The sequence below is a fragment of the Melozone crissalis genome, unplaced genomic scaffold (genome assembly GCF_028551555.1).
Source record: "Melozone crissalis strain CALT ecotype California unplaced genomic scaffold, PUWL_Pcris_2 ptg000063l_1, whole genome shotgun sequence".
Classification (NCBI taxonomy): Eukaryota; Metazoa; Chordata; class Aves; order Passeriformes; family Passerellidae; genus Melozone; species Melozone crissalis.
The window spans coordinates 6,933,114-7,217,396 of record NW_026535841.1 but is presented as its reverse complement, the minus strand read 5'-3'; the positions used below and the strand labels follow the sequence as shown (position 1 = coordinate 7,217,396).

The 284,283-nt window shown below is 44.9% G+C and overlaps 10 protein-coding genes across 12 annotated transcripts; 8 read left to right on the top strand and 2 right to left on the bottom strand.

Annotated features, from left to right (window-relative positions):
* Positions 1-76,338: 76,338 nt before the first annotated feature.
* PI4KA (phosphatidylinositol 4-kinase alpha) lies at positions 76,339-130,443 on the bottom strand. Its single transcript, XM_054288503.1, has 55 exons — positions 130,340-130,443; positions 128,108-128,224; positions 126,882-126,975; positions 126,137-126,225; positions 125,586-125,658; positions 125,019-125,278; positions 124,268-124,337; positions 122,196-122,344; positions 121,566-121,631; positions 120,464-120,560; positions 119,890-120,081; positions 119,090-119,190; positions 118,224-118,353; positions 117,376-117,505; positions 116,561-116,656; positions 115,674-115,857; positions 114,831-114,934; positions 113,720-113,888; positions 111,739-111,789; positions 98,834-98,942; positions 98,228-98,364; positions 97,213-97,346; positions 96,963-97,045; positions 96,620-96,690; positions 96,378-96,502; positions 95,859-95,940; positions 95,168-95,251; positions 94,724-94,813; positions 94,132-94,251; positions 93,538-93,630; positions 93,013-93,169; positions 92,611-92,738; positions 91,223-91,381; positions 90,847-90,998; positions 89,989-90,096; positions 89,144-89,271; positions 88,929-89,048; positions 88,213-88,292; positions 87,882-88,075; positions 87,070-87,160; positions 86,131-86,298; positions 85,522-85,575; positions 84,434-84,554; positions 84,006-84,135; positions 83,818-83,888; positions 82,861-82,933; positions 82,644-82,714; positions 81,972-82,081; positions 81,274-81,378; positions 80,669-80,794; positions 80,235-80,355; positions 79,428-79,587; positions 78,510-78,599; positions 78,224-78,307; positions 76,339-77,147 (listed from the first exon to the last, which is right to left on the bottom strand). Exons 2-55 carry the CDS (start codon positions 128,204-128,206, stop codon positions 77,096-77,098), a joined length of 6,135 nt encoding a protein of 2,044 aa, XP_054144478.1. The 5' UTR covers positions 128,207-128,224; positions 130,340-130,443; the 3' UTR covers positions 76,339-77,095.
* On the top strand, positions 100,331-108,825 carry SERPIND1 (serpin family D member 1). Its single transcript, XM_054288504.1, has 5 exons — positions 100,331-100,435; positions 102,433-103,301; positions 106,601-106,874; positions 107,785-107,929; positions 108,314-108,825. Exons 2-5 carry the CDS (start codon positions 102,449-102,451, stop codon positions 108,503-108,505), a joined length of 1,464 nt encoding a protein of 487 aa, XP_054144479.1. The 5' UTR covers positions 100,331-100,435; positions 102,433-102,448; the 3' UTR covers positions 108,506-108,825.
* A 416-nt stretch (positions 130,444-130,859) lies between the features above and the next one.
* Positions 130,860-139,030, top strand: SNAP29 (synaptosome associated protein 29). The gene is made up of 5 exons (XM_054288968.1): positions 130,860-131,202; positions 132,597-132,793; positions 133,049-133,134; positions 134,091-134,195; positions 135,225-139,030. Exons 1-5 carry the CDS (start codon positions 130,993-130,995, stop codon positions 135,380-135,382), a joined length of 756 nt encoding a protein of 251 aa, XP_054144943.1. The 5' UTR covers positions 130,860-130,992; the 3' UTR covers positions 135,383-139,030.
* Positions 139,031-149,413: 10,383 nt separating this feature from the next.
* On the top strand, positions 149,414-184,018 carry CLTCL1 (clathrin heavy chain like 1). 3 transcript variants are annotated; one of them, XM_054289123.1, is made up of 33 exons: positions 149,414-149,538; positions 157,756-157,963; positions 161,994-162,262; positions 162,529-162,690; positions 163,144-163,257; positions 164,411-164,584; positions 164,862-165,059; positions 165,375-165,575; positions 165,697-165,849; positions 166,385-166,507; positions 167,318-167,455; positions 167,667-167,831; positions 168,201-168,381; positions 168,746-168,909; positions 169,062-169,187; positions 169,459-169,601; positions 170,180-170,414; positions 172,214-172,336; positions 172,763-172,908; positions 173,300-173,483; positions 173,669-173,861; positions 174,359-174,516; positions 174,612-174,776; positions 174,914-175,021; positions 175,339-175,506; positions 175,589-175,738; positions 176,568-176,699; positions 177,040-177,150; positions 177,696-177,866; positions 178,419-178,640; positions 181,592-181,667; positions 182,076-182,159; positions 182,676-184,018. In XM_054289123.1, exons 1-33 carry the CDS (start codon positions 149,497-149,499, stop codon positions 182,789-182,791), a joined length of 5,103 nt encoding a protein of 1,700 aa, XP_054145098.1. In that variant the 5' UTR covers positions 149,414-149,496; the 3' UTR covers positions 182,792-184,018. The 3 variants fall into 3 exon arrangements, with proteins under 3 accessions (XP_054145098.1, XP_054145095.1, XP_054145097.1); XM_054289120.1 differs by lacking the exon at positions 182,076-182,159 and having other exon boundaries at positions 149,415-149,538; XM_054289122.1 differs by lacking the exons at positions 149,414-149,538; positions 157,756-157,963; positions 182,076-182,159 and adding an exon at positions 157,985-158,613.
* A 6,435-nt stretch (positions 184,019-190,453) lies between these two features.
* On the top strand, positions 190,454-204,448 carry SLC25A1 (solute carrier family 25 member 1). Its single transcript, XM_054288750.1, has 9 exons — positions 190,454-190,547; positions 200,383-200,490; positions 200,615-200,714; positions 200,940-201,078; positions 201,554-201,638; positions 201,798-201,902; positions 202,287-202,402; positions 202,706-202,779; positions 202,876-204,448. Exons 1-9 carry the CDS (start codon positions 190,454-190,456, stop codon positions 202,988-202,990), a joined length of 936 nt encoding a protein of 311 aa, XP_054144725.1. The 3' UTR covers positions 202,991-204,448.
* Positions 204,449-204,581: 133 nt separating this feature from the next.
* On the top strand, positions 204,582-206,999 carry LOC128945282 (somatomedin-B and thrombospondin type-1 domain-containing protein-like). The gene is made up of 5 exons (XM_054289003.1): positions 204,582-204,789; positions 205,529-205,711; positions 205,798-205,903; positions 206,305-206,478; positions 206,859-206,999. Exons 1-5 carry the CDS (start codon positions 204,582-204,584, stop codon positions 206,962-206,964), a joined length of 777 nt encoding a protein of 258 aa, XP_054144978.1. The 3' UTR covers positions 206,965-206,999.
* An 8-nt stretch (positions 207,000-207,007) lies between these two features.
* Positions 207,008-220,902, bottom strand: LOC128945281 (thyroid adenoma-associated protein homolog). Its single transcript, XM_054289002.1, has 31 exons — positions 220,799-220,902; positions 220,163-220,340; positions 219,907-219,993; positions 219,606-219,633; positions 219,196-219,344; positions 218,899-219,021; positions 218,554-218,674; positions 218,158-218,312; positions 217,595-217,679; positions 217,203-217,339; positions 216,714-216,911; positions 215,663-216,359; positions 215,423-215,575; positions 215,223-215,332; positions 214,933-215,093; positions 214,525-214,691; positions 214,068-214,253; positions 213,450-213,601; positions 212,956-213,099; positions 212,573-212,677; positions 212,210-212,410; positions 211,795-211,945; positions 211,447-211,681; positions 211,065-211,304; positions 210,723-210,948; positions 210,416-210,622; positions 209,988-210,226; positions 209,491-209,781; positions 208,790-209,056; positions 208,492-208,697; positions 207,008-208,380 (listed from the first exon to the last, which is right to left on the bottom strand). The coding sequence occupies exons 1-31, from the start codon at positions 220,900-220,902 to the stop codon at positions 208,088-208,090; spliced, it is 5,796 nt and encodes a 1,931-aa protein (XP_054144977.1). The 3' UTR covers positions 207,008-208,087.
* Positions 220,903-225,013: 4,111 nt separating this feature from the next.
* On the top strand, positions 225,014-227,545 carry GSC2 (goosecoid homeobox 2). Its single transcript, XM_054289096.1, has 3 exons — positions 225,014-225,323; positions 226,704-226,951; positions 227,444-227,545. The coding sequence occupies exons 1-3, from the start codon at positions 225,014-225,016 to the stop codon at positions 227,543-227,545; spliced, it is 660 nt and encodes a 219-aa protein (XP_054145071.1).
* Positions 227,546-228,500: 955 nt separating this feature from the next.
* Positions 228,501-236,561, top strand: ESS2 (ess-2 splicing factor homolog). The gene is made up of 10 exons (XM_054288718.1): positions 228,501-228,673; positions 228,972-229,140; positions 229,818-229,913; positions 230,197-230,363; positions 231,041-231,158; positions 231,571-231,704; positions 231,833-231,935; positions 232,894-233,003; positions 233,905-234,020; positions 234,564-236,561. The coding sequence occupies exons 1-10, from the start codon at positions 228,527-228,529 to the stop codon at positions 234,847-234,849; spliced, it is 1,446 nt and encodes a 481-aa protein (XP_054144693.1). The 5' UTR covers positions 228,501-228,526; the 3' UTR covers positions 234,850-236,561.
* A 3,564-nt stretch (positions 236,562-240,125) lies between these two features.
* Positions 240,126-284,080, top strand: DGCR2 (DiGeorge syndrome critical region gene 2). Its single transcript, XM_054288814.1, has 10 exons — positions 240,126-240,337; positions 260,158-260,280; positions 268,465-268,590; positions 269,614-269,821; positions 270,751-270,830; positions 272,703-272,879; positions 274,239-274,442; positions 279,163-279,315; positions 279,757-279,993; positions 280,777-284,080. Exons 1-10 carry the CDS (start codon positions 240,259-240,261, stop codon positions 281,016-281,018), a joined length of 1,629 nt encoding a protein of 542 aa, XP_054144789.1. The 5' UTR covers positions 240,126-240,258; the 3' UTR covers positions 281,019-284,080.
* The last annotated feature ends 203 nt before the right edge of the window (positions 284,081-284,283 follow it).

Below are 284,283 nucleotides of genomic sequence, written 5' to 3'. Positions count from 1 at the left end.
CTGTTGGCTGCTCAGCAAGGTGGAACAAGTTCTCCTTGCACCAGTCATATATCACAAAAAAGGGTTAAATAATACTGAAAAGACTTTAAATGGTTCTGTGCATTATGTTCTTCAGTGTTGTTGGCTCCTACCTGTCTTTCAGCTACTGTCCAATTCAAGAAGAAACAATGTGTGAATAAATCACGCACAAACCAGAAACGGCTCACACAAAGCAAAGCAGATTAAGGTATTTCAAAGGACACAGGAATTAAGGAAACACTGCTTTAGTCTCCTGTCTGGTACTGTTGATTTGCAGACATTTCCAAGTGTGTTCCAAAACTATATTTAAAATTAAGCTTTTAAAGTAAACAGTTTCCACTGGGTGCCAAGATTGCTTTAATGCCAGAACAGAAAGCTCTGTCTGACACATGCATAATTTTCCAAGCCGGAAATATAACAAAGCATTTAATACAACAGACATCATTTGATAGTCTCAACTTAGACTCCCACTTGGCAGTGGCAGTAACCAGTCTTCCATCAACTGCATCCAAAAATGATGCTTGCCTAACTTGTTATCATGCAAAACATTAATGGGAGTATCTTCCTCTTTTGAAGTCCCTTAGAAATGGAAACATAGGCTGAAACTGCCTGGTACACAACCAGGCAGAACATCTGAGAACCCTTCCCAGGTGGAAGCAGACAGAAAAACATGGGGAAGCAGCCTTTTCTGTACTGTGAGTCACATCATGTACACACAGGGGATCCATGGGAGCACAAGGAAGCAGAGCCAGTAACTATTTTATGGAAGAGCCATGCTGGAAGAAGTCAGCAAGCCTGGAGCTGCCTGGTCAGCTCTCTGAAGGCAGCACACGCTGTTCTGAGAGCTATCTGCTTTCTTTTTTCCCCTACCACTGGTTACTTTTTGCATTATGCAATCCCAAACTTTAGTACAAGGATCTTCTTATCTTCCTGGATCAGTGAGTGGCACAGGTCCTTCACTTCTTCACCTGGTATGAACGAGAGCTATTTTAACTCCTTCACTTCCAAAAATGCACGCATTTTTGGTTATAAACACATGTATGACACCAGATCCTCAGGATAAACAACATTTGAGTGATAGTTTTCCTAGGCTTAAGTGGTCTGTTGGAAGAAAATCATAGCTGAAAATACGTGAAAATATTTTAAAAAACCCAAAAAAACCAACTTTTCACAGTATGATTTGTTTAATGACACTTGGTGATGGTCTGTAGCTTTGCCCCTGCACAGAGAAATGGATCTTTGTGAGCAGGTCCTGGTAGTTGTTTTCATCATTTCTAACAACCAGTGACTCAGTTTTCCTTTTCTCTTCCTGCACCTCACTGAGTGAATTAAACAGGCTGTCAGTGGCTCAAGGCCAAGTCCAGCCCTCTCTCTCTGACAGCACACTTCAATTTTGCTGTTCCAGCACTTCTTGTGGGACAGGTGCCCAGTAAGTGCTTTAGAAACCAGTGTTTACTATTCACAAGAGGAAAAATTTCAGGAAAAATACTATCCTAACATCCATGACAGGAGTTTTTTATAACCCTCTTGTTAAAGTCATGCTTTTGGTATGGCAGCCTTCTGAAATGCATCTCTTTTGGGGTCCAACCCATTCTAGAGCTGCAATTTTCTGTGTGCCTGGAGTGAACATTCCCTCAGGTCTGGTAGGATCCAGATCCATGGCAATGTTCTCCCTGGGAAGCAGTGACTAACGTGCTCCTTAAAAACAAGTTGTTAGTTATGAAGTATGTCAGAGGAAATATATTCCTGAACCTGCCCACTGCAGCATAGTTGGCCTTTCCTTAAGGCTGCAACTGAAAAGACTCAAATCCTTTGTGTCTCAGGAGACTCTCAATTCCTGAACAGGCAACAAAATTGAGTGTCCCCCCTAACAGCTTATGAAGCTCTCTCTCTGTATTTTGCTGTCAGTGTATTTTGCTATTTGACTTCTAACAAGTTTTCTTTTCAACAGAAGCAACTTCTACATCACCTTAGAGCTGGTGCAGCTGGGTCAGAGGCTGTACACACAGTGACACATCATGCATCAATTGCAGAGGGAATTAGCTCGAGTTCCATGGCACTGATGAGGCATTTTTCAGCATTTTCAGTTTTGTTTTACTTTCTTGCACATTATTGAATGCTGCTCCTGCTTCTTATCCATTTGCAATGTGCCTGTGTCTTTAGTGCTTCTGTACAGCCCTCAGCAATCCACATGTTGCTCCCCTGCTCCAACCTGATGCTTGCTGAAAATTCTCCTATGCTTTTCCCAAAGACTGAGGCACTTTCTGCTCTTCGCTTTTTCTCAGCTATCATATGTGTTTTCCCTCGCACCTTTTAAAAATTTGCCACCAAAACAGTCCAGTGTGCAACACAGCAACAATCTTTGAGCAGTCATTCCTGGAGCTGCTATGGAAGCAGAAGAATTGCTGGAAAAAAGTTTTCTGGCAACTCAGGCTCCCCACCTGCAGCCTGGGGCACACCACCTGAAGCTGCTATCATAATGCCTTGTCTCCTATCTCATTAGGGCAGAAGGTAAATTGTGATTCTTTATTCCTCAGCACAGATCACAGAAGTATCCTGAATAAATTCCCCTTTTCTCTTTTTATATGATAATTTTATTTGGAGACTGCTTCCAAGGTTCAAGAAATGCTTTGGAATGAAGAATACAGTAGTATACATTATTCAAATGGATAAAGATCCTCACCACTGTAATGCTGCACCCCTGTCCTTTAAAAGCTGCTGTTAACCACTGAATGTTAACATTCTTTTTTTGCCCTAGCTGGACAACTCCATGATCAAAACTACACTCATTAAACATGTACCAAGAGACCACAAAAAGACCCCCTTATTTTCAGTAAATTAAACATAGTGTTAAACAGAGTGCTAAGATTGAGTCTGAGTTATCAAATGCAGAAGCTCCCAGCTTCAAACACATAGATCAAGGGACAAAAGCTATTGGTAGAGCTTTGAGTCAATGGAAACATTGGCATTATTTCTACCAGCATTGGTGAGAGCACAGACAGGTTACAATACAATAGACATTCCTGAACCCCAAATTTCTCAAAAGAAGGAAATGGTCCTTGGACCAGGCCTGAAGCTTTCCAGGGAAGAGACATAAAAGTTTGTCCTGCTGCCACACAGACTTTGTTTGGTGACTAAGTATGCCTGAGTATCTTGTTAACATGCCCTACAATCTTGAAAGCTGACCCTTTGCAATAAGAAGTGTGACAAAGAAACAAGCTCTTGAATGGGGAAAAAAGGCTCTATGCCCCAAGCACTGTAACCCGAATAAGGGCCTTTCTGAAGGAACAAAGCTGCTTGTACACAGGTGCCTGCTCCTTCAGTCAGCGGGTGAAGTGCAAGCCAGCAGCACTGTTGGGAATTGGGCAGCTCAGGAGTTTGAAGCAGAGGCTGGTCTGCTTTGTCTCTCGATGTCACAACAGTTCCTGAAAATTTCAGAGTTCCAGGAGAGCTGCCCGACTTCCTCTGAGCCGCTGCCTCCAAGCTGCATTCGCAACACTGGCGGCCTGTGTATTTCAGGAATGCAAAAAACTGGCACAGTGAGGTCTATGATTCAGCCAAGATGATGTGTTGGGACATGACTGAAGTTAATTAAAAGGAGCTTAAGACAGACAGACAAAAAAAAAGAGTTTGCAAGACTTCTTAAAGAGCCAATTAATTATTATTTGTGGCTGCACACGCCAGCTGGGCCACAACATGGAATCTCCCCAGCCCTTACCACTCACCTCAGAGTCTTTATACAATGCCAAAGAAAACCCATATGCAGGTCAGCCTTTGGGAGCTCCGGGCCAAACTCCCTCCTCTAAAGCTGAGCAGAACTTTACATTCAGCAGAACAGACTTGTTTACACCCTCAGATATATGCTTGGTCTAAATCGTGGACACAGGGCAAGAAGTGAATGATATCTTGGTTGACACGTTAAAAAGCACGGGATCTGCAGAGCAGGATGACGCAGTGACAACTGTCTTTGTAAACATGAACTGGGAAAGGAAGGACTGGCTCCACCTGGAGTCAGGGTGGGGGAAGAGAGAATAAATGTGAATAATTTCAGCCCTCTACTGCATGATAATGATCATTTTCACTGCTGCACAAGGCACTCATACTTAAAGAAGCATAATTTCCCTGAACACATTTCCAGACTAGTTTCCTATAAGAAATTCATTGCCTCATTAGCAATTCCCTAAGACTCTAAATTCCTTTAAATTCCCAAAGACTAAATTGCAAGTCCCAAGTCTACGGACCTAAACCCTTCATTACTTCCCTGAGGACAGCTAAGCAATATTCACATGTGTGAGCAACCTCCTTGCTTTCAGTTCTCCGTACATTCAGCCAGCGCTGTCCCAGAGGCACGGCTGAGCAAAGACAGGAGTGGGCCTTGCCCAGCCTTGGGAACTCAGAGCCACATCACTGCACACAGACAGAGCACTCAGAGCTCCCACGGACCGAGCAGGCTGCCTGACGCACGCTGACCAAAACCTGCGCTTTCCCTGCTCAAAAGGCCAGACGGTGCTGAGGTCTGTCAGTAGCTGGTGTGTATGTTTGACAGGAGGTTACAAACTTCAGGTGGCTGCGGGTGATTGCAGCTCCGAGGCTGCCGTGTGCGTGTGACTGGCACGGCCGGGCTGCTCCCGCGGCGGGGCCAGGAGCCTCCCAGCGCTGCAGGCCCCACACCTGCTCGCACAGCCCTGCCTGCACGTAGACCTTGGCAGCCCCTGTGGCATTTGCTGGGGTGGGGGTGGGAAGACCACGGTGTCATTTACACACAGGTTGAGCAAACCAGGTGCAATCAGTTTGGGTTTGGCTGAAGAATCCTCCACCCTTCTCGAGCTATTTAACCCCTGCAGTGCCAAACCTTTATGCATGCCCAGGACAATAACAGCATTAGTCTGCAGAGGAGGCATTTGTAGATCGGTCATCATTCTTATATTGCCAAAGGCAATGCAGGAGGGATAGGTCATATTGAGAGAAAGATAACCAGCCCTCCTGCTGCTGTACTCTTTAAATTATTTTAATCAAAGCAATAAATATACACAGTAAATATAAACTCAGCTGGTATCTGAAAATTGTTTCATTGTCCTGTCACCTGGCTTTGGACAAACTAAAATGATGCATGATAACCCTTTGAAGAGCACAGTATAGGGTATATAACCCTTTGAAGAGCGCAGTATATAAATATGCTGCAGATGCAATGGGCAAGGAGGTGGCAAACAGACAGCCGGACAAGCCAAGCCTACAGGGAAGTGATGCAGCACTGCCAGCGCACTGTCCTGGGACACAGCTGCACGCTCAGGCCAGGTCTGTCCCACGGCAGAGAGACAGGAGCCCTGGGATCCATGGTCTGAAAATTGCTCTCTGGAACACCCACTTTTGCCTTCACACCCACCGAGCTCTCTGGTTTGTGGGGTATATGTGCAGCTCTCCCATACAGGAAGATTTGAGTATGCAGTCTGTAGGGGGTGGACAATTACCAGACCCTGACATCAGGGGTTCATAAAGTCAACCAAGGGGTGTTTACTCCCAGTCTGTTATGTTCCTCAGAATTAATACCATAATAACAAAGGCTTAATTTCCCTATGGGAAATCGCTGAGTGCAGATTGTTCAGTCTGTGGGGGACATGTCTGCAGAAAGGCCTGGAAGAACAGATTTTATTTGAGTTTCTGTTTCCAGGTGTTCTAAACCTTTCACAAAGGGTTGAAGAAACAGGGGAGGGTCCTGGGGGGAAAAACCCGATTTAAAGTGGCTTAACACCTTGCTGGATCTTCGCTGAATGCAGTTTCAAATTAGCAACTCCAAACCAGCAGGAAAAATGCTTCTCTCGACCCCTGGGGGGTCAGTGCAACACCCAAGCACTGGCACAAGGCAGAGCTCAGATTTGACACAAAGGACTGGGTTGCTCACCTCTCTCGGGGGCTGAAGCCCGGAGAAAGGGGCACTGCTTCCAGAAAGGGACAAAGGCAGCCAACCCCACAACAAAGGACACTTTTCAGCAGCACATAAAAGGAGGATCTGGCTCTGCCCCTCCGGCCAGACCCCACCCCTCGCAGCGTGCAGGCCTTGCCCCAGCCAAATCTAATCAAGTCTGACACACAAGACAACACGGACGGACACTTGCCTTAGGCAGCCCCCTCATCTGCTCCTCACCCACAGATCTCCCCCCGACGCACAGGGCGCTTCCTTGCTTGAAGAGCTGAGGCCAGCCCAGGCCCCATCCCTGCCGCCATCGCCCCCTCCGCTCGGGCAGGCACCACCCCACAGCCCCGCGCCCCGGAGGGTGAGGTGAGCGCCTCGGCCTGATGGAGCGGCTGTGCCCATGTGTGGGGAAAGGCAGCCCCGAGCCTGCTGCAGCGGGGCACGAGCATCGCCTGCTTGCAAACACAACTGAGGTTCCCTTTGCCTTAGACCCTCCATAACTGCCCCCACGTACCTGGAGGAGTCTTTGCCCCCCAGCCCTTGTAGCTTGAAGCGCAGCTGAGTGTTGATTAAAGTACACAGGAACTGGGCCAGATCCTCAATAATATAAGTGTTCCTTCAGATAGGTGAAAAAACCCCCAAAGCTTCATAATAATGCATTTACGCATTGCTGGGACAATCAAGTAACTGCTGAAGGTAGAAAGCAGCTCAAAGCAGCCAGACCTGTCTCCTAATAGCAGAGAAGGCTGAATATTTCCTAAAATTGTCCCTCCTGCATTATCTACACCATTCCCCAGGTCAGGACTCAGTATGCTCCAGAGTGGGCGAGAGTCTAGCAAGGAAAGCTGAATAAGCATTGCTTGAAAGGGAGGAGGCAGGAATTCACCAAAGTGAAGAGGAGGAGGAGAGAGCAGAGGCTGTTTTTAGAAGTACTGGCACCACCTTTGTCTGCAGTGGCCAGGAAAATGGTTGGAAGCCCCATGACTTGAGCAAGAGACCCAGACCTGGGAGCCAGAAGAGGAAGGGACTTGGCAGAAATTCCCCTGCAGAGCGAGGAATCATTTATGCAGCAGAATATTCAGCTTGGCCTCACTGCAAAGAAAAGCTGCCAGATACCTGATCGTGCCACCAGTATATTAGCACTCCACTCCCCTGCTCTAATATAGTCATGAATCTTCTTCATGCACTTCTATCTTCCATTTGATCAGTTTTACACAGCTTCTCTGCAGCCCTTCTTCCTTCACTGCCCTGGGGCCATCACAGCATTCTCCCAGAGCCATGGGTGTCCCATCCCCCTGGCTCCCAGCTACCCAGCCTCATTCCTTCCTCACTTGCCCTTTGGGCACTGTTGTCCCACCCTCTCCTTTGAGGGTCTCATAGCACATGGAAGGGTGAAAAGCACCACTCTGGCCTTCCTAGGATTAAAGACAAAGAGGCCAAATATCAAAGAGCCAACTCAGGGAAATTTTGGCACCTGCAGGAAGCTGAGATAACCTGGCTGATGCATTGCTAAACTCACTGCTTCAGTTTATCTTTACCCTTCCTCTCTGAACTAGCTGCATGTAGCTCACTGCATGGCGCAGTGTGGCATAAAGCCCTGGGTAGCCAGAATGTCTGCAGGAGACAGAGCAGATAGAGGAATATTCTGTCACTGCATTTATTTTCTTACTTGCTTGCACCACAAAAGGAGAGTGAAAGGCTCAGTATTAGGCAGCTGCAGCACCTGACACAGTATCACAATTAAAAATGCACCTTTCCACAGTGCAGAAAGTTGTCTGCAAGGGTTGGTGGTGCCAGCTTACACTGGTGGGCAAAGTCTGAGAGGTTTACACGCATGCCAGCCAGAACTTTGAAACAGAGCAGTGCCACTTCAAATACATACAGACATCTAAAAGTTTCACTAGCAACTGATAGTCATGTCCTTGGTTTCTGAGCATGTTTGCCCCTTTTCTACTTTAAAAAATGAAGCACAACAGTTTTAACTGTTAGAGACTTTTCAGGGCATAGCCATACACCAAATAATTTCCCTTTGCTATAATCCATAGAAACAAAAATGACCCTTTTGGAAAGGCTATAATCAGCTGGTTAGAATGTGCATATATCTCTTCCCAACAAACACAGAAATATAAATCTACACTTGAGTTGTAGTCCTGTTTTAACATGTCATCTACTAAGACTGTCAATTTCTAGCTATGAAAATCTGTTGCTGGGGGAATAAAATCCTAGCTGAAAGTCTTGAGCTAAAACAATAACTATCCTGGAAACATTTGTTAATGAACAAATTACTGTGTAAAACATTGCAATGACAATTGTATTTGGTACAATTGTATTTTAATTATCCTCTGTGTTGAAAAGAAACATAAACATATCCAAATCCACTTGGTCAGTGCTAAAAACTGACAGAGAAGAAAATTCACTTTGGACCTGATACTTGCCGCCACACTGGGTTTGAAGTCACACAGAACTGGTTCCAGACTTTGTGTCCAATGAATCCTGCTGCAGACAGGACCTGCATTCTTTCCCTTTTAGAATAAATGCTTGCACAGGGAAGGCCTTGTGCCCACATAGCAAAGTGGGTGGCACCAGCAGGTATGGAGGGAAGCACAGGAATGGATTTTTGATCATACTAAAGAGGATGACTGCTAAGCATAGAAGTACAAACTTTGTTCTTGGATACTTCAAATTACAAAAAGTTTGTTCCTTTGGGTCTGTGCCTAGTTTTTGCAAGTTAGCTGGATTACCATCCTGCCTTTCTTTCCACTCACTCATTCAGGCCATGAGTTTAAGGCTCCTGAAAGGCACCAGATTTTGGGGGGAGGTAGGGTGTATTTGTTTGTTTGACCTCACCTTGCAAAAACAACAATAAAAGAAGGGAAAAACATTGGATGGCTTGAGATTTACTTTCCAGCAGAGTATGACTAAGGCAGGGAGGCAGCCTGGTAAATAGACTCAGGACTTTGGGGTGGGAAAAAAACATACAGAGAAACTCAATAGAAAATAAACAAGATAGACAGAAGTTTCCAGTCATTAGTAGAGTGAAGAAAATGGAGACCAAACAGGTGATTGGGAGGCAGTTTTTGTGGACATAGCCTGGAAGGGAGGAGAGCCAGGAGTTTAATCTCCAGGCATCTCCAGGCACAGCCTATTAATATGGAGCCAGCAGACTGACAGACAGAAGTAATAGGTGAGAAAAGCAAGGGCAGAGAGACAGACCAGAGAATAAAGCTCACATGGAGGTGAGTGGTCCAAATGCTGTGCTGGACTCTGTTTTGGTTAGTTGCTGTTGTGTAACTGGAGATTTCACATTGGCTTCCTGGAAGTCCAAAGTATTCAGGAATCTCCCCCAAGGAACTTGCTGAATGGAAGAGCACAGTGACCAAGGTGAGCCACAGGCAGTTAGTGGGAGGTAGAACAGAAAAGGTGTGAGGGTGAGGATGAGGAGAGAAAGTATCTAAGAAATACAAATTGATGCTGGTTTGTGGGACAGGGAAAATCTGAAGAGGAAATGATACCAGACAAAAGGAAGGTCCTAGGAGAGAACACAAGTTCTTTGAACTGAAATTCTACTTTACTTTAAAACACACACATTGCAACAGAGATGCGCATACACACACACACAAACAACTCAAGTATCCACATGAACACAGTTGGTTCTGGATATCCCTTCTTTCTTTAATTGGTCCCAGGTGAGGCATCAACAATCACATCTGGAAATTTTTATACAAATGGCAGGAAAGCCAATGACTCGGGTCACAAATATTTCACGCTCTCTCTTTGCCAGAAACACGGGACAAATGTGGTTTACATCTGCCTCCCTATAAATACACACACACTTGCAAGATTCTCTGCTATGGCAAATACTTGTGCATGTAAAAGCAGAGCTGGTCAGTATTCCTCCCATCCACCCAAAGGAGATTTGGTCAGAACTAAGAAACTGGATGCTGGGTGACACCTGCAGTCCAGGTCAGGCCTATTGTCAGTATCAGGATCAAGAGATAGCAAAGACATCCTTCCTTGCTGGCTGTAGAAGCAAAACACAGAATCAAATTACATGCATGAGCACTTTCAAAAGCTGCTGCAGCCCCTGCCTTCCAGACCCATACTCTCTGTGAGACCACAGTGTCAGGCACACCCAGTTTCTGTCTGACATGCAAACTCAGCTTAACTTTCAAAAGCTCACCTTTCAAGAAAAAAAGCCACTGGGTCCTCCCTTAATCCCCTACTCTTCCTGCCTCGGGTGCCAGCTACCACCTGAGTTTATCCACAGGGAGTCAACAAGAAACTAATCATTTCTTGTGTGTGATGCACTAATTCAAGCAAAGCACTGCCTGACTTAATTAGTTCTACCCAGAGTGCACTGGTGCTGCAAAATGCTCTACAAATACAACTCGTCTCAGCAGTAAGGACCAACCTCTTGGGCAACAGAGGATGAACTCAGATCAGATTCTAACAGTAGCACTGTTTCCTAGCAGAAGCACTGTGTTCAGCTTCTGCACAACTACTCTATGAGCATTATAATTGCAAGAGATGGACACTGTGTCAACAGTTCTCAGAATTGCAGAGAAGCTGTATTTCTCTTCAGTGCTAGCTAATTCTTAGAAGAACCACAATATCTTTGCTCTTCTGAGATGTCCTGCTAGTTAGTGTAGGTGATGCTGTTGGTAGGTGGCAGTGGACACTGGATGAGGAGAGCTGAGAGGGACGCTGGGTGCAAGAGTGTGCACAGCAGGCAGAGCCGGGCAGGGACAGCTTCCACACCCCTAATGAGCCAACTCTGATCCTATCTGTGGCAGCTTTGTGTTGCTCCAGGGGTAAAGAGACTGCAGAGGTGACTTACCTAGATGTCAGAGGGAATCTCCTAATGCCACCTAAGCAATCCAAGTCAGTATTTTTTCATTCCCTCTGCCTGCCCTTGGCACAGTGGATGTTCCAGTAGTGGTTTACAGAGCTCTGCCAACTTCTGGGTAGCAGGGTATGACATGGCTCACTGCACCCCTAGAACAGCCTGGAGTCTGCAGCTCTGAACTCCAGGACGATGAAGCTGCTTCACAGACTTTGATCAAAAATAATTTTCCGCACTGAGGAGATTGCCTAAAGCTAAAGACACAACTTTACCTACCTCTGAATGTCCTCTGTTAAGCTTCCCACCATCAGAATTTGTAATGGACAAGAGTCAGCAGCACCCAGCTACTGTATCTCTTGGGTTTGATCTTTTCCCTTAATCTGTGGCATTTAACTAGAGCACCTGACCATATTTTCTCTCATCTAAAGCTTTAAAACAAATTGGAAAGTTCCATGTATGTTCAAGTAGAAGCTGATCACTCAAGCAGAACAGGACAGCAAGAAACACATTCTCTTAAAGTCAGTGGAATTCCAGAGGCAAAGCACTTAAAATTGACAAAACGTCATCATTTTTTATTCAATGTTTAATTAACACATTCAATTTACCTCTACTCCCACTGTTGCAAGAGAGATTAATAGCTTACTAATTTTAGGTGTTTTTTTAAGGATTAAAGAAATTTGATTAAACATTTAATCTCTTGACTGTTAGATCTTTAGAGCACTCCATCAGCCAGGCTCAAATCTGTGATGCTGCTGGTTCCTGTCCGAGCCTCACAAGTCCGGAACAGGTGCTCCCCTACCAGGTGCCTCATTTGCCTCATTCTCTTTGGACTCCTACAAGAGACACTGCTGGAAACAGGATCCCTGAACTGATCAATGAGTTTGTCATGGATGGCTCACGTCAATTCCTGGAGCTTTCCAGAAGCCCACACCAGGCTAGCCAGCATGGCAGGACCAAGGAAATCTGAACCAAGTAGAAGCAGGAATGTTTGGAGTCCTGGCTCCAAGTGCTGACAGTCAGTGCCGTGCTCTGATTTATTCTCTGGAGCCTTTCTAAGGGCACACATTGAAATGACCTCCCCACGTGTCTCATCTGGTATGCCACAGGTGTGAGGCTGTTGCTGCTCTTAACATCTTTCAAGTGTTCCACCAGATGAAAAGATGAATTCCCTTTGTTCCTTGGAGATGGAGTTTCTTTCATTTCCTGCATAAGGATGCAGTCCACACTTCCAGTAGAGGGAACAGATGATGTAGCCTGGAGGGCAAGGGTGCATTTGCATGGGATGGGCTATCAGGTGGGTTTGCACAATTAATCACTTACACCCATTGGTAACAGCAGAACTGCTCTGAGGGGTTGCTCTGTATCACAGGACCTCCAGAGAAGAAAACCATCATTTCATACCTTTATGCTCTCAACCCATGGAAAGAGTCCCCTTAAAACCAAAGCTGAATGAAAGGACCATGATTTAGCTTATTTGCATATGTGATTATGTAAATCAACCTACTGCTTCTTATCCCATGGCAGCAGAGCTGCCTGCAGAAGAGCCTCCAGTGGAGAAGATTGGATTATGGAAAGGGACATATGCGTGAAAACAGGTCCTGGCTGCATATTTAGAGTTCATCAGCAGGCACGTGGGGAAAAAAAGGGATTTAACCCTTCCCTGTCAGAGAGACAAGACAGAGAAAAACAGAAAAACAGTGCGACAACCATGGAGAATGCTTAGATACAATGCAGCAGCCTTTACTGGAACATGTTTAATGAAGTATTTTGTGATCACTTGGACAGCTGTGTGCAAAAGGGTCAATGATCATAAGCCAACAGAAGTCAAAATGGTGAAATATTTCTAGCTCCATGATCATCACAAGAAGAGCCACCTCATTCACATGTCATTGTCACCTTGTGATGTGCACAGTTTCTGCTTGTTGCTCACCAGCATGCCCAGTACCCACCTCCTGGATGCATGTTCAGCATTCCCATCCAGCTCTCCTGTATCCCACTGCTGGCTGCACTGTCATCTGCTCCAGCCTTCAGCTGCCACCCCACAGGTGCATCATCCAAGCCTGTGCTAGTTGCAGGGCCCAGGACATGCCATGGCCCTATAACTCCTTACCCTTTATTATGGATCTCCCTAGCACCCCACTGCCTCCCAGGGGTGCCCAGGGCAGTGACAAAGCAGCTTTTTATCCCTGAGAGGCTCAACAGGCCCCATCGATGGAGCAGCACTGCTGGGGTTAACACAACCCCTGTCCAGCATATCTAAGCATCTGTAGGAGGGGAACAGTTTTAATCCTGTGAAGAAACTGCTGTATGGATAACAGAAGCAGAGACCAGGCCATCTCCATCTAGAGGAAACGGCAGCAGCATTCAGGGATGCACAAAAACTGCTACATAGTATTTTGCAATCTCTAAATAATCTCTTACTAGGGCTAATTAGGCATCTCTCACAAAAAAACCCCAAACAAACAAACAAAAACCAATGACAACCAAAAAATCATTAAAAGGAACAAAAGGAAAAAGAACTGGCACTTCTAAAGAACATGAATCAGCCATCTTACAAGTACTAATTTTAAACTGACTACAGGAATAAGTGACAATAACTTTAGGATTCCAAGAAATGTCCCAAAGCAAAACTAAATATGTCTCTGGATTTCTCTTTGTTCTAAAATTTAAATCAAGATGATTTGGGCCAAGAGTCACTCAGCTTTTAAAGCCAACTTTGACCAATTTAAAGTTTCTAAACCAAGGGAAATAAAGTAGATTCTTTGGAGGAATTTTGCATGCATGACACAAATTCAAAGCAAAAGGTGTTGTGTGGGGGGAGGATGGGTTTTGTTTTGTTAATCCCAACAAGACTGGCAAAACAAGGGGGATTGTAGCAAAACTTTTGGTTGACCCAGACCAGTAACATCTCTTCAAGTTATTCTGTTGTTACCTACCCTGGGTCAGCCACCCTAACCCATCCTTTGTGAATATATGGAAAAGCACATACAGCAGCTGACACTGGCTAACTCTGGCTCATTCTTCTACTGTAAGCAGGACTGAGGTGAGATCAAACAGTGCTGAGTCAAACCCAGACTTTGTAAAATGGCAGAATTATGCACAGCCCTGATAGTCCCAGAGGACCCACTTCAAATATCTGCAGTTTGAAGTGTAAATGAATAAAAGAAAATTCCTTCACTTACAGGATTCCTCACCTTCCTAGCTTCCTCAGGATCATCAGATTTGATGCCCTCAAGGACAAGATCAAATTCAAGATGATGGAGCATCTGGAATGTATCTGTGCCTGCAGTTTAGATGCCAACTTCCTCTTCTGTGGTGGCAGTGCCTCTGCAAATCATGCTCAGAATCAGGGGAACAACCAAATGTGTGTTTGTTTTCATGATCTTCAGAATTAAGAGAGGGGATTAGCTGTGGGGTTTCTTGCATGCCAGCTGCACTGCTTTAGCCATAGCACTGTCCTGATTCTATGGTAGAAAGGATGACACCAGAGGGACAACATCCATCTAGCTGCAGCAAAAGTATTCTGGCAACTTGCAAGATAATTACTAAACTTCCACTCATTTTTGGTTTTTTCCTCACAGTGGAATTCAGGGTATGTGGTGGTTGGAGTCCAAACAGCCCTAGAGGCTTGTATGGGAGGGACTGCCAGTCATGGTCACTCCAGAGAGGAGGGAGAAGGCAACAGAAAGGAAGGAATCCAGCTGAGGGAAGGAACATGCATGCAGACAAACCCATCCCACTGAGGACTGCAAGGAGGAGCAGCATGCTGAGTTCAACACATCCTGAGGGACAGAGGTTGGAAGCAATGAGAAGGTCTCTTGGATGCAGTCACAACAGCAGTATGAGCTGGCTGCTGGCAAGGGCTGTCGATGGCAGCATTCACATTATGCTGCTTCTTCCCATTTTGAATGCCCCCTATCAGGCTTGTACCACTCCAAAGTACCAAGACCCCATGTACCCTGAACCTCTTCTCTTCAGCCTCCTCAAGGTTGGCCATGAACCTGTGCTGTTGCCTGTATTTGGGAAGGCCTGGGAGCAGCTGCTGACAGCCACTGATCTCTGCAGTCAGGAACAGACAAAGACGTGGCAAATGTACCCTGCAGAGACAGGCTGGCACGTTTAACCTACACCAGCTGGAAAAGTGACGGCTGAATACTGGAAGGTGCTTTATCCACGGGGTTGGTCTAAGGCAGCTCTTGCCAAACTGACCAGGAGCTTTGTGCCCCAACAGCAGGGTGTTCTGTACCCCCAGCAGGTTAAACAGCCCGGGTCAGGGTGTGCTCTCAGTGCAGCTGCTGGAGCACTGGCAGTGCCCTGGCCCAGCCTCAGTGCCAGCATCACTGCCATGAGGCAGCCAGCCCCAGCCTCAGAGGTTCACTCCAGCAATGCCTTCCCGTTCCCGGCTGGCTGTCTCCCATGTGGCGACACATAGCACTATTCACCCGACCATTGGCCCAGCCCAGAACTGTTTTTATTAGAAAACACTAAGGCAAGCCTTTCCAAGCCTCAGAAGAATCATCTTGTAAAGATCTGGGCTTGAGATGCCAAATGATTGCTGCTTTGGCGGAGTCTGCACATTCATTTTTTATTGGTCACAAACGCTTTCCAGATGCTGGCATGCTGGCTGCAGATTGCGACTCTGGGGACTTGGCTCCCAGCCCCAGTCACTTTGTTAAACTCTTGACCTGCTGTGGGTTAAAAGAAGCGGGGAATGGGACTGAGTCACCATGAGGGCATTGCTAAGAGAGAGTGCGCACTACACAGCAGAGACCCATTTCAGCAGCTTTCTGTGCTCAGCTGGCATGGAAAACATTTAAGGTGGTCCACAGCAATCCAGTTCAGCTGCCAAAGCTAGTGAGAACTGCAGCACAGCACCAGCCTGGGCTTTAGGAGCAGGGGCAGAGAGCCTGCCCTGCAGCTGGATTTTCCACATTGCAGCCCATGCACTTTCCATCTTTTTTTCCTCTGCACAAGTGGATTTCCCATCCCTGCTGCAATACTAAAGCAATCCTCTGAGCCAGGGCCATGTGCAAGATCAGACTGAAAGCTGAAGCCGGGAAACCTTCCTTGGGTTCAGGTTTCATGACAAGCCTGAAGCTTGTTCATCAAGAAGGTTTGCAAACCAATGGGGAAAAAAAGGCTTTCTGGATTCTCAGTTGTTGGTGTCCCAAGTAAGAGGGAAAAATAAAATAAAGAAAGGGAGATGTGAACAAACAGAAGGAAATGCAATTTTGATGGAGCTGTTTGATATTTTTCTGAATGGAAAAAAATTCCTTTTGAAAAACATAGCTGTTACAAATAATTGGGTTTTTTCTCTCCCTCAATAGGGCAGTTAAAAAAAAATGAGTATTTTGCACTTTGGATAGATTTCCTAACTGAAATTCTGCAGCCGATGACTTTCTTTAATCTCAGTTTTCAAGAAGAAAAACTTCTCTCAAAACCTCAATTTGAAGAGAACACTTTTAGCTGAAATGAAATTTTTGATGCTGCTTTGAAATATGCAGCCAAAAGCAGTATTTCAGAAAATGCATTTCCACTCAGAACTTCTGGACAGGAAGGAAAATAGTTCTTGATAAGATCAACTCTGGACAGGAAGGAAAACAGTTCTTGATAAGATCAATGGACCTGAGCTTTGGTGCAGTTCCCCCTGCTGCTTCTGGGGCAGGGGGTGCTCAGGGAACAGAGCCCCTGCACAGGTCCTCTGCCCATGACATCACCTCAAGGCTCTCATCCTTCTCTGCCACCCACTCCTTTTACAAAGTGCTGCCTAAAGCACAGCCCTGAGGAGTTCCTGGGCTCTGTGCTTGGGCAGATGATGAGCTGTGCTGGATGCCAGGCAGGACACAGACAGCATGGGAGGCTGCTGCTGGGAATGGCTGGTTACCCTTCAGCTGGGCAACACTGCCAGCAGAGCTCTGCTTGCTCCTCTCCACCCTCCAGCTGGGGATGGAGACTTTCCAAGAAGTCTGATAGAAGCAGGATGCTGAGGGACATCTGGGTGAATCACACTGCTCTGGGTGTTCACTTTTAACTTTTCTCCAGACCTTTGTGGGAGCTCAGTGTCACCCACAGGCCGTTCATTAGAGCAGGCAGGGCCACGGGGGCTTGAGCAAACAGGAGAGAGTGAATGAGCCATTCCTTCTGCTTAAGCCTTCAACAGCCACACAGGGAAGAGGCTTCAGTGGGAGCTGGGATCTCTCTTTGTGCTCATCCTCCTCAAGAGAGGCCTGCTCACAGCTCTCCTGGCCACGTGTGCAAGCAATGCATGATCCCTTCAGCAATACTTGTGCAAATAGAAAGCTCTGCAGTCCAGAGGGAGTACTGGGGGAAGGTTTTATCCAATGGATCTGGTCCAGTGATGCTAATTAAATCATCACATTAGAGCTGGGGGCTTTCTTGAGTAAGTGTTAGCACTTGAGCTGAATTGCAGCTCAGATCACAGCCAGGTGTGCTCCTTGGATCCAGAGAGCCCTGCCAATCTCATTTCACTTGTGATGCTCAGGCCAGCTCCAGCACAGTCTCCAGAGATGAATAAAACAGGGGAACAACCCAGTGTAAACCTGAAATCTTTTAGATTCAGCCAAGTGGAAATCCAGCCTGACTCCCCACCCAAAACCAAACAAGTGAGAAAAAAAGAGAAAGTTTTACATAATAATCTCTCCAATGTTACAGCAGACAGTGTTTCTCCAAGGACATTATGTAATGTCTCGTAAGGGCTTTTAGCTGAATTATCAGGTGACTTGCACAATTACTGAAGAGAAAAACTGAATCACAGGTGAGCAGTAGGTGTGAGAATACACATCTGCCTGTTATACATTAGCAGCTGGAGAAATGATTCAGATTCAATGAGATGTCACTGGAGATAGGCTCATACAGGTTCAGAGGACCTGGAGCTGTTTCAGTCTGACTTTCTGGCCCATGCCTAGCTCATCCAGCAGGAGGGAGGACCTCTCCACAATCCTTTGTAGAGGCACAGACTCTCCAGGGTGAATTTTGCTGCCACCTCAGGTCTTCAGGCCTTTACAACAGGAATCCCCGTTCTGAGACTGACTGGTTGTGTCACAGTGACAAAAAAGAGAGCTCTTGGCTATTTCTTCTCCCACAGTCCAAGGATGGGAAGGATGAAAATATTCCAGATTAATTCCTACTATTTAGATGCTGATGTTTACTTCCAGGCTGTTCTCTCCCTTGCCCCTTCTGCTCACTGAGAGCTGTAGGGGTACAGGAGGAAGAACATATGCAAGCAGAGCCAGTACATCAGAAAATATAACCCCTCATGCCAGCTTACTGACTTCTGCCTCACAGCAAGAAGTAGGGGAAAAAAGCCCCAATAGCAAATCTGCTCCAAATCTCTCCCTTCTGAGGTTAGGAACCTTCTAATTACCAGCTAAAGTTACTACTGGCTTGCTGATGCCCATCTGTTCATGTGCCAATATTGCCTTTAGTCTAAGCAGTTGTCCTCCTCCCTGGCATTTACCTCTCCTTTTTCTCCTGTTCTGTGTATTTATAGAATTTCTCTCAGCCTTCACTGCACCAGATTAAAGTTTTATTGAGGGCAGATTAATGCAATGACTTTTACATTTGCTTTTGCCATATATTGGTCTGTATTTGTCCAGCTTCAATATTTGAATGAGGCAGCTTTGTTTTCAGATCAGCATTGTCCTTTTAGCACATTGCTGAAGAGGTACCTTACAGCTTCATGAAAGCAATGAATCCTCTATTGCTGTGCAGAGTGCTTTGCAACAGAATAAATATCCACATGAAGACAAATCTACAAAGTGCTATCAACATGGTAATTGTTGAAGCAAGGGGTAGATATTAGCACACTGAAGGCAAGAGAAGAATAAGGTGGATGGTACTGTCTCAACTACTGTTGTTTGAAAGAGAAAAGGCACTTGGCAGAATGAAGAATTAACTTCCAAAGAAATTGAGACATTGAGTACTGCTCTTCAGCAAGCCCCTAGGCAACAAATTGATGAACTTCTCCTACAGAAGAGGAAAAAATAAATGTTGCCAAATTTTTAATATTTCAGTGTATTTTCTGTAGATGGTTCTAGTAATAGAATAATAACGCAATTGGAGTCGTAGAATTTTACCACAGGAAACATAAACCCTTAATAATCCCCCACTTGCACCATAATCAAATTGCTGGTACCATAACCTTTTGTGGTAAAACCAGACAGACCAGCAAAGGCAAATGCCTCTTGGGTGAGTACATGCCAGTCTCACATGATGTTGGGATGAGATAGGAAGGCTTTGTCCTTCTGGTTTTGTGTTCCATAATGCTTTCCAGTGTAGTAATATAGCTTACATGCATACTATCCTCTATCCTGTGAGTGCAACACAGAGATGTGTATGTGATATGTGATGCATTTAAGCCAGTATGCAGCTGGTTTAAATACATCTGTGACCTGCATTCCCAGCAGAAATCGCCTTAGTTTCCATTTTCTGGCCAAATTGTTGCTAATATTTTGATGTAGTTTCTGCTAGAGACATTTTAGAGAATAGATTTTGTACAGGGGTATAAACCAAACAATTCCATTGACAGCTGACAGAATTATTTCAGATTTCACTAGAACAACCGATATAAAATCTCAGCATTTTTGTCCCTCTCAAACTCTGCTGTGAAGTCTTAGTGGTTAACTAACTTTTGTATTTCATCCCCGAGGCAGTTGAATTAGTCTAGGCAGTGAATAACTGAGTTAACCCATTGCACTGTGTGGCTTCCTACAGAGAGAGCAGCGCTGCACAAGAACGTTGCCTCAAATAATTGAAGGTAAGTGCAGATCATTAGGTGGGATTCCAGGAGATATGGTCAATCACCCAGGAAGCTGTAAAACACATTAATGTCAGTTTAAAATGCATTTGATTGTACATTGTACGAACTGCAGGACTGTTCCAGGTACCTCCGGGCTGGGGATGGGAGCGCTACCAGCGGCTCTCCCGCGCCCCCTGCCACCCGTTCCCGTTATTGCAGAGCGTTCCCGGGATTGCCGATTGCCACTGACGGGACACGGGCTGATTGCGGAGAACGTGGAACCTGTGGGAAGGGAGGATGCGTGAAAGGAGAGTCGTGAGAAGATTCCTTTGAATCAACCTGGGAAGCGCTGGTTCCAGCTCACCCTGCTTATACTGCCCATCACTACTCCTGCATCAAAGAGTTGAAGTCAATCACGGTCCACTTGCAGGCCAGAAAGCTCCTTCATTTTGCTTCCATTCTGGAACTTCATCCTTGTTGTGTTCCACTTTGGAGGGGGGAAAATGTATGGCTTTATTGTTTGTGCCTGGATTTGCTCTCTATGCTAATCCACACCTTCATGTCAACACACAGACACAATATAAAACAAGAGATTCATAGCACATCTCCCTGAAATTCTCCCACTTTGAACTCTGCCAGGTATCACCATCATCTTTATTATTATTACCACAACTATCTTAGCAGGTTTGCAGGTCACACCACTGCTGACTCATGGATTCAGTGGATCCCAGCCCTCAGCTCTGGTGTCTCTGCACAAATGGACAGTAGCTCCCTTTAGCACCTCCCTGGAGCAGCAGGACTTTCCATCAGGAGCTCCTCGGTGTGTGCAGCACTCTGCCTTTGGTCCAGGGCATCCACAGCTCCAGCATCAGCACCTTGCATCTCACTGCTCACTCCTGTCCTTTGTGACTCACCATCTCTTCTTGCATTCACATCTGGTTCTTTGCAAGCATTTCATCAGGAATAAATAAATCTATATCTGCATCCATAGGCTAATACCCAAACCGGTATCTGATACTATCATGCCAACAGGGATTAAGGAAAGAACAGGGGGTTTGGAGCCCCTTATGAAGAGGTGAAGATTGATGTTGATATAGACAATGTGTCATCCTGAACTGAAACGGGAACAGGCAAGAAGGAGGAGAAAGAGCCCCTACATAGATCCTGGGGGGCAATATTTATAAAGAAATCTCAAAATTCCCCTCCAGACATCCCATTTAGGATTCCTTGGGTTATGGAGAGAGAAGGCAGCCTAGAACACCCCCATAGATTAGAGAAATTGAAGTATGACTAATTCTAGTCCATCATACCTCCCTACCTCTGGAAAATAAAGAATAAACACTGACTGTCAGGGAGCAACTAGCAGCTTGGGACTGAGACTTCATCTCCAGGATGTTTCTTCTCTCATCTCTTTGCTGACAAAGAAACAAATTTCTCTCTTAAGCATTTCTTGCTTGCTTTCTCTATCACTCCCTTCCTCTGAAAGTGTAAAATTAGTCAATTGCATAGCAAATCAAGAAAGAAAAAGATGAAACATTCATTAGAAGCTGGAGAGAGTAGCTATCTACCTTCAGTTGTGGGGACTGGCACGAATTCCTGCCCATAAAGATAAGGCTCCACAGCTGTAGTTCTAGGAGGTTAGATCTTTCTCCAAGCATGATAAGCCTCAATCCAGTGGATAGTACAAAGGGAACAGGGATTTCCCCAATACTGGTACATATTCCACCTTCAGGAAATACATTCAAGGGAATTATAAACCCTTGAAATCCAGTTTTCTAGTACAAACATGGGTAGATCCTTGAAACGGCTGTATTGATGTAGTAATTGCACCAGACAGTGTTGTTTACTAACTGCAATAATACACCATAATAAATGGTAACCTACCTTTATATTAGAATACTGTACTATGATTACAGCTAAATAAAATATTTTGCTGAGCTAATGCAACTAATTTAGCACATATAAAAATCTTAGCCTAATTTCAGGTTTCACAATTGCAGAAAGTGCCAAACCAATTTGAAATCCATAGGCAAAACAAAAGGAACCAGCAGGTTATGCAACCAGCAGTCTTGAAAGAGAAAAAAAAATGAGCAAAGGGAATGACTGACCTTGCAGAATCTGAAAGGAAATAATGTTACAAGTGTTATAAAACAATGTGGTTGAAATGGTCACAAGAATGTTTGAATTGCCTTTCCTGTATAGGATCAGCAAACTGCACATGTGCAGTGACAAGGTATTTGGTCACTCTTGTTTGATACACACACACCTGAAGAACACTCTAACTAAATAAACCTCTGAGAGGGAACGTCACTGCTGTCCCTGCTGTAAGAGCAAGAACTATTGGAGCCATGCTATGATCTGCTGCGTCCTGCAGAGGAACATTCTGGCTATTCTACACCTCCTCTAATGCCCTTTGGAGCTTAAAGGAATGGTGAGAAAACTGACAGAACCATGACAAAGCTGTTCACACCTGGATCATCACTCAGAGTAACAGTCATTGCTAGCAGTGCTTCATAACCCTCACGAGTTGTGCAGTTTTTAAACAGGTAGTAGGTGTGTTAAAGCAGGAGGATAAATTTGTATTCAGGTAGAAATGAAATAATTTCCATTTGCTTACCCTAAAGCACACGTGTGTGTACAAACACACTCATACACCTCCTCCCCCCTTTATCAAAATACTTCCCAAACACAACCTTGCTGCACAGTGCATCACAGCTTAGGGGTAACTACTCTGAATGCTTTAGGACAAGGATTGGTTTTTCCGCTCTCCAGTTTAAGATTAACAATATTTTGCTCCTGCCTGATTTTGTTCAATGACAGTCAATTCTAATATTTGCAGTTAGATGTAAATCAGACTTTTTAAAATGGTGCTGAGTTCTTCTAGTTATCCAATAATTGCAGTGAGCAGGCTGGACAGGTCTTCCTGGACTTCAGAAAGAACTAAATATGCCATCTCTTGGTTCCACTCCTAACCCTTCCTTCAGCAGCCTTTTCATTTGCTTATTTCAGTGCTGGATCCACCCTATACATAAAAAGCTTAGCAAGCCATCATGCAAACCAGCCAAGGTTTTCAAAAAAAACCTTATATGCAGGCAGAGCTACAGTTAACATGGTTTGGGGTAACCCCACAAAACCAAGAGCAATGACTCTTCCTGTACCACTCCACACTGTCATAGCTGAAATGAAGACATGAACAATTTTCATCCATCCCAGCTTCACCCCATTCAGCACAGATGTAGGAGAAACACCAGTGGTTCGAGCCATAGGACTGAAATTGGGATGTCCATTCTCGACCTGGTGGGCACATACACACAAGCACAGTTTGCCCTGAAATCACCTTGTAAGTGACCTTGCCATTGCTTCCCACTGCCACTCAAAGCACTCTATTACAGGTGGACCATGGGCTCTGCATCCTTCCTTTGGAGTGAGAGGAGCAGGGTAGGGTCTATCAGGGCTGAGCTTCAAGCTGCTGCAGGTATATTTCTACCATCAAAGTGGATCCTCTATCTCTGCATTGCATTGCAGTCATTCTAAATTAAGAAGAGAGGAAGAAAAAAACCATGATTGGAGACTGAAGTTTTATGAAAGCTGAGATTCTCCCCTTCTGCATGATACCATCTCCCACATCAGAGGAAGCCCAATAGCCGTGGGCTTCCCATCCATCTCTGGCTCCTAAATGGCAAAGCTGCAAACAAACTCTAAATTAGGCAATGACTTCAGGTAAAAGCAGAATTACCACACACTTGTCAAGCAGCCAATTCAAAGCAGCAAGACCTGAGGAGGAGGCTGAATGTTTGATGGATTTGCTGGCTTGATTGGCTGCCACAATGCCCAAGATGACCGATGACACTTTCTTGGGCAGGAGCCATCTCCTGCAGGGCCCACACCCTGAGCAGAGGCTGCTCTCCATCACAGCAGCTGGCTCCTGCTATGGGTTTACTGGCTGGATGTTTGCTCCTTCCCAACTTCTAAAACAGGTCCTACTTGTAGGGGGGTGGTGTGGGGCTTGATGTGTCTCTGGTATTTATAATTACACATTTATTGAGCTTGTGCAATCCTAACTCCAGCTTCAGGCCAAAAGTTCATTGCTAGAGGGGTTCAATAAAGAATTTCCTCCTGAGAATGGAGAATTACATCACTTGCCAAGTGTGTCAGGCGGTTTTCCAGCCTCCTGTTGGGTCACACCCATTCTGACTACTCTAGTGGATGGATACTGTACATGCCTGGCTGCATCCCTGAACTCCATTGGATTAATTGTGTCTGTGTGCTCCACACATCAGAAAAATGAGTAAGGTTTCCATAAAGCCCTTATTATCATGGGCCTCAGGACCCTGAAAAACTGAAGCAAGTCAATGCATAAGGACCAAAATGGGTTTCCAAGCAGCAGACAGCCAACTCTTGGATATTTTGCATGTATAACTCTAAAAAATCAGACTTTTCTTTGAAAATCTCATCACAAGGCCTTGGTGACAATAATTACGTTTTTCTGATGGAATGCTTAATAATCTCAGGGACACATCACTTACCATGCTGGAGGCAGTGTCTGCATTTAAAGAGTGATGGTTCCTGCCCCAAAGACCTCAATCTCTGTTCAGCATGATGCCCTGTTCCTTTCATATTGTTCCTGTGGCATCACGACAAGCTGAATACATGATAATGTATTATCATCTTTCACTCAAGGAAACACAAATCCTGTTCCTTCCATATGCCACTAAAAGATTATTGCCTGTCTCTCCATACACAAAACACATGCCTGAAACCTCAAAGAGAAAAACCCATTTCACCTGTAATGCTCTTAGATGATATTGCACCATGCTGGCAAGATGATTAACAGAATAATCCCAGTGCAAACAGATAAGACAGAACTCTTGCAGACAGTTTTAGTTTATGATGGAGTCTGATACTACTGTTGGTAGCAAACCAAGGGAGTGAGGCTAATTTTGTTGGCACTATCAAAGTTCATGTGAGTATAAATGCTCTTCCTTAGCCTTTCTATATCAGCTGTCTTGATGGCCTTACTGCATTAAACCTTGCAATGCAATAAACAATCACTCAGATGGGAAACTGAGACAAAAGCCATATGTCTCTCAGGGGATCACATAGTGAGTGAAAAGGAAGGCATGAACACCTACCTGTTTCTAGTCTATAAACTCCATTTACTGACCACCAGCCTAAATGTTTTCCACCTCACAGGTGTATGGGCTGATTATGAGAAGCAAGTTACTGGAAGACATGGATTTTAGTAGAAGAACAGGCTGGAGTGGAGGGATGAACATGATTTAATGGATCACTTTGGGAAGAGAATTGGCAAACATAAAAACAATCCTATTCAAAGGAATTTAGCAGATGAACTAGGCCGTAATTGCAGACAGATAGCTACACTGCTGCAGATGCCAGGTGCCTTTTCTCCCAAGGAAACAGCTCAGTGCTCACAAGCCTCAGAGCTCCCGCACTCAAAAAGGAGCAAGAAACACACAAATATTATTTGGGAATATAAAAGCAGCACAGTCTGGTGATTTCTTTTATGGCCAAGTCTGCCAGAACCCACATAACCTTCCCAGCTTAAATCTTGATGAAAGTGCACCCTCAGCTCCCACTGCCCAGAGGGAAAACTGCACATACTAAGAGCCCTGCAGCACAAGGCATATGAGTATGGGTATGTTAAGGATTACTCTGACACCAGGACCTTCTGTCAATTCAAGGATCTCGTGCAGTTTCAAAGTTCCTGGAACCAAAAGCCCAAAATAACACAGTTTTTTCATTCCCCATGTTGCACAGCCTGGAGCCAGTCTGGTGTCTGGGATAATAGCCAGTAATGTTTCTGAATGTTTTTCAGGTCCTGACAGAGGTTTTGAGCTCAGCAGATCCTCATGACATCTTCTTGTGACTTGAGACTGGCTTACTGCAGCTGAGGCAGGCAGCAGTATCTGCCGTGTCAGCCCCTAACACAGGGCACATCAGCCATGTCAGACACCCATCTGGTCTCCAGAAATGGTCACTGAAACGTTCTGTCAAGCTTTTAAACATACTGGCTGGCACAGCTTAGCTGCTGAACCCCCTGAAATCCATGGTAATGTTTTCAGAGACAGACACATATGCAAACTCAAAAACAGGGGCTGGAATGAGCCTCCAAATATAAATCATTGTTGCTGACCAACTGTGCCAGACCACCTTAAATGGACACTGTGCCCATCTGCTCTTCCCCCCTCCTCCCCCACACCTCCTCCCTCAGGGTTGTAAACCATCCTGCAATATTTAAAGTAGCATTGTTCACCTCCCTTCTGAAGCCCCTGGACCATCTGAGAGGCTATATATTCTCTCTGTGCTGTTTGTTATTCCTGAGGACATGCACATTGCTGAACATACTAATAAAAATTTCATAAAAGAGGTTGCCAAAGGGGTGTCTATGAGGGGATTTGTAAAGCTTGCTCACACACATGCACACCCACACTCACTCGCTCTCCATTCACCATTAAGAAAGGACTGCAGCAGGCAAAAGCAAGTACCTCTGTACAACAAAAAGAAACATCTCTGCTCCTGAATGGGACCAGGCAGGCTTACGTAACAAAGACCTGTATCATCCAGTGATTCAATATAAGCAAACACAGAAGCGTGTTCCTTTGCAATCTCCAGGAACTGAAGTGAAAAGCAAGAGGAACTAGCAAGAAAATGCCTGCACAAGGCATGGCAGCATAATAGTGCTGTGTGTGCACATTGGTGTGCTGCCTGCTCACTCATCCCCAGCTGCCTCTTGCACCTTTCTGAGCAGATTGGAAGGACAAGGAATAGCATTGACTGGAAACGTATTCCAGAAGAGTGCACTCTCCCCCCAGGATGTTGTCTGCATCCCAGGACTCAGCAGAGTAGCACTGAAGCTGGTGCCTGAGTCTGAGCATATACAGATTTTAATACTTTGAAGCACGGAGCAAATCCACTAGACACAGGCTGTCCTGCCTCAAAGCTAAGCAGAATGATGTCTCATCGGGTGGAAGGCATCTAGGAAAGCTGGAAGTGCTAAGGGATGGGTTTTGGTGATTTGATTTCTTTTCCTCTTTGCATCTTTCCCTAGATGACCAAGCCTCTGCTTAGTGGACTTAATATTTCACAGCTTTCAACAGCCCTTGATTGTTTGCTCAGATTTTCTGTGCAGGGCATGGGATTAAAACATCTCTTAAAATTCTTTGAACTGGTATGTGTGCAATATTCATCAGATGCTCTGCTCCACTTCTGTGTTGATGGTGAAGTCATATACATTTTTATCTGAGCTGTATCTCTGTCTCCTGGATAGAAAATGCAGTATAAATGTGTGTCATTATAATCAAATACAACAAGAAAAGAAACAAAACCCCAATAACATATACCAGTGCATGTTTTGACTGTACTAAAAAGGTAGAGCATCTATAGAATTATAAATAAATGACCTAGAGAAGTCAGGGCCCTTATTAAGGCAGACATTAAGAAATTATTACAACACAGGTTGCTGCCCTCTCAGTGACTAACAGCCCATGTGGAATTGTTATGGCAGAGCATTCACTAACATATTAGGGGTGTTTTTATTGTAACACATATTTACAGGCTTCATGATCTCTCTTGTAAATTCATATTAAGGAGATGTACATAGTGAGCTTTCAGAGCTGGGCTTGAATATTTTGTGAGTTTTACCTTGGATGCACAGGGACAGTCTCAGAGAATGGAGAGCTTTCTTTGTAGCTGTCACAATGGGAAACACTCAGAAAGGGAAACACCCAGCGAGTAATAAGCAAGTAGCAAGTTTAAAGGAACCAACTCTCTTAACACTTAGAAAGAGGATTTACAGGACAAGAAGAGAGATGTTCCAGTGATGAGGCCTACTCCATTGATATCCAGCTATACAGACATGGACATTTGGGTGGGCTGGTGCTCAGGTGCCTGAAGCTCCAAGGATAGGTATTACCTTAGGTAACACCAGGATGCTATTGCTCCAGTTTTCAACCCAAGAAGTCTCATGCAAATCTATTGCTGTACCATTGCAAGTATAAATAATTATGATAAGGCAAACAGATTCACACTGTGTGAGGTGCCTTGGCCACAATTTTACTTATGTACAAGAATATATTCACTAAGAAGAATGATTCTTTTCTAGATTAGAATCTGTATGTGCTGAATAATCCATATCCATTCATCAGCTCAGCAAGCTCCACGTGTGTATATTTAAACACAAAATGTACAGATGTTCACTATAATTTGCCTTGCTGAACATCATGCCTATTTAATCAGTTTTGAAGGTCAAATATATTTTAATATTTTGGCAAATGCCCTTGGAACCAACTTAATTGAACACAGTTAAATTGGGCAGTAAGTTTTCCTCAAAAATGCTTACAAGAACTAGTCTGAACAATTAGCTGCAGGCTGAGATGGATGCAGCTGGAGATGTGGATCTGGGGTGGCTGTGCTGTGCCAGCCCTGCGCTGGCTCTGAGCGAGATCCGTGTGGGTGCCTGCACTGCACTCCTGGCAGCACACCACACGCTGGGGACAAGGAGAGCAGCACAAGGCAGAGCACAGCAGAAGAAGTAAAAACTGCAGATTTAAAAAAGTGTGCAAGCAAGGAAGCTCAGCTATGCTTTAAACCTAAGGGAAGCTCATCTGCAAAATCTCTGAGGATCCCTGTCAAGAGCATCACACATGAAGGTAAATGAACTATTAGTGCTCCCAGGAAGGGAGCCAAGGACTGGGACTGGAGCTCAGTTGCTCCACTTAGAAGAAACCACCTTCATGTGAGATAGATACATAGAAAATGTATGCTCATCTCATGGCATACATATGTAACAGTGCAGATGCTCTGCTTTGCTACACGAGTGCTCAGGCAGACACCTTTTGCATGTCAGCAGGAGCCTATGCAGCTTTTCACGTAGAATGTACATCTTATTTTCACACGTCAGCTCAACAGCATGCATGAACACCAGATTGCAGGCACATGTGCGTATGCATGTGTTCTTGTGAAATACTCTGGCAAGTATGCAAGCTTTAGGAAAATGTTCTGTCAGACATTATGTTGACAGATGTAGATGCAACGCATCTTCCAGTTTACAGAAACCAATCCAGACATCATCTTTCCATACACAAAGCCAAAACTAGAGTGCTAAAATTCAGCATTGACATCACATCCAATATTTTAATTGTTATCACTTGACCCTTTGGTCCATGCTTATTCAAGGCAGCTTCCTTTTTATTAATATCTCAGCACACTGTGTGACACAACTTGAGTGTGTCCTAATTTAATTTTAATTAGTGCAGACTTTTGCTTTCCTCACTAATGAAACAGTGCTCATTACGAAGTGTAATTGAAGACCCCTAGAGGGAGGGGTGCCTGGAGACCTCATTGTGTTGGTACCCGGCATCCTGCCCAATAAAATTCCCTTCTGAACGAAAGCAGTTTTATCATTAATTCATTCTGCAGGGGGGCTAACTCGCTGCCAGCCACTGAGCTCGTTCTGCTCTTAGGAAGAGCCCAGAGCCTGTTTGTTTTCTCCAAAGAAACAATTCCAATTTTCTAATGACTAAAACACTTACATCGTAAATCCTTCTGTCTCGTTGTTAAAAGTATCTTTGAAAAGCGGCTGGTATGAAAGTAAGCCTCTCCATTAGAAGCAGACTATTCATGAACTTTTTGTGTGTGCTTTTAATTGAGCTTGAATGATACAAATATTGAGCTGTGGTTAACTCCATTAAAAAAAAAAAAGAGAGAGAGAGTGAGAGAGAGAGAGGGAAACATGCTCTGTTTACAAGCACTCCAAGATGACCCGGGCAATCACAGTAAGAAGCAAATGAGCTCAGAAGAGCAGGCCAAGCAAGTGGTTAAGTGACCACCTTTGGACGCACACATGTCACAACAAAGGAGGTGTGCATGCCCAGAGTAAACCCAGACTCAGCTTCTTTGCTCCTCAGGTGTGAAATCATGGTAACTGCAGAGAAAAGTTCTTCAGATGACTGCACTTACATTTGTTTATGGCAGACTCAGGGCTTTTTGTAATTTTGACATTAAAAGTTTCCCCTCTCAGTTACCAGACAGAGCATTGAACTGCCCTTGCATTCTCTGGGTAAACACAGGATACTGACTACAGGGATTTGTTCTGAAATAATAACTGCACTTCAAATTCACCTTCTGCATCATTCCAAGCCAAGGCTGGAGCATGCCAAGCCTCTACACCAGGATAGGAGAGAGCAAACTGGGGCGTCCAAGTTTATCAGAGCTATCACCATACCAAACACTGGAATTGGTAGACTTTTTTCTGGCATCATTGAGGGTCTTGAGTCTGGGCAGTCAGCAACGTGTCCTGTGAGAGCTGAGGGAGCTGTGCTAACAGACACACAAATCTGTCCAGCAAAGGGGAAGGATTAACATATGAAGGGGAAGGAGATTCAGATTAACATACAAAACTGATCTGATGTTGCACTAAAACCTTCACTTCACCAGTCTGGGATTAGGTTTTATCAAACATGCTCTGGGGTTAGAGATTTATCTAGTGTTAACCCAAACAGTATTTGTCTGAAAAAGGCACCTCCCCCAAACAGGGCATCTGAAAAATGCACAGCCTTTTTACCAGCACAGATCATAAAAAGTTGCTGATTTTGATTTTCCTCAAAACCAGCAGCAAAAGGCATATATTTCACCTAGAGCAGTGGGGACTTAAAGGTCTTTTCCCTCTCTGGTTGTAAACAACACCATAGCTTGTATTCTAATAAATATCTGAAATGACAGCAAAGTGACCTCTTTTGGTTTCTAACCCTACAGTGCCTCTCAGAGCAAAAGCCTCCCCCTCCCAATCAAGTCTGGTGTGTACATGTAACACTCTCTGCCATCCCATTCCAGGTCAATAATTGCCAGCAAAGGGGACTGTTTTCCAAATTTGTGCTGCCCAAGTTTCTAGGCTGAGGTACAGTTTAGTATCACCGAAAACCTTGCCAGTATATAGTGTGCTCAAAATATGAAAGAAAAATTGCATGTTTACATAAATCTAGTCCACCTCCTCAACCTCAAATTAATGACTCTTCATTAACATTCCTGATATGACCTTTTATAAAGCAGCAGCAGAATTAAAAGATCCATGGACAATTGTGCATTCAGATTGCTCCATTTCCTGTGCAGTTTGGAAGGTGAACCACAATTTAATTACATCGCCTAACAGCAAAATCTCTGTGTTCCTGTGTCCATTATAATCTTAGGCTTTGGTGATAAGAAAGTTAAGGGAGACACAGGGAAGGGATTTTGCCCACTGACTCACAGCAGCCATCACCAGCACAATACCATTAGTGAAACCCAGTTCCTTTAATAATGAAGTGTTTGATAGACACCGCTGCTCTGGTTCTGCTATTAATCTTGTCCTGATGCTGTTACATTAGGGGATGTAAACTATCTTTTCTGTCTACTCATTATGGAAACTGCAATTCACATCCTCCCAGGAGTGCTCCAATTAGCCAAGCCTGCATCACACTCAGCTTTCCATCAACTTGCTGCATTATGCTGCGCTGGAAAAGCGAACCTCCTACCACAGGCATGCACAGAAACAGCCTGCGGTAGCACATCACTGCTGACTCTTCAGATACATTCTCTCTAAAGCTGCAGGTTTTGGTCTCATCAGCAATTCCTGGATCTTTAGACAGGAAAAGCAAATCCCACAATACAGTATTTTTAAGTAGCAAAAAGACACATATGATTCTTGATCATAGCAGATTTAGGGGAGAAGGGAAAGGCTGTGTGTGATCTTAACCAAGCTACTTTTACCTATCAAGTAAGATTTTGTACTGTCCAGTACTGCTACCGAAAGAGATACTCTACAGTCTGAGTAATCCTCTCTTCCTTTCTTGGCACAGTCAATTATCAAATAGTTAACTTGTGCCTCTGTTATACTTTGGTAGGTTTTTAGTTTATCTCTTTCATTTTCCTAAATTGCACTTGTATGTACACATACCCCAGCCCTGGTTTATATGAAAGAGTGGGTTCTGAGATTAGACTTGCTTTTGCATCTTCCAGTTTAAAAGCAAATTATTTCCCCAATGTCTCCACAGTTAATGTCATTTTGGACAGCAAGTACAAAATTCTTGCGGCTGTCTTAGGTGACATCAAGTAGAGGTTATGGATTTTGCTTCACAAGTGAGCTACCTTCTCCATGGGAACTAAAACTGCTTTACCAGAGGCTGGTTACAGTGGCTAGAAATGTCCCCACTCCTCTCTGCTCACAGCTCTTGCTCTGTTCAAACGGTGATGCTTATCCTCTCACCCAGACCCTGCCACTGCCTTTCTGATCTGCGAGCCTGACTGCAGCTGCTCCCTAGCTCGGTGCTGCTTGTTGAGGAGCTGGTCTGGGGACAGCAGAGGCTTCACTGCAGCTTCCAGGGGCTCACCAACAGCTACAGCAAGACATGCAAATGTAACCCACGGCTCCTGCCTGCTTTTGATGTTGCCATCGCTTTAAGCTGTTTGGGGGACAGCAAAATGAAGTACGTAGAGTATTTAAGATTTCAATCTTCAGAATTTAGTTTCAAGCTATCCTGAAAGTAGGAAGAAGCAGCTCTTCATGCAAAGCGATGCAGAGCTGTTGATTCCAGAGCCCGCAGCCGCTGGGCACGGAGCGCGGGGCTGGCTCCGTGTGAGCCGGCTCAGCAGCGCACGCTGCAGCAGCGGGAGGCAGAAAGGCGCTGCAGAGGGTGCTGCAGAGACCGAGCAGCTCACAGACATTACTGAACGTGCATCCTCTGGTGCACTCCAAAAGAGCTAGAGGGTTATTTTGTTTGTTTTTCAATAAAATATCCTCCCACCAACTTGAAATTTTTAAAGCAAGTTTTCAGCCTGCTGCCACTTCATTTAACCCAGCCATGTAGAGCCCAGACCGGAGACACTTTTTTCGGAGAACAGTTATTGTTGGCATTTTCTAAGCTCTCAGCTTTCCTTAGTTTGTAATGCAAACTCTGCGTATGTGCATTAGCAAAATGGCACATTGCAGTGCCTGGGAGTGAACCACTGTGGAGGTGACATTGGGCAGGGGTTACATGTGTATGGAGCAGTCGGCTGATGTGTGAATCCATTACTGTTATCAGCAATGCATTCAAATGACCTACTTTTAACACTGTCACAACTGCCCGGCAGAAGAATTCAGTTAACTGCTGGCATGCAATTCTCTCTTTGGAGTGATGGAAGACTAACACGTGCAGATACATAGCAGCTAATCTTCCTCAGCTATACGTACATTTTTCTAGGCAAAGCTAGCAAAGAAAGGTACAAAGAAGACCTTTAAAATCCTCTGAGTGCTTTTTTCCAGCATGGAGTCACCAGGTCACCACACAAGATGGTGCTGTAAATGGCAAGTGCCAGAGATCCCAGGCGCTCAGATCAGCAGAGGATGCAGAAACTCACTCAGCATCACTTAAGAGGGACAGAGAGTTTATCACTGTTCTTCTCCTTTGCTATTCATTGTGTGTTTCCATGAATGAACTTTCTGTATAAACAGCAACTGTCTTGGTTCTCAGTGAGCACAGCCTGCTGAAAAACATCCTACAGAGCTCCATTCTTACAAGGGGATGTTATTGTTCATTATATTCCTTACACATCCCTATTTGAAAGAATGAAGTTCTGTTTCATCTGTAGAAATGTTTAAATGCAACCACCTGCTTTTAAGCATACCTAGCATTAGACATAATGCCAATATTGTGACTCTCCCATTTTAATTGAATCAATTAAAAAGTATTCAAAATTTAAAAGTATTAAATCATAACATTGTGTTATCTTAAAAGTGGAATAATTGCACTGGCCATAGACAGTCAATAATGAAACAGTAGTCATATTAGAAGTGTGTTGCAAATGCATTAAGAATATTCTGAAAAACTATAAATCTTCAGCATTTGGCAGAGATGAGTTTAAGAAATGAACTCAAATAAGGCATTTGCACTGATTTCAACAGAGCCAAATTTTGATCCAGATCTTATCAAGATTGGGTCCTGTACACATCACACACAACTGAGCCAGAGACACAGACAATCCTGGTCATCTTCCAGCCACATCTGAGGAAACATGACTCCTGCTTCTACAGGACAACAGGCACTCACAACAGCTTGCCTTGACTTGGTTATCTGAGTGAAAGACCTGGCTGCTACTGCTGCAGCAGGAAAGCAAACTTTGAGAATACTCCAAGTTTAGGAACAGCCCTCCACATAAAGGGCCTGCTTTGGAGGCTGTTTGTTATCCTGTCCTTCAGACAGCTGTTCATGAACCAAAATTTGGGAGCCTGCCTTACCATGCTGATCAGATCTGAATTAGCAACCTAAGGTTGCAAGGCCACATACAAAGGGATTTTTTCCACAAGAATTCTTAAAATTAGATCACAAGAAAAAAATGCAGCTTAGTGCTTCAAAAGCTGCAATTTGCTAAGGCCCTGAGGGCATTTTGGCAACTTCATTCAAATATTATCTACCTCTCTGTGCTGCCAAATTGGAAGATAAACTTCTTTTCCATGGGCTCCTTAATGTCAGTACAAGCTTGGTAGTAAATGTGCAGTGTGCAAAGCAGGTCAGATAGCTCAGGTTCTCCTATGAAGGCCACTGGAACCACTCAGGTCAGGGCTCAGAAGAAGACAGACACTTCTGGTGATCCCATAGAGGCTGCAGAGCTGGGCTATGTAGATGTCCAGAGTTCAGCATTCAGATGTCAGGAAGCTTGCTTGCCTCTCAGAGCTCTGCTATTTCACCAGGCAGTTCTTGTCCTTTACACTCACTAGTGCTGGTTTCGAATTCAAGAGCACTTTGTTGTGTTCTGTACAATGAAGAGCTCCCTTTATCAGAGGGATAAACAGGGGGATATGCCCTTCTACTTTACTCAGGTTTTCCACACAACCCCACTGCACCTGTGATTCAGTGCTTGTTTTATGGCAGAACTTAGGCGTTCTCTACACATCTGTTCATCCTTCTGGGACCCTGGAAATGCCCAGGAACTAAGAAAACTCTGGAAACATAATTCCTTGCTGCATGATTCTCAACTTTCACAAACTTTCCAGTTTCATGCTACTTCTCTTTAGGTTCTATTGTGAACCTCCAATTTTTGTAGGTAATTAGGATTAACATGAAATTCATTAAGACTTTCACTATAATAAATATGTAATATAGAATGGTTGTCTTTTCCTTTCCAAATCTCTCATTTGAAAATGAGTCATTCAAATCCAATTTCTGTAAGCTGCATTCCAAGTTCCTCATGCCTCTAGTATTGTTATCTAATAAAACTGCATTGGTTTTGCACCAAACCCAGACAGGAATATGTTAATAAATTTCACATACAAGAATTTCAGTTCTTAAATTGCCCTTTGTGTTCCTTTTAGCTTTTATAGTGACTATAATTCACTCTAGATGAAAAGAAGATTAAAATGGCCAGTTCACACAGTGGGACTTGCTCTGGCATGAGACAGCTTTGGAAATTATATGAGCACAGAGCAAAAGTCAGCTGTGAAGACAACAAAAAAGTGAGGCTGTATTAGAAGTGGCTGTAGCTTCTCATTGGTAAATCCCACTCCTTTTTTCTTGATAAATGAAGGCTGCTTCTTTCCATCAAATTGTCACTGCACAACCAAACAGTGGCAGAGCAGCTCTGAAGCTTCCTCTGGTTATGCCCCTCACTTGTCTGAAGCTTTTTTTGAAGCAAAGGGGGAGGAGATAAACATATCCAGATCTTTACATCTTCCCTAAATACGTGTGCAATGTGCAACCCCAAGACATATGCATGCTCTCACCTAATCCACAACATCCAGAGAATGTGTTTTTATTTTCTCCACAACCTATTTTCCAAATGATGGAAAATTTAAAGTTTCTAATTTTTTCCTTTTCCTCAATGAAGGATTTTCACTTTCTTAACCTCCTGGGAAGGCAGAGTCACAGAAACAGCAGCAGGGCACTGTAAATCTTTGAAACTAATAATTATTAAACACATAAATCTATTTAATACATAGACCTTCCAAACACACTGACTGGAGAATATGAGAGAGAGAGAGATCCACATGTAGCAAAAGGGCCTTACCAGCTTTCCAGACACCAGGCTGGAACTGTATTTCTGTGACGAGGCTTCATTTGCCAGAACAGCTACTGGGCAGGAGCCTTGGGAAACCTTGAACTTCCAGCTTTTCATTCCACACTCCCAGCAGCTCAGATGGAGTCCCTGGCAGGGAGCTGCAAGCAGAAAGTGGGAACCAAAGCTCCTGAGTTGTTTCAATGACCACAGCTCCCCCGCTTGCCAAGCCATTGGGCCCCTGAATGGGAATGCCATACCCAAGGCAATAGAGACACTCAGCCCAGGGCTCTACACCAACTGCCTGCTGGAAGCTTGGGTCAGATCTCTGTGATAGGAACAAATCTGTATCTCTACAAGGCAGATTTAGGTATTTTTGGATGGTTTTCTGTTCCTTTCTTTATCTGTGTTCCTTTAAAATTTCTCCTCAATTCTGAATTCCCTTGGTATGTTAATGCACATTTCTGGGATGATATATATTGCAGTGTTTTAAATTACTGACATACAATGCGAACTTTGGCTCCATCTTAGCACAGACCTGTCCTGTGATTATGATTCTGAATGTAGATTCATATTGCATTTGAAGACTATATCTTACTATATGCAATAAAGAGAAGTGTCAAGAATGTGAGACTCTCTAAGCAGAACTGCACTTAGAAAGAAGAAAAGAAGAAAGCTACCCCTGGGATTTTGGTAAATGTTGACAAAAAAAAGAAGTATAGAAATGTGACAGGGAGGTCTAGGATATCAAAATTCAGATATATCTGATGAGGAATTTGAGGACAAAACTGGACAAACCACCTTCAGTGGTTTCCTCTAACTCAAAGTATTCCATGATTGATGAGAATATATTTTGTTTTGGCCATTAAAGAATTTCGTTTTGTTTATTTATGTATTTCTCTGCCTATCAGTTCTGTTAGCTCAGCAGATGGAAACCAATTAAATGTCCCGCGTTGCTCAGAATGGCAGCACTGGAGAAGCTGTAGATGGTGTGGCCTGGGCACTTGTCCTGTCTGTGATGGAAACATGCTGCACATGCTGCAACTGCTGCACTGTGAGCGTGCAATTCAAACACAGTGAGTGACAGGCTGAGCAAATGGAACAATCATCTCCATATTTTGTTGTAGGATTCTTTTTCTAAGAAAATATGAAAGGGAAATGTGGTGGACAGGTCCAAGGAGATTGAATTTAATCTGCTTTTGAAGTTTTTTTGTGGATAACAAGAAAAAATGTGAAAGGGATTTTTGGATGGATCTCCTTCCATTTTGCAGGCTAATGGAATTTGCTGAAACAAGACCACCAGCTGCTTTGCTTATAATAGTTTGCACTAGATTTCAATATATTCATTTCCTTCTAATAGGTGCTGACACGAATCCATACTGAAGATGGGCCTTTTCCAGTGCTCCAGATGCAAACAACCCTTCACCCTAATGGTACTCAAAATTAGAAGTTACATTTTTCAATATGGAAAGTTTGATGAATCAAATAATTCTTCAAATCAATGACTTCTACCTTCTGAGTGAGTATAATGAAATCTTGATTAGAATTGTGTGACCTGGAATCCTGAAGAATAAATCATGAATTTCCTGTATAGGAAGGGCAAGATAAGAAAGATATTTGATTTTTATTTTTTTAAACCATTTCTAGTGTCTAGCTTTAAGCAAACATTTCTTGGAAGTTTGAGAATGTTCAGTTCCTTCTTTCCAAACTATCCATTACTTATCAGCTGGTTTCCTGAGAAAACAAATCTTACACAATCTTGCTGTATGTTTAAGTATGTGTTTGTCCATGTCTCCCCATTAATAATTGTGTGATTTATTAATATTTAGCACGATATCATACCCGACACTTTGTTGAGTAGTTATAAGTCATTGGCCAATGTCAACTAAATTTGACAGATATGGAGATCTCAAAGATACTTACATTTGGTTTTAGCAAAAACTGGTTTTGCCAATTCTGCATAGTTTTGCACATAATTACTTAGCATTGTTCATACATTCACTTTTCTGATTCAAGACTATATTGTCCATGAAAATACCAAGGGATGGGTCTGTCTCCAAGCTGTTTTCCCAGTGAGCTATGAGCAAACCCCCCCAGAGTATGTGACTGGAGCATCAAGTTTAGTTTTCATTTCTGCTTCATTTCACTTGCAGCACCACAGATGCACAGAATCATTTAGGTTGGAAAAGGTCTTTAAGCCCAACCATTAGCAGAGCACTGCCAAGACCACCACTAAACCACATCCACAAGTCCCAATTTCAAATCTTTAAATACCTCTGGGGACGGTGATTCCACCACTGCCCTGGGATGCCTGTTCCGGTGTATGACAACCCTTACAATAAAGAAATTTACCCTGATATCCAATTGAAACCTCCCCTGGCACAACCTGAGGCCAGAACCACGCTGTAAGGGGAACACAGTGGGCCCTGTGTTTCGTGCTGCCATGGGAGCGAGTCCGAGCTCTCAGCCCTCCGCGGATACCTCTGAGGCTCCGCAGCGAGGGCGCTGCAGATTCTCATTTTGCACATCGAGATGCTGCCACCCCACGGCCAGAGAGGGCGAGCGGCGCCCGCCTAAATCGCCGACTGCCATTTGCGGGCTGGCAAAGGCTCTCCGGGCTTCTCTTCGCACACGCAGGAAGATGCCTTGAATTTACACAAACACTGCCCGAAATGCCGCGCACTTTTACCCCGCTGCTGCGCCTTCTACTGAGCACAAGGATCTTTGAATACCGGCCTTCCAACACTGTTATTTATTTGTCACACAGTAAGTTCCTGCCTCCAGCTCTGTCCCTTCCATGCATCCTGGCCAGTAAAACTTCCACTGCCATGTCACACACACATTAAATATCCATCCCTGTGATCCACACATGATCGATCTCCCCATCCCACATTACAGTCATGATTAACCTTCTCCCACTACGTCACAGATTCAATACACCTCCTTTGCCTCCTTCACTCAGACAAAATGAATCTCCTTAGTATTGTCAATAATAATTTTCTTTATATCTTGCATAACAACACAAGGCAATCTGACAGAGCACTCGGGCAATAATTCAATCTTAGCTTCCCACCGACATTCATTAAACTGAATATAACTTCACCAGAGCTGCCATTGAATTATACCCTCATATCCTTGTGGGAATTGTATATTATTCCTTGGGGAATAGCAGCAACACAGTTGAAGATGAAATAATTTGTTTTTAAAACCCCAGGATTGTATCTGATAGCACATTATTTCTTCATCTTGTTATTCACTTTGCATATCAATAATTAGCAGAAGTTATTTCCTCCATTCCCCCCACCTTTTTGTTTCATTTCATGTCTGGTAACATTAATCCATGTGAGATAAGATGCAGCAAGATTTTAATACAACTGAAATGACTGAGATCTTCACTGGAGGCAGGCAAACCCTAAGAAATTCAAATTCATTTTGGCAAACAACAAAACACTCTTCACCACTCCCTCCTGTATTTCAGCATCTGTCCTTTCCCCTTGAGAACAAGCCTCCCCTGGCCCTGCTGTGCAGTTGGATGGAGCAAAGCTCAGGTGGTCTCTCTGCAAACACTGTGGCTGCTGCTCCTACTGCTGCATCTCCAGTTCAAGTTTCTCATTTGTTTTTGAAGAGAGGTCATATAATTCACCCAAACCTAATGATAAGCACAAGATTCTTCCCAGTCTATGGTGGCTCCTTGTGATGGCTTTGGAAGCTATTCTGTAATGCTGCTGTGCTGGGGATGGGAAGAGTTGTGATGTGCCACAGAGGTTGTACCAGTACACAGTGAAGAGAAAACCAAGAAATGCAACTGCAGTTTTCTTCTTGCCTTGTGCTGCTTCCTCTGATCTCCCTGGCCTTTGAGGAGTTTCCTTCAGCCAGCACAAAGGACCCCATTTTCTGCAGTGGCTCCATGTTGCCTTCAGCAAGATGGCCACTGGTCACAGAGCAAGTGAGAGCCACTCTGGGACGTGAGAGCTGGCCTGAGCTCTGATCACAGAGCTGCCTCCCAGTCCCACCAGAGCACACAGGCTAAAGAGCCATCAGTGCCTGTGCTGGGCCATGAGCAGCAACTGCCAGGCTCTGCCTTTCACTTCTTTTTCACGGGCTGTCTATTCCTGTCATGTTTGGGGACAGAGCCCAAACATTCTCCCCCCACGTCACTCTCCCGCTCCTGCACAAGTTGCCTGCTGTTAAACCTTATCCTGCTGAATACCATGTGTTTGATATTAATTACATGTCCGAGCCCCATGAAAGTCATTGAAATTTAATGAGATGCAGGGATGGAACCACTGAGCCAATGGCATTCATTAAGGGTTGCCATGGAGATCAGTTTGCCAGGCTTGACCCACATTAAGTGCCACTGGTCACCTCCCAAACAGACAAAAACATGAAATTAAAAAAAAATTGCAGCCAATTCCTGAGGGGTATGAGCACTATGGGGCTCTGACGGCCTTTAGCCAGAGCAGCTGGGGCTCAGCTGAGTTCAGCACATGGCCCGTGGCCCTGCCAGGGAATGGGGCTCTAACAGAAGTCAGGATGTGCTCCTGTGTGGCATCTACAGAGAGGAGAAATGACCCCACCAACCCACTGACACAAAGAGGCCAGTGAGCTCTTTCCAATTCCCTTCCACCCCTTAGAAATGGTGCAGCTGAACAGAGCTATCATTCTGTTCAGCTGCACCAAAATGTACTTTCTGCTGTTTCCAAAATGATGCTGCTCCCAGCAAATACCAGAATTGTGACTCTGAGTCTAAGGAGATGGGGTGAGAGAGTGAGAGAGCAGGAAAGGTGCGGACATGGGTGGAGAAAAGAGGTTGTAATTCAGCATGGAAACACTAAGATAGAGAAATTTTAAAATCAAAAGCTTCAATGAGAGCCAAGGATGGCCTGCACAGGGGTAGGGAAAAGCTGGTATTACATCCTGGCTCAGCCAGAGTCACTGTACAGCCTTGGCCAAATTGCTTACTTTCCATCTGCCTCATTCCCTCTCTGTAAAATCAGGGTCACAATATGCCCATCTTCCCTACCCTGCTCTAGCGAGATAGAAACCAAATCAAAGTCCTGCCCATGTGCTTTTCTAGAGCCTAGTGAATGGGGCAGCGTGACCTCTGACAGCTCTTTGTAGTCTCTCAGTATAAATAATAATATTAAACAGAATTCATTAACCAGCTCACCAATCTGCCTACTTTCCAGCCCACCAGTAATCTGTAAGAATCTGCCTATGATGCAGCTGCAGGAGTGGCTGGGTGGCAGTGGGGGCCCAGGGGGAGGCAAAGCCTGGCTGTGCAGAGGTACACACACAGCTCTGCCACCCAGGCAGTGTCTTTATCTCCCAAGTAAACTAGGTCCCGTTACAGGGCAGACTCTTACAGCAGGTAATGCAGTACAGCAGCAGCAGAGCTGCCTCTGATTTCCAAAATATTTTAATATTTTCTTTTTCATCCTCAGTCCAAGTACATACCAGCAAACACATGCAACTATTACATCCCAAGTTCTAGAAAGGAATCTACAAGAACATGATAGTTTAAACCAGGTTTCAATGAAATGAAAAGTACCTTCATCACAAAGGCAAAAATGTAAGTTACAATTTATAAGGCAACTAACCCCTAAGCTCAGAGGCCATCCTTTGAAGCACAACTCAAAAACCAGAAAGAAATTGCAACAAACTTATCTGAGTACATCTGGTTCACCTAACCCATCTGCAGCCCTGGGAAAGAACCCCATTGCCAAAAATGGCTGAAACCTTATCCCCACAGCCTACGGGGGTTCAGATAATTATATCTGACATGAAAACTTGTAGCACATACAGAAAACTGGAGGGGGAAGAAAAGGTCAACTGTATAAAGATGCAATCACTGTGGAAGGGGCCAAGTTACAGCATGGTGAGCTGTTTAAACAGCCAAGATAAATAAGATACAATTAGGGTTACATTGGCTCACCCTTTTGAGATCCCATATGTGGGTGTATGAACCTTGGAAAAAAAGGGCCAAGTTATCAGGACTTGCTGTTTATTTAACTTGGCCCACTTCAATGCTCAGCCTATTCTAACTTCATCCCATTTTTTGCAGCAAACATCCCATTTCCAGTATTTTTGTACTTCTAAAGTGCTTTCTGATCACATCTCTCTTCTTTTTATTGTTTTCTTTAAAAAGAGAAAAGTGCTGAGAAAGGGATGAGAAGCTGAACTCAGGGCCTCCTACACCAAAGTCAGCAAACCTTATCCCTTTGTGCCAGCCAGCCTAGGGTCTTTGGTCAAAAATGAAAGCACAAGAGTTTCCAGCATGTTTAATTACCAACCACAGGGAGCCTGGTACAGCCTCACAAATGGAATAACACATTGAAACTAGCAAAGAAAAGTCAACTGAAAATACTTTGTAGAAGGGCCACAGAGTTGAAGCCCACTTCTGGAGGATGCAGAATTTCATGGGAACATGATGTTGGCAATCAAAGACTGACTCCTGCAGAGTTCCTCAGACTCAAGCCTTGGGATCAGCAATCCCCAGCCTCTGCAGAGGTTTAGAGACTAATCTAGTATTTTACATAGCTACCACACTGAAAGGGGCTTGTGTGTAGCAGTAAGGTTAATTCAGAACACTTGTTACAGGTCTGCCCTCCTCAGTACATGTTAGAAACTGTTAGAAACTCTGGTTATAAATTTATGTAGTTGTTACTAATCTGTGTATTTGAGATGTTTCCTGCTATCACAGTGTTACCAATACCATCTCTGAAACAGACAGGAGGCTGACCCCATCACCTGCTTTAGCCCCTACATGCCACTCCTCTGATGCATTTCTGCAAATATTCAAAGTGTTCTCATACCCATGTGAAAGAGTACCTGGTTACATGATGGTGGGAGGAGCAGCAAGGCTCATTAATTTATACAGATAGCTGTGTTTCATTGCAGAGCAGGTCTGCCTCCTTCTCCAGCATCCACTGGCACCTGTTTCACTCCATGGAAACTTCTCCTTTACCAGGTTTGTGTCTCTGCACCTGATTTTAAGATGCTGCCTGGTGACTGAGCACTTTCTCCTGCCTATAAAAATGTGTTGGCTTAACACAGTGGTGTCTCTTCTGGATGAAGGGCAAAATTCTCATTGCTTGTGCACCAATGCAATCCTGTGGGAGTCTGTGCTCACTGAAGCACAGACAGAGGACAGGCAAACTGGGAAAGGCTCCTGGAGCTCTTCAGAGGGCACTGGCTGTCCTACTCTCTGAGCTCCAGGAGGCCTCAGCCTGGGACTGCAGCTAAGTACACACCCCCATGAGACTCCTCTGTGCATGGCACATCTGGCCTCACCCAGTTCATCCCACGGACCAGCAAGACAAAAGTACTCCTGAGTTTTTAATGGCAGGTCCAGATTCAAGTGGTCCTTGATAAACCAGATATTGGCCATTTGCTGGGAGCAGAAAAACAGAGATAAAGGAGCTGAAAGGGTCTGTGGCAGAGGGTAGTGTAGAGTGAGGGCCATCTGGCCCTAAGAGCAGCACCAACCTCCCCCATACCAACCCCTCCTCCTCCTCTGGCAAAAGGGTCTGCTCCTTGCAGTTGTGGGGAGGGGGAAATGCCATATGGGCTTGTGGCTGGGAGACTGGAGGGACATTCAATACAGCAGAGATGAAGGTGGAGATAAAGCCAAGTATGCTGGGGAAAATTTATATATCCTCCCCACCTCCCTGCCTCCTCTGCCAGATATTTAGGAACCAACATCTCTGCTCTGTTTTACTGAACAGAAAAGACCTATCCTATTGCCAGCTGGCCCTGCCCCATGCCAGACAGGCATTTTTCCTCTGTTACGTTCCCCTCTTGTGCCCAGCACTCCCCAGAGCCATCGGCACAGGGGTGCAGCTCAGACCAAGCAGAACAGAAGTACCCAGAGGATGAACCCAGCCATGCAGCCCCTCTTCCCTTCTCCATTTATCACTGTCAAGCTGCAATAATTGAACATTTGCATCCCCAATTTCACACAGCCATCTCCCCATGTCCCTGCAAATCAGTCCACCCATATTTACGGACACACGTGTCTGCTGGATATCTGCCTGTGCTGAGGGCTGCAGAGATGGGGGAGCAGAAGAATGAGAGTTTTCTATCCTGCTGGTGCATAACAAAATGCTCTGGCTCTGAGGCTGGCCAGCAATACTGTGCTTTATTCCTTATGTTCTTCCATCCCATCTCACAGTATAACACATCCACATGGTACTACTGCTGTTCTTTGGAGTTTCTTCTGTTTGTTTGCATCATTTACACTTTTATCTCCTTCCCCTGTGAGCCCTCATGGAGGTGTTTTCCTTTAGTATGCAGGCCTGGTTGGCCAGTTGCCATAGCAATCCATTGCAGGCCTCATAATATTGCAGGAGGCAAGATCAAAAAGGCAGGATTGTAATATGGAAAAAAAGAAAAAAAAAAAAAAGAGAGAGAGAGGGAAAGAAGACAACGGTATCTTTCCACTCTTCTTCTACTCTACCACACACAGGGGCACTTTTCAAGAGTCCATCATTTTAGGACTAGAGAGAAAGATGAATACAGTTTCAACAGCCACACTGCCAAAAAGCCAGATACTGACAGGGGAGAAGCCATTTAGAAGGTTGGCAGAATGCTCAGCATGCACACAGCCTCCATTCCCTACAACATTTTGTATACCACTATTTCTCTCTCTGCTAAATTCTGCACTATTTGCCTGGTGACACAACTCCTTGCTCTAATAACAGCTAATGCCTGACCCTAGAGTTTGCAAAGGCTGACACTGTTCCTCAGTGACTGGAGGCCAAGCTAAGCAACATTTTCCCTTTATCTGACTACAGTAATCTCATTTTCTGTTTTTTCTGGATGTGTTTGAGATGCCCATTTGAATCTAGTCTATTCTATTGTACAAATAACAATCTGTACTAATCCAGACCTTTACACAGTCACCTCCAAAGTGGTCCACAGACACAGCAGCCAAATCACCATCATGAACAGCTGAGTCCCAGACAAACAAGCCTGTGCTATGAAGGAGTTCAGCACAGGAGTGCAACATAAAGACACCAAAACATCCAATTTGACGATAGTCCCAAAACAAATATTAGTGTGCCTGGCCTTGGGGTTGCTGCAGCTCATGGCCATGTGAGCACAAAAGCTGTATTAGTGTTGTTTAGTGTCTGTTCCAACATTTGCTCCTAACCACACGTGTGCCATGGATTTGTGAGGTTATAGGTACCTAAGTGAAAGGAGAATACAGCCAGTGCTACCTGAAAAACAGTCCTGGACTCATCACCAAGACCTGGACTCATCTCAGCCCTGCCTCCCCTGAGCCCAAAGCTGCCACCCATGTCTTCTCTCACATTTCTGCTCCATTTTCAACATTTTGATTTACTTACAAAAATATTAAAAGGAGATTTTTTTTTTAATTTCACGTTTTACAAGCAGCTCTAGGAGGCAAGGAGATGAAGAATCCATCCCCAGTGGAAAACACGTGGCTAACGGGCAGATTTAATTTATATGAAGCACACCACTCTCTCATAAGCTCTGCTTGGCATATTAAACTGGTGTCTACATCTCCTTCCAGTGCCAGAAATATTCATTTCCCACATCATAAAGACCCATCCATGAATAATAATATTAATAATTAAGCACCTGACTCTAGGGCTATACTTAGAGCATCATAACACTCTAATCATTTGCTTATCCCATGATAATTACACTCCTCCATCCTATTTCTATGCTTTGCCCTATTGGTTAACCATTTATTTGCTAGGGTGTTTCTTGAGACCCCACCCAAGTTTTCAGAGCCCAAGTCTCACCTTCCTAGCAAGCTGATGAGGTATGTGCTCAGTATTAGCAGCAGTGTTCCCTAAGACATGCTGCAGCCCCAAGGTTCTGCTAAGGACTGTCATTGTCACCAGGCTCACAAACAGGGGTGGCTCAGCAATGCAGAGCAGTATGGATGTCCCAGCAACCTGTGCTGGCACAAAGCCACACTCACTTCATCTCTTCCTGAAAGGAGAAGTAACCAAAGCAGTGGGAAGTGAGGAGGATGAATCTCTGCCCCACAGAGCCAGGCAGATCATTCTGGCCAAGCTTGCTCAGCACTAGCAAGGAGCTAGGAGCAATACAGCTGTGTTAGCATGGCATTCTGCCTGGGCCAATTAGCTTTTCTGAGAAATGTGGTCTCTCCTGCACAGGCTCACCTGACGTGGCCATTAGGGCCTGTTTGGCTCAGTGCTGGTTTTTTTGAGCCCATTACTGTCAAAATTATGGTGCCAGTTCTGCCATCTTTCCCATGCCATGTATAAATTCACTTGCTACTGCACTGATTTCTACTAGAAATACTGTTACATGCAACTCAAGACAAGAGAAACCTTACTGCAGCTTTGACACACACACTCCTTTGTCATGGTACTCACCTTTCATGTTTTCCCCACCAAAGCCTGCAACTGCAGCACAAACATCCAGGATTCTTGATTATCTCCTTATCCATAACATTCCTGCAAACCCCAGCCACAAATTTGTCCTATGGAGATAGAAACCTCTAGGCAGGCAAAGGCTCCTCATTACATGCAATCTTACAATATATAATGCATCATTTCTGAGGGAGCTTCAGAAAGAGAGAAGGTTCATAAAAAGCCAGTGGACAGAAGTCTGTGAGACCATCAATAAGAAAACAACAAGCAGAGAAGCCAAAACAAAATGGGAAAGAATAGCTAGTACTTCAAGAGCTGAATATATAAAAAAGTTTAGGGTCAGCAAAGAGGGCTTATGAAAATAACATGAAAGCAGCAAGATCACAAAAAAGACTGTTAATACAAAAAGGCTGGTGTGTCAGAAAAGATCTCTAATATTGGAGAAAACTACTTTTGTGATTGTTTCCAACTCCACACAACAAACACAAAACACACAAACACTTTTATGGCTAAGTTAAATCAGAGATTGGTGCTATGGCTTGTTTCCTTTGTCTGTTAAATAAAGTACCAATAAAACCCTGTTTCTTGCTGATATCTCAAAGCCAGGGAGCAGGAACACATACTCCAAATGTGATGGGAATTCTATATACTTACTTGGGTAGAACTTTATTTATCAAAGAGTAACCAGTTACATATGGATGAAGACAAGTCAGATCCTGCAAACTTCAGCGATACAAAGAATGTCTTCTGCAAAGTCTGTTGAAAACAAGAACAGCTAAAACCACAGGATGCAGTGTAGGATGATGCATTTGAAGAGACCATGCTTTCATCAGCAATGAGACAAAGCAACAAAGGGAAGAAAAACTGATTTTTCAAGAAGTCATGAAAATAAGAGAGGCCAGTTTATAGAACCATGACATATTGGACTCCAGCACTGGTACTAACACCAGCATCAGAGCTTGGTACTGGTACTAACACTTCTCACCAGATTTTAGTGCCTTGAGGTACTGATATACATGGAAATGATGAACCCTGTTCACTGGTGTCATGCAGAGCACATCAGGTATCATGAAGGAAGCAAATGCCCCAGCAGCTTGTGGTTCCCATATCTCTAAAGCATGTCACACCACATCAAACAGGAACACGACAGCTCCTGTCTGGAGCTGTGCCTGGGGCTCAGTCTGTGCTGCAGAGCTGCACTGCTTCGTTCTACCAAGGTACACACAAACCTCCCCAGCCAAGCAGACCTTGGCTAAAGGCATGAATGCAGATTTCCCTATTCCTTTAGGGAACATGGGGCAGTCACCTCTTGCAGCACTGCCTAAAGCACAGCAATATGCAGAGGCAAGTTCCCCTTCCTTTTTCCCCCTTTGCAACACTGCTATGCCATCCCTCCCCTCTTTTTAGTCAGACAGCTGCATGTGAAATGCCTGGAAGGACCTCACAGGGGCTGCAGTTTCACACAGAAGCAAAGCACCACCCATCAGCTGCAGGAAGTGAAAGCCCAGAGGCAGGAGCTGAGCAGCTGCTCATTGGAAGCAGCTGATGGCAAAATCCTGCCTCCCTGCAGGGCAATTCTTCCTGGCTCTTCTTGAGCTCGGGCAGGATCCTCACCTCCTTCTGCCTGGCTTGGAATACATCCTGTTAATAACCATTGTAATAATCACTGTACCTGCTTTTGTGCTGTGACTTCTTAGCACTGCAGTTGTACCAACTAAAAGTCATATTGCCTAACCACAATTAGTTAAATCATTAAAATTGCAAGCCCTTCAAGTCAAAACCATTTTAAAACCCCCCAAAAAATAACCAGGAACAGATACTTCCAATCATTGTTTTAACAGTGTAACAGCCTTATCAGATGATTTATGCAAACACAATTCACACCAGAATACTTGCAATACTTCCTGGAATACCTTACTTATCTGGAATATTTGCCAACAACTTGCCACAACTTTGAGTGGTTTTTGTTGAATTTATTATCTGCCCAGCGTGACTAATCTGTACACCATGTTTCTGGAGCTCCTGCTTGACTAGTAACCTCCCAGAACCAAAATCAGTCTTCATAGTAGCTGTTCACCAGTTCAGTGTGAATATTTCTGTATGTCTATAACTCTTGGAAGCACCTGCAAGAGTCTCCTTTTCCCAGCATCTCCATGAACTGAACTATGTTGGTCAGAATAACCACAGAAAGCCAGCAGAGGAAGCCAGCAATATCACAGGGATGATATTGTGATAATTCATACCAGATAATGTAATGAATCTGGGTCAGGGCAGTGAAAACCATCAATTATCCATCAGTGGCTATTGTCAGCAGCCATTTAAGCTCTATCTGGCACAGGGCAGTGTCCCACCAGTTACCTTAGGCTCCTTGTCTGATTCAAGCTCTGCACTAAAACTGTGTTTTACATTGTTTAAACACAAACCAACATTTATACACTTGTATAAGTGATACAAAAGCAGCTCTGCCCCTGCATCCTGGAGAAGGCAGCCCTGAACATAACCACAAGACCTGAGAGAGGTATGAGGACCTGAGGCTAAAACCCAACTCTTGCTTTATACTTTTAATTGTCCAACAATATGCATTCATTGCAACAGCCTGCTGTCTCATGTATGCAAGACTGCAAGAGCTTCAGGGCAGAGGCCATCATCACTTTTTGTATGTTTATACAGTGCCTACAACAACAACACAGTAGCAACCGGAAATCTAATAATTAAGTTATTATAGTAACAATGACAGGGCCGAGCAGCAGTCATTCTGGCTGTGTCAAAGCTGCATAAATCCATTTAATGCTCACACAGATATTCTAACCTCCCTGGCCTGTTACAGAGCCCAGCTCTTGAGAGCAGAAAATCGGGAGAGAAACGAATGCACTGAAGGTTAGCAGTCCTAGTGCACAGCTGCTAGTCAGGGTGAAACAATGGGTCAGTCAAGGGAGAAAACGAGTCTGCTTCCAAATCCCTACTCTGAATGCTGTGGGTTAAATTCCTGTGGCCTACAAAATGTAGAAGTGAGAATGAGAAAGATGAATGTGATTTTCTTTTCATGAATGCAGAATCTGGTAACAGAAAGTCCTCAGACGTACAAGTAAAGTCAGCCTTGGTACCCTCATCACTGCCATTGCACAACAGCTTTCCTCTCTATGATGTTAAAGCCGTAACACTTCCTTGGAGGGCTCCTTCTTTTCAGTTAAAATCAATAGCATTGGGCTCCACATTGCTGTCCTCCAGAACCAGAGTGTGAACACAATTAGTTTTCAGACCAAGTCAGTGAGGCAAACTCAGCCAGCCACATGGTCATCTCTGACTCTGACGGGTGCTTTAACTGCATCAATAAAAGATCCTTCAGTCTAAGGTACCACAAGTGTGTGACCCCATCACTCTCAGTGGGACTCAGGCCAGAGAGGACAGACCCTATAATCTATCTGCTCATAATTTTAAAGCAGAGCACAGCCCAGATTCATAGATAATGCAGAGATGAGAAGAAAGAGTAAAAACTTCTGTTGCTTCTTTTAGCTGGTATTGTCAATAAAAGTAGTAATATGCTGTCTGTTATGCCAGAAATTCTATGAACATTTATGTCTGCTTTTTAAACAACTGCTCTGAAGTGATGTACTCTCAGTTAATGACAGGCACAACAGGTGGGTGGAACAGAAGGAGACAAACAATGAATAAAATGAGAACATTTTGCATTCTAAGCAGTTACCACATTTCTCTACATCTCAAGAGTTAAGGCATCCTTTCTGCAGTGCTCCTCTGAGACCTGTTCATCATTTGTATGGCAACACCTGCAGACATGTTAGAGAACTGCTTGCTGCAACATTTGGCACTGTAAGAGATATGGATTCACAGGATATGGTATTTTAAAACACACCAGAGAGGGCACCAAACACTGGTCCCATTTGCACCTGACCTAAAAAGTCCAAAGACTAAAGCCCTACCTACCCTATTAGATGCCACACTATCCTGTTACTGCCTTTGGCTCTGAAATCTTAAAATTTCACCAGACAGGTAGGGAACAAGGCATTCAATTGAGGAGTTAAGGCAATAGAACAGATGAAATATGTCTGGGAAAGAGCTTGAACCTCCTGTGTTCTAGCTCAGGGTTTTGCCAAGACACCACACAAGGGAAGATCATACTGTGCTTGCCTGCACTGCTTTCTCCAATCAGTCCAGTGTTTTGGTATTGAGTGCCTCTAGCAAATGGAAAAGGAGGCAAGTCCTCTCCTTTATGAAGCACCAGGGAACATTAAGCATTAATTATCAGGTCTGTGATTGTTGTTTCAATAGCTGGTCACATATGGGAGTACCAAGTTCTCAGGACGAATCAGCAACTTATACAATGCTGGAATTCAAAGACCAAAAGGCTCAAAGAAAGACTGTCTCCTGAAGGAGTCAGATACAGGACTCAGTAGCCATCCAGTTAAATTCTGGTACATTCATTATGGAATCATTAGTCAGTGGCTGTTGGCCAACCTGGCCTACCACAGTGCAAAATGCCCAAGGCAGGATGCAGCCAGAAGTACAAAATCCATGTGCAAAATTGCTTCTGGGGAGGTGACAGGACCCTGGACACAGGTTTAGACCCTGGACACAGGTTTAGCAGGGCCTTTACTTGTTCCTCTGTGAGCCCCAGCTTCCCACACTGCCAGGGGGTGCCAAGAGAGGCATTTGTTCCTGGCTCCTTCCACTCAGGGAGGCAAAGCACTTAGCAGAGCTGGAGGACAACAGGGCAAAGGCTGCTCCCCCTTGCAATGAGACATCTGTCTGTTCCACATCCTTACCAGGAGCCTCTCTGCAACATTTGCTACGCAAGAGAACTGCAAGGTCAGGTGGAAGGTGTGAGAAGAAAATTGGCATTCCTCCTTGAACAAACAAACATGAAATTCCTGCAGCCATCCAGAGTGGCTGCAGGTGAAGGTGGTATACCCCTGGCACTCAGAGCTGCTTTAGCAGCTGCAAATTTAACAAGAGTAGTATTAAAATAACCTCATTTATTAAAGCAGGCAGGCTGAGCGACATTTCTATTGCAGAGCACACACCACCAGGAGATTCCCTGACGCTGCAGCACAGCAGTGGAATGTGCATTCCCATGCACTGCTCTCTCTGCAGCACACACAGCCTGGCTGTGCTCTCCCAGCAATCAGCTCTCCTCCCCTAGAGCTGGGGGAAGATTTGTTTCAGGCTTTGGTGGTGGTAAGATCAAGTACTAAATCCATGAGTAACCACTGATGTTAGTTGTATTCACTACAGCCTATTCATCTTGCATAATCAGCATTATTTATCTTGTGCATCATTCTGTCTCTGCAGTCCTGCATCATGTTCACATCCCAGTCAGAAATGGGGGCATTATCTTTCAATTGTTGGATAAAACTGAATTATAACGTCATTTTCACTTTATGGCTGAGATGTTCAGACACTTTAACATGGGATAAGTAAAGTGAAGGAAAGGCTCACGTTAAATATTTGGACTCCTGCAAAAATCTTAGCAATGTATTGGAATCTCTTTTATAGATTCCTGTCCTACCCACTACAAAGACTTCTGCTGTAAAGTATCGTGTGTATTAACAAACACAACAAAACAACGAGGTCAGATGCCCTTAATTACACCAGTTTAAATCCAGAGTTACTTTGATAAAATCAATTGGATTATTGATGTTTACAATGCTATACTGAGGAGCAGAATTTGACACTTAATCTCTCTCACATGGGTTGCTGCCCTGCAGCAAACTGCAGGTCCTAGTAATCTGTTCAGATGCCCTCAATGTAATCTGTAGCAACTGCTCTGCATCCAGCAAATTAGGATAATGATCTAACACTGAGCACTAACAACAATTAAGCCATGCACTGTTCTCTAGAGCAGTACAACATGCCCAGATCCTCTGCAGTACATTGCACAAACCAGCTGTATATATCAATAGAAGCATCAAAAGCAAGATCCTGTGCCTGCAATACCACTGGCTTTATTCTGCCTCCCAGCATTCACTGGGCCTGATTCTGCCTGTCTCATCTAAGGTATGGGCATGATGATGCACTCACTTCTCTCCAGCTGGACAATCAGAGCTGTCCTGGAACACACTGCTACCCATGGCTGTGGAATCATGCACACAAATGAAAATTGTGAAATGCATTCATCCACCTTTTGTGTCCCTTTTGGTAAATGTCATTTACCAAACTTTCTGAAATGTTCCTTGAATGTACATAGGCTTCATCTGTACCAAAACTTCTTTTTTTCACAATGACTCTAGATTTTGAAACATAACACTTTCTTGCCTTTTTCTAAAAACAAATTATCAAAAACTCCAGTCTTTTCACTGTGACTCTAGAGAGAAAAAATTGTGAATCAAAGCCACAAAGAAAAAAAGTACATTCTAATAAAGACACTAAGTTCTACTTTAGATACCTATGGCTTCTGATTGTCCCCATACCAGTACAAAGATGGCAGCAACATGTGTTCAACCAGAGCATACTTTAAAGCCATTCTGTGCCACAGTAAAAAGGAATACATGGTGTAAATCATAACCCCAAAGACTGATGCTGAAATTGCCTCAGATGTCTCACAACTGGATATAGCTCAGCTATTACATATTAATTTGGCAAAAAACCTTGCTTTCCTAGTATTCAAACTGCAGGCAAGATGCAGGGGGATGACTTTTATGCAGGTAGGTGGGCTCCTTTTTCATCCTGGACTTCTGCTGAGTTAAAGGTTTATAAGCCACAGCAAGCTTGCCACTATCACTATTCAAAACTGATGCCATCTTAAAATAGCACAAAGGCAGATCTCAAAGAAAATAGCTCTGTTTCCTTTCCTGCAGTCAGCTGTGTATATGCCATTCTCATGTTACACAGATGGACTGAACAATGCTCTTGTCATTTATCTACAGATACCACTGCTGTACCTAAATGCTGTCACTTCTTGGCTGCAGTGCCTCCATTGTAGCAGTTACCTTTTCAGCCCTTACTCATCATAAATTACTCCCTAAACGAGAATATGTTTGTTTAGTTTGTATGCAAGAGGCTTGTGCTTTGAAAGAAATCATTCTCTAAGATATTTAGGCACTGGAAAAGGCTGCTCTGGGTCAGTGCAGATCTGTTTCACTAATTATTGGAGAAGAAAAGCTTCCAGATATTCAAGTATTTATCACAAAACATAAAAAATTAACATCAACATTCTAACAAGTTCAGAAAAATAATTTCTCCTTCAAGTACTCTCAGCTTTCCTTCCCATTCCAAATCCAAGTCAGAGTGCCACAGACAATGCAGCACAGCTCCACCTGTGTGCACAGTGGTGCCTTTGCCACATTTCTGAACGAGTGAAGTTCTGTTCAGCAGCTCAGGATTTCATTCATTCCGGGATTTCAGTGCCTCATAAACTGGATTTTTGTTTGTTTGTTTGTTTTCCTTTTTGCTAAACAATCCCTTGCAAAGATGTAGATGTGTGGAGCTTCACAGTGGGCAAATTACAAACTCCTTCCTAGCAGGCACAAGGCAGAGGTTGATGCCTTGACATACACGGTTCTTGTAGCTTTATCGTTATATTTCACTTCATCCTTTTTTATCCAGCTCTTGATGTTCCCAGCATTTAAAGACAACGAGCAGGTATCAAGTACTGCAGCTTCAACATTTAATTGACTTACACAGGGAATTTGATGCCCACCTTGGTTTTCCTGCCTTAGAAACTTCCCTTTACTTTGGATCCTGCTGAATTCCTTGCCAAGTGCTACATTTTGTCAAGATGTTCTGCAACACATGACTCTGGAATATTTTCTTTAGCTGTTTTAAAGATGTTACCTATCAAATATAGGTTTATAATCAACATTTAAAATCCATTATCTCCTTCTTCTTCTACTGTAAAATGCAGAGAGGGGGGTTCCTTACCATCATCATGCTAGTCCTTCATTTCACATGCTTCTGGATTTTTTAAAATATTCTCTGCAATTGAAATAATTGTCCATTTTTACCCCCCTCTTCAACTTAAATAATCGTTTTTTGTGTAAGCTGCCTCATGTTTCTAAGAATAATCACTTCTCCCTGAACATTTTTATTTTTATAATGTTTTGTGAACACAGAATGCCTGAGAACAGACCCAGAACCCCCTGTGAAGGCTGGAGAGGAAATGTCCAGATCTTAACCAGGAGCAGCTCTGGCTGCTGAGACTGCTGACACTCTAAATCAACAGTTACCAACCTTTTCCAGGTTGCAGATGCAAAAAAATTCCCATTGGCTGTCCTAGGCTTTTTATAGCAAATCTAAGCACACTGTCAACAGGCTCACTTTCCTTTTGGCGCTTTCAGAACCTCTGGGAGCCTCCAGACCGCAGATTATAAATCATTAAATCAATTGTCTTAAAAAGAGGTGCAAATTTCTCATTCAGCTCAACAAGGTGTTAACAGCACGGTGCAGCAACAGCAACCCAGGTGTCAGCACTCCCAAACTGCCTGACACAATGATGACCAACAGAGGCATTAGATAATTTTGCCATTGTGCAAGGATTTGAGGATCACGGCTGGTATCAACATCTATATTTTTCAGCCCAACCTCTGACACTGGTGTCCTAATTCAAAGCAAAAAGTTTAGCGAAATTCTGTTTCTCTTCCTCTGTCCCTGATTGGCATTAATATATGTAAATTTTTATGCAAATACATGACATTTAAAGGTAAAAAACTCTGCTCTATATAGTAATTACATATATTTTTAAGAGGTTTTTAAAGACCTATAATTATGAGATAAAAGAGAGACCATATAACAGTTATACTTACACGCCCTACATAAGTTCAAATGGGTATTGTAGCTAAGATAAGATTTATCTTCTTAAGTTCTGATTCAGCAAGACACTTTAACATGTAAGTAATTTTAAACATATAAATAAAACTGAGAAATACTGGTTCCTTTTCTAAAGAAAATTTTGGGGAAGTTTTTAATTTACAATAAAAACTTTTATTTCATTAATTATAAATTAGATATTTAAACAAAGACTTTTCAAAACAATCAAATTTCTTTCCCCCAAAAGAAATTTTTTTTCATTTTTTGCCTTCAAAAGGGAAGAGACCGATCAGAAAGTTTCAGCTAATAAAAATACAATACAAAATTCTACTTTTTCCATTTTCCCCGTGCAAGCACTGCAGTAAACGTGAAGCTTAACCACGCTGAAATGCTGTGCTGAAACAAAGGCTGGAAGGGTTTCCTCAGATCGGCGCGTTCGGGCAGCTCCCCGCGGTCCCTGCTCGGACACCGCGGGCGGGCTCTGCAGCCCAGCACCCCCGGGGCACCGGGGCACTGCCGGGAGCTGCAGCCCGGCCCCTGCGCGGGGTCCCAGCTGCTGCTCCGATTCATTCGTGCCTGACCCAACCCGCGCTGGGCTCGGGGCTCGCTGCCTTCACCGGGCTGCGCCGGAGCCAATGCCCCGTGCTCGGTGTCACACGGATAACGGGGGCAGACACGGGGCACACCAGGCCCAGCCCAGGTGCAGATAACTTCGATTTGCCTAAAAGGGTCAGTAAATCCATGGACAAATCACCAAGTAATATCTTCATAAGAAGAGAATGATGATGAGATGGATGTGCTAAAGGCAGTGGAGAGAGTGACCAGCCTTGCCCCCATCGGCCCCAAGGAGCCTCTGTGTTTATTGGGGCAGCACAGCTGGGGCACCAGGCAGCCGCAGAGCCGGCAGGCTGCAGAGGCTTCAGTCAGGTCGCTCATCTTCCCTTCCTGGTTTAACACCTACCAGGCTCCTCAGTTTTGCTTTAAACTTGAGCAGAGAATTAGGCCATGCCCTCCTCAAGAAACAGCACGGGAAAGAATATGAAAAACGTACACAAAATTAATCCAGGCCAGTGACAACCTGAGGATGGGGGGGAGGGAGAAGGATTTATTCATTTTCATGACAATAGCCATAGAGAAAAGAAATGCTCTCTTGCCTCTCCCCAGGGACTTGAATTGAATTCCCAGGGCTGCCAATCAGATCAAGAATTTAACACGATTTATTCTGTGGGGAGCCTGTCTGGAGCCACTGTGTCAGCATCTGGATGATGCCCTGAGCCTGCACAAGCAGAGCAGCCAGAATCGTGGATCTGCCTGGCTTGACATGCAGAGAGAGATTCTGGACACATGCACAGAGAAACAGCTTCTCCTGCATTTCTGGCAACATAAAGCTGGAGAGTCAGGGAAGCCTGTATTATTTAATTAAAACTCAAATGGTAGAACACAAGTTTCAGACCAGAAATCATTGGTATTGCTTAGATGACACTCCCACAACCCAGGATCTTGGCTCAGGCTCAATGACTGGCAATAGACTGCTCGAAGTGGTTCCCATTTGGAATAGTGTTTTGGTACCAAAGAGGGCAGGAGAAGAGACCCAGCACATTATGAGGCTGACTTTTCTTCTGGGACAGTTTGCAAAGAGTTAAACTGCAGCTTATGTGACTTTTAGCCACAGCTTGCAAAATTAATTCATGTTTCAGGCTGCAGAGCACCATGAACCACTCAGAGTGCCATGGGGATGATAAGCTCTTAGGTCAATTACTGCACAGATGTGCCCCAGTTTGGCTGTCTCTCATTTCAGTAATAATGCTACATATATATTCCTATATATTTAGCCTATACAGATTCATTGCAGAGAAAGCTGTAATCTATGACCCAGATATTCCCAAGTTTGTATATCTATTATACAAAGTTTGCATGGCTGTTTCTACAGAAACAAACAGGACCATATGGGTATTTCTGTCACTTGCAGTTCAGTCCTTCCCTCACTGCAGTTTCATTTCTTCTACTGTGGTTAAATGTTCAACAAGAAAACATAACACTGCAAAGAATGCCAAGTCCCCTTTTGTTCTTTCCTTGGGCATTTCTAACTGTGGCATTTTCAGATGTTGCTTAAAGCATGGCACAGCAAATGCAAGTCAGTATATTCTACCAAAAGTCCTGGAAAGACTTCCTGCCAGTAAGAGACTGTTCCAAATTTCCTCAGAAACTGAAGAGCTGAGGGAAAGGATCTCCCACTGCAAACATGAAACCCAGTCTTGGACTGCAAAACACTCAGCAGAATTTCAGAGACAATTGGTTATCAAGAACTGGCTACTACAGCACACAGTGAATGACAGATGCATCATGTGCAAAAGCACCATTGGTGCTGCCTCACCTTTCCAGTGCATCAACAAGAACATAAGAAGAATTCATATTCTATCTGTGCAGGAAACATTTCAGCTACTACCAAGGACTGCAATGAGTAGTACCAGTGATGAGAAGAGATGCCGTCACTTATGTTGCTTATTTGCCTACATTGAGCTCGAATTATTTTGATAATATCTATAAATGGATGCATACCATCCATTGGGAAATCCTCATCTTTCTTTTTTAAGGAAAGAATGTTTCTCTATAGAAATTAAGAGTTAGAGGGGCAATGTTTCATTGAAAGCACCATGGAAAAGATTATGCAAATAACTGCCAGAAAGGCAGCCTGTATTTTCCTGCAACTTACAGATTGATCCAAACTGAGAACTCTGTATTATTGTTATTCACCCATTTAAGGTCCTATTTTCACTTCAGTTTCCATAGAAACCTGTTGTCCTAAATCTGCAGCACTTATAGCCTTTTAGTGTCATGGGTTCTTTCTTTACAGCTCTAATTACACCATCATCCACAAGGGGAAATGGCTGGGATGCTTTTCCCACCACAGAAACATTCAGGAAGTGCTGCTCTGTAGACAGAGGGAATATAAAACCTAATCATAAACCTTCAGACATCGTCCTTTTTGGACAATTCCCCTATGTCACAGCTGTATGTTTTATTGTTTGGGTTTTGAACACGGGCCATGGCAGAAATAAGAATTGAATTGGCAGAGAAAAAAAAAAGATTTGGGTTTTTGCCTTTTTTCTGTCTTTTCTGGTCTATATTAAAGAGCAATTATATACAACTGAAGAAAATGGAAAAAAAATACTTGTAAATTAACTACACTGGTGTCACATGGATATTAAATACATAAGGTTGAACAAAGCTGTCAAGGCATATGGTCCAGAAAGACCTCCCACTGCCAAAGGAATGAAGCTCTGCCCTTTTAATTTACTTCAGCTCTCAGGTCTGCATATAATTTTCTTCTCAGCATATGAGGGGTTAAGGTTCCCACCTATGCATTCCAGATAGACTCAATAAGAGTTTTTCACTGTGCTAATATAAAACACACAGAGACCTTTGTCTTCCTGCATGCTGGTAAAATGCCCGTTGTGCTATGCAGATTATTATTGTTATTATTATTTCTGGCACTGTCACTTCCAGCTATGGTGCTTCAAAGCAATGATATTAAAAACATAAAGGCAGGCAGCCCTTTGGAAATAAGGAATTGCAACAGCAATGCAAAGAACTTTTTATAGCACCCATTATTGAAACATCTGGAGGAAGTATCATCTAATGGCTAGTGAAGAGAGCTAAAGAGCCAGGACTCCTATGCTCTGTTTCTGTCACTGTCACTGATTTCCCATAACCCTGGGCAGGTACCTTAAAAAGTTCTATAAAAGTGGCCTCTACCCAACCTTTCTCCTTTATGAGAGGTAAAGAAGTAATCCAAGATCTGCTGAAACTTTCCTTCATTAGCAATGACAAAAGATGTGTGTACCTGCAGTCAGTTTTCTGCTGTCACTGCAGTGGTATTGCAGAGGACACAGTGGCCATTATCACCCAGAGGCAGCACTCACATCCCACACCTGCTACTGCCTCCTCCCATCTCTTCTGTCTTTACTGGGGCTGTGTTTCCACCAGTTTGCAAAAGGAACACTTCTTGTGAGCATTCCCCAGTTTTCTCCAACACCAACAATTTTGCTGTGGCCAACAACTGAAACTGTTTAAACAAACACTCAGCTTAGCCTGGGGCTCTTCCAGTGACCAGTGTAGGGAGTAACACCAGTGGTGAGAAATTATCTTTTACTAGAACAGCTCAGTTTGGGGTTTTTTTGTATTTAGGAGGTGCTCAATGCTCAGAGTGTGCCTGCTTCAGGTGAAAAGCAGGAGAGAAAACAGAAGACAAAAAAAAAAAAGACATCTGTGGTATTATCTGTGGCATTCCTGACATCAAAAATAGTAGCATCATGTATGGGGCAATTGCACTTCTGTTTACTGGCACCATAGCAATCAGAAAACTGCCTAGATTTCCAAATCTTGTTCACATGGCATCTCAAATAAAATTGTTTTAAAATAGAAGCTGTTGAGACAAAGGTAATTCTAAGGTGGCAGGTGGAGAGGATACAAAACACAACCCTGTTTTTTTGCTCTATTCATAACACAGTGTGGTCCTCACTTACAGTTTATCACTGTACAGACCTCAAGGCAAAAGAGCAGAAACACAAAAATCATGACATCCTGGCCATACACACACTGCTCCAAGCAAATGCAGCAAAAGAAACATCAGGAATATTTATTTGGCTCCTTTTGTCATTGCTGTGCTCTTGCCATAATTTCTGTGAATAATGAAGCTTCATGCTTTCCATGCTTGTCTACATCAGCAAAAAGCCACTTGCCTAAGATTTTTACAGAAACAGAACAACAAAACTAATCCCAGCAAAATCTGCACCACAACTATTTTCAGTGTTAGGGAATGTACAACATTAGTCATTTAACCACAGTGACTGCAGTTTACCAAGTGCAGGCAGCTGTTTAAAAGACAACCTACAACAAAACAAAAAAAATCATTCCCTACCCTTCAAAATGGTACAGAAATACAGCTTTTGAAAAATGAGCAGATTCAAGAAATTTACATGGATGGAGTAGAGCTACATTTGTCAGGTAAATTATCTTTTTGTTTGGTATTCTACATCCTGACACTCTCCAGAAGCAAGGAGCTGCCATGTTTTACCAATATTTCCTGAACAAAAGGAGCTTCCAAGCCAAACCAGAGGTCATGCTGACCCCACTAGCTAAGGCTTTTAATCCTCACAAGCCGTGTGCAGTCTGATACAACTTTGCCCTCATCAAACTGTTACCTGTTCCAAGTGTTTGCAGATGTTTTCCAGCTGTGTCAGAGGCTACCATTATGACTTTGTTGTTAATGACACTTGAATGGTTTCCTTTAAAAATAGTTCAGGCCCACTCACACTCCAGCTCTGGGGGTGAAGCAGAATGCAGGCTCAGTGTTCCAAGCCTGCTCTGCCAATTGTTGCCATGCACAATAAAAGCAGCTCTCACATAGGATGAGCAGGATGTGGGAACCAAATCACTGCTTGGGCACTGGCAGCCCTTGCAAAGATGTTTCCAAGCTATGCCTGGCGAGAAGAAGAGGCCACCAAATAGCTTGTTTCCAATCAGCTTATGCTTCACCATTGAAGCAGTCTGTGCTGTGGGGTACATGAGGACACATCTACAGGGATAAAATACTGGCTGGAAAGCACTCAGGAACAAAAGAACAAAACATGCCTGTTTTCTCTTGGGAAAAGCAAGAATATGGTAGTAACATTTAATGCAGGAGAGGTGATAGATAAACCAGGTACTACAGGTATGGCAAAAGCTCATCCTATAGGGAAAGAAAGAGTGTGGGGGAACCCCTTGTCTCTTGTTGCTGGAGGGACAATTAACAAAACTGTTCTCCTTGGGGTCAATAAGTTCTGGTTTTACTCATGCTGGGTGGGGACATTAATCCCAGAATTAACACAAGCGTGGGAGAGTTCTCTCCGCTTCCTCGGTCAACAAGTCAGTCTGAGCCTGAGCTCTGCACTGCACTGATCTTAGCACTGCATTCAGTGTTTGTGCCCAGGCAATGGGCAAAAGACCAGGCACAGAGACTCAGTCTTCTTTCATTTGGTCCCATTTCCTGACACAACACACTGTGGAGAACACGGCCATGGACAGGGGTTAGAGCATGCAGGAGGAGCTGTGCTTTGGGCTAGAAGTGTGTGTGAAAACATCTAAGCTCACAAGAGAAACTCAGCAGCTCCAAGATGGAGTTTCTCCTTCAGAATTCAAGTTAATTATGGCTTACCTCACTTCTCCCCTCAGAAATCCCCTTTGTCCTTTCCACTGCCGTGCTATTAAGTGTATCGTGCTCAGCACTGACAGGTGACAAATGAAGCCTAAGTTGGTTCACCACACTGACCCTTCTTGGCAGCGTTTACCCAGCTGGGCCTGACCTTTTCTTGCCAGCTAAGCAAATTTCCCTTCTCTGAAATTCTGCTCACAGGGTGCTGCTTTGTGGCAAAGAACCAGAGTATAAGCTACTCACTTCCCACTATGGGGTTCAGAGGAGTCCTCTTCTAGCACCTCAGTTAAAATCATCAAGAAAGCAGATACAGCAGAATGTGAAGAATATTCTTTTGATAAATGAATTATAAGGATAAGATTCTTTTTTTCCAGGAGAAAGGGCCTGAGGGGAAAATGGACAATTGCTGCAATGCCATCCATCCCTCCAAGCAAAGGTAGTATGTCTCTCATTAAAATACTGAATTTTCTGTACAGCTGTCAGCAAGCACAAGTTTTCCAAATGAACTGGTCAGCAATAATCTGCTTTCATGACAACGTGCAAAGAAGGGAGCAGGAGGGGTGATTTGTGCCCAGTACAAAAATAAACCACAAAGACATCCCATGCAGCAGACACACAAAGCTGAGCTCTGCACATCAGAACGCTCCCCAGAGAAGGAGTCAAAGAATCAAAGCAAAGAAGCAGTGATACAAATAGCCTGACTTTTTCAAACACATCAAAGGCCAGAAAACAAGCCCCTCTCAACCCCAGGGACCAAGACAGAAAAGATCTAATAAAGAATTCAAATGCTATAATCACATAATCCAATAAGCTACAGTTAAACCAAAACACCTCTTTAGCAAACATCTGTAAGTGGGACGGGAAAGGCTCCGAAATGCTCGGCATGGATGTCTCCCTTCACTTCTCCCTGTTAACACATCACCTCCTGTCACTGAGACAGATGTGAAAGGTTCATTCTTGGTTTCAAATCCCCACACAGGAAAATGGGAAAAGGGAGAAGAGCATCTCAACAAAAACAGCCAGCACAGACTGACCAGTCACTGTGAGCTGAGCAGTATAGAATGTGTGCTGGGCTGACTTGCCACAGTGAAGGGTGGTTAAGGTATCTGTGTGGGAAGGATGAGAAGGGGTAGAGGTTGAGACAGACAAAGAGAAAAAACCACCATGCCCTCCAGATTTCTGGAGATGTGAGTCCCTTTCTCTATCTTCCAACAATATTCCACCCCTTGTTTTATTCTGGATATGTTCCCTCCTCTCTTCCAGTCCCACACAGTATTTTCCTCCTTGTAATCTCTGAATCTCTCGCTCTTGTATTATCTAGGACTCCATCAGTCATTCAGCCCAAGTACCTGCTTCCCCAGGTGCGAATCTTCCATCACCTCCCTGCCAAGTCTGGCAAACAGGGAAATGGCTCACTTCACCATTGTACAGCAGTGGCAGCTGCACTGATTATTGTGAGTCTGAGGCAGGCTGACTGATGCTCTCATACAGCAATCACACATGTCACAGAAAGAAGCTTTCCATTCCTCTTTGGTGTCAGTCAGGAACTCTGTCCCTCCTTTGACATGCTGGGTAGGACTATCCCCTTCTCCTTCCACGCTCAGACACGTGGGCAGGAGCAGACTTAGGGGACAATTCTGACCTCATCTGAATAAGCAGATCCAGACTCACAAACCTTTCTTTAACAGAAGGGCCATCCTTGGCTGTAATAATCAGGAAGAACAAGTTTTGCTGACGTATGCATCCCTTAGGTATTTGCTCTTATACCAGCTCCTGAGTACAGTCAGTGAGCAGAGAGCAGTAAATCTCTCTGAAACACAGCAGGGGATGGCAGCACCAGAAAGGGTCATTTCCTCTTGCAGAGACTAGAGCAGGCAAGTGCTGTTCAGAGGGGATAAAGGCAAAGGAAAGGGGCCCCCAGCTCCTCTGATACACTTGTATGTACAGATGCTTCTGCAGAATCCCAATATTGCCCGGTGAACCTGTACTTTAGTAGAACTAACATTTGCAAATACATCAACCTTTTACTGGAAGAATTCCACTCTTAGGCCTTTCTTTCCTGGGCAGCCTCCTGTCATTAGCCTCTCTTCTACAGCACAAGCCTTGTGCTAATCCCTGTTTTTTCTGAGCACAGTGCTCCTATGTGATACCTTACAAAGTGCTTTGCTAAAATCTAGCTAGCTGATGTCTGCTGATAAATCAAGACAGTTTAGTTTTCTTATTAAACAAATACATTAAATCAATTGTATACCTGTGAACAGTATAGAACTGATAGACTCAAATGTTGCTGTAGAGTCTTAGAACACGACAAGTATGCTCATGCCAGCAGCAGTTTTGGATATGATGCCTCAGTTTTCACAGCAAGTATAAAGTGTAGGCACCTACACAAAATTCTGGCAAGGCATGAGGAAGAATGCTGGAGTTCAGTGAAAAAGCACTTTTTCTTTTCTATAAGTAATCATTATGGAGAGGAGCACAACTCACTGTAGCCATTACAATTTGAAGAGTGGGAATTAACTTACTGGAAAAGGTTGGGCACTAACCCAGACACGACTCCCATCTGGAACTAGGCCAAAAAGGGTCATCAGCTCTTTTGAACTCCTTGCTTTATGCTATATGAAATCACTTTTTGTTGATGCAAAACATGACAGTACTTGCTAGGGTATTCAAGAAAAATCCATTACTTTGATGTGCCACATACACATCTCTGCCACAGAGCAGAATGTGTGAGCACGCTCGCAGCAATTGTACAGTGAATTTCAGAAAGAGGGTTATAGCAGAAATGGGAGGGAAGTGCTGAATAGTTGTATATGATCTTTTACATGGTGAGTTATCAGTTGATTTATATGGCAAGTGCAACAGAATTAGTTCATGATAAATTCATGAGGCATGTGCTTTTGATCATGCCGTGCTCTTCTCATTGCCATTTTCAGCTCCCTCTATATTCACCTTCTGGAGACATTATTCCACCTCATGTGGTGAACTAGTGCTATGGACAATAAGGACTAGTCTGCATTGGTTGTCTCTGCTGAAATGTCATATTCTGGAAGGGAAGAGGTACTTTAAGAAGTCAGAAGTCCAGGAGATGTAAGTGCAAGCAGGCTGCTTGGAGGGGCTAAATCTCTCCTAACATGCTCAAGCATGCACATTCATATAAGGAAAAAAGAGCTGATGGGCACAAGTTTTCAATCAGCTGGCTTTAGTCAAAGGTGCTCTGTACTCTACATGCACAAAAGTACTCCCAGCTTCACAAGGCGCTTCATGGGCAGATGACCTTCCCTGCTAAACTGGGAGAGATGAACTCTTTCTTGAAAGAGAGAAGTCCATAGAAGTCTATATATTTAAAAGCTCTTGTTTAAGCCTCAGATGTCATAAATTCTTCAGTCTACATTCATTCCCAGTTCATAATTACTCTAAATAAGTATGGCTACACCTAAGGAGTAACCAGAGGCATTTCAGCCATGGCATCCTGCACGGTGAGCCACCAGATACCAACCAGACTTTGGAAAGGTTGTGCAGCTCACATACTGGTACTGTACTGCTTTGAATAGACACCTTTGGATCAGCATTAAAGATGATTAGGAGCACACTGGGGCATTCCCCATTCTCAGCCTTAGATCTGCTCCCACTGAAGCCAGCAGTAATTCTGGTGAACATTACATGTGAGCCCCATGGAAGCAGGGAAAATAACTCTATTCAAGCCAAATACTGCTTTATAGTTTGGAATTGCTCAGTATCCAGAAATAATGTTCCACAGCTGGTTTTAGGGCACAAACACATCCTTGGGTTATTTTTACTGGGACAACTGCACAGTAGGAATAGTCAGGATGGCATTAGTACAGTGGCATGACAGTAACAGTTGCATGACAAAGCAATGCAACCTAGAGAGCAGCCCAAACCAGCATATCTACAAATCACAGTCTGCTTCTTCACCTCAGCAAATAGTGACCTCTGGGAAGATTGCTGCTTTTCAGCACAAACACAACTTGATAGGAAGAACAGAGTCATGGAAAGATCTCTGGCATCTGAACCAACTGCTGTGGTCTGAAGAACTGTCATGAGAGCACGTTTCAGAATCAAAAGGCTGTGTCCACTATGGGGTAAGGAGCACTGGCTTGGAGCAAGCAACCACACTGGAGCATGCATGCTTTAGTGAGAGAGTACCCAGATCTGATACGTCACAGAAAGGTCTATGTCTCCTTTTCCCCATCTGTAAGACTAAACAGCCCAGACACGCAGTCAGGCAAGGAATTGCATGAGCTAAGGATTGTGTGTTAAGCTTGCACATTCTTGCTGGAAGGGATAGGCCAACCAGGAGGCGTTTCCTGACATCAAATATATGGAACACCTCCATTGGTAAAGTGAGTCCAGGTACTCAGGTCTGATTTAGTGTGTGAAGTATAAGAATCCCTGTACTTTTAAACATCCTCAGTAACGAAGACACAATAATTAGCATAATTGTCAATTCAGCCTCTAATAATGTACAATGCGCTCATTAACCCAATTAACCCCACACAGCACAACAACCATCACAAAAAACACAACTGATGCAGTGAAGGGGAATGGATGCTTGACAGCCCTGCCACATCCCAGCACGATGAGATGACACTGGCAAGGGCTGAAGGCAACTCCCAGAGGCAGGACCCCCACCCAGCCTGGAGATGGGGCACGCTGCCACCTGAGCTGGTGTGTCAGCCATGTGCTCTGCTCCCTTCAGCCCTGTCCCAGGGCAATAGAGGAGTTTCTACTCCCACAAGGTTTTTCCTGATACATTTAATTAAGCAACACCCACATATGCACACCCCACTTCTCAACCCCCCCTCTTGCTGAAAGAGTCTCAGGTGGGATTCACTCGCCTGCTTTTGCTGCTGCTTAATTCAGTCAGGTTGGTAAATAATTCAGCAAGCACTCAGCCAACAAACAAACAGGCAGGCAGCACAAATGGCCAGACAGGGAGATGAAAGAATGAGAGACAGAAAGAAAAACCAAATGGGAGAGTGACAGCTTTTGCTGGAGCTCTTTTTCTACAGGCAGTACTTCAAGCTGTGCCTACTTCTTCATTCTCTGTGCTTACACTCTCATCCCATGAAGAATCAGGAAAGTTTGTGCAACTGACACTGCCATTACCTACTGACTGCTCACTGGTGGGGCCCCACTGAATGACCACACAACCTTCTGATTAAAGTTTAGGAAAAGCTTCAGTAGTACCTTGCTTTTCAGCTTTGAAACCCTTCAAGAAGGGGACCAGCAGCTCTTGGGCTACAGCTGGGCATGTAGGAGTCTGCATCACTGGCTCAAGTCTTTTTAGGCCTCTGTTTTCCCAGCTGTAGAAGAGAACATGAAAATCCTTCCCTACTGGCATCCCAGCAGGCCTAACAAACAGAAGCGATGCTAGGGGTCTGAGAGTCCTTCAGATTAAATGCCAAGGCTTAGCAAAACCTTTAGAATTCTCTGACTACATCAGTGAATATATCAAAAGACAGTATTATCAAGCACCAAAAATATTAAGTCCAGCCTTCCATAAAAACTGATAACCATAAAAAATATATCCCAATCACAGCAAAGGTTTGGGATGATTCAAGATAAACACTCCACTGTCTGTCTAAAAAATCAAACAGTAAACCAAAACATGTGGAGTAGGATTTTCTGTGGTGCTTAACCTTACAATAATAAGGAAGCTTTAACAAATGGTATTTTGAAAATGTTTTCTACACACATAATAAATTAGCATAAGACAACCTTATTAACACAGCTAGTTTGTTTGAGCTAGCTATGTGAGCACTCTGTGAGAAAATCATTTTATGAAGTGAATAAGGAAACGTCTATGCACCACAAGTTCACTAAAACAGAATCCAAATCACAAGCACTGTTGGGAGCCACAGTTATAACAAGACCACCCATCTCAAACTGCTGGGACACCTCTAGGCCAGGACTAGTGAGAGACACAATGACAACCAGATTTAGGGGTAGCTTGCACACAATGTGCTCATTAGGTAAATGTCCTGAGTCTTGCTGACTCCCTGCTATAAGGTATTTAACAGGTTTGCATGTGAGGATTGTCCTGAAGTGGTAGTGGAAAGACGTGAATTTCAAAGGAGACAAAGCATTGTACAAACATCTCTTAGATTATCAATTCCCTCAATCTATCCTTGGAGCCACATAATTACATGATAGTTGCCACGTTTCAGTATGCAGAAATGCCCTTTGCAAGAGCATAAGACAAGCAGGTTGGTTTATTAACATGCTTCATGTGAACATACTCTGAGTCTCATGGAAAGGGACAAAAAAGAGCAACAGAAGGATAACCTCAGTAGGTGTGCATAGAGAGTAATTACAGCAGAATGAAATTTTTTCAGGCTGTGGAATAAAAAAGCATTTCCTCTACCAAAATAGAGAATGAGGTAGCAAGCAAGAGCCACAGCTCAATGACCAGCTGCAGAGATTTACCTGCTAGACCCTGTGCAATTTAGGGTGAGAGCCCAGAAAGATGACCCAGGGAGAAACAGGTCCCTTCTGCTGGTGGGTAAGAGCAGTCAGTCAATGGTCAGAAAGCCACATGCTCCTGGAAAGAAGGCTGCCCAAACAGTGGCTGAGCCACCATTACACTGTGGTGACTGTTAAGCCAGGTATGACAGCAGCATGGCAATGTGTGGCAGCCAACTCCCTGGCAGCTCTTTAGTTACCTACCAGCCACAGAGAAAATGGGTTAAAAGAGAAGTGGGGCTGCTGCTGACCAGGTCTGGATACTGTTCTGGAGTTCATGCCCAGATCCACTTGGGGTAAGCTCTCAAGTCATGTGAAACCTTCTTATAGCAGTTCTGCACAGGGTTAGGCAAACCCCTTCTAGTTTTGGCTCAAGGAGGCTCCTATTGCCCAAATCTTGCTCTGAGATTTTGTTTCAAATACACACAGGTGCACCAAGTGTAACTATGGCCAAAATCAGCCTGGTTGCAAGTCAAATGTTTAGATGGTTTCCACCCCAAATCATAAATCCCACTCTGTCATCTGGAAATGAGCCCATTTCTCTCAAACCTCAGCTTGCAGGGAAAAGCTGACTCCAGTTCACAGAAAGGGTCGCAAATCCAGTCCGTGTTCTGGGTTTGTAACCCCCAAAACAAGCAAAATCGCCTTGGCTTTGGGTCCATCTGGACCTTGTTGCCAGCGTCATGGTGTCATCTAGTGGTGACAGCTTGTATGGGCACACACACTGTACCCACCTCCACAAACATCCCCACAGAGAGTAGTGCAATTGCAGTCCGGTAAATGTCTTCCAAAGTACAGCACCTTTTCCGAAGGCAGAACAGCTCCATCATTTCAGTAAAAGCACCTCGAGGAGAGCGTTTTTGCAAAGGCTCCCAAATAAAGTGAAGGGCAAACTTTGCATCATTTCTACACAACTAGAAGACAACCTCCTGGGGAAAGGTCAAGCCACAGTAACTTTGAGGGACAACAGTCAGCAGCAAATCCAGTTGTGAACATGTCTGATATTCAAAAGTAATTTTCAGTATAGAACTTGCATCTCTTGAAATGTCCCTTTTACCTACATTGTAATAATGCTCAAAAATCATAGTAATAGAAACAAAAGGAAAAAAGGCTCCAATTTCAATTTGTACTTTGAGAGCTCTCTTGCACAGGCAGCAATACCCAGGTATGAAGAAAGGGCAGCTGATTTTTGGGCTCCAAGTTTATGTCATACAGGGGGCAAGCTCAAGAACAGTGCAGCTGAAGCAGCTCCCAAAGTCACAAACATCTTTTTCAAGAGGTCAAGTGCCTTAGGTCTTACTTCAAGCATTTCTAGAGGGATTTGACCCACCATATATTCTGTGTCAGAGTTCTGGCAACATGAGTTCCTTCTCCTCGGTGAAGCTTGGAACTGATGTACCTGCTCTTAAACCTTATCTCGTTTTAATTCAATGAAATTTAAGTCTAGGAGTTTTACCTTTCAGCTAAAACAAAGTAGGAACACAAACATGATTGGTTTTCCAGGCTCAGCTGATGAGTAGGAACAGAGACACCATCAGCCCCTGAGTTCCCATAACCTCAGGCACTGCACTGAGTCACTTGTCCCACAAGCTGATAAGAGCTGCATCTCAAAGGAAAGAAAGCTCTGTTCAAATTGGAAGAAGGATCACAGTGTCAGCAGAGAGGCAAGAAAAAAATTGCCAATTTCAGCACTGTCCTGGAAATGAAGTGGGTTTTCAGGTTCCTGAGGTCTATCTGAGGTTTCATCATGGATCCAGCTCAAGTGCTTCCTTGGCATGTTTGTCTTCTTACCTAGAGCTTAATCCTTCCCTCTGATCTAGTCTTTCTGTCTGCAAGCTAATGAGCTTGAAATCACTGTATATTCATGTGTCCCTCTGAGCTCTGATCTGTGACACAACCATAGCTACAGCTGGATTTGCTTCTTTCTTTATTGTCTAGAGTTGCAGCCTAAAGGACAGGCTTGATGCTAAAAACAATGACATTCAAATGGCAGTTCACATGTGGGCTAAGAGGGAGAAAGCACTTTTCAGAACCCTGGTTTCTTTTGGGATCTATCCTGAGACACTGAATTTTAAGCTTGGTACCAGCACAGACCAGGGCTATCCTCATGGCAGAGGACTCCACACACCCCATTCCACCTTGGTCACAGACAGCACAGGGAAGAGATTTAACTACTACATGCCTGGGCTCAAAATGACCACAGGAATTATCCCAAACCAATGAACTCTTTATAGCTGCACCAAAGTGCTTTCTTCTCTTGGATCTGTTTTCTTCCCCCATCCTATTACCTGCGTTCCACTTAATCTATGAAGCTGGAAGACTTCATTGTGCCATCCACCCACTAGGTCTACCATGAAGGTGAAGCCCAAGGCAAGTTTCTCAAAGGTAAGAGAGAATGCTCAGCTACTGTTATGTGGGGCAGGTTTTAATTTTTAGTAAGTACATCAACCTAGAAATAACAGATAACTTACATCAGAGCCTGCATATAGAGTACCTTTCACCCCAGAGCTTTCCAAAATTGTGCATGCACAGCAACACAGAAATGCAGCCACCTCTGGAGCTGATTACAGCTGCTGCTTGTCCAATACAGTGTGGTAGCAACAAGGAGAGTTACCACAATAAACCTCTGGGTTTTTGGTAAATGCACTATGGATTTCTGCACATTTTTTTATACCAGAGGACACCCATATATTTGAAGGCTTCACCTGACAACAATGCAGAGCCAGCAAAACACATTTCCTTTCTGTCCCTTGGAAGGTCAAAAACCTCCCCAGCAGAATATGCTGGAATACAAACAGCGAGGCTCTTGAGCAATTTCATATCTGATATTCAGGCACTCGCTAGCTCTACCACTCAGTGCGTGCCGTGACAGATGTGCCACAAGGAAAGGTCACGGCAAGGTTTTTCCTGCCAGACTTGCCCGCTGTACAGGAGCGGCAGCTTTGTGCCCGCTCGGCTGCTCTGTCCTGTGCTCCAGGCACGGCGCCTTGTTCGGGAGCGCCCTCTGCCGCCCGGCCCGCAGCCCTGCGAGCCTGCAGGGAGAGAGGCGGGCCCGCGAGCGGGATCTCGGCTAAGGACGGCAGCAGCCAGCGCCATTCAGCTTCACGTGTCGGTCAGAGGCCCTCGCTAGAGCCGGGCCCTGAGCTCAGCACCTGGGTCTGACTGCCTGAGCTCTACAGGTTTGCAAAGCACTGCCACCCACCCGGGCTGCGGAGACAATTGATTTTTCAGGTCAACTCTACCTCAGCTCATCTCCCACACTTCACAAAGCTCTTGCCCAGTCCTTCTCATCTGGGATCTGAGGCAGAAAAAGCAGCATATGCCCCTTGCACTGGAACTGCTGGGACTCTTCCTTTGCAGCCATGGGAGGCAGCTTACTCTTCACTTCCACCCAGCCCACCTCATCTAAGTGATGGGTAACTCCTGTCTCCAAAGGAAAATAGGAAAGCTGACTAGTCCAAGATCTGGGGAGCCAGAAATCCATTTGGGGGTCAGCAGGCCTCTGAAAACTGCACAGAAGGAGTTTCTATTTAGGTGGTAAGACATCAGGTATTCTAGAAGGTTCTATTAACTTACAATCAATATACCAGGCAAATTTCTTTAGTCACTCCATCATCCTCACAATTGCAAAAATCCTGATCCTACCCTTACCCCTTTCTGTTCAAGCTGGTGCAAGCAGCCAGACCTGGCACCAAGACTGAAGTTTCTGACTCCCAATGCCAGAACATAATGTGATTTTCTACTTACCTAGGTTAATACAGTTCTTCCAATAAAGTTCTTTTAAGCACAACACCCCTAAGTATCTTTATTAGATCACTCACTCATGTCCAATCAGCTCCCACACAGGCTCAAGGAATAACTTTGCAGCATGTACAGGATGCTCTGTGTAGTGAGCTCAGGTACTGCAAAGCTGTTTGGTCTGTGCTCCAGAGTCGTGTGAAGCTCTCAGCAAGGAAATGGTTTGCAGGTGTGCATGCCAGGATGCACACACACAGCCTTCACCTGTGTGCTAACAGAAAGCATCTTAAAACTTTTGAGATGTTGCATCAAAATGTAACTTGCACTGGGGAAGAGAACTACATGAGAGCAATATATGATTTTACCTCTTATTTTTGTCATCCAGAGTCAGATTCTTCTGTGAGATGCTGCACATATACCTCTACAAGGATAGAATTCCATGACTCTTCCCTTCTTACATCTGGAGAGAAGTTACCACTTCAAGGGCTCACTCTTAATCAATATATACAGCTAGAATTGTCTCCTAGATCTGCTACAATTCAGACATTTTCTCCTCTCTAAGGCAGAGCACAATTTATTTTGTCAGGCTTATCACTGCAAAGCTGGGACTACTTGCTTAAGAACAGACTAAGACACAATCCTAGCTCTGCCATGAAGGGTTTTTAATTCCAAAATATGTATATGGAGCATCAGGGTATGTAGCAGTCTTTGTGTGGGCACTTATTATTCTAACTTCCAATTCCCTTCCCCTTTTGGCTGCCATGCTTTCCTTGGGAAGAGATACCTGAATACAGGCAGGTAACCTCTCCCTTCAGTGTAATGCCAGCCTTTGTTGTTTGCCTGTGTGATTACTGTGATTACTTATCTGTGTCACTGTGTCACCCTCCTGTTCTGCTCTCCTGTCAGACAGCAGAGCCACGTGGAACATTTCTCAGTGCCACAGTAAGCACTGAGGCTCCCATGGCTCTGCTGACCCTGGAGATGTCTGTGTTGGAGTAACATGACTCCCAGCAACACTATCACTGCTGTTAGGCCACTGATATTGTACCAGAAATAAACACAAAGGCATCACCTACAACTACAAAGCTTTAGACAGGGCTGCTGCAGTGGCAAGGGCCCAGCAGAAAGCCAGCTCTTCTAGGGAAGCTGTACTAGCTACTAAACCAGCTGTGCCAGGGCTGCAGGTTACCAGAGCTCATCTGCTCCTGCCAGCTAAGCAGCTTATCTAATAATTACACCATGTCACCTTACCCATCTTGCTTCTTTGGGAGCATAACCCCTGTGGCCTCCCAAATGCAGAATCCTCACAGAAACAGATGAGGCACCAAAAAACTCAAACAAACCAACCCACAAACTCTAGGTAACAGTGTGAGGCAGAGATCCTTTGCATCCTTTGCACATGTCAGTAACAAGGTTCTACCAGAGAGCCTTCATCTAGAAAGGATATCTGTGCATGCTCTCATTTCAGCAGATTTTAGTCCTTGTTACATGAAACAAGCAAAATTGCCAGGTCTTAACACCAAACAGCACAGGCAAAATATTTTTCAAAAAGTCAAAAAATTAGTCATGCTTGAATCTGTATGTACATTCAGGACAAATTTTGTTTGCTGCCGTGCTTTTTTGTTTGATTGGTTTGGTTTCTGTTGGGTTTTTTGTTTGTTTGTTTTTTGGTGGGGTTTGGTTTTTGTTTCTTTGTTTGTTTTGGATAGCATTCATGTGGAAGCAAAGGGATGGACATATTTATGATACAAAGGGAAAAAAAAGAAAAGCGTCATCCAAACCATTCCGTTGGCCGCAATCCCTTCCCCCTTCTCCAGCATTTTTCCAAAAGGAACTCTGGCTTCTATCCTCTGTTGACTCATTCCATTGGCTCCTCCACCGGGCTCCCATCCCTGCCCACATCAGCCCTGATGCTTTGCAGCGTGCGCTGGGTGCCTGCAGGGGGTACCGCGACCCCGCTACCAGCCAGATCACACAGACACGTCGTGCTAACGGGGGTGCATTGCTGCGCTCCAGTCTCTCACACACATAATGAGATTAGCATTTGAATAGTGCAGATCAAGTTACCAGTGGCTCTGAACCCCGGGTCCATCAGATGCAAATGAATCACTATAAATTTTGCTCCTTTCCTAAAAGCTCTTTATATGCGTGGCCAACGCAGAAAGAACTGCAGTGGGTATTGGCCCAGGAAATGTCTCACCATGAATGGGAATTTCTGAGAGTGGAGAAACCACAGGAGCATCTTTCCCTAGATTTTTAATTTTTTTTTTTTTTTTTTAATGAGCAGTTTCCCCCCCCCCCCTTTTTTGGTTTTTTTTTTTTTTTGGATATGTCTTTTCTCCCAAGGCTCTACAGGCATCAGGACATAAAGTCCAGAGACAAAATCCTTCATAGTACCTTCATGTAGGTCTTAATGCTATCTGGTTTAATTACCTGAGTAACTTCTGAAAGTCCTGGCAGCCTCCATATGTTGAGGACATATCCTTCCCTGGTGGGAGGATGAAGGTGAGGTAAGTCTAGGGAGTCTCCAGCTGCACAGATTCAGTGTCTCAGAAGCACTTGCAGTATTGGAGTATTCCCTGGAGGAAGATACAGCACACAACCCACTTAGGAGGAATCTTCAGGGTACTGCCTTGCATGATTAAATGTAAACAGCCAAAACTCCTCCATGTCTCAGTGGACACTCAATTACAGGGAGTTCTCCCATGTCTGTGCTGCAGGAAGGAACCCTGAGGGGAGGGGAAGGGAAGAAGGTGCAGTCAACTTGAGAAAACGAAATCTGCAGATGTCAGGTGTGCACCTGACACTGCAGTGAGAACAGAAGTCACAGGAGCCTATAATTTCTGCTAACATGGAGATTTAACACATTCTCAACATTCTGCAAGATTCATAGCAGTACAAAATGATGCATCCAGATCTCAAATGCAGCCATTTGAGTTTTTAGAACCATACTGCAAACAAGTTTGTTCTTAGAGTAACTATACTCAATTGTCTTCAGCAGCTTTCATTTCTCTGAACAAACTTAAAAGAAACTAAGACCACATCAGCTCTCCAGACAGCCTGACTGAAGCAAGCAAGCACTATGAAGAACACTCAAACTCATTCACTTCCTGATACAAAACCCTGGATGGCCTTAATTGTATTCTGGCAAATTCTGGGCATTCTATGCTAGACTACACACAAATTGCTATGTGGTTTGAGATTTGCAACTAGGAGTGACTTTCTGATTACCAAAGGTCCATTTATTATTTCTAATGTTATTATTCACCAGCTAACTACTCACTTCTAGCCCTAGATATTTTTAACATGGTACATTGATTTTGAGGTGCAGGAAAGTACATGCACATAAGCACTGACTTGAATTAACAAAATACTAGAACTCCTCACCACCTCCCCTGAGAAGAAGCCTTCACATCTCCTCACTCCACCTGGTCCTCGTTAAAGAAAGGTGTGAGGAAGTTTACCACATTTGTAGTGTCAATCAGCTCCTTTCCTACGGAGTATAAATAGGTTCAAGTAGCCGCAGGCACAGAGCACCAAAATTACTCCATGTCCCAGTTGGTTATATTATAAATCTGAATTAAATCAATAATTAAAGCAGTTCTTGCATGCTACTTTTCCCTGATGAGCCTCCAAACCTTTTTAGAAAGCTAGTGGCACTTCCCCATAATGAGAAAAGGGGCTCAGAGCCCACTTTGCTGTGAGCCACCCACTGCACGGGCAAGAGACAAGACCCACTTTAACACCCATGGCAAAAACAGGTGTAAATTTTGAATGCAGCCCACAATGGAAAAGGGTCAGGCCCTCCACTGCACCACGCACAGGATGCACCCTGAAGGCAGAGCCAAAACACGATGCCCTGGCTGCCCCCTCTGAGGCTCCCTAAGCTGTGAGCTCAGTGACGCTCCCTTCTCTGCAGGGACCTCCTCAGTCACCCTGGCTTCGGACTGAGGAGTTCCCCCTGAGCAGCTGCTGCTGCCTGGGCCCCAGGGACACACCGGGAGACTAAAACCTCACTTAGAGGTGCTCAGAAATGCACACTCCCAAGGGGAAGCCGAGGACACAGCCATATCATCAACCTACCATCCCCTCAAACAGAGACCACCCTGATCTGCCGCAACAGCCCAGCTTCTGAGGAACCCCCCGGACTGGGCAACTACAGCCCCAAACCATGCTCCTCCAGGTCACAGCTCCATCCCAGAAGCGTGACCCTCACACGAATGGAGCTGGGCGTTCTTCACACGACAGAGCCCCACCTCAGGGCTGCGCCCACCGCAGGGCAGAGCCCCGCCTCAGGGCCGGGCCCACCCCACCCCACGGCAAGGCCTCACCTCAGGGCTGGGTCTCCCTCACGGTATCTCCGCCCCTCAGCGCTGAGCCGTCTTCGGGGTGCTGACCCGCTCACCCTTTATGCTTCGGGACCGTGTGTCGCGTCCCCTTCAGCCCTCAGGGCTCGTTCTCCCTCGCGACGTCTTCTTCCTTCACCCCTGGAGGCTGTGTCTCCCTCAGCCCTCGGGGCCATAACCCCGTGTCGCCCTCGCCTCTCAGGGCTGGGTGCTCCTCAGGGCTAGGTGACCCTCAGGGATGAGTGCCCATAAGGGCGGGTGCCCCTCAGGGCTGGCTGTCTCTCAGGGCTGGCTGTCCCTCAGGGCCGGGTACCCCTCATGTCTGGATGCCCCTCAGGGATGAGTGCCCATTAGGGCGGGCTGTCCCTCAGGGCTGGCTGCCCCTCATGGCTGCGTACCCCTCTAGGCTGGCTGTCCCTCAGGGCTGTGCGCTCCTCAGGGCTGTGTCCCTCCGGGCTGGGAGTCCCTCAGGGCTGTGTCCCTCAGGTCTGGCTGTCCCGCTCAGGGCAGAGGCCGGCCCCCCGCGCCCCTCGCGCCGGTGCTCGCACTCGCGCAGCAGCCGCCAGGGGGCGCGCCGGGGCCCTGCCCAGGCCGGGCACCCCCTTCCTTCCCTGAGGGCACGATCCGGACACGCGGGAAAAGCATCCAAAAGGGAAAAATCCCCCTAAAGAGAGGAAAAAATCCCCTAAAGAGGGGACAGCCCGTGTGTTGAAGAGCCCATGTAGAAGGACAAGCATGTAGATAAGGAAAAAACCCCAAAAGACCTATGTCCCAGCCCAGGATAGAGGCCCTTAGCAACACTGGGGAGCTTTACCTTGATCCTACATTCCAGCTCTTGCACCAAACATTTATTTTACGAATAAAAAAATGTCACTTGAGACTGAAAAACAGCTGAAGAATAAATTAGATTTCTCTATTAGAAAGAAAAGGCATAATATAATGAACAGTACACAAGTGTGCAGAATGATGTATATACACTAAAAACAGCACAGGGTAAAATATTTGCAACAGACACGAAGTCTAAGGTATTTTATTATATTTTATAGATTAAATATATCTTCAGTAGAGTCTCTTTTTAAAACACACAAAAGGAAAAATACATTCTTCATGTACATATGAAATACTGACCATGTAGCAGGGACCATGTACAGTGCAAAATATGAACACAGCTACACAGACATCACCACCCTGGATGATTATCAAGCTCTTTCTACAGTAAAATTGGAACAAGTTAACACTTCTGTTTCCAAAGAGAAATCCATACCCTTCCCTTCCATGGCATTTTGTGCGATTGTGCAGGAAAGGGTTTAATTTACTTTTTAAAGACATTATAAAATCCTTGCATTGCATGAAAAATTATCAAACTCCTCAAGCTTTACCACTTTCACCCATTCACAATTGTAATACAATTTTTATTGTGATTGCAACCCAACTCCAAAAATCCAGGGAATAACAGTAATATATATAACCTGGTAGAGAGAAAGGAATGAATCAGAACTGATTGTTGCAATGGTCAGGATGTACCCAACATGTACACACACATACACAGAGGGTAGATAGCCAGGTGTGACGAGCATCTCCTGTTTGTCACGAGTTTGGAGTGAGGGCACGGGGTTGCACATTTCACTTGGGCAGTGGATCCCTAGTGTCTAGTAGGGGATGTCATTCTGGTAGTACTGGATCATGTCATATGTTCTGCTCCTAAAGAAGAAAAGCAAACCAGAGGTAAGGAAAAGTTTAAAAAAACACTGCACCGATTGTCACGAAACATTCATCAGGATCCCACAGAGACAAAAATGGGTGAAGGAAATCAGCTGCTAATCAAAACTAGCCCTCCATCCTTTGAAGGCATTGTGAAGGCCCAGTTACTGTTATGGACAGCACAAAACATCCTGCTCTTGTTTAAACTACTTTAAAAAAGTATTTCCACACTTCCCACTGTGGCAACAGTATCAGCAGTTTGGATCCTGTGTTTGGATAAGCCACAAGCACATCACACAGCATTTGCAGTTTGTTTTAGGAGAAGGAAATGCATAATGAATGAATCAAGATCATCAGGGATGCATGGAGACAGGATTATATGGAAATAAAAGTCATCTTAATTAAGGAGAATGCCAATAATGAAAATAAAAGTGCAGGGGAAATAAGAGCATTAACAGCAGCATCTCTGATGAGTGACTGAGCAAACAAATCCCAGCTTGTTACAGATAACTCAATTATCCATGGGTAGAGCTCATTCAGGTCACAGATTAACCATGCCACAGGTAGAAAAGCTCAAGCTTGTCAGAACTAAGCTGGTTCTGGCCATTCACACAGCAGTGTCACTGCCTTCACCTCCCAGTATCAATCTGAGATTCTGAGCAGGTGCACTAGGGAGCACTGGAACCTCCACTCTAGTGGGGCTGTATCTGAGGCAGTGAGTGGCACTGGTCTCAAGCTGACCCCACAGGGAACTACACAAGAGTTTGTATTAGATTCTCTAATATATCCCACAAAGTCTGTATTATCCAGCATAATAAAAGATGCCCTTACGGTATTTAACTATTACATTTATTTAGCCTAACTAGTCTTGCTATTTTACCATCCTGGACTTAAGTCTTCCTTCCCAGCACAAAACAGAGGAGATGCAGCACATTCAGAAACAAAGCTGCTGTCCTGCACTATCAATGACTCAAAAATTTTTGGCATCTGACTGATAGAACTCTACTTTTCAGCTCTGCTCAAAGCCTGATAGCCTTCCTTTAGCCATAGGGAGAAAACATGCATAGAAGCCAAACCTGTTGCTGAGGAAACAGTTCTGGATGATCTTGATGATGAAAGTTGCAGCCTCCCTTTCAGTCATGTTGGGGCTGAACCTGTGTCTATATGCAGAAAATCACAATCAAATAAGAGAAAATTAGTGAGGTTTCCTTTGAACGTGGTACAAATGTGTCTTTGCACAAGCTCAGCGCCAGGTGTGATTTCACTTCCTGCAAGTAGCTGCTTCTTGTGAAACCACTTGGTACAAATGACATAACATTCTAATAAGAAACATTTTCCAGTTCACACATATTGCTGACTTACTTCAATAGCTTGATTGTCTGCCCTCGGAAACAGGGCAGCCCTGTGTCCAACATCAGGGTAACCAGTGAGACCACAGCATCCATGTAAGGCCTAGAGAAAAAGAGGACAAAACCAGAACATTCACACTCCTGCAGCCTTAGCAGGTAAAGCAGACAAGCTGAGGAGTTCAACGAGGCGGATCCCACCTTTTCCTGTAATTAAATCAACACAGATAATCCTCTTACATTTGCTGTGAAGCTACACCATTGCTTGCAATCTTTCACTTTTAATTAAAAGTCACTCCTTTATGCTGGACTGTCAGATACTGAGAATGCTGCAAGATGAAGTCTCAAGAAGGATTATGCAAAGTAATGCTTTAGCAAACATTTCTTTGGCATCAAATGGTGAAGCAGGGCACCAATATAGTACAAAAGGCTGAAACCAGCAATACCACACAGGAACATACTGTCTTTTAATCTTAATTACTCTGGGTAATTCTCTGCTACGTCAGCCCAGTTTTTCTTCTCCTTCCTGTCCTCTTGCTCAGAACATTTATTATCTACCAGGCTATTACTCTGCTACTTGAGTGACACATTTGCTTTGCCACAAGAACTTGTCCAGACTGTTTCCCCTCAAGGAACCAAAATTATCTTGATTCCAAGACAGTAATTTCTTATTGTATTAACAGTGCACTAAATTGTGTGAGAAAATGTGTGAAACATTACATTTATATATTGACTATATAAAATATTAAAATATAACATAAGGACAGAAAAAATACAACAAAGATAAGATGTAAAATAGCATGATTATTACATTGTTTCAAAGTCTGCAAGACTACTGGGCACAGATTCTCTACAAATCAACATTTGTTATAATTTTCTTCTCATCTGGCTTTGGGCATGCAAGAACTTCCACTCTGAGCAGCTAAGAACTTACCTGACTGCCAGATAGCCTCTGACACACATTTCCATAAACCATTTGAATGGTGTTGCCTCCATTTTCCCTCCCATTATCATCACCATCTCATCAGTCAGTTTAATGTCAGGCTCCCAGCCCAGGTTTCCACCAGGTGAGCTCTCAAACATGAATCCAAAATCTGTGCACGAAAGATAAACTGCCTCATAAGCTTTGTTGGTTAATTGTGTGCTGTTAAAGCTGACAGAAGCAAGAGATGTGGATTGCATGCATTAATGTAAATATTTTAACTCCAACTGGAAAATAGATTTGGTGAAGTGTAAGAACACCAACAAAAGCATCATCCCCATGACATGAGAATACATGTAAGAATGGTGATATCAAATAAACTGCTGAAATATTTGTGCAGTTCCAGAAAAGCAAAGCTAAAGCAGAGGTTACAGCCTCACACATCTATATAAATTTACTTGTCGAGTTTAATTCATACCCTTGCAGTGATGAAGGGAATCCCAAGACACATTTCTATAATTAAACACATACACACAAGTATCCATGCATGAGTACATAAACATGTGTCACCCATACATCTGTGTGTATATACTTTCCTGAACCTGACAAAACCTTGCAGAGCTAAATTGACACAGAAGCAGCCAACACAAACACACAACACTTGGCACAAAGGCATGAAAACCTTCCATGAATGTTTACAAACAGTGAAACCAGTATACAGATGGATCTCAAAGGGAAATGGGTTATTGTCTGTTATCAGCAACACTTAAGAGCAGAAAGCAAAGGTAATACTGATATTCAGAGGTGCATGTGACTGACCAATATGAATGATGTGTCCCTGTTTGTCCAGCATGATGTTGCCATTGTGCCTGTCTTTAATCTGGAGCAGGAACAGGAGCAGACTATAGGCAGCCATGCTGCGGATGAAATTATAGCGGGCCTGTACAAACAGCAAGTTAAAACAAATCAGAACAACTGGCAGAATTTAGTAACTCTCCATCAGGAGATGAGACAGACAAAGCTTTTTTACTTCCATTCATGATTAATTTGAAGCAATGTCCAATGACATTCTCCATACATCTATAGCTGCAATTACTTCTTTAGCTAACTCACTAATAGCTAAAAATGGATTATCAGCATCAGGAACTAGATACAGCATTATAGTAGTCATTATGCAATTATTTGTCATTATTTCTTATAGGTAGAATGTTTCTCAGTTGATATTTTGCTATGCTTGCTCACTGATATTTTACCTTCTGGAATGCAAGGGTAGACTCATCTCCATATTGCCTTGTAAAATAATCATACATGCCAAAGTCTGTCTGCCTGCCCAGCTGGTCACGGGACGTGCAGTCAGGAATGCACTCAATAACACCACACTGCAGGGGAAGAAAAGGAAGAGGTTTGTAAAGCATGCTCCCAAATATATTTTGTTCATGGCTCTTGGCAGTCATACAGGTTCTCTGGGAAATGTGGGGAAGCCTACAGATCACCAAATACAGAATTTCTAGTTTATTAGTTAAAAAAAAAGTATATCCTCTCTTTTAGGATTTCCATGCAACTAAGACAAACTCTGTGACTTTCCACTGCTTTGGACAACACAGTCCCAGAAATCAAACAACTAACATTTGCAAGCATCACTGTTGCTTGCAAACTAAATTTTGCAAGCAGCAAAATTTCAGAGCCAAAAGTTTTAGAAAAGCAGGAAGCAGGAGAGGAAAGACACTTTCTATTGCTGGTACTTCAAATAATTGGCGTAAGTGATGTGAGCAGTACTTCCTTGTAGAATGGAATTTTTATGTGTGCTGGAAGAAAGTATTTGAATTTTCTACAGCACTACAGTTAATTGCTCACTTACCCCAGGAGCTGTGGCCACCACTCTGTATGGAAACACAAAAAGATCCAAGCCTACCAGCTGAAATATGTTCTTGAAGAGATCGATGATTTGTAAAGCTAACATGTCCTGTCAGACAAGAAAAAAATTGCACAAACATTACAGGGGTTACAGGTCACAAACTGGACTATAAACATGCTCTGAAAAACTCTGAAGTGCACATTAAGTTAAGCAGGTGTGCAGATGTGTGCTTGTGTATGCAGTAGGGGAGAAATCAAAAAGGGAACTGGTAAATGCTGAGTGAGTGGACAGCAAGCAACACTGATGATTTCACTGCTGACCTAAGAATGAACTGCCTATCACCCTTTGATAAAAGGGCTATTAATAACTCCAGGGGTAATAACCAGCATTCCCTCTTAATCAGTCAAACTTCAATGTACAAGATCCCACCTTAGGAACTAAAGCTATATTACCAATAGCTCAATTGAAAAATAAATTCTGTGAAAAATTTTAAGGCTTGGTAAACCTGTGTTGACAGAATGGCATTTATTTCCAAACCAGAATTTCTCTAGAGAACTACACAGTTCTCCCTCTCAGTCCATAACTAGCAGATATTACCAAAGTTCCAAAGCAAAATATTTCTATATTAAAATTATTTCCTTTTTATGCATTATCACCTACAAATCTGTCTCTTGTAAGTGCAAACCTCAAGAGCTTTGTACCTGTCTGCAGTCATCGCCCACTTTAAAGATTGCAGCCTGCCAGCAAACCTTCTGACTGTCCTCATCCTCCTCTTCGCTCTCATCGATGGAGTCAGAGCGACAACGCAGACCTGCAACAAGGGAACCAAGCAAAACCCAGACAGGCACTTTAATTAGTCCATTAATTTAATTTAAACTTTCTGTCACGACAAGCCCTCTGCACTCAAACCCACAGCACTCCACTGCAGGTGCACCACAGATATTTCTGCCTTACAAGGCAATTATCGTAAGATAGTTCCCTTTGTCTTCTAGAATTAGAACATCTCAAACCAGTGTTTGTGATTTATCTAATAAATGCCTGCAATGCCTGAGAGAAAATATGCAAAAATCTGGATTTTGCTACTGTCTAAAAACCCAGAAAAAGCCAGTGATTTCTAGTTTAGTCTAAAATAACTGTTAGAATTTCTTCAAGAGCCCTATGTGGCTTGCTTCTTGGGACTTTAAAAAAAATTAAGTTTTTCAGCATTTTCTTCTCTCTTCCTTTGATCCAGTTTAATTTCTCAGCTGAATCATGGCAGACAAAGTTCAACACAGAAATACTTTTTGTGCAGTGGTACAGGTTACTAAAAGCAGGCAGTTTTAAAGACGTTGCTGACTATTAATTAGTAGTATCAATGACTAAGTTGCAGTTACCTTCTTTTTCAAGCTCACTGACTCCACATCGTTTCACTTTGAATCTGGCCAGATAGGGTGCTTTTGCTGCACTAAAGTACAGAAGAAACAAGATGATGATGATGAGTGCAATTAGCCAAACAAAAATTTACAGAAAAATACTTGAATGTCATTAATTAACTTAACATATATATATACATATATATATATGTAAATAAATATAACAAGAGCATAGTACCTCTGCATAGGAGTTCCTGATTTGTAATCAATATCCAGAACAATTGCTTCAGGATTGCTGGGCAAGTAACAGCCTGCAAAACAGCAGACAGCTGAGGACAAATCCACTGTGAGACAATGCAAGTTGGACAATAACTGATGTCAGTGCCCACAACTTCAGTACATAGTCTTGAATTAATGTTAGAGAGAAACTGGAGATTACAGTCTCCAGTTAATGTCAGAGAGAAACTGGAGATTACAGTGAGCCATGAAGGATGTGGCATCCTTTGCATTAGTGAAAGATTTCCAGAAACTAATAAAATACAGTTTTGAGCTAATACTGCAGAACCTGTACCACAGAAAGGTCCAGAGAGGACATCTCTTACAACAGTCCTGAATTAGATGTGGCAGCAGCCCCAGTGGGCAGTGCCCTCAGCCACCAACACATGGTAAAAGGTCTGAGACCTGTTAGAGGTCAGGAAAAGCTTCCATTAAGCTCCATTTTAAAGAGAAGATTCAGGCTGGGAAAATGTATGTTCAAGATTTGAAGAGACCCACAGATAATGACATTTCAAGGGAAGGGGAGAAAGGGGAGAATTAAAGGAACTGGACATGCTTAATTCTTGAGATAACAAAACCTCTCAAAAACGCCACATCTTTTTAAAAAAGAAGGTGGTAGAAAGCAAAGTAGTTTATTTACTCTTCCTCTTCAGACACACACTTCTACTTTTATCCACTACATGCATTACCTAACTTGCTTTTGGGTAAGTTTTGATGTACCATATAGAAATTACTGGATGGACAAAAATATTTGAATTTTTTTCAAGAAAGAAATAATCAAACAAGAACAGCCACCAGCACCAAAACTGAAATCTCTATAAACCACCACTCATTGGGATTTCAAGATTTGCTTACAGAAAATAAATAACCATGTTGAATGCAAAACCCCACAATTTTATACAACTAAATCCCATCTTACCTGGCTGCACTTTCACCTCAGACAGAGCACTCAAACAAGCTTTTTTTCTTTCATCTCCTTTAGGGAATGGCCTAGAAAGATTAATTACCTTTTAATTATCTGCATATTATACATTACTCTACACACTAGCCTCAAGTTTGTTTCAAACTTACACAAACAGAGCACAATTTCTGAAGTGCAATTCTTACTTGATAATGGCTGAAACATTGGTGATTTTATTGAAGAAATCAAACTCCCGTTGGTAGAACTCCTTGGCTGGGCCAGACAATGAGCCAGTTATCTCCTCCACTAACTGCTCCAGAAGTTCCCCAATGTCAGCTGCATATGAAAAAAAGGAAGCATCTGAGTCAGAAGCTTATTTCAGAAAGTAAAATTATATGGGTGATGGAAATCAGCACCTTTGGATAGTATTCAGCAAAAGGTACTGAGGGAAGCAGCACCCTGTCTCTCTTGACAGACTATCAGGCACTGATGCAGAATGGGCCCTACCTCTATAAGTAAAAGAGAATTTCCCAGCTAAAAGGATTCTTCCTAACAAGCAAGAAGCAGGAAGAAGATTTAGACTGAACTGGGAAAAGAGAAGGAGTCAAGTCAAATTACATTTTAAAGCACTCACGATCTTTTTGATGTCCTTCCTCATCCAGGTAGATGTTGGTTTTCATGTTCCAGATGAACTGATGAGCCAGGAGCTGGGATTTGGAAGCTGCCCACAGGATGTATTCCCTAACATAACCCATCTGCAACCACAGGCAGACCAGTAAGGATCAAAGTTCTACAACTCTCAGACTCGATATTATTGCTTGTAACAGCGATGCTTCAAACCCAGAAAGTGTTAAATGGATGAAAACAAGACCTCTGCACCCTCTCATTTTGCTAAAAAGACATGAATGACAGTGTATTTTAAAAGGTAGCAAATCTTTTGATCTTAAATTGTTTTCAGCTTTGTTACTGACCTATTCTGTTATTCTAATCAGCCTTTCCCCACCACAGGCCATTTTCCATCTGTTCTTTTTGGATTTCAAATCTCTTTGAGCTCAGAGCATCTTCTACTATGTGAACAGAGCACAGTGTAACAGGGACACCGGTGTTGCCTGGCATTGCTACATGCTCCTGTAATACCAGAAATCTACAGTGTCACAGGGACTGTACAGTCACCTACACCATGGGATGGGAACATGTTCACCTGAAAATAAAGCACTGAGCAGAGTTCACTGCCTCACTGGCAGGTAGAATGATCTCACATTAATGAACTCTGAACTTGGCTGTCAAGCTTTACTTTGGCTCCTGCAAGATAAGGCTGAGATCTGATTTCATACATGTGATAGAGCACAAGACACCCCTGGATGTCTTCTCTGCTGAACTCTACAGCAAAATGATTAAGGGTAATGATTTAATTTCAGTTCTGGTAGTCTCATGCAGACCTCCAAAAGCTCTATTCAAACAGAGTCCTCACCTGGGGTTTCCCATAACAAAACCTCTTTTTTGACAGATGAGCTACATAGCCTTTCTCAGGTTTTTGTGTTCATAAAAGAGGTGTATCCAAAACCAGCCAGCCTCTAGAGACAATAATTTTTCTTCTATGTATCAAAGATAGGATAATAATAAGCAGCATTAGATTACACCTAATTTTTGATTTACTGTTTTAAATCTAAAAGCTGCATTAAAAATCTGTTTTCTTCACATGCAGCTGATTCATACTCTCACCTTGTCATACCGCAGTGCCTGAACAATCTGTGGAATGTAGAATAAAATGGCATCCTGAAAGAGAAGGGATGGCAGGGTTTTACTGTTTTGTCAGAAGGGAAGATGAGTCACATAAACAGAGAAAAGCTCCTTTCAGTTACGTGATAAACAAAATCCCCCTGCCTCTTCATTTTAAACTATGCATGCAACTCTCTCAAATCTCAGTATTACTCTGTTTAGTTACTCCCTTCAAAAATATAATTAATAATCATGTACTTCACAGTCCTAACAGAAGTCTGACAAGTGCTAAAAAACAGCTTTCTTCTGCCTTAGAAGAAACAACTTTGTCATTGAAAGAAGATGCAAAAGAGATTATTTGAGAAGGGCAGTCTGAAGAATTCAGCTTAGTGTCATTTACAACAAAGCTGCAAATACATGAGCCAGGTTTACATGTGACAATCAGCTCCAAGTTTCTATTCCACTCAGTGCACATTCTGCAGTGTGCTATGCCCATTTAGCATGTGCCTCTCCATGGCAATACAATGAAATATTACAATGAAACTTGTGGCCACAGTGACCAGGGCCAGAACTTCCCCTGCAGTGTTGAGGCTTTCTTGGAACTCTTCTTACCGGAGGGAAAGACCTGAGGACTTTAACTCCATACTGGGCTGTCAGAGGATGGGGTGGGTACATGCTGGAGAAGTAGGACAGGCCAGTGGGTGGATCTGTGGGTGCCCAGCACAGGACGTGGCTGAGCTCAGGTGCATCAGCATCGATGGTGTGCCAGGTAACCAGATACTGAAAAAGCAGGTCAGATACATCAGGGGTTTGTAGCATTCACTGATGTGTAGGTACTACACATCAGACAGGGCAAGTGAAATATAGAACATTCTTTTTTTACAAAACTATGGCTGTTTTATCTAATGCATTTTTTCCATGGAAACCTAGCTGTTGGAATCATCTCACCTCCCAGAACACCAAATGAAGTTACTAAAAGCACAATCCAGGAGTTCTTGAACAGATAGAAAAAATAAAGGATGAGTCATTTTGTCAGAGTCAAAAATGGTTCCATTTTCCTGCCATCTATTTTACAAGTGACGTACAGAACACAGCTCTGACAAGACTGTCCCTCACAGGGTAAAGTGCTCTACAGCAGATCAGCATGATGAGCCTTCCTCACTTCCAGACCCTGGCCTCTGGATACACAGAAAATGTTATGCTTGAAATAACTTCAGCAGCAGCACTCATCATGGCTTGGCCCAGTGATCTTTTCACTTATTATGCCAAAGGAACAGAAATGGTGGTTGTAGTGCAGGTGATGAGTTTTGAACCCTTTTGTGTACAGTGAGAATACCCAGAAGTGCACCATTAACTAACTGGCTACCTCCTCTTACTGCTGTGATTCTCCTCTCAGCATCCTATTTCCACAGCTGTTCTGTCATTCTCTCCTACCAGAGATATGGGCAGCACTAGAACATACACTGTGGTAAGTGAAGACTGTATTTTCCAATATATCTGAGTGAAATGGGCCTCCTGGGGCCCTGTAACAGTAAAAATATTCACAGGTACCTTTATTGCCTCAGGAACATCACTAACAGCTCCCGGGTCCAACCGGACCAGACGGGTCACTTCTGTTCCAATAGCTTCAGTGTTCTTAAACCTAGGTGTAACCAGGAACACAATAACATTATTAGAAAATGTTGATGGCTTCTTGTATTTATGTGAAGATGAGAACAGCAGAAGGCAGAAAACTATATGCTCAATAAACAAATAGTCCAACTATGAAGTAACATACCCCAACGCGCTGTGGAAAGGGGACTCTGAAACAACTGGTCCTCATCCAGCGCTTTTGTATAAACCAGCTGTATTTCAGCCCACTTCCACTAGTGGATTCTTGGCTGAAATATTCTGTCTGGGATTCTACAGCAAGCAGTGTACAGAACTCTAGTTGGCAAAAACCATCACTGTCGTAAGGGGGAAAGAATTTCCTTTCCCTTCTGGAGCCAACTATGCTAATTCTCCTATAATAGTAAAGCCAATATCTAGCAAAACCACTGCATTCCAAGATACTTTTAGCACAGCTTAAATTCTGTGCTTGCTAATGGGCTGAATGGTATTAAAAAACAAACCTGATTTCTTCTGAATCAAACACTGTCTAAGCGCTGGCAAAGAGTAGATGGTAGGAAAGGCAGGTGGACTTCATTAGTGACTGAGCCAAGTGAGTCGATTAAGTAATCTACTTCTTTTCAAAGGTCTCAAACAGTTGTGACAGTATGCAAGAGGCTGCAACCAGCAGCAAGTGCTATCCTTATTTACTGTATACACAATCAACTTCTAAGGCAGCAGTAATTGCATCAGTTGTTTCTTTTGAAATATCTCACCTGGTAGGCAGCTGCACAGCAAGATAAGGAGAAATGCTCCAAGCCAGATTCACATTATCCTTCCACTGCTTCTCACTAAGACTGATGTATTTAGACCTCCAGTTTGCTACACTGCTCTCTCCAGTTTGATCCAACTCTAGCTCAGGGGAAGACAGTGGATTGTACCATGTGATCAAGCGTTCGATCTCAGTAGCCTGAAGGAAACAGGAAAAATAAAGGGTTTTATGGAAGAAGCAAAACACTCCCAATCTCATCCTTTAGTTTATATATCCTGCAACAATAGGAGGGTATTAGAAATTCATGCAGTTTGCCCATCCTTCTGATGACTCACCAGCAATGAGAGCAGCAATGTCCTGCGCTTCATGTAGTACTTGTGCAGCTGTGTCCCCCTGTTTGTCTTCTTGGACATTCCTGGAGAAAAGGATTAAAAAGTTTTCAGTGGCTTTTGATCAGCAGGTGAAACTGTACTTTCAAACTGTCCACAGCTGAAAACATGGACACAGAAGAACTGAATAACCACAGGGCACCTGTAACTTAGATCAGAGTGGCAGCAGAAGTCAGCACTGCAGCCACTCATCATGCAGGTGTTCTTTGAATACATGAAGTACAACAGGCTACAGAGATATTATTGTAGCAAGCAGTGCATTCACTTTAGTCTTCTAAAAAGAAGGAGCACTAGCTTTAAAACTGTACAAAAATACAGTTCATGATCTAATGGCACTCTGCTGTCTCCAAAAAGCACTAGGGGCATGTTTCCATAAAGCAAAAAATTTCCTTACAGGATTTCAATACAACTTGATCTCTTCCAGTCTTATTTCTCCTGCACTGAACTGAACATTCTATCAAAAAACTCAGGTGATATCAGAACTTTCCTGCTTGTCACCAGTAAGACTTTTTCTGCCTTTGATTTTCAGAGTTTGGCACTGGTAGTTAAACAGCCTGCCAGAATATGAGCCTGATGTTTAAAATAAATATTGACTTTAAATATCTGAACATAAACTATGCTGTAAAATTGGCTGTAATGAGCTGGTTACAATCAAAAAATACCTGATTTTTTAGATATGGTTGACATGCCACTGGACAAAGGGTAAGTATTTATCCATCCTTGTGTAGCTTGTTGTCGAGATCCAACATTGATATCCAGGTTGCTCCTGGTGTCTTGATTATCTAAGAACAGAGCACAGATCTGATGTAGAATCCAAGGAAACCATTTTTAAAACAGTGGAAAAGACACTTTTAAAACAGCACTTAGAGGAACTCACCAGGTGGCACAAGTTGGCTGGCAGTCAGATACTTCTTGTCTGAGAACATTGCTGTCCAAAACTTGATCAATATGCTGATATCCTCACGGAGCCTCTTTTCTCCTTGTGTAGGGAACTTTGAAGGACAGCTTGAAGAAATCACACAAATAATGTAATATTGGATACATTGGGGGTGAAAAAAACTCTCAGCAGTCAAAACCCCTCACCAGCCTAATCAAGCTGTACTTTTTATTCTAACTGAAATCTACAAGGATGAGACCACACATCACTACATTTTATCCTCGTGGCTTTATTATGTCTGACTGAAGAGCACAAACTTCCAATTATAACTGAAAATTAGGGCAGCAGTCTGTCAGCATCCTGGAATCACTTGAAAGTTATTATTAGGATTGAGTGACCTCCTCACATTCAGACATTCCTATCAATTAAATTTTCTTTTGTGCCTGTGTCAAATGTTGAAATAATCAGATTCAGTGTGTCTGTATTTTGAAAACAATAAAACCACATTTTCAGCCACACATACTATAACAGCAGTTCTTTAAACCTAATAAATCTAGATACAATTTTGAGCATTGAATAAACTTCAAAATAAGAAAAAAAGAGAAAAGAATAGAAACATTTCTGCTTTTTAAATCACACATAAAATCTGAAACTAATATCTAAGCCTGTTTGAGATAATTCATCAACCATACTTAAGCACAAGACAAGTTTCTGTTAAAGTGGGTAAAAAAGGAAAGGAAGAAAAATCACTAGAGGATAAAAACAGCTGCTGCTTTGAAGTATCACTGAAGGTCCAGGAAAAACACAAACACATTTTCAGTGAGTTGTTTCAAAATAAAGAGTACCTGAAATAATCAAAGGCAGTTGAATAAATCTTTTCTCTCAAAACATTTCGGATAGTTGCATTTGGAACCACATCAGCATGCAGCAAAGACAAACCCAGGGTCAGCAACCTAATAAGCAAAATAGAGAATGGAAATGTTGGCTCTCCCAAAATGGTGACCAATACCCCCCCATGCAAACCACAACTACAGCTGTAAGTGCAGCCTGAGAAGTGTCTGTTTCAGAGCTCTTAGCAACCTGTTCACATTATCACCAGTCTGCTTTAAAGCTGTGACTGCAGAACCACAGAAAGTGAAAGTCTTCAAGTCACAAAAGGTGAAAATAACTGATGAAGCAAAGACTAGATTCATTACTAGATCCATGATGTGGGCTATTCACTATATGAAATCATCCCATGAAATTTCCTGAAACACCAAAAAAGTACTTTCAAGCTGAAGTGATCAACTTCTGCTTTGAAAACAGAGTTTATATATGGAGAGAGTCCCTGTAAGATCTAATTATCAAAGAAGTGGGTCCTAGTTACTCCAAATGAGCTACAGCTGCGAAGTCCTCAGTTGGGCAGCAGCTGCAGCTTGTGAAGGTAACTGGAATAAAAAGGGGTAGGTCGAGTGCCCAGGAGGAGTTCCTGAGAAGGCACGAAGAACTGTGCTGCAGAGAAGAACAGCTTGGTACAGTATGGGATTTGAGAAATATGAATACAACAAGAATACAACACTTAGACTGCATCACTGCAGGCTTTTAAAGCAATCCTCAGCACCTGAAGCCAAGTTAAACATGCAGTGTTCAGCTGTTTTCTTCCATTTCCCTATAACCTTATTTCTCATTTCTGTGATTGCAGGAGGAAAGCCCCAAGCACTCACTTGAATCGGGGCCCAATGGCCGCCACGTGCCGGTTCAAGCTGCCTTTGGCGCCCCCGATGTTCAGGGACAGGGAGCGCTGGAGGAGGCTGGAGAAGATCTCGATCTGGTCAGAGCTGCAGTATTTGGCTATTTCAAACCTCTGCACCAAAAACTGAGAAAAAGAGACAGACACACCATGCCTCCTTTGACCTTTCTGAATTTCAAAGCCCACCCCTAGACTTCTCTGCTTCAAACACCTTCCTCCCCCTCAATGATTATGCTCATTTAAACAGAGTGGCTCTCCTGGCTGTGAGCACATGACTCCAGTCCTTCCCCAAATCACAGCAACAGGAAATACAGACTGCCACAGGTGGGACATTCAGAAAAAATACACACCTCTATCCAGATGTAATGTGGGGTCACCTCTGGTGGACAGGGCCTTGGCTGGCTCTCCTCTGAGGCTGCCAATGGATCTGCTTCTTTCTGCTCTGCAGAGAACAGCCCAACTTTCTGCTCCACTGTCATTTGCCAGGCTCCTGCCATTTCCCGCATGAACTGCAAAAAAGAAGGTGACAGTGCTTCTTGTTTCAAGGGCATCTTCTTACATGGAAAGCACAAACTTTCCCCACAGCACACACAAGAACCTACTACATCAATTCAAATTCACTGCAGTGCTGACAGAGAGGCAGAGACAAGTCTGTACATCCCACCTGAAAGAAAATGTTTCTTTCACATAGTACATTACAAAAGGAAGGGAGACTCCCCCAGAATCTCAGCTAGTAACAGAGACTAAAGGCAGCAGCAACCAGGCACAGTATTTTGTTGAGGAGACTGAACTGTTAGATCAGCCCATGCCATTCATCCTCCTGCTCACCAAAGGTTGCTGCCTCCCAGACGAGCCCAGCAGGGACAAGCACAGACCAGGTTCCTGTGACCTGCAGGACCTGGTTTGGCCACTGAGCACACTGAACACACTCTGGCTGATCAAGCACAACATAAAGATGGCACCTAATTCAGTTTTGCTGATCCTGCTTTCAGGAGCAGCATCCTCTGTACTAAGAGGGCTGAGCAACCAAGGGTGCTTCTCTCTTCTCCTCAATCAGATACAAAGACATTTCCCCAAATGCCCAATGGAAAAAAATGAAACTGATGCTTAAGAAGTCAACCACTGAAACCTGCAAGTAAACTCAACAAAATAAATTCAGATGGATGATTGTCTCCAGCAAGTGAAACACTCGGTGCTCCCTAAGCAAAGCAATTACCAGAGACAGCTTTCTCACTGCACCATGCTGAGTAGCTTTATTACCATTACATTGATCCCATCTCACAAAATACAACTGGCTTAGCCTGTTACAGGATTAGGACATTTGCAAGCCTATGTTTTTATATAATGGTGCAATACCAGATACCAGAGGGTGATTAATGAGCAGGGACACTGATTTCTCTTTGTTTCAAAACACCATTCCATAGTTTGTGATAATATAGAGTCAATTAATGAACAGCTCATGCATCTCATCAGCAAAGTAAATTCTACAGCTGGGTTTCTAACAGGTTTCTTTTGCTGTAACATTGATGCTGTTGAGAAAGGTCTGCTTCCCACAGTCCACCTCGTGGGGGTGCTCAGACTTCCAACAATACAGGAACAGAAACTTCCTGGCAGACTAAAGTGACTAACTGTGCATTTAAACATCCTTGACACAGATTCACAATATCTGTGAATCTCCCAAAATCTTCTCTATTCCCTCTCACAGGGGCAGAGAATGAGTACTTAAATCACTTCCTACCGGCACTTCTATTCCATTCTTGGCAGCCAGCAGCCACTCCCAGCAAGCAATTGCTGTTTCCATGCCATGCTCATTGAACATTCGCAGGGGTCCCCAACACAGATGATGAAGGAGCTGGGGATCACAGTCTGAAAACAAACATTCACTCAGATTTCTCCAACAGAAAAACTGCTTTCCACACCAGCATGAAACTGGTGTCCATAGTAAGTAATAATCAGTTCCTAATAATAAATAGCTTTTGGTTTAAGGAGACTTTTCCCCGGTATTAGCTTAATTGAAAAAACTCAAAACACAGTTTTGCTGCAAGTTGATGCATACTGGGTTGGTATATGGATAGTTTTTGTAGTTTATTATTCTTGGCATTCACCATCAGAAAGCAGAACTCCATTTGGTTTTCATTACCTTTGCTGCTTATTAGCAGTGCAGTCAACTTAAACATGGCCTGGGTGTAGGATTCAGTATTGCTTAATTCAAGAGCAGCATTCAGGTCTTTGACCATAAGTTTATTCAGGTCAGATGTTCGTCCTGTGGCATTTGAGAACTGAATCATTCCAGAAACCTGTAAAATTGAGGGGAGGTTTCAACAAAGAACAGTACTTTTAGGAATCCAGTTAAGTATTGGTCACATGCTGATTAGGGAACTCCACAAACAGAGGCATCTTTTGTTACTACTTTACCAAATCTTTAGCTTTAACTGCAATCTAATCTTTAGCTTTATCTAATCTTTAGCTTTATCTGCAAGACTAACACTAAAATGATCTGTTTAATAAGCTGGGAAAATTATACTCTTTATCCTGAAGGGCTTTATAGACTATGTTTCATGTAACATAGACCCATACACCAGTACAGGCTGGAAGGACATCATCCCCTGAGAAGTGATGCCAGAGCCTCTGGACACCCCACAGTCATGGAAAACCCTGTACTTACTTCTCCTGCGTAACGGTTGCGCAAGTTGAGAGAAGCCATGAAGTTGGAGTAGTCCTTCTTCACACAAGTTGGTCTTTCAGTTAGCTGGGTTGCCTATGGCCGGACCATAACAAGGTGTTTATACTGCTCATATCAAACCATTTGTCTCTTTATCTTTTTATTCCTTCACATATGTTTTAAATTTCCTTATGCTTATAATCGTAGTAGTATCAGGATTGTTATATACAACAGCACCAGGACTGATCAAAACCAAGTAAGGATTATGTGTATTTCTTCCATGGATACAGGATCATAGAATATCCTGAGTTGGAAGGGACTGACAGGGATCATTGAGCCCAACTGCTGGTCCTGCACAGGACAAACCCAACAATGACACCACACCATTGGGAGCATTGTCCAAACACCTCCTGAACTCTGTCAGGTTTGGTGCTGTGACCACTTCCCTGGGAAGCCTGTGCCCAGCCACCCTCTGAATGAAAGAACCTTTTCCTAACACCCAGCCTTAAATCCCCCCTGCCACGGCTTCATGACATTGCCTCCTGTCACTGGTCCCCAGAGAGGAGATCAGTGCACACAGGAATAAACAATACTCACTCCCAGAGTGGTGTTCTGCCTGTTGTAGCCTGCAAAGTGCAAAACACTTTCTGTAGCCATGGCCAGTCCAGTGTGCTGGGACAGCCCTGATACCCAGTTCTGGTGTTTGTTTAGGTACTCCTGAAAAAAAAACCAATCAAACTCCAGAATGCTTCATTATCCTCAAAACAAGACAGATAAGCAAGTGCTGCATCACTGCAAACCATAGGAAACTAGGTTACACACAACTGTGACAAAAGACTGTCTCTACTCATCCCTTCCAGGCATTGTACCCCTGGCAATAAGATTTTCTGAATGCCCTCCTAAATACACAGAGTAAGACACCTTCTGTACTCAAAATAAATAAAGCTATAGAGATAAATGCTTGAAGGCCACGATCTTCTCTTAAAAAAGAGTCACTTCTGACAATAAAACTCTTATGAAATTAAGTGGTTTGGACTACATGGAAGAAGGGAAAGTAATTAGTTGTCCTTTCACACAAGGATGAAAACCCTTGAGGCTCTTTTTTAAGGGAAGGAAATATAAACCTCAGGTAGATTTGCAGTGTCCAAGATGTGCAAAAATCAAATTTTCACAGAAGCAGGCCCATTACCTGTAGATGAGATTTTGTAACAGAGGGAGCCCATTTCATTGCCTCTTGCAGAATCATCCCACAGCGTGCAGCAAAGTCCTTGACTATACTCTAGAATAAAAAGCATCAACACAATCAGTAAAATACAGGACATTTAACAAGAGGAACTGGTCTTAAGGGTGCAATAAGTAACATAGGGAGCAAGACAGTTGTAGCAACATGACATAGTTAAAATTTTCTGTAACAGTTGAATGTGCCCTTGATTAGCAAAGAACTGTCATGCTTTAGGTAAAGTAAAATAATCTAAATTTACAAAAACATAAATACTGTCTCATTTCCTATTATAAAAATCTCCTAGTGAAGTACTTTTAAAAAATGACCATTCAGAGTCGCTCACCAATTTATCTCCAAGCTATGAAACAAGGCATTATTTCATTCTTTGATAAATCAAGGAGGGCCACTCACCTCTCTGGCTTCATGTGTGTCAGGGACTGTTATTCTGTAGGGAGCATCAGGAATGTCATAGTATGGTTGGTCCTTGTGAATGTCCTAAATAGAAACAATTATCAACTCTCAGTAAGACAGAATTCATCACCCCTTGCCATTAACACTACAGGTAGCAAACAAGAAGCCTGATTACCAAACCTTTTTTGCTGATACTTGCTCTCAATTGGAACACCTCTAAAAGAAACTGTTTGCATTCCAGTTTGATTTTTAGAATATATAATTTCAAAAATTCAAAGCACTTTCCTCAACATTTATTATTAAAATAAAATTCTATAAAAGCATTTCCATCTTCAACAATTCTAGTACGTAACAGATTCAGGAAATATGGATACACACACACAGACTGGAGAGAATATAATCTGAATTCCATAATTCACAGAAGGCCAAACAAACCACAAACCAGAAAAACACCACTGAAATTTTATTTCAAATGAGACATTTCAATAATTGCAAACCACATCTGACAACTTCTTAGCAGTAGTTTTACTACTTATGAAATAGGGTTGCAAAGATAATTCTTGCTTCACAGAATTTAAAATTAAGATTTTATCAATCTTAGTAAAAGGAAAACCAAATTACAAACTCAATTAAGTATCAAATAAATGCAGAACAAAGCAAAAAAAAAATTCTAGGAAAGAAAAGCACTTACTGCACTAAGAGACAGAGACAATGTCTGCAGAATATCTAACATAGTCTTCAGCACAGTTCCACTCCACAGCAAGTGAGGAAATCTAGAGCAAGACAGAATTCAGAAATACAGTAGCCATGGAGAGCTGAGGAAGGCCCTTATTCCATCAAGGGAGCTGCTCAAAGAGCCAGGTTATACATCCCTAGGTGAGCTCATACTCAATAGAAGCCACAAAGCCTCACAACAGCCTGGCTTTATCCAGAGCCAAAAGCTGAGGAGAGCCATTGCACAGGAGCTGAGACTGCATTTCTATCATGGGCACTTTGCTTTGCTCCACCCATGGCAATACTGAGCAGACACACATTTTAACCAGGGGTTTCTGAGCTCAGGCTAAAAACACCACTGAATGTAATTTTGCAAGGAGACAGCATGGTTTCAGCAGAAGTAGCAGCCAAGAAATCCACTTGACCAGTGTCACCAAGTGCCTAAGCAACCGCTGAACAGTCATTGTGAAAAGAGAAACATGAAATCTGTACTCACTTGTCTACCAGCCCAGATAAGTATTTGTCTGCAACTCTCCTGATCCTCTTGTGAATGTGGTTGAAATTCACCAGCAAGAACTGAGCATGTCTCTCCAGCTCTTCCTCATTCTCCTTAGTTTTAGGCTAAAAAACATGCCAAAGAGAAGTATGAAGCTCCTAGAGGAACAGACAAAATCACTTTCATAAACTGAAATGACAACATTTATACAAATTCAAAATTTTAGTTGCCAGATAACCTACTTTATCAGCCATCATTGTCAGGAAAGCTTCAAACACCTTATCAGCAACAGCTATCACACACTGCATCATGCCTGAGGAATGGAGAGAAGTGACAGGTTTCATTGTCAAAATTACATTTGTTTTATAAACCAGGCTTAACAGTTAAAAGTGTTTATGTTTACTCAGCCAATATTGAACTTGTTTCAAAACAAAACCAGTGTTCTTGGCAAGAATGAAGCAGCGGCAATCTGGTGAACATGATTCATTTTGTTATATAGCTGCTTGATTTGTTTCTGCTTTGCAGGCCTGGAGATAATTGCCTCATACCACAAGTTGAGAGGAAACCTAGACAGGCAAATCTTACCAGATTTGTCCTTCTGAATTGCTTTATCTTCAAAATAGCAAAACATGACTTGGAAGCGATCTTGGTCAGTTGAATGCAGCACCCTAGGGAAGGAGAGTTTTTTTAAGTTGGCACGTTTGGGGCTTTGTTTATTTGTTTCAGGTTTTGTTTATTTCCAATTTTATTTGTTTCAGGAACTTACTGATTGTTTTGGTTTTGGGTTTTTTTGCTGTTTCATAAGTGAAAAAATGAAATATAGATAAACACAAACCTCATATACTCCAGGCGGTAAACAGAGAGGAGATAGGTGGACATGGCAAAATCCAACTTATTGATCAGTGCTGACACCTCTGGAGGAGGATCCAAGAGATTGATGATGGTGCTCCGTAGTTCATTTAATTCAGCCTAGAGATGAATACATGAACTTATCTGAAGTGGGAGTCCTGTATCAGTCTGTGTCCTCAAACATTCATCCACCTGTTCATTAACATTTCAACCTTCACAAACAATATGGCAGGATGCTTCTGCCTACAGACTCAGACCAAACTCCCCTGACTCAGAAAGTTACAATGCTTCAAATACAGAACAGAATTAAATCCGGAATCAAGCTTCTGGCAGAAATAATTGGTACTTCCCATGCAGTTATTCCAATGAAGAAATGCAATTCCTACACATTTAGCATGAAGTTTGACCAACATCAGCACTGTCCAGCTCCTGAGACCTCATGGACTTGTGCCAGTCTTTGGTGTCACAGAACTATGTATCCAGGCACAATGCAGATTTCTGTATTGTTTGGGAGCCAAAGAGATTTCATCAGCCAAAAAGAACCCTTGGGCAAAATCTGTCCTGCAAAATCTGCCCTACAAATTCTAGGGAGAGAGAAGAATACCAGTATCAAGCCAGAGCAGATGTAACATTTCTTTGAAAGCCTGAATGTGCTGTTTCCTTTCAAACTTTGTTGATTTTCTTTTTTCAATCAGTGCAAGTTTTGTCAGGTACAAAATGGATGAAAAAGCACTAAGAGACTTCCATCTCCACAAAGACTTGGTTTCTACACCTAATCAAGGTGGTGTTGCTACTCCCCCTAAACATTTGTATTAACACTCCATAAAACTGACCTGAAGTCACTTAAGCACCCTGATGTGAGAAGAATAGTGTAACATAGCTGCTTTTCACTAACAGGAGGCAGGTTGAAGGGGTGTGCTATTTCAACATATCACAGGTACCATGTCATTTAACACTGGCAGACACTATGGAAGGAGGTAATAGAAGAAATGAATTCCTACAGAAGTCACGGTGTCGTTCTTCATGGCAGAATTGTACTGCAGAACAGATCGGAGTGGCTCTTTGCTGGGAAAGGTGAGTAATGGAGACTTGGTGGCAATTTCACACACACCCTCATACCACTCTTCTGGCCAAAGACCTGGAACAGAAGTAGAAAGAGGAAGGTATTAAAAAAAATCAGGTTTCACAAAGTTACCTGCATTATCAAGTTTTGCACTACTTCTAGGGCAGATTTTTCATGCTCTTAAGCCCAGACACTCAACACACATGATCCATGTTCCAAACTTAGAAAGTGTACTTAGGTGAAGCTTCTACTTAGTTACCGTTGTACCCCATGTGTCTTATCTTCCATTTCAGGAATCTGGCTATCAAAACTCATAACTAAAGCTATTAGGAATAAAACTAAGTACAAGTTGTATTGTGCTGAATCTGACAAAAAAAAAAACCTGCAAAGATTTAAAGAAATCCCACCAGAGGACTGTCATGTAAACTGTTTCATTTGAAGTCTCTATATGCCTGTAATTTTTCTTCCAGCTACTGGGAATGGTTTGCAGAGAGTTGTATTTAGATTCATCAAAAGTTGAAATGTGAGCAGTAATGCAGGGTACCTGATCCTTCCACAGCAAACCCCATCAGCACCGAATACAACCAGAAATCACGGAACAGCTTCTGCAGCCTGGGCTTGGCCTTCTTGATGGGTGGCAAGCGTCTAGTGAGCTACCAAAGAAATAAAAATTAACATCAGAAAATGGTGGGACTCAGAATAAATTAATTCCACACTAAGGAATCAACTCATGTACCTTCTTTACTATGATTTACAAAGGTAATATTCTTTGTCACCTATGAAAACTAGCATTATATTACTATTGTTATATTATAGAAATTAAGTTCTTTTTGGAGAACTGAAAGGCTAACTTTGAGATGCCTGAAGTAAGAATTTCCTTTGTTTTACACAGGAATAACACCATGCTGATACAGTAACCTCTGAGGAGAATACATAATATTAGTATACTATGCACTGCAGGGAGGAAGAGACCACATGGTCCTTTAAACTGTCCTGAAGACAATGCCATGCAGCTTTGCTTCAGTGTAAAGGAACTCCAAACCAAATAAATATTAGTCAAAACCACTTCTGGTTGCTATTGTTTATCAGCTTTGTGGAAATACATTGAGGCACCAATTGGGGATCTTTCATTGTTTGCACCCACGCACAGAATGACATCAGTTCTGAAGAATTTACTATCTAAACAAGCAAGTAAAAGAGCATTATTTTCAACACACTTATTAAAATTCTCTGGTTCTTTTTGCACAAACAGCTGCTGCCATTGGAGGAGCAGTATATCCTCTCAGCCAACATGACTTACAATTTTAGATACATTTATATAACAAAGACCATAGTGTGTTATCCTAAAAAGAGTTAAAGCACAGGCAGTATATAAAAAGTAAGAGAAATTGTCCAATAAACCACAAGCTTTATTCAATATGACTGTATTTTACTACTGTAAACTTTATTAACAAAATGTTACATTCTAACCTAGCTTGACGAAGTTTTCTCTAACCACAATAATTCTCTCCAGATATGAGTGCCAGCAGTACTTCAGTGAAACCTTACATAAAGCCAACTTCGGATGCATTTGTAAATCATGAGGGAGATTAGTCATTTAAAAAGAAAAAGCATGAAAAAATCTCTCTATTATAATAAAATCAGTCTGAGTTTAAGCTGGTGGTCAACACTATGGGGTAAATAGCTGCTTGTGCAATGCAAATCTTTGCACCAATACAACACCAGCTGAAGAAACCCCACCACAACCACAGAGGCCTCAGACACATCTGCACAAAGATGCTCCCCCGTCCCCCACTTCAGCACAAACAGTACCTACATGGCTTTTCCTGTCATTAACAGTCAAGTTTATGTGCGTGCTTGACTTTGAAACTTTACATACACACTGATTTTTGCTCAAAGACCTTCCTCAAAAGGGAACAAGTACCTGCAAAGCTATAAAAGTAGTTCAACAAACAACAGAGAATTCAGCAGAGATCACTAGGCAAGGGAGGGATTTTGGCTGACGAAGTAAGTTTAGCAGTGTTTGGTTTAGAGAATGTTTACTTTGGGAGATACACAAAAAAGCAGCGTCAAAGTTCAGATTTAAACCCTGCTGTTCCCTTTACTTCAGCTTTTCAACACATTCTTCCCCTACAGTGGCTTAAAGGTAAGCTTCATTTACCTCTTCTATGATTTTGGGTAGATCTCACCAAAGATATATATATTGCAGAGAAGGGAGAAGTTTTGCCTGTGTAAGTACAGCTGAGCAATAAACTGAAGTTTGGTGAAGATGAGAATGTAAATTTGGGAATACAGACAGCAAATTCTGCTGTGCCAAGAGAGAAAATGTTTATCAATGGTTACTGGACAGAGTATCTCAGCCCTAAGGGCCTGACTTCTGGGGGCGGGGAAAAAACAAATGAATTTATGGAGAAACAATAAGAAAAACACTGACTCGAGATGCTCAGTCACAGTGTAAAACAAATTCTTATTTGGATATTTATTTGGATACTTTCTGCAAAACAATGGATTCTTTTATATGGGAGGATCATCCTTAGATGGTTTTAGGATTTAAAGCAAATTAGTCTGGAGGAGAGTTTCAAAAACTCATCTGTCAACTCAGTTATTTCAATCCTGTTACAACATGTTTGAAAATATTTTCCTTCAAGGTTTTATTCACTGATATACAGGTCAGTGAACAGGTACAGGTATGTGAACCTTTATACTTTGCACAACAACTCTCTTTCCTAATTTAAAAAGCATTTTAATCAACACCTTAGTGGGATTTTTTTTTTTAATTGTATTCAGTATTTTGTCCTGTATTATATTGTAAATAACTGCCTTTTACTCAAGAAAGTGTATCAATTGAGATTAACTTTATAAATTTGTGAAATAACTTTATAGTTAAGTCTGAGTTAAACCCCAGGCCTGGCATTCAGACACCCATTCAGTTTCAGGTAACAGATCTATTGAACACCTACATTTTGATCTCTGACAGTCACAGAAGGCAACTATACTTTTTCATATATTTTTAAGATCAGTTTACTGCACTCAATATTATGGTGAAAAGTCTCTCAGATCTACTTCTTGGTGGAGGGTTTTCCAACTGAGTAAGTCTGATGGATTCTCTTAAAATATATACTAAAGAAAATTCTCGATTTAAAAATAATTTTAAAATGCAGTAGTCCAGTACTCTGTAGATGAAGAGACAGATTAAGCTTTCCTTAGAAAAATGCAGGTTCTACTTAAATGTAATCTCAAACAAAAAAGGTGAGGTTAGAAATCTAGAACTGGGATCCCAGAAACCCTAGAGAAACAAAGCTCTGAAGGGAGCCCACAGAGACTTCACACCACAAAGAAAACAGAGAGCACTACGAGTTCTGCAGAAAAGTGAAACAAAACATAACTAAGCCAAAAGCAGAATCAAGCCAATCCATTACAAAAGTGGCAGATGAGGACACAGAGCTGCAGAAAGGGTGCACAGACATTGAGACACACACCCAAGTAAGGCCATGAGCAGGCCAGGAGAGACGTTTATGCCCAACTGCAGTCCCACTAATGGGGCTCAGTGCAAATACATGTCTTTCTACATGCCCAGATCACCCTTATTCACCAGACTGCTGCCTTGCTTTTCCAAAATACTCCCACAAAACTTCCATTTTTGTTGTAGCTACAGGATGTTTGTTTTTCAAATTTTTCAGTACATCTCAGCTTTCTGGTATGTTTCTGCAGGGGATTGGATCAGGAGTCCCTGTTCTTCCTACCAAGCTCAAATCTTCAAACTTAACTTCACAGTGTATTTTCAGCACACACTACTCACACAGTTAGTGTACAGTTTAAGTGTAACAGTTTAAAATAAAGGGTCCCACATATTCTGGGTAATGAGTTTGTAACTGCTGAAATATGCCAGTAATGACTATTTGTATGGGAGGAGGTCAATCAACTCTTTGGCAGGCTGGAGGCATTGTGTAAGCAAAACCAATTACCAGTAAAACAGACTTACCCATCTAACTGACATCTGTTCCACTAAAATACAGTGCTGTCAAACAGGGTAACTATATATCTGCTGCTGCCACAGAAATCAGCATGAACCTAAAATCAGGGAACAGATAACTAAAATTCAATTACCCTTGACTCTCTCAACTGTGTTATGTTGTTTTCCAGGCTTTCACCAGTCAGAATGAAGTTCCTATTTCAATTGCTTGCCTTTGCTGTCATCATAACCTCCACATTTTGTGGAGTCAAGGATGTCACTGAGCATTTTGAAAGCCTTAAAGGTGCGCAGCCACACGAAAATGGGACTTACATGCCCAACCTACCACTCGAGTTTCACAAAGAAAACACCATCACTAATGACTTGATTCCTGAAGAGGAGGAGGAAGAGGACTACCTAGACATTGACAAGATACTGGGTGAAGATGACTACAGTGATGTTATTGATGCTGCCCCACACATGGTTTCTGAAGTTCAACAAGGAAATATTCTTGAGCTATTCCAAGGCAAAACCAGAATCCAGCGCCTCAATATCCTCAATGCAAACTTTGGCTTCAACCTTTACCGCAGCGTAGCAGACAAGGCCAGCTCCTCAGACAACATTATCATGGCTCCCGTTGGTATTTCCACTGCAATGGCTATGATTTCCCTGGGTCTGAAGGATCAAACCCAGCAGGAAGTGTTATCAGTTCTTGGCTTTGAAGACTTCATTAATGCCAGCAGCAAATACGAGCTCATGACCGTTCACAACCTCTTCCGCAAGCTCACCCATCGGCTCTTCAGGCGCAACTTCGGCTTCACGCTGAGGTCTGTCAATGACCTTTACATCCATAAAGACTTTTCTGTCCTCAATGATTTCAAAACCAACATGAAAACCTACTACTTTGCTGATGCCCAAGCAGCTGATTTCTCAGATCCCAGCTTCATAGCCAAAACCAATGAACGCATCTTAAAGCTGACCAAGGGATTAATAAAGGAAGCTCTTGTGAATATCAACCCTACAACACTGATGATGATTCTTAATTGTCTTTACTTTAAAGGTAAGACTCTATTATTTCAATCTTAGTGATGGATTTTCTCAGTTTGCAATGCACTGCCATATGTCATTAGAAATCCCAGACAGAATTAAAGTCTAATGTACACTACAAAAAAACTACTGACTCCCTCATTAGGAATCTGTATTATTAGCCCATTTTTGCCTGTTTCTGTAGCACAACAATGCTCTGAAGTTATTGCATACATAGAGCAAATGCTTACTACCTCCAAAACCTTCATGACTCACAGTGAGACAGAAAAACAACATATGAATGCGGAATAGCCCCAGAAAGCATAAACTTGGTGGAAGTATCAGATGAGGAGGTATAGATGCACATGCAAGTCACATTCAGTCTTAGTGTCACCAAAATGCTACAGGTCGATTTCAGTTAAAGCACTTAACATCTCTGAAGCATTCAGGACTCATACAAATGACTGCAAAGAATTTCAGCTTGAAGGAAGCAATTTTTTAACATGATCAGAGCGTGATCCTTGTCATCAAGTCCATATAGGGGACCTAAGAGAATAACCAAAACACTGCTCTTCTACAAGTAAAACCAAACACATTCACTGCATGGATATCACAGTGAATTCAGCATGAATGGTCTGCTGATATGGGCTCCTAATGAAGAGTTAAAGAGGCTTGAAGTAAAGACTCTACAATATATTGTTATTATAAACACTTATTTTCAATGTCTTTACATTTACACTAAGTTATCTGCCTCAGGTTGAAAGTTTGTTAGTTTTTGAACAAGTTTTTAAAATTACATTAAATGAGCAGAGGTGGGAGGTGCCAATGAAAAAAGAAATGAGGAAAAAAGAAATCTGTTTCTGACTGTTTAAGATGAAAATCAAGTGACTTAAAAACACAGGTAAGGAAAGAAAAATCAGCCCAAAAGGGTAACAGTGTTTGCAAGTACAACACACTCCTTTCCAAAATTCATAAAGGAGTTTATTTTTCCCCAGTTATGTCCCTGCTTCCAGGAAACAAAGGCCTCTCTTACAGCTGCCATCTCAGCAGGTTATAGAAGCAACACTCCTATAAATGTACCTTTTCCCACTCACTTGCAAGGAATTACATCCTTGAATAATGCCCCTTACCCCTAAAAGAATCGGAAGCAATCATTAGCATTAAATCCAGTAATCTCTTATTCTCAGGTACCATCCAATAGGCCCTCACTTGTATACTTGACTACATCCCTGGTGATCATATCATATTAAATACAGGATTTTACTGCCTGTTAAACCATCCTAAGAAAAGGACTACACAAAGTGAAACAGATATTTTTTTTTTCATAATTAGGTGAAATGTGTAATACCCTTTTGTTTAATTCTGAAATTTTTAAATACTTGCGCCATCTCAAAATAACAAAACCACCACAAAAATACACAGATATGGTATTGGAACTGTTCTGCACCTAGGTTTCTTAGTTCCCACAATACTCCTTCTAACATGCCAAATTTTGTCCACATCTTTCCATTTGCACTGTTTGTGCCACTGCAGAAAAGCTCTGTTAAGCCCTCTGAACTAAGAAACCTGTAAGCATTTCCAGATATACAGAGATGCTCAGTACAAGTGAGATTGAGTGGTGGGATACTTGACAAACACTGTGAGGTTTCAAACTCCTTTTATATCAAAGACCATCAAGAAACTATTTATGTTGGTAAGAAGCACATTTTATCTTGTACAGATGTCCAGCCTACTCCCCATTCTGCACAGCTCTGAGTAATCATTTTTGAGCTTCCTACCAAGCAGGATCTGGTTATTTTAGCCATGACAGTTCTGGTAACTGACAAATGGAGACAACAATGGACACAACATCTCAATGGAGACATCTGCCACCACAGATGGATCCAAAAGACATCTTGGGGGAAGATTCAAAACAGAAAGTCACAGAAGTCAAAGTGCCAGCTGGTTTCAGCTGGCCATACAGCTCCTGCTGGGGATCAGTATTCTACACCAAGACAAACACATTTGCAAAACTGAATCCAAGAAAAATATTCCCCAGCTCCTCTTTTTCATTAGGAAGAGCTGATTATGTCTCCCACCCCTCAGTGGATGGCAGAGCTGCTGAAGGTCCCCTGGCCCACAGTAGCCCCATGTCATTGGACAGCTAGAGTCCTTCATCTGTAAATTCTGCTCCCTGAAAAACAGCCAGATACTGGGTATTCCTTGGAAGTGAGACTATTTGTTTGGGAATAGCATAATCCAATTTATACCCCATACCTTTCAGACTACTAACCACAGTCTGATCACTTTTCAAACTGGTCCCCATCAGCCTGACCTGTGCAGGAACTGTTAGAATGAAAGATGGACTTGAGGCTTTTCTTTTCTTATTCACAGTAAATCTGGTAAAGTCAGACTAAGGAACCAATTAAGGTTATATTGTAGGCTCTCCACACAGTCACAGTCACATTGCTCACATACTTGCTTGCCAATGATGACATAAATTCCTGAGTTTTTACAGGAAATACTGGTAACCCGACTTCCACTATAATCTTCCAGCTTTGTCTGCTCCTTAAGAAATGATGTTTATTCCAGAGCCACAGTTCTATAAAAAGACTAATAGAACATTGCATTTAAAAAACCTTCTTTCCAACAGTTAATGAATACTTCTGGTATCCAGAGTATCTCCACATAAAAAGCTTCAAACCCGGAGGGCAAAGTTTTCTGGGCTGCAAAATGTGTTGGACTGCATTATTTGGGCATAAACTTGTCAGATTTCAGCACATCTACAGAAGCCTGTTATCCCATCAAACTGGACCACAGAATTATGCAGTCAACACCCCAATTCTTCAGGTTATAACAGAAAATGAACCATTCTGACTGGACTAAGGTAACATAATGCCTTCAGCATAGCATCTGTATGCAAAACAAATACAGCCCTTGCTTAGCTTGATACACCACTAACATTCTCCAAAGAGGTGCCTTCAGAAATGGATTCAAGCATCACAACTCAGAAAACTCAGCTAGGTCAGCTGTTGTTCTAGAGGCAAACCCATCTGTTTAAATTTCGAGGTTCCTCACAGGGAAAAATAATACACACCAATCAAATTCTTATCTCTGGTTTGTGTTCACCTGCTTTTGTAATTCAGAACACTCAAATCAGACCAATGGTAGGCTGAAAGCCAGGAATTTCAAAGTCACTTTAAAACTTGTCTTCTAATTCAGGCTTCACTGAAATCAACAATCTCCTACAGTAAATCCCAATCCAGCTGACTGAAAGCTTGGTGTAAACCTATTCTGGGAACATTTCATTAAACAGCCACCTAGGGGTTTATGTCTTCTGCCTTGCATGAACAGGAACCTGGGAGAACAAGTTTCCAGTGGAGATGACCACGAAGCGAAGTTTCCGGCTGAACGAGAAGCAGACGGTGAAGGTGCCCATGATGCAGACCAAGGGCACCTTCCTGGCTGCTGCTGACCCCGAGCTGGACTGCAGCATCATCCAGCTGCCCTTCGTGGGCAACATCAGCATGCTCGTGGTGCTCCCACACAAACTGGCTGGCATGAAAGCCCTCGAGAAGCAGATCACACCTCAAGTGGTGGAAAAGTGGCAGAAGAGCATGACAAACAGGTATCTGCTGAAAAGCACATCTTGGTAAAGTCTTTATGTATTTTCTCGATGAGACTGATGATGGTAAGTAAAGCATGCAGAGGATAATATATTTTAGTAAAAAATATGGAAAAAAACCTCCAAAAATGGATATATTGAATTAAAAATCAGGACTGGTGATCTCTCAAAATTTAAATACTGACAAGAAATCAAGGATGGTTGAAGTAGAAAATTGTAATAAAGCTTCAAAATTCTTTCTATTGAGTACTTAAAGATGTAGATTAAAAGAAAACATTCTTACTGATAAAGTTTACAATAAGAAGGAAAAACAAGACTCTGAAAATAACATTATTCTGCACCAATAATCTTGGTCACATCAGTCTATGTTCTGTTCAGCACTGAGCATTTCAACAGAGCTGGGTGTAAAGGAACACATTCCATAATCAAAGGACATCACAATTATGGGAGAGGAAAAATAATAAAGCCTCTCTTAAGAAAGATGACAGCTTAGGTGTATCTGTCTTCAGACTTGATAAAAGGAGATGATTTGATGTGCTATCCAGGAATTCAGCCTATTTCTGTTGTACACAATAAGTGACAGATCTCCAGTTTAGTACTTCAGAAAATCTGACAGCTCGACACTTGTTACAAGCATGCACTGAACTGCTCAAAGTCACACACCTTATACACATAAATAATGCAAATCATTATAAATGAAGTATCAAATTGGCAAACAAACAGTTTTCACAGGGGAATTAATTTGCTAAAGCACAGTTTTAAAAGCTCAAGTTTTCAAAGCAAAAGTACAGTCCTGTATATCTGTGTCCTGCTTGCTGAAAACAGCAAAAAATCCAAGCTATACCAGGTCATACCAGTCATGCACATAAATATCTGCTCAATGATTTTTCCTTTTTGTGTTTATTTTTACTAGAACAAGAGAAGTGGTTCTGCCTAAATTTAAGCTGGAGAAGACTTATAACTTGATTGATTATCTGAGATCCATGGGAATAGAAGAACTGTTCAATGGAAATGGAGACTACTCTGGTATATCAGATGAGAAGATCACCATTGACAGGGTATTTACTCCTCATTTCACCTCCTCTCTGATTAAACTCTATCACCCAATAACATGGCAGCTCAGTAATAATAGTACACAGTAAGCTAAAACAAGATTTTTTCCTCATCTTTTCTGGAGGACATAGGAGGGAGGATTGTGGGTTTGTCCTTACCTCCTTACATAAAGAAGCACATGTTTAATCAGATGCAAAGGCATTAAGAGTGTTGTGGTCAGTCAGGAACAGGCTTCTCCACAGAACAAACCCCAAAGGTTTTTGGTGCTGTGTAGGATGACCAGCAGGGGTGTGGGACAAGGAGCAGGGAAGGCTGTGAGCAGATCCTTCATTTACTTAGGAGAGCCTCAATTTCTCTGATTTGTTTTCCTGTTTTGTTTGTCTGAACAGTTCAATCACCAAGGCACAATCACAGTGAATGAGGAGGGCACAGAGGCTGCAGCAATAACCACGGTGGGGTTCATGCCTCTCTCCACCCAGATCCGCTTTGTCGTGGATCGCCCGTTCCTGTTCCTGATCTATGAGCACCGCACCAGCTGCCTCCTCTTCATGGGCAGAGTGGCCAACCCAGCCACATCTTAAAAACAGAGAACACCTCCAACACTCTGTTACACATGGGCTGTGTAATTATATGTTAAAATGCCAGTATCATAAAGGAAAATTTATTGTTGTATTAGCCAATACAAAAGTCACTGGTATAAAAAGAAAATGTATTATCTACAGGTAGTTTCTCATGAGCGGACTCACAGCAGCAGATAATTTGTCTGCAATTAGTGCCATGTACTGATACAAGTGTATTACTAGCAAAAAAAAATCACAAAGTACCTTACACTTTGTGTTTTGCAACAGTGTATAAAATGTAATCAATAAAGTATTTAGACTATCTGGAGTCTTGAAATCTAGCCCTAAATTTGTGCTAGGATGTCTGTTAATAAATAGAAGTAAGGAAGTCCTGAATACCTGACCAGCCATAGACACCTAAATCTCTCCTGGGCATTTTACACAATCTAACTTGAAACAGATCAAATGTCTCCATTCTTTCTTTTGCTGGCATCATTTAATGTTCAGTGAATACACAATGTGTGTTACTGCACACAATGAGCCTCATGGACCAGTATGAGGAGTATGAGGAGACAGAAATGTCTTGGAGGAATGAAATACTAAGGGACCCACTACTTCTCCCTGATCTAACTTGTATCACTTCAATACTTCCTCTGATCTTCATTGGTACAAGAGGTATCAGAATTATGCCAGCCTGGTAAATGATATAAGTATCCTCAGAATACCCTTTAGAGCGACAGCAGTCAGCAAAATGCTCTTTTTGCTAGCTCAGTGTCACCTAATCCTCTCTAGAAAAAAAAAGTCATTTAAAGCAATCACTCTATTAATATTCCAGTGTACTCTCCACGCTTGATTCAATGGATGAAACCTTTCAAGTCACTGCAAACTTTCTGAATCGTTCTGGTAACAACACAAATTCTGCTCAAATGTGCCACATTTGAAAATGAGAAGATTTACCCACACTCTGTAGAATGTCACTGCCTCCCTAGTACAAGGAACAGAGCTGCACCATACATTCAAATTATTAAAGATAATGAATATACTCATTTCTGGATACCTTACTTTACATCATACCTTTTAAAAAAATGTGCCTCATAATCCAGTGAGAGTATTTTTATGACTTTCTGCAGTATCAAATACTGTATCAATCTATTTACACTATAAGTTTGTCTTATGTTAGCAAAAACACACAAGTAACCTTTAAACAAACCATTATTTTAAGAATTATGAATTTTCTTAAAAAGGTGTTTTTCCAATATTAAGTTTAACTTGTTGATTTAATTTTGATACTATATACTGCTGTTTGTAATTTTGCATCTACTCCAGTTATATGCTCCATACACAAAGCTTTTCAAGCTGCCAGCCAGTGAAATACTGGTATGAGCTGATGATGAATGATGAAGAGCTGACATTGAACAGGAAACTCAGATGTTTTCCCCTATTCCTGTCTTTTAAGTCCATCAGGTGATAGACAATTTTCAGCACTGGAAGTGCAAAACAGAAATTAACATTCATATACACATTTTATTGTTTTATCTGTATTCAAAAAGGAAAGCATATACAAAAAAGAAAAGCATATGCAAAAGCTTAAATATTCATGCCCTAGGTTTAATTAGTCTCTCAATGATTGAATGAGCTGGAGCATCTGCAATATGGGTTTTGGGGGACTTAAGTAAAGACAATTATTCAAGGCAAAGAGGTCAAGCAGAAAAGCAAATCAGCTACTGCTCAAAACTCATGATCTTCATACATTGTGCAAGAAAGTCAAATATTTGCTTCAACAACCATAATGTAACCATTAACTCTTGCTTCAGATTCTGGCACTCTCTGACTGCATTTAAAGGTCACATTGGTAAAGAAAAATGCAGCTACCCCCCAGCTATTCAGAACAAATATACCATCAATAAAAAAATTGCAACAGAAAAGTACTTCCATAACTTATACATGAAGTCTCTAATAAGCACTAATCTTCTCTCAACATGCAAGGAATGGTCCTGCTTGCACTCAAATCTGACAGCTGAAAAATGCCACCCATGAGAACATCTCAATGCAGGACCAGCTGGCTCATGCAAAACTTGAGCAACTATTGAATAAGAGTGACCCAAGACATTTATAAACACGTTTCTTTGAAATTAGGAAGTGGTCCTTGTGATCACTGCTGAATTTGGGGAGGGCTGATATACAAACCAGTGGAGAGGAATGGGAAAGAAAGGAACAGTGCTCTGATCTTTAACTAGTGCTAATTTTAGACTCATCTCTGACAAACTTCACTGAAGGGGTTTGAGGGGCAGAGTATAAAATGAACGCTTTTTTCCTGTCTGTTAATGGATGTGCAGTATGAACAAACTACAAGCAGACATCCCTACTGCAAGCATGGGATATGTTTTTCCCTTTTGTCCCAGCAGCTGTGCAGGAAAAGTTCCAGAGAATAATTCAGCTTCAGGAGGGAAACAAGCAGCATGATGCCTTTTGTCCTCCAGGAAGTTTGTCTATGGATCTTTCAGATGTGACTGTTTTTTGTAAAAGCTACAGCAGTTAGGCAAATAAACCTACTGACCTGGTAACGAGCCTTGGACATATCAAATTTTCCATTGGAGATCTAGATCTACAATTTTTTCCTGAATTAGCACTTGTACTTTGTTAAAAAAATGGTTTTTTCCCCAGAAAAAAATGACATCCAAGAGTGAACACAGATATGCTTCGGAATAAATGAGTCTGGCACGGACATCAGTGTCCTTGCACATTTCCTAAAATGCTTTCAGCCTGACAATCAATTCTCATTTCAGAAGACATGGGACACTTACATCCTTCTTTATCAATGATTTTTTTTTCCTTTTAAGAAGCAGAATTCACTTTGTGCCAAATTACTATTTATTTTTTACTTGGTTTGTATTAACTTTTGTTTTTCACTCCTCCTCAGGCCACAGATATGTGCTGTTTATTACACTGCAGGTCAAATAATCAAAGTAATATTACCTGCAGTATTATTCAGCTCAAGAATCTCCTGAATTCATGGCTTGAAACAATCTAACTCTGAATCACAAAAGATTGTCTATTTTCAAGAGATTTGTGATTATTAAATGAATGCTCCCCTCCCTTAGAGCTAGGTGTATTACTTTACAGTAGTACTACATTTCTCCTGGATGGTAACCTCTGCACTACAGTCAATCAAAGCATTTGCTTGAAATAGCAGCAGTATTTGATAAATGAGAGAAAAATTATTGTTTGCAGCAACTGATCCATTGGATACTCACCACAGCAATGACAGGAATGAGCACACCCAGGTTCCCTGCACTACTGGAGGCCTGAGAAGAAAAAGGAAATGCTCAAAACATCTACAAAAGCATTTCTAAAGAATTTGCTGAAAGACTTATTTCAAGCATCAAACATTGCAATTACAACTCTGTATCTTGCAAAGAGATGTGCACGAGGGTGGTCAGGAGATGTCTCTCCACAGGACTGAACACATCCTGGAATCTTCTAACAAAGCTTTTCAGGTTTTCCTCATGGATACTGAAGGGATTTTTTCCCCTGTTAACACACAGTCTACAGATATTCAATAACTGCTAGGAAAATGATCTCATTAAATGGGTGGCCACAAACAAGTATCAAATGTTTACCAGAAGTTTCATTTTACTATCAAAATGAAGCCAAAAATAACAAGCCTGTAAAAAGACAGAATTTCCAAGAATTTATTTAAGCAGGAAGAGCAACCTTTTCCATTGAAATATAAGAAGCATAAGGAAAACACCTATTTCCTTTGGCTTTTTAGGACTTTTTAAACTGCAGCTATACAAGTGTGTTTGCTCTTGGCAAGTAGAGTATTAAAGAACTGAAAACATTCACTGAGCACAGCACATCATTTTTCACCTTTTCTGATCAGGCAAACAGTGGTGGCACAGACACCACACTGAGACATCTCTCTGAAGTATTTCCCACTCCCATGTCCCTCCACATTAGATCTGGGAAAGAAGGAATGCTCCAGTTCCCTCCTTACAAGAGGGAGTGCTGGCCCCACAGGCATGAGGCAGGGAAGATGTGCTAACAGGGCACAGCTTTGCATGAAGTGGAATAAACCAAAAGGAAACAATTTAAAAAAGCAAAAACAAAGAAGGAAAGAAGAGAGCAATAGAGAAACAAAGCCAAATAGTCTTCAGATGAAACATTAATGGTACAACCCAACTAAAACAAATTTCAGTTATCTTTCCTGGAGAGTCAAGATAATGCAAACAAAAGATTGGTCTTAAAATATTTTTCAAGGGAAGAAAATAATAGCACAGAAGATACTCTAAGGGATAGGGACAACTGGGAAAAGTCACTATGGTTTTTTGTTAACTTCAGGACAATCCACTGCACCTGACTCACTGCCTCAGAGTCACAGCAGAGACACAAACTAACTGCAATAGCCAGAACCCAGCAGAACTACACAGTTTCTGTAGAAAATTCATTTTTCCAGTAGCCCTTTTTGTTTAAAAAATGAAATATCAGCATATCAGCCTCTTTATGATAATACATGGTGCTGAGGGTGAAAAAGATGGACTGATTTCCATTCTTGGGCATACTCAGAGAACATCCATGTCAACTATCAGCAATAGCAAAAGAAAAATAAGATATTTTTTCTTCTCCTCACAGAAATCACTTTTGAATGGTTGAAAATAGAACAAAAAAGTCACTGAACATTTTAATGGTTATGAAGCAAATTTTAGTGTGTTGAGAAGAAGAGACATAGGCAAAGTAATGAAGAAAAACTTGCTTTTGTTTGGGGACCACAGCACATGCAGTGTTTTACCCTCTTTATCTCTTCTTGAAAATCAAGTCTTCAGAAAACCTTTCATAACTTGTACTCTGCATTGAGTGGAATGTTCTAGTGAGAACTGCTCTCAGGATCTTCACACTAAAGAAACACTGCCTCCTAGCTCAATCCATCTGCATTCTGTCATTTCTCCATGTGCAGAGTTGCACAGCTTTCAGTCACTGCAGCAGTCTGTCTCTCTCACTGATTCCAGAGCATCCCATGTTTCCCTTTGCAGCTCTGACACTGTGGGCAGGCTCAGCTGAACTGCAGCTATTCCCTGTTTCATCTGGGACACTCCACAGTCAGTCAGGCACCCCAGACCTGCACTCACACTCCACCATCAGAATGCACTCTCAGGTTTAGCACAGCAAGGGTGTGTTCAGCAGTGCCACCCACATAAAGCACAGCTGCACACAATTAAAAACCAGTGCATTTCTGACCTTCAGTGCCGGTCCTTTTTCACTTGCTCTCTCACTAGCTCTCTTTCCTTCGAGCCCCAGCTGAACAAAGAGCTCCAGCAAGTTCATCAGCAGCTCATCCACAAGGTGCTCCACCTGGATGTTGGCAGCGATGTTAGCCAGGGCGTTAATGACTGCTAAGGAGCAGTGCCTGAGGAGAAAGAACAGTTATGAACAAGCAATCCCTCAGGTTTTATATTGGCAGTGTTTTCTTCATAATACTGACAGTAACTGTTGTAATAAGGCTACTGACATATTCCCACCCAGTTTTTTTCCTTACTTTTTTTATGAGCAGCGCATCACTTTACTAACAATTGAAATGCAATTGGTATTTAAGTGAAAAACTATTTTTAAGTTGTGCCTTTGGAGGATGTTCCATTTATGATGCTGTCATGGCCACAAGAAAAGGACTTTAAGTACTTTCCTATAGCAGACAAAAAGCAGCCAAGGGCAGTGTTTCTGTTTTGGGAAAGCTCTTGAGCAGAAGAATCACAACTCAGATCAGTTGCTGAAGCTGAGACTGCATTGTTAAAACACACTGACAGGAACAGTCCTCTCAGCTGCTCCCATTCTGCATTGAAAGGTATCCAGCCCACCCCAACTACCACCAGAGTCAGTGATAATCTTTACTTCTAGGGGAGACAACAATGCATAACTTACATACAAAGAATTAAATTATTAATGGTTTGCATTTAATCCCTAACAAGTACCAGGATCACATTAAAAACAAAACAAACAACACTCTCAGTTTTTCTGGGCTAAGAGATGTAGTAATTAATTACTGTAATTTAGTAATTAATCACTGTAATTACAGATAACATAAGTCATCAATGCCAATTATCTTTCACAAACACTGACTCCTTACAGAGGTAAAGATTACCAATGCTACCTGTAGTGAAAAGCATTTTCAGGAATCTCTGCATTTTGAAGGGCTATTATTTCTAAATTAACATATTTCTTTTTAACATCAAAGAACAGTATAATTCCAACCTTGTAATAAAACTTGATAATGGGAAAAAGTGAAAAATCCCAAAGCAGCCAAAGGGCATTTGATATAGTTTTCACACATTTAAGGGACACAGCTAAGTGTTACCTGTATCCATGGTCCTTATAGTCTTTTGTGGCAGAGTAAACAACTGAGCTTGCTTTAACACTGATTTGCTGAAATAGATTCCACACCTCACCATAAATGTATTGCTGCAAAACAAAACAAAAAAAAAACCAAATCCCTAAGTAAAGCTTACTGAATACAATCTCTCTAAAGATCAGCCCTGTAAAACACTCCAAGTATTACCAAGCTCTTCAAATAGATGTGCAGCCACAGCCTGAGCAATGGTTTCAGCTTGCATGAAGCAAACAGCATAAGTGCTTTTGTGAATGCATTTAATGGATCAAATTTTACCAAATTTATGATGTTTTTTAATTCTGCCTTCCTGATGGAAACCATTTTTTCAGGCTTCTGAGTTCTGGCAAGTAATTTCTTGCTCAGATGCGCAAATAACATTTGGGAAAAGTCAGTTAATCTTTATATGACTAAAGAAGACAATCTTCCATTCTTTTAAATGTATGAACCTACAAGATTTGAAAGTTAATTACCGATACAAAAAGAAAATACCCTCCACTTATTTGTGATAGGCCATATTTAAAAACTTAGTAACTTTTGAAAACATTGAGCTTGGTAGGCTTTATAGTCTTTTTTTTAAAAAAGACTCTTATTTTCTGTGGGGATTCATCTTCTTTACAGGAACAGCACTTTATACATTATCACAGCTTTTGTTGTCTAATATCACAAAGTCTGTACAAGTGTCTGTCTACCTGTAGTGCAGAAAAGAGAAGCCTTAAAAGCCTTCTGCACATGCACTTTCTAAAATATATTTCCATTTAACTAAAGGAAGGAATCATGAACTGGCATTCTCTTGGCCCTTTCTTTCCTTACATTTCCAGTGATGACCAAACAGCCAAGTTGATCAATGATGAGTACATCAAGATGAGAAGGTGGCTGGCAAAACTTCTGCTGTAAGATCTGCAGGATGGGTTCCATCATTTTGGGGGTGTCCCTCAGTGCCACTGCAATGTGCCCTAGAGCACGAATTGTGTGGTCAGGAATCAAATGAGCTTCCCTGTTAAGGAAAACAAACAAAAATCCCAATTTGATAAATGGAACTGTTCAACAAGTTATCAAGACCTCAGTTACATTTCAGGTAAGTAACAGTTCCTATACTAAATTTAAACATCACCAGCAGCTTTTATACTGCCACTCCATACATCCCCAGCATTAGAGGATATACTTGCACAAGCTGATTTTCAAAATAAAAGATAACCTCTCCCAAACTCATTATTGAGGAAGTCCACACTAACCCATGAACAAACTGTTCTAAAAACAACATTAAAAAAGGCAAAATTGATGGGAAAAATACTAAGACAGTCAGACCAGCTACTACAGAATCTCCCCCATGAGACTTCTTGGTTAGTGAGGCTCTTAAAAGCAGAGCAAAATCCCACAAGTGACAAGATGTGTCTAGCCAGAAAAAGACAGCTGAAGCTGGAAGAGAAAGCATCACTCAGCTGAGAACTCAAAATTGGCTAATCTTCACCAAAGATTTGCTGATCCAATCAGCTAAAACTGAATCCATACATCTCAGTATGAAAATGGGCTCAGCTCTGCAAAGACTTGGCATGGGAAGATCTTGACCCCATGCACAAGCCCATTCATCTCAGAGACATTTAGTTCTAAAATAATGCTGCCAGTACTTGTATCTTAGAATAAGTCTCAGATTCACTGAATGAAGGAAAAATTGGTTTTATGATTGACTGACCACTTACTTATCATTCTCCTGAGAGATGTACAGACGGTTGGATAGACTGGCAAGAAAGGCCTCAACAATCACTGAATCTATGGTCAGGCCAGCTTTCAAGCACCTGCAGTAACAATGGACAGAAAAAACACAATGCATCAATAAATCCTATCACTTTTAACTACTGTGAACTCATGCTATCTATATATTAGGGAAGCAGGTTTATACTGAAGAATAAGAATTGATTGCCAAGGAACACTGTAGATACATTTCGAAAAATGAGCTGAGTTTCTACTTCTGCTTTCTCCAAAAACAATAATGATGGAAATATACAATAAGGAAAATTCAGAATCCACTGGTTTGAAACTTTAATTCCTTGTCTCTAGTCACCAACTATGTCTTCCCTCCAGCTCTCTGCAGCTCTCTAAAAGGGAAGAATAATCACTGCCCACACGAGTGTGTGACAATCCTTCTGTTACATGAGGCTCAGTTAATGCGACAACCCAAGCTAAAAACAAAAAACAAACCTATTAAATATCTACAAAAACACCTACCTACTGAAAATGGTGACTAGCAGACATGGGAAGCAAAACAGTAAGACTGAATAATAATTTTACAGTTAGGACATAAACAGAACCAAGAGATGCCTGAAGGAAAACAAAGTCCTGACCAAAGAAGGCACAAAGACTTCATGGCAGCACAAAGCAGAACCTTCTAAATGGGCACTGTGCCTTTCTGCCAGGGAAGCAGCACATGTCCAGCATGGTGCCAGGGAAGCAGCACATGTCCAGCATGGTGCCAGGGAAATACCACATGTCCAGCATGGCACCAGCCCCCTCTTACCTGCAGATGTTGTCTATGGCAATGTCACGCAGCTGCTCATACATGGATGGCTGACCCTTCTTGCAAGACATTACATTTAGAGTGGACTCTGAATGCTCGTTGGTGACACTGATCTTAATGTCATTCCCACCTACTGAGAACACAGGAGTACAGAAATCAACACCACTTGATGAGCTAGACAAGCCATTATTGCATTTGACTGTTCCTAAATTATTATTCCTAAATTTAGCCACTTACTAATTTACTGTTTTGCTCTAGCATTACAATACTGCTTTTGCATCAAGCAAGTGATTTGAATTGAACATTTTTCTTCAGGAAATCATCACTCAATATTAAAATGTAAAAACAACAACAAAAACCTGCCAAATGCCAAGACAGTCACGTGGCTGGAGCAGAGGATGGGTATGGGGAGTGTGAGGAACGTGACCTCGTTCACTCTGCAGAAGAAGCAGCTTTGGACAGAGCCAGTGGCTGCCTCCCAAGTTGCAAAGTAGGCTACAGGGCAGACAAGCAGCCTTTGTAGGAGAACTGGACACAACAGCCTCAACTCCAAACAAGGGAGGTTCCAACTGGGTATGTGATTCTTTTCCCTCATTATGAGGATAATTATGCACTCAAGACACAAGTGCTCAGTGTCAGCAGAAGAGACACAGCAGTCCTGCTGCTCACCCTTAGATACACTTCTACCAGAATGTCATTGGTTTCCCTCCTCCCCATCTCCAAAAAAAATTACACAATTCCATCTCCATTTCCACCTCCAGCTGCATCACCACAAAATACCAAAAATTATGAAAAAGCCACAAAAGTTGGAAAACAATGATTCTGGAACATAGGTTTTTTCCCTTTACCTGAATGATACTGGCTGTGATATTTGTAAAGTTTCACAAGCACTGGGGAAGGTATCACAAGAAAGTCTCTCAGTGATGGATTGACAGAATGAACCACAACAGGGAACCTCTCACACAAACGACCCAGACCCTAAAAAGGAAAAAAAACCAAAAAACCATAGCTTTAGAATAAAACAGCATTATTCTTATTTCAGCTGCAAGCTTGCAACTTCAGCTCAATACAAACAAACAGAAAACAAAACAAATCTTACGCAGTTTTGAGAGGTTCATTTTTTAGCAGAAGATTCAGATACTTTAAGCCTCTAACTGTTTTGGGTTATTCCAGAGTGTGTCATATACCACTCAAGCCTTGCTGCTCTCTTCCTGGGCATTTTCACATGAGTTCCATGAAATGAACTGCATTCTCCAAAAATAAAGGTACTGTACAAGTGCCAACATTTAGAGGAACCTGATAACTTACAACTTATGTGGTGAGAAACACCACATTTGTAAGACTGGATAAGTGCCCAAAAAGAAGACAAAAATGAGAATAACCAAGGCTTAATCTAAAACCTCAGTATTCTGCCAGTCCCAGTATTTTAATTATTTATGTAATGGACTAAGACGCTAGATAGTTCAAAAATTAAATCCTGGTTAAAAACCCCTCATGAATATTCTTCTTCAAGAAGTAGCTGAGCTAAGAAAATTCTAAAAGCAGTTCCTAGTTCTCACACCAGATCTCTGAAAACCAAATATAGAACACAGTGATGGAAAGTAATAAAAAGAGCAGATCAAGTGTTCGAGCAACCTGTAAAAATCCCCCAATTCTCATTCACTGACACAGTGAGTAACTGCAGTAATTAATGACAAATACTGTAAAGACAGACCTGCAAACAGCAAATCAGCAATGGCAAGTGAGCAATTATGACTTTGCTTGAGGTTTTTGACTGCAGCTTCTCTGATAACTTGATGCACAAGTTTTCTGCACCTTAAATTAAAAAATCCAACAGAAAAAATTATTTTTTATTTGTTATTAGGCCACACACAACCCAAGCCTTACTGGAATTTCTAAAATAATGGAGATGATTTATAAGCTTCAATCTTGTACTATAAGATTTAGTGCTGCTTCTGCAAAAACAGTTTTAGAAACTTAGCACCTGCACCAAACAGTTCTGTCAAACACTGAAAGAATGACAGTATTTAAAGGTGATTTTGAGCATACTTCATACTGAACAGAAATCAAATATTGCAATGTCCAAAGAGAAAAAATCCTCCACATATTCAGCAGATATAAGATTTAGACAAGAAAGACAATAGAGGAAAAGTAAGAAAGAGTCTCCCAGTCCTGCTAGTAATGAAGAAAAAACATTTTCTTTGAAAGAACCAGTGAGAAATACTCATGACTGGATAAGAGGAATAAATAAAACAGAAACTAGAAAACAAATAGCTGCATGCAATCAAGCATTTATAGCATCCCCTGGAGAAAAGTAATAGAAGTTTCTGCTTCATTTCTATAAAGAGATGTCTAACTACGCAGCCAACTAATCTGACAACCTTGCGATGGAAGTTTTACCCTTGTATTTCACTGAAATTTGATATTTCTCTGAGCACCATCTACTCCATAAGTATTTCTACAACTTAGAACACAACAAACAGACACTGCAGAGACCAAGGAGCATTTTTTTACTTTGCTCATCTTTCACAGCCCACACCATGAGATCCACACAGGCAGCGTTGGCCTGGCAGCGCAGTTTTAACGGGCTCAGCTCGTTGTGCAGTCGATCCACATCGTGCAGGATTTTCTGGAGTTCTGACTGGCTGCTGTTGAATTGCTCCAGCACAAAATCATGGATTTCCTTCACAAATGAGGTGGGAAGGTCTAAAGAAAGAAAAGGACACAATATTGTACCGGAAGGATGGAATTCAGAGTTATCAGAATAACAGCATATATAACAATCATTGCTACATTATAAATATTTAATCAAGTTTATGTCCTGTCTAAAAGATTAATATCATAACAAAGTCCACCAGTGAACAGACAATTCAAATGCCACCTATTCATCCTTTAAAGGTGGGCAGCCAAAACATATTTTTCTACTTTCATAGCACCTTTTTAAAATGGAAACATTTCAAAATACAAATTTGTTACCCTAGAGTTCCCAGGAAATGCAAACCCAATGCTCAAACACTCAATAGAAAGCAGATGATGCTTGGGATCCTAAATATAATGAAGGATAAATACAAATAAATAAATACTATACCTTTCATATAGTATAGTGTGTCTCTCAGCATTTTAAACTGAGCAAGGTAAAGAGGGTCACTGAAGGTTTTGTAATAGAGCTCTGAACTACAACACGTCTGAAAGACAAAAGAAGCAATTTTCCAGATTCAAAAGGAAGCCTTTCCATTATACAAATAAGTAAATCTCACTCCACCTCCACAAAGTAAACAAGTATATAAAACAGGTACAAGAAATAACCTCACAGCTTTTCCCCCCTCTACTTTTAATAAAAGTACAGCCATTCAATACATTTAACAAAATTCAGGCACTGTTTGATTTGAAGAGTGTGTCTGTTTCTCTAACAATGGGGCTAAAAACAAAAAAGAAAAGGGAGGACTCAAAGCTCTCACTTTACTGAGATGGCAAAAAGAAAGAGAGGCTGAAGTTGTCTCCACTCAGGCCTACATTTTGAACAGGGCAGTGCTTGGTGGGAGGCTGAGAGCAAAGCAGAGTCATTTCTGCACACATTTCAGCACACACCCCTCTCACCACAGCTTTATGCTCTGAGGAAATGAGGCAAACTCCATAAAATGTGTGGAGGCTGTGACAGAACTGCACCCAGGGGAGGGGAGAAGAAGAAACAATCCTTGTTCTGAAATGAGGACTCACAGACCTAAAGAACCAAATCTGCCACCTCTGAGAGTCCATGAGCTGCAGCACTGACAAACTCATAGAAATGGCACCTAACAGAGCAGCAGTGATTTCCAAGCCACAAACTGAAAAGAAAAAATGCTTTTCATAGATGTGAAAAAGACAGTGTCACTGCAATATGCAAGACCTTTGTCTACAGTAAACCAGCTTTGGGCAGCCAGTGCTGTAATTTATTAGAATAACAAATAGAGATAGAGCCAATGTAGGAAAATAACTACTTCCTCCTATGTTAGTGAAAAATATCACCACTCTTCACCCTTTTTACACAGTCCAAGGCTAGATTTAAACCACTGAAAGAACTGTTCAGAAAGGAAATTAGTACCATTTTGCAAAGAGAAGGCATACCTTACATAGGTAAAATATTAATTTTACAAGTAATAAGGCAAAAAATGAAGTATTAAAGTCATTAAAGGAAGAAGGTAAAACCATACCTCTGCAACTTCAGCTAGAACTGCATCTAAGGTCTTCAGAAGAGAATCCTCAACTATCTGCTTTACCTAGGGAGGGAAAAAAACCAAATTAAAACAGGATGTTTCCTGTTAGTGACTCTAGATAGGAGCAAAATATAATTTAATAAAATTTTGCTTATGCACAGAAAACAAGTCACTTCACTATGAAGCCTCTGATGAAATTAAGGCTGCAACAAGAATGTTTGAGCCTCTCTGCTGTTCCAGAATAGCTGATGCCAGAAGCAGACAGGGCCTGCAGCTTCTGTCACTTGTGTGAATTCCCAGCAAACCCTTCAGGAAGTCTCACAGCAAAAGCCAATCTTCTATTTCAGCCACTAGCAGTATGCAGGTTACACCAGATTGCTGCAAGACTAAGCAGGAATAAATTGACATAAACTTATTTAAGTTTACAAATTCTGCATGGTTATTATGAGAGTTTTCCAGAATGCTATTGAAGCATGACATTAAATGTCATAAAAATAAAATTACACAAAGCTTGAGAGACAAAGGCTGTTGTTTTACTTGCAATTCTAAAAGCTTAAACTGCATCTATTTCTAGCAAATATCTAGAGCACAGTGTCACTGCAATCTTCATAAGGAGCCACCACCTACCATGTCCAACAGCTGTCGGAGCATTTCCAGTGGGATGCTAAACTCTTTATTGTTAATACCATTGAAGAGAGGAGAAACTGAAAAGCTGGAGCTGACTCTGGAGAAGTAATAATCAGGATCCAGTGCACTCCCATCAGGAAGATATGAACCTGATCAGAAAGAAAATAATGGAAATACAAGTTTGAGGAGAGAAAGGATATTAACTTTCTTTATGGAAACATTTAGCCACTACAAGAGTTCTTTCTAACACAGTCTTTACCTTGCCAGAGGTGCATTTCAGCTCATCTACTGGTAAATTAAGACAGAAAACTATGAAACAATTGTCATTAGATGTTTACTATCACAACAGAGAATTCATTACAATAACTTGTGTCCATGTCAGAGATACTTTTGACAAACCTTTCCACACTATTGATGTGTATCTACCTGAAAACATTTGTAAATGCCCCTTAAATCAGAAGCACAGAGATGCAAAGAACAGGTTAAATCAAAACTATCTTGCAAGGTTTTCCCCTGTATGAGATGAAATGAACACATGGCACAGTGTTCACCTTAGATTAGGCACCTGTTCACCACAGCAATCTGAAAGCAAAGAGAACCAAATTATTTTTCAGATTCAAGTACTCTATTAAGCAAACAACTTGCTCAGCAAACTGCTCTTGGCTCTGTTTCCTCTTGAGAAATTACATCTCATGCCTTTCTGAAGTGCTCAGCTGGCTGTGCTAGAGCAATGCTCTTGTGATTAACAGGCTTTTAAGCAAGACTATTTATTGACAACAAAAAAAGAGGTCCTCAGTTCTTTTTTTTTAAGCTGTTAGCCTTGGCCAGAATAAAACCAAGGTCACTACTCATCTTCTTCAGAAGGCAAGACTATCATAAACTATATCAACAGAAGTAATACAAGAACTGACTGCAGCTGAAATATTTGGTAGATGTTAGTACTGAGAATAAAATCCTGATTAATAATCCTGGAATAATCATAACTCTACCAGAGACAACTAAAATAATCCAAAAGATTTTACAAAGTTGTCCACCTAAAGATTTAAGATTATTTCTGTTCTACTACAATAGTAACCCACAACCTTTGGGTTTTGTTTATTTTTTTTAATTCAAACCATGCAGACCACAACATTAAAGAATACATTGCTTCAACACAGTAGACAGAAGATAAACAGGTCTGCTCCTACTTGGCAATTTAAGAATTACTCTGTATGACTGGGGAAGAGATGCCTCTAGAAATAGCAATGTGAAGAAAAAAGAAAAGCAATATGGAAGAAATTAATTTAAACCAGGGCTTGAGAGAGGAGAATGGCCCAGAAACAGAGAAAGCCCAAATTGTTAAAAATGTGAAAGGGTCAGACAAAACCAGCGACACAAAACAGCTCAGATGCAGAGCTAGTCCTCCACATGGTTCATGAAGGAGAGTTTATTTTTAAGCCCTCATTTGACTTAGAACTCACAGATGGAGCACTACCACAGCTCAGGAGTTAAGAGTTTGCATGTTAATTCATGAAACTTTCTCAGGTTTTGGCCTTTTATGGTACAGTAACCAATGTACATCAGTGAACACTCCAGTGTCTTCTTTACTATTTCTGGCTTCAGAAAATGACTGGGTCTTCCACAATGGCCCACATCACACTCACTCCAAATGGAGAAGTGGGTTTGGATTTATACAATGTGCCACAAGCCTCAAAATTCCAGACCCTAGATCAACAATGTAGTTGTCTACTGCAGCACAATATTAACTCTTGTTCCTCAAAGTTACTCAGCCTAATCTCCTGAAATCTTTCTGGCCTAGTTGAATTAAGCTCTTCAGTACTAGGCACTGCCTAGCAAGAAGGGAATCAAGAAACAAGTGAAAAACAACTGAGCCTGGAAATTACTGCTGGTAATAATTACTTCCTATTGTTTTTAAACCATAATTTTTTAAAAAGTCCTACCCAGCACATACCACTGAATTCCTGTAAGAATTCTAAAAGGCAGAGGAAGGGGTCAAAAGGATTTTTGTTTTAAATTTTCTATAAATAGCAACAAAACCCCCAAATCACAGACTGTTCCTTAAGGTAATCTACCTTCACAGTAATGAATTCCAGCAGGTCCTCCAGGAGAGCTGGGAGCGGGAAGCCCACGTTCAGGACTAACCTGAAACATTGCATAAAAGCTGTATTTTAGGAAATATTTATAAAACATTTAAAAACCTGTCAGGGAATAGATTGTACATTTTAAAATGAAACACAGCTTCAAGCAAAACTAACAGGAACTACATATTGCTGAGTCTAACAGCTCAATTCCAGCCAAATAAGGGAAGTTAAAAAATGCCAGTTCAGTGCTTTTGGCTAAAGGGAAGAGATCAGGGATGACTCCTCTACTGTATGAAACTATGCCAGTAACAAACTGTAGTTTCAAAACACCATCTGAATCCAGTCTTCCCCCAAGACAATGAGCATCTACAGTTCCTGGTGAAACCAGGAAGAGCTCCTGCATCCTCTTTGAAAGCTTCAGCCATTAAGTGCAGCTTCCCAATTTTACAGATATACATTACGATGCCTTTTAATGATAATAACACAAGGAATGGCATTTGCCAAATGCTCCATGTAAAGATTTACCAGCACAGTTTCTACTTCATCTGTCACTGCTTGTTCTGTAATTCTAGAAACTACAAAACTGTTTTGAAACTTAGCCATAGAACCACAATAAAGACATTTGTATCTGCTCAAACAATGTGTTAAGAGACTCTGTGGACATCCAGGCTTAAGTGTTAACTCCACTGAGCCCAAGAAATCATCTCAGTGCTGACTCCAACACAGAGCAAGTCATACAAACCTGGGTGATGCTGGACACACTGCCAGCCTTTTTCTTCAGCGTTCCTTCCTGGCAAACAGTGAGCAGAGAACTGGGAAGAATTGATCTGAAATCATTAAAGGATCGACGGCGAATTCCTTCGAGCTCTTCTGGAACTCTCAGGGAATGTGGGGGAATTTTAGGAAAAAGCTTTGAAAGGAGAGCCTCCTCTGAATTGCTGTAGCGACCAAAGGCTCGAGAAATTCCTATCAGGCAGGGCACTGCATACTTGCATAAATATTCTGGGAAAGGAAAACACATATAACAGCAATTAACAGTAGAACTTCCTCTTTATGGTTTTGCTACCACTTCACTAAACTGTTTTACAACGACTGATTTGTACAAGCAGAGGAAAAACGATGAAAGCATCACAAATGACTACAATCCTTCTTCTGTATTTTCCAGTCAGCAACAAACAGAACAGAGAAGTGCTAAGGGAAGCTGAAAGACAAAACTCACTTTTCAGGATTGATCCTGATAACCAGCAAACACACACAGGAGAAGTTCAGAGGACAGGAGTTACAAATACAGTAACAATTTTATCATTACCTTTATCGTGCATTTGTGGTGTCTGGCACATTCCCAACAGGAACTGCATTACTTGTAGGACTGTTTCCACGACCTAAAGTCATCAAAACAGACATACAAAAATATCTTTGGGTAAAGAGATATCATTATCTTACACCAGATCATTATAACAAATGAAACTTGTAAACATTAACGTAAGCACCTCTGTGAAGATTTCTTAATGTTGTGTTACTAAAAGATTACCTTGCCCTCACTCAGGCCACAGAGTTTCTCCTGTAAAGTCTGCAGTGAGCTGCAAGTACTACACAATGAGACTGCAGCACTCCCAACCTCAGTATCAAAACTGGAATTTTAAAACTCTGGGCTCAGCAACTGACACCCAAAAGTAACTGCAGACCTATGAATATCCTCTAGGTACTTGACTATTAACAGAAGCAAATTAAAGCATCAGTGCACACACTAAAGTAATCAACCCCTTGCTGACAGGGAGCAGCTGTGCTCTTCTCCAGACATTTGCCAGGATTGCAGTGTTGGAGATCTGGGTAACACAACAGCAGAAACTCAAACTCCACCTGCTCTCGGAAAGATGCATCCCTGTAAGCCACGTCAGATAACAAGGTCACTAAGCAGAAGCTGAAGTTTTCTGCCACTGGAAGCAAACCTGCAAAGTAATGGAGAGAAAATCAGCCACTTAAGCTTTGTTAGAGAGAACCAACACAGAAAGAGCAAACTATAATAAAGGAAGAAGACACAAGTGACACCCATGTCATAAAGTTCTGAGGCAGACTGTAGACAAAAATAGTATTACATACAAAATTTAGCACTCTAACCACCATAATTTCAGCATAAATGTTAAAACAAAAATCAGAATTAAAAACCTTCCCAGGCTTTCAACTTATTAGAAATAAACCTTAATTATGTAATACTGTATGAAAGTATTCTTACATTAAGGGAGCAAAGAATGAAGTGGTTTAAACAGCAACTGAGCATCAAAGCTAAAAGCAGAGCAACAAATCTCATGTTCCACTCTCCTACTCTAGCTACTACACAATCTTCTCCAGTTTAGTAACAAAATAAATCGAACACAGAACTATTTGGAAACTGCAATTCATCAAAAGCAGCAAAGCAGGAAAACAGGGATCTATTCAACTTCCTTTGGCTTCTAAAGAGAATCAATATTAAAAGCCATCAAGCCGGAACTAAGTAAGAACATAGCAGGACTTCTCCCCTCCCCTTGAGTCATGTCCTGAACAACCTTTGCTATGTCTATCTCCTGGCTGGCATTCCATGACAAAGATCAAAACCTCCAAACATCACCTCTGCCTTTCCGTGCATTGCTCTCTTCTATCCACTGCACCTTGGGAAGGCCCTTCAGGAGTCGCAGCAGGTAAGGAACCACATGATCCTTGTGCTAAAGAAAAAATACTCTATTTTAAAAGGGGAAAAACAGCTGAACCATATAATCCCAAGATACTTTAGAGATATGGTAAAAGTACATTAGCACACACAGAACTTGCTTCTAATGATTACTCCATAGGCTTCTTGACTATTGCAAAACTGATTTCAAAACAAGCAAATGAAAGTAACCCAATTCAGTGTCTTAAATCCGAGCCTTTCACTCCAGGCAACAGTTCATTCTCTGTCAAAGCTGGAGAAGAAAGTTCCAGAACAGTACCTAACCCCAAACACTTTATTAACTGACAGGAAGCTCCCAAATTAAATTTAAAGCTAGAAATTCAGAGTGCCAGTGCCAATTCAGTACATGTGACACATCCCAGGGCCTTACACAAGCCACCTAACACATCCATGTAACACTTCAGCTCCCTCATCTGCAAATCAAAGCACAGCACAGCTGCCTTATATTAAAAAACCCAACCAAATGCAAAAATAAAAAAGAACAAGGTCAATAATATCCATGCAAGCTGTACCATAGCACATGGGTACTAAACAGGAGGCAATTCAGGCTTGATGCAAACCTTAGCAATATAAAAAAATTTAAAGTGAGGTCTAAGAGCATTGGACCTGGGACTCTGTCCCTGCCTCCCCTCCTCTACACAGAACAATACCAGGCCCAGCAGTCAAAGGGAAGAGAAGCAGCTTGTGCTGGCGCTGCTGGCAGACACAGAAGGGATGTTTGTGCACAATGCAGCCTGTGTGCCCTGTCTGTTTGTTTATCCTGGCATGAAAGGGCCTATTGCAAACCTGGCCTTCAGGAGTGCATCCCTGTCAGTCAGGAGCATGTGGGGAAGAACATGTCGTTTACACCTGGTTTGAGTAAATCCTGCTGGATACTCTTTCCTTTCTCTGCTTAAGGCATGATGACCAGAAAACACAGCAGCAGTCTGGCTGTGGCAGTACCATGGCTACTGCCTATCACACCCACCAGTATTGCCTTGCTCTCCTGACAGCATCCATCTCTTATGTCTGATCTTCTCATCTACTTTTATGAAGAGCAAATACCAGCTTTTCATTCATTGAAAAACTAAACTTGAATTAAACCAGGATCTTTGAAAGTAAATAGGTAGCCTAAGTGGGAAAAATACCTGAAGGTCAGATTCAACTAGGAAGATTCCTAAAGCAATAACAGCATCCCTGCGACGTTCATCCAACTGGAAAATCCCATGGAAATCCACTGGACACATACAGAGCAGCTTTTGTACCTGAAAAACAGCAGAGGGAAAGAACAGTGGAACAAGACTGGAAACCAAATTGAAGCTTGTTTGAAGTGCACAGTGGTCTCTCCACCTTCTGGAATACATCTGGCAACATTACCCTCCTTCAGTCATCAATCTCACTGAGAACATCCAAGGGCCAAGAAAGAGTGAGGAAAGACAGAAACCAGAAAAAGGCAGAAAAATCTCAAATAGATGTCAAACATTTTTACTACAACGTGGGTAAATTTAAAGGTTTTCTTCAACACTTGATCAAAGTGCTGAAGTATGATAAAGCCTTCATTCCACTACTTCACTTTCAGATGTGCAGGAAATGTGCAGCAGGCACTTTTATTATATTTACTTAATTTCTGTAAACAAAAAATAATGGATGGAGCTTTGATTACAGCTGCACCAATGTCTCCTACATACACAGCACTGAACAATTAACTGTTACCAACTTGTGTATGACTCCAGCTCAAATCCTTTCAACTTAGCAGATTAGGTATTCAGAATTATTTTCACACTATTCACCTATTACTTTACTCCATACTTAACAAACACACATTAAAAGAACACATCAAACCTTGCAAATACTTTGCTCTTCAACAGAATTGTTAACAAACGGGACTGCAACAAGCATGTTGTCTTTTTACAAATTTCCTTGATGGTAATATTCCTTCATGTTAATAAATACTATCTAGAAAGGCCCTTCATAATAAATAACCATGATTGACTCACCTATTTTTGAATGCCAAGTCACTTCCTATTTAGATAACTCTGAACATCCCACCTCAAAACTTCTAAAGCAAGAAACAACGTCCCTAGGGGATTAGAAAAATTGACTGGATGCTCAGTGGAATTCAAGGTTCTGGTCCTTTAATCACCAGACATTCTAATTTCAAGATCTGTAGTACAACACAGATAATCCTCTTGCTCACTTTAAAATACAGTGGAGGAAATATGAACTTTGGAAGATGACTGCTGATGCATGTGTTCCACATCAGGTTACATTTACAATAACAGGAGTGAGCAACTCTGGCTAGATATGAGCTGTTACTGTCATTGAACTGCTGTACTCTGTCAAATTGGAAAAAAAATAAAATCCCCGGATATTTGTGAACGAACAGTAGGGCACAGAAAAATTATTCATGATTGGCTGCCACTCCAGTGGAACATTTCCAAAACAAGAAATAAGAAGGCTGCAACAGCTGGCCCAGAACAAGCACTATAGTTTTCATCAGCACAGAGTGGTGATTTTTTTCAGCTATTTAGTCACGACTGCTGCCTGAAGCAATTCAGACAGGCTGTCACTTGGTGCTGTCACGACAGCAATTCGGACATGCTGTCACTTGGTGCTGTCACGACAGCAATTTGGACATGCTGTCACTTGGTGCCAGACCCAGCACAGCAGGCTGTCCATCCCTGCAGCGGGCAGCAGCACCAGCACCTGCCTGGGGAGCGGGGAGCCCCTCGGGGAGGGCACTGCCCTCACACGGATGGATCCCCGCGGCTCTCCCCTCAGCAGAGCTTCATCTCACCCACATTTCACCCGGCACTGATTGCGTCGCCTGGATTTAACCACAAACGTGGAGGAAAGCCAGCCCTAATTAGGTTGAGACTAATTATTCCCACAAGACTATATTCTACAGATTTGGGGGACACGCAGCAAGATCCAGTTCCTTGCCCTGAGGGTGCGCCGCTGACCCGAATTTTTGGGTCAAGCTGGCCCACACGAGCATCCCTGAGGCCCGGCTGCCCCGGAGGCAGGGACGGACGAAGCGGGGCTGACAGAACCCCCCAGAGCCCACAGACAGCCCCGCCCAGGCAGGGCACAGCCCCCGGGGCATCTCCCGGCCCGCGGGCACGCACGCTGCCCCCAGCCCGCTGCCCACGCGTGACAGCTCCAAGGGGGCGGCCGCACACCCCACACGGAACGAACAGTGCCCAGAAGGGGCCACGAACGGCACCGGGCAGGCTGCTCGGGACTCCTGTGCACACAGGGGCCACTCCTCCCGCGGCACGGCCCTCCCGCCACACGCGGCTCCCACGCGTGACAGCCCCGCAGCCGGCACACACGCAGCGCCCCACGCGTGACGGCCGCTCCCCACAAACGCCCCTCACCTTCTCCAGAGGCGCCGGGTTCTGCACCGCCAGCGACCGTGCCAGCGACAGCACCGTGTTGAAGTAGAAGCCGCGCGCGGTGGGCGCGCTGCACCCGCGCCCCGCAGGCCCCGCGGAGGGAGCCGCGGCGGTCCCGGCCGTGGCAGCCGCCGTCCCGGCCGCCGCCGCCGTGGCCGCCGTGGCCGTGGCCGCCGTGGCCGCAGCCGCCGCAGCCGCCGCCACCGCGGCCGCCATGTTGTGCGGGAACGGCGCCGGCCAGCTCGCCCCGCCCCGTCCGCGAGATCAGCGGCTCCCGCGAGAGCACGGTGCACCAATCACACCACAAAGATGGCAGCGCCCGGCGCGGCTTCACTTCCGCCCGGTGCCCCGCCCTCCCTGCCCGCGCCCCTCCCTGCGCAGCCATCTCTCCGCATAATTCCCCCCCTCCCCGCCGCAGTGGTTCCGCCCAGCAGCCGCCTGTCCACCAGCGGCGCTGCGGCGCGCTCACCCCGCCCCGCGGGGGGGAAGGTGCTCCGTGGCTGCGCCCAGCGCTTCCGCCCGGCGTTCGGTGCCGTGGGCGGAAGCAGCGGCCCGGCCGCGGCCAGAGGCGGGGGCTCGGGGGGTTCCGTGAGGGGCGAGGACTCCCCGCGGACACTCTCGCGGTCGGCGGCGCCATGTCGGCGCTCCCGAGGAACTACAACCCGTTCGCGGAGGACGAGGAGGAGGATGCGGCGCCGGCGGGTCCCGGCGGGGCGGGCGGCGCGGAGCGGCAGCGGTACCTGCAGCAGGAGGTGCTGCGCCGCACGGCCGCCACCGCCGACAGCACCACCCGCTCCCTGTCGCTGCTCTACGAGTCCGAGCGCATCGGCGTGGCCGCCTCCGAGGTGGGTCGGGTCGGGCCGGGAGCGGCCGCGGGGCCCGGGCGCTGCCCTGCGCTCCCCGTCCGGGAGGGGAGTCTTGTTCTCCCTGTTCCCTGGACAGATTCCTGATAAGTCCCTCTTCAGTCGGGGTTTTCCAGCCAACCTATCCCTGTGTTTTCAGGGTTTTGAGGGAAAGATCCCGGTTACAGTCTGTGTATTTGGGCAGTGCTGAGGCTGGGATTGGGCCGTGTTTTCAGCTGCTTTCAGCAGTTCTTACTGATTTTTAGCTGACTAAAAAGTTTTTAGCAGTTCCTTTGGTTAGATGAGGGGCCTTCCCTGTTAGTTGTTTGTGATGTGCCTCAGTTCACCCTGATTAATCATTTCCTTCATTCCTCAGGCCCTGTTTCAGCACTTTGTGCTCCGGCTCAGCTCCTGTCCATTGTGTCACCTGCTATAATGGGGTGTTCCTGGGGTGATGTGGTTGACTGTATTAACCCCAGAGCATCCCCGAGCTGCAGCCAGTCCTTATGCTCAGAGAGCTCTTGGTGGGACTTCTGTGAACTTTCAGACTCGTGATTTGTTTGCCCAGGAAATCACAAGTGAGGAATCAAGAATTCAGTCTTGACACAGGGCCTGTGGTAAAACTTAAAGTCTATGTTTGTGCTTTATTGAGAGGGGGGAAAAAGAGAATATTCAACTAAAATTTCCCAGACTTTAGCAAGAATATGAACACAAGTTCTTTGTTTTGCACTGGTGATAGCTGCAGGCAACTTTTCTGCCAGCATTAATGTTTGGATTACTTTGGAATAGTGCTTGTGCTGCTGAATTAGAAAATAATGTAGTTCTGTATAGGAAAATTCCTAAATCCTACTCTGCTCAAATTAACTAAAATATTCCTGAAGTCTGAAGAAATTCTGTTTGTGTTTATTTCCTTTGGTTATTCTATTTCTAAATTATCAGAAACATCCTAGTAAGGTGAAAATACAATCCTTCCCAGTTAAGGTGTCACTCATTAAGAATTGTCCTGCTTGCTCCTTCCCCTGCCATAAACCTGTGCATTTTCACCACATCACCCACCTGGTGGTCAGCCACAGATGAAAATGGCAGCTTGACAAGAGGCTAGTAGAGAAAACTCCTGGACTGTTTGGGGTAGGTGCCAAGAACCCAGCACGTCACAGGGATGAGGATTTTACAGCTGCCTAATGCCGTGGCTGACAAGCAACTGTTGATTGAAATCCCTGGAGGAAGGGGAACAAGGGAAAAAGCTGTTTGCCCTCAGAAATAACCTGCACAGGTGAAGGAACGCTGTTATTTTTGTTCAGTGTTAATTGTTTGGTGTCTCAGTTTATCCTGGCTCTGTGATCTGTTTCTCTGTCAATGTCCAATGTCAAATCCGTTCTCTCTGTCACTGCCCCCAGGAGCTCGTCCGGCAGGGAGAGGCTCTGAAGCGCACGGAGCAGATGGTGGATAAAATGGACCAGGACTTGAAAACGAGTCAAAGGCACATCAACAGCATCAAGAGTGTCTGGGGGGGCTTGGTAAACTACTTCAAAGCAAAACCCCCAGAGAGCAAGCCAGAGCAGAATGGAGCCCCTGAATATTATGCTAACACCAGGTAAGTGACATAAACTTTTTATTTGGGACTTGTCTCTCACAGCATCTCTGAAATGTCACCAGAAAATCAGAAAACAAAACATCTAGTGGTTCATTTAAACTCCTGTAAACTCCTGACAAATCTCCTGGAAATTTGTATCCCAGCCTTCATGCTTTGACTTCTAGGGAATTAATTCCATTGTTTCCTGAGGTGGTCTAGCTGCCTTTTTTCTTTAATGCCAAGGTCAATAGTAATGCTTTCTTTTTTTTTTCCTAGGTTAAAAGAAGCAATGATGTCTAGTAAAGAACAAGAGTCAAAATACCAGGAAAGCCATCCAAATTTAAGGAAGCTAGATAATTCAGGTTTGTTAACTTTATTTTACACTGAATGCCTGTCATCTATGTGGGGCAAATGTGCAGAGTGATGAAGGCAGAGACCCTTCAGCCTGCCCAGCTGCTGACTTACCTTGCTGCTTAACATCTGGAGATTGTATCCCAGCCTTCATGCTTTGAATTGTAGGGAATTGTTTCCATTAAAATCTTTATCACCAAAGTGAATATGTTAGACTTGCTAGAGACTAAAAGCACCCAGTGCTTGTATTTGCAGAGAATGCACAGGGTGTACAGACAGGGTTTCCCTAAGTTTGCCAAAATTTTGCACGCTCAGAGGTTCTCCTTTTAACCATTATTTGTCACAGTTTTCAGATACGTTGTCCTTGTTATTTCAGATATGGATTCTAACCCTTCATACAGAAGCTATTTCTTGATTCTCAGAGGGTGGTGTATGGAGTTTGGCCTCATTCCTCCTCCTCTCAATCTGTTAACTTCTGTGAGGGCTTTTCCCTACTAAATAACTGCTTGTTTACCGAGTGAGCCTGGGTTATTTCACACAGTAAGAGTGGGAAAGCAGCAGGATATGATGATGATGATGGTGGTGTGAGTAAAGGAATGAAGGGTTCGGGGGCTCGGGTCCCATCCCAGTCCGTGCAGTGCCGAGCTCTGTCCAGCAGAGGGCAGAGCGGCTCCGGCCACGGTCGCAGCCCTTGGTCCCGCCCGGGTGGGCGCTGGGGCTCGGTTTGCTTTTCTCTCCCAACTCCCTGCCAGAGCTCCAGGTGGCAGCCCGAAAGAGAATAATTGTAGCTTAAGTGTTCTTCTTGGCCTATAGACAATGGTCTCGGACTACTCCTGGTACTCTGGTTATGTGATTTCCTGGCAGCTGTGTGCAAACTAATTATTAACAGCCTTGCTAAAACTTCAAAACCTCTTCTCACATGCTCTTTTTTCATTATATAATATTCTGTACTCTATACTTTTAACAGACAATGACTTCAACAAAGCAGAGTTAGTTTCTTCAGTGCAAAGTGATGCCTACCCAAAGAACCAACAACTGCGAGCTTACCACCAGAAGATTGATACCAACTTAGGTGAGTGAGGAAACTGAAGCTGTTTGATGTCCTACAACTGGGAATTTTTGACTCCTAAGCCAGACAGAATTAATAAATGATATATTGCCAACACTTTTTTGTTTAGTTAACATGTAAAATTTGATGATAATTTAAAAAATCATTTGCTTGTACTTGCATTTCAAAACTATCTACATGGTACATCAGTTTAGACTCAATTTAAAGCAATGCACAGCTTTTGAAGTACATGTTTTGTTAAACGTTGCTAAGAATTGAAAGGCACTAAATATTTGTGGATTTCCTGCAATTTTTTTATTACTTCTCAAAGCCATTCAGCTGAGTTTGCCTTCCTTTGTTCTGTAGCATGTAGACAAAGTGCCTGTTTGCTTACATGTGTCACTGTGTGGCTGACCTAGAAAGAAGAGGTTGGGAAAAAAACAGAAAGGAATAAATCAAAGAAAAATAGTTGGTCATAACAGCTAGTGGAAGCCCATATTTTATGTTCACAAGCTGTGGAAAACTTATTGACTTCAGTTAGTATTTATACCAATCAATCATGCAAATAAATTGTCACCTTTTGGTCACTAATGGGAGTTTTTCCATCTATGATAAATAACTGCCTAAATTTTCAGTGCACTGGTATCATCTCTGCATGAAGTTTAAAGAAAAACAGTTGAGGTGTAGTGAGCATACTGTGTATGCTGAGCAGAGAATATATGTACCAAATTTTCGATGAGATACGTTTTGTAAAAAAGGTAAAAACTACATTAGAGGGTATGTCATATGATAAAGATCCAGTCTGGTGTTAAGCATTTGCTTAACACCAAATGTAAAATGTAAAAAAGGAGGAAGTGACCATTTCTGGTGGTAACAGTACAACTATGAACATGCCAGTGCTTCCTCTATTTCAGAGGAACACTCACACTTGAGGAATTGTGTCTAACGTTTTCTAACCCAGGCTTTTGGAGAAGAAGGAATGCTGATAGTGTCCCTGTAGATAATCTGTGTTTCAGCACTTTGATTCCTGATGTTCCCTCTCTCCCCTGACAGATGAGATGTCCTCTGGGCTGAGTCGCCTGAAGAGCCTTGCTCTCGGCCTGCAGACTGAGATAGAGGAGCAGGATGATATGTTGGATCGACTCACAAAGAAAGTAGAGACACTGGATGTCAACATTAAAAACACTGATAGGAAAGTCCGACAGCTTTAAAAGATTTTTAGAATTTCTTTTGTTCAGTGTTGGTTCATTCTGAATGCCTCATCTCAACCCAATCTCTTAAACCATCTTGGGCAGTATCTGTTTCTCCTTTTTTTCTGCTCTGTTACTGGTTCTGTTGTCATTAAAATTACATAGCCTTAAGTCAGCACAATACTTTACATTTCCTCTTAGTCTACATGGAAAAAGTGCATGTGGAGTGGAATCCCCCAGCACTGGGTCAGGGTGCCCCCTCAGTTGTGTAACCAAGTTGTGTGTGTGGAGGGATTCACACTCCATGGACTTGCAGTGTCCTTGGCTGGGAGTGTGATGAGAAAAGGACCTGCACTTTTGCCTCTGTTTTGGGGAGGGGGCAGGGGGAACAGAATGTGCTGCTTTGTTCAGAAGAAATGTTGCTAATTACGTTTACCTACAGATAAGTTAAATTGAGAAAAAATGCTGATTTCCAGCTGTAAAAATATTTTTAAGTGACTGTTCTGCAGCATTTCTGGGGCTTAAGGAATGACCTGTTCTGTGGAAGTTGTAATATCAAGGGTGTCATGCAGCAATGGTAATATCCTGTGTGTGTTCCCTTTCCTAAGATGATTTTGCCCAAATGGTGCATCCACAAATGGTGGATTTTATGTTTGGGTAACTAAATGCTTTTGCTTTTACAGTCTTGTCAGTAAAGATCTCTAAGGGTATCTTCTGGTCTGCAAGAAATGTTCATTGACAGTGACCCAAAATGTTTGGGTAACAAAATCAGGACTTAAATGTGTGTGCTCTTAAAGATTCTTTTGCAGAAATGGTCACCATCTGTTTTTAATTTTCTGCTGTTCCTCGCCTTATTCATTTAGGTGGTTATTTGAAAAATCAGCTTCCATTTCAGAAATGGAGAGTTGATCTGATAGCACAAGCAGATTGTAGAACACTTTTCTTTAGCATTTATTTCAGATGTGATTACAGCTGGAGCAGATGCTGGGCTTTGCTAATTAATGTGATTGTTAAGAAACTCCACTATGGTTCACGTGCATCTGCATTGGCTCAGCAGGTGTGAATAATTCCTGCAAATGAAGAAAAACCCAAAACCATTTTTTGAGTCTTCCACATAGAATTTGGGCTTTCACTTTGTTTTGTTCTTTTGTAAGGGTCACTGTAGAACAAAATCACAATTCTGCTCCAGCCTGAAGACATGACAGTGAGAACTTGCTGTCTGCCTTGAAAACAAGCAAGGAACTCCTGTTTGGAGAGGCCAAGGGACCTGTGTCAGTATTGGAACATCACAGGTGACAGTGTGTGGCCAGTAAGACATTGTTACTTCTTTTGAACTAGTGCCACATTGCCTTATGAATTAAAGAAAGATTTTGGTGTTCAGGGCTGTCAAGCTTGTCCCCCTCACAGATGTCACATTCACACCCCACTCATTCCTTTTTCAAGGGATGTGTTTCCTTGAGCTCACTTGCCACAGGGTGCATCCAGTTGTTAAGGGGAAAAGAGAAACTGAGCCTTTCTTGTTTTACTGTGTCTCCAGAAAGTTCACTCATAGAAAGATAAGTCACTAAAAGCTACACTTATTGGACATAGTATTTTGGAAAAAAGTACTATTGCTGGCATACAGGCAGGGTTGAGTTGTGAATTAGATTTAAGGTGAGCCTCTGTTCACTTTGTTACTGATGGCATTTATTTCAGTCCCCCCCACAAAACATCTCTTTTGGAGGGTCATAAAACTTCAAGAGCAATTGAGTACCTTTAATTGCTTTTTAATTTTTCAGTTTGTATCATTTATGCACATAAATAATTATAAATACCCTATTAATATTAATATATCATTTTACTGTTTGGGTTTATACCATGATTAATTATCTTACTCTGTTAGAATATTTATTAATTATATAACTTGATGTCTCAAGATAGCTGATACATTTATTTTGTTATTATATAGTTGCTAGTGTTCAAATGTTAAGTACCTCAGTGAAGGAAGATCAAAATTTTGATTATACCTGGTTTAGTTTCTTATTTGTTTAATTAACACTCCTTTTAGTGTGAAATCTGCCTTCACCTGTAAGCAACTGGGTCACAACTCAGTGTTTGCTCTGATAACAAGGGTGGACACTGAGTGAGACTTTCTTGACTAAGTTATGGCACATGAAGGAAAAATGTCACTGGAGGATCTGGTTGTGTTATGTGTCGTGAGAAGTCTGGAGCTTGAATGCAAGCAAAAATCTTTGATTTAAGGGTGAGCTGTGCTGCCTTTCCCATGTAAGCTATTCCATTTTTAGTCTAAGTTACTTCACAGAATTAACTCAAGTTTTTGAGCAAATGTTAGTTGTACTGGCCTTATGAAATAACCAATGCATCCTGGATATCTTTGATGCCTTTAAAAACACAGGCAGGGAAGGGAAATAAAAAATAAATCCCTGTTTGTGCTTTGAGAATGCCCTGATCCCAGCAGAGTAGAAACCCAGGATCTCAGCCATGTGGAGTCTATACAGAGGTGTAACTCCTCCTAACAACCCCATCCACTGCTCAGTAATGTATGCCTGCCTTTCCTTAGGTTTTCCTGCTCTGTTGATTATTTTGGTTTGGTTTTAATGGCCTTGTTTTAAAGGATCATTTCCCACATTGGGTTTCTTTTGCAGGAGGAAAAAATGGTGCATGGATATAAAAGAATTTCTGCTACAAACTGAATTGCTTGTCTCTGCTTTCATATTGATTTTTGCTGATAACAAACTTAAGTCCAACTGACATGAGGAGACACCACTATTTTATAATAGTGATGATGTTTTTTATCTCTTGGAATATTTTCCATCCTACAGGAAAAAGAAGTTTAAAGGAAAATAACCACATGATTTTTGCTTTTCCAGGAAATGCCATTTTGCATGTATAGTGAGGGATTTACTTCAGTGGCTTTTCTTACTGTTTTCTCAGATGGACTTTTATTTCTTCTTGGATACTGTTGAAAAACTTAAACTGTATGGAGTCCAGGACTTTCAGAAGAAGTTTTATTTGCACTCATGTGCTAATTTTTGATAAAATAAATTATTTTGCCTGCATATTCTTGTTGGCATATAAGCTGGTGTTCTTGCCGCAGAATAGCTCTGGTAAATTTTATTGGCTTGGGTAGAAGTTTAATAAGGTCAGAAGAAGATGGCAAAAAAACCAAAACATTTTAAGTATTCTTTATGAAAAGCAAATTTCCAGTTTCTCAAAAAGTTTGCTAATTAATTTTGAAGAGATCTAAAACACTGGGAAGCAGCATATTGCCCTTCATAACTCAGATATAAAATTCTAAAAGCAGCAAGGAAAAGGAATGGGAATAACCAGTATCTGATTACTGGACTCCTAGGTGTATTTGATTTTTAAATTTCCTGAGCATTGAATTAAATCTTGTAACAAATGATATGTAGTTGAATTTTAGACTGTACTACACAGATTTTTTTTTTGCTGTGCTGAGCTGTATGGGCCCTACCAAAATCATTGGGACATGATGATGTCAGGGGTTCTTCTAATGTGTGAAATTCACCTGAAATATTTTGCTGCCTTGTAGTCCTTGTGAAGTGATGTCATTTCTTAAATGGTGAAATAGAAAATACTTTCCAACCAGTCTGCCTTCTAAACAAACATTTTTGTAGGCATTTTTACAAGCATAACATCATATGGAAGATGTGTTAATTTTGTGTGGAGGATATGTGTTAATTTTTACTTTGAAACACATAGGACTTAATTTTCAAATCACAGGTAGTGATTATTTGTGTCTATGGCTTTTTTAACTAGAACTTTAATTCTCTGCCACCCAGGTATAACACTTTTTGTACCAGTCAAATTGCATTATCTTTTATTTAAATGCTAAACTGGACTGTAGTTCAGCGGTTGAAGAGATTGAATGGAATGAGTGTTGAATGGCAAGACAGTCAATAAAGGTGCTTATTGTTCATGAAGAGTTCTTGCATTTATTTCCCAAACTTTTTATTGCAATTTCATTGATGCTATTCCCCCTTAATATCTATTAAAACACAGGACCTACTCTGTTAAATTTGTACCAGCATGGACATAATTTTGCAGCTGGTGGGTTTTGTTTTCTGAGAATAAAAGAGGGTATGACATTTCTATGTTATTCTTGAGTAGACTCTCTTAGATCCTGAGAGAGGAATGTAAACAAGCATTTATTTTTGCAAAAGAATTTATTTGTGATGATAAAATAATTCCAGATGTTGCTTAAAAAGTAACCTTGCAACAGTATTTGGTATTATCAGGAATATCAGTAAGTGGATGTATGTGTGAACATGGGACAGGTGAAACAGGAGTAAGGCAAAAAAAGATACAAACCTTTTTGAAAACTTGTGGTATTTGTGTGGTCCCAAACTTGGTGATGGTAGAAAACTTGTGAATGTCTTGACCTTCAGGTAGGTTCTTACTCATATGTGAAGGGAGGAACTTGGCTTCTGAATTTTTTGCAGTCAACTTTAATTTTACCAGTACTAATTCAGTACCATACAGTTCAATTTTCAGAAGTCCATATAAGCTGTGGTCCTGCTCATCTCTCTGATCTTTTGTCACTGACTTTGGAAAGTTATTTTCCTTAAGCCATATCCCTCAGTAATTTTCCATGCCATCCAAGCAATACATTCATTACTGAAACTTGTGTGATTTAATAATTTCCTGGCACAATAATTTCAAAACATGTGGGAGGAAAAACAGAGAAAGATTTTTCCATCTCCAGGTATTTATTTTACTGCATGAATCCTTGCTCTTGACCCTTTTGAATGGCTTTCTGTTGAGCTGGATTTCAGCTGCTTGTTGAGCACTTGTCTGAGAGACTTTCATCCTTGCAGCCAAAGGTGGAGGGAGGGAAGCTCGTTCAGAGGAATCCCATGTACCCAACTGCTGTAGCATTTCCAGCTTTGGATTCCTGGAGCTGTTTTCTTTTCCAATCCCCATAAGCTAAACAAACACCTTTTTTTTCAATCACCTGCTTTACTAATCAGTGTTTGAAATGCAATATTGAGGCCTTCCTCTCCACTCAAGCCAGCTGTTCTGGGTTTACAGTGGCAGCCTGCCAGGGCCTGAGGGCTTCACCTGTGCCCAAGTGAGGCAGAGTGAAGAGCACAACCAAAGCAGCTCTTCTGTGGGACACAGCCCCACACTGCTGCTTTCCTTGTGTTACTGGACACCAGCAGCTACTGGGAATCACAGAGCAGTGGGGTCTGGGTGCATTAAACAGCAAGACACCGGAGCCTTAAATTAGGAATGTACTTATTTAGGAAATAGGTGTGTATTTGTGTTGAGCACCACATTAAAACCATGAAGCTTCCTTGTATCTTTGCAGTTGGGCACATGCAGGTGCACTGCTGAGTCAGCCTGGCTGTGCTGATGACCCCAGGAGCTCTCCAGGGAATGTCTGTGCTTCCCCACGTGTCTCAAGTGTCAGGGTTATGAAGCTGATTCCTGTGAGAACAATTTTCGTTTGTTATTTGAGAGAATCATTAATTCCAACATACTCTTCCCTGGAGTAGTGATAAATAAAGGCATTAGATAACATTTCAAGATACATTTGTTAAGCCTCTCCCACCTTTTTTTTTGTACCTGCCCAAAAGTACAAAATGAGAAATCAAGAGAAGGAAGAGAACTTGTGCTGAGTCTCGGAGGCTCTGTTGCCCAATTGCTCAGTCAGCTGCAGGCCCTGTAGTACCACATAAAGCAGTTTTATTTTAACTCTCATCAACTGCTCTGCTGTTTTAGTACCTCTGTAGTATGGAATGACTGGAAGGTTGCCAAGTAAGGGGAAGTCTGTGTGTGAACAGCCGGGAGGGATAATACATAAATCTGCTGGAAAGAGGCAATTAAAGGCAGCATTGAGATAGAATGAAAAATAGACAATATTGAGCCTCATCAGAAATAGCAACATAAACAGCAGCTACTGTACTGTGAAGTGAACTTTGCTGTAAATAACTGCATTTTACAGAAAACAGATGGATTATGAAGTCTGTGCGCAGACGAACAGAAAGCAGTTTGGTCTTCAGGAACACATCCACATTGATGTTTGGCATGTCCTCCTGGCCCAAAGGGACAAAAGGTGGCTTCTTCCTGCTGCTGTATCTACAGAGTCCAGAGGGGAGCTGCAAAGTTGGATTACATGCAAGCCAAGTAGAGCTGAAAATAATTCTGCATGTCATATGTAACTATGAATGGAGATGACAGAGGAAGTGCTATCTGAGATCAGCAGTGAAATAGAGGCTGCCTTGTTTTGTAACCCAGCAGCTGAGGAGGTAACACACTTGTGAAAAGGTCTAACACACAGGTCTCTGCTTAGGCAGGACCTCAGAAAGCCCTGCCTAACCAAACCTTGCCCACAGCTGACCATGACCTTGGCATCATCAGCACATCCAACCACATCATTTTTTGACATGAGTGGGTGGACTGGGACAGGACAAACCATTCCAAAATGTTTATGTCACAAATGAGAGTGGATTCAGGCTGTGTTTTAATCCTATGGCCTAGATTTGACTACCCTTGTTCGAGAGTAATTGATCAAAAAGCTTGTTTCCTGTATTCCACTATGTATTCTGCTATTTTGCTGTCTTTGTGAATGAGTAAGACCAGTCACAGCCCAGACATAGCAGATCAAGCCCCTGTTTGCAGACACAGACTTGGCAATATGCATTAACTGAACATAGTTCTTGCATCAGGCAACATATCATGTGCTGTCTCAGCCACATTCTGAGCTAGAAGAGAAATATGCACATATTTAAAGATCTTTGGGGCCCGTGACAGTGCTTGTTTTTTAACACTAAACTTGTTTCTTTCAATTCTTTAGTTTGTCTCTTCCAGCATGACCAAAGAAACAGAAGAAGAGCTGCTTATTATTAACATGTTTCAGTCTTCATTATATGGGTAGAAACACACAAAGGTTACTCACTTTTGGTGTGTTGTAGCTCCAGCCTTACTCCATCCAGAATTTTGAGCACTGGACTCTGGTTGAGTTGGAGCAAATGACTTGTGGAGAGCTAAGATGAAAGAGGGAAAATTCTGGCACTGGGGGTACAAACATCCCTTTGCTTCCTGGATGCAGTATGGCTTGGTACAGAAAGGAGGAGGCAACTAAAAGCTACTCCATAAGAACCTTTGTATATTCTTTTTGAAATTAGTACCTAATTAGATCACATTTTTTCCATTATAAGGACCAAAAATCTGCAAAGAAACATGACAACAAAAGGCTTAATAAATGATTTAGCTAGCACTTTATATGCTTCCCCTTTCATTTTTTGTGCTAGCTTAAGATACACTACATATCTGGAACAGCACAGTTTGCCAAAAATATGATGTAAGTTTTTATGTTTCAGGGCATCCCTCGGGCCTTTAGAGAAGTAGAAAGTACCAAATACCCTTTAAATTCAGGAAGATCTTTCTAAAAATATTAATTATACTCTAAAAAGACAGCATTGTAAATTCCCTATGGTGCTTGTTAAGGCCTCTGCACAGGTTTTCTCTCTTTTTTCAACATCCCTCTCACAAGTAGCATCAGTTACAGTGAAAGCTCTGGCAGAAAGGGGCACGGCTGCCTTCATCTTGTGTCATCTAAATTCATGCTAGTGACAGGGCTGCAAAGTGCTTATGTATTGCTCCTGCCTTTTAGGCACTGAGCACTAGTAGGATTTTTTTTTAGCTAGACATTTCATTATGAGGACTTCCAGCTTGTAAGCCTGTGCTTGCCTACATTTTATTCCAGCTCAGCCATCTTGTTTGCTGTCAATAATCTAAAAGGTAGTAAATGTGTGATTTTCCAACCTCTCTGGGAAATATCTTTGTGTTGTGTTTGTATCTTGAATGTTCTAGTTAAGACTGAAGTTCCAGAAAAGCCAGTTTGTTACATTCAGGTTGTACATGTCATTAAGAAGCAAGAAATGCAGAGAATGTCCATTAAAACCTGTTCCATAAACTGCTCCAGACAGAGAAAGCCAGGAGTGAATAAAAAAATGAGTGACTTTTATCTTCAGCATCCTGAAGTCCTATAAGCTGATAGAAAAAAAGCCTTTGTGTTACATAAAACAGCATTACATGGTCTAACAAAAACCTGTTTTTGAAGGGGAGAACACAGCTCAGAAAATAATGGTGGTTTTGGGAGAGGATTTTTGAACCTATATTTAAAGTTAATGCAAAGGTACAGATTAATATAAAAGCAGGAATTTGGGCATAAGGAAAGGGAACAAAAATATTTCATGAACAATAAAACTAATTCAAGAAGGTACTGTCCTTGGTCAAAGATTTTTTTTTTCATGATTTGCACCAACTGCTTCATAAATTTGCAAATAAAAGCTGAATTCCCACTTCAGCCATTCCTTCTAAATAAAAGTGTCTCCATTCTGGCTGCCTGTTTTCATGAAACTTGCTGAAATCTGGTATCTTTGAGCTCATTCCTCTGTATCTCATATGGTTGGATTTGGCCAATGGTCTCCAAACTGACTGTTAACTGGGGGAAAGGATACAGGCAAACATAGCAAAAGCATACTCATAAAGACATCTTCCTTCTGAGAATGGGGGAAATTCACAGATGATGAATTTATAAAGTACTTCTTTCCAGGAGTAGGAGAATGGGAAATATATTGTAAATACCCTTTAGATAAAAGGTCTGTTTACCATCCCTATGGTTTACCAGTACATTCTCAAATGTAACTCAGTTTCTGCTTTTCTTGGCTTCATTCTCTTTCCTGGATAATATAATAATGTTAAGAAAATGAACACTGTTTTCCCTCTCAAGGGTCTATTTCAAAGGAAATAACTGAAAGGCCCTAAGAGCCAATAAATTCAGCATTTCTCAAACACCCTATTAATCTGCAATTGGACAATACTGGCCTGGCTGTAGGACACTTGTGATAACCAGAAGATCCCTCCAGGTCCTTTTCAGCCCCTTCTCATCCCCCGTTTATGCACACTGACTGCTCCTAAATGTTAATTAAGGATCAGATCCTTTAGGCTAAAATTTTACTTGGTCTATATACAAACATAGCTTGGTTTCTGTTGTTCCAAACCTAGTGAAATTAGCAAGAGATGCACACTGGATTTGTATGGGCCACCTCACCTCTTGCCATTGCTCATACTTCCAAAGAACACATTCACTCTCTACCTGCTTGATGAATGAGCTGCCAGAGAAAAAACTCTGGGGGAATTCAGCTTTTAAAAGGTTGATGTAGGGTGCAGCCCTGATGCATCTGTCAGGATTTTGAAGACAGATGTTGACTCCCCTGCCTTTTATCCAGCTTTGCATCACGGACCACTGCACCCCTGGTTTTACAAGGCTGGGCTGGAGGAGTTGCAATTTCAGCTAAGAAACTGCCATGCAAGGAATTCAGCACCTGTGCTGCAAAACCTGAAGAACAACAGTGTCCAGGGAGGAGCAAACCACTCTACAAATGCACAGAGAGCATCAATGTTGGTGCTCTGTTCATGAACAGAAATGGCTCCTGCAAATGGAAATGCTCCTGGAAGGCAAGAGAAGCATTTTGTTTGCACATTGCAGGTAAATTGTGTATCACCATTCCCTCTGTGGGGAAACTAAAGACCTCCAGCCTGCACTGCTTTAGACACTCCTGTTCATTCTGACATAAATGCTATCAGATTCTGCTGATGGAGATAATGGAGAGATGGAGATGACAATCTCCAGCAGAGCTTTCATGTGCAGGGAATACAGGATGGAGTCTCACATACTGAAGTAAATTCATAAAGTGATACATCAAGAGTAAAATCCTCCAAAACAGGACTGTCTTGAAATGCTAAGCATGTATGACACCATTCTCTTGTCAAAGAATGAATTAGACATTAAATAATTACATATTAAACAACTCTCAACATAATCTTTACATTTCAAATAACCACTTCAAAAACATCACAATTTTTACCAGCTTGCTCTCAGGAGCTCGCACAATGACTTACAAAAACCACCAAAGAAACTCATCCAGAGCCTCAGAGTGCTTTGTATGATCCAGAGTTATGCATTCAGTAAGAACAGATGGAAAAGGATAATTGAATTCCAGGCCAAAAGAGCATGATTTGAATGGAGCTTTGCAGTAAAATGAAGGACTGTGGGACATGTACAAGGAGTCAGTTCTGGAAGGGAGGCAGTGATAGAAGACAGTTCTTGACTCAGCAGCAAGAGTTTGCTGGAAGGAGAGAGGAGACAGAGGGAAGGAAAGGGGCAGGCTCTGCCGTCTCCAGGAGACAGCTGGAAAGGAGTCCAAGGAGCGAGGGTGTGGTTTGAAAAACAAGGAGTACAATTTCAAACTGGATTCTCAAGCAAACAGGGCAGTCAGTGAGAGCCTTGAGATGCATGGAATGCAAATGTTCTCCACGAGAGACCAAATCAGAACTTTATGAGTTGTTGTGACACGCTACCACTGCTGCACCAAAACATCTTTGTGCTGACCCAGCATTCCCAAGGTTTGCATTTATCTGTTAGGCAAAACATTGATGCTCTGACAGTGCCAGGCAGCACTCACCAGCTGAGCACAGATGTGGATCAGCATCCTGTGTTCAGTGCTTTGCCACATGCAGCAGCTCTCCAGCAGTTTGCAGTGATCATGCACAAGGATGTGCAAGTCCAACCCACAGATCCCTTGTTTCTTGGAGCTCCAATCTGAGGAACACTCCAAGTGTTTGGGTGTTCCCACTCATGCAGGGCTCCTGTAGTGGATGCTTCTCCAGAAGATGTGCCAGTGACTTTTTTTACCTTCTTGAATCAAAACAGGAAAGTGGCCAAACATTTGGAAATTGAACACTTGTGTAGTTAAGCAGTGATTTGAACGGATGTTGTTGAGCAAGAACCTGAGAGAAACATTTAAGAGAAATGCACATTGCTTTTTCAGTGAGACTTCCTTGGCTGATTCTGTGGGAAGGAGACTGGGAACATACATACAACATTTTTCCATGTAAATAACAGCCCCTCCAAGACAAGAATGTAGCTCTTCTCAAACACTGGAAAAAGAGCATCAGGCTGCCATCCATAGGATGAGCCAGAAACCCAAATATTTGGATGAGAGCAACTTCTGAAAAAAGTAGAGAAACATTTACCAGGAGCTTTTCCATTTGCATTGTTAAAGGATTGCTAGGGATTACACCCTTCTCAGCTGCTGAGTGCTGTGGCTCTGCCTTGTGTAAAGGAGCAGGGGAGTAGCAAACAGCTAATCACAGGGGCACCAACACAGCAAACCACTAGAGACCTTTTACATTCCCTTTTAACAGACTATGGACTGTAGGAAAAATACCTTAAATAAGGCCAGTAGTGCCTTCTCATTGAGAGATCCCAAACTAAATATAGAACACAAGGTTAAAAGGCTCAGTTAAAACATCCATGCACACAGCTGACAGTACAGAGGTCAGTTTCTTTAGCTGTGGAAGCTCAGCAGGCTGCAGAGTGGAGAAAATATGGCAAAATACTTTTCCTATGTTTTGATTTGTGCCAAAATGTCCAAACCAGCTCACTCTTCAGAGCCAATCACACTTGCAAAGAATCCAACCCTTGGGATCAGCAAAGCCAGGTCCTACCAAGGACAGATATTTAAACACAGCAGTGCAAAGAAGGTACAAATGAGAAAGACATCAGCAGACAGAAGTGTGGCAAAGCACTTTTACATAAAGTGAGATACTTTTTTTACTACAGAAATTATGGGATGTTGTAATTAGGATTTGGCCAGCTGGGAGTGGGCATGAAAGATTATATTATTAAAATTGGAGTGAAGAAATATAACAGACCTTTAATTTTAATTATACTTTAAAAGAGCCTCAGTTTCCTTAGCCAGTGATCTTTACAGCTCATGGCAGCAGCCTAGTGCCAGACTAAGACTGCACACAGTACACAGTGACTTTTGTGCATCTAATAAAAATATTTCAGAGAAAAATATGTTGCTTCTTTGTAATAATTTTCTTTAAAATATTAATGATATAAAAATATATCTCTTATAACTATGTACATTACTTAAGAGGTGCTACTTAATTTGTGCAATAAATGATGAAAATATGTGGTTTGATTTTTTGGGTTTTTTTAAGAAATAGATATAAATTAGCAAAAATAGGAGCTTCCATAAAGTGAATGTGAGGGAGGGAAGCTGACAGACACACTCACTGTACCAAAATGGGAGATATATCCTGATGCCCCACTGGTAGTCTGTCTCTGCAGCACTGCTCACTTGCCCTCATTTAGAAACTCATAACCCACCAAAATTAAACTGCAACTCACAAACCTACAGAGCAGATGCTACTCAAACCCCTTTGGACTACATAGAGGTTGTCTACACTTTACCTCAAATTTTTCTTCCTTCTTTCGAGACCAGACCGTGATGTATAACCCCAGTCCTGAGTCCTCTGGGGAGAGCTAGAGATCCCAGATTTCTGCAGGGATGGGGCTTTAGCAGCATCTCATTCCTATCCAGCTGTTCAATGGGCTGTTCTGTGTTTCCTCAGACCCACTGCAGACCATTCTTCACCAAGGGATCCCCATGGCTGCAGCCTGTGACTGTGTGTGCCAGTAAGAAGCCAGGTGTCTCAGCAAGCCATGCCTATTATCCCTTTGGAAACTTAACCCAGTTTTGGTAATTCCCATGTATTAAAAATGAATGAGGTTAAGTGAAAATAATGAGGTTTTAAATTGTAATGTATATGAAATTGTTTTAACCTGCCTCTGGTTTTGAGTCTTCAGGGGTCCTTTGTTCAGTTTTATATTAGAGATCCTCCTATAATCTTGTGCTTCCCAGAGCTGAGCTCTCTGGGAAAATGTGAACAATACAATGCTCTGGATAAAAGTGCTGGAGCCAGTACCACTGCAGCTGTTTCCACCTCAAAGGATTACTGTAATTTAGGAGAAGTATAATAGCACTAACATTAACTTCACCTCCTTCATCTAATGCTAATGGGCTGACTAGGAGGCAGAGTAAAAAAAAAATGTTGATGAATCTCTTACATGTTGGACACTTCACTTCTCGGTTATTGAAGAGCTTCCAACTCACAACGTGAACTCTTGGGGAAGGAGCCCTACTTCTATTTAAAAATTCAACAGGGTAGAACAGTTGGGTGGTTTTCACGGCTGGTAACTGGCCATAAACCCCCTCACCTACCTTTGGGCATGACTGCAGGGAGCAAAGCACACATGGTGCTAGGATAAGTCGGTGGGTGGTGGGCCAAGAGCAACCATCTGACCCAGTCAGAACCCAGTGCCTTTGGGGTTCTGGGGCTGCCAAAGAGGAGAAGTGCTTTGGGAGAGCCAGCCACTATGGCAGGTGCCAGGCAGGCGGCTCCCGGCTTCCAGTGCCAACCAGGCAGGTCCTGGGTGTTCCCCGTCTTATTCCTCACCTCCGGCGGGAGTCCCGGGGCGCTGAGGGGAGCATCGCCCCGGCACCGCCGCGCGGCTGCGGGGAAAGGAAGGGAGAAGCCCTGAGGGCGGGTGTGAGGGTGGGCCGGGAGGGACACCAGGGGCCGGTGTGAGGGTAGGTCGGGAAGAGCCCCGGGGGATCGGGTGGGTCAGGGGGCAGCTCCGGGCGATCGTGGTGAGGAGGGCCCAGGAGGAGCCCCGGGGGATGGGTGGGTGAGGGGGCAGCCCCCCGGGGATCGGGGTGCGGATGGGTCAGAAGGAGCCCCAGCCCGGGGTGAGAGCTGGCCGGAGGCAGCGCCGGAGGGGGCCGGGGAGGGGGCCGCGTCACGTGAGCGTGTGTGGTAGCAGCAGCGGAGGGATACCTGCACTCTGACAACCCCTCCCGCCCCTCTCCGCTGGCCGTAGCCGCGGCGGGGACCACCCGCTCCTCACAGCCCCGTCCCCAGCCCGTGCCCTCAGCGGCAGCGAGAGATAGCGGGGCAGAGTCAGGCAGGAGGGTGAGGGCGGGCGGGAGGCGGCGGCGATGGGCGGAGGAAGAAGCGCGGCAGGGAGGGACTATTTGAGGAGACCCTGGCAGGCTGAGGTGCGGAGTGATTTCGGCGAGTGAGCGGCCCCGCACTGAGGCCGAGGAGAGCGGCGGGCGCGCTAGGCGCCATCCCAGCGAGGGCTCCGCGCCTGCGCCGCCTCCGCCGCTGTGAGGGGAGCACCGGCGGCTGCCCCGTTTCACCGCCCGCCCCTGCCCCGCGCCCCTGCCCCGGGGAGCTCGCCCCCAGCCATGGCCCAGATACTGCCCATTCGCTTCCAGGAGCACTTCCAGGTGAGCGCAGGGGGCAGCAGAAAAGGCACGGGGTTGGGGTCCCCCTCTTCTGCCTCACCCCGTCTTTAGGAGAGGGGGGGCCGCGGCCTAGGCGAGCCGGGGGAGCGCTGAGGGCGGGGAGAGGGGGCCAGGCCGCGGGGGGATCTCCTCCGTCCCCTCCTTCCTTCCCTGCGGAGCGCGGCCGCCGTCCCGCTGCGCGCCGCGGGAAGGCGTGCGGGGCCGAGCCCGCCCCCGGTGCGGACTCTGAGCTGCCGCTTCTGCTCATCCATCCATCCGTCCGTCCGTCCATCCTTCCATCCCCGGAGCTGCGTCCCCGCGGCGTGCGGAGCGGCCGCGATTTGTGCAGAGTCACTCGTCGCCTGAGGGACCTCCCGCTCCGGGGAGGGGGCGGCGCCGCGCCGGAGCCGCGCTGCTCGCCCCGGGCACCGCGGGCGCTCCCCCGCCTCGGCTTGGGTGGACGCCGCAGTCTTGCAGGCGGATTGTGGTTTTTCTCTTTCACCTAAACGACCATCAACCTCTGGATCGCGAAGGTTCCTGGGAACCTCTTTTTGTGCAGCTGTGAGGAAATTGGTGAGATGAGGTGCAAGAAACCATTTGGACTTGGAAGCTACACAGCCGCTGTCCCTCCTTCCAAACATAACAATATTAAAAAAATCCTCCCCCAGAATGACATGGTTCTGTTCTTAATATCCTGTGAAAACCGTAACGCCAGCATTGGAAAAGATCCATAGCTAATGGATGCAGCACAGACAAACCGGTTTATGTGTTTCCTTGTGACCTGGTGGTGCGGGAGGGTGGTAAATGGAGTGAGAGAACAGCAGTCTCTGAACGTGCAGTTTGAGGCAGGAATTAAAGGAATTTGCTAAATGAATGAGAGAACAGGAAGTGGACTTGGCAAGTCATCCTTCTGTCGCTGTACCGCCCCTTTCTGTCAAATCAGGCATCCATTTCAAAATACGAACTAGGTATCATCCCCCAGTGTGGACTGCGTGCCACTCTGGGCATTTCAGCTTGGGAAATGGTTATGGCCACTTCCAGCTCCCTTTGGTATGTATTTTTTGCTTAACTGGAAGAAGTGCCCTGATGACCCTAGAAGGAGCTCTAGCTGGAAAAAATCCAGTAATTAGAGTGAATTCCAGAAATATCTAATATCTCTGTCCAAGGGAAGAGACAAACCTGTGTCCTCTGAGTTTTCATGGGTTAGGAGAGTTTAACATGGTGAGGAGTTCTGCCACCCCTTCCCTGCCAGTGTCCACTATAGCAGTGATTATAGTAATCTCAAATAGGTTCATAAGAGCTGCAGAACAGCTGTCTGAGTGAGAAACTTGGGATCAAAGTGATTTTGTTGTCAGACTCTTTTTTGGAGAGCATATAGTTCTTGCCATTTAAAACTGGCAAGCATAACCAATCCTGCTGATTGTGTTTGATCTATACAATAGCAGTGTGAGGACATCCCACTTAATATGCAGGAGGTGTCCTGTGCTGCTTTGCATGTTAAGTGACTGTTTCTGTGATTACCAGTGTTGTGTGTCTTGCAGCACTGCCAATATCAGCATTGTGCTACCTCAGGTTTGGGTGAAGGGCCTGCCCACCTGCTTTTCAAGGGTTTTGTACTGAAGTCATGCTCTATTTTTGCCCTTAAGCAATTTGATCTTATTGAAAAGGCTAAACCTGTGCTTGAGTTACTTTTTCTCAGCATGAAAGCTGCATGGAGGAGCAGGGAGAACCCTGGGGTGTCCATTGCTAACATGTAGGAGCAAACTTCTTCAGCATTCACTCTTTGCTGTATATTCCTTCTCCCCCAGGCTGAGTGCAGAAGCCCTAAAGCAGTGCTCTGCTGAAGTCAGACTGAAATCGGGGAGCTGGGAGGAGGCATGCAGGAGCCTCCTCATGCTGCTTCTGCAGTTGTCCCTACATGGTGGGATAAATAGGGAGGGAAAATCTTGTAGGGACTCCTGTGTTTGCTCTGGCTGGATATCTGCAGTACAGTTATATCAGCTCTAACTCGCTGGATGTTGTAAACTAGAATCAAAAGTCATGAATTAATGTTACATGGTGCTTGTTGTCTGGTAGAGAATTTGTGAAAACATTAAGCCTTCTTTTCATAATACTACACTGTCACACATATTTAGCCTTATCAGATTAGTCTCTCTCCCCCCCCTCACATTCCTTTCAAGTAATTGTCTTGACTATGGTTAAATTATCATATTTAAAATTAATATGATAAATCTACTGTGCTGCTTTATGATAAAGCCAAAAAAGTTAAAATTCCATGTAATTGTTGTGTGTTCTAGTGATTCCGAGTTGTAAAATCTTTCTGTGCCTTAATTCAATCTGTGTACTGTTTCTACCTGTAGCCTTTTTAATTAATACAGCTGTAAGTGATTAGAATATCAGTTAGTGCTATAATTAATTCCAAGTTCAGCCTGTTGCTGATGAAACATTATTTCCCTTAAGTTCAGTGTCTTCCCGAGGTAGCTGTATGTACTTTACTAACAGCAGAACTGAACCGTGCAGAAAGTGCTCTCCAGAGGAGCTAAACATAAGCTGCAGTGCTAAATCCTGAATGCTTCTCTCCCACTCTCTCTTGCTGGAAGTGGATAAATGGCAGTGTGAAGTGAAACAGGGATCCTGGTCCATGTAGAATTGGAGGAGTGCTGGGGCTCAGGCAGACTGTTTACATTCTTTGTGCAGCTCATTTTGTCTTACATTGATCATCCTTCTAACTGTAGTAGCTCCAAGCCTGTGCAGGGGGAGTGACTGCCAGTCACAGGGCACGTTAAATCTGAAGTTGTTACAGCTTGTGTGTTCAAGTCGTGTGTGAGCTGAAGGATAGAGAATGGTTGCAGTGAAAAAAAGATATGCAGGTCTTGATGTGGTAGAAGGAATTCAGTCTGTTTGTTTAGCTCCATTTGATGCAATTGAACAGTTATTTTTAGATATGAACTCTGTCACTACGAGTCTTCACAAATTTATTAAGAGCTTTCATCTTGCTCATTTTTTCCCCAGAGGATATTGGAGTTTTAGGTTCCATAGCAAGGGAGGGGAATAAGACAAGGACTCAGTTTTTATCTGTCTGGTGACTGCCCAGCTGCAGCAGTGCAAACTATGCCAAGTCCTGCTGCACCGAGTTACTCGTGCATACTACTTAAGCTAATGTGATTTAATCAGGTTCTTAACTCCAGCATTTCTGTTGGAACAGTGAATTATGAATTATTTACCAGATTGAGCTCTTCCAAGGGAATTGCAGTTTACAATGGAAGTGCAGTAAAAGACCAAATATACTGGTAGACAGACTGGAAGCAGTACTACTGGAATCCAGTGTACAAAGTGTTCCTGATCTAAAATTAAACTTTTCCTTCACTTAGTCATTGCTTTTGTCTCTTTGTGCCTCTGAGTTTTTTTCTCACTAGCAAAAATCTTTGCTTGTCTATGGGGAAAACTGTTGCTTAAGCAAGATCTCGGGTTCCAAGATTGGAGCCTTTGATGCACAGACACAAAGTTCTGCTGCCTGTTCAGTAACTGATCCAGCCTCTTGAGCACAGGCAGCTACTGTGAGAAAACTGGTGTGCATGGCATGCTCTCAGTGTGGAAGTACTGCACTTCCTGGTGCAGCACTGACAAGCTAAAATAGCCTGAATTAAGCATAAAGGATGTAGATTGATTTCCATCATTTTCAAGACAAAACCACTTTCTGTTTGCATAGTCTGACTTGTCTTATTAAGAATTACTATCTGTTGTGCAATAGGCATGACTGAGCTGGATGGTTTTCATAAGTTGGCTTTGGTTGGACGTGTGCACTTAAGAAGCACTCAGGAATATTTGCAAGCTGTAAGTGACTTTTTAGATTTGTTTTCAAAAGGTAGGGCTAAATATTGTGACTTGATTCAGCTATTCAGTGATGAAGAGCCTCAGTTTGCTCATTGGATTCAGAAGTGCCCCTCACATGGTAGTGATAACTCATTTGATAGATGATTCAATCCTCATCACAAACATACAGAAATAGATTTTTGTGTAGGGAGTAAATGTCACTGTAGATGAAAGCCTGATTGCAGCTCAGACATCAGTGGTCTTGCAGGTTTTAGGTCTTCCATACTTCCTTGGTGTCCCTCAGCTGTCAGAATGGGAACTACAGCAGGAGGTGAGGTGAGGGTGAGCAGTTGAGCAGGAATGTCCAGCAATCACATGCACATCCTTACTGGGGATGATTAGAGCTTTATGTAGTTACATGAGTAAGAGTTAGGGGAAGCTGTTACTGCATTCCTGGTTTGTATTAAGTTTAAAAAGATGTCTGCTCACAGAACGTTTAGCAGGCAGTTTTTATTTGGGTGCATACAGCCTCTGTCCAAACCTTACTCTTTTCTAATGGCCTTAGAAGCAATAGTTGATCACCTTTAACAAGCATTTATGCTAGAATTATGTGGCATGAAGCTGAAAAGGGATACTCACACTAAACTCTGAAGAGATACTAAATTCACAGAGTTCTGACTCCATTTAACTGATGGTAGGTCCCAATTACTGGAGTGGCAGTATTAGACAGTAAGACTTAATTATTTCTCATTAGAAAAATAGGCTTAGTTTGAAGACTGGAGGTGTCAGTATCTGAGTTGGTCTGTGCTGGCTCAGCCTGGGTTGCTGCACTCCACATAAGGGAAATGCATTAGAATGCTCAATATTTAGTAAAGCTCTTGTGTAAGAGACATCTTGAGTTAATTTCTTAGCAAATGGTACAGTGCTGGTAAAGAACAGAGAAAGACTAAATATCATATTAATAATGGTCTTTCATCCTGAATATCTTTGTGTCTTCATTCATGTTGAGAAACAAATAATGCATCTTAGTTTAATCTTTACCATGTCAGTAAGTTCTCAATATCCATAAAATGCTTGAAGGTTTTATGGTATCTAATCCACTCTGTTGTAGTACTAGATATCTGTGAAACAAAAATCCCTGTCTGTCTGGTTCATTCAGCCTGATAATGAGAATGGTTCTGTGCTCTGTGTGTAGCTAATGGGTGTTAGGGCAGGAGAGGCATTAGGGTGTTACCTGTGGAACAGAATGTTGCCCTTTCCCCTACAGCAGGGCTTGCTGTAACCTACATGGGGCTGCTTGGTAGGGTTTAACTGGATTACCCAAAAGTAAAGTGGGGGTGAAATAATGGAAATTATGGTAAATGGAAATCTTAATAAATACCTCTGGAATGACTGTGTAGTGGTGAATCTTTATTTTCAGAAGAAAACAGCCTTAGTTTGTGAGAGGGTACTGCTTGACTAAGAAGCATAATAAAAAATGAAAATTTTGTCGTAGTTGAGAGGCCTGTTGTTCACTCCTTTATGAAAATAAACTGAAAAATTGCTAATTAATATATATAAACTGCAGTAAGGATCTGTAGCATCTTCACCTGAGGCTTTTTAATATACATAGCTAAGTGCTTGCTACCTCCTGTAATAAAGTTATACTAATTTTATTCTTGAGGAAGGGAGGGAAAGTGCTTTAGAACAACGTTGTTCAGATCATCATGGAAGATTTGTCCCATCCAGGGTAAGAGTGATGCTGGCTGATGCACGTTATTTGATGGTGGAGGGATTCTGCTCATGTTCTTCTGTATAGTCAGTAAGAAATAGGCTCTTACAGTGCCTCACATATCTCAGGAGGATACATCCCATCCCCTAATGGTAGGAACAGTCTTCAGTGTATTCAGACTGTTAAACTGTGAAGTGCTGTCGTCATTGACTGAGGCTTGCAGCACTCACATGACCGTCCTTTAGGGAGTACTGGCATTTAGCCTTTAAAAGATGTGATGGGTTTCCCTAATAATAACGATGGCAGTGATACTCAAGCAGAATTTAGCATTACCTTTTCTGAAGTCTCTGCTAGATTTTATCATATGTTAAGGCAGGAAATGGTAATACCAAAGTGTGCTGCAAAATCATACTTGCCTTAGTAAAGATACCCAAAATGTTTTCTTAAACAGGGACCAGACTTTGAAGTGAATAATGGTGGGTTTAAAGCTGAACTTCAAGGAAATGCCTCAAGGTTCTCGCTTTGCAAAATGAGTGTCCAGGGGCTGTCTCTTGAAGAGTAGGTCAGACTGAAGCACACTAATTGAGAAGAGACCTTGAAAAAGCTGTGTTTCTGCTCCAATACTCTGGAAATACATCTGAATTTGGATTAATTAAATCAAGTTAGGAGCTTAGTTGTGCTGCAGTTAAATCTCTTGACTACTCTTGAGACTCTTAATGAGTCTCTTATAATGGACTGTACTCTGTTGGCAGATGGACTCAGAACATACTCAGCATCAAAGTGCTTAAGTGTCAAATATGTGAGCGTGTAATTTGTGGCAATATGTGGACATTGTCTGGTGTAGAGCAAGTGAGCAAGAACAGTGGAATTAAGAGCCTGTTATTTATTCTTCTGTTGTCCAAAGTCACAGAAGTTGGTGGAGCTAAAACTTGCATGTTTATTGGGTGCTAAAACATTGTGTGTTACATATGAAAGGTACACAGGTTATCTTGGTATGAAAACTTCCTTCCTTCCTTCTGATACAGAAGCATGCATTAGCCACCTACCTGCTAGATTTGTTTTCAAAACTCTGGGTGCAAGCATGATCTGATAACCTTGTGCCTAAACTTTGATTCTCTTTTGGAATGAGTGGCACCTGCTGAAGTTTACTGTTGTGTATTAAGTATTTACCCCTGAAGTGAGGAGTTAGCTGAATGGCTCACAGTTCTGCTGAGAAACACTTATGGGAGTGAGTAAATGTCTTTTTATGCATTCGTACATTTGGTTTATATTACATTACTGAAAGTTGAGTCCGTTGAGATTAGCAATTACTGAGCTGAATAGCTCTTCATTAGTCAGCTCAACAGAAAACAAACAATTCCTGAGGCATTCTTGGGCACAGTCCCAACACATCACACTTAGAGGTATCTCTGTTACATACCCAGTTTACAGTTTAGTGAGTAGCATTACAGAACCTGTAACAAGCCATGATCAGCCAGCTCAAACACACTAAAGCAGTGTTTGTGGTGCCATCATGGACTTCTTGCCCAAGGGATTTAGTCTATTGTGTGAGGCTCCTGGTGGTATGTATCAAAGGAGTGTAATGACTCAGTGATGCTGGTGGTAGACAATGTTCTGTCTCCTTGAGGGCAGTAATTTTTCACTTGCAGTGCCCTGAAAAGCAGTATAGGTTAATCCTTTGAGAAGCTTCAGTGGAGCTGATGCAGTTCCTGTGCTTGAAAAGCATAGCTTTGGGGCATAAAGCAGGTGCTCAGGCTTGTTACAGTTGTAGAAGATGCAGCTTACTCATGTACTAAACCAGGCTGTGCTGCACAGGTAAATCTGATTTACTGTGGACCAATGGAACAGTGACATTTGTTCACTACCACCTCCTCCTGTTAACTGAAATTGAGAGTGAATGGAAATAAAGTTAACACAAAAGGATGAAAATTATATATATACATAGGTGTCTTGTTGGGTAGTCTGTCTGGCAGCTCGGAGTGACTCCAGGTTACATTTAGAGTAACTACTTTGGTTTTACTGTTGTGTGTTTGAGCACAAGTTATGTTTTTAGAGCTAGATGTATGGCTGGAAGGAGCCTGCATCACAGCTCTTGTCTTTGTTGTTGAGCCTAATGGCATGACATCTTGGGCAAGAAGAGATGAAGTGATTGTTTATTTTAACACATCTTTCTTACCTTTCACTGGTAAGAAGTAGGTGTTCTCTGAAGTAAGATGAACAAGTCCACTTGTAGGCCAACTGAGACCTGCTGTGTAGACTTCCTTCTACACTGTTGCTAGGAGGGGGTTGCATTTGGGTAATTGATTCTTTCTGTGCTGCCCTCTGAACATTGTCATTCTGCCACTTAAGTTTTGTACATCAAATTTACCAGCCTTGCTAAAACTGGAGTAGTGGTGCTACTGCTGGTGTAGTCTTTATCACATACTAGAACCATGTTAAGTAATAAACACATAAGTTAAAACTCCTTTTAGTTTGCATCAATAATGCAACTTCAGAATGTTTTTAGGACCTGAATGCTGACAATTCTGTAGTTCTTTGCCTGTGGAACAAAGAGACTCAGAGTTCAATAGTGTACACTTTAATCAGAGAAATTCATCAGTCTTGCATTTCCTTCTGGAGGAGATTTTAAACGTAGAGACTTGAGTTAGACCTTCAACATGGGAAGGATAATAAAGTACTCTTTTTTGTCTTTCTAGCTCCAAAATTTGGGCATTAATCCAGCAAACATTGGATTCAGCACCCTAACAATGGAGTCTGACAAGTTCATCTGCATAAGGGAGAAAGTAGGAGAGCAGGCACAAGTAGTGATAATTGACATGAGTGATCCAACAACACCCATCAGACGTCCAATTTCTGCAGAAAGTGCCATCATGAATCCAGCCTCTAAAGTAATAGCACTCAAAGGTGAGTCACCCTTTATGACTGCAGTATGAAAACTACTATTTAGCTCTACTACTTATTAGTGCTCTTAAATTCTATATAAACTTTCTAAGAAGAATGTATATGAGGACAAGAATTCTTGCCTGAACTTGCATGCTGTATTTTTGGTAGTAGATCTTTCAGTAATCTATGGATGATTTGCCTCCAAGTGGATGTGAGTTGCTTGGACCTGGCACTGCAGCCTCCTATCCTCACTGAGGACCAGGTCAGCATCTGGTATACTTTCCCTTTAAACAGGTATTGTAAACGTAATGGACACTTGTATAGATGAATAGGGGTGTAAAGCCACGTTTTCTGCCCTGTCCTGGTCCTTTCTTGCAGCTCTGAAGTTTTTACTAGATAGTGACAAAAATGTCATAAGGATGGCCAGTAAGTGTAAAAGTCTGAACATAACAAACATGTTAAATTTGACAGTTATGAGGTCTTGCAGCTAGAAGACCTCTGCTTACTGCTACCTGTGGTGTTGTTACTGCTTTTAAGTAGCACTCTGAGTTCAAAGTAGTAATTTTTAATTCATGTCTGGCTCTTTTCTCAAATGACCAACATCTGGTATTTAATGGCAATAACTGTTACTGACTATGTACTTTTCTTCCTGCATCTTATCTAAACAGATGGTGAGTGAACTCTGTCCTGACATTGTATGTTTGGTAGTACAGAATGGTCCCATCTCATAAAAAGTACTGAACTTTAAGGTAGCCATTTGACAGTTCACTTCATGGCCAGGTGGGGGAATCTTAATCCCCAACTGGTATTACAGTGATCATGTTCTCCATTGGCTTGTTTCTAACCATTTGGCTGTTTTGACTATTGACTGTACCAAGTGAAGGAGGAGAGTGTGCTTTTCATGTTTGTGTGTATATGTGGTGGAAGTACAGTTGATAGACAAAATGAAGTTGCAATATTTTTATGAGAGACCTGCTAGCATGTCCTGTGTGCTGTTCATTTCTGCTTAAGTGTGTTTTTTATTGTGAAAAATCGTGGTGAAATTACTTGGGGGTCCAAGAAACTGTCCTCAGGACTGGTGCAAAACCTTCAACTTCTCTTCTTTGATCTCAGGCTTATACTGACATCAGGTGAGAACTAAAGTGAATATTGACTTCACTTATAGTGATAGTTATGCATCTTCCAAAGGACTGCCTTACCCTGGGTATGGGTAAAGGTAATAATGAAAAAAAATTCAGATCTGTTATGAGTTTACTGTCCTTTATCTTGGACCCCTTTAAACAGACTGTATTGGCAAGGAAAGTGCCTTCTCTACACTAGCAGAGCTTCATCTGCCTCTTAAAAGGAAACTACATAATCAGGTTTGAAAACTAATATACTAACTAAATGGATTATCATCAGCTTCAAAGAATATAGCTTTATTCTTGCCAGTTAGGACTTGTTCAAAAGGAGCATTATTCTGTCCATTCAGAGTGAGTAAATCTCTCCTCTGAACCAAAAAGGTTGAGTTAATGATGTTGACATGCAGAGTTGTGTTGTCAAGTGTTGCAAACTTAATGATCTCTTCTGTAAATAATCTAGTGGTCAGAAGGCTGGGTAGAAAGAGGGTTAATAGAGCTACCTAACCAATATGTTATCCGTGATAACCTGAAGACATGCATTAAGTCAGTCTGTCTCTCCAGACTTCTCCCTGCTGATTGAGTGAGGCTTCAATAGTCAAAATGGTTACGTATTGTGACTCCGTGTGCCATGATGGGCAGTTGCTCGTAATCCCAGGATTATTGAGCAATAAATGTAGAAACTCACCCTCAGAAAAAGAAATGAAATGGTTCTTGATTTTTAGCTGACGTACAGTATGCACAATTTCATTTCTGGATTGCATGTGGCATTCTCGTGGTGTACCAAGATTTATGCGTTGTCCTTGTGTTCTTGGTCCTCTTGCACTGCTCTGTACTGGGAGTGCTCAGCAGTGGGTGTAAGTGGAGAATGCAGCATTCGAGGGTGCTTCCATTCTTTGTGTAATGGAGAAATGTCATGCTCCAGTCAACCGTAATGTAAGTTCTTGTGCTGATGTTCAAAAATCGAATCTGCTTACTTAATTACACCTGTATAGTCTAAATAGATTCACCAGTTTGGTAGTTTGATCAGAAAAACCTTAAGTCTTTTTGTCTCGAATCTTGCTGTAATAAAGTGGTCAAGTAGACATAAGACTCAAATGCACACTTGCCCTCACTATGACTGTATAGCAGGTCCTGCTTCTCAATCCAAATAACAGAATTTCTAAATAGTTAGTTACTATGAATTTTAGTTACTGTGAAGTTTGAATATATGTTGCCACATTTAGGGAGATGTAAAGCAGTGGTTTCTGCAGCTCCCAACATCCAGGGCTAAACTGCCTAGTGAAGCTTGTTGAAGCCATATCCAACTGTCATAAATTTGACATAACAGTCAAATTTAGTCTAGAAAAGAGACAACCATGAGCTCTTAGCTGTTTGTCAGTTTCTCCTATTTCCTTAAACCTAGGAAAGGCATACTGTTTCCTGTTCAGGAAGTCTGTCCTTAAGAGCACTTTTTCTGGGATTGTTGTTTAGATGGTGACTAGAGCCCTTCCAGAGCTCATGTCTCCTGGCTGCATGTGAGGCTGCACACTGTGGCAGTTGAAAATCCATCTTCTGATAGCACCAGGCCACTGCTGGACAAATTGTTGTCCAAGAGAGTAAATACACTGTTTCCAGCTATCTGTTTACTGGGCTTACTGCATCTGTCTGACACAGAAAGTGCATGTGCAGAGCACAGTGTTCATTAGCAGGCTGCTTTTCGTCCCAGAGGAGCTAGCAAGCTCTCCTAGGATGTTGTTGATCGGGTTGACAGTTCTCAATGCTGTTAAACCAGGCAGCAAATGCTGCATGTGATAGCTCTTAAGCCTTGCATTGTCTCTTGGCACTGCATTAAACTAACATGATCAATTTATGTATAAATTATGCTAAAACATTATAGAGCAGTTCAAGATACGTATTAACTTGGGATTAGTAACTCCTGAATACGATTTCTCCATGGCCAGCAGCCTTTATCTATCAGTGAACATCTCCCAGTTTGGCAGTCACAAGTGTTACTAGCAGGAAACACTTCTGAAATGGGGATGGAAATAATGGCATTACAAGCCAATATTCCAGCAGTCTGAGTGGGTGTCTTGTGAACAGAAAAGAATATTCCTGGAACTGAGTTGTCTCATCTGCAGTAAAATAAAACATCACTTTGACTTCATGAAAGGAGTGGATTCCCTTATTCTTTATAATTTGGTTCAGTTAGCATTGGTTTTAAGTCTACTTAGCAGGGTAGAGCTGGTTGTTTAAAAGGACTACTGAATTCAAGCTTAAACCTGCAGTGTAGTTTCCTAAATCATGAAGAGGTAATCTTAACTGGACCTAAAGCTCCAAACCTTCCTATAGCCTTTGTGAGCTTTTGACTTTCCTCTTGAGTAGATACTTGTTGTACAAAGCCCATGTAGTTCAGTGTGCAGTTCATCCAACAGGAAAACAAAATGGGAGCTGTGATCTTTGGCTGTCTGAAGCCGTTTCAAGTCTCATGCTGTTTGACTCAGTCCAGGTCATCTACAGCAGCTACTAAATTGACATAAAGTGGAGCCATTCTTTCTATTAATTATACTGAGTGACATCTACTAGGCATCTGTAACTTGGCCTAGCAGTGCTGCCAGCTGGCAGCACAAGAGTTTACACAAGCTCTGTAGCTTAGACTGTCTTTTACTGCAGCTTACAGTAAATTGAAGTGTCCGTGCTTGTCAGTTGTTGGAATGTCTGTGTGAGTGTCCGTAAGGAGATTGTGGTTGGTTTTGGGATGGTACTAGTATTGGGGGTGGAGAGGGGATTCTGTTCAGAGTCAGGTGTCAAAGGAGACTGAGATGTGACAGGACACTAACCCTGTCTGTAGCACCACTGCAACAGTGGCTTAAACTGGGTGCTTGTAAATGGGCACTACAGGATGGCCATTGTGGTAATTGATCTGTGATGTTTCTTGGATTTTGTCATACTAGCTGGGAAAACACTTCAGATCTTTAACATTGAGATGAAAAGTAAAATGAAAGCCCACACAATGGCTGAGGAAGTGATCTTCTGGAAATGGATATCTGTGAATACAGTTGCCTTGGTGACAGAGACAGCAGTGTACCACTGGAGCATGGAGGGAGAATCACAACCCCAAAAGATGTTTGATAGACATGCTAGTCTTGCAGGCTGCCAAATCATCAATTACAGAACAGATGAACACCAAAAATGGCTGCTGCTGATAGGAATTTCAGCACAGGTAAGTTCCCTAGCAGCAATATGTTATGAAGGTAATTGGGAGAGCCCTGGCCCCACTTCACTTAATAGCTGCTGTAGTTTAACCTTGGTTTCTGTAAATAAAAAATTCAAAGCTATCTTTTGTGCAGAAATAGCCTGACTTCTAGTTTGGTTCAAGTGTTGGAGGAGGGGATGAGAGGCATTTGCTGCTTTTTAGTTTACTGTCCCAAGGGTCTTGCTACAAACATTTGAAGTCTTCTCTAAAAGCTAACCTTTTCTTTTTTCTAGCAAAATCGTGTGGTTGGTGCAATGCAGCTGTACTCGGTTGATAGAAAAGTCTCCCAACCTATAGAAGGCCATGCAGCAGCATTTGCAGAATTCAAAATAGAGGGAAATGCCAAACCTTCTACCCTCTTCTGTTTTGCTGTGAGGAGTCCTGCAGGAGGCAAGGTAAATTCTACAGCTATGTTCCTGTAGTGGCATAGGTAGATTGTTTGCATCAAACGGAATGTGGAATTCATTAGCATTGGATATGCTACAACTGCTGAGCAGTCTGTGCTGCACTGAGGTAACACCACAGTAAATGCCTTGTCTTTACTAGTCTTGTCCTCCAAAATTGATGAATTGACAAGTGTGACTCAAAATATCTTGAATGGGTTGTCTTGAATAGGAATAGTCACTTTCATAAAAAGAGGGGTTGTTTTGGGGTTTTTTTATTCTCCTCCCAGGTTTTAATTTATCGGGTTCCAGAAAATTTAACATTCTGAATATGTGGAGCACAGCTCCCCAGACTGTGTTGGCCAAATGTGGCAGATGACTTCAGTAGCTTATCTGAGGAAAGGAACTCCTTTCATGTGGCTGCACTTGCAGGCAATCTTGTGACATGAGCTCTTTTCTTCCTAGCTGCACATAATCGAAGTAGGTCAGCCAGCTACTGGAAATCAGCCATTTGTTAAGAAAGCTGTTGATGTGTTTTTCCCACCTGAGGCACAGACAGACTTTCCTGTGGCAATGCAGGTAAATGTTTGACCTCCCCTAAAATGAGTTTTATAGCCTGGCAAGGAGCTGACATCTGCTGCAAAGATTGCTTTCTGTAGTGCTTTGCTGTCATTCTTCCTAGTTCTGGGGGGGGGGGAGGGGGGCTGTTATGGGTTTGTGGGAGGTAGCATGGACATTAAAACAGTAACTTAAATATATAAACTGCTCTTATATTTTAAAAAATAATAAACAAAAAGCCCCCATAAAACTTCTACAAAAAAAAAACAAAAAACCACCAAACCAATTAAACAGACAACAGAAAAAACCCCTTGAAAGTGTGTTCAGGGAGCATGTATCCAACATCACTTCGGCTTTCAGTTTCCTACTAATGCTCCAAGTTCTGGATAAGAATATTAGCATTTCTCCTGTAGTAGCAGCACAGAAAAGGCAGTTTGGGGCATAAGTGGGAGATTTTTTAGGAAATAACAGAGCTAGTTGCTATCACAGACCAAATTTCACTAAGCATGTCTCTAGGACTAGAAATGTGTCATAAAATCAGACTATCTTGGAGCCTAAGACTGCTGATAAGTCTAATAGACCAGCTTTGGAAATAGACCAAGAGATGCCCATAACTAAGGTGCATCTGTGGCTCTATACTTCAGCTTAAGGCTTAATTAACAAAACATCCAGAGACTTGTTCCAAGGGGAGAGTACTTTTATGTCTGAGGACCCTTTTGGCTTGAAAGCCTCCCCAGTTTCAGTGACTTGACAGATAAACTGGAGTACTCAGTAGATGAGCTTGGTTTAGATTCTGCTGGTGCTTTGGGTAGGCTTTGTTGGAAGAGAATGGGATTATCTCATTAATATTTCTGAACATATCTAGACTAGAATGCTAATTATGCCCAAACTTTTCTACTCAGCTTGGCTTATTAGGATGAGGAGTATGTTCTTTGCTGCAGATGAATTTTAATTTCCCTTCAGCCTCTGTTCACTGGAGCTATGCCTGCAAATGGCCAGCAAAAACTGTTCGTTGCTTTTGAGTCTGAAAGGAAGAAGCCTGAAGCTATATTTGTTCTTAGTGTCAGTACAAAGGCATGTCTCTGCAGTGCTTTCTTGTGACTAGGATAAAGGCAGCTGTCTTAAGTGTTACAATCTTACTAGTTTTTACTAATAGAAACCTGTTTTTTGGCAGATTGGAATTAAGCATGGTGTGATTTATCTGATCACGAAGTATGGATATATCCACATGTATGATTTGGAGTCTGGAGTGTGCATCTACATGAACCGTATTAGTGCTGACACTATCTTTGTCACAGCTCCTCATGAACCTACCTCAGGCATTATTGGTGTGAACAAAAAAGGACAGGTAACAAATCCACCATTCTGTTTCTGAGCCTTCTAAAGTTCAAATGGAATGTAACAAACCTAAGGAGTGACTTGATGCAACAAATGTCATAGAAGAGAGCAAGTGACTATTTGATTAATCAGTTTTTATGTCTGCTAGTGTAGAGCTACTTGAAGAAGAACTTGGTTTTTTACTAATCTGCTCCTTCACTGATAAGCTGCATAGCTATTTTGTTGTTGTATTTCATAGTAGTTGTGGAAAGAACAGTACTCCTCAATATGCCTCTTGTCCTTTGCAGGTGCTTTCTGTATGTGTTGAGGAAGACAACATTGTGAACTACGCTACGAATGTTCTCCAGAATCCTGACTTGGGACTGCGAATGGCTATACGGAGTAACCTGGCAGGGGCAGAGGAGTTATTTGCCAGAAAGTTCAACACGCTGTTTGCTCAAGGAAACTATGCAGATGCTGCTAAAGTAGCTGCATCTGCACCAAAGGTAAGTAACTCCAAAGGTAAAGCTTAGAAATCATGGAAATTTGCCTAAGCTTAGTAGATTGCTTAGGTCACTTACATTTTAGAGCTTGACATTCAAAACATAAAGAAGCCGTAAGGAGTGGCTGCTATCCATTTCTAACCAGACTGGACTTTCTGTGGCCACTGACTTCCTGCTAGAAAGTCATTAATTTGATGGTCTCTATCCTGAAGGTTTAACAGTAGATGCTTCAGTTTATCCTTCAACCTACTTTTTTTACTAATGCTCTTCAGTCTTCACTAATTAAACACTACTTCTCTCTATCTTGTGCCTGTTCAGGGAATTCTACGTACCAGTGATACAATTAGGAAGTTCCAGAGTGTACCAGCTCAGCCTGGACAGGCGTCTCCCCTGCTCCAGTACTTTGGAATATTGCTCGACCAGGGCCAGCTGAACAAGTTTGAATCTCTGGAGCTCTGTCGCCCCGTCCTGCAGCAGGGCCGCAAACAGCTTCTGGAGAAGTGGCTGAAGGAAGACAAGGTAGGCTCGATTGTGACATTAGCCTACTTCTGTTGCCTTTAACAGTTGAGTGTGAACAACACTTTGTTGATGCTACAACTCTGAATTCTTCTGCTTGACCAAATACCACTTCTGACTTCAGCTGGAGTGCTCGGAGGAGCTGGGAGACTTGGTGAAGACGGCTGACCCAACCCTTGCACTCAGTGTCTACCTTCGAGCTAATGTGCCAAACAAAGTGATCCAGTGCTTTGCTGAAACTGGCCAATTCCAGAAAATAGTGCTGTATGCTAAGAAGGTAAATCATTTATTACAAACTGCAGGCTCTGTCTTATGTTTAAGGTGTCCATTGTGCAAATCATGGTATATTACTATGGTCTAAAACGTCTAAAAAATAAACTTCAAAGCATCCAGAATTTTATGAAGTATTAATTTAATGGACTAGCTTAAGCTTATTTGACAGAATAAAAATAAGATTCTTCCAGACTTCCTCAGACTTTGTTTTGTAATTCATAAAAAAAGAAAAATTGCTTAATGCCTTCTTTTAAGTTTAGGACTTGATAAATAGGCCTTTAGGACTGATGAAAAATTTATTCCAGGCAGTTTTGTTACATAGCCAGAGAATTGTCCTGGCACAAGTTCAGTTACTAAGTAGGTGAATACTGAATTTCTGTGTCAACAGACTAGAAATGCTTTTGTCTGAGAATTCCTGGAAGATGGGGGATGGGCACTGCAAGCTCACAACAGTTTATAGTCCCTATGCTAAAGAATCTGAGGGCTTAACAGAAGTGTGAAGCTTCCTAAATATGTATGACTGCTTCTGAAATCTCTAGGTTGGCTATACCCCTGACTGGATCTTCCTACTGAGAAGTGTGATGAGAGTCAGTCCAGAACAAGGCCTGCAGTTCTCTCAGATGCTGGTGCAGGATGAGGAGCCACTGGCAAACATTAACCAGGTGATGCCTACAACAAGAGTACTGGTCTCTTTCTAGGCAGAGGGAATAGTGTAGTACCATCCTGGGAACTGGTAAGGCTGGTTCACATCTCTTGTCATCTTGATTAGAGGAGTGACTAAATAGTCTAGTTAAGTTTGGTTATCATTGAGTCTTTAGTGGCAGGTGTGTTCTCAAGTTCTTGTGGAAGCTTTCTGGTTTATTGATAGTAAACCTACAACAATCTTAGTCTAAGTAGTCAAGTGTTACTATCCTAGTGTTGATTTTAATGGAGCATATATCTCCTCATGCAGAGAATTTACAGGAAGATGAACAAATAAACCTAAGTTCAGTTCTGGCTGCCATTGGCCACTTCTTGGTAAATGGATGAAGAAATAAGGGAAGATTGTGCATTATTAAAGAATGAAGCTACTTGGAAAAAGTCCTTGCTTTATTTCTAGCAACTATCCCAGCAGGAGAAGGGATGAGCTTTGCATGTTTTCTTAGAACTAAGTAAGAGTGGGTGGTAAAGTCTGGCATAATAGCTCAGAGTAATGCACGTCTTCCATTCTAGAGAAAAAGGAAATGTGAAACTTGTCTCTCTATTACCGTGATAGTAATACTATGAAAGCAAGGCAATGCAGCATGGTAGGTGCTGTGATAGCCTGTTCTCTCAGTTTGAGGCAAACTAGAATCTTGTCATAAAGCAGAAAATAGGGGATGCAGTATCATAACATCACCCCAGGACACGTCTAGCCAGGCTTTTTGTATACACAGAATAATGTACATGTGTGTATATAGACCTCTCTTCTGTAACTTGTGCAATCTCAACAGATTGTGGATGTGTTCATGGAGCACAGTCTGCTGCAGCAGTGCACATCCTTTTTGTTGGATGCCCTGAAAAATAACCGCCCTGCAGAAGGCCACCTTCAGACCCGTCTCCTGGAAATGAATTTGATTCATGCCCCACAGGTACGACCCAGTTCCTCCAAAAAGGGAGAGACAGTACTGGACTTGCACAAGAATAGGATGTCTCATACTGTTATCTGCAAGTTGTTTAGTAACATGAAAGTTTACTAAGTAAGTCACTGCTGTGATTTCTCAACAACTTGTAGGCTAAGCTGCTGTGATTCTCTTGGCAGTTTTGATTTTTTGACAGTGAATATGAAATGTAACCTCCTAGGTTGCAGATGCCATCCTTGGAAACCAAATGTTTACACACTATGATCGTGCTCATGTTGCCCAGCTGTGTGAAAAGGCAGGCTTGCTCCAGCGAGCTTTGGAACACTACACAGATCTCTATGATATTAAACGTGCAGTTGTACATACTCACCTCTTGAATCCTGAGGTAAGTGTTGTCCAGGGTAAGAAAGTGATGTGAACTGTCTTTAGCACTGGAGCTGCTGTAAAATGGGTTGTAGGTACTGAAGGAGCATGAGTAGCTGTGATTCAAGAACATTTGTCCGGTTAATGATCAAATTGTAATCTGTACATTCAGTGGCTTAAATCTTACCTCAGTTCCCCAGGTGGGCATTTCAAATATAATTTCCAAATGCATTTTTGTGATTGTGAATACAGTGTGTGTTTTTATATCTTTGGTCTTAGTTCATGGAAGACTTCCCTCTAGTGGCTAGGGTAGTAACTGTCTAGTTGGCCCATCTTAGACATCAGTCAAATCCTGTGTGAGTTACTGAGTAAAACTTCTGTCTCTTTGCAGTGGCTCGTGAACTTCTTTGGCTCTCTCTCAGTTGAGGACTCTGTGGAGTGTTTGCGTGCCATGCTGTCAGCCAACATTCGGCAAAACCTACAGCTCTGTGTGCAGGTTGCTTCTAAATACCATGAACAGCTTGGCACCCAGTCTCTTGTGGAGCTTTTTGAATCTTTCAAAAGCTATGAAGGTACAGTATTAGAGGGAAGCAGCTTACTTGGAAGCGCTGACTGATTGAAACTAATAGTAAAGATTGTAGCTTTTATGGGAAAGGTACTTTTCACATGGCTGGATCTTAGGATACTTTTATGAAAGTGAGCTCATCACAGTGAGTTCTAGGGGTAGTTTTGTTCTAGATGGTTTCTTAACTCTCTTGAGTAAAGATCAGAAAGAAAGATGAAATCTGAAAGAAGGGAAAAGAATCTTTCTTATACTGTGCAGTTGACTGAAAGCTGCTCTGTCAGCAAGGCTGAACTCTAAGTCACAATCTGAGGCCCATATAGCCTTCACTTTCTTCACTTCTAACAATGTTAAACACATGTGACTCTTTCCAGGACTGTTCTATTTCTTGGGTTCCATTGTAAACTTTAGCCAGGATCCAGATGTTCACTTCAAGTACATCCAGGCAGCTTGCAAGACTGGTCAGATAAAGGAAGTGGAAAGAATCTGTCGTGAAAGTAACTGCTATAACCCAGAACGAGTGAAGAACTTCCTGAAGGTAAATATTCTGCCCAGGAAATGAAGGGTCTTCTGTATATTTTGCTTAGCAGCAGAGCTACAGCTTTCTAGTGGAGGGAAACACCAAGAAAGTTTAGTTGGCATGGCTGTGAATAATCTTTTGCTGTTTTTTCTCTTTCACACAAAATACAGGAGGCAAAGCTCACAGATCAGCTTCCTCTGATCATTGTCTGCGATCGGTTTGACTTTGTTCATGACCTGGTGCTCTATTTGTATCGCAATAATCTGCAGAAGTATATTGAGATCTATGTACAGAAGGTAAGGGCTTGTTCTTTACTTCATTATAAGGAACTACAGCATGGTCTGCTGCCTCTTTTTTCTCACTCTCCCAGTGCAGAGGCTCTTCATTAAGCCTTTTGTCTATCACAAAAACATTATTCCTGGAATGTATATACGAGTGTTAGTTACTCAAAGTTCTCTGCTCTGAAGCATAATTGAAATTATTAACTAGAACTTCCCCATATGGAAGACTGGGGCTGCATTATTAGTAATGCTAATAACTAATTTCAATGATGGTGGCTTACTCTAGGTGAATCCTAGCCGTATACCAGCAGTGGTTGGAGGGCTTCTTGATGTAGATTGTTCTGAAGATGTCATCAAGAACTTGATCATGGTGGTGAGAGGGCAGTTCTCCACAGATGAGCTGGTGGCTGAAGTGGAAAAAAGAAATCGGTAATGAAAATGCATCTGTAGGCACCAGTGTTGGGCTTCCCTGACCCTGCTACACACAAATTGAATTGCATGCAGTTTTGTTAAATGATAAAGTACTGATATTGTTTTGTGTTTCTCTATAGAAAAGCAGTTCAAATTTGCTGGTGGGTCTTTTGATTGATTGGGTCATGTAGAAATGCCTGACAGCAGTGCATCATGTGTAACATGGCTTTTGAACACTGCCACACAGCCAGCCATGGGATGTGCCTTCGGAGTAAATTTGGATCAAACTGTCCTGACAGTCTTGCTGCAGGCCCACAGCAGCTTCTGTAATTAGTTTCTAACTAACCTGTAAAACAAACAAATGGCTTTAGACCTGAACTGCATAATACAACAGGAGTTGAGAGATTGTAAAACTAGGAGTATCTGCAGATCTGTTTTCCACTCATTTAAGACTCATTAAAAAATAACTGGCTGGTCTGTGTTTGCTTTTAAGTTTGACCAGCAGACTTGTTTGAAGAGAAGGCCAGGCACTGAGTGGTAGCTGTAAAACATACCTCAGTCTGACTTATAAACCTAAAATGTTTGCTTCTTCAAAGGCTTAAGTTGCTGTTGCCATGGCTTGAATCAAGGATTCATGAAGGCTGTGAAGAACCTGCAACTCATAATGCTTTGGCCAAAATCTACATTGACAGTAATAATAATCCAGAGCGCTTCCTTCGTGAGAATCCTTACTATGACAGCCGTGTAGTTGGCAAATATTGTGAAAAGAGGGACCCTCATCTGGCCTGCGTTGCTTATGAGAGGGGGCAGTGTGATCTGGAACTCATAAAGGTTAGCAAAACTGCATTTATAAGCATGCTTTAAAGAACTGCTTGCTGCCTGAAGTGGGAGCCTGTCTGGCTATTAGTCTAACACTTGCAGAATCCTGTCTTGCAGTCTCACTCAGGAGTTGAGGCAGGTGGGATTCTTCTATGTGGAGACAGTAATTTTTATGCTGATGAGAAGAACTTATGCTATATGTCCAAACTAGAATTGTATCACTGGAACTGTGAAGTACAATCCATGTCTTTCATCCACTGATTCTGCTTGAAATTCATTTGTTTATTAGGCCCAGGTAATGACTAGGCCTACCATTAAAGCTTTGTTAATTTGGTTTTCTTGAGCCTTGAAGGCTCAGCAGGAGGAGCAGGCTGTCATCTATCCTGACCCTACCATGAAAGAAAAGTTTCCCTGAAACTAAAACAGGCTTTGTAATTTTCCTTTGTTGTGATTGACCCGTAGACTTGCTCCAATACTTAACCAGAAATGAGGAAAATAAGTGTTGACACTTTAACTACAAGGACTTACTCCAATAGCATTCCTCTCCTATCTTTAAGCTTGTTGTTCTTAGAACATCCGTCAGAATTTCAAGGGCAGGTGAAATTCTCAGGGTTCTCAGATACTTTCTGGTCTCAATGTGAACACCAGAGCTTAATGTCAGATGAAGCCAGTAGTGCTTGTGGTTGCTGAGAAAAACATTCTCCTCCTACCTGCACTTCCATATTGGTATATGCAGAGAATGTCAGCTATGAGCATTAGAATGGTAGTATAATCCAGGCTTGCTACTGGATTAAAGTGAATGACTTTCCAGCCTGAAGTGTTTAATTTTTAAGTAATAGTTCCACTGTAGCTGTTAAAAAAGGGCTGGCTACATTTGTCTCCTTTATTTCAGGATATGAAGGTGGCTTTGAATTGTTTGCTAGAAGGCTGCTAGGATAAACTTTACCATTTTGAGTTAGCCATTAAAACCTGTCTGTACCAGTTTCTTTCCTGAACTGATGTTCTGAGAAGGTGTTTCTGGTTGTGGAATAAAGATCTTCTTCCTGTAAGAATTATTCTTGAGACGTTGTTGTCTCCTGGAAGAAGGGTCAACTCCTGCAACTGATAAATGAAAAGCATAAAGCAAAATTGTGTTAGTGCTGATTTGCTTACAGCACAGTAATTGAAATTCCACGGGCTTATTTGGATACTAGCCATGTGAGCTGTTGCTGTAAGATGACTTAGGCTTTCAACTTTCTACTCTTCTAGCTGGAAGTTGAAGCTAGTGGTACGAATAGGATCACAACTTGTAACTCTCCCATGGTGCACTTCTATAAGGAATTTCACATTTATTCTGTACCCTTAACACCTTAACAAGAGAATCCAAGCCACTTGCTATTCTGAACACTCGTAAGCACATAAAGCTAATGACACCAAATACATAACCTACTTCTAGCTTTAAACAACTGCACCATTCCTCATTTCACTACTTAGCACTGCCCAGGCAAGTGGCTCCCCTTTCTAGATTTAAAACTTAAGTTCTTCAGGCTTCTGCAGGTCTTCACTTCAACCAGAAGCAAATAGTTACTGTGAAGCCACAGTCAGAGTGTTTGTGTTGGGCAAAACCAAGAGAAGCTCTAGAAATTCTGCTGGAGACCTTCTCCATGAGCCTTCCAGCTCAGAGGTTGGGTAAGAACTTGTCTGTGGCATTTAGCATTGGTCAAAAATTAGTTCTAGTCAGTCTTCTAGACTGTCTGGTTCATAGCTAGCTAAACTTGTCTTGTGGTACTGACCCTTAACAGTAATGCCAATAATTGTAACTTCTCCTTCAGGTGTGCAACGAGAACTCCCTGTTTAAGAGCGAGGCTCGCTACCTGGTGCGCAGGAAGGACCCTGAGCTCTGGGCAAATGTACTGGAAGAAAACAACCCATTCAGGCGGCAGCTTATTGACCAGGTACAGCAAAAAGGCTCAGCTTCCATCCTGAAGACCTCAGGATGTCTCAGAAACATTATGGAGCATTAAAGTATCATTCTTCCCCCACAAGGTCCCTTAAAGCCCCATCTCACCATATAAAAGTTTGTAAGAGTTGGAGTGGCAGGTATTAATTCTGACCTTCATGGTCAGAAGATCTAGCTACCAGTAAGATAATTTTTCTGTCCTGGAGAATGACATTCTTCTAGGGAATTTGTTGCCCATATAGATGTAAGATGTGGTTTTACTTCTGTATAAAATACAGCTAGTAGCAGTTTCTTGCTGTATTTATCAAAATACTCTCAAGATTCTGGAGCTTGTAGTTCACTGGACAAATAACTTGACAAATGGACAAATACTTAATTTGGGGAAAACACTTAATATATTGTTTCCTGCCTTTGAATCTAGGTTGTCCAGACAGCTTTATCAGAGACACAGGATCCAGAGGAAGTTTCTGTAACTGTGAAAGCTTTCATGACTGCTGATCTGCCAAATGAACTGATTGAGTTATTGGAAAAAATTGTCTTGGATAATTCTGTATTCAGTGAACACAGGTAAGAGGAGAGCTTTGTCCTCAAGTTTAGCCTATTCAGTACCTTTGTTTAGGTTGTGAATGATCCAGATTATCATGGGCCTCTTGGTTGCAAGACCTAAACACTCTTCAGTGTTTATAATAAGGTGAAAAGCTAGAATTTGAAGTGCTTTGTACTTGAAGAACAGAGCTAGTTCACACTGTGCAATTTGCAGTGATGTGTTGAGGCCAGAGAACACTAATACTGGTAAGCAAATTCTCTTTGAAGCTAAATGTCAGTGGTTCTCAATCTGGTGATGAAATGTTGTTTCTAGTGACAGTAAGTGGGTTTATTTTTTCATGTGTACAATCCATGTCACTTAAGCAGGTGTTGCTGTGCACTGCTTATAGCCTATGCCTTCTGTTAACCAAAGGAATCTGCAGAACCTGCTGATCCTGACTGCCATTAAGGCCGACCGCACCCGAGTGATGGAGTACATCAATCGGCTGGATAACTATGATGCCCCAGATATTGCCAACATTGCCATCAGTAATGAGCTGTATGAGGAGGCCTTTGCTATATTCAGAAAATTTGATGTCAATACTTCAGCAATTCAGGTGAGGTGTGGTTCCTGCATGGTGGTGTAGAATGCTTCCCTGGACAGAAATGGCTGTTCTAAGAGCAGTTAGCTTCATATTGCTTACACAGAGTAAGCAGTGTATACACTTCAAGAAAGAGTTCTGTTAGAAGGGACAGTGTTACAAAACTTAGATTTTTAACTTGGAACTTCAATTTCAAACAGGTGCTGATTGAGCACATTGGCAACTTAGACCGTGCTTATGAATTTGCAGAGAGATGTAATGAACCAGCAGTATGGAGCCAGCTGGCCAGAGCACAGCTCCAGAAGGACTTGGTGAAGGAAGCCATTGACTCCTATATAAAGGCAGATGATCCATCTGCCTACATGGAAGTTGTTCAGGCAGCTAATAGAAATGGTAAGGCAAAGCATCTTCAACTTCAGATTGTTTGGATGTGAGCTAGGTTATTGCATTTACATCAGGAGCTATTGAGAGTTAAGAATTCTGTTTCAGAGAAAATGAGAACAGTCAGTACATGGAATGGATGAGTCAATATTAAGTGAGATTCCTGTCACCAAGATTGTCTGTCTTGCTACACCAAACATAGACCTCTCAGTAGAGATAATTTGGACTGTTATCTAAAGTATCACTAAGTATAATGTATTTATTTGTATGTGGCAGAATTGCTTGCCAGTTGGATTGCAGAATAGATTGCCAGTTGGTAGCAAGAAGTCCAGTCTTACCTGAAGGTGACTTGATGTTGACAGGGAATTCCATAACTCAAGTACAAATGGCTTATTATCATGGTAGAGGAGAGATTTGAGCCTGCTTGTGAAAACTGTCCGTAAGGTGGGCAAGGTAAACAATACAGAATGACTAAATATAGGATCTTACATATCTCTGCTCTCTTCCAGATAATTGGGAGGACCTAGTCAAGTTCTTACAGATGGCCAGGAAGAAGGCCAGAGAATCTTATGTAGAGACAGAACTTATTTTTGCTTTGGCAAAAACTAATCGTCTGTCAGAACTGGAGGAGTTTATTAGCGGCCCTAATAATGCCCATATACAACAGGTATGTCTTGATCCACAGTTTCCAGGTGTGACTTTCTGCTTTGCTGACCCCTCATTCTTACTGCTACCTTTGTTTACCTTGCACTCCTCATTCAGGTCGGTGATCGCTGTTATGAAGAGGGGATGTATGAAGCAGCAAAGCTTCTCTATAACAACGTGTCCAACTTTGCTCGCCTGGCATCTACCCTGGTGCACCTTGGGGAGTATCAGGCAGCAGTGGACAGTGGCCGCAAAGCCAATAGCACAAGGACTTGGAAAGAGGTAACTTTAAAACTTGTGGGTTTTAATAGATTTTCATTCTAGAACAAGTATTATGGAAATACCTATTTGGAGCTCTTAGTAAACCTCAGATTTGGTAAAGTTTTGTCCTGTTAACTATTTGCTGACTGTCATGACAGGTCTGCTTTGCATGTGTGGATGGAAAAGAATTTCGCTTGGCACAGATCTGTGGCTTACACATAGTCATCCATGCTGATGAACTTGAGGAGCTGATCAGTTACTATCAGGTAACTGTTAATGTTCTAGAAGACTTGTACAGCATACTTGTATCTGCTAATAAAGTGGTCACAGGAAAAAAAGATACTCTAGGAGCTAATATTTAAATTCAGTTTTCCTCTATCTTCATTTCTTAGTGGCAATGTGCATTTTTTTCTGTAGTAAATGGAGAAGTAATAGTTCCCATTGTGCCTTCTTTTATAATTCTCTCACCTCACTGGAGTAAAAAATCTAAGCACTTTCAATGGAGAGAAAGTGAAAGCATGTTGTATTTAGGTAAATATGCATTTTAGCAAGCTTTATTAATCCTTATTTTCCTAACATCCAGGATCGTGGCTACTTTGAAGACCTCATTGCCCTTTTGGAAGCTGCTCTGGGCCTAGAGCGTGCTCACATGGGGATGTTTACTGAGCTTGCCATCTTATACTCCAAATTCAAGCCTCAGAAAATGAGGGAACATCTGGAGCTTTTCTGGTCTAGAGTTAATATTCCAAAGGTATGCAGTAAGGTAGCTGCAAATGAAGGTGGGAAGCTGCCAGTGAATCAAACCTGGTGCATTTTTTTGTTTTTCTTATTAGGTTCTCAGAGCTGCAGAACAGGCTCATCTCTGGGCAGAACTTGTATTCCTGTATGACAAGTATGAGGAGTATGACAATGCAATAATTACTATGATGAATCATCCCACTGATGCCTGGAAAGAAGGCCAGTTTAAAGACATAATTGCCAAGGTAAGTAACTTGGTAACTGAGGCAAAGTGCTGAAGGCTTCTTTCAGGACAGAGGCAAAAACGCACAAGAGAATTGCTGTTTAGAAAACAGTTTGGTTAAGTTACTACTCAGTTTTTCTGCTGTACTTAAAACAACTTCCAATCAGTTTAGCACAAAGAATTAATCTGATCTTACACTATTTCTTTTATGCTGTGCAGCACATTCTGTTGAGTGGCAGCACCTAGCACAGAATGTTTTCAGAGGCTGCGCAGGATCATAGGTCACAAACAAGAGGCCTAACCTTCTTAATACCTTTGAGCTGACTGCTGGTTTATAGTGAGAGTGTTGCTGTTCTTGGAAGACTTCTGCAAATGTTTCCAGCTGTTTTGGTCTGAGAGGTGCAGTGGGCAGTCCCATGAGTACAGCAGAGAATAGTGAATTGAGAAGTAGTTTAAACAAAATATAAGACTGAGTACACTTCTACTGTTCTTGGGGGTTTCAGGGAAACAGTTTAAGGACTTTTTAAGGCTACAGTCTTCACTGACTGCAGACAAATGGTCATATTAACTATAATGGCTGCCTGTGCCAGGACCTCTTCAGTGGATGGATTAGAATTGGTTTATAATGCCCCTGGTAGCCTGTGATTTCACTGTCTGGAAGCAGATGGCACAAGAAGCAATCATAAGATTGACCAAGAATTCTGCATCATTTTAAAACTTCCTACCTCTGTAAGGAAACTTAAGCTGTTGTTTAGTAGGAGTCAGACAAACTTTGTACTGAGTTAGTGGTCTGAACTAAGCACCTTAGGCTTACTTCTGTTTAAAGTACTAACTAGTATCTGATCATGCAGGTGGCCAATGTGGAGCTGTACTACAAAGCCTTGCAGTTCTACTTAGACTACAAACCTCTGCTGATCAATGATCTCCTGCTTGTATTATCTCCACGACTGGATCACACCAGGACAGTCAATTTTTTCTCAAAGGTGAGTTTGGGAGAGTGTAGGTCAACAAAAACTCCTCTTGCTCAAGTTAAGATACTCCAGGCTCTGGCTGGAAAAGAGTTTACATCTGTTGAGTAGCTTTGCCACCAGTATGAAGGACTGAGAAGCAGCCCAGTCCTGGCTTGATAGGGGAAATGCAGAAGAGTTGCATAACTGGCCTTGGAGACTGTTTTACTTTACTCCTGGCAATACAGGATACCTTGTCTGAAGAGTTTTAACAATAAGCACAAACTCTTGTAATAAAAAATGGAAACCTGTTTCAGGAGAATGCAGTGTCAGGATTGCTATACATAATATTTCATTGGAAACAACTTCTTTCCAGGTTAATCAGCTATTTCTAGTAAAGCCTTACCTGCGTTCAGTCCAGAACCACAACAACAAAGGAGTTAACGAAGCTCTAAACAACCTTTTAACAGAAGAGGAAGATTTCCAGGTGAGCCTCTGAAAGCAGATTGCTAAGCCTGAGGGATGGTTCTCTGGCAAAAAAGCTGCTGACACAGTAATGTCCTTGAGTAGAAGATAACACTTCTCCAGTGCAGCAAAGAGAGGGCATGCAGTCAGGTCCTTAGCAGGCAGGAGTCTTGAGATGTCAATGATTTGCAAAAAAGCAGGTGCCACAGGTGTTTTTCTCAGAGCAGACCTCTCAAAGGTCAATATCAGGTATGTTCTCAGTGGGACAGCACTTCAGTAAATAAATTTGCTTCTGGCCCCTTTGGCTGCTATTTGAAGACATGCTTTGTCTTTTTATGGTAACGAGCTCTTCTAGTCTGGAGTGGGTATGACCAAGTTAGCATCTTGCTTTGTTAGAAAGTATCCTTTGGAGAGGTGCATGAAATGCTCAGGTAACTCAGTAGTAGCCATGATATCAACATCCAGCTGGCAGAACTGAAGCACTTGTACACTAGGAATAGATGCTTCTTTACTCTAGTTTCACCTACTGCCATCTGGAAGCACGTGTAACAACTCTCTCTCAAACAGGGTTTGAGAGCTTCCATTGATGCCTATGACAACTTTGATAACATAACATTGGCTCAGCGTCTGGAAAAGCATGAACTAATTGAATTTAGGCGTATTGCAGCGTACTTGTACAAGGGTAACAACCGCTGGAAACAGAGCGTGGAGCTGTGCAAGAAAGACCGTCTGTATAAGGTGAGTTAATGACACTGCATAAAGCTCCTGGGTACTGAATGGTAGTTTCAAATCTGGAGTTTTAATCAGTAGTCCTTCACTTGAAGGAAAGACTCTTAAAGCAGAAGTGGTTGGAGTTTCAAATGCATGTCTTAAATCTAATTTCATAATGTTGTCCTGTATCTGGGGATGTGTCTCTTCAGTCATTAGCATCTCTACAGTTACCTGTATCAGTATGGAACATTCTCCATAGGCCTCAAGTCCCAGGCTCTTGTAAGGGTACAGATGAAATGCAATTATAGTGGTATGCTCTTCAAACCTGTGGTGAGTTCTCACAGGCTAATTTGTATGTAGTCTGTAGGAAGCTTGTTGGATGATGTTAATAAAATATTTGGCTTACCTCAGAGTTGTTGTGTGTGTATCTGGCCTCCTACAGAACACGCCTGGTGTTGTTAAAGACTAACTTCATGGTATGCCAAGTACTCAGCTTATCTGGCTCACAATAACATGGATTTAAGATGTAGGGCAAGATGTTGATGGGCAAGGGTCAAGTTTAACTGTTCTTTTCTGTAGGATGCTATGCAGTATGCTGCAGAGTCCAAAGATGCAGAGCTGGCTGAGAAGCTGCTCCAGTGGTTCTTGGAAGAAGGCAAGCAGGAGTGCTTTGCAGCCTGCCTTTTCACATGCTATGACTTGCTGCACCCAGATGTAGTCCTTGAGTTGGCATGGAGACATAACATCATGGACTTTGCAATGCCTTATTTCATCCAAGTGATGAGAGAGTACCTTACCAAAGTGAGTATTGCATAGGCTAAAAAGCTAAGACTTTAGTCTGCTGTATGATTAGCATTATGCAAACCAGAGCTCTTTGCATATATTTGGAATATTACCGTTCCTCATGGAGGAAGTCTTCTTGAAGTTCTGTAGGTTTCGTCACTCCAGGCTAGCTAGCAGAGTTAATGAATAGATGCCTTGGCACTTGAAGAGGTCTAGTTAAACTTCTGCTTTTAGCAGTAGACATAAGCAACTGTGTTTCTCACAGCAGCTCCATAGCTGATGAACTGAAAACTTGGTGAGGACAACACATATATCACTTTTATCTTTGTGTAGCTATGAAAGTAAAGTCCCCATATTTCCTAGAGTAAAAAGAGCATGGGGCTTTTGAGTGCAGATTTTTCCTATATCAGCCATAGGAGTAGACTGCTGAAGGTGATTGGTTTTTTAAATGGAAACCAGAACTTTAGTTTCATAGTCTGGTTGCACAATACTGATACTAAGAGCTGGTTCTCAACTGAGGGAAAAGAGGTTCTGATCATGTGTGGTCCTGAAATGCTTGTCTCAAACAGCTCTAAGATACTAAGCTAAGATCCTACCTTGGAAGGCTGTAGGATTGCATGGGGCATCACAGTAAAGAACTTCATTAAAATGAGGAATGTAGTAGTGAGTGCTTCAGGTTGCTGCTAATAAGTCATGTTAAGTATTCCCCTTTGAATTTTCTTGCAGGTTGATGGACTATTCTATAAGGTGACACTCTGATTTCAAACTCTTTGTGTTTATTTGTGTCCCTCAATATCCTAGGTTTCTTTTACAGGAATCTAGCTGTAGCTTCTGCCAGAAGAGCAGTGTAATTTAGCTCTAACTCATTTCCTGTTCACTTTCTAATGCTAAAAGGATAACTATTCACAAGCAACTTGAAAATCCAACCAGACTCTTCTCCTCTTCATGGGACACAAAAACAAGTGCTCGAGGAGGGCTTTACTTTGGGCTACTTTTCACTGTATTACATATTTTGTGGCAGGGAGGATGCTGTTCATAAACAAAGAAAAGCAATTGCCACGTAACAGGATGTGTTCCGAGGGCAAATTGCTTTTTACACTGTAAATTACCAAAGTGTGCAATAATTCAGGCATGATGGTGAGTTTCTATAGTGCCATGAAACTTCTCTAAACTTCTTGCCTGTTGGTATGATGAAAGTACTTGCACAGATCTTAAGCATCTCCTACTCCTGTTTCACTCTGGAGAAACTTGCCACACAAGTTTACCTGAACTCCTCCATGTGAGGTTTAGGTCTAAAATCATTAATCTTAAACTGCTGGTTGGATTTACAAGTAATCATGTGTACTAAATATGGGATAACTTGCCAGAAGGAAAATCTGCATGGTGAAAGTGGTTTACAGTGAAACTAATTTAGTCTGTTGAATTAACTGCAAAACATGAAATTGGAGAATGGGCTTTATAAATGTGATATGTCTAAAATTGTCATGTAACTAACTTCAAAAGCACAAAAGAACAGACTAGTTTTGGTGGAGTGTGTACATATTCCAGAACTTACCTGTCTTTTCTGCATAAAAAAATGTTAAAGCACAGAATAGCCTGTCCCAGGAGTCAGGCACGTGGAGAATAATGACACGTGGAAACCTTTTGAACCAGTTCTAGGCAGCAGAGCCAATGTGATCTGGCTTTCCTAGGGCTGCTCAGCCCTTGTTGGGGATGGCTGCTCTCGGCATTCCTGCTGTTTGCCCAGCTGAGGGCAGGACTGTGCTGCTGGCCAGAGCCACTGTAGGACAGCCCCAGGGAAAGGCAAACCCAAGAGAGCTGAGGCTGGGGATAAATAGAGCAGGACAGGTAGCTGGAAATGGGTACCTGTCAGCTGCTTTGATCCTTAGTAATTTGGATAGCAATTTTAACAGCAATATTTGGTGCTATGCTGGAGAGCTCTTAGGCTGACAGCTATAAATGAACCAGTAAAAGACCTGCTGCCACTCAGGTTGTCAATTTGAGTTGCAAACTTCAAAATGTTGAGGAAACTGTTAAACACCATATCTGGATAACATCTCTAAAGTTTAACAGATATCCCTCTTGAAGCAGTTCTCAGACCAGACGTGATCCTTGCAGTGGGAAAGGAGGATGAGGAACAGCTGAAATACAGAATGGGGCTAAATGTAGGTTTGCCCACAATGTTAGTACTGCCTGTACCAGGATGTGAAGTTGTGTGACTTTTATGCCTTGTAGTCTTCAGTCTCAGTGGTTCTCTTCTGGAAGATACAACTTGTTAAACCTGAGAAGGAAAGTACTGTTGCTATTCAGATTGCCCTCCACACCCACAATCTAAAGTTGTGTTTAGGGCTCTCCTGCATTACTGTAGTGCTTCCACAAATTTGTTTAGCATGAACAGAGCTTTATGTGGCACAGCACTAAGATCTGTATAAAGCTGATACTACTAGGCCACTTTCCATGATGGTTCTAGAGTTTGCCGTAGAATAAGTCTCTTGTGAATATCATTAAACCAGTACCGTGCAGCCAGGTTAGACTGTAGTCCTAGATTAGATCAAACTTCATGGGCCTGGAATATTTGCAAATATCTGTGAGTTGTCACTGAAGGGGAGAGGAATTGCAGGTTAATAGGTAAATGTAGATTAGGCCTATTTGAGATGATGGATGCTCTGTTGGGTTTGAGTTCTGGATCATAGTTAGCAGTGACTAGAATAAGACCCCAGAAAATGCTTCCTTTGAAGGTAATGAGTTCCTCATCTGCATTTGAGAGCTGCTGCTTATTGCAGTACACCCAAAAGAATTGGGAAGTCAGTTTTACAACAAAGCTTGCTGGGAATAGGCAGACTTCAGTAGTCTCCAACTTGGACTAAAAAGGAGCACTTGATAGCTGAAGTACCAGGCATGAAAAGCTTCACACAATGGTGCAATTCCTAGACAAGGCCTTCATAAATCTCCTGTTCACTTCAATGTAGGTGGATAAACTTGATGCTTCTGAAAGCCTAAGAAAAGAAGAGGAACAAGTAGCTGAACCCACTCCAATAGTATTTGGTAGGTTTTAATTGATTACCTGTTGTCACTCTGGTCTCTCTTTGTGGAGGCAGCTCACATGATTACATTGTATCCAAGAATACTGGTTTCAACTGGACAGTAATTGAAATGGTTGTCTCTGCTCAATGAACTGTGTAAGTTGTTGAAGTGACATCTCACTCTTACAGTACTTCTGCTCTTCAGATTAAAGTATTGCTCCTCTTACATGGCTCAGATCTCTACTTTAGGAATCATGTTTCAGTATGGTAATAGGACAGGTGATACCAGGGTGTTGCCAACCCCAGGAATAACTTACAGAGCATGAAAATTCCTCTTCTAATTCCTGTCTGAGGGATGTGTCTGCTTTCTGCTCTTCCAAGTAGAAAGGCAGACTGTCTTTTTAGCTCACGCATTTTAAGACATGTGCAGCCACCATGGCTGTCTTCAAGTGTGGTGCTATTTTAGAAGCCCTTCTGAAGAGGCATTCTGCTAACAAGCACCTAGAAGTGGCTGGTAAGGGAAGGATGTGACCGGTTCACTGTCTGATATAAATGTTAACCTGAATTTAACAGATGCATGAGGCATGTGTGGGACTAGTGATGAAAACAAATCTGTCAAGGTGTGTTCAGACCCTTTGCAGCACCCTCCAGACTGTGAGACCTAACAGACCTAACTATTTGCTTGACTTGCTTTATTCTCTAGATCTGACCATGCATGGGTTAAATAGTACTAGTCTGGCTTTCAGTATGGTCTCTTCAAAACAAGCCATGTTTATTATGACCTCAAGATCAGTGGATATTCATCTTCCCTCTGCATCCTGCCTTGCTCTTATGTAGCTTCCTGGTAGCAAGAGCAGATGGCATGGGTGCCTTATCCATGGCACATGTTGGAATAGTGTGACTTGCTGGTGTGTGCTTGCACAGGGGCTGATTTTTAGCGAAAGCCTAATAGTCCTATCACACTGTACAGCCAGCATTGGGGAAGGTTGGGATCTTAAACTAACTTTCTTTTTGTCTCACACTTTCCTAGGCCAGCAGTTGATGTTAACAGCAGGCCCCAGTGCAGTACCTCCCCAGGCAAACTTCCCATATGGATACACAGCACCAGGATTCACCCAGCCGCCTGTTTATGGTTTCAATATGTAACTAGCTCTCTGACAGACCTTCACTGTCTCTGTTCTCTTCCTTCCCGTCCCTTTTTAACTTCTCCAAGAAGTGTACAAGGCACAGATGACCTTCTGTTGGCTGAACACACTTGCTGCCCAGCTCAGTGAGGAGACTTCAGCAGGATGCCTGTTACTGTTATTTATTGATTATTGTCCGGTTACATTTCAACCTCTGAAAGGCAGCTTTTGTTAATGACATTGTGAGACTCTTGTCTGAAGTTAAGGCACTATTTCACTAACTCATATAGCAATAACTACTTGAGGCCAGGGGGGAAGAGAGCATAATTTTCTTTCTTTGGAAAAGCCCATTGAAGGCAGCTGGGAAATTGCCTGGCACCAAGTTGTTAAAGCTTTAGCTGAAGCTACTGATGTAGCAGGGTTGTTAACAATTCAGTGAAACATCTCTTTACTAGTGAATTGTTGAAAGCTTGTGTACATCTGACCACCCCATTTTATTTGCATTCTTATGTGCAAAAGAAAATGGGCTTTTCTAATATTTGTGCTCTGAACGTTTAGAGGAATATTGGGAAAGTTTCCTTTTCTGGACAATAATGCTGTTGGAGTTCAATACTGTTGGGGTTCAATACTGTTGGAGTCTGTTCTCTATTTTCTGGAGTAGATCTGAGACTTGAAGAAAATAAATCTTCTCATGCCAGAGAGCAAACACTTCCCAGATGCTTTTTGTTTAACAAGAAGAGAGCATGTTACTTATTGACGTTAAATGGTACTAAAACAAACCTCAGCTGTGTGTGGCAAGAGAACATGGGAGTGTGCATGGGCTGCCAGAGCACTGGAGATGCAAGAGCACAGCGTCAGGGTTGGGGACGGGGACGTCCTGCTACCATCTTGAGGCAGTAGGGAGGGCCATAACTCTGACTTTTTATTTGCACCTTTAACTGATTCTGGCATTGGCTTCCTGCCACACCATGTTCTGACCCTGTCTGGTGGGCAGAGTCGGCACCACCTGAGTGACCAGGGTGCACTGACTCAGTTCTGCTATGCTGCAGTGGATCAACAGCGTGTCCATCACCCACCTCTTCCTTTGAGAATGCCAACAGGGATATATTATTATTTTGTGCCACTTCAAATACATGTATCATTAACGTTTTATGTACTTAGATAACAATGTATAATTTATGGTTATGAATCTTGTGCTAATCTTGAATATTATAAAAGTTCAATTATAAATGTAAAACTGCAGTATCCACCGTGTGGTTCTAGTCTTACTATCTTGGGTGTGGGGACTGGCTGGTAGTAACACACTGCCACTCATAGCATCAGGTTTCTTAATCTGACAACTGAGGATGCCAGGCAGGAAAAGGGAGATTTGTGCCAAGGCCCGGAACAGGGAAGGCCTAGTAAGGAACTTAGGGGAGTTGTGGTCTCTTCACCAGACACATCAGCACAGGCTGTCACATGGGGAGGGCGTGCTGCAGGAGGCAGTCACATGTTCTCATCCTTTCATTCATGGGCCTGGGAAAGCTTCAGTCCTGTGTGGAGGGAGGTGCTGCAATGAGAGTCTTCTCTGCTGAGATACATCAGCATAGCAGTGGTTTTGGTAAGCTGAACCCTTTCATACTGAGTCCCACTTTGAACAGGGCAAAACAGCTTTTAATGCAAACCAGTGGAGATTGTCAGGGTTGTGGAATCAGTAACAGCAGACTCTGCTTTGGCACAATTTTAATTGTGTGTGTTTAATTTTAATTGAGTGTATTGTCTCCTTGGTCACCACACCATGACAGCATTGGCAAGGGGATGCAGCCTTCCTTCCTGATGGATGCCAGAATACCCCAAGTGTTGCTTTGTACTGATCAGCACTCACAGCTCAGCTTGAAATGCTGATCAGATGATGAGTTCAGGAACATCTCCACTCTGTCCAGACTTACTCGCTAAAGGAATTAGCCAGGTAGCTTGCCATTTTCCAGGAAAATGGTACTTCTGTTTTGTAACCACTTCCTTGTCAGTTGAAATAAATTGGGCTAAGTCAGCTGGAACTGAAGACCAGCTCTAGGATTAGTATGACTGTAGGACTTTCCAACATACCAACTTAAAAATGGGCTCTGACTTTATAGCAGCAAGTGCAAGCCAGTGGTGGAACACAGTGACGTGCTAGATCAAATACTGGAACAGCTCCTGACTGTAAGAGAATTGAGGTAGCCTGGGGATCCTTAATAGCCTCAGTCTAGAAATCTAATTACAGGAGTGACTGAGCTCTCAAGGAAAGCAAAGCTGCCAGCTCTGATCAACAGTCTTGCTTTAGTTACTCTCCTGGTATTTAAGCTCTTGCTAAGTAAAATGGTTTTTATAAATTTTGTGATCTTGCATTCTGACATGCATTCAAAACAGCCTCCCTGCCAATACAGTGCAGCTGTATCTAAAATGTGGAACAAACTCCTGTTTGTTACTAAGGTATTTCACTGCTTCCCTGAAAGTGAAGTCATTCACAGCAGGAAATAACTCCTCTTTTAGGGGTTAGGTGAAGAATTTACTTCATTTCATGAATTTGTGATGTCCAAGTTTTTGATAACTTGGATAAGATTGTTTTGCTGAGAATCTGCTTTAAAGCTAAGCTTCTTGCTGATTCCCACCCCAGTGACACAGGGCTGGTGCTGTCCTGTAGAATGATCTGCTCATGCAGAACCTGCTGCAGCCTGCAGCATCTGGAGAACAACTTATGTCAGAGGGTAAGTTGCTTGAGACTACATACAGGCTTTTACTGCCTCTTGCTTCACTGTGAGAAACAGAGTATGGATCTCCTTCTGTGTAATGGTTCTTGCTGTTTGTCAGACCTTAGGGGAATCTTCCCTGGTCTGTCCAACTCTGGGCATTTACAGATCTGGCATCAGAGAAGACAAGCAATTCACAAGGAGAATTCAGGAGGAATGCATTGCTGGGGTAAGTCCTGTTTCTTATTTCATGTCATGGTGTGGTATTTTACAAGACTTCATCTCATTTCCCTCCTTTTTAGGACTCTATAATTAAATGGTAGCATAGCAGAAGGAAATGATCTGGAGTAACTTAGCTCCTTAAAAAATAAAAATTCTAGGCAGATGAAGTCTGTTGAAGTTTGTGCAAATAATAGACATGCTACAGTAAAGACAGTAGTAACGGTAGGGTCAAAAACCTAATTCTGATTTAACAGGCTTTTAGCAGCTGCAGTGCTGAGAGCTGGCACTTCCAGCACAACATGGATCCTTAATTGGGCTGTGGGAAACAAGGAACAGCCTTTTTTTTTTTTTCTCCTAGCAAATCCAGCAGCAGTTACTCAAAAGCCCAAGAAATTTCCTTGATTTATTGCACTCTAAAACTGAAAAACAAACCTTAGATGCCTACTTAAATGAGTGTGAGTAACTTTAGTACTTTGGCAAAGCTGACTGTCAACTGCTTGTAATTAATGCTTATGCTTGGATGTGTGATACCCTAATTGGCAGGCTACGACTTGGCCTCTGAGAAATTCTTAGTGTGACTAAATCAGCATGACAGTTTTTCAGTCAGCTGGAAAAAAATGAGGTGAGAACTCTTGCAAATCTTGGTATAGGTAGCACTGTATGTACCAGGTTCTCATAAAGCAGTTTATCAAGTGTATGCATTACCTTATGACAGTGTTATTTCTCATCTGTAAAGCTTCTTGCAGTCTTTCTGGGTCCCTTCTGTTGTGCTGTAAATAGTTTGGTTTTGCACTTGGTTCCAAGCTGACTGTATTTCCTTTTTTGCTTTGCAGAGTACCCCAAGACTGCTTCAATCTCGTTTGTTTCCAGATAAGGACATAAGGCTGGAAAATGCTTGACGACACCAAAGTGCTTTGTGACACTGGTGTGTAATTAGGCTGGGGTTTGCCAACTGAATGAGCCTTGCTATAGCAACCTGCAGGTGCACCAGTCCACTTTAATGGATCTGGAGCCATTATTGTGCACCTTCAGCAGGTGTCCAGCCTCCAGAGAGTTTGTCACTAGTCTAGCTTTTGTCACTAGTCTAGCTTTCTCCTTTTTCAATATTGTGCATTTTCTGTGGGCACCTTTCCAAAGGTACTGACAGATCCTGACTCATGTTTTACTAATACAACACTGCAAAATTCTTAGCATAGATGTGTGTTTCAGTCTGGAGCCTTTGCAATCTTTCAAAAAGGCAACAACATCCATCTGTTTTCTTCCAAGCTAATATAAAGTTGACAGCTTTTAAGCTTAAGATGAATTTGAAATACAGTCAGTGAAGTCCTGTCTTCTGTGTGTCAGAATTTAAAAGTCCTGAGTCAGGTTCTGAGCTTATTCAGTTATGCATTTCCTGTGTGGTTCAATGACTCATGATTTTTTTTTGTCTGTTGTTTTTAATCAAGATTGTAAAATTTGTTTGCCTAAAAATCTCCATTTCTCCTTTCCCCCCAGTGGTTATGAAAGGAAGGAATTACAAAGTCTTCTGGTATGTTGTTTTCCACAGCACTAAGTTCTCCAGTATTATGCAGAGCACAAATTCCCCAAGCAGTGGTTATCGAGATGGGGAGCTAGGAGTGAGTTTGGGTGGGAAACTAATAAATCTTTGAATTGCTCTCCTTTTGTAATGTACTTTTTTTTCTCCACTTAGGGGGTGGGGAAACAGCCTCATGAACTGCTAATACAGTTTGTCAACTGGAGTTGCTTTGTTGAGTTATACATCCTGCTGTGAGGGATTCACACCATGGCAGGGTAGCAGGATGATAATCGGTACATGCTGTACATGGGCTTACTCCCTTCTGAGCTGAGTCAGACCCACGCAGATGTGAACATAACAAGGACTTCTGTGGTGCTTATGAGAGGCTCAGTCCTGGTAATCTCAGTGAACAATCTTGTGTAGCAACAGGAGCTCTTTCTGCATGTGTGCTCTGCTCAAGTGGGGATCGTGTTCGTTGTTTGGAATAGCATCATCTTGCTTATAATCACAGCAGCTCCTGCAGCACACACTTCAAAGCTGGGGAAATGTTGACTCAAATCTGCAGTATTTTCATTTCTTGAAGCCAGTTATATGCAGGATCTGTTTTGCATAAAGGAATTGCTTTGTCTCGATAGGGAATCTGAGAGAAAATGAGTCTTCTTATTTTATCATAAGACTGCAAGTGATGGGGATTAATAATGCACAGAAAGGTTTGTAGTAGTTGATGAGTTGTATCAATTGTGATAATACATCTTTTAATTCAATGAAATGTAGAGGTTCTTTGATCCCAGGATATATAATAGGAAGTTATGTGCCCCATACTGACCACTCATGGTCTCTGAAACCATGGTGTGCTGTCTAGTGCCAATCAAATAAAAGTAATAATAATAATTGTAGGGAGGGGCAAGGGAGGAATAATTGTCAACATGTAAGCTTGTGCTTCTGAGGATCCAGAAAACTCTGTCTGCAATTGCTGTTTGTGTTTGAAAAAATAAACTGTGAAAGTTGCTTTCATTTTCAGTAGCTCTTTTAAATTCTGATTATTAGGGCTTGGCGAGGTGCCATGAGGCACACAAGCTGCAGCAGCACCTGACTAAGTATTTCACAAGTCTTTGTATGCCAGCAGAAACAAGCACCAGCCACCAGCAGGGGAAATGAGTTCAGATTGTCAGAGGGTTGTTTCCATGAAAATTCCTGAAGCAAGAGCAGTAACATGGTGGGTTTGATGTTGCTCTTCTATGCTTTGACCATGCATTTCTTTGGAGATGCTCTTGACTATGTGAGCCTGGTTAAGTATTTACTTTCACACAACTAATGGGATTTAAAACATCCTCTTGCATCCCCTGGTATTTCAGGGATTGTTTATCTTGTTTCACTGTTTCTCCTTCAGGCTTTCTGCTGACAAGTGGTGTTAGCAGCTTCTTGGAGGTCAGGTCCTTGCAAGAGATGGCTTGCAATCTGCATGTGATTAAATATGAATAATCCTTTCCCTGTTCAGCAAGGTAAGCACTGCTGAGAATCCCATTGAGTCTGATGTGAATTAAGCATGTGGTGTGGTATTTTCTCACACAGGATGAGGTTGTGCACTGGCCTTGGTGATTGGGGAATCTGTAAGAGCCAGTGTTTGTTGTGAAGGTAATCATGGCCTCACACCACGGGGCGTACGTGTCTGCAGGCAGATGTGAAAGCCATGATGATTTGATGGAAAGGTATGAGGAGTTGCAGAGGTTAATCAGAAATCCAAATGCATTTGTTTGTGTGCTGTGTTTGAAAGAATTTATCTTATCTTTACCATTCTAATAATGCTAATCTGAACATGAGTAGCTGCTCTGCAGTTGTGACCAGACTATGACTGTTCCTTCTCTTCATATGGTAATTCCTCCCCATACTTTACTGCCCTGTGTTAAAGGAGGGGGGGCCTTAGACTTGGCATGAGACCACTCTATGCCTATTTTAACTCTGTTGTGAAACCACATACAGTTCTGATCTCACCTGGGGGTGAGTTTTGCAATGCAAGTATGTTTGCTTTTAACCCTGGCAGAATAAAGATGCTTCAGTTTCCCAAAGGCTTCTTCTGCCAGCAGTTCAGCCATGAAGCCAGGGCTGTGTAGCTGCAGAGTGAGCCTTGGGATTGGGCTGGCAGCTGCCAGATTGCTGAGTCCCGTTGAGCAAAAACCATGTCACAAAGCACACAGAGAGAAGTCTGGACAGGAGCACGTTTTATGCATAGCTGGAGGTGACTTCTTGCACAAAATGTTCGCTCTTTTGAGTAATGTGGCTGCACCAGGTGTAAGGGAGAGCACAGCTCTGGAGTACAGCTCCAGTGTTCCCTGCTTTCTGCAAAATTCTGGATGGAAATGAAAACAGTATTGGTTTCTTTCCCTGCATCCTGTAAATACAGCTTTTGGACATAAACTAGAGCAGGGAAGTCTTCCTCTGTTCTCTAGATAAAGCAAAAAAAAATCCTAGTGAAATTTGCACAGCCCAGTCATTGAGGAGCAATAGATAATACACCCACCCCTCCCCCCAAAAAACCAACACAAACAAACAAAAACAAACCACAAAAAAAAAAAAAAAAAAAAAAAAAAAAAAAAAGCAAAAAAGCACCAACCAGCCCCGTCTAAGCCCGGAGTGTCACTGCACTCACAGCAGCCTTTTAATTTGAGAATGTTTTTGTTTCTCTTCCGCCTGCGCTGGGCGTTCACATGCGCTTCCTACCCCGGGAGTTCCTGGTCTCCTTTCCTCACTGAAACAGAAAGGATTCAAGCCAAGGGCCTGAGATGAGCAAACCCTCCCCCTTCCCTCCCTCGGACGGTCGCCACGCTGAGTATCCTCCCTGACCGAGGGCTTTGGGCTGGTTCGGAGCTAGTCCTGGCCTAGGCGTGTCCGGAGGTGCTGATGCTGCTCAGGAGCGGGGGCATTGCCCACGTCCCTGCGGCCGGGCCGGCATCTCTCCGTACGCACACGGAGGCGTTTCCCGTGGATTCCCGGGAGCTGAGCAGCCCCCATTCCCGCCGCAGCGAGGGCCGGGCGGGGTCACGCTGCCGTTCACCCGCCGCTCTGCTGTCGTTCACCCGCTGCCCCGCGCCCCGTAGAGCCGCTCCCCACGTCCCCAGGGGCCGCCCCCGCCCCGCCCCGCGAGGATGTGACGCCGCCGGGGCCGCCCCTCGCGGGCGCGGCTCTGAAATAGGGCTCGGCCGCCGCCGCCGGGCAGCCGGAGCCGCGGAGCAGCGCGGCCATGCCCGCCCCCGCCGCGCCCCGCAGCCTGGCCGCTGCCGCCGCCCCCGCCGGCAAGGCCAAGCTCACGCACCCCGGCAAGGCCATCCTGGCAGGTAAGGGGCTTCCGGGGCTCTCCTGGGGACGGGGCTCGCCCCGCCGCTGCCAGCGTGGGCATCCGGCTGGGCGGAGGCTGCCGGGCCCGCCCCGGGGCGGTGGCGCTCCCGCAGGTGCTGCTCCATCCCGGGACTGCCGCCCCTCTCCCGCTGCCTGCGGAAGGCGACCCCGCTGGACCGGGGTTTCCCTTCAGCCACAGCCGGGGAGCTCCCGCAGCTGCATCCCGAGCCTGGACGCTGGCTGCGGGCTCCTGCTGTCCGCGGAGCCTCCAGCGTCTTGCTAGGCTGTTTGTGCACCCGGTGGTCCGGCCGGGAAGCTGCTGGTGGGCTCGGACATGACGCGGGTCGAGAGGCACTCGGGGGTTCAGCAGGAGGGAGCGGAACTGATGGGAGAGGCTGGTGGCAGCAAGGGCCCCACATGCTCCCCCGAGGGTGTTGAGGGACAGGGCTGGAGCAGCAGCAGTCGTTTGTCCCTGCCCCAGCTGTGTCCCACAGGCTGCGCTGAAACAGCTCCTCTGAAGGCTGCTGGGTCCCTCCTTTGTGCCTGAGCATCAGTCTCTTGTATCAGGGCGTGTTTTCCCGTCCAGTTCTGACCACTTCCATGGGATCAGAACAGTAAGTGCGCCGAGGGCAGCAGTAACTGCAGAGTTAACGCTCTGCCTCCTGCTTGTGGCTCTTTCGAGCTCTGAGCTGAATGGAGTCCAAGACAGTCGCAGGCTTGTTAAACTCCTTTGTAGCTGTTCATTAGCTCCCTGGTTTCTCCTGCCAGTCGCAGGACAATTCCCAGAGTGGAGATTAGCGTCTTTGTTTTGAAATGAGCCATCGTAGCCTCGACATGATTGGCATGTTTAGAGCTTTTGTGTTTTCCAGCCAATTCCCCCTCCTACGATTGTGCCTTTGTTTGTCTGTCCAACTCCCTGCTCCCCTCCAAGGGCAGAGCTCCAGCCCCCGGTAGCGGCGCCGGGGAGCAGCGGGGCCGTGCCCGCACGGGGAGCGGAGCCGCGGCCGCTCCAGCTCTGCCCCCGGCCCTGCCCCCGCCCCGCCGGGCAGCCTCCCTCGCAGTCCCGGGAGAGCTGGCGGAGGTGGATGCGGCCGCTGGAGCGTGCAAAGGGTGCCGAAGCCTCCCGGTGTCACGTCTCCGGGAAGGGTCTTTGCCATCACTCGGCTACCTGGCCAAAGGGCTGGGGCACAAGGAGGAGGCAGCCTTCAACGAGAGGGTGGCTTCTCACTCAAGTGAGCCCTTCTGTGAGACCAGGCTCCTCCGGAGCTCTGTGCCCCTCTCTGCTGCCCCATCTCAAAATGGGTTGGTTTTTTTCAGACCTCTTTTTTAAGACCTCTTGACTTAAAGGTCTTTTAAATAGGATTTAATCCAATTTTAGGATTTTTTCCCCACCTTCCCAGTCTTTCCCAGGTTGCTGTCCATGTGCGATGAAAGCATCAGGTTGTCACTGCCTGGACCAATGTACCGGGATACTTTCATGGATCTTGTGTAGATCTGTAATCGGGATCATCAGCTTACCAGAATCAGTCTCCTGCGAGAGAGGTTGCAGCAGACTTGCAGAGGTAGAAGAAGGACTCTATTGAGATGCTGGTCTTCTCCTCACAGGCTGTAATCAGAGTAATTGGTTAATGGGCAGAAGTCCAGCCAAGCCTCTGTGGCATGTAATTGTATTAGAGAACCACAGAAATGGGAGAAAGCTGCTATTAACTCCCTGTGCCCTGGTCTGCTCAGCCCTCCAGCCCCTGGCTGGGGGATGCAGTGCTGTTTGTGGCTGTCTCTGCTGACTTTAAGGGGTCTGCTGATGCTCTCAGAGTTTCTCATCTGACATCTGTCTGCACAACAGGGATGTATACTCCATGTTCTGGTGAGCTGGAGGTGTTAAGATGGAACATTCCTGCTGTGCTTCATCAGCCTGTGCTGGTGGAGTTAAATAAGCCATCATCCCTCCCTGGGTGCGTATCTGCTCCCAGACCCTGTGGGTAATTGGGAACCTCTGCCAGAGAGGCACAGCTCCCTTGGCTGCCCAGACCTCAACAGGCTGGGGCTGGCTCTTTTCTGAAGAGATGCAAGTAAAGCTCTGTCTGCCAAGAGCTCTTCTCCTTCAATTGTCGCAACAGACAAAACGCAAGGTTAAAAATTAATTTGCTAATGGGCCCTCCTTTGTCCAAGCAGCTGTTGTGTGCCAAGGCAGCCCTTCACCTTGCAGTGACAGTGCTGCTGGTGCTGCTGTGGCCACGTGTGGCCTGAGCACATGAAGGCAGCTCGGGCTCTTCTGCTGGATAACAACCTGTTAGCAGGTGGGCCAGGAGCCCAGCTCTGTCTCTGGCCTCCCACAGCCAGCCTTCCTGTTTTGTGCTGTGATTTCCAAACAGCCCACCAGACTCCTGTCCCTCCCACCAGCATCCTGAAGGGCTGGGTGCTGCTGGTCTACTGTGCTCCCAGCACAGGGCCACACTGCAGTGGGGAGCTTGAAATAAAGGCAGTTAAGTGGCGAGACAGGAATGCTGGTGGCAGAGCTGGTGCTGGAGTCATCAGTCACCTCTGGGAATCCTGAGTGCTCCTTCACTGGGTTTTTGGATGCCACGTTGGCAGCTCGTTTTGGTGCTGTTGGGTCAGCTCAAGTCAGCCTGCAGTGTGGGCTATTTCCAGCCCAGCACAAATGATCTTTGCCTTGCACTCCTGCCCTCCTCTTGAGAACTTTGCTCATGGTTATTAGTGCTCATTTGATGAAAGGCTCTGCCTGCCCTCGCCAGAGTTAAGTACAGCCTTACTCTGTTTCTAGCCACCTTTGAAGCCTGGGGTCTGCTCCCTCCCACGGAGAAGCTCCCAGCTGCTCTCTGCATGGTATCTCTGCTCACCCGGGGGCTGTTGCACAGTTGCTGTTTCTACCTACACCTAATCCTGCCTGGCCAGGGAGGCAGAATGCCCGGATGTTGTCCTACGTGGTGCTGGATTTGGAAAGAGCTCACAGGGGTTGTACCTGCTGCCCTGGTGTTGAGTATCACTGGCCAATAACAGTGATGTGCACCAGGGTCCTAGGGGGGAGCATGGGCAGGGGAGGGGGGAGGGTAGGACATGAAGCAGGGTTCAGCAAGGGAGCCTAGGCTCCAGAACAAAGCAGTAATTGGAGCTTCAGTTTCCTCTTCTTTGTTAATCCTTGATATTATCTTTCTTAGGAAATGCTGTACCTGCAGAGGAGAGGAGTCAGGGACTGGGTGTGAAAGCTGAGACTTGCCTTTTGCAGAGCAGGTCTCCTTCCCCAAAAGTCCTAAGTCCATCTGGATTTCCAGGGTCATTGCTCTCAGGAGACGTTGTGGGGGAGGTTGTGCTGCTGTGAATGGCTGTGGTCCAGCACACTCCCTGGTTTTGAGATAGATTCCTGGTGCTCACAGCAGAGCAGGGGATCTTTCTCCCTTCATGCTGAGCTGGGTGGAGGCCAAGCTCAGCCAGGGGGAAAGATTGGAGAGCGTGGAGGGAGCCAGTCCTGCCTGCTGGCCCTCAGTGCATCACTCCTGGCTGTGGCTTCTTCCTGCACTTGCCTCCTGTGGCTATCATCTGTTTGGGGAGTGGGGCACAAGGACCATGCTAGCCTTGAGTGAGTCCCTGCCTTCCTGGGAGCCCTCATGGGCTGCAGTGGAAACCTGTAAGAGCCCCAAGGCTCCTGGTGGGAGGAGGATGTAAGCCCCAGGGCCAGGAAACCATCTTGGGGTGTGCCTTCAGTCTGAATAGATTCTGTTTGAGCTGGAGTTAACCCTGGGCTGTGAAATGTGAGTTTCTGAGATTTTCACATGCCTGATGTTCTGCTTGACATTCTGCAGGCAACCATTTTCTCTGGGTTGATGTAAATGATTGGAAGGAGTCGTCCGTCTTCCTGAGACAATGAGCACCATGAGCTGACAGCTTGGGGATGTTGCAGCATCTCTCAGCTCTCATGGTGCTGTGTGGTGCATGCCAATGCAGCCTCCCTGCTCCTGCTTGTGCCCTGAGGTCTCAGGTCATCTCTTGACAGCAGGAATTGTTTTTTTTGGCCATCTCTTCTCCCTCTGTGCTCCAGTGCTTGGTACAGCGGTCACTCCCCCGTGCTGGGGGCTGGGAGATCAAAGCCTGTCCCCAGGGAAGTCTCAGTCCTGGCAGTGGCTTCTTTGTCCAGCTATGGGGCTGTACTGGGGGAGTCATCCAACAGCCCTGGGCTCTGACATCGGCTCCCTGTTACATGTCTTAAGAGAGTTTTTGACACTTGAAGAGTTGGTATCTGAAGTGGTGGGATGGCCAGGAGGCAGCTCATGGTGACAAACCTGGGGCCTTGAGGTGTGCAGGGCAATGGGGAGAAGGTGACTTAAGCAGGACGAAGAACCTGACAGTCCCCAAAGGTGGAATCAGCACCAAAAGCAGAGAATGCTTTAACTGTGAGCATGGGGAAATGGCTTCTGCCATTATACTCACAGCTGAGAAGTTTAAATTGCAATAATGATTAATTGTCATATTGAGAAGTAAATGCAAAGCGTGATGAATGAGTGAGTTGTGAAAGGACAGCCTGTTCAAACAGGACAGTTCCAGTAAGATTCAGGACAAATGGTTTCATCCCATCTGTAGCATTATCTGCAGCACTGTTTGCACGGGGCTGTTTACCCTCAGTGGCACAGGGTACAGAGGGGCACCTCTCATGTTTGCCATTTTGTTTCACTGGGGGTTCAGACTGTCACCAGCCTGTCTGTAGCATGCTCCCATGACCGAACCAGCTGTGAATGTCTGCTTACTGCTGGGCATGCTGAACCCCTGTGCTCCCCACTGGCCTTGCCCCTGTCAGATGGGAGGGAGACCTGCCTAACCCAGCATGGGGACAGTCACCCTGTGAGCCTGCTGACCTGTTGCATGCAGGACATGTTTTTTCCCTTCTAACCAAAACACAGTTAAACTTCTGGCAGTCTGGTTTGGGGAGGCAGCCTTCCCCATCTCAGCACTGAGTCAGACTTTTGGTGGCAGAGCTGCCCCCGTGGTGGTTTTCCTCAAGGATGTGGCTGTGGATGGGTGGTGAAGGGCTATCCGTGGCCAGAGGAGGTGCCTGGGTGAGGACAGCAGTGCTGGAGCTCTGCTGAGAGCCAGCTGTCCTGGAGAGCTGCAGCCCCAGCGAGGCTCCTGCCTGCTCCTGAGCCCCCAGTTTCACAAGATGGCCCGTGGTGGGAAGTGCTGGGAGGGTGGAGCTGTCGAACCCGTTTCACCGCTGCAGGCAGGCAGGGCAGGATTGCTCCACGGCAATGGATGGGTGAAGAGCAGCCTGGATGGCTGCCAGGGGGGGTTGGTCCCTCAGTGAGGGGAGCAGGCAGCAGTCTGGGCTGCAGAGACCTGTCACAAGCTGCTGGTGGGTATTTCTGCCTTCCTGGTTCATAGCAGCCTGATGGTCTTTGGTTTTTGGGGTTTTCTTCCTTATTTCCCCAGATCCAAAAGCTATATTAGCTAATTAAAAGGGCACCAAGTCCCCTTGTGAGAGTGCTGAAACTGTCAGCACTGCATCCAGGAGTTGGGCAGGATTGCACCCTGTGCCTGTAGTGGTCTGTGTCACCTGTGTCAGCTGCTCAGCTCACCCCATCCAGCTGCACCTGCTGCACGTGGGCTGGGAGCCCCCAAAATGGGGAACTCAGGGCTCAGCCTGCACTGGGAGCCTGTTTGTGCCTTCCCACCATCCTCAGACACCCAGCTGACAGAATGGAGAAGCTCCAGGCATGGGCCCTGGGAGAGCTCTGCTGCTTTGCTTCCAGACCCTTAGGAATAATTTCCTCTGGCCTGAAAGGATCCTAACGAATCTGAAGTTAAAAGGTGCTTTTAATATGGAAGTCAGGTGCTGGTATGTCAGCATGTGAAATTACTCTTAGAATGGAGAGACTGAAATTGCTCCCCAGGTGCTCACTTCTCATCAGAGCTGCACAGAGACCTGCTGCTCCATCACTCTGCAGGAGCAGGATGCTTTTGCAGGCACAGCCACTTGCAGGAGTGGCAGAGAGGGCAGTGCCACCCCCTCTCTGCCTCTTAAGTGGTTCCCAGACAGGGCAGTGGATGTTCATTGGGGCACTTGCCTCTGGGTAGGAGTTTGCAGAGGGTGACAGTGCCAGTCCTGGCTGTGCAGCCTTGGTTTGTGTCAGTCCTAGGGCTCTTCTTGTCTTCCCCATCACAGCTGCATCCTCCTGCCTTCAACACTGCTCTGGGCTGGAGCTGGGTCCCTGGGTCGGGGTGGCCAGAAGCTGCTCATGGACAGTGTGTGGAGCTGAACCTGTGTGTGCTGATGCCATCACGTGTCGTGTGAGCATTGCAGGGGCAGCACCCTCCCACTGTCCCCAAAAAACCCTCTTTTCCCTCCTGCCAGCTCTCCCCAGCCGTGCCCAAGGCTGCAGGCGTGTCCTTAAAGCACGGCCTCCCCGGGCCTCTCTGCCGGGGAAAGCTAAACTTTTTCTAGGAAAACTCTGCCAGGGTATTTTTCCCTTCTCTCCCTCTCTGCTGAGCCTGCAATGTCAGGATAGCTGGCAGCTGGAGCCCTTGCAGGCTTGCTGCAGGCAGGGAGCCATTCCTGGTGCAGGGAGACGGATCCCCCCTCTGGGGGCACCTTCCCTGGGGCCGGGCAGAGCGACCTTCCCTGAAGGACATTCCCTGTGCTCTGGCTCCTGCATCCAGCCAGCAGCCAGAGCCTTGGCCCGGCATCTCAGCTGCCCCGAGTGCTCTTTCACCTCCTGAGTGCTGCTGTTCCTGCTGACTCCGTGGTGTTGCAAGAGCTGGAGCTGCTGTGTAAAGTCCGGGTAAACAGGTTGCAAAGTCCCTGCAGCTCTGGAGAGGAAGGGCATTGGACAAAGCTGCTGCTCGTGGGCAGTGGGGTGATTTATTTGCATAGAATGAGGTGTCTGCTGGGGTAAAACTGTGTGGAGAGAGGAGATGACAGCAGAGCAGGACCTCTGATGGGTCTTGCCTGTGCCACCCTGTCTCTCTGTGGGCAAAAGAAAATGGATTAAAATTGCCACAAGTCATGGAGTGTGTCCAGAGTCCCTGCTCTCTTGTGCACCTTCCCATGGTGCATGGATTTTAGGCCAGAACAACACTGGGGAACAGGGAGGGGACCTGGCAGCTCGAGTGCCCTGTTCCTTCATCCTTGGCTAGGGCAGCCTCATTGCCCCAGAGGCTGCCAGTTCCCAGGAACAATGTGCTGTTCCTTTGCTGGGCTCCTGGGAATGTCTTTGCCTGTGGGATGCTGAGCAGAGCCTCTGCCTCCCCTGCATACAAGTGTGACTACTGAGGCTGTAGCAGGCTGCAGGAGGTGCAGCATCTCTCCCTGTAGCATTTGGTGTGGCTGCCATGAGCTGAGGTTCTGGTTGTCCCTGGATTGCTGCTTGTCCTGGGTGCTTCCCTGCTCTCTGGCTTCTGGGTGTGCTGGGCGAGGAGCTGGTGCTGGGGGACCGAGAGAGAACAAATATTTATGGTGCTTTAAACATCCAGCACTTCAATTCTGCAGTGTGGAAGGTTGGGAAGTGGCCTTGGCAGCACTCGGGGTGTTCGTGTGGCTGTGGTGGCGCAAGGCTGGTGGCACCGTGGTGTGTGAAGGAGTGGAGAGGGGCCAGCTGGTGCTCAGCCTTTTGGGGACTGGACCCAGCTGGAGCACATTGCTCCTCATTGAGCTGCTCTCTGGGGCCTGCCAGCTGCTCCTGCAGGAGCTGTTTGTCTTTGCAGGAGAAATGAGTGTTCAGCCAGCCCCCTGCCATGGGACCAGCAGTGTCTGCCTCTCTGACGGACACGCCAAGGGCAGGAGAGGGTTGAGGGGGCAGCAGGGGTGTGCTGGGGACCCTGGGGCTGGTGGCTGTCCTCCTGTGATGCCCCAGGGGAGCTGCTGGCTGGCTGCAGTGCTGTGGGCTGGCTCTGTGTTTCCTGCCATGCCCCAGAGCAGCGGATGCATGGAGGCGTCAGGGCTGGCAGTGGTCACCCAGCACCGCCTCCTGAGGGGAGCCTGCCTGGGCTGGGCTGGGCTGGGCAGCTCCAGCCCCCTGAGAACACAGTGGGAAAGAAACAAGGAGCCTTTGTTTGCTGTGGCAGAGCTGGGCTGGCCTCACGCCCCGTCCCCAGGGGCCGGGATGCGGCCCAGCTGGGCTGGCGTGTCCTTCCTCGGGCACTCAGTGCCACGGTGTCCCCATCCCTGCCTGCCGTGCCTGTGGGAGGAGTGGGATGCTCTGTGAGCAGAGCTGAGCTTTGCCTTGCCCCAGCTTTGTTGAGGCTGGCCTGGCTTCTTGGCTCCCTGGGTACGAAGCGCAGCCTGGTGCTTTTTGTGCTTGTGGGGAAAAACAGCATAAGGCTGTTTAAAGATGGGTGCTGCTCTGCTGCTGGGGACAGGGCTGAGAGGAGGCAGCAGTGCTCCTGAGGATGCCAGTTGCCAGTGGCACTGACAGAGGGGAGCTGGCAATCCCAGAGAGATCTCTTGCATGTGTGAGGACCATGCAGAAAAAATATGACTTTGTGAGAAAGTCTGCTGGTCCAAGGAGTTGGTGCTGCTTGCTGTTGTCACAGGGAGCAGCCATGGGCCGTGGTGTCCCCTATCAGCATCCCTTCATGGGGGTACTTCGGGGGGCTGCTGATAAGCAGAACTGTGCCACGTGGCACCAGCCTGTGCTTCACTGCAGAGCAGGATAACAACCACTGCACCCAGTCCCAGCCTCTCCTGCAGAGGCAGTGTGTTCCCTGCTGGGGTGTCCTCTGGGCCCTGATGGGCCCCAAGCCTGGCAGTGGGGGCACAGGCCTGCTGAGTCACACCAAGGACATGGCCAGGCTGGAGGAACCACTGGAAGCTGTATAGGAGACTGGGAGCCCCAGCTGGGAGCTGACCACACACTGTGCCCCAGCCTGTGGGCTGGAGCATGGTTCACCTTCCCTGGGCAAAGAGCAGGGAGATCCTCAGGGTGGCATTGACCCCAGTGGCAGCACCCTGTGCCCTGTCCTGGGCAGAGCAGGGTTGGCCCTGTGAGACCTGAGGGAGCTCAGCCCTGTGCTTCCTCCTGGTGCCCTGTGAGACCTGAGGGAGCTCAGGGTTGGTGCTTTGAGACCTGAGGGAGCTCAGCCCGGTGGTTCCCCCCAGTGCTGCTGGCACAAAGGGCTCCTGCTGCTCGGCGGGACCTGGCCACACTTTGATGCTCTGTGATCCATCGTGGCTGGATGGGCCGAGCCCAGCTCCCCCAGCACAGCTGGGTCCAGCTGCAATGGCTCCAGCCATGCTGAGGGGAGCCCCAGAGCTGAGAGCCAGCATCCCTTGCTGCCCAGGCCATCAGGAAAGGCTGCAGCCATTGTAATCAGTGCCCAGCAGCCACCACTGTGGGAGCCCAGGGCAGCCAGACAGGCTTGATGATAATTGTGCTTCCTGCCAGCACAGCCAGGTCTGCAGATGAGCTCCTGCTGGTGTGGGCAGTGGTGCTGTGCCTGCCTCAGCACCGCTGGGTTTGTACATCCCAGTGCTGGCAGCTCACCTGGAGGTGCGAGGCTCCAGAGAGGGAGAGGTGCCTTTGAGGGGCAGCACACCAAATAGGCAGCCATGGGTGTGGTGTTTTGCCCTGCTTTCCCACCCCTTTGCCCGGTGTCCTTGAGAGCTCTTGCCATGGCAGGGCAATGATGCCCATTCAAGGCACCAGGCTGGCACAGGGCCCTGCTGCTGCGTGCAGTCCTCAGGGTTTTGGTGAGGACAGGGATATCATGTCCCAGCCCACACCAGGCTGCCAGAGGTGCCAGGCTCAGCCGTCATGGAGCTGGGAGCAGCCATGTGGCCGTGAATGGGCACAATGCTGCTCTTGCCTCAGTGTCCCTTTCTCTCCCATGCAGGTGGCCTGGCTGGAGGGATCGAGATCTGCATCACATTCCCCACCGAGTATGTGAAGACGCAGCTGCAGCTGGACGAGAAGGCAAACCCTCCCCGCTACAAGGGCATTGGTGAGCAGCCCCTCTCTGGGTTTGGGGCTCCTGGGGAGCCTGGCTGGTGCTGGGGGTGTGACAGGGTGGTGCTGGGTTGTCCTCGGCGTGGTGGTGACAGCGCCGCCGCTGTGCTCTGCCGCAGGGGACTGTGTGAAGCAGACTGTCCGTGACCATGGCGTCCGGGGGCTGTACCGGGGGCTCAGCTCGCTGTTGTACGGCTCCATCCCCAAGGCTGCTGTCAGGTATGTGCCCCCATGGCAAGGGGTGAGTGGGGGGGGACGCCCGACAGCAGCAAACAAGGGGGTGGCTTTGCCCTTGGTGTCTCTGTTGGTGTTATACCAAAGCCATGTGGTCTCCCAGGCAGGGGGGGTCCTCTCAGAGGGTGTGCAGCTGCTCCTGGACCCAGAGCAGGGGGGTGCAGACCCCTGTCTGGGTGCCCAGGGGTTGGCACAGTGGCTTCTTTGCAGGTTTGGGACATTCGAGTTCCTCAGCAACCGGATGAGAGACGAGCAGGGGCGGCTGGACAGCACACGGGGCTTCATCTGTGGGCTGGGGGCTGGCATGGCTGAGGCTGTGGCCGTGGTCTGCCCCATGGAGACTGTGAAGGTGGGTGGCTGTGCCTGCCACTGTCCCCTGCCTTGGCACCCCTCGCTGGGCTGGGCTGGGAGGGGACAAAACCCAGGGATGCCCTACTTTTGGGGACCTGAGGGCTGTGTGCGTTTGCCCAAGACAGTTTTATAGGGGCGGATCTGATGCTGGAAAGCTCTGTGGAGATCAAGTCAGGTGGCCCTGGCCCCTTCTCCGCTCCAGGGAGGAGCCCCCCACCCAGGAGCCATCTTGTCACCCATTTTATGAGTGTAAGGCCCACATGGCTGCTTGCAGGAGCATTTTCCCATGTTTTCCTCTGCAAAATGCACTGATGGCCACGGGCACAGCCTTCCCCTGTGATCTCTCCCAGAGCTGCATGGGTTGGCTCTGGTCTTGGGACTGTCCCTGGAACAAGGCAGGAGGTGGCTGCCAGCCCTTGGGGCCATCACATCTGCATTACCTCAGCCAGGACAAGCACATCATCTCCTTGTAGGTGAAGTTTATCCATGACCAGAGCTCTCCCAACCCCAAATACCGTGGTTTCTTCCATGGCGTCCGGGAGATCGTTCGGGAACAGGGTGAGTCCCAGGAAAGTGGCACCCTGACTCCCTGAGTACTGCCATGCTGTGGGGACAGGGTGGGAGGTGGTGGATGGGCACAGGCTGGGACAGGTGGCTTGGGGAGAATTTTCTCTGCCACTTGAGGCTGGTCTCCCCTCCAACACCCTCTCCTTGCAGGACTGAAGGGGACCTACCAGGGCTTAACTGCAACTGTCCTCAAGCAAGGATCAAACCAGGCCATCCGCTTCTTTGTCATGACCTCCCTCAGGAACTGGTACAAAGGTATGGTGCCCTTGGCCCCCCAGGCCACCCTGGCTGTGCCTCTAGCTCCCCAGCCAGCCTTGGGAGCTGGGATGGTTTTACCTTCCACACCCCCCCTGTTTCTCATGGCTCAGTCACCTGGAATGGAGGAAAATGAATACTGGGGTGGGGTGGCACCAGCTTGTGGGGCTGATGGGTCCTAGTGCTGGAGCATCACTTTCACACCCACCCTGAGCCCCACAGTGTGGTTTGGGCTCTGTGGGGCAGGTGCTGCTGGACAGTCCCCAGCTCAGCACTGCCTCCTGAGCACAAGCAGCCAGACCTGGGACCTTCCTTCCAGGCTCCCTCGGGAATGTACGTGGGAATCCCACCACCACTTTGCCCTGACCCTCTCTTCCTTCCTAGGGGACAATCCCAACAAGGCCATTAACCCCTTCATAACAGGGGTGTTTGGAGCCATTGCTGGAGCTGCCAGTGTCTTTGGCAACACTCCCTTGGATGTGGTGAAGACCAGGATGCAGGTACAGTGCCAGGGCCTGGTGTGGGACTGCTCTGCCTGCAGCAGGCTAGGGGCACCCCCTGCCTGGGAGCTGTTTGCTGCAGTCCCTGGGACAGGCACAGAGTGCCGTGAGGTTTGGTTTGGGAGATGTCTGGGATTGCTCCTGAGCCATGGGGAGAGTTTGCACCGAGGTGAGGACATCCCTGTGGGGACTGATGTCCTGCAGCAGTGGAGAGATGAATTCCTCATGGCACACCTCTGCCTCTCCCCAGAAATCCCGTAGAGGCATCCCTGGCTCTGGGCTCTGATCCTGCTTTTCCCACAGGGGCTGGAAGCGCACAAGTACAAGAACACCTGGGACTGCGCCTACCAGATCATGAAACACGAAGGGCCCCTGGCGTAAGCTCTGCACGGGGGGTGGCTGGTGGGGAGGATGGGCAGGGAAGGGGCTGTGAGGGGACCCAGCCCCACGGCCCCCCTCTCTATTCCTGGCAGGTTTTACAAGGGTACAGTGCCTCGCTTGGGCCGTGTGTGTCTTGACGTGGCCATCGTCTTCATCATCTACGATGAGGTGGTCAAACTCCTCGACAAGGTGTGGAAAACGGACTGAGGGGCCGGGCCAGGCAGCCCCCACCTCCTGTGCCCCACAGGGCTTCAGCTGGAGAGCAGAGACCAAACCCACATCCACCTGAGGCACTGCTGGGGCCAGGTCTGCCCTGCACACCCCAAACCTGGCCACCTTTATCTTTAGGAACAGGCTCTGGAGCAGGTTACATTACTAGTTGTGTGCTGAAAGGAGCAGGGGGGGAGCTGCATCCCACCATCCCAACCCCCAGCATCCCTGTCATGCCCACCCCAATCTCCTGGTGACACTTTCCCCCAGCCCCACATGAGCTATGTGTACTGGTTGACCAGACTGAGATGTCCCCTTAACAGTGGCCTTGGGGCTCCCAGCAGCCACGAACTCCTGACTGCCTCAGGAGCAGCTCTTTTGGGGGTGCTGAGAGCTCCCTCAAGCCATGTGGGTGCAATGCCAAGCTGTACATCACAAGCTGACAACGGGGCTGCTATCATGGCAGGGTCACAGCTGCTCTTGGAGGGGGCCCAGCAGCCCTGCACCCCCTGGGATGGGAGAGCAGTGACCCCAAGCTCCCTCCCTCCCTTCCAGCACCAAGACCACTGGTGTGCAACATCCCATCCCATCCCATCCCAGGGATCCTGCTCAGCCCCGGGCTGCTGAGCAGCAGTTGCCCAAAATTGCACATACACCAGGCCTTTAGTTCTGCTCACTGTGGGCTGGGCTTGGGGTGAGCCGGGTGCCCCCTCAGCTGCCGTTTACAGCCGAGCCGTGCGTGCGAGCCGGGGCAGGAGGTGCAGTCCCAGCCGCAGCCTTGGCCCCTCGGCCAGGGGTGCAAACCCCTTTCTTCTGCCACATTCCCCGCATCCACCCTCCCGCCGCGTTTCTGTGGTGCCGTAGGTGATCCCGTAGCTTTTGGAGCTTTAGAGCTTCACGCTGACTCACTAACACCCATGGCCGTGGGGCTGGAGCCCTGCCCTGCCCTGCCCGTGCCAGGCTGGCCCCACTGGATTTGTGCCAAATTTCTCCCTGAGGGAGCTGGGGGTGCAAGAGCCAGGGCTCAACCCATCCCTCCTCCCCTTGTAGCCAGCGATGAGCTCAGCCTTAACACTGGAGAGTGAAGGAGGAAAGCCTGGGCACGGTTTACCTGCGGCTTTTGGCTCTGAAGCCAGTGAGGGTTGCATTAGTTTTTTTTTTTTTTTATTGTTATTCTGTTTTACATTCGCAATTTGAATAAAATCAGTCTGGCTTTAGCGGCTGCGTTGGCGTCCGGGCTGTGCTGAATGGGCAGTGAGTGGGGGACGGGGCTCTCCTTCATGCCAAGATGGTGCTCCTGGGGGAGCATCAGCTCCAGCCCAGCGGTGCCCAGTCACAGATGCTCCCAGGCAGGGTTGTGTTGTCCCGTTCACGGTGCTTTATTAATAATCCTGGTTAATTGTATGAAGTGCCCTGCCATGGAGCCGAGGGGCGGTGGAGCAGAAGGGAACGGGCTTTGTCCCCCCGCCCAGCCCGGGGGCGGTGCGGCAGGGCCGAGCTCCCACCCGCACAGCCCTCGCTCCTCAGCCAGTGTCGGCTGGAGCGGGCCAGAGCCCTCGTCCCGCAGAGCTCGCAGGCTGCCGGTGCCATGCGGGGCCCGCTGCTCTGGGCGGGCTGGCTGCTGGCCACCGGCTGCCTGCTGGGAGCCACGGGCAGCTGCCGGCACCGCTGCTGCCCCGGCAGGAACAACGCGTGCTGGGCCCCCGGCGCCCGCCGGGCTCGCTGCTACTGCGACTCGTACTGCCAGCGGACCGGAGACTGCTGCCAGGACTACCCCACCTCGTGCCGCCGTGCCGGTGAGTGCCCGAGGGGACGGATGGCACCGGCCTGACCGCGGCTGGGGACACCGGCCTGTGCTGCCGTGCTCGGCGGCGAGTGTTTGCTGGTACCTGTTAGCCCCGTTCTTTGAGTGATAACAGGATGTGTCTGGGGATGCTGGCTGGGCTGGATTCGTAGCAATGTCCCCATTGTCCCCTTTTTTCCATGCTGAATGTCTGGTTGGCCCCAGTGCAATGAGAGAGCTTGAAGGGGTGGCCTCTGCTCCGCAGCTGATGGTAGCACTGTCACTGCAAGCCTGAGTGGTCAGTGTGGGACCCAGCAGGACAAACCCCAGTGTCACCTCTGCCACTGTCACAGGCAGTGCCTTGCACAGGGGAACCGGGAGCTGCACTGAGGGTGCCAAGCAGGGCTCACAGGCCTGGGGAGTGCAGAACCAGCCTGTCCTGGGGACCCAAATCTCGGTAGGCAGGCGCCGGCAATGGCCCCCTGGACAATTGCAGCAGTCAGCCCTTCCTAATCTCCGCGGAGATTAGCAGGGTCCCAGCTCAGCGCGATGCACACAGCGATAAAGTCCTGCAGAAGCAGCTCACAAAACCCTGCACCGGCAGGGGTCAGGGGAGATGGGCTGCTGGGTCACTCTGGCCGTTGCCCTTCCTCCCCTCTCCCCATCCCCTGTGCTGCATCTCCCTTGCTCTGCTCTTTCCATTGTTCATGACACTGAAACTCTTTGTTTTGCCTCTCCTCGGTCCCTGGCAGCGGTGGGCTGTGCCGTGGGGCCCTGGGGGCCGTGGAGCGGGTGCAGCTCCCCGTGCGGGGCTGGCAGCAGGGCCCGCAGCCGCCAGGTCACGGTGCCGCCCCGGCACGGCGGGGATCCCTGTCCGGACCTCAAGCAGCGCCGCGGCTGCCTGGGGCAGCACCCGAGCTGCGGCACGGCCCAAGGTAACGGGGTGCCCGCTGCTCTCCTGCTGCTGTCCCCGTGTGCTGCCGCCCCGGGGTGCCTTTAATCACCCCCCTGCCCCTCACAGCTGCTCTTGTGCCAGAGGTAGCCAAGATTCTCCCCAACTCCTTCAGCCAGGACTTCAGAGATCCCTGGCGAAGAGCTGGGCTGCCACCGCCGCAGGAGCCCTCTGGGTACGTGTGGGGTCGGGGCCCCTCTGTAACCCCCGTCCCCTAAGCCGGGACCCCTCCTGCACCCTCTGCAGCCATGGCCTCTTTGCACCCCCCGACCCAGGGCCTTTTTGTTTCCCCCAGCCATTGCTTTTCTCCCTGCCCCAAACCGTTGCCCACGGCCCCGTTGCACCCCCATACAAAACCATGGCCGTCTGCATGCCCCACAGAACCACCATCCTTCCCGCCCTCCAACCTAGGATCCCTCTGCACCCCCCAGAGCCATCACCCTTCCCACCTCCCCAGCCGAGCCCCCTCTGCCACCCCCCAAACCCACATCCTCTTTATACCCCAATCCATCAAGAACCCAGCCCAATCTCTGCCCTACCTCCCGACCACCATTTTCCCTCTTTTCTCCTCCCCAGCTCCCCCCTGCCCAGCTCCTGCGGCTTTTTCCGCCTGACCCAGGTGGGGCTCCCGTGCCGCGGGCGCGCCTGGAGCCGCCGGCTGCAGCGGGACAGGCAGGTCTGTGTGGAATGCCGGGGGAATCTGCCCCACCGCCGTCCCCACTGCACCGGACACGGCCTGCAGGGAGCCAGGTGGGTGCTAATCTGTGCCATCCCCACCGTGGGATCTCTCCTGGAACATCTCTCCCTGTCTCTAAGGCATTATCCCTTTATATTCTAATTATAATATTTGTATACAAAGCTATAATTATGTTAAAATATGCTACAATGTTATAGTATACCATCATGTTATTAAATGAATCAATAATATGTCCTATAAACAGAGATTATAATATTAAATTAAACATATATAAATAGAATAGAATATCTGTTGGAAGGGACAGACAATTATCATCTAGTCCGACTGCCGTTATTATATATGTAATATAAACCCATATATAAAACTATATTTGATTTTTAAAATTTGTATTTATTAATGGCACACCCCAGTTCTCACCGATTTTCCCTTCCAGGACATTTTGGGTGGCCGCTTCTGTGGTGGGGTGCCAGGGCTCATGGGTGCAGGAGGGCCTGCAGGAGGGCTGTGTCTGCTCCCCCCCAGCTCTCATCTTCGTGTAGGGAAGGTGAGCTGACCCTCCCCATGGCACCACTCCTTGCTGGGGAGGTGAGGGATTAAAAAAAAATGTGCTCTCTTTCATAATTTCACCTTCCTACAGGTTTGCTGTTCACCCTTGGTGCCAGGTCCCTCTGTTTTCCATTAAATATTTTGCTGAAGAATGGAAAAAACCTTCTTATAAAGACTAAAAATAAGGGAATTGCTGAAGTGTGGTGATAAATGGTAGAAGAACAGCATGATGAGGTAAAGTCTGGGTGAGAAGACAATGTGGCAGTGACATGGTGTGATGATGTCACACTCAGCCATGACATCATACTTTACAAGCTGCAACTGGCAAGCAACCTAAGGATGGAGGCAGCATCCCTCCCTTGTCTGAGCTCGCTCACTGCAGTATCAGGTGAGCCATGCAGGGCAGTTCAGCCCTGCTGGGCTTTGCAGAATTAAACAGACTCCCAAAGTCTGCACACAGGCAATGGTGCCAGTGCCCAGTTCCAGCCATGGGGCTCAGCAGCCCCCACTGGAAAGAGTGAGGCTGAGCTGGGTGTTGCTGCTGCCCTTCTCCACGCCTCACCCAGCACAACACGACCTTGCTGGTGGGGTCCCTGCTTCAGCTCTGGGTGGTGCCACCACAGCCTGTGGTGGGAGCATGTGCCATGCTAGGGCTGGATCCTGCTCCACTGCAGCCAGAGGCTGTTGTCTGCTGCCCCAGGACATGTCTGGCTCCTGCAGCCTGTTCTCACACCACCCTCCTGGGCAGGGGAATTAAAAGGCTTCAACACTGGGAATGTTCTTGGCCTCTTTATTTGGGATAAAAGCCCAGGTCGGCCAAGGACCAAAGTGCTGGTTAAAAAAACAGGTGGTGGGAGTTGAGCATGAGGGGGTGTGAGAGTTCTGGAGCACAGGTCCCCTCCTGTCAGCCAGAGCTGAGGGCAAGGAAGCCATGGACATGGGCCAAGGCAATGCTGTACTGGAGTCCTCAGCTGCAGTTAGAAACTGGGAACAAAAGTGAGTGTGTCCCACATTGTGAGTGGGGTTCCCCTGAGTTACACCACCAAACCTGCAGGCCTGGCTGCTGGTCAGAGAGAGCATCCAGGAAATGGAGGGAGATGGCTGCAGGATTTCATGTCACACTGCTGCATGCCTGGAGCTGTCAGTCCCCGATAGTGGTCCCAGCTCTCCTGGTGCATTGTCCTGCCTTGGCACAGGAGCCAGCCCATGCTGCACCAGCAGCCCCTGTACCAGCTCCAGCTCCTGCTCCAACTCCTGGGAGCCACAGCCCAGGCCTGGCGTGGCGGTGGCACCTTCCCCCAGCACCCGCAGCACCTGTGCCACCAGCTGGGCCCTCACCAGCAGCAGGGCCAGGGCTGTGTGGAGTTTGGCACAGCCCAGCGCCTTCATCCCCCAGCGGGCAGCAGGACCTGTGCGAGAGCGGGGAAGGAGCCTGAGTGTGGCAGGGTGCCCCTGGGCAGAGCTGGCCTGGAGAACAAGGACACCGCTTGCTTGTCCCAGGTACTCCATGCTCACCATACCTTGGCTCCAGCAGTGTCTGCAGTACTGCAGGTCCCTCAGCACACCGGGGCCTGTGGCTTCCAGCCACTGCAGAGCCGAAGCATGGACTGGGCTGCCAGTGGGAGCCTTCTCCAGGAGCTGCACCAGGACAGGGAGCAGCTGCTGTGCCAGGACAGCTGGCTCTGCAAAAACGTTGGGTTCATCCTCCTTGTACAGGCTGACAGCTCTAGGGGGAAAGCAGAGGTGTGAGTGAAGCCAAGAGCTGGGCCCATGGTACCCCAGGCTCCCTTGTGCCAGTCCACAGCTCCAGCAACTCACTTGTTGGCCTCCAGCTCCTCCACAACACTCCTGACATCTAAGACGGGGATGTGTTGAAGTAGTGAGTTGAAGGTCTCAGGGTGCTCCCCGAACTCTCCCAGAAGGAGCTCTAGGAGGCTCTGGAGCCCTACATTGTCCTGCACAAAGATGCAGCCATCTTGGAGCAGCTCCCCTGGGCTCTGCCGCAGGAGGCTGGCGAATCCTGAGGCCTCATGCCGAACCTCCCGCTCCTCATCTTGCAGAAGGTGAATGGCCATGTTTATCAGCCTGAGAAAAGGGAAGAGAAAGAAAGGGAAGCATACTGCATGCCCCAAAGCATCTCAGTCTGCTTGGAGGGGAGGATGAGACCTCAGAAGAATGCTTCTCTGAGGGACTTTTTCCCTGGACTGTGAAAGACACAGCCACCACCCAAGAGCTTGAGAGGGTAGGGACTGTGCTGGGGATTGAGGACTCAGCAATGCCATCTGGTGCTCATAATGGACTGGCTGCTTGTACTAAAACACCACCCACAGGTCTTTTTGTAGGCTGTGAGCTCTTGAGTGCCACTGATTTTTGAATGAGCGGGGTTTTCTTCAACACCCTTGAGTTTCTACAGGGGACACCTTTTGCAGAGTCCATCAACCTGCAGCAGGCTGCGGCTGGGGCTGCAGTGAGCAGTGCTGCAAGCACAGCCACCCCCAGAGATGGGCTCAGTGACCTACCTCAGAGCCACGGGGACGAGCGAGGGACAGGCAGCACGCAGGGATGGCTGTACCACGCCGGGCCCTGCCAGCTGCAGGGAGCAGGTACCACGCAGGGATGGCTGCACCATGCTGGGCCCTGCCAGCTGCAGGGAGCAGGTACCACGCAGGGATGGCTGCAGCACGCTGGGCCCTGCCAGCCGCAGGGAGCGGGCGGCCGCCAGCCGCAGCAGCTCGGAGCCGGCGGAGCGGCTGCACTCCTCCAGCGCCGCACACCAGCGCTCCACCAGCGCAGCGTCCTTGTCCCCACACCTGCCAAGACCAGGGAAGGAGAGCGAATTCAAGCACACCTTGCTGCTCCATTAGGGGACCAAAGGTCACTGGCTGCCCTGAGATTGCAGGAGCCAGGTGCAATGGTGTGATTTATGGGAGGGAAGTCAGGGCTCTGTTTCTAGTAAGGACTAAGGAAGAATCTGCTGGAAGAGTTGGGCAGCCCCCCAGCAGCAGCAAGGACCTACTGGTGGGCAAGCAGCAGGCTGGCAGCACACAGTGCCTGGAAGAGGAGATCAGGCCCAGGACGCTCAGCCTCCACCATGTGCAGCAGCATCTCCAGGCATGATCTTGAGGAACCCTGGAGCTTACAGGAAGCTTCCTGGGACCATGACGAGGGATCTCTGTAAAGATGCAGCAAAGCCTCAAGGTACAATCTCAGGAACTCTTTGTCCCTCCTCTCTTGCAGCACCGACTGCAAGCTCTCCTAGTTGACAATGGGAAAGAAGGTACATGGTTAGTGGTCCTAGCACTGCAGGACCAGGCAATTGCACTGCACCCATGCACCCTCAGCCTGGGGAGCACCAAGCTTTCAGCAATGGGATCTCAGGGGTTCCATCTGCGTGGTGCACTGGTCCCCCCTTCTTTACTTGGTGACTTTTGAGTCCCACCATACCAGCAATGTCAGCCCAAGAGCGTTCTCCACCTCCTTGCATGATCCTCCCTCCCCAGCAATCACCCAGCTCAGGATGGCAAGCTGGATGTCGGGGTTGGGGTGCTGGAGGAGTGAGCAGACAGCAGCAATGCGCTCGCTGTCCGCCAGCTGGGCTGCCTCGCTGCACACGAAGTGGGCCATGGTTTGGTGGAGGATGGCTGAGCCCACCTGCAGGAAAAAAACAGGATTCCCCTTCGAGTGCTCAGCCTGGAGCGATGGCTCCCCCTGCCCAGGCTCACTGCCAGTCAGGCACGGCCATGTGCAGTACCTGTGGCTCGGCACAGCCTGACTTTCCCCCCTGCAGGAGGCTGCCCAGCTCGGTGCTGATGGTGTCATGGATGTACCGGGCGAAGCCAGGGCTGAAGGATGTGGGCAGGAGGGCGAGGACCTGGAGGAAGGCAGCGCGAACGAGGGGGCAGCGCTGGGCAGGGGTGAGCAGCCAGCCCCGCGCCTCCAGCTGCAGAGCCACGGGGTGCAGCGCCTGTGCCGACAGCCTGCGTGGAGACACAGCCTCACCAGGGGGCAAGCGCTGAGATGGGCACTCCTGTGGCCAAAGGGCTGCATTTGGCACACAGTGAGCCCAGCTGGGGAGGCAGCGTGGAACACTCACCCCCCGGTGCCCGTGGCACAGCCCAGCAGTGCCTGCATCTGCAGCAGGTGCCCGTGAACGGCGTTGTGCGAGCGGATCTGCCCGGGTGCTGCAGGGAGCTGCCGGGCCAGCTGCAGGAGGAGCCTGTAGCGCTGGGGAGGGGCCACAACGGGCACCAGAGCCTTGGCAGCCATCGCTCGTACGGCGTAGATGGGGCTCCCTGCCAGCCCCAGCAGTGGCTCCAGGAAGGGAGCAGAGGGACTGTGGAGCAAAAAGGGCACCATGTGGTGACGCTCTGGCTGGAGTAAAGTCTCACAAGAGCCAGGGCCAGCCTCAGCATCATGGGAGCCCTTCCCACTGCATGAGCCCTGGGCTGAGGCACAGCATCCCCACTGCCCCATACCTGCCGGCAATGTCAGCACCAGGCTGCAGCTGGGCCAAGAGGGTGAGGATGGCATGGAGTGCAGGGTGCAGGTGGGGCCCCCCTGATGTGGGTGCTGTGGCCACCTTGAGCTCTCCAAGCAGCACAGCGCCCAGCTTTGGGTGCTGCCCGAGGAAGGCGTGCAGGCTCAGCCCCTCTGATGGGCAGCCATCCCTGTGGCTCCACGGCTGTCCCAGCAGCCGGGATGTGAGGGCACCTGCAGGGACAGAGAAGGCAGTGTCAGGTCCCATCCAACCCTGCCATGCCCCTGCACTTCACTGCACACAGGCTCCGAGCCCTGGGGCCTGTGGGGTCTCTGTCAGTACTCACTGAAGAGCTGGATGGCCGCGTTCCTCATGGCCCAGCAGGGCGAGCCCAGGCCCCGCAGTGCCAGGGCCATCATGGGTGTGGCGTGGCACAGCACTGCCCCGCCCAGCCCCGCCCCGCGGACCAGCGTCTGCAGCACGTGGAGGGCACACACCTGGGGAGAGCACAGGGGCTCAGGGGCACCGTGTCACAAGGGGGCTCATGCTACCATGTCAGGGAAATGGGGAGGAAAAGACAGGGGAGCCAAAGGGCCATGAGCTGCCAGGCTGCCAGGCTGGACTGCGTGACCAGGGCTGGGGGTTTTTACTCACTCTGAGTTCTCAGGGTCCCACACTGGGTACCTGGCACAGCTCAGGGGACCCAGCACAGGTCACCCTGTCCCCAAAGGGGCTCCAGCAGCCAGGAACACCACACTGACCTGCGGGAGGTCGAGGGTCTGGTCCCAGTCCTGTGGCAGTGCCGTGGCAGCCAAGCTCAGCAGGGTCTGGATGCAGCGGGTCAGGAGGGGCCGTGCCTGCGCCGGGGCCTCCCCGATGACGATGCACAGGAAGAGCATGGGGAAGCCGGCGGCACGGCGCGTGATCGAGCTGCTCCGGGGCCCACCCAGGGCCTCCAAGCCCTGACAGAGAAACAAAATCCACCTGAGGTGTGGCTGGAAACCTGCAGCTGCCCTGCCAGGAGGGCACCAGCATCTCAGCTGCCAGGAGGGTGCTTGTCCCAGGCAGAGCAGAAATGCCTCTGGTGCTCCCTGGGGAAACAAGAGGCACAATGAGCACTGTACCTGCTCCAGCACAGCCCGTGGGATGGCCTGCAGCTCCGGATCCGGGTGGTTCAGCAGTGCAGCACAGAATTTGGTGAAGCCCATGCTGCAGCCCTCCACTGCTCCCTGGGACAGAGCAGTGTCAGGACAAGCACCCCAAAGGCTGCACCCACGAGACCCCCATGCCCCCAGACAACTCTTTGAAGGGGAAGAGCAAGTGACAAGACATGATGGTGTGGGATGTGATAGGGTCTGGCACTGGGATCCCAGCCAGGGGACTTCCAGCCATCCCCATGTCCTGTCCCCCAGCAGACCCTGCCCCACTGCACTCACCCTCCCTCCCCCCAGCACATCAGGGCAGGGACAGGGCTGCAGGGATGGCCAGGGCCCAGATCTGCCCTTACCCAGTGCCGGCACCGCAGCAGGATCTCCTGGAACACCTTGGTGGCCATCTGCAGGGTGGGGAGGGGCAGCAGGGGCCCCACGTCAGCAGGCAGTGCTGGGGATAGCAGCAGCTCAGCCAGGCCCCCCAGGAGCAGCCCAATCTCCTGGGAAGAAGAGGAAGGTCAGCAAGTCTGGCAGGGAGGAAGAGAAGCTGGGATGGGTGGCAGCAGGGCTGCAAGCCAGGTAGCCTGGCTGTACCACAGCAGGGGACTGTCACTGTCTGGGAAGAAGCTGGGCTCCATAAGGGCAGGGAGGGGGCTGCTTTTGGGAGCCTGCTAGCTGCATCCTTCCTGGAAGGGGGTGAGAACATCTGTGAGAGCACTGAACTAAGCACAGAAATTCTCCCCTGTTCATCCCTAGGGAATGGCCCAGGGGGAGGTGAAGCTGGGGAAGCTGGATGATGGGTGCCATGCTGGGCTGTCCCTCTCCCAGTGACATGAGGAGGAGTCCCCACCTTCACTGACACCCAGCAGCACGTCAGGATCAGGCTGTGCTCCTCTGACAGCAGGATTGAGTCACCCTCCTCTTCCTCTTGCCTCTGGCCCTTCCCCAGCATGATGAGGGAGCCAATGGCATTGCCCATCTCTGCAAATGATGGGGCAGCAGCTGCAAAAGGAAAAGCCAGGTCTGAGCAGGGTGTAGGGCAGTGGGAGGGGGATGCTGCTGGGGTTTGGGAGGACCTGCTGTCCTGTCAGTGTGCACACAAATGGCAATGGCTCCTGCCCTGCCATATGCCCCAGTCAGGAATGCAGCTGCATTTTTCCCACTGCTCTTTCCAAGGCCTGTAAAGTCTCTGCCAGCCCCTTCTTTCCCAACTGTTTTCATCTGGCAGGTGCCTCGCTGCTCCTGGAAGGCTTTTGCCTCCAGTGCTCCTTTTCTCCCATGGAGTTGAGAAAGGGACCCAAAGCCAGGCCCAGCCCCACAAGGGTCCCCTGCTAGAGGAACTGAGCCCAAAGTAAGTGCATTCCCCTGGGGCTGGAGGGCTGCTGGGCCAGGAATGACTGTGATGGAGTAGTCAGGATCCCAGGGATGGATCCCAGGGCTGGTTCTGATGCCATGGGGACACACTCACCTTGCTCATCAGCACCAGGGCCTTGCTGGCTCTGCAGAGCCCCCAGGAGGAGGGAGGTGATGTCTCTCACTGTGGTCACGAGGCAGGTGAGGAGCTCCTGCCAGCTCCGCACCAACTCTGCTGCCTGCATGGAGACGGCCACCTCTGGCACCTGGAGCAGGCACCTGCGCAGGGCAGCGATGGCTCCTGCAGAACAAACACCTCTGCTCGTGTGCTGTCAGCACAGCCCTGCCCCTCCTGCCTGAGCCCATGGCTAACGTGGCTCAGGGGCAGGGGAGGCAACAGGGCCCTGGGTGAGGGGTGTGCAAGGCAGGGGCAGTGCCAAAACAGGGAAACCAAGGCAAGGATGTGGCACCAGCAATGGCCAGAGTCCTGCCATGATTCTGGGCTGCTCCAGGTCCCAGGCAGCTGCTGCAGGAGCTGCTCCCTGCCCTGCCCTGCCCAGCTGGGGCCGTACCGTGCATTGGTGCCGTGGCTGCTGCCCGCAGCAGGTCCTGGCGCGCCACCTTGTACTGGGCCTGCAGCACGTGCAGAAGGTGCTGGGCAAAGCACAGCCCTCGGCTGGGCAGTGTCAGGGCTGCCCCAGCCTCCAGGGACAGGCTCTTCATGGTGCCACTGTCTGACCTGCGGAAACAGGCAGATCCTGCTGTGAGTACCAGGGAATTTCCTGCCCATCTTGTGCCACACAGCTCCTGCCTCCCCCGGTGCAGACTCCTGAACCTCAGCCCTCCCCAGCTTCCCACTGCAAGGCTATTGCAAACCCCATCTGTAACCACAGACTGGTGAAGCACCAGTGCTGCCAACACACTCTTGGAGGGTCCTGTGCCACCACAGGGAAAGGGAGGGACATGCCAGGAGCTCATACTTCTGCAGGATGGTCTTCATCAGCACAGCTCCAGCCTCAGCCTCCTGCACTCGGGGGCTGCCCAGGGTGTCCTGGGCCAGCTGGAAGAGATCCTGGGCAATGGGCTCAGAGAATGTCGTAGGGAAGTAGCGGACAAGCAGCTCCGAGGCCAAGTCTCTGATCTGCCAGGACAGAGAAGACATGGGGAAAAGTGGGACATGGGAGAATGGGAACCATGGTGAGCTTCTCTAAGCCTGCTTGAGGCCAAGGCAGGCATCTTCGTGACCCCCCCTTGGTTTTACAAGGCTCACCTCATTAGTGCTGTCCTGCAGGCAGCTCAGCAGTGCCAACAAATTGGGCTGGGAGAAGAAGTCCCAGCAGCCTCTCTGCCTGGCGTAGCTCAGCAGCGTGGCCATGGTCCCTGTGATGGGGACATGGGGCAGTGGGGTGGGACTGGCTGGGAGGATCCCACAGCTACAGGTGATACTCCAGGTAGCCTGCCTGTACTCACGTGGGGGCTGGCCTTTTTTCCTGTCAGGGCTCCAGGTGTCTGTGCACGTCTCCAAAACAGCGGCCAGGAGGAGCAGAGCCGTCTTCTTCCTCTGGTAGTTGGAGCCTGGGCTGAGTGAGGCGATGCTGAGCTGCAGCAGCCATTCCACAAAGCCTGCGGGCAGAGAGCATGGCAGCAAGGGATGCCGGGCACATGAGAATCTCCCAGGGCTGTGGTGCAGTTGCTCAGTGCCCGCCTCACCTACGGCCTGGGTGAGCTGCTCTGCTCCCTCTGCCGGCCCGGAGCGCCGCGGCGCCTTCCCCCGCAGCTGGGCCAGCGAGCTGTCCCTGAGCCGCACCAGCGCCTTCCTCACGGCTGCCTGCAGCAGCTGCCGGAACGAGGAGGAGTCGCAGTTGAGGTTGAGGGGCAGGAAGTGCCGCAGCAGCCGCACCTCGGTGCCCGACAGGGGCTGGTTGGTGTTGGGGCTGCAGCAGAGCAGGCCCAGCGCCGCCAGCCGAACGCCCTCCTCACGGGTGCCCAGGCAGCGGGAGAGCCGCTCCAGAGCCGCCTCCCCCAGCGGCAGGGCCCCTGCCACACTCTTCTGTGCCTTCAGCACGGACACCCAGGCCCGCAGTGACATCGTGTCCTGGCCGCCAAACTGGGCTGCCAGCAGTGCCTGGGTGGCCGGGAGCTGCCGCAGGGTCCAGGTGAGGAGGTGGTTGGCACAGTTGCTCTGCAGGATGGGCAGGGGAGAGCAGAGGCCCTGGGAGAGCAGGGGGAGCCAGTGCAGTGCCCACTCCTCTGCCAGGGCCTCCTCTGTGCCCCGCTGCCCATCCCGCCACTCGCGGCACTGCTGCCGCACCAGCTCCTTGTAGGCCTCGGCCGCGGCGGGACACAGGTGGTTGGTGGAGAGGCAGCTCAGGAGATGCTGTGGCAGGTCCGGGTAGGCATCCAGCACCTGGGGGAAAGGCAGGTCACCCTCATCTCCCTGTCAGGCTGAAAGCTGCATGTGGGGGAAAGACAGATGGGTACAGGCCACACTGCAGTCACCCCTGGCACTGAGCAGCTCTGGTACCTCAAAGCTGCTTTTGGTGGCCACTGACAGGCAAAGCTCCCCTTCCCACTGGCACTCCCCAGGGATGCACTGCTGAAGCTCACTACCCCAGGGATGCTAAAATAGCCCCTCTGGTGGGAAGGCTCCCTGCCCACACAGCTGAGCTGGGTAGAAGGTGACAGGCAGTGGACTGAGGCTGTGCCACCTCAGCAGCAGAGCCAGCTGGCACCAAGACTCCCATAGCTCTGCCTTCCCTACCTGCTGGCTGCCCATGTAGGGGACGATGGCACACAGGGGCACGTATCTTGCTTTGATCTGCCAAGGCATTGAGACCACCCTCTGCAGCATCTGTTGGTAGAGGGGTCTCTCCTGGTCCTGGAAGTGCTGGCACTCCAGGTGGTAGATCTCCAGCAGCAATCGGAAGGAGCTGTGGATGAACTCAGACACACCTTCCACCTGTGGGAGAAGGACAACAAACAGGGGGGTTAGGGTGGGCTCCCTCTCGTGTCTTGCTGTCCTGTGGCAGGTGAAGCACTGGGACATGGCCCTTTAGAGCCTGTGTGTGACAAATGCCACAACCCCAGCAGTGTGACTGCCCCTGCCCTGGCAGCTGCAGGCAAGGGAGTTTCTGGCTGATGGAGCTGAACAGTAGGGATGTGTTATGGGCTAGGGACAGCAGCTGAGCCAGGAGAAGGAAGAGCTGCTCCTGGCTGCCACATTTGGTGCCCTTTGGCACTGTGTCCTTACCGGGGTCTCTGCATTGTTCCACAGCAGCTGGGTGAGCTCCTGGAGGAGCTCAGAGTCCTGGGCCAGGACGTGGGTCCCCGTCAGGTGCCAGAGAGCAGCCAGGCCCTCCCGCAGGCGCTGCAGCCACAGCACACACGCTGCCAAAACAGAGAGCTCTGCTGCAGCCCTCCCCACACTCACCTGCACCAGGGCCAGCACAGGCTGTGGCCTTAAGGACCCTGTGTGCAGGGGCAGCAGTTCCCCCGTTAAGTACACGAGACCCCAAGAGGGCAAGGGTCCATTGGGCAGGAACAGAAATTAATAGCAGTTTCCAAACCAGCTACCAAGACCCAGCACCTTCCCTGGGAAGCACCTTCCCAGCCCTCCCCACATGGCAGGGTCACTGTCCCTACCTTGGAAGCAGTAGTAGTGGCAGTCCTTCTGTTCCCTGCTCAGGGCACACACAGCAGGAAAGACCACGTCCAGCAGCAGGCAGGCCTGCAGGGGCACAGCAGCTCAGGGAGAGGGCAGGCACAGAATTTCCAGGGAGAAAACCCTGCCATGAGACAGGCAAGGAGAGTGCTGCCTGGTTCTCCTGCTCTCACAGAGCACACCTCTGCTCCCTGCCTGGCAGTGCTCAGCCCGTGAGGACGTGGGAGAGGCTACAGCTGGGCAGAGATGAGGCTGTGCTTTGCAGGGACAGCCCCAAGTTCATGCCATGGGAACACAGGCTGAACACTGCTTTGCTTGTGTAGGGGCTTTTGGCATCTCTTTGTTTCCCACCTCCCCAGGAAAGAGAAATCCCTGCTGGGATGTCTTTGGAAAAAGCTCTTTGGCCAATGCCTCTGCTCAGTAGGATGCATGAAGCTGCTGGTGTGGAGGGGTGCAGCCTGGCTTCATCCCCCAAGGATCTGCAGGCACCACAGGCAGCTGCCAGCCCTCTCAAGCCCTGTCCACCAGGTTGGAGCTCTCCTACCTTGTGGGGGAGGCTCTCCAGCTGGCAGCTGAGGATGTCCATCTTGCAGCATGTCAGCACACCTCTGGTAAGGACCAGCTTCTCCAGCCCATCTGGTTCCAGGACAGGGTTCACTTCCACCACCAGCTCCCCAAACTTCAGCTCCCCAGTGCCTGCTGGAAAATGGCTGCACTGGATGGAAGGAAGGTGGCAAACCCAAATGCTGCTCTGAGAGCAACTGCCATGGCTCATTCCAGAACATCCACGCGAAATGGCCAGAGACAGCTGGAGCCCCCAGACCCCAAGAGAGGCACAGCAGCAGAGTCCAGCCTGGCACCAGCCTCCCACCTCCCTCACACCCAGACACACTGTCACCCTTTGCCAGAGGCCCTCCTCAGCTCAGGATGGAGCACACACCTTGGCTGGGCAGCTGGAACAGGGTCAGCACTGCACTGGCCCCGTGCTGGGGCTGGGGGGCCGTGTTCACCAACATGCTCAGGGCTGTGCCTGCCAGCAGCCTCGTGTCCTTGTTCAGAGCCTGGACTCACAGGGAGGCAAAGGCACAACTCAAAACACCATTGAAACCCCAGCCACATTTAACTGCCCCTGCAAACAGCTACATGGGGTCTCTCAGACATGCCAGACACTGAGCTGTCTCTGCAGGCTTGCCCTGGGGAGGGGAATGGGGAAAGCACCTGGGAAGGACAGCACTGCTCTGCTCCTTGGGACAGGCAGTCCCACCCCTCCCAGGGCTGTACCCACCTTCCCCCAGGCCACCAACAGCAGCAGTCCCAGGAGCCTCTGCAAGGTCTCACTCTTTCCTGATGTGCTCCACACCAAGGGAGCCACGTCCTCTGGCAGCACCTGGAAGACCTGGAGGCAGGCCTGGAGGAGCAGGAGGTGCCACAGGGATGATCAGTATTCCTTACCTCTGAAAAAGCAGCAATGCCCCAGGAAGGGCCATTCAAAGCAGCGTTACATCCCTCTGGACACTGCTGCCGGTGCCCAGCCTGTCCCTGCAGGTACCAATCCCTCCCCCCTGCCCAGGGTGGCTCTTACCTTGATGACCAGGTAGCCCCAGGTGCTGCCAGGTGTGGGCTGGCCCTGCAGCACCCAGTGCAGGGTGCTGGCCAGGCGCTGCAGCAGCAGGGGCAGGTTCTGCCGCCAGTGCTGCCGGCCCAGGCTGCTCTCCTCCAGGAACATGGACACTGCAGGCAAGGGGACAGCATCAGCCCCCGGCCCTCCTGCTCCCAGCTCAGCCAAGGGCATTGGTGAGTGAGGTAAGAAGGGGCTGGGATGCAGGGGATGCTTTGGCTTGTCTGGGACCTTGCAGAGATCACACGTATCTGGCTGATCCCTGCTCCCCTCCCATGAGCACAGAGGACCCAGTCTGGGTTGGCAGAAAATGTTCTGTGCCCTCATGGTGTGAGCTGGGAGAAAACCCCAGAAGGTAAAGAACAGAGGCTGACCTGACTGAAGGTCCTCAGGAGACAGCACCTGCAGGGACAGAAGGATAGTTTGTCCTGTGTGACAACATGCTGGGGCTCAGTGCCTTGGGCAGGAGGGTTCTGCCAGTGCCAAAAGCTGCCCCAGTGATGAGCAAAGGTGATAGGCAGCCACGTGTTGCCAGCTGCAAGCAAGGGCAAATCCCCAGAATCATGGAAAGTGAAGTGAAGGACTGGAGGCAGCCAAACCAGGTCTCTGTGACACATGGTCTCCAGATAAGTCCCCACGTAAGCCAGTGACACTGCACAGATGGGGTTCTCTCACCTCTCCCTGCAGAGCCAGGCCACTCAGCAGTGTGTCCACCTCCTGGGCCAGCAAGGCTTCCTTCCCCACTGCCAGCTGGGTCACCATCTGCCAAGAGACACCCCAAGTCAGCTGCTCTGCCCAGACCCCTGGGAGACACCACTGCCAAGTGCTACTGGGGGAGCCTGCACCACCTCTGAGCCCCTTTGCTGCTAAGGATGGCAGAAAGCTCCAGGGCTGTGCCACAAGTGGGCAAAGCCAGCCCAGCCTTACAGACCTGTTCCAGTTTCTGGAAGGAGCTGCAGCTGCTGGTTGCCTCCATCTGGAAAGCCAGGACACAGCGGAGCAGGGGTCGTGCCTCTGCCTCGCCCAGCGCCTGCAGACCCTCGCTCAGCGCCCGTGTCAGCTGGAGAGCCTCCTCCAGGTGCTTCTCCTTGCATCTCTTGGCAGTGCTCCTGCAACAGGACAAGGGCAGGGGTGAGGACACCTCGGCTCAGTGAAGTTTGTAGCGGTGAAGTTTGACTCAGTGGGATCTGGGTTTGGGGTGCCCCATCCGCCGGTGCTGCTCTCTCTCAGCAGCGCTCAGCATTGCCCTGGAGCGGGCACGGAGGGGCGGCAGCATGGAGGGAGCTACACGGAATCCTCAAAGCCCAGCGCACTGCAAACCCTTGGTGGGCAGAAGGGCACGAAAATCCTAAACCCTGCAGCCCTGCTACTGCTGAGCAGGCTGGAAGGGAATGGGGAGCACCGTGAGCGTGGCTCGAACCCTCTCTGGGTATCGATCTGCCCTCCCTCCCTTCCTCCCTCCTGCCCCGCGCCCGCGGCATGCACGGCCGCTACACGCCGGGGGTTTCCCGGTGCAGCCGCCACCGGGGGATACCGGGAGCTCCCTGCCCGGAGCCCGCCCTCTTACCCCGCGAAGTGCCGCAGGCAGCGCAGGCAGGAGAGCACCGTGGGGGCGAGGCCCTGTGAGCCGTAGAAGGCGGCGCAGGCCCGCGCCTCCCGCTCGGCGCCCATGGCGGCCGCACCACAGAGCCGGGCCCGCTGCGGCGCTCGGCGGCGCCCCCTGGCGCTGTCCCGGCGCAGCACCGCCTACAGCGGCTCCCGGGACCCGCCGTGCTTCCCTCACGCTGCCCAGGGACTCGCCGCGCTTCCCTCTTTCCTTCCTTCCCTCACGCTGCCCAGGGACCCGCCGTGCTTCCCTCATTCCTTCATCCCGGCCGGGACTCGCGGTGCTTCCCTCATTCCTTCCTCACCCTGTCCGGGACCCGCCGTGCTTCGCTCATTCCTTCCTTCCTTCACCCCGGCCGGGACCCGCGCCGTCTGCAAGGCAGGAGTTACGCGGCATCATCATCCCAATCTGTTTCCGTAGTCGGAGGAAAGCGAGACAACCCAGAACATCTGAAACCCCGATGCTGCCTGCCGAGCACAGAGGGATTTGGGCAGCACGAGGCGGTGTAGGATCTCTGAAATGCCAACTGGAATGCTTCAGGGTGAAGCAGTTGTCAGATCCCATCGTGGTTCATTGCAGAGGAGGAGGTTTGGTACCCCAGGTGCTCCACCACGGACAATATCTCTGACAACCAGCCACCCCCACTGACACCATCCACTAGCAGTACCACTAATAACACTACTACCCAATGGAGAGATCCCACTTCTTCCACGGAATAAAATGGCCTTTGGGGAGAGAGACATGTTTATTGTAATTATCATCAAATCAAAATGAGTTTATTTGAGCTCTTAATCTTTGCTGGCACAGGGTTGAACAATTTTAATTGGCACGATTTTAAGATCATCTTCAAAAGCTCCTTTCAATCCTAACCATCCAATGATTTTACGACTTCTGGTTTTTTATTAAACATAGTTTTAACACCTGACTAGCACATCCCACTGAATTTCAGCTACACAGAAAATGCTTCTTGTTTTTGATCTTAAAGGATTGTTTTTACCCTGGGTTGTTTCTCACAGTGTTTGGAGTGAGTGATGTGCATCCTTGGCTTGGATGAGTCATGGCGCGGGCAGCCCAGGAAAGCACAGCTGGCATGTGCCAGTGGCTCCCCTGGTTGGCCAGGAGGGCACTGAGATGTGGATCCCGGGCTGAGCACTTCCCTTGGGGATGGAAAGCCCCCAGACTGTTGTTTTTGGCAACATTTGCCAGCAGCCTCCATCTCTGTTCTGCTTTAGAAACCAGCCTGGAAGCCCAAATCCAGCCAGGGGTCTGGGTTTGCCCTGACTGCTGTCAATACCAATGAGTGAAAGAGCCCAGGATTTGTCCCAGGTAAGGCAGAGTGCAGGAGGATGGTTACATCCCTCAGATCTGATGCTCCATTTCCTCAGCATCACAGCCACCCCACACTGGTGATAGGGAGTGGGGAGAAGCGCTGCCGAACGAGAGCTCCCACAGGTGCCAGCACACAGGCAAGGCAGAGGAGGGTGCTGCCATGCTGTAGGGTTTCCAGTGCTCCCATTACCTTGTGCTGCCTGCAGGAGGGAGGGGCAGAGGAGGGAAAGGGGGGATTTTTTTCTTGTTTCACCATAGGAAGGATTTTCAAACCCTATAAATTCACTTTTGACAAGTGAACAGCTAAAGCAGATTAACCTTTTTGCTAATCCTCTATAATGGCTTTGGAATCTCCTTAACCAATAAGAAAATTATAAGAACCTGTTTCTTTTCTTTTTATCTACATCTATATTGTCCTCTCTTGTCTGCATGTTTTTTCTTTCTTGTTTTATTTTCCTTTCCTTTTCTAATATGAAATAGCCCAGCGATCCTATCTCCCAGAGGCTCAGTAAACAGCACATCAGAAATCCCTTTCCTTTATTCCCCTCTGGTAACAGGGTGCAGAGAAGTGTCTGCCGATTGGGATTTGATTACCAGCAGCTATCAAAAGTCTCTTTGTACAATCTGGGTCCTAAATCCCATAATTCTTTGATAAAAGAAGTATTACCAGTCCATTTTCTGTAGTGAAAGGTATGGGAGGAATGAAAGAAAGCAATCAGCAGAGATCCTAATAGGCTAAAGTGCATGTGTGGTGGGAAGGCAGGGCTGGGACAGGATGCCCAGGGAAAGGCATCCTTTGTTAAGGATGGGGAAGGAGAATTAATCCTCTTCAGGCATCTGAACAGAGCTGGTCAGATCCTGCCCCTGCCCATGGCACGTCCCAGCTCACCAGCCCTGTGGTCCCTCTGGACCAGCACAGAGTGGGGAGCAGAACCCGGCCCCACATCCACCCCTTGTGTCAGTGTTTGTACACCTCTGTGTACAGTTATGCATGTACTTGGGTACATGCTGGGAGCAGTTTCAGTGATCTCTGGAATGAGGGCATCCCCAGTGCCTCTCTGGAGCACTGAGACCTTGGCAGGGCACAGTGAACACGTCCAGACTGAGCAGCTACAAAGGTGCCTTTGTCCCGAAAGGTGAAGATTTGCAGAGCTCAGTTATAACCCAAGTTACACCATTGGAACAGCTGAAGGAGAGGCAAGTAAAGGGATGGAAGGAAAAGCAGCAGTTTGGCGTGAAGTGAGTCACTAGTAGAGCAGCCATGGGGCATCTCTTCCCAGCACTGAGGGGCCTGCAGGTGAGGAAGGGCAGGGAGGGAGCAGGCGTGAGGGGAGAAGGGAGCTGAGAGGGGCTCTCCTGGGGACTGGCTGTAGGCTTTGCAGGGTGCTGGAGGCATTGCTGGGCTGTCCAGGGTCTTTGATGTGCAGTGGTTTCACAGCACCCACCCGTGTGTCTCCCTGGGGTACCATGGGTGGGACTCAAGGAAGCACCAGGTGTGAGTGCTCCCCTGTGAGCTCCAGGGCCTCGCTTCTCACCTGGGCTTAAACTGCACTGAGGGTGAGGGAGTTTGGGCTTAAACTTTGCTAAGCAACCTGATCTCAGCCACACCTTCTCTATTTTATTCCCAGCTACTCAGTCAGTTACAAACACAGCATCCAAGAAGTTCTCTCTCCTCCTGTGGATTGCAGCTGCCAGGCCTTGTTGTTTGTCCTAGGGAGGGGCAGAGCCAGGCTTCCCTTCCCCTCCTGAATCTTGGCCATGGCCTCTCCCCAGTTTCTTTGTCTGGGCAGGAGCTGGGAATTGAACTGGCTGTGGGAAAGTTGGCTATGGTACTGAGTCCACACTCCTGCCTGGATGGCTGTGGGACATCACTGAGAGCACACAGAGGCACCAGCAGCAACAATCCTCTCCTCCCCTTCCCTTCCCCACACAGAGCACGGCTCAGCTGCATGGGAGATGGTTCCATGCCACTAAACTGTGGTGCAGAGCTGCTGCAAGCAGTTTGTAATCTAATTTATTAAGGGCTTTAAATCCTTACAAAGAGTATGTTGGATACATGCAAAGCATCTGCATTATTACAGTGATTAGGGCAGCAGAGATGGAGGAAAGGGGAAGGAGGGAAAATACAATTTCTCTGCTTTCAGCAGAAAATAAATCAACTTTCACAGAGAATTCTGGCAAAGCCAAAGGCTGTGCTGTCATTAAAAATGATTTTTTATTAAGCTGAACTCTCTCTTCTCTCATATTGTATGATATGACAGCTCTCTTTTGATGGGAAAGCTTTCATTTGGCCAGAGAAAGGGATAATTTGCTTCTTTTAAGGAGTTAATCCTCTGGTCCATTTCCGGGCTGGGAACAGCCATCCTCCCCCTTCCTTGGATGGGAGCTGCAGCACAATGGAGATCATAACCACCTCAAATCTACACCCGAGATGGAGAAATCAGATTTCCTTCTCCAGTCATTTTTGTGGGATTAGCTAAATCTTAGATCCACACTAACCCTTCACAAAGCTGCCAAGATTAGTTAGAATTTATTTTACTTGCAGGGGGGTTTACGGTTTTCTTTCCAAAGGGATTATATCTCTCTCACTATATATATATATTTAGAGTGGCTTCAGTCATAACACAGCTAGGTCAGAGGGAGGAAAAGAGTGTGTGTGTGTATAAAATAAAAACCCAGCTGCAAGAATGACAGTCACTTGAAACGCCAAGACAAAGCCATGGTTCTGGATGGCTTTACCAGTCCATTTCAAAAGCCACATGAGCTGTCCTTTCCCTAGCAAAACCCCGCTAGGGAGCCAGTGAAGGGAGAGCAAAGCCCCCCAGCTGGGCTGCCTGTTTGCCCAGGATGTCTGCAGAGCCAGTGCCAGGGGCTGAGGCTGCCAGGAGAGGCCTGAAGAAGCCACGTCCATTCAGCATCGAGCACATCCTCTCCAGCCCCTCGGAGAAGAGCCCCCAGGTCTTGGTGCCCCTGTGCCTGCAGAGCATCCTGGACTGCACACCCCAGAGGCCCTGCGAGCTGGAGACCATCCCAGCCAGCTCCCTGCAGGAGGAGGAGGAGGAGGAAGAGGAGGAAGAGCTGGAAGGGGCAGGCTGCAGCTGCTGCTGCTGTTCTCACACGAGTGCCCGTTCCCTGCAGGAGCTGCCAGCGTGGCTGGGTGAGTGCTGGGGCTGGGTGAGTGCTGGGCTAGGTGGGTTTGGGTGTGGTGAGTGCCGGGCTGGGTGAGTGCTGGGTTTGGTGAGTGCTGGGCTGGGTGAGTGCTGGGCTGGGTGAGTGCCGGGCTGGGTGAGTGCTGGGCTGGGTGAGTGCTGGGGCTGGGTGAGTGCTGGGGCTGGGTGAGTGCTGGGTTTGGTGAGTGCTGGGGCTGGGTGAGTGCCGGGCTGGGTGAGTGCTGGGCTGGGTGAGTGCTGGGCTGGGTGAGTGCTGGGCTGGGTGGGTTTGGGTTTGGTGAGTGCTGGGCTGGGTGAGTGCTGGGCTGGGTGAGTGCCGGGCTGGGTGAGTGCTGGGCTGGGTGAGTGCCGGGCTGGGTGAGTGCTGGGCTGGGTGGGTTTGGGTTTGGTGAGTGCTGGGCTGGGTGAGTGCTGGGTTTGGTGAGTGCTGGGCTGGGTGAGTGCCGGGCTGGGTGAGTGCTGGGCTGGGTGAGTGCCGGGCTGGGTGAGTGTTGGGCTGGGTGGGTTTGGGTTTGGTGAGTGCTGGGCTGGGTGAGTGCTGGGCTGGGTGAATGCTGGGCTGGGTGGGTTTGGGTTTGGTTCAGGTGTGGGGCTCCCTGAGGGGCTGGTGCCAGTGCTGGGGGCAGGGGAAAACCTGGCTTTTAAGGGGCAATATGGCATCTGGCCATGGTGGTGGTCTTGGGGCCAAGGCCCTGCAATCCAAGCTGTTCTCAGCAGGGCTCCTAAGAGTGGAAACTTCCACCTGAAATGCTACCAGGGCTTGAAAAGGAGATGGTGCTGACTCTTAGTGGATATTACTGGTTAGTGTGAAACTCTTGAGAGAATGATGCTTCTAGGGGTGTAGGCTCTCTGTGGAGTGTGGGGTCCCATGTCCATGCTGCCCATGTGCACAGCTGTGCCTGTGCTTCCTGACATCACCAGCCCTGGGGAACCTCACCTATCCTTTAACGAAAAGAGTTTTGGCTATATCTAGCAAAATTACTGTGGAAAATAAAAAGTAGCAAACCCTTAAAAATGCAGTACGAGAGCATCCTGAAAGTTCAGAATTCCGTTGTGCCAGGGCTGAAACACAGATCTTTGCTGGGCTGTGAGTTTGCAGTTATTTTCTGGAGCTGGTCACAGTGCAACTGCTAAGTGAACAAAGAAAACTCAGCCAGTGCTCACCACCTGCATCCTTCTCCCAGAGTCATGCCCTAAACTCTTCTCCCACTTGCACAGTGAACACTCAGCTTGGCACCCACTCCAGGTGCCTGGCTGCCTCCTTCCCAACAGGAGCAGGGATACAGCTGGTGCCTGAGCTGCCTTGAGCACGGCGAGTGTTCGAGCCCCATCCCTGTAACCCCGCTGCTGTCCCTGTCCCCTGGCAGATGCACGGCTGCCCTGGCCCATGCGGCTCCTGCAGCCGGCGCTCAGGGCGTGCAGGAGCTCCCAGGAGAAGGCAGAGCTGCAGGGCCTGCAGCAGCAGCTGCAGCGCCGCACGCGCCGGCACCGCACCATCTTCAGCGAGGAGCAGCTGCAGGCTCTGGAGACGCTGTTCCACCAGAACCAGTACCCGGACGTGGTGACCCGCGAGCACCTGGCAAACCGCATCCACCTCAAGGAGGAGCGTGTGGAGGTGAGATCCTGCTGAGGGCAGAGCTCGTGTGTTCCTGCAGCCCCCCAGGAGCACACACTGGGGCATTGTGCTGTCTTTTTTGCCTCGTTTTAAAATCCATCCTTGTGCGTTTGACAAAAGAGAGTTTAAGTCTGGTGAGCAATGGAAGAACATAAACCATTTCAGCTGGGCTAATTTGTACTGGCACCCAGTCCCACAGACTCACATGATGCCTCTCTCCCAGAATTACCCACAGACATGCCCAGCTCTGCTGCTCATCCCCTGCACCCAAGGGTGTGTTCCTTACCTAAGTGATCTGCCTGACTTCTGAACCTGCCCCAACTCCCTTGTGCCCCTCACATGTACCTGAGCAGGACAGCAGCAGAGGCACTGATTACATTTTGTACCAAGCCTTTCCATCACAGTACCTTACAGCCCAGGAGGGCCACTGCCTGTCCCCCTCCCAGTGACACCTGACATGCAAGTGCCCTTTTCCTGTTCTGCATTTTACAGGTTTGGTTTAAAAATCGTCGGGCGAAGTGGCGGCACCAGAAGAGGGCGACTGCCTCGGTGGTCACCCTGCAGGCCAAGCAGCCCCCCAAGGAGGGCTGTTAGTGCCCACAGGGAGCACCAAGCACCCCTGCCCGGGCTGGCAGGCTCAGGGGGGACCCGGGGGGCTGATGCAGCAAAAGGAACCTCTGGTTCACAGGAGGAGGAGGACAGGTAAAAGCAGACATGGCACTGCCACATGCCTCTTCCAAACCGGGTTCACATGGCAAATGACTGGGCAGGCAGGACCTGCAGGGGACAGAGCTGTACCGGTGTTAAATCTGTCTGCTTTAAGAGAAAGAGAAACTTCCCTTCTTGTCTTTGCTCTGTGCACGTAGTATTTGTGCTTGTTTTATTGATGTAGATTTGCAAAATATTCTGCAAATGAATGTTTCCTGTTTGCAGCACCTCAGCGGCATCTAGAGTTGCTTTTGGGGTTGAACTCGCTGGACTAGCGATTTGTTTCAAAACAAAGGAACGCGGGTTTCCCCCCATAGCCCTGGGGAGAGGCGATGACCCTGCTGTGCTGAGAGGGCTGGCACGGGCAGGTTCGCCTCCACCCCTCTGCCAGCCAGCCCCGGGCACCAGGAGCCGTGTCCGTGCTCCCGACGGGCCCGAGGAGAAGCCGCGAGCTGGAAAGGAACGAGATCAATAAAAGTGCCCGGGCACCGGGGCAACCAGCCGGGGTTCGCTCCCCGCAGCCCGGGCATTTCTGAGGAGCTGGGGGCGTGGGGGGATCCGCCCGGCACCCATCCCGTGTCCCGTCCCGGTTTCCATCTCGGCTCCCATCCTGTCTGTATCCTGGCTCCCATTTCTGTTCCCACCCCGGTTCCCATCCCTATTCCCACCCTGGTACCCGACCCGACCCGGCTCCGCCGCTGTCACGGCCCGGGCCCGCCCGGCTCCTCCACACCGGCAGGGGGCGCGCGCTCCTCCCGGGGCGGGGCGCGCAGTCCGATCCCGCGGCGCGGGAATGTGACGTCACTGCCCGTCGCGTTCGCGGTGGCGGCGGAGGAGGAGCAGCAGGAGCGAAGCGGTTCTGACGCCATGGAGGCGATGCCGGTGCCCCCGGCCTCTCCCGCCCCTCTGGTGCCGGCTCCCGCCGCGGGCCCCGTCGCCGTGACGGGGAAGGAGTTGGTGTCGCCGGCCGCGAGGCACCCGAAGAAGATCCTTGATGAGGAGGCCTATATCGAGGTAAGGCGGTGGGCCGGGAGCCTCTGCCCGCCGGTGTTTGGGCCGAGCTTCCAGCGCGGCGGGGCTCGGCGGGGCTCCGCGGGGAAGGGACGGCCTGTGCCCGCTGCAACCGCGGCTGCGGGTGGAAATCCCGCCGGGGCCGCCCCTCGGGTTCCCCCCCGTGCTGAGGCGGCTCCGCCCGCGCTCTGCCACCGGCCCGGGGCTGCCCGGCCTGCCCGGGCTTGGCACCGCTCGCCCCGAGCTGGGCCGGCGCCCCGGGTGTCCCAGCGGGGCACTGCAGCTGTCTCTGTCTTTGCAGAGCTTGGAGAAGATCATCCAGCGGGACTTTTTTCCCGATGTGGAGAAGCTGCGAGCACAGAAGGACTATCTGGAGGCTGAGGAAAATGGAGACTTGGAGAAAATGAGACAAATTGCTATCAAGTTTGGCTCTTCCTTGAACAAATCGTCGAGGGACACACCTGCACCCTGTAAGAACTGGCTGTGTGGGGCATAAGGGGATTGTATCTGATATTGCTGCTCTTTATCTAACTTTGTGGAGGCAGTGCTTATCTTAAAGATTCAAGGTTGATGTTGCATGAGAGCTAAGTGTACCAGTTTGGGCAGCAGCCAGTGTCTGGTGGTTCATGCTGAATTTCTCTTTGATGGTGTCTAATAACTCCTTGAGGGAAGGGTTTTGGGAAAAGCAGCCTTTTAATAAGCATTCCTTATAGGCATCTTTTGCCAAGTTCCTGCTCCCTAGGGAATGTTATGTGCTCTACTATGAGAAATCCTAATATTTTGAATCCTTATTTTAGTTTATAGTTTTAGGGGTTCTTGTTGCATCTACAGACATTTGAGATTTTTGGGTATCAGGGACAAAAGGTGTGGGAAGCTCGTGGTTATCAGAGGTTCCCTCAGCATATACTGGGCTGTGGCTCTCCTGGGGGTTTCTCCCAGCAGGAGAAAAATGTCTTAGATGAGGCCAAAATCTTGTTTGGAGGTTGAGAGAATTGAACAGAGCACTGTGGAGTTCTTTTCACAAGTTTTTTATTTAATTTTTTATTCTCTTGATATGCCTTCTGTGACTTGTTTGGTACATCATCCTTAGAGCAAATCCTGTTGTGTGCTTCAGTAACCAGGTGAATTTTTATTTTGTTTGTGGCAGATGTTACCCCAGCCACGTTTGAAACCCCAGAAGTGCATCCAGGTGGCCTTCCAGTGGGAAATAAATCTAAAGCTGGCATCAAGAGTGCAGAGGAAGGTAGGAGAATTATCTAGCTGAATTCTTCCAAAAATAAATTGTCTACCAGCAGCTGGCCACTTGTACATTTCACCTTTAAAATAAATTGCTATAAATGCCATAAAAGGGTTTATATGTGTTCCAAACCTGATTTATTACTGCACCATTCTGTGTGGATCTATGTCTTGGCCAAGCTTGATGGTAGTTATTGGTGTGTTTGTGGAGGAAGGTCAAGAGCACACACAGTGCTCCCCTAGAGAGGGAGGCATTAACCTTCCTCAGGCTTCTTCCCTTCTCTTGGTAGGAGAAGCAGAGAAGGATGATAAGGATGCTCTTCCCAGCCTGGACACGTTCCTGGCCAAGCACACGAGCGAGGACAACGCCTCCTTTGAGCAGATCATGGAGGTGGCCAAGGAGAAGGAGAAGGTCAAGCACGCCTGGCTGTACAGTGCAGAGGAGGAGTACACCCGGGTAGGGATGGCTCTGCTGTGCCACAGGGACTCAGCAGGGAAACACCATTTCACTCTGCTTCTGCTGAGGCTCAGCTCCCTGGGTCCTGTGGCTGCTCTTGGCTTCCTTGTGCAGTCCTGTTTTTCTGTCACACAGAAAGAACAGTGCTGACTTAGTTGCTGAGGTTTTGTCTCTTCTGTAAGCAGCAACACCAGGGAGAGCAGCTGAGCACAGTTCCTGCTGTTTGTCCGTCAGCCTCTCATTATTTGCAGTTTGTCTGTCTTATTTCAGTTTCTGTTATCAGTGGTAACCCACTCAGCTGCTGAGGCACAGAACTGAGCATGGCTGGCTGTGCTGCCTTCCTCAGCCCCCTGCAGGGGAGCTCCAAGTGCTGCTCTGGGCCTGCCTTGTCAGTCTGAGCAGCTGGCACACTCATGGATGTGGGATGCAGTGCCCTTTCATGAAGTTTGGCACTGACATGTGGGTGTTTGCTGCTGTTTTTTGAGGCAGTGTTATTTTTGTTATCCCAGCTATCCCTCACAGTCTGTTACAAACCTTATGCAAAGTGTTCTAGGGCAGGTGGCTGAGCTTGTGACTGAGCTCTCCAAGTTGTGTTTGCCTGAATAAAAGATTGCAGGAGGCTGCTTAAGACTTTTTTTTTCCCCCACCTTTTAAATTTTTTTCCATTGCTGTTTCAGCGACAGAATGAAAACCTGGCACTTCCTTCAGCTGAGCAGCAAGCTCTGGAGAATGTGAAAGCTGGGCTGGATACCTGGGAATACACAGCTCGAAACACCCTCATGTATTATCCCACAGGTGAGGCATTGGCTCCAGACAGTATTTCTGCATGTGACTGAGCAGCTCTTACAGGCAATGCTGTGCTTTTTCTTCTGTAAAGTTGTTTTTTCTTTTTTTCTTGGCCTCTGATTCTAAAGTTTGATTGTGTTCTATTTGCCATTGAAAAGCTCACCTGTTTTACAGAAGTACTTGTTTTCAGCAGCCAAAGTTCTTTCCTGGCCTGTCTTTATGAGCACTTGTTGTCATCTTCATTCATTGTTTGCTTCTGCTCAGAGAGTCCTCCTTGGACTTGTTAGTCTGTTTGTTGCTATAGAAAAATACATATTTTTGTACATGTACTTTCTTTTTTGGCTGTAAATGTACAATTGATAATTTCTGTGAACCAGTGCAGCAAAGAGCTCTTTTTTAAAAGGCCTTTTTGCTTTTCTAGGTGTGCCTGATGAGAGTGAAGTTTTTAAGAAGCCCAGGGAAGTTGTGCATCGAAACACACGTTTTGTGAAGGACCCTTTTAGCCAAGCTGTGAGCAAATCACAGCTCCAACAAGCTGCAGCCCTCAATGCTCAGGTTGGATAATTTTACTTCTGACTCAAATCTAGTTAGGCTTTGCCCTCTGGCCCTCAGAACTGTGTGTGTGTGGATGGAGCTGACTCTCACCTTTCTCCACATGAACAACATTGTCTTTTTTATTTCAGTACAAACAGGGCAAAGTGGGACCTGATGGGAAAGAACTGATACCCCAAGATTCTCCAAAAGTGAATGGGTATGGATTTGTGGCTACCCCGTCTCCTGCCCCAGGTAAGAGGATTTTCTTATTTCTTCTGCTTTAACAGGAGTATTACTGCCCTTTGATGCTTTGTTCAACACTAGGGTGTCATTACAGGGTTAGATGAGGAGTAAAACCTCGTGCTGTGTATGCCAGCTGCATACAGGGCTTAAATCCCAGTCCAATACACTGTAGGAGAAGTCACACTGCACCAAGAGGCTCTGAAGTTGCTGTGCCATTGCTCAAGAATCATCTAGGTGTGGGGGGTACTTTCAGTTAGAACAAACTGATTATTTTTCTTCGAGTTGGAACGTGGTATCTGAATTTGTAGCTGTTCTGCAGCAGCCATGCTGTTTCTCTGTGCTTTTTGTGGTTATGCCAACACTTGGACATTCTGGGGTTTTCCCTCTGGGAAACCTGCAGGTGGCGTTTGGAGCTCCTCCTTCCTCCATCGGAAATGCCTTCCCCAAAACCTGGGCAGAGACTTAAATGGGCTCTGAGAACCCATTCTACACCTGTTAGACAAGGTGCAGTCAGTGTTTGGTACAGGCTGCCCCTGAGATGATTGGAGGGTACATTCCTTACATTCTGTTTTCTTACTTTTAAAGAGTTTCCTCTGCTCAAGGAGTTTCCATACAGCAGCAGAGGGGAGGACTAGTACTGTAGAAGGAAAAATGAAAGTGTCACTAATCAAAAGTTAGCAAATGGAAAAATGAAGACATGGAATGGGTGGTGCTTGGTTGTTGTAGCTGAGAGGGTGACACAGCTACAGGCAATACCTTTAATGGGAACCACATGTTCCTATTCACTTTGGCTGTGATTTCCTCTGCAGTAGAGGAGCTCTTCTGTTGATGAATTTGTGCATTTCCTAATTTGCTTTGCTTCTCTCTCTCTCTTCTTCTTTTTTTTTCCCTTTTTTTTTTGTAATGAATGAATAGTCAAATGTCTTGCATGGGCATAACTTGCGTAACTTGTTGAATTTGTTTCTAGGTGTGAATGAGTCACCTTTTATGACATGGGGTGAAATTGAAAGCACCCCTTTACGTCTGGAGGGGTCAGAAAGACCTTACGTGGACAGAACACCTGGCCCAGCTTTCAAGGTATTTCATGTCAGCATGACATTCTTTTCTGGGGGGGAGGAACTAAGAAGGGAAAAGCAATGAGTAAGTAATAGATTAACATGGAGTGTGACACATCTCTGGGTGGTGTTCCCAGTCCTTGAAACTAATAATCTTGTTTGTGCTTGGAGGGTGGAGGCGAGCATGGATCCACATGAAATCTTGGTGGAGCTACCTGAGGTGGGACACACACTGCTGGCAGGAGAATGAGATTCTGCATTTGGGGGTGGACACAGGCAGAGGAGCTTTCAGAAGAAGCTGAAGACATGCTCAGTTTTTCTGATTTTAATGTGTGAATAGGTGGAAATTTAGCATTTCCCTCTGTCTCTATCTTCTGGCTGTTGCAGCCTGAGGCAGATGTATCAGTTGAGAGTAGAAAAGACACTCTGGCTTGGCTAATGGCACCTAACCCTGCATGCTACTTGTCTCCTGCTGGTGTCTTTGAATGTGAGATGTCTGAGACTCTTAGTTTAAGAAGGGTGTAATTTGCTGTATGTGCCACTGTTTTGTCAGACTCCAAAGGCCTTGACTGGTTCTCCTGCTGTTTAACAATGTCTGTGTATGGCTGAGAGCTGGCTGGCTACAGGCCAGGCAAGACACAGGTGACATTGTTTGTGTAGAAGAAACAGCAGGAGGAAATGCCAGAGGTAATGGCTGCTTCCTTGACTGGACTGGTTTTACAGTTTTTGTTACTTGCTAAGGCAGGTTGAAGGTCTCTGTGTCCTCTCTGGCTTTTATGCAGCAGCAAAGAGGTGTGGGCTGACCCCACTTCTCCCTGCTTTAGATCCCTGTACATTGGAATCCAGCTTTGAAGGTGCTTTGACTCATTTTTTCAGCACTCTTGAGCACCTTGGCAATTGAGCTGTGTGTGATGCATTTTTAGATCCTGGAGCCCGGACGCCGTGAGAGGCTGGGACTGAAGATGGCCAATGAAGTGGCAGCTAAAAACCGAGCAAAGAAGCAGGAGGCACTTCGAAAAGTGACAGAAAACTTGGCCAGGTGAGACTTCTGTTTGGACAGCAGAACTGGGGGTGGCTGTTATCTGATGAGATGTAAATCAGCACATGTAGAAAGGGAGGGATCATGGTAAGGAAGGATAGGGAGAGGTACATTTAGACTGAAAGTTTTTAGACATTAAACATTTAGAAATTAAAAAACTTAATTCCTGAGGGAAAGTGGCTGGTGGCTGTCCCTGACACTCTGTCAGCATTACTGCTCTGCCCTACAGCCACCCAGTGATGCCTCTGGAGCAGTGCCTTGCCTCATTGCAAAGAGGAGACATGATAAGAGTTGCTTGGGGGGGGGGGGGTCACAAGAAGGACAGAATGGGCTCAAAGGAAAAGTCAGGCAGTGCCACTCAGGTTTGGGAGGGATGTTTGAGGTTTTTCTGTCACTTGTTTCCCTAGAGAGACAGGCTGCATTTACCTGCAGGCAGTGGGTCTGCTCTGTGGGGGAATTCATGTTGGGAGGCAGTATTGCTTTTCCTGATAAAGGCAGATTTTTTTACTGTGAAATTTCTTAAAACTGTTTCTTCTGTTTCAGCCTTACTCCAAAAGGACTAAGCCCAGCAATGTCACCAGCTTTGCAAAGACTTGTGAACAGGACTGCAAGTAAATACACGGACAAAGCCCTGCGAGCCAGCTACACCCCCTCCCCAGCCCACACAGGAACTCCTGGGTACAAGACCCCAGCCAGTGGGCCTCAAACCCCCCAGAGCACCCCACAGTCTAGGACAGTATCTCAGACACCAGTATCTCAGGATACCACATCCATCACGGACAATTTGCTGCAGCTTCCCAAGAGAAGAAAGGCATCTGAATTCTTCTGAACATTCCAGTCACCACCAAGGTGATGGTGATCTGGCTGTGCTCAGTGAACTGTGGACTGGATACTGGAAACTGGGAAAATGGACATCGTTTCTTAAAGATATATTTCTGTTTTTAAGAGGGCTTGTGTTTAAATTAATTTCTGTACAGCTATGTCTGTTTCTTAAGTGGGGTCAGCCTTTCTTAAAGGCTGAACTGGACTTGGCTCCAGCTTGTCAAACTTGAGTTTGCAGAAGAGGGGACACAACCATGTGTATACTGAGGCATGACACAGAATTTTAGAAAGATTCTCTTTAACTTTAAACTGATGCAGTTCACAAGTTTGACTAACTTGGTGATCTTGTTAAAACCAGCATTCCTTAAGAAGACTCCATTTCCTCCTCCACTGCTTACACTTTGCAGAATGGGATTTGCCTTCCTGCTTTTGCTCAGACTTCTTCTGCAGGTTTTGGGCTTGCCCTGTTCTGCAGCTGGCAGAGGGAAGGGATCAGATTTGTTTTGTAGCTGCTCTGTGTGTGACTCCAGAGAGTTGCTGATCACAATCAGGGGCCAGAGACAGTCCTGTGTCACCCACCAGGATGGCAGTGCCATTCTGAAGGACAGAAGTGATACTTCTGATAGCCACACTGGAGCTTTTGTTTGGTGTTCTCCTCCCATTCTTTGGAACTTTTGGCTTTAGTTTTTATAATTGGCCAAAAAAAGGAAATGCAATTTTAACCATCCATAGGCTGCACTCAGTGCTGTGGTTGCTGCGCATGAGCTGATGTTTGTGTGTGGATGAGCCCTTGTGGGGTGTGATCCAGCCTGGAGAAGCACTGTGCACCCTTTAGGAGGAAGCAGGTATAGCCAGATGTTTTCATTTCTCGCACCACACCCGAGTACAAGACAGTGTGTGTAACACTTGGCAGTGTTGGCATTTGCTGTGGTCAGGTGATGTTTTCCTGAGGGAACATCCATGGAAAGTCTTACCCAGCAACTTGAGGAGTGTCTGCAGTGTTCTCTGAGGTCTGGGGCATTGGGTGCTGTGTTTGTCTGGGTGGAGAGCTTCCTTTTGTGTGGTTTCCTCTGCCACTTCCAAAACTCGTGTCCCTGACTGTGAAAAACCCTTCTGAGAGACTCAGTTTTTATAGTGCACCTTGTAAAAATAAATGTATCAACATGGCATTGCTAGGACTCAAAAATTAGTAATTGTTACTTTTTTAGTCCAGCAATACTTGAAGGCTATGTTTTTTCTTTAAGCAAAAAAGTTATTTTCAGGTACTCATGAATGAATGTAAAAGGAGTGTGTTTGCTAAAGTTTTCATGCTTTCAGAATTGTTCTTTAAGGACTGAACTGACTAAATATTAACCAAGTTCTTAGTTAACTTCAAATACTAATTATTTATTTCACAGTGAAATGCTTGTCTCCAGAGAGGCACAGGACCTCTCTGTTGGGTGCACAGGCAGGGGATCAGACCCTGCTCTGCAGTTTGGGTCATTGAGCAGACCTGGGATGTGGGATTCCACCCATTGGTGGGTGCAGAAGCTCCTCTGAGTGTGGGATGCACAGAAAGGCTGAGCAGCATTCGAGGGGCTGCAGATGGGACTCCTGACACGTGGATCAGGAGTGGGATGTGGCATCTCTGCCACAGCATTTCAAACTGGCTGTGCTCATACCAAGGAGCAGCTGGAATAATAGGGAAATGTGATATCTGAGCATGGTTAGCTCCACGTTGTGCAGTTCATGCTTAAAAGCAGATTGCATTAAATATTCTGTGGATGGTGTTGGTTTTGTGTTTGCCCTCAAGTGAATTAACCTAGACAGCCACACTAAAATCACAGTCTTGATTCTGCCACTGATGGGCCTTCACATGTTTGTTGGAAATGGAACTTATTTTCAGTTACATGCTGTAAAAGTGGGTCTGTTGAAAGGGCTGGAGTGCTCTTCAGATTGCCTGTTCCTCTAATGCCTCTTGTAATGTCTGTTTTCTGCTTCCTGCTGCAGTTCAGCCCCTGCTAGCTGTAATTAGCAAATCACTAAATTCTTCGTTGCCAGATTTTTTTGCTGCTGTAGCAGTGGCAGATCAAGTTCCTTACAGGGCCAAATCCAGTGTGAAAGACCATCTCGGTTCTTGATGACTGGTGATTTCTTTTTCTCCCATTCTCAGCACATTATTTTTCTTTTGCTGTTGCAATATATCTGCATTTTCCTATGTGCAAGACCCAAGCACACTTGCTGCCTCAGCCATAAGAGCATGTGGAGCTCTCCTGATGCTGCAGAAGTAGCTGGCAGTGAGCAGTGGTGGCCCCAGGGTGGCCAGGCTGGCTGTGGTGAGTTACTGGATGCTTGGAAGTCCTGGTGGACCTATGTCCATGTGGTGTGAACACCATCACATCCAGGAGCTACTGGGGCTTGCTCTGTGCAGCCTGGGCCTTGGCTCCTTGCCCCAGGCAGGAAAAACAATGGGAGGCCACAGGAGATTGTTGTAAATCTAATCCCTGAGCCCCAAGCTGGTTCTCTGAGCTCTTCACCTTCAGGGCCAGGAGCCTCTCCCTGGCCCAGGGGTAACCTGCTCTGCCCTGGTGCAAGGGACTGCAGCTTCTCACCCTTCCAAAAGCAGGTTCCAGTAAGGGAACTGATTCTTTAGGTGAAGAGGGAAGCTGTGGTTGGAGATACTTTGTTGTTTTGGAGGATTGGGCTATTTCTCTGCAAAAATAAAGGAAATGGGTCCACTCACTCAGGGGAGAGGGAAATGGAGCAATTCTCAGTTCCTCATACTTGCACGTGTTGCCTCAATCCCAGCTCATGGCTGCTGGGTTACAGCAGCTGGTTATGGGCCCCAGCTCAGGGTCAGGCCAGGGCCAGGGATGGGTTCAACACCCCTGAGCCCCTTCCCCCACCTCCCCCTGCCCCAGCAGCTGCCGTGGCACAATCTGGGGCACTGGGCACCTCTCACCCTTCACTTTGGTGCTGCTGGGCCATTGGTCCATGGCCTGTTTGCTCAGGGGTGCTGAGGGCTGCTGGGCACATGGGTGGGCTCTGGGACCCCCCTCTTCAGAGCTGGGGTGCTGTGGGACGTGACAAGGGGAAATGAAGCCTGCCTTGCCTTGGGACAGAAGCCAGGGATCAGCACCCTGCTCTCATGGGGGAGGCATCAAAGGATATTTATTTATGCATCACCCTGTGTGGTGTAATGCCCTGGCCCTGGGGTGGATAAGGATGCCCTGATCAGGCCTGTGAGGCTGTGCTGCACAAACCAGGCTCAGAACAGTCTGTGCCCACAGCATCCCATGGCAGGGGCAAAGCTGGGCACTTTGATGCTCATACTTTTTGCTGGGGGGTGTTGTCATGCTTCAGGTCCCCACAGGCTCTTGGGTCATGGCATATTTGGCAGCACATGAGAGCTGGGAAAGTGGGTTTTGGCCTGAATCTTCAGGCAGTGCCCTGCTGCTTGTGACGCACTCCAGCGAGTCCCCAGGCACGTTCCTGGGCACACAGTGCTCCTGAGCCCCAGGGCTCACAGCTCCAGGCTCCTGCTTGCTGCTCCCCAGCTCTGAGGAGCTCTTGACAGGCACCAATTTCCCCTCCCATGTTAAACTGCACATTTAGGTTTGAAGGAAGCACCTCCCTGGAGCTACAGACCTGAGCACAGCAACAGCTCCTGGGGTGAGAGAGGCAGGGAGTGCTTGAGAAATCCCACAGAAACCCCCATTCCCTGCCTGCAGGCTGGCAGCTGACCCATGGGGCAGCCAGTGACTGCGGGGGAGCAGGAGCCATGAAAGGAGAAGTAGCTCTACATCCGTCTGGAAAACCCTTGAGAAAAGTTTGCTGCTGGGTATAGTGAGTAATTGGTATTAACTGGGAAACGGGGAGTGGGTAAATTGGGTCAAAATGGACCTTATTGGAATTGCAATGTTTTATTTAAGAACTATTAGTTCTAGGGTACTAGTGTTGCAAAAGAGTAGAAAACACCTCATTGTAAATATTAAAAATACATAAACATTTCCAAGGCAGGATTTTCCTTCCCAGGTTTTGACTTTGACTAGGTTGTACTAAAAAGCTGGAATTCCCTGCAGAGAAAAGTGACAGCTCTCTGCTGACCGTGGGTCAGCCATTGTGTCTGGCCCCTGGCTGAGCCCATGTCCTACTGCTGCCCAAACACTTCCCCTACTGAGTGGAAATTCCAGATGAATTTGGAAAGTGGATGTTATGCTAAAACTGCCTTTTGATCCCAAATGCCACCTGGGCTGACCTCCATCCAGCACCAGGAGAGTTGTGGCACCGGGCCACTATCTGCAGCCAGGGACAGCCACCACCCTGCCCGGCTGGCAACACCCAGGGTCAAATTCCTACAGGCACCTGTCACTTGCAGGGCCACCAGCAATGACCTGAGCACACAATTAGTTCTCTTTATGCATTTCCTCTCTGTCTGGGCCGGGAACCGGGAAGGCAATGTTTCCAGGAGCTATGGAAACACCTGGCTGGCCGTGGGAATGTCCAGCCCCGGGTGCTGCTGTCCTTGTCACCCTGCAGACATGAGAACAGGGACTGTCTGGTCCACTGTGGGCAGGGGTGACCAGAGTAATGAAGAAGCAAAAGCTGATCAACCTGGGAGCGTGCTGGGGCTGGGAAAGGCCAGAGCTCTTTCTGTGCCCCTGCTGCGGGCAGGCACGGTGGTGGCACTGGAAAGGCCATGGCAGCAGAGATGGAGGGGACCTGGAAAGGCTGTCCCGGGATACAGAGGAACCTGGCTGGGGCTGTTCCAGCAGGAATGGGAAAGGCTGTGAGGGAGTGACGGATGTGAGCAGGCAAGGACAGGGAAATGCTGTTCTGGAGAGAAGAGGGGACTGACAGAGGCTGCCCGGGGGAGATAGAGCCAACTGAGCAAGACCATCCTGTGGGTAATGGGGTTTCCATTCTGGTGAGGGCGGAGGGGCTGCCAGAGGCGGTGCTGGGGGCATTGCGGCGCCATCAGCGCCATCCCGGGCACTGAGGGCTCGGGGCGCACTCCGGGGGCCGCCCCGCCACCGCCCCCTGCCGGCGGCCCCGCCCACCGCCGTAAATGGGCGGGGCGTGCGCTGATCCGCGCGCTCGGCCCCGCCCCCTGAGCGCCGATTGGGCGGGCGGCGCGCGGCGGGAGGGGGCGTGGCGGCGCGGGCACGGCGGCGGGGAGGCGCGGCCGCCATCTTGTGCGCCGGCGGAGCCCTGCGAGCCGCCCCAGCGCGGCCGCCCGACCCGCGCCGCTCCCGCCGCAGCCTGGGCCGCCGGCTCCGCCCGGGGCGGCGGCGAACGGCGGAGGGAGGGCAGGGGAAAAGCTCGGTGCGGACCGGGGCCCCCCGCGGGCCCGGCGGCGGCCCCTCCTCCCGCCGCTCCGCGCGTCCCTCCCCGCGGGTTTGTGGCGCTGTGCCGGGGGAGGATGAACGGAGGATAAATGGTGCCCAAGGCGGACAGCGGCACCTTCCTCCTCCTCTTCCTCCTGGTGCTGAGCATCACCGAGCCGCTGCGGCCAGGTAGGGGCGGCGGCGGGGCCGGGGGTGCCGGGCCCGGGCACACGGCAGGGAGAGCCCCGGGGTCAGCCCGGACCGGGGGCCGGAGCGGCCGGAGCCGGGTCAGGGCTGTGCCGCTGCTTTATGCCTTTGAACAGAGCCGGGACGCTGCCGAGCATCGGTCCCTTGTGCCGACTGCCGGGATCCGAGAGAGCCTGGATTTACCCTGGGAGTCGGGGTAAAACCTTGGTGTCAAAGTGTGAAATCTTGGCTAGAAATCTGCAGAACCCTGCGGGTAATGAGCGCAGAAAATGTGGTGCCGAAGTTTTCAGGTGCTTGTTGCTTACCTCTTCCTATGTTGTGGGCCTTGGATGCCTACACGGCCAGACAAAATGCTTGCTTTCGAAGTGCCATTTAATCCTGCCAGGAAGAGAGAAAAAAACCCTGCCGCACCTGGTCCGTCTGTCTGGTTCTGTTTGTGCTTCTTTTAGGGAGATAATTCAGCGATGGAGTTTGTGTGCTAGCTGCTAGGCACGGTGCTTAAAATCCTAAGGTGATTAACTTAGGAGAAGTGGTTGGTGTTTGCGGGGAGAAAACTACAGTTTTTCTAGGTATATCGCTCAGCTGGAGTTTGTTTCTGGGTGTTGAACTCTCTTGGAGCTTGGCAAAGCCCTCGGCTATCATGGGCAGCTCTTGCCAAACAGCATCCGTAGCAAAAGCATGAGAGTGGCTTTGCAGGTTTGGGAATCGCCCTCCCATCGCACCAGGGGACTGTTCCTGGGTGATACGTGCTCCTCATAAATAGGAGAGTAAGAATCATGGTGTTCTTTGAAACCCCCTTGTTCTGTCTCTTTGAAATAACTTTCATGACCCAGACTAATAAAACGTAACAGTATTAATGAACTGCGTCTAAGCGAGTTCCCAGCAGAGCTGAAACACAATTGGGTCAGTGTAGGCAGAGTTATTGAAATAACTAACTTGGGTGTTGAAACGTCTCTGTGTCTGCATTGTTTTGTTTTAGCTTGTTTTTTTGGCTGTGCAGTATGTACAGGGCTTATGATATGCACTTAAGTAGCCAAAAAGCCCCCGTTGTGCTGGTAGCCTAGTATTATTACAGCTAGAGAGAGGCTTTTATGGCTGAGAAGGTACTATGTAAAACTGATTTCAGGCAGCTCCTTTTTGCTGGTACTAAGTGCTACAGGCTGCTGCATTGCTGGGTGAAAAGGTTCAGCTTATTCAGAGCTGTCTTTGTGCTTTTATAGGTGGGTAGACTTGACCCTGAACTCTGCTGGTGTTGAGCTTTGTAGCCTTCTAGAAATTCAAAAATGGCCTTTTTCATATTGTGTCACATTTGTCATTCCAGTTTGATAATGTACCTCTGTCAACAGCTGATGCTTGATGGATGAACACAAGTTTTTCACTTAGATTTACTTTGTTAAGATGAATGATATTTTCCCTGGTGCTGTACCTGTAATGTGCCTGCTTTAGAGATTTGTGGTGCTATAGCCTCACTGGCAGAAGTGTCCTTGTGAGCAAACCTTTACTAATCTACTCAGGTTCTACACCACTGGCTTTGAAACTTGGAGTGTTAGAATTCCCCTGTGGCAGCTCCATAAGCATTCCATGAATTTAGCTCAAACCATATGTATTCCTGAGCCCAAGGTGATGCATCTGGATGTGGTGTTGCAGCTGGAATTCTTTGCTGTGTGAGGAGTTTGAGTTCCATGTGGAATAGACTCATCCATCCTGTTTACGTGGTGGCTGAGCTGTCCATGGTGATGCCTCTCCCTCCTCCTCAGAGCAGAGTCCATCGCTTCTGGGTGGCCTCACAGCTCTCTGCCGATGTCACCTGGCTTGTTTGGTTTGCATAATTTATATCTTGAATCTGCTGTCTCAAACAAATCACCCATTTGATAGATTAGGAGCACATGGTTTGATCCTGAAGCATGAGGTGCAAGTAGGGAAAACCTGGCTCACACAAGTACAGAGGACACACAGAACCAAATTTACCACTTTAATCACTGGTGAAGAAGTCTCCCATGTCTACTCTGGGGAGAGACAGCAGAAAGAGTTCTTGGACTTAGAATTTATTTCCCAGGTGGTGTTTGCTTTCCTTTTTACTTCTTTAAACCTGTGTGTTGTAGGAACTGTCTTTTTGGTTTAGGAAGGACGCCTGCAGCTTGCTTAGCTTAAATCTGTACTTGGAACTATCAGATGAGTGCTGCAGAGCCCTGGGAGGTTTTATGTACTCAGAGATGAATGTGTAGTCCCTTCACAATTCAGTCCCGGCAGATCAGGCATCTCTTTGTATTTCCATGTTAATTTGACACTAGCTTTGTATCCATGTTCTTGCTGTGCTCTTCAGATAAATAAAACCTTCTTTTAAGCCTCCTCCACTGTAGTATCTTTTCATGCAATCTGAAAGGCAGTGATTTTACATGGATCTATTTTTTTCTGCATTTAGGGTGAGGTGGGCTTTAGTAAATTAGGAAGAAATTAATTAAAATTTACTTTTTTCCTCAGTTTTTTTCTCTCTTGGTTACATGAGCCTGTTTTGTGCTACTGCCATCACTAACAGCACAAGGTACTTCCAACATATCATGATAGTGGCCCCAGCTGTGCAGCCTTGGGTTCCTGAAGGACTGTGGGCAGTTGGATTTTTCTGAACCTGTGAACTTGTAATGGTAATTTTAAGCCCTTGAGAACTGCCACTTGGGTTTTTTTTTCCCAGTGTTCCCATCTTTCCCGTTTAGTTTTGACCATATCCTTCTTGGTTTGACTAGTTGCTTGCTTTATAGTACATTATTGAAAGCGTTCTTTTTTTTCAAATTAGGGCATTTCTCCTTGAGTTGTGTTACTCACTGGTTTTGAATCTGCTAATGTGAATTGAAGCTGAATGTATCAAACTCTTCCAACTATATGGGTGTAGAGTGAAAGACTAACTTATTGTTTCCTTTAAACACTTGCTGATTTTACTCTATCTGCTGCTTTTTGGGGATATTTACCATAGTAGGGTTTAATTTAATAAAATCTTTTCCAGGACAACTCAAACCCATCTGCTCCAGGTTATCTGACTAGCTGGCTGAGATAGCTGATGTCTTTGTGTGAGGAAATATTTCAGTGGTGTGTTAACTGAGTTGCAGTAATCTGTTCTGGTGCTATCTTAGATTTTGCCCGAGTTTCTGAACCAGTGCATTTCTGTTGGTTGTTGGAAGAGCATCAGAGGTGTAAGTTATTATAAATTCAGTCTTTCACAGTTTGAGAATATTTATAAGTTTCTTTTTCTGTTAACACCCCAGTGCATCCCACTGAGAAGAGGAGATTTTGGTGTCTTTCTGTAGTGTTGGGAGCTTAAGCAGTCTGGAATGACCACGCTGACATGTTTCAGAATACTATTTAGAGGATTAATTAAGATCATCATCACTAAAGACAATAACATGTTTTCATATTTCTCTAACAAGATACTGCTGCTTGCTAATGGAAAACACTTAAACATGGTCAGGCTTTATATTGGATTTTGTAATAGTGGTTTAGTACAGAGCCTTGTGAATGTAGGTCATCGGGCTTTCTTATTAGAGCATTTGCCAGGCAGCTAAAAGCCAATTGAGTTCTTGTTCTTGCAGCGTTTCTTCTCCACTTCAAAGCCAGCTAGAGGAAGTAATTTTATTACCCAAGTTCTGTTTCAAAAAAATATTGCACAACGTACTTAATCTGCAATGCTTAGAAAGACTTGCCAGTGCAAGTGGTCTGGTTAAAAGCCCACATCCAGCTCCCAGCTGGAACTTCCCATAGGCTCTGGAGCTTGCTGGCAGCTGTGGTTGTGCTCTTACAGGTGAGGTGTTGGTGTTTTGACACAATACAACTGACAAATGTGCTCAAATTGCTAACTCTTCCTTGTCTTTCAGTCAAGGGCTGTTGGTCTTGCATGCAAGGCAGAATTCATCAGAGTAGAGGTCTAAGCAAACCCACGATCAGCACAGTTTCAAGGTGATCCACTGGTGTGCTGTGACTGGATGGGTCTGGTTTTGTCCAGTTGAACTGTATTGATTAATTCAAATGGAGACCCAAATATATGAGTCATAAAATTTACTCTGGCCATTGTTCCTCTGCTCTGGAGACACTTTGTTGGTAGGCAAACATGAGCCCTTATTTTGCTCTTTGTTCACTGTCTTCATGTCAGTGAGAGCTGTGGTGAGTGATATTTATTCAGGTTCATGTCGTTGCTAGCTGCAGTTCCTGTCTGTGTATTTAGGTGAATTCCCAAGAGGAAGGTTCTAGGAGTGAGGGGTAGAAGGGTTTTTATCAGGTCCTCTTCCAGTCTGGTGTATTTCCCCCTCATCCCTTTGCTTCTTAATCTACTGGTTTTAAGTTTTATTCTTCTTCCTACTGTTATCTATTATTGAGTTTTGTTCTGATGTTCCTTGCTCTGCTGTTTGTTGTTTTTACAGCTGCAGAGCGAGGCTGACGGATGCAAAAAATCTTTTTTGTGGCTGATCTCGGTGTAGCAGAGAGACAAAGCAGAAGGTATCAGACCTTATTAGCAGGTCTGATACTTTAAGACTGGTAATTCCTGATGTTAATTATAAAGCAAAATTTTTGAGGTGCAAGTGGATTTGCTGCTAGCTGTGGCTACAAAGCAAAGGAGAAAAAAGGAGTCAGTAGGCAGGGCTGTTTGCATTGCTTTGGCTCTGAGAAGTGATAAACCAGAGGGGCACCTTGGGGGTTTGCAGACACATGACTCCTGTGTCCTACAGTAGGTCTGGGGGCAGGGGAAGGTTGCTCCAGAAGAACAGAAGTGATGGAGGATAAAGCACTGTCACAGCCTCTCTCTGCAGCAGGAGAGAGCAGCTGTGCTTCTTTCTTGGTATGTGAGGGGAAAGGCACAGCTAGACTGAAGAGAGGAATTTTAGATACCAAGTATGAAAGATGTAAAATCCCCTGGTGAATGTCAGAAAACCAGAAACCAGTCAAGACTTCAATGAATCATTCTGTCCCCTGGCATTACCTTTGTTAGGGCTGGTGTTGGTGTTGAATTGTAATGCAAGAGTAGTAGGTACCTCTGTGGTCCATCTTTGAGTAATGCCTGGGTCTCTGGGTTTTTACCTGGTGATTTCTTGCAACTTTTATAAGTTCTTGTTTGATGCTGTGAGGTGCATGTGAATAACTTCTTTTGTGATCAGCAGAACTTCCCATTGTGCAGTGCAGACCTGTGTACCCTGAGTGCAGCTTCTGATACCTGAAGGTTCTGTCTGGAGCAGAGCCTGGAAGGAATTGAGTGGAATCACAGCTCCTGCCCTTCAAGCCTTAATGTGTGTGCTCAGGGTTGTTCTGTATTTTGAAGTGGGGAAGTGCATTGGGTTCTTGAGTGATAGCTGGACATGGAAGAGCTTAGATAAAAAGGGAACAGAGCACAACTAATGAGAGGCTCTGCAGATCTTTGTGTGATCTGAAGGGTTAACCTGTGATGGGAAGAGCCTTGCTAATCTTTTATTCTGTGTAGGCTGATAGAAAGTTATGGCTGGAAGGAGTATAAGAGATGGGGTCGTCTGTCCTGTCCCAAAAGAAAACCTGGCAAACCCAGGCAACGGCTGAAGGTGTTTGTCAAGCACATTGTTAATGATTTCCTGTGATAAACTCCAAACCCAGATTCTTTTGGTAACTCTAGTGACCAGTCTGTCCTGCAGGTATAGCTCATTATTTGTATAAATGCAGTTTAATGCACAGGTCCCTCATAAGCTGCAGCTTTAGGGAACAGATTCACAGTTTTCCAGGACAGTTCAGGTGCCAGTTTTTCTGCAGCACTGAGTGTGGTGGGTGCCTGCAGTGCCCAGTCCTTCCTGGCTCTCCACACCCTCAAGGGTTTCTGTTTCATGCTGGATCCCTCCATGGCAGGCACAGAGGTGGTTTTGTGGAGGATCCCGAGTCCAGGAGGAAGCATGGATTGGGTGGTGAAGTTGTTGATTTGCTGCAGCAGGACTTGAGCAGTTTAGTTGCTTAAAACCATGAGTTTGGGATTAACCTTTAATCCATATTCCCTGAACTGTGAAATCCTCTGGCATCTTGTGGTTTCCTGTGAAACTTTAACTTTTTCTTTGTGTTAAAGGGTCAGCCTGCTAATTCTGGGTTTCATGAACAGGGTTTACATGGTACTTGCTAAATGGATCTCCTAAGAAAGTTATTTGTAGTATTTTCCTGCCATTCAGAGAATTTAGTAATATGGTTTAAGTTTAATAGCAATTAATAGTTACTTCATTGTCTACAACTAAACTAAGTAACATTCAACTTCTACTTAAATAAAATTAAAATTGGTTGTCTGACATTATATTTAGCTTCTGTTCTGTTTCTTGATTATTGTGCTTGAGAATCATCAGCCAGCTTAGGGGGGAAATGTAGAAGTAGCTTTTGGTGGCTGCTCTTGGGATATTCCCTGCTCTTTTGTCCTTTAACTAATTTTTCTTTGTCATATTTTCATTTGTGTAACTCTTTTTTCCTGTGTTGTCTTTTCTTTCATACACTGGCCTGTTGTGCTCCCTCATGCCTTTCCCACTATAGGACCAGTTACTTGGGGTGCCTAGTGGAATTATTTGAAAGTCAAAGCTAATAGAAAAATGGGATTAAGTGCCATTTGTAGTAGAATGATGCTGAGTCTTCTGGGCTGGCTGCAGAACTGGGTTGGTGTTGTCCCTTAGCACTTCTGTGTTTGGTTTGTGTTAATATTTCTTTAGCAACATAAATAAAAAGATTTATTCTGACTTAAAAGTAATTTACCATCTTTTATACACTTTAGAAGAAAACAAATAACCCTGCTTCTAACACCTGCTGGGTTTGAGTTTGTGCATGGGTAGCATTTTGCTTTTTTAAGCCTCTAAAACTTACTGGAGCTTGTTTTAATCTAGGGATGGTTAAAACTGCATTTGTGTTTTGTCTCTGTTGGATTTGTGGGAATTTGATACACTTAAATTACTCTTCACTGGTTAAAATCCATGACATAAGAGTAGTCTTTTAATGAGTTCTGGGAAAATCTGCATGAAATGTTGGGAATCTTGCGGGAGGGAGCTCAGAGATTTAAGTAGGAGCATCATGCCACCTCAATTCTGGCAGTAAGCAGGTTGGAGGAAATGATTCAAGAATGCTGTAGTGCCCATCTTTGTCTTTCTGAGCACTGATGGAATTGAATGTAGTTTTTCTATTGAGGTGGCAGCTAAAAAATGGCAAAGATGAAGTTTTGTAGCATAGTACCTGGCACATGGGTATAACAGATATTGAAGAGTGCTGGCAGTACTTGAGTTGTTAGAAGGTGTAGGGGGTGAGAAAACTGCTCTGAGGGGTTCTGTGCCTTTTTACAGCTGGGTTGGATCTGTATTTGCTGACTTCTGGTGGAACTGTTAAACTTAGGAGTTCAATACGTGGAATTTCTCCTCAGGTGTTTGTTTTGCTGGAGAAGAGGGAAGCACAGGATCTCGTCCAGTGTGGACAGACAGAGCTGTGGCTGACATTGGCCACATTCCTGCTGTGTTGGGCTTCAGTGGAGCAGGGGAATGCTATTCAAAGCATGAGCCATTTCCTCCAGTACAGACAGCCACTGCACCAGCTCCTGTGTAAGGATAAAACTGGGTTTCTGTATTTGAGGTCATAATATTTCTGTGTATTGAATTTTTGCTCTTAAGTGTTCTAGGTGCTGGCTCATCGAGTCTTGTACAAGATGTGAACAAAAGTGAAACAGGAGCAAAAGCTTTTTTTAGTGTGACCTGCATTTGAATAGTGCTCAGGCACAGCTTTCCTGTCTCCCTGAATTGCTAGATTCTTGTTTAAGACCTTTAACTTTCTTAGGGCTCTGTAGAGAACTTCCTCCATGTTCATTTGGTTTTCAAGTTAAAAAATTATGTTAGTTTTTGGAGAGTGATGTAGTTAAAAATACCTGATTTCATAGGTAGAACTTTGTCAGCTATTTGCTTTAAAGACTACTGCAATTCCTCATGTTTTAGTTCAGGAAAGTTTTTAAAGTACCTACTTAGCTTTAAGTTGTATATTTTCATTTGATTTGTTAGGATTGCTCATGTGCTGAAAGTTTAAGGAATATGCTTAAATACTGCTGAATCGTGTACTAAAAAAGAAAAAGATGAGATAGGAACTTTTTTGTTTTCCTGCAAAGAAGGAACATGTGTTGTCTTGCTGAAAGTAAATGGGCTTGCTAAGTAATACTGCTGAAATCTGGCAATTCCTACTTTCAGATTAAATGGTGGCTACAAATTAGCCTTGATTGCTCTGACAGTTCCTGAATTGCTGTTATCATGTTTCATCTGGGTCCTCTTCTTGTTGAAATGTGATCTAAAGGCAGTACTAATTCAGTTCATGTAAAATTTTGGATTTGAATTTTTCCTCTGAGGAAAATGTGTTTCTGTAGAGTATTTGCTAGCTTTTAGTTGTTTGGTTGTTGGGTTTTTTTTTTTTTTTTGTGGGCTTGGGTTTGTGTTGGTTTTGTTTATTTGTTTGGGGATTTTTTTTTTTTTTTGTACACCTATAGTTTATTTGGTCAAAGGGAATACAGCCTCCTCCTCTGCTGATTCTTGGTGAAACTGTTTTGTATATGAACAAATACTGACCCAAACTGACTTGGTGAGATGTATTAATCTTGAGAATACAGGGAGAGGAGAGGAACCATCTCGCATGCCTGGATTTTTTTGGGAATAGTTCTGGGTGGGCAGCTACCAGGTAATAGCTTTAGATACAGAAGTACTTTGAGCTGTGGAACCCAGGTAGCTGAAGGATTTGTGGTGTGTGTGGGATGATCCATCTGCCCTGACCTGGTGTTTGGATTGTAGGGAGAAAGCTCTGTTGTTGTTGGTGCCCTTTTCTGGACACAGCTGATGACTTGCTGAGTATATCAGTGCTGATGTTGTTCTTAATGGACTTTCTTTGTTCCTTCATTTCTTGGGAGAATTGGTGTGTTGTGTGTGTGGCTGTATTTAAATTCTGTGTGAGGAATAATGCTGTTTACTTAGCACTATTTCCTGTGAGCATGTTTCATAAGCAGTGGGGCTTAATGAAACCTGGACTCCAGTGGGCTTCTCTGTGTCCCTGTGTCCCTCCTCTGCTGCAGTACCCTGGCTTGGCACTGATTTCATAAGGCCTGTGTCTCTCTGCCTGCCCACAGTGTGTTCTCTGGCATGAACAAGCTGGGGGTCCTGCAGGGTCTCTTGCAAAGGTTCAGTTACCCCAGCTCACCACTTCCTCTGCTGCCAGCTGGGAAACCACCCCGGTGGTGACAGTGTGGCACCAGGTGTGCTGGCAGGCTGGCACCTGCTGAGCAGTGCAGCCAGCTGGGGGCTTCCTGCCCTCTGAAGCTCAGGAAGGTCAGAATTTGCTTCTCTTGTGCAAGCTTTCGAAAGACATATGCTGCTTTCCTGGTTTTGACTTCTCTCAAGCTTGCTTGAAATTGTTAAGTGAATTTGTGAGGTGTGATTGGCACTTTCACTGATCAGCTTTCTTTAGGGAAAGGGTTAAAAATTTGGTGTTGCACAGGTGTAAGTCACTTGTCACTGTTGTACTAAAACACTGAAATCCTGCCTGAGGCTGTACAAAACACTGGAGGTCCTGAATAAGGTTGTTAGTGAGACAGTGGGCTTGAATTTTGAGCCATATTAGAGGCTTCTGGAGTACCAATGGCTTGGGTTTTGTTTGTACTGACTGCTCTTTGTGCCTGTGCTGTATTTTGCTTTTCCCTTCTGCCTCTTTACTTATTATCATAATATAACAGTTTCTTGGGGGGAGAAGTGCAAGACTGTTGCTTAGCCTGGTATTCTCACTATGAAAATAAACTGGTTTTCAGTCTGGAATGCTTCATTGCCTAATTCACAGTATTCTTTCAGCCTAGTCCAAGTAGCAAGTTTTGTTTTCTCTTTGGTATTAGCAGTGCTGGAGAATTGGGAAATACTTTTTTTCTGTTTCAGTCTTAGGAATAAGTGCCCACTTTCACGGAGCTCAGTCTGTATTTTCTGTCTTAAAAAATTATAGCCAGGATTCCCATTCAAGAAGCTCTAATGTTGTTGCTTTGGCTGAATGCTGTGTCTGTTCCTTGCCTGTGCCTTTTTTTTTTTTTTTTTTTGTAGTTATTTTGATTTCTCTTTCTCTTTTCCTTCCTTCCTGGCCTTGAGTTTGCCCTCCAGGCAAAGAGCAGACAATGAATTGCAGTGAATGACACTTGTGAGCAAGGAAAAACTGGGTCAGTTCCAAGCTCGTGCAGGGTGTAGGTATAATAAATATAGAATCATAGGATCATTTCAGTAGGAAAAGACCTTTGAGACTATCTAGTCCAACCATTAACCCAGCACTGCCAAGTCCACGAGCAAAACATGTCCCAAAGTCACATCAACACCTCTTTTACATACCTCTAGGGATCCTGACTCCGTTTCTCTGGTCAGCCTGTTCCAATGCTTGGCAACCTTCTTGGTAATGTCCAATCTAAACCTCCTCTGATGCAATTTAAGGCCAATTGCTCTTGTCCTGTTGCTTGTTACTTGGGAGAAGAGGCTGACCCCACCTTGGTGTCACCTTCCAGATGGTTCTAGAGGGTCCTGAGGTCTCCCCTGGGCCTCACTGTCTGAAGGTTTTTTACTGAGTCAAGAGTTTACCCTCTGAACCAGGAGCAGCCAGTGTATCCAGGAGAATGCTGCAGCAAGTGCTGTTAAAGATTTACTAAAATCTACCAGGGAAATGAGATCCACAGCCTTTCCCTGGACCACTAAGTGGGTCACCTTGTCCTAGGAGGAGATCAGGTTAGTCAGGCAGGACTTGCCTTTCACAAACCCACGCTGGCTGGGCCGAGCACCTGCTTGTCCTGTGCGTGCCATGCATGGAGGATGATCTGCTCCTCAACCTTCCCTGGCACTGAGGTCAGACTGACCAGCGTGAAATTCCCCACATCCACCTTATGACCCTTCTTACAGCAGCTGGCTGTCATTCTTGCTGATTCCCAGGCAGCTGGGACCAGCTGAGCTGGCCAGGACTGCTGTAAATGATAGAAAATGGCTCAGTGAGTGCTTCAGCAGCTCCCTCAGGATCCTTGGGTGGATCCTGTCCAGCCCCTGTGTGTGTCTGAGTGGCCATAGCAGGTCACTGAGCATCTCCCCTTGGGTTGTGGGGGCCTCATTCTGCTCCCTGTCCCTGCCTGCCAGCTCTGGGGAGTGGGTACCTGCAGAACAAACAGGAGGGGAAGGAGACTGCTACCATTCCTTACTGTGCTGTAAAATCTTGTGATGGATGTTGAGGTGATGTAGCATAACTTAGTATGACAAAACACTGAGTAATACTGAATGTTGATGAGTGTTACTCATTAAGGATTTACAGTTTTCAGCTGGAATGCTGTCACAATTTTAATTACTCCATGGAACAGCATGCTGAGGTTATGAAGAAAATACCAGTTCCTCTAACATGTATTATTTATTTATTTTTGGAACTGATGCATTCCTATTAGATGGGATTTTAGCTTCAGAATCTCCAATTTTCGGAGCTGAAATTAGATTTGAGAATAAGTGTGGGCTGTGTTTTGGCTATGAGCATATCACATGGCCTTTTTTTCCCTCCAGGCTTTGTGCTGTTAGGTGCTGTTGTGCTTTCATACTCTCCTGCACATACTCAGGCCATGATGAACCAAAGCTACATGCTCTAAGGGTACTTCCTAAGCATGTTTGCAGTATCATGGGTGAATCACTAAGCATTTTATCTTCTGTGGAATTGGACATGAAAATGGAATGCTGTTTTTCTCTAGCTTTTATTTCTTCTGAAGGTTTTTAATTTTAATTATTCTTTACGCTTTTAATTTGAAGAACAGTAATTAGAACCAGAAATGAATAAACTATCTATGAAATGGGTAACTGATGGTGACACATGAGCTTCATAAATAATTTTCTTCTCTGGAAAAGATCAGTGTTGTAGTCTGCTTTCCTCCTACTGTGACTTTGTTATAAAGTGCTGTATTTATTTATTCTGCTACACTGAATGCAGCAGTGGGGGGTATAATGATAAACTCAAAAATACAGAATTGGTGTGAGATTCACCCAGTGACACAAGGACCTGCTGGGAAATGAGTGGTTAGTGGGGACTTCTCTGGAGCTGAGGGAAATACCATTTATGTATGGCTTCTCTTCCCTGAGAGCAGAGCCCTTGTAGGGATTGGGGGTACCTCAAAGACAGGTTAAAGACAAGAAAACCTGTTTAGGACTGAGTCAGAGCATCCTCAGGTGCAGTTTGCTGTGAGCTGCTCTGTCCCCAAGAGCTGTTCAGAACTGGCATTGGCCACTGTGAGCAGAGGTGGGGCAGCACAGCCCTGCTCCTTCAGGCTGGCAGGGATTTTGTGAGATGTACACTGTACCTGCTCCAGTGACCTTCACCTGTGGGCTTGGGACACATCCAAGTTAGGGAAACTGCTTTTTAAATGCAGATGATTACCTTAAAGACAGTTTTTTCACATGTCTGCTGAGGACTACATTATGATAACCATCATTATGTTGTTGTGTTGGAAGTATTAAGAGTATTTTAAAGTTTATGTTACTGCAGTAAATACCAGTGTAGAGCAATATTGATTGTGTTGTGCTTCCTCTTGAACATAAATATTAGATACAGAGTGGTGTGTGTTTGTTTGATGGTGGTGGTTGTGGTGTTCCTTCTGCTGTTTTGTTTCTGGTGCTTGTTTGTAGGCATTTGGTGAGCACTGATGTTCAGCAGAATCTCCAGGAGTGAAGGACTTAGGGAATTGGGCTTTTTGCTGGCAGAGACTGGGATCTGATCATATTTATGCAGTGTAGCATGGCTCAGGTTACATTGAAACAGTGATTTAAGAAAAAAATAATTCAATTTTAGTGAACTTGTTCCTAAATGAGTTAAATATTTAGTTAAATGCAACATGTAGGTACAGGTCTTAAGTATGTAGGTTGAGTATTACAAAACATAAGAAAGACCTGTTGGACAAGTTAAAATCTGAATAAGAAGAGTTACTGGTCTAAGCACCTGTAGTTAGAGTTTTTGTTAATGCTTAATCAGCTTTTGATGGCTGTAATTGCCTCTTGAAATCTGAACAGAATATTCCCTTACAGGTTGGTTCATCTGCTCTGGGACAATGAGTGACTTACACTGGGAAAGGAGGAAGTATTTTTGTCCTTTGTTTTCCTTTGATCTGTAAATAAAAATGATGCCAGAGGATCTACCATGCCCAGCCTTGAGAAATGTGATCAAAATGTGATCAAAAAAGCAAAGCAAGTTTGATGTACACAAAAACCTGCCATTGTTCATTGAAAGCTTATGTATAAAACCAACCCATGTACTTCAAGCTTATCTCTTCCAGTACATGAATTTCAGAGTAATAGCTTATAATAGAAATAACATTAAATGCTGGGTGTACATTTAATCAAATCTCAATTTCCATACAAATGAAGCTCAGCAGACAAGAACAATTAGTGTAGCAAATAAAAAATTACATTTCTTTGTGTTAAAAACGGAAATAGATAAAAATCGATATTTGCTGTGTAAACACAAACACCTAGTGCATCTGTAGTCAGCTATTAAAAGACTATCTTACAATGTATCAGACTTTACTAACTTGTGAATCCTTTAATAAAGAAAAGTTCAGTAATTTCAGCCAGAAGAACCCAAACTTTTATAATCAGTGATTGTAATCACTGAGTTTAATTTCTGTATCAAAGCACTTTGCTGAATTGAGGGTTATATTCTGGGGGCTTTAGTTTCAGCCTCTGGTTCCTCATCTGTACCTCTGAATTTGTGAATTGCCGTGATATCAAGGTTTTTGTACTGCTGGAGAGTTTTATTTTAGGGCTAGGAACATAGGTGAGGAGAGTGTTCTGTTTGTCAGGGATGCATTTCTATTTAGGATCTATTGCTCCTTTTTCCACAGGTTTCTGTAGTGTTAATCTTTGGTGTCTTGAAAATATAAGGTTGAAATTTAGATTTTGAGAACTTTGATGTGTTCACCTAATGCTTTTCAGCAGATGTTTATTACACATGCCTGAGATAGGGCCTCATCATTTTTATTGCATCTAACATTTCTTCCAACTGAATTTCTCCCGTATCTCTGTCTTCAATTGAAGCAGGGTAGATAATCCTGCTAAAACAGTATCAAAGTTTTCTCATTTTCCCAGCAGCTTATCTTTGCAGGAAATGTTTCCAGCTGCTGGCTTTTGCTCATTGCCAGGAGCTGTTTGCACCCCTGCTCCTTGTGTCACCCCAGGGGTGTGCCTGGGACCAGCCTTTTGTGCCTCAGAGCTGGGACCCTGCTCCTCACCCCAGGCTTTTCTGCTGCTGTGGAGGTGAAAGTCCCAACTGTTTCACTGTTTGCTGTTAGAACAAATATTTAAAACAACAGACACATTGGGAGATGTTCTGTCTTTGGTGGCAGACAACTGTTATGGTGCCCCAATTCCACATGAATGTGACTGGATTTGTACAGCCATATTTCTGCTGAGTTAGCTGGAGCATGGAATCTTTCTGATTGCAAGGGGACAAACCTGAGCTGATCTGACTTAATGTGGACAGACAGTAGCTAATTTGATCTAAAGCTTGCTGTTTCAAAGCCAACTGATCACATTCATTCAGGAAACTGAACCAGCAAGGTGAACTTGTTTAGAATCAACATTTTGTCTCACGTGTCTGTCACAGCCTTGTTTTGGTATTGGAAACTCTAAAACGAGATGTACTGTGTTGAAAAAGTAGTTTCACATACTGGATGTGGATCCTCCCTGCCTGTCTTTAAAATAAACCAATTGTTTTGAGTAACCATTTATCACTTATGTCTTGCATAAAACAGGGAAGATTAATAAAAAAATTAGTTGCAGTTTAGATGTGAGCAGGAGGTGTCTTAGTCCAAATGAACTTCAAAAGTCTTTAAAAATGATGCAGAAAATTCAGGTTTCAGGACGTGTAATGCTCAGGGCAGCTCAGTGACCAGAGTGCATCTGCTCAGGGAGGATGCACTGCAGCTCTCAGTGCTTGGGCTCCAGGAGGAAAATGTTCTCAATTACACAGAGGGAGTGCATGAGGTTGTTAAACCTGAAAGGGCTTCCTGGATCATTCTCTAGTGGTCAAAATCTGTTTGTTTTGTGAAACAGATGAAGCTGGCTGGAAATTAGAGGGAGCATGTGTGTGTGTGTTTTATTACCTATCATGATGTCCTTCCTGTGGATAATGCTTCTTGTAAATGTGTTTGGTTTTTTTTTTTTTTGAGTACTTTGCAGAAAATCAGGAAACTGTCCTGCTGTAAAGAAAATTCAAAAAGCTAGTTGACCCCTGTGTTGAAATACACGAGTGCTGTGAAACACCTAGCATTCAACATGCAGTGGGCAAAATCTTCAGAACAAAAGCTCTCTGTGAGCATGTAAACAACCACCTTGAAAGATGAGGTTTTTCCTGTATGAAACCTCAGTTTTTCTGTTAGTCAAAAATCTTGTTGGTTTTGCTGCTGGCTAGCTTAGAAAAATATGTGACAGCTAAAGCAGAAGGAGGCCTCTTGTTTGTATGGCAGTGCTTAAATTGATTTATAATCTTGTCATTTCTGGTTTGATGAAATAAATTTCCAACTGTTTTGTAAGTTTTCTTTTAAATTGGTAAGACTTCTTTCAGATGAGTGACTTGTGGATGAGTTACATTATCTAATAACATGTCCAAGCAAGTTGGTATACGTTTTTTTGGGCAATCATTTGACAGTAAGTTTTATCTTGGGTTATATATTTAGCTTGTAGAATTGATGGTCTGAATCTGATTTCAGTTTTTCTTCTCTTTTTAAATCAAGTTAAGGAATTTCTTGTTTTCTGTGTCCAGTTTATAGTAGAGAAACGGGTGAAGTGTTACCAGAGAACACACTGTTGTTACTTAATATTTCTGACAGACATTTGTTCAGGTGCAGGTGTGCTGGTGAACGAGCAGCTTGCTTGGGGTCTGGGGAATAAACCCAGTGTCATCATGAAAGCACAGAGCCAGCAGTCAGGACAGCTGTTTTCCTGCAGCTTCATCTTGTCTGGAGCCTTTGGCAAACTCCTGAGTTTTTCTGTACTTTGTTGTAACTGTGCCATGAGGATGCACTGGTTGGTTGAGGGTTAATGTTGTAGGAGTGCTCTGAGGTAGTGAAATGAAGAGACTATCATGACAGCTCACTGCTTCAAGTGTTTTCATGTTCTCACACTGCCTGAACTTTGTGATGTTTTGTAATCTGTATAGTGCAAAAACTACAATTGCTGCTATTTTCAGTGTTGTTGTTGTCTCCTTTCTTCCCAGCAAATGCCAGATAAATTTAATTGTTCTGCAATAAGGTTTCAGTGTACTAAATTTCATCTTGTAGCATAGCAAAGACTGCATCTGATGCTGAAAAGAAAAAGAAGCCTTTTATGTTAGAATTGCACATGTGAATCATTATAGTGCTGATGTCACTCATCACATCATATGTGAGTGCTGGGAGAGGTTGCATTTCCACATTTTCACCTCGAGGCAATTGTTGATGCCCTTGGCTTAATGTTGTTCTGTGCTTCTGCTCCAACAGCTGCTTGCTCTTAGCTGAACTTGTGCCATTACATATTTACTAATGATTTTGAAAATATGAAATGTTCCTGCATTAAACAGCTGGTAGAAAGTATGGTTTTAGTGCTGTGTGGAGGTGATAGTTTAAGGTACATTCTTCATCCTTTCTTGCTGTGAATTACCATCAACAGCTGTGAACTGTGAGGGATATCTGGCTTTAAGGACAGAAATGTACTGATATTTTTGTAATCTTTGCTATTCTTCAAAAGAACTGAAAATATATGGGTGAAGAAACAGTTTTTATTTACCACACTCCTGGAAAGTACAAAGTCTGACCACGTGTTAAGTGATTACTTGCATTCCAGGAAAGATGGATGGTCACATAATGTTGTACTATTCAGTACTGCCCATCCATCTTCCTGACTCTTGTCCTGCTGCTGGCAGTGTGACTTCCCTTTTCTGTGGTGGAGATGGGCTTGAGATGTTTTCATTTATCTGCTGTTTTAACTTAAAAATAGGCTCCTGACATGAATTGTTTCACAGGGTTCTGGAGACCAGCACATACCCTGTGCATCCTTGCCTCTCCCAAATATCTCCATTCCTGGGCTAAGTATCTTACAGCTTGGTTGTAGATTTCCATCTATTTTTATGTCTGTATCTTACTGCTGATGGCTATTGGTTGGGATGGCTTAGGAGGGCTTATTGACAGAGATTTTAATTTCACAGTATTTCTTTGTATCACATTTCCCCCCTCTGCATCAGAATTGCATAGCAGTTCATGTTCCTTGGTCTGAAATAATTAGTGCATCTGACAGCATGATCTCCATTGGGAACAGTGGTACAGCTGGTCTGAAAGGTGCTTTACTAGAAATGTTTTGTACTCTTCCATGTATCCACATTCTTCAGAGAGGAGTGTCTCTAGCACAGGAAGTCATGACATTACAGTATGTAGCTGGCATTTTTTTAATGCCCATAATGCTGACATGGAGTCATCCTTTTATCTGAACCAGTCATATGTAATTGTACATAAAATAGTATGTATGAAATTGCAGACAGACAGAAGTATTCTTGACTGTTTCTCCCTTGTGCAGGTTGGCATTCCTGGTGGATGCTGCATGTGAAGCCAGAAGGCTGCAGAATAACTTTGTGCACAGGGTGAATGTGTGAATTCCATTGAAAATACGCAGCAAAAGAAAAAAGTTTATTTTAAAGTACTGAATTTTGTCATAACTATGGGTGGATGCAGTGCAAACCTGGAGCTGGGCTGAGAATGGTCTTGGATGTGTTGAAAGATCTCCCACAGGTCCTGGTGTAAATTCTGTACTTGAAACTGTAGTAGCAAGACTTTCTAAGGCACCTCCCACTGTGTGCTGACCTTGTGCAAAAGTGGTGAAAGAAGCTGCAATCATTTACCAAATGTTGTCTTCTGTGGGCTTGGAATCTGAGTGCTTTCCATTTCAGCTTGAGGTTTTGTATTTGTTTGATTTGGTGGTTTCTGTGTTGTTGGGTTTTCCCTCTAAGTTTAGAAGGAGATTTAATTAACTCATAGATATTAGATTTGAAATTATTTAGCTTAAAGATAGATTTTAAATTTTCTCTCTTACTATACTGGGTAAGTGAAGCTTTTGCTCTTATTTTTTACACAGCTCCCCCCCCCACCCCCAACCATTTAATTCCTCTTTCTCTCTTCAGGCTAAATAAATTATGCAATTTTTTTGTCTGAGGGGGAAGTCATTATGACTGGTTATTTTGTTTTTTCTGTTTGGGCTGAGTAAAGCTCTAAATGGGTGAGAACACTGGTTTTGCTGTCAGGTCTGTTGTTGCCCTCAGTAGTCTGGCAGGTCCGTGTGAGTTCTTAGCATCTTGTGACCTGAATGTTTGCTCTGAGTAGGTGGTTGCTAAGAGGATGTGCCTGCTTTTATTCTTCTAGAAGAGCAGGTCTGTGCTTTACAGAGGAACCAGTAGTAGGACTGGATTTTAGTCTAGCATGGAATTAGAAGCCTGTTATCAATATGTTATACCAATTACCAGGTGTATGTGTACAGCTTTCATTCAGAGTGCCTGGTGACTGGGTTTATTACAACCAGTCATGTTGTTTGAACATTAAATGTGACCTCTGTCTTGATTTAGCTTAGGCATGTGTTTCAAGAAGAAACAATTGCAATTACAGTCTGCTCTTATGTGGTAAACTGTGGATGAGAGAATGCACACCTGTATTTTAAATTCTCTTTTAGTGATTTCCTTCTGCAAGACAGTTGCCTACTGGATCCATTCAAAATCAGTATGTTTTGCATATAAACTTTTTTTTTCTGTTTAAAAAGCTACTTATTCTCTAGACATAAATTACCTGGGATTAGTGCAGCTCACTGAGAGGAAAATGTGCTAAATTGCTCAAAAACAATGGTTGGTAAATTGACAATCACTGTTTAGAAGAAAGATGGACAATGATGGTTAGGTGCAAAAGTGAGCCTGTGCATGGTGCTGGCACTGACAGACTGGCTGTGAACAAGCTTAGAATTGTTCACTTTTGTAGACAGACCTTTTTATTCCCTGCAAAATGTTTTGAGGGACATAAAATGAAGTTGAGTTATTAGGTTCTGGCATTTGATAGATGAAATTGAAAAGAAAAGGTTTTAAAAAAGTTGTACTTTTTATAATGCTAATTAGGTGTGACAGTGTAGTGATGGCAAGTAGGCAGTGAACTCACAGAAGCAGGAGCAACATGTTTGCAGATAGTGACAGTTTCTAGTAAAGGATATATTCACATGGAGAAATTCTACAAAAGAGCTGAAGCTAGAAAGTGAAAACAGGTTCATGGATATAGATATTGTGTTACAAGTAGTTCTGTGAAATGTCTCTAAATCAGATTGGGCATTTGTGCAAGTCTGGTGGGTTCTGGCATATGCAGTGGTTGGAATGGAAATAGGATTCTGAGGCTGTTGCATAATGCAGTGCTCACCTATCGAAGCATATTTGTGTTGAACTTCAGCTCTGGGAAAATGGAACAAGCACTCCTCAGTGCCCCACAAGAAGCAAATGGGTAATGTTGTGGTAATAGCTGCTCACAGGCTATCTTTATCAGTAAGGTTTTACCACAGATGTCTTGAGAGAATGATTTCCCATCCCCTCCTGTCTGTTATAACCACAAACATGCAGTTTAAGGCATGAAGTGATCTGAGCTGAAGGAGTTTTTAACAGGCTGCGTTAACCAGAGATTTTATCTGTTACGCTTCAGTGATCCATGACATGACAGATGATTAATATATGTATAAATTTGCGAGAATAGATAACATTTCAAACACAGCACCATTTTTCCCTCTTGCCAGAGCTGCGCTGCACCCCGGGGCAGTTTGCGTGTCGGAGTGGGACCATTCAGTGCATCCCCTCAGACTGGAAGTGTGATGGGCGCCCCACCTGCGAGGATGAGAGTGATGAAGTTGACTGTACAGGTAGGTAAATCCAAGAGACTGCTCAGCCCTGTACCAGCTTACTGTGCAGCAGTACTTTGCCTTTTTCAGGTTGAGAGGAGTAGTGGATTTGTCTTTACAAACAAGCTGTGGGTCTGCTGGTGGATAAAACTAGCACTGGGAGATAAAATAAATATTGAGAAGGATTCCACTGATTGATGAATGGAAAAAGATATTTGCTTTTGCAAATCAACTTTAGGTTTGCTGATAAACAAAATAAGACATTGAAAGATGAAAGAAACAATGGGGAAGAAAAACCCCTAAATTGAGTAAGAATTAAAAATTAAAAGGAAGGGGTATACATTAGAGGGAAATCTTCTGTATCAGGTGTATTGGGAAGTGTGTATCTCTCAAGTACCTCAGCCAATAGGGAAGGAGAGAAGGGAAATGTGGCTGGGAAATTTGGATAAAAAGGAGGCTGCGTCCTCCAAAAATCTGAGAGATCCCAGGGGAATGACCCATGGCCTCTCCCTTTATTTGAATAGAGCCAGAAAGGACTCCTCTGTCTCCTTTTTGGACATAAACCTCTAGTGTTTGTGGATTAATTTTCCTAACAAGGTTGTTTGGTTCTTTTTATTTGAAAAAAAAAAAAAAGATTGGTGATTGCTTGGTGGAACTGTACCCATTATTAACAAAGACTGAGTTGGCTTCTCTTCATTTTGAGCAGCTAATACTGCAAACAGTTTTTTGCTTGTCTGAATTATCCTTCCGTTCTTATGGTCAGAGCAGGTATCCTGAAGATGAGGAGAGTTTGTGGTCTAAAAAGAGACTCTCCTGACAAGGAAAAAATGTTGCAGTTAAACTGAAATGACACATAAGCCTGTGGTTAAATTTGGAATTACTGATTTGGTTGTATATCACTCAGACAGTGCTGGGTGACATTGCTGGACTCGGGTAGAGAGTTGTTTTATTGCTCCCTGTTCTGATTATGCTTCTTGTGCTTAAGTGGAGAACTTTGTTCTGCCACACAAGCTGGTGTATTTGCACTTCATAAGCTCCTATGGCTGGATGCTTTGAGGAGCCTGTCACCAGCAGTGGATCTCTGCTAAAGCTACTGGATGCTGAGCTGTGCTGAAAAAGAGGCAAAGAAATATTGTGACTGTACAATCACAAATTTGAATGTTTTCAGTTGTTCTTGAAAAACAGGCTAGTGCAGCTCTTTCTGTGGATGTTAAAAGTGAATTGACCTGTAATTTTTTTTTCTGTTAAGAACAATGAGACAGGTATCTGAAAGCATGAATTCAACTGTGGCACAATTGAAAACTTTTTATCTTTACAGCGTGACTAAATTACATTCAAAATCTGTTTTAAGAAGTTCTTTTCCAGTGAACTACTATGTTTTCTTGGCAGAGAATCATGTGAACTCTGTGGCATTGCCATAACAGCATTCATCATTCTGAGTTCTCAGCTGTTTCAGAGAGGTGCTACAAAATAGTAACATTGATGTTTTACAGCAACAAATTCTTTTAAACATTCAAATTATCTAAAGGAATTGGAGAAATAAATCTAACATTCAAACTTTGAAACTGTGCTAGAGTTAGCCATCTCCCCAGTGTGTACTATGGACAAATAATTGAAAGAATGTCAGTGCTCTTTCAAAAAAACTTTTTGTTAGTGTGTGTGTGTGAGAATGTGCAGTAAAGGGGAAAAACAGTTGATAGTTTGTTCTGACACTGAAAATTAAGCTCTGCCATTTATAGTCTATTTAAGGATATTCTTTACAATGTGGATGTCCTAAAGAAAATTGCTTTTATAGCTGTGCTGTTATTCTTCCTTTTTAGCTAACTTTGGCCAAATGTAAAAAAGCTATGGACCTAATAAAATTCTGGAGTATAATGGAATTCAGTGGCTAGGGCAAGGCAGAGTCATGTTAGTGTTTGGATTTACTCAAAAAGCATTGAAGACTTTGCTTGTGGGAACATTTGAACTTCCACATTAATAGAAAACTATTTTTATCTTCTCCTGTTCCTGTTGTATTAGTCAGCAACTTAAGTTATTGCCTGGAGTATGCACCAGGATGGTGTTGACTAAGGACTGGAGTTCCAAAGAATGTTTGGTATATTGATAGGAGGAGGATTTTATGGGAGTAACACTTCTCAATACGTGGGTTCTGGTGTTGTGTTTGGGGTGTAGACTGTCTAGCCTGACATGATGAGAAGAGCTTGAAGGTTAAAGAAATTAAATGTGGGAGAGACTTGATTCACCACCATGTCTATGTGCATGAAGAGAAGAATAATGTCTGTAAATACCAGAGGGGAAAATGCTGGACAGCAGAGAGAGGAAAGTATTCCACTTGATGAGAGGAATAATTAGATAAGTAATTGGTGAAAAGGCTGTGCTCAGTAAAACAGCCAGAAAGCAGGTGTGGTGTTTGTGAAAGAACTGAGATATTTGCACAGTAATGTGAGGAGTGCAGCCAGCAAACGAGAGGAACAAGAACTACTCGTGTAGGATGTAGAAACTATTACACCTGTAACAATGAACTTGGTGGGATTGCATGATGACCTGCAGTGGGTGTTGAAGGGCAGGGGTCATTCAGAGCTGTCAGCAATAGAAGAGGTTGGTGTACATGGAAATGCTGTGCTGGAGCATAAAGAGGAGTAGCATCAATGGAAGTAAACCTGAGGGCAGAATCAGTTTGAAAGAGCAGTGAGTTTGTGTTGAGGAAAGCAGTACAGATGTGACAGTCACAGGAGAGACTGTCTTGGTACATTGATGGGGAGCTAATGCTCCTAATAATAGTAACACAGTCATACTCAGGAGTGGCAACTTTCTGCTTTGGCCACTGAATTAACAAGAAATGATGCAGCTTTAAGTGTAGAAAATGCCTTTGGATTAGATGAGCAGTTGTGTGATGATTCAGCTAAATGTAAATACTTTAATTAAAATGTTCTTCCCTTCAATAAAGGCGGTCTGAAGACTAAAAGAACTAGTTAGTGAAGCCACCTGGACTTGTGAAACTTGGAGAATTATAGCATCTTTAAATTAAAAGGCATGAAAACTCTCTGAAGCATGAAAAGAAAGCATGCAAGAAAGGGCCCTGAATCTGGTTGTGAAGCTTGTTAATCTTCAGCCTTTGAGCCACTAATGGCACACTCCAACATGAGCAACTCAGAACAGATCAATGGCAGTGAATTAGGGTTTTGTGGCGGCATTAAAAGTGTGTTTCAGGGACTCCTTAGACATGTTGGTGTTTTGAAAGGTTTGTTACAAAGCCATTGTAAGTTGTTTGCCACTGTTGGTTCATCTTTTTTAGGTCTAATTTAATTTGTGTTAGTAACAAAGGTCCTATTAAAAGTAGAGCATCCATAATTAATAAATTAGTTTGGTAATCATATATTGGCTGAAGTGCAAGTAACATTCCAAATTGTAAGAATCTTTGTTTGAATTTCTTCTGGCAGTTTTTTCAGAACACAATTAAGTAAGACATTTAATTCATTGACAATCAGAGGAAGTGTGTGAGATGCCTATTTTTTGCTATATTTCTCTGAAGATTGTCATTATAGCTGTTTTTTATTCTCACTGTCTCTTATCATAATGACCATTTTCCTTTAAAACATGGAATTCCTCTCAGTCACAAATTTTCCACGTGCAAAGTACTGTTCCCCCTGCCCTTCCCACTAGGCACCCATGTGTCAGTGGAATCTGCTGCAGTGATTACCCTCAATCCATCTCTCTGACAGACTAAAACCAGTGTCTGCCTGCTCCTGTGAGCAATACTAAAAATTGCTGGGAGGGTTCATTATGTAGCATGTGCCTGTGACTCGCTTCTGCTTAAGCAGTGGAGCTTCAAGAAATTTGTGGACTTTTCCATGTCAACAGTAATTGATCCTAAAAATAGTTTATCCCAAAGTGGTGTATTTTATGAAATGGTAGCAACAGGCATTAATATCTTCAACAAAGACTTTTACAAATGGAATTTATTCTTTCTAATCACTTTCTCTCATGTTTCTACACAAGCAATCAAAGTAGAAACACAACTTTTTCACCTCTATAAAAGTTAGTTCTGTATTTAAACCCATAAGAGGGAAGGGATCTGCAGTTTACCTTTTACTGCTTATTGGATTTCCAGCTTTGCTTCTACCAGAATATCAGATCAGCTTCTGCAGACATCCTGCCTTCTTTGCAGGCCTTCTGGTGTAACTCATTTCAGGAAGCTGAGCAGAGCAGGGTTTAGTATAGCTCTGGCTGTGTTTTCCTCCCAAACTGCAGGCTTGATGTTTTTTTCTGTCGCCCATGAATGAAAATGGATGTCTTAAATTCGAGTGCCCTTCATAAATCCTATCCATATCAGTTTCACATCTTTCCCTTCTGATGAAGCAGCAGCTGCAGTAACCTGTTTTGAAGTGATCAAAAACAGCTTTGTGTTTTGTTTCACCAAGGACGTTTTGTATGCTTGAAGTGACTCTTGACATTTGTGCACTTTTTAGTACATCTCTTTTTTAAAACCTAGGTATTAATGATAAAAACCTCTGAACATTTCCACACCTTTCTGAGCTCTTGCTGAACTCCTATTTTTTTTACCCTACCTTGTGGTGTTTAAATTATAAGCTGTTTTCTGCCAGTCCATTACTTTGAATAGCACTCAGCACAGCAGGATGCTGTTCTTGCTTGGCATTGATGTCCTTGCACAATGCAGTTGATAACACACAGCATGGAGCTGCTTGGTCTGAGAAGAATCACTCCTCTCTAGGAGCTTCTGAACTACATTTTCAAATACTGAGGCACAAAACTGGACTTAATCTTGAAGTTCTCTCACCTCTCAAATTACCAGATGGAATTAGAAGCTTTCTAAACTTTCAGTAATATGCTGGACAGAAAATTTGAAGCTTTGGGGACAAGGCAGCTTTTATGTAAATTTTGTGTGTTTAAACAGGAACAACTCAAATCTTGGAACTAATAAGATATGGCAAGACCTGGTTGTTTCACAGGCAGTTTAATTTTGACATAATTTGACATATTACATCCATCCTTATGAAGGGATTTGCTTGAGTGACTTGACATCTGTGACACAGTTTTCCAAAAGGTAGAAGGAGCCATCAGCATGGCAGACTTCCTTTCTGAATTTGTAGCTTCAAGTTTTAAACAACTGGAAATAGCCACAGAATCACCACTGTTAGACAACTTTCTCCTGATGGATAGCCCTATACTTAGACTATAATTGTGCTGGAGTGAATTAGATAGCAACTATAAATTGGAAGGAGCTGGGTGAATACTAATCATGACTTGATCAATTGGGAAATGCATTGGAAGATGCTTGTGTTCACTACTTTAATATTCAAAGAGTGAAAAAAAATAGTGCCCCATGGGTTCTTCCTTGAACCCATTTTTTCATTTTCTGCACCGACTAGCCAGCAAATGACATTTCTGGAGTAATTATATAAAGTCAAAGAAACAGATCTCTATCTGTCTTGGCTAGTAAAAATACCACTGTTGGTGTTATTGCCTGTGATTGTAGTATTTAGAAGAATAAAGATCTTGGAAAATAACTGATCTTCAAAATTTCATTTCTTTTCAGGATATGAAGTGTAAGCACTGAAAGTGATGGCTTTTCCTTTGTGAAACACTCAGAGTTAGGTTCTGATCTTTTGAGTTAAGTTGTTATCTAAAGATGAGTCCATGACACTCTAATTTATTTTTAAAGATAAAATTATTTGTAAAAAGGAAGTAGGAACAGCACATAAAATTCTTCTGCAGAGTATTGCAGAAGTGGAATAGAAATCCAGTCCAATTACACCTTTGCCACCAGAATCTGCAACATCTTTTCATGGCAGTCAAGTGACTTAGAGGCTTGTTAGCATCTCTTTATTGCCCTGGAAAAAGTTGTCATCGTTGCTTTTCTTGGGAGACAGATATTCAGGTCAAATAGAAGCAATTTAATATTTGAAGAGCACCAGTTTATTAAGCAGCTGACAGCGTTGGGCTTGAAGAAGTGGCTTGTGGTGACTGCTTTGTGCCACTTCAGTCCTGGTTTCAGCGTGAATCTGCTGACAAGGGCAGATGCTGAGGAAGGAATGAGTTCTGCTTCCTGGGTGGAAGTGATGGAACTCTCTTTGTGCGGGATCTGTGTAGCTGTTTTTCAAAGCATCTGGCATAAATTCTGTTAATTTAGGATGTTAGCCTGTGTAACCCTTCCTTAACCTTGCATGTTAAAACCTGTGAACTTTGGTTTTATTCCTGGGGGAGATAAATTGTTAAGTCCTCGTGGGCGTTCTGTTTAGCTGCGGAGGGTCAGCCATATGGTGCTGCATCTGCTCTCACTTCTGAGAGGGAACTGATTCTTCATGTGTTTGGTTCTGACTGGTTCTTTGGGTTTAGCTGCTACCATTTAATGCCATGGGAAAATAGAGCTCCCCATGCTGAGCTCAGTGGAATTTGATAAAGCAGTCTGCATTGGTTAGTGTTATTTTTAAAGCCTTGCTATAATTGAAGATTTGCTTTTTCAGTGTCTCAGTATCGCTCTGAAAATCATAGTGTAAATAGTGCTACTGAACCGTTAGGATTAAAAACAGTTTCTAAAACTAAAAATAGATTAGCCTTTAAAGTAATAAAAAATCAGTAATCTTCACTGTCAAATAATTTTACTGTTTTGTGTCCTTTGAAGTGTATGCTGAGTTTCTTGGCACTGACTTCTTGCCTGTTATAGATAACATTCTAATACTGAGCACCAGAATTTCTGCTTTATTCCTGTAAGGCCATGTGAGTGTATTATGCACAGCCATTCCTTAATGGGTGATCTCTGTAGACATGTAATTCCTAGGATAATGTGATAATTAAATAGCCCTTGCTTATCCCATTAACCCAGGGCCAACTCAGTATGCTAGGGACAGATGAGTGCAGAGCGACTCTGCTGTTCCTGGGCTCCAGCTTGGGATTTGTTTTGCTCATCAGTGCCTACATTTGTTCCATGGAGTGCACTGTTTGATGTTGGGTCTCGTGGAAGTCTTTCCCCCAGGTAATGCAGTGAACAGCCTGCAGCTCAGGGTTTATATACCATGAAATTGCTGTGGACCTCTTGCTTTCCAAAGGTAGTCCAAAAAGAGAAAGTTTTATTGACATGGTTTCATATATATTTCAAACAGATGTTGAAGAAGACTGTGTAGCTTCTCTTTATTTGGGATCATGTCTTTGTTTGTTTGGTTTAGTGAGGCTAAATGGAGCTAATCAGCTTTAAAGGAAAATAAGCAGATTTTTTATACAGAAATGAATGTCTACATAGCACTGTGCTGGTTAAACCCTATTACCTTCAATAACATCTAGTAGTATTAAGTAACATACAAGCAGATATTTATAATGCTTATAGTGTTGGGTGTTAATTTCTCTCTTTTCAAGGTTAATCTCTTGTTTCCACATTAATCATTCTTGGTGCCCACCTCCATCTTTCTCTAACGTTTCTCCCCACCACCATGCCAGCCTTCCTGCTAGTTGTGATGGCTATGGCCCACCCTGCCTCCACCTGAACTGGGTGCTCCTTATTTACTCCTGGTAGGCACATGGAGCCCTCCAGCCCCTTTTCTTGAATAGCATCTTACACTGTGTTCTTCCTAAGTTACTGAATCAGGTGGTCATGTACACCTGTTAACCCTGACACTGAGATTAGGGGATGTGGGGGCTTATTTCAGAAGTCATCAACTAACTTTTCCTTTAGAAGCTTGAGAGTGAATAAAAAAAGCCTCGTTCTTCTGGCTGAAGATCAGTCTCCTTTCCTGGTTTTAATTACATCCTACCTCTCAGAGCATGTGTTGGAAAATGTATTGGAGGAGTTGTCTTATGTCCTTGAACACACAGCTGAGGAACAGAGCAGCTGGGGAGTGGGTAGTTCTGTAAACAGGAGCAGGTACAATGTGCTGGGAGTGATGCATTTGCTGCAGCAGTTGAAATGATGAGCAGCAGGTCCTGTGTGCAATTGCAGGCTGGTGAGAATCTGCCAAAATATTTAATTTACCCTGCACGAGTGTGTAATGGCTTCTTGGTTCTTTTCAGAAGGTATTTCAGTTACCTGCTGAGTAAAATGGCCAAGCTGTTACTGCAGGGACCTGCCATCTTTGCTTACCCGAGTCTGGTATCACATACGTCTTGAATTAAAACCCAGAGAAAGTTTAATAAAACGAAATCTGCCTTTGCTTGCATCTTTCACCAGTAGTAACTATTCCTCCTGGTCCCCAGGCTTGACAGGGGACCAGAGAACTTACCATGGGAAGGAGAACATGGACTCGAGGCACAGCTGGGGGAGAGGAGCAGACACCACCCGCTTCCACACCGTCAACGTGGCTCAGCCCGTCCGCTTCGGCAGTAAGTTGCAGACTGGGAAATCTGGGCCATCTCTCTGCTAATTAATTTACAAATTTAGGCTATTTTTAAATTAAAAAGTAGTAGTCTTTTCTGTTTCATAGATTTTTGACCAAACTTTTACTTGCAATGCTATTTCAGGTGTTTGTGCATTTCTTTTATATATGTCCTTCTGTTACAACTCATTGCATAATAAAAATGGATAAAAAAACCAAAAGAAACAAAACAGAATAAAGAGGCTTGAGAACAGAACTGTGAAATGCAATGAACAGAAAACAGTTTCTGAATTTTAAGTTTCTTAGGCAATGCAAAATTAATAGTGCAAGTTTAAATGTCATCCTCCTGTCCTGTGATTCTTTCTGTTAGCCCATGGGCCTGTGTCATCCAGAAATGCTACAAGACTTTTGTTTCAGGTTCCCTTAGTTGAGTTAATTGAGAGAAAGCAGAGACAGCAGTTCACCTTCTTATTTCCTAAAGATCTGTCTTACAGTGGTGATTTATACAAAGCAACCAGGAATTTCCCCAGAACTTCTATCGCCTTCAATGATTCACTCTTGGGGGCAGGATTATATGAATACTATTGAGACTGTAAGAGTAGGTTGAACACTTCACAGCACCTTGAATGTATTGCTAATCATCTTAAAGAAAGACAGTCATTAAATTGGCCACCTCCGGGGTTTTTGTGCTGCTTGTTTTTGCTTGAATTAATCAAATTTATTGGTTTTATAAAGATGTGCAGGGAAATGTGTTCCACAGTAGATGGTCAGTCTTAATTAAAGATTTTAAAGGCTGTGACAATGTGATGAAATTTTACTAGGAGCTTAATCTTTTTAAAAACATGTAAATTATCAGAAACTGTAGTGAAGTAACTCTTCAGGGATCTGTAATGTGTGCACCTCCTCCTCCGGAGGTGAAGTGCACACACTACTGTGTGTACGTGCCCCAGTGATAATTGATTAGGATGCATTACCTTAAAGGTCCTAATTTGGGGGGAATGGTTTCCCTTCTATTCTTCATGTTTCCTAGGAAAGTGCCCAACAGGATGGCAGCACTATGAGGGCACAGCCAGCTGTTACAGGTTGTATTTAAATGGGGAGAACTACTGGGATGCTGTGCAGACATGTCAGCAGGTGAACGGGTCCCTCGCCACCTTCACTGCAGACCAGGAGCTCAGCTTCATCCTGGCACAGGAGTGGAGCTTGGAAGAAAAGCTGGGAGAGGAAAACAACCGTAGGTGAGTAGGAAGAAAAGGACAAAGATCTTATGTTTACAGAGAATGGTTTCTGTGTGCTACAAATACTGGTGGTTCGGTTTGTGTAGAAAATCTAATGATAAAATTTACATCAGGTGAATAAGCCAGTGTGAACGTGCTGGTTGGCTGTTAGGCAGTGCCCCATCTGTAGTTTATATTTTAATAATTATTAACAGATAATTCAATTCAGCAGAGTCTTTTTATCAGCAGAGTCTTCTTATCTTTAGCTTGTCTTAGCAAGGTAGAGGTATTCTTGAGCTGCATCAGGAAGGTGGATTTAACAATGACTGCTGCCGCACTGCTGTGTATAAAAATAATTATTTAAATTTTTCAACAAAATTTTGATTTCTATGATGTACCTGTAGCTCTAACAAAGAGCAACTTTGAGATAGGAATGAAGTAAAAAGGCTTTTTGAGTTGCAACTACTGTGGTGGAGTGGTTTTAAATATTTCTTTCTGTTAGTTCACAACAAACAGTTCCTCCTTTTTCTGTGTATGGGTTTTTTGTCACTCCTGGGCTGCCGTGTCAGATCACCAGGAGTGGCTGAGTAGTGGTGTTTTTTCTGTCTGTGAAGAGTTAAATGGTTTGATCCAGAACAGTCTGACCTAGGTTGTTTATGTTCAGAAATACTTGACTTCTGGATGCTGCTGTGTGATTTTGGTTTTGAGATACTGAAATGCTGCCATGACAACAGAATAAGGTGGTGTTTATGAGTAGAAATAAAGGACACAGTCAGTTATAATTTGTAAACCTAGAAAACTAATAAGTATTTTATCAAGTATTTTCCTCTGTTCCTCAACTGTAGTCTCTCTACATTGCTTTTACATAGGAAGACATTAGAAGGTTCTGTGTAATTTAATTTGTTAATGTGTTTTTGGCCTGTATCTTTAGAATGTAACTTGATTTGCAGGTTCTGGGTGGGATATCAGTATGTGATCACCTACAGAAATCACTCTGTGATGGAAGGTCACTGGGAAGTTGCTTATAAAGGTGGGTCTCTCAAATTGCTGCTTACTTCAGTGCCCATGAAAATTGTATTAAAGCATGAATATGATTTGAAAGAACAGCATGACTTCTTTCAGTGGTAATGTTGAAATAGTATAGGTGAACTGCTTTGCTTCAGAGGGTAGAAGTGGAAGAGTTTAATACTCAACACACATCTTATTTTGAAGTTTAAGTTTTATGGGTTTTCACGCTGGCATGGAAAGAACATGTCAGTTTATTTGGGTTTTCCCCTTGATTAAATGAGAGAAAGGGAATTTCTCTGTGATTTCTCATTCTTTGTGGTGAATGTTTAGATGACCTGCTGATTCCTGGTTCTAGTATTTGCAGACTAGTGTAGCATGTTTGGAGGTTTTAGCTTTTTAAAAATTGGTAGAATTTTGTGTACTAAAAAAACACACTTGAGTTTTGCAGAATTTACTTTTTCTTTTTAAAGTATTTTCAGGTAGTTTACTTAAACCATGTCAGAATTTGCATAATCCCAGAAATATATCTCCTTTTATATGAAAAACTGAACATTAATTTGATGGGTGTCACTGGCTAAACCCTTTCAATTGCAAAACAAGCAGCTCCCTCTGCTGAAAATGCAAAGCTATGTTTCACCTTTTATTATTAGCTAATTCAGTAGTGAGATCTAAATCATAATACAAACTCTTATGTGTACAGTTGTGTGTTTAATTCCTGTACTGGTTTAGGTAATGTAGAAATTATAACAAAGATGTTGTTTTTTAAGCATCAGCATTGTGAATTCCAGTGTAGCATTTGAAAACTAATCTGAATAGGTTTTTTCTCACGGATAGTTTTCAGTATCCATGGATAATCTGGAAGGAAAACTCTCCTTTAGGTACAGACACATAATTATGATCAGAATTTTCAAACAGTTGGGTCTTGAAAAATACTTCCTTTGAGACATGAATGCAAAGATTCTCCTTAAAAGGACCTTTCTTTGCTCTTTGGAAAGCTGACTGCACTGCCATCTGCTGACAGAGTGGTCACAACAGAGAGGCATGAATTATAGAGAAATCATCATAACTTTATCATGAGTTTTATTTAATTTGATGCATTATATGAATTTAAACCTTCTCACTAACATATAATCTTCTGTTTTTAAGCTTTATATCTACCAAAGAGATGCCTCTACAAAGTAAAGTACATAGTAACATTCAGTAGTTTGTGAAAAACTTCTCTTAGGCTTTTATTGATGCAGACTCTGAATTTCTAATACCTGTTCGAACAGTGATTTAGGCTTCTAAAACTTGAAAATTTTAATTTATTGTTGTGACATGTGGAACATGAGTCCTCCAGAAAATGCCCTCAACACCTTTTGCGCTGTTTGGAGCCCATCAGGATGCTGTTTCATGATTGAAAGCACCAAACTGTGGATGCCCTAGTGCGTCCCCCCAAACATGGAGCAGCTCTGTGAGGGCTGCACAGGTGGATGCACATCTTTGGAAGCACTGGTGGGTGCATGGAGTGCCAGGCACAAAATTGCTGTGTGGGTTCTTGCTCCACTTGGTAGCAACTGTGACCAAACTCAGCGTGGTTTGAAGAGGTGTATGACTATTGTCAGGCAAACCCCATGGGGCTCTGTGAAGCAGCACTTGTGGAGATGTTGGAGTATCACTTCTGGTTCAGAGTGACAGAATTACCCAGTACTTTGAAAACAGCAGCCTCTTTTCTGTGTGAGTCAGCCCTTCCCTCCCAGCTGTTTGCCCTCCCCCAGAGCAGTGCTGGTAATGGGAGCTGGTGCTGGAGGACTCTTTGTATTGGAGTTGGTGTACAGGAAATGGGCGATGTTACAGAGCCTCTCTAAAGCTTTACGTACCCACAGGCTGCTAATGCCAATGTATCTTGTTCCAGGCTCTCCAGAAGTGTTTTTACCCCCTGTCCCTGATTTTGATAAGCGTGTGCCTGAAAAGGAAAACGTTTTCTGTGCCCAGTTCCAGTATTACTCTTCTCAAACTCTCCGGCGCGACGGTTACCACGGCTGGTATGTTGAAAGCTGCTATAAGAAAGCTTCATTCCTCTGCAAAAGGAGTAAGTTGGGTTCAGTTCAGTGTTAACTGTATTGTTTGTTTAAATATGCATATAATAAGTAGCTGGAAATTGTTTCATTGCCCTTTCTAATTTTGGCCCAGTGAATTGAGAAAAAAAGGGTGGAGTTATATTTCTGCTTGATTTTAATAAATTATAATTTATTAATTATAATGTGTGGCTGTCACACAGTACAGAGTTCTTCTAAAAAGTCATTAGGCAGCTGTATCAGCCCCAAAATAAACTTGGGCAAAAAAAGTTTTTTGGTTTTTTTCTTAAATGCCTTGTTAGTAAACATTGCTCTTAAGTTATTAATTTCACATTAAAATGAGGAAACACTTATTTTAGAGTATAGCAAATTCTACTAAATTCTTTCCGTCTAATTATTAGACCTAGAAGGGAAAGGCAAGTGGAGCTGACTGACTTAAAAGTGGAAAAAAAAAAGGCTTTTGTTCTGTATCTTCTGTATCTGCATTCCTGTACTCCAAAAGCCTTGATACTAGCAGAGATATTTGCAGTATTATCAGGTAATCTTAAACGTTACCTGATCTAGATGGTGCTTCTTTGCAAGGAGAAAAGTTGTTTAACTTGAGGGTTATACAGGGTGCAGCTGACTGCCAGGGAAGTTGTGCAGCCTCTGTCCTCAGAGGTTTTTATGACCAGATTAGATAAAACCCTGAGCAACCCATTGGGATGTCATGGCTGACTCTGCTTTGATCAGAGATTGAGCTCCTCAGGTCTCTCCCAGTCTTATCTTCCCTTTGGACCCCAGCAGCTGACTGTGCATAGGCTGGAGGGAACAGGCCATCCTCCCTGAGCAGTCAGTACAGCTGCCAGCTCCCAGCACTGTTGTCTCTGGTTTTGGCACCTGCTTTTAGGTCAGTGGGCAAAAGGCAGCTAAGCTTCCCCTGCTGGGCAGAGATCAGGTGCTTCCACTGATGCCGCTAGCACAGTGGAAGTACTATTGCCTGGCTCCCTTTTTAAGTCCTGACCTGTTAAAAGGCCTAAAGATTTCATCTAGAAAAGATACAGCTTTTCCTAATTCCAGGGAAGAGGAAGGGAGCTGCAGCAGGCTTGGGCAGTGAGGTTAAACTTCTCAGACCACTTGCTTTCCTTTGTCTTGGAGGGGATGGTTGGAAGTGTGTCAGTTCCATTAAATACCTAAAACTCCCCTTGTCAATGAGCTGAAAATCATCTCTGTGTCCCTGGGACCATCCATTATCTTTCCCACTCCCTGGAGACCCTTTTTCAAAGTTCTTCAATGTCAAGGATTTTAACTGGTGCTCTGCTTATGTTTACAAATCACTTAACACAACAAATGAAGCTGGATTCCGTGGACATTGCTGTGCCTGTCTGTTCTAGGCCAGACCTGTGTTGATATCAAAGACAACATTGTGGATGAAGGCTACTACTTCACTCCCAAGGGGAACGATCCCTGTTTGAGCTGCACGTGTCACAACGGGGAGCCCGAGATGTGCGTGGCCGCCCTGTGTGAGCGGCCCCAGGGCTGCCAGCAGTACCGCAAGGACCCCAAGGAGTGCTGCAAATTCACCTGCTTGGACCCAGGTACGACTCTGTTACAGCTTTGTCAGTGAAAATCAGCTGAGTGCTCACCTTTGGGTATAGCTTTGTTTGAAACAGCACATCCTTGCAGTGCCTCTGTGGCAGTGTTCCTCACTCGGGGCTCACCAAATGTGGTGGTGTTCACAGGGGTCCCAGGATGAGGGAAGAGATGAGAATCTTGCCTCCATGTTTCAGAAGGCTGATTTATTATGTTATGATATGTATTACATTAAAATAAAATGTTATATTAAATCTATAATAATATAATAGAAGAAAGGATTTCATCAGATGGCTAGCAAAGAAAGGAAAGGAATGGAATGATAATAAAATCTTGTGACTGACCAGCGAGTCCGAGACAGCTGGACTGTGATTGGCCATTAATTAAAAACAAACACATGAGACCAATCAAAGATGCACCTGTTGCATTCCACAGCAACAGATAATTATTGTTTACACTTAATTTCTGAGGCCTCTCGGCTTCTCAGGAGAAAAATCCTAGCAAAAGGATTTTTCATAAAACATGTCCATTACCTGCCTCTGCATTGCTGGGTACAGCCATCCCGTGGGGAAGGGTCTCAAATCATGGGAAACACTTCAGGCTGTGGCTGGTTAAAATGAATTATCCCTGATGCTTCTTAGAAAGGAGAAGCAGTAGTTTATTTTCAGTTTGGAGGGGGATGATACTGTGGGTTTTTAATAGAGCATCTGGTACATTTCCTTTGTCATGTTTAGTTGTCATGAAAACAAAACACTTTTCTCTTGAGCACTAATTAAGCATCTTTTTCTGGTCATGAGCATATTTATGTGTGTGAAGTGTTCATGCAGGGATCATGTGGGAAGCAGAGTTTTTAAAATTAAATAGAGTTTCAGTAATAATCGGGACCTACTACCTTAATTATTGGATTTGGCATATCAGTGCAGGTTTTTGTTTTGAATTGATTAAGTCAATGAAGTTGACTTTGAACTGTTTGTCAGTCAATGTTTTGGGGTGCAGATTTTGGGGAGGTTATTTTTCTGTACAAAAAAGAAATTTAGCTTGCTTGGAGTTTACTGTGAGAGCTGTCAGATACTGGAGTAGATTGTGGAATTGCCTTCTGTGCAGATATTCAGTGCCTGGTTGGACTCTGTCCTGCTCCAGCTGATGCTGCTTGAACAGGGGTTGGACTAGATGATCTCAGGATGTTCCCTTTGACCTCAGCCATTCTGTAATATTGCTTTTATTGGTATTTTAAAAGAACCTAATCTTATCTGAGTGCATTAAGAAATTATTTTTCTGAACTCCTGTGGAAAATGCAGAAGGTCAATTCTTCCATCAGAGGCTTCTATTTCAATCTGTTACAAATAAAGGGGTGCTTATTGGCTTCCAAATTTGCAGTCTGATTGGTCCTAACCAGAGAGATTAATCATTAAAGGCCACTGTCTCTCCTTGTGTCACATTTGTTCTGAGCTTTAAGCTTAACAGATGTTTGCAGCTAGTGTGGCAGGTCTGCACTGAAAGAGTGGGGAAAAAGCAGGAGTCTTCCTCCCACTCTTATCAGCTGAGTTAAGACTTAGGCTTCACTTTTTTTATCTGCAGGAACAGTGTCAGCAAAGCATCATCCAGCAGACAGGATCGGATGGCCTGGGATAACCTCGTGTCATGTTCTTTAATCCTTGCTTATTGTTGTGGGTCTTAACTATTTCATGAATACTGATTTGAAGAGTGTATTTTACCACATCCTTTCTCATCCTTAAGCTCTTCTTCTGTATTGATGCTAAGTGAGACTCTTTCATTATACTCTTGCTTGAAGTGTTCTGGTGGATTTTTTAGAAACTTAGTTTTGTAGAGAGGAATTATCAAGCAGTCATCCGACTTCTTTCATCATGAAGTTCCTTCAGCTAGTGATAAACACTGAAAATTTTAAATTAAACATTTCAGTTTTCCTTCTGGGTGGTTATAAATGACTATTCCAGATGACATAAATTAATGAATTACTTTCTTTAATCAGCATGTATTTATCTTTGTCTGATTCTTTCATGTATCTCCCCTAAGTTCTGTTGCAAATGAAAGAAAACAGTTTACTAATCAACAGTAAGTAAATTAATCACCCAAGGAGAGACCTGGGGGAAATAAATCCTGCTGTTGGGTTGGCAGGTAATCAGCTCTTGCAGTGTGAGTGGGTGAGCAATGATTACAAGTGGTAACAAATATTACTCAAGGACTTGGTAGTAGGGGGATTTTTCAGTGGTAGGAGTAAGCTGAGCAATCCCAGCTATACTCACTTAAAAGATGCTTCTCATTTAGCCAAAGATAAATAGCAGAGGAATATTTTGAAACCAAGGTAGTCTGTCTATTGCTGCTCCATGTTGTGGTAGAAAATAATTTTTCTCTTGTGACTCTTGTTAAGACAGACCTGCAGCTGTGAAAAGTTAGTAGAAGAAATAAAATACTTGGAAAGAACTGATGTGCTGAAGCTTTTCTAGTGACTGAAGTGGTGCAGTTACAGGGCACTACTGAGGGTAAAAACAAGTTTTCTGAAATAATGAGTTTTGTATTTATGTGGGCTTCAGGTGTCTGTGATGATCTCAATCCCACCCTAGAGTCCATGCCCACTTCCTGCCACACATTCTTGCTCCTGCACTGTACTGTGATGTGGTTCTTTCTCACAGAAAAGTGCTGCCCTATCTCCGCGTGGCTTCTCTTCTCCAGACAAATCTTGTTCCTTCTCATGGCATGTTAATACCAGTAGTCCTTGGTTATTAACAACAGTTCTTGTCTCTGTTATTACTAACAGTCCTTGGCTGGCTCTGCAGCCCCCTGGTTGTTGGTGTTTGAGATGTACACATGAGCCCCTTATCTGGGAATTGAGAGATCAGAAGGATCCTACTTTGGGCTCCTGTTTATAGGGTCACAAGAGAATGGGCTCTAGTTGTAGTAATTTTCCATCCTGGCTACAGTTTGAGTCAGTAACTTTCTTTGAAGGTGCAATAACAAAAATACCACTCCAAGTGGATTGTTATTTAGGCAAGAAAAATAAGTTTCCAAGGCTGTTCATTAAAAACCAGATGTTCTTTAGACACCTGTTAGTTCCTGGGAACAGACAGTGTTTCTGATAAGCTCAAGAGGGCTTAGCCTAAGTGCAACTCATCAAGGTCTAATGAGCGTTTCTCAGATCATGGTGCAGCCTGCAGAGGGGGAATGCACTACCAGAATCCATGCCATGACTAAAGTCAGATTCTCTGGGCCTCTGCACCTATGAGTGTGTTTTACTAAAGGCACTCCAGTGTTACTGTGACAGCCCTGAGTATTCTGTAGGGACAGTGGAGTCGGTGTGGCCGTGAGATGGAGGAGGAGCAGGGCAGGTCTGTGCTGTTCAGGAGGCTGTGCTGGTTGGAGGTGTGTGACTGCAGCAGTTGAAGCTCTGTCAGTGGTACTTGCTAAAGGGTTTGACAGCACCCAGGCTTTTGTGCTGCACAGCCGGATCTGAGAGGGTGTAATGTTCGAGCTTTATGCGTGGTGCACTATTAAATAGATTTCTTCTTGCCACGGAGGTGTTACATAATAAATGCCAGCCTGTTAGCCATGGACTGGAATGATACAGATTAGGTGGATTTTTCTGTTACTAGCATGTGTAGCAAGCTAAACTTTAAATTTTTGTAGGGCTAAAAGCCTTCTTTTATGAGGAATCTTTGCTAAAACTTCAGTTGCTGTTAGTGAAAGGAAAAATATGGAGTGGGTGTGGAGAGGTGGCCAGGGCCTGGCTGGTTCCTCTGGTAGTGACTGGGAAGAGAGGCCATCCCTGCTAGTGTTGGTGTCCTGTGGCAGCAGGTGACCACGTTGTGAAGCCACCTCATCTGTTTCTTACCCACCCCTAACCTGGGTGTTTTTCTTATTCAGAACTCTACAGTGGGAAGTTAGTGCAAAGAGCACAGTACATCATCTTTAGGTCATTTTAGTTTGTGTGGAGTACCTGTGTGTGCATGTGCTGCTTAGGCATAACCAAGGGGGATTAGCTGAATTTGAGAAATGAATGCCTCTTGTGCCTGGTGCTGGGAGTACAGTGGTAATTTGTTCTCAAGAGCCTTCCCTGTGTGGGTCTGGCTAACAATGGGATAGAGCTCTCCAAGTTCTGAGCTCCTGGGTCTGTTTCTTGTTCTGCCACTTGCTTTTGATATGATTCTAGCAAAGGGTTTAATTCCCATTCACCTTAATCTCTTCAGTTCCTGAGTGACTATTACCATGTTCCAATCACTTAGTGGTGCTGACCAGTGTACTGGTGACATGTGGAATTTAAATAGCCACATCTGGGTGACAGTGACAATGTTCAGAGATTTTTTTAGTGGAAATGGAAGTGTTGGGATGTTCAGAAGTTATGTAGTGTATATATATGCCAGTTCTCAAGCCTTTTCCTCTTTAGTATAATATGATCAGCCATGCAAGGAAACAAGTGGATGTGCAAAATGCCACTAACCTTTTTTCCAATTTTCTGAGGCCCAAAGTCTTCAACGTTTTGCCCCTTTTCCCAAGGAAGATATTCTTAGAAACTTTCAGATCTTCTTGCAGTAAAAAGATAAATCACCTGATGATTCATGATTTTCTTACAGATTTGAAATACGGAGAAGTGTTAAACCAGGCTAATGAATCTCCACTCTACGTTTATCTCTCCGTTACTGACAGAAGAACATCAAGAGAAATGAAGCTTGAACAAAAATAACAAGCTGTTTTTCTGTGTTTGATGAACAGATGGCAACAGCCTGTTTGACTCCATGGCCGGTGGAATGCGCCTGATCGTGAGCTGCATCTCCTCCTTCCTCATCCTCTCCCTGCTGCTCTTCATGGTGCACCGGCTGCGCCAGAGGCGGAGAGAGCGCATTGAGTCTCTGATTGGAGCTAACTGTGAGTATCAGCTCTCTCCTTGTGCTGGGTATTGACACACTGGGGTATGGAAAGGGGAGAAATGTCATCGTCTTTCCTGGCTGTGCCTGTGTCTTGGTGGGGTCTTCAAACTTGAACTTTTGTAGTGGATAATGGAAGAATATTTTTGTTTGTATGTGCTCCAAATCTGAAATATCTTCTGTGTGAACAATAGTCTGTAGTTTGAAGAGGTTAGAGTCAAATTTAGATGTGATGCAGGACAAACAGACTGGGAGCAGGTGGGCCTGGGTATTGTGTAATTGCAGCAAGTTGACTTGGATGGGTTATGTAGACTTTTCTAGGTCTTCAGGAGACCTGAGTTCCTGGGGTGTGAAAAGTGGAAAAAAGTGTTGAGATCTGACTTAAACTGAAGAAGACAGCACGAGATAAAGTCACTTACTCCTTTTCCTTCTCTTGAAATAGTGCACCATTTCAACTTGGGCCGCAGGATGCCTGGCTTTGATTACGGCCCCGATGGTTTTGGAACTGGCCTTACTCCACTGCATCTTTCAGACGATGGGGAAGGTGGAGCATTTCATTTTCACGATCCCCCTCCACCCTATACTGCTTACAAGTACCCAGATATTCAACATCCTGATGACCCACCTCCTCCTTATGAGGCTTCTGTCAATCCAGACAGCATCCTTTGTTCCACTCCAGGTATGCAGACAATAATTTCTCTTTTCTTCCGCTTTTCCATTTTGGCTAAAGGATGGATTTTTTTAAGCTATAATTATGTGTTTTAGCAATTGTGATGGGAAAAGACATTTTACCCAAAAATCTGCAATTTCTGTGATGGAAAAGTCTTTTGTTAAAATGTATCATTAAGCTTGGTTTTTCTCAAGGGTTTTTTGAATCACCTAAATTAGCAGTGGAATCCAATCTGTAAGCAGTTTACCTCTTAAACCTTACCTATTTTTGAGCCTAACCTTGGATGGATTAGCTGGTTACCTTTTTTCTAACATGCTGCTACCATTTTTGGCCTTTTGAAGATAGGTTGATAGAGTTTGGTATTAAGAAGTAGAACAAATGTCAAGTACAAGAGATTCTGGATAAAATGTATCCAGCCTCTTCTCTCCTCCCTGCTTCCCCCACCCACACCCCCCAAAAATTGACCAAAAATACCACTGTCTAATGATTCACCCAGTGCTCTTCAGTTTTGCAGCTGTGATATTCACATACTGTAGAAATCATTCCAATTTGGGATTTTATAGCAGCATATTTCACAGGATAAGTGAGCCTGATTAGTGCAAGCATCTTATTTATATGTCAAAGTTTTATTTTTGTTACACACTTTTCCTCTTTGCAGTCTCATCTTGTTGTGCATTAGCTCAAAACCAGGAAAAACTCAGAGCTCCCAGAAGTATGGATCATAAATCTGTTTGGGAATGGGAAATGGTAAACTTCACGTTCTGATTCTGCTTGGTTTTTTGTCCTTTGCAGATGGAGTTCTTTCTCAGGCTGTGCAAAGCAGTCCTCCATCACTAGGAAACTGTGATGTATCCCCACAGCTGACAGAGGGGTCGCTTCCTCCCTCAGTTGGTCCTTCTCCAGTGGAGCTGGAAGACTCTGCTGACAGCAGCACCTTTCTTGTCCCTCCTGACACACCCACAAATGAAAACACCCCAGCAGAAACTTTGACAGGCAGCCGCCACAGCCACTGTTCCCTCAACACCATTGTATAAAGGAGTGAAGCGCCCAGCACCGCTCTGAGTTTTAGCAACTGTTTGCACAGACAAACACTAATCCGTGGCTTGAACTTCAGAAGGAATCTCCACTTTGTTTTTCAAACACTGCTTTTATGTTCTAGATTAGGATCGTACCTCTCGTTTTTGGCTGTCGTTATTCATTCACTAATCAATTTGTCCTGTAAATATGGATTGTACAACTGCTCTTTTTTTCCATTGGCTATGGAAAGGAGAGCAGAGAATTCCTTTGACTTCTGAGGAGGTGAGAAGTATGGGTAGTTTGGGTTGTTTTTTTTTTTTTCTTAACCTGAGAGGAATCAAAATCTACATCAGAAAAAAGCTGCTTGGATTTGGCTGGATACCACTGGACCCAGGAAACAGACAATGGAAAAGAAGGGTGGGGGCAATCACTGTTCAAGCAGAGAAGATGGAGCTGCAGAGGAGGGGGCTGGAGGCCTGTTTTATGGAGTGGGACACATGCCATCAGGAGTTACACTGTGTAAAACACAGTGCCTTGATCAGAACACCAGAGGAGCTGGAGCAGGAGTGGCCTACGCAATATGTGACAAATGGGTACTGAGAGAAACGGGATTTGCAATGACAGTTACTTGTTGTATTGTTGGATAAACTTCTGGCCCACCAAGAAAACTGGGTGTGTGATGTCCCTTTAGTAGAACCCTCATGTGTGTTAGGAAATGTTTTAGGGAAGAGATGGGGGGCAATTAACTTTGATGCAGCCTGAGTTCACTGTGTAAAGCCCCTGTTTGTTCTAATCCCATAAGTAAGATTAGGGTATTTTCTTTCTGGTTTAACTTCTTTACAGTGAATGGTTGCACAAAATTGGCCTGGATACAAGACCACTGTTCTTGCTTTTCTTATTGCATGCTATATTTAGCATGTGTGTTCCCTCCCCTTCATTTCACTTCTTTACAGTTCTACAAATACCACTTAAAAACGGTGATCAACATGTACTATAGGTGATGTTTAATTCTAATTGGACACCTCTTCCTTATCTCAGTCCCATAAATAGCCAACCCTGTTCTGGAGATTTCCCCTGTGCCCCTCAAGCCATTTATCCAGGTCCCACAAGGGGTTATAATGAGGTTAGTGTACTTAAATCAATAAAGCAGTTTGCTTCAGTCTGATATGTCAACTTAAATTTCCCCCTCGTATTGAACTCTTTAAGCTAAGTTAATTTACAGATGGCAAAGATTCATTCAATCCCTCACGATACCCAAAGTCAAGCACTGTTGGTTTTGATAATGAGTATAAAATAATCTTTACAGGCAATTTTAAATTTAAGTTTGGATTTCAGTGTACAAATAGTTTACCCTTTTCTCCCATACTCCCATTGCCTCTGCTTCTCCTTGACTTACTGTAATAGTCAGCAGATGAGATGAATTTTAAGGAATTTGTAAAGAATGCCTCTTGTGAGTGGTCTCCTGTTACCTTATGAAGGGTACAAGCCTAGAGGGACAGGAAGAAAGCATTGCATGGGGCTGTGTATGTGATCTATTTTTCTAGTAATTATGAGAAATCATACTTGTATGACAAATCCTAACCCACTGTTGTGGTTTCCCAGTGCAGCTGACTCTTTCCCCATGGAATATGCTGCTACTTTCTATTCCCTGTCTTGCCTATAGGCTTATACTGTACTTGGGGATTGGTCTTGACAGTTCCACTCGTTTTGCACAGAAAACTGTGAGTTTGGTTATCGAGGTCGTAGCTGGTGTCTCGCCTTGCAGACACTGCAGACAGCCCTGACTCCAGCGGGAGCGTGAATCACAGTTCTGGGAGCGCTGCTGGCACACGAGTGGGAGGAAGCCCTGGGAGGAAGCCTCTCTCTGCCTGGAGCTGTTCCACCACCCCATCCTGCTCTCTGCTGTGCCTGGCTCCAGCAGCAGTGGTACGAAACGAGAGGAGCAGTTCTCCACCCTGTGGGATCTCTGACCGAGTCCTCTCCGAGTTCCAAGTCCTGGTCTAATGAAGTGGATGGATAGCAGTAGTCAGAACCATGCATACAAATTATTGAGCATTTCTGAAGTATGAAAATAAAGCGGGTTTTGTGCATTTTTGAGCACATTCATACGTTTTATACATTGTATGTACTGATTTTTCTTTAGTTTTCTAGGTACGAATGCGTGTGTGCGTGTGTGTGTTTCTGGGTGGTGATATATATATATATACATACACATATATATATATATCTATACATACTGTAGACAGTAACCTTTGTGCTGCGTCCAGCTAGGTGAAGCTAAGCACTGAGATAGAAATTAGGCTCTAGGGTTAATACTTCTCTTGAGCTGGCTACACTCTCTTGTAGGACAGGCTGTGATAGTGTACACTTAAATAGGATGCAAAGTCTATGCTACTACAATCTGTTCCTGAAAAATACTTTGTCAGCAGTGCAAAGTAGAAAATTTCCAATTTCTTTTGAAGCCAGATGGAATATTTGTTCTTTGTACTATCCTAGCGCAATAACAAAAAGCCTTTTGGCTTGGTTCAGTCTCTGAGGCTGTATTTTGTGGCTGAGGTGAACAGATAACCTTACCTCACACTTCTCCTAACACTGCGGGAATCTGTTCAATACTTTTGTATTTTACTTTTGGTTCTGTGGTGAATTTTATTTGCAAATAAGCTCTGTTACAACTGGCAACTTCATTGTGGCTCCTGGTTGTAGCTATTCCAAATGGAGGCTTCTTTGTAGAAGCCTCAGTGTGATATTTTCCCCATTGCTTCTGAGCCTTTCCCACTTGTATATTGGCAGGAGACTGCTATTTTCTGTTTTCCCCTATCCTTCTTCATCTTAAATGTAAACAAGGGAAATTCTGCCTTGAATGGAGCAGCTCACTAAGTACAACTCATTTACCTCTCGGTGAGCTTCTAATTTGGCAATAAAATTGTCATTTCCCCCTCCTTTAATGTAGCTTTTTCACATTGAGTACTTTCTCTTGGAGTAAGAGCCTTTGTAGCAGAAAATGTCTCAACTACTCAGACTGCTGGACCAACTGGGGAAGAGTTAAGAGTTTTCTTGACAGCAGTGGACTCCTCAGCAAACCTTGGCAAGGTGACTGGTGGGCAGTTTGTCCGAGGGCTGATGACAGAGAGTTGGTGCTTGCCCAGGAAAAACCTCTCTGGTTTGATTGCCATTCAGTGATGAGATCTTTGGAGTTACTTTCTGCATTGATTTTTCCCCACTGCCATTCACATCTCTGGATGTTCTTAACATCTGGCGCATCCTGAATGTCCCTGCAGCCCC

Coding starts and splice junctions, on each gene's coding strand:
- SERPIND1 (XM_054288504.1), top strand. CDS start 102,449: ATGAAGTTCCTATTTCAATTGCTTGCCTTTGCTGTCATCATAACCTCC. Junction 103,302..106,600: donor TAATTGTCTTTACTTTAAAG/GTAAGACTCTAT, acceptor TTGCATGAACAG/GAACCTGGGAGAACAAGTTT. Junction 106,875..107,784: donor CAGAAGAGCATGACAAACAG/GTATCTGCTGAA, acceptor TATTTTTACTAG/AACAAGAGAAGTGGTTCTGC.
- PI4KA (XM_054288503.1), bottom strand. CDS start 128,206: ATGTGTCCAGTGGATTTCCATGGGATTTTCCAGTTGGATGAACGTCGC. Junction 113,889..114,830: donor TATAAGGACCATGGATACAG/GTAACACTTAGC, acceptor CTTTCTCCTCAG/GCACTGCTCCTTAGCAGTCA. Junction 89,272..89,988: donor ACTGCCTTTGATTATTTCAG/GTACTCTTTATT, acceptor GATTTCTTCAAG/CTGTCCTTCAAAGTTCCCTA.
- SNAP29 (XM_054288968.1), top strand. CDS start 130,993: ATGTCGGCGCTCCCGAGGAACTACAACCCGTTCGCGGAGGACGAGGAG. Junction 132,794..133,048: donor GAATATTATGCTAACACCAG/GTAAGTGACATA, acceptor TTTTTTTCCTAG/GTTAAAAGAAGCAATGATGT. Junction 133,135..134,090: donor AAGGAAGCTAGATAATTCAG/GTTTGTTAACTT, acceptor TACTTTTAACAG/ACAATGACTTCAACAAAGCA.
- CLTCL1 (XM_054289123.1), top strand. CDS start 149,497: ATGGCCCAGATACTGCCCATTCGCTTCCAGGAGCACTTCCAG. Junction 175,022..175,338: donor AGCTGATCAGTTACTATCAG/GTAACTGTTAAT, acceptor CCTAACATCCAG/GATCGTGGCTACTTTGAAGA. Junction 177,151..177,695: donor CAGAAGAGGAAGATTTCCAG/GTGAGCCTCTGA, acceptor TCTCTCAAACAG/GGTTTGAGAGCTTCCATTGA.
- SLC25A1 (XM_054288750.1), top strand. CDS start 190,454: ATGCCCGCCCCCGCCGCGCCCCGCAGCCTGGCCGCTGCCGCCGCCCCC. Junction 201,639..201,797: donor GGAGATCGTTCGGGAACAGG/GTGAGTCCCAGG, acceptor CTCTCCTTGCAG/GACTGAAGGGGACCTACCAG. Junction 202,403..202,705: donor TGGTGAAGACCAGGATGCAG/GTACAGTGCCAG, acceptor CTTTTCCCACAG/GGGCTGGAAGCGCACAAGTA.
- LOC128945282 (XM_054289003.1), top strand. CDS start 204,582: ATGCGGGGCCCGCTGCTCTGGGCGGGCTGGCTGCTGGCCACCGGCTGC. Junction 205,712..205,797: donor GAGCTGCGGCACGGCCCAAG/GTAACGGGGTGC, acceptor TGCCCCTCACAG/CTGCTCTTGTGCCAGAGGTA. Junction 205,904..206,304: donor CCGCCGCAGGAGCCCTCTGG/GTACGTGTGGGG, acceptor TCTCCTCCCCAG/CTCCCCCCTGCCCAGCTCCT.
- LOC128945281 (XM_054289002.1), bottom strand. CDS start 220,902: ATGGGCGCCGAGCGGGAGGCGCGGGCCTGCGCCGCCTTCTACGGCTCA. Junction 218,313..218,553: donor GTTCCAGCTGCCCAGCCAAG/GTGTGTGCTCCA, acceptor GCCATTTTCCAG/CAGGCACTGGGGAGCTGAAG. Junction 214,254..214,524: donor AGCCACGGCACCAATGCACG/GTACGGCCCCAG, acceptor TTTGTTCTGCAG/GAGCCATCGCTGCCCTGCGC.
- GSC2 (XM_054289096.1), top strand. CDS start 225,014: ATGTCTGCAGAGCCAGTGCCAGGGGCTGAGGCTGCCAGGAGAGGCCTG. Junction 225,324..226,703: donor GGAGCTGCCAGCGTGGCTGG/GTGAGTGCTGGG, acceptor GTCCCCTGGCAG/ATGCACGGCTGCCCTGGCCC. Junction 226,952..227,443: donor TCAAGGAGGAGCGTGTGGAG/GTGAGATCCTGC, acceptor TGCATTTTACAG/GTTTGGTTTAAAAATCGTCG.
- ESS2 (XM_054288718.1), top strand. CDS start 228,527: ATGGAGGCGATGCCGGTGCCCCCGGCCTCTCCCGCCCCTCTGGTGCCG. Junction 231,936..232,893: donor TACCCCGTCTCCTGCCCCAG/GTAAGAGGATTT, acceptor ATTTGTTTCTAG/GTGTGAATGAGTCACCTTTT. Junction 234,021..234,563: donor GTGACAGAAAACTTGGCCAG/GTGAGACTTCTG, acceptor CTTCTGTTTCAG/CCTTACTCCAAAAGGACTAA.
- DGCR2 (XM_054288814.1), top strand. CDS start 240,259: ATGGTGCCCAAGGCGGACAGCGGCACCTTCCTCCTCCTCTTCCTCCTG. Junction 240,338..260,157: donor CACCGAGCCGCTGCGGCCAG/GTAGGGGCGGCG, acceptor CCCTCTTGCCAG/AGCTGCGCTGCACCCCGGGG. Junction 260,281..268,464: donor TGATGAAGTTGACTGTACAG/GTAGGTAAATCC, acceptor CCTGGTCCCCAG/GCTTGACAGGGGACCAGAGA.